The following is a 250,121-nucleotide window of genomic DNA, read 5'->3' as shown; positions in this document are numbered from 1 at the left end:
ACAAGGCCCTGGGTTCGGTCCCCAGCTCCGAAAAAAAGAATAAAAAAAAAAAAAAAGTAGGTTCATGAGCTGACAAGAAAGTAAACATGGACTAAGACCAAACAAGGGAAAGCTAATACCCAGAGTCAGCTGAGCATTGTGCCTCGGGGATACCAGTCAAGCACAGGAAACAGCATGGCAGTCTTACTCAAAGTTCAAAACCTAACAGAATTCCCTACATAAAGCTGGAATCCCTATATTGGCAACTAAGGGAGTTTTTAAAGTACTGGTACCCTGTGTTCCTCAACTGACATTATTTGCAAACTAGGAGCCTGCTAAAGCTCTCTTTGTCTTTTTAAATATTTGAATTCATAACCTCGAATGATGTTTTTAATACTTTGCCTGAAATCCTAGTTTTATTCACTTCTGAAAGCTTTAGCATCTCTTCCTCCTAAAATCATCACGGCAAAATTCTCCAAGTGGTCTGGCGTTGACTTAGCACCCGGCACCAGCAGGAGCAATGCAGACCTCCCTGGTGAGCTCCTCTTCAATGGAGGCCTTGGGAAATTTCCACAGAGACAGCTCCAAGAGAAATAAATTGCGATCATATGCTGAAAACAGATCAGGAAAGAAATGCCAAGAACCAGAGAGACAGGCACACGAATTAAGGAAATTAAAGAACCATGCCAAGTAGTTCAACGTCTGAGTAATAAAGAATATGAAAGGAAAAAACAGGATGTATGAGAAAAGGAAATGGGTGGACAAGGGATTAATCATAAAATAAATGCAGCAAAACTTTCCAGAACTAAATGAGCCTGCCCAGACCAACTAGTGGATCCTAGCTACCACAATGAAAGAAAAGGGATCATATTAAAACACACCTGTCTGTACTCTCAGAACAGAAGAGAAAAACAGAAGGCTTTAAAGTCTTTCAACAAGAGAACATGGAACAGGAGCGAGAAGAGCACCATCAATGCAGGAGAATAGTTCAGTGGCTCCTAAAGAACTCTCAGGGGCTAGAGAGGCTCAACAGGATAGAGAACTGGCTGCTCTCCCAGAAGACCCAAGTTTGGTTACCAGCACCCAAATGGTGCCTCACAACCATGTGTACCTCCAGTTCCAGAGAATCTGGTGCCTTTTTTTGGTATTCACAGGCATTGCACATACATATACCTGTGAAAGCATGCTCGGGCACACACACACACACACACACACACACACACACACACACATACAATATTTTTTTTCTTTTTTTTTTTTTCGGAGCTGGGGACCAAACCCAGGGCCTTGCACTTGCTAGGCAAGCGCTCTACCTCTGAGCTAAATCCCCAACCCCCACACAATATTTTTACCTGGGCAAAATGATTATTAACCTAGAATCTTTTTTTTTTTTTTTTTTTGGTTCTTTTTTTCGGAGCTGGGGACCGAACCCAGGGCCTTGCGCTTCCTAGGTAAGCGCTCTACCACTGAGCTAAATCCTCAGCCCAACCTAGAATCTTATAACATCTCAAATATTAATAAAGGTGAGGGGAAACTGGGGCTGGTGTCATATAACTGTCATTTCACCACACAGAAGAGAATGGACAAGAGGATCACTTGTGGCCAGAAGATCAAATCCTAGCAAGAACCAGTCTCAAAAGAGGTAGAAATAAAATAAAGATTTCATTCAGATATGTAAGGAATCAGAAATGTTACCATCTCCCCTGCAGTCCACTATGTGATGGGCTCTGGATACTAGGAGAGAGACAGGCCACAGATCTAAGGCATGGAACAGAGGCTTAGAGTGCAATGCTTGGAATGGAAGCTGTGCCAAGGGTCAAGATCGAACCTGCCGGGGCTGGGGAGTTAGCTCAGCGGTAGAGCGCTTGCCTAGCAAGCACAAGGCCCTGGGTTCGGTCCCCAGCTCCGGAAAAAAAGAAAAAGAAAAAAAAAAAAAAAAGATCTAACCTGCCTGAACTAGATTAGAAGAAGGTAAGCCCTAGGGTATATTCAGTCTGCAGGCGAGACACCAATGAAGTATCTGACATGCTTAGACATTTGGAAACTGTCTTAGTTAACTTTCTATTACCATAAGAAAACACCACAACCAAGGCAACCTGTAAAAGAAAGCATTTGATTTGGGTACCCATGGTTGCAGGGGCGGGGACGGGGGTTAAAGTGCACAACCATCATGGCAGGGAACATGGCAACGGGCTGGCTAGAGTTTACATCTGGCCCACAAATATGAGGCAGAGAGAGTGAGAGAGCTAAGTAGGAATGGCAGGGACTTAGAAACTCCAAAGCCCACTCCCAGTGACAAACCTCCTCTAATGAGGCCACACCTTCAAATAGTTCTCAAAGAGTTCCACCAACTGATGACCAAGATGTAAAACCTATAGGGACCATTCTCATTTAAGCCACCAGAGAAACCAACGTGAATGTTTCACAGATCTGATTGGGTAAAACTTGAGGATAAATAGTAAGACTAATTTTTTTTAGCTTGAAATTTCAATGATGTGTTTTTCTCTTTTTAAAATATAGTATTTATTTGTTTGTTTATTATATATGAGTACACTGTAACTGTCTTCAGACACACCAGAAGAGAACATCGGATCCCATCACAAGTGGTTGTGAGCCACCATGTGGTTGCTGGGAATTGAACTCAGGACCTCTGGAAAAGCAGTCAGTGTTCTTATCCCCTGAGCCATCTCTCCATCCCGTGTTGTTTTTCTTTACTGTTATTTTATGTGTGTGAGTGTTTTGCCAGCATTAATGTTTATGTACCATGTGAATGCAGTACCTATACAGGCCAGAAGAGGGCACCTGAGCCTGGAGTTACAAATGGTTGAGCTGTCGTGTGAGTACTAGGAATTGAACCCAGGTCCCCTAGAAGAGCAACCAGGCTCCTAGAGGCTAAGTCATCTCTCCAGCCCCAAAACTTAAAACTTCTGTTTTTAAGAAGAACTGTGTAGTTCAAAAAGAAACTAAGTTGAACCACATGGTAGTGATGCATACCTTTACTCCCAGCACTCAAGAGGAAGAGAAGCCCTGTCTAAAAAAGAAGAATTAGAAGGAGGAGAGGGAGGGGGAGGGGGAGGAGGAGGGGGGAGGGGGAGGGGGAGGAGGAGGGGGGAGGAGGAGGGGGAGGGGGAGAGAGAGGGAGAGGAGGAAGAAGAGAAGAATAAGTGAAGGATGTGTTGTTTAGACACAAATTGCCAATAAACACTAGAAAAGGTGCTCCATGTCATAACCATCAGAGAAATGCAAATAAAAACCACACTGAGATACCAGTTCTCCCCCCACGAAATGCTGAAAGACTTTAAAAGTGTTGTCAACAATCTAGATAAATGAAATCTTCATACATTGCAGATGGGAATATAAAACGGTACACATGGGGCTGGAGAGATAGCTCAGCCGTTAAAGGCTAGGCTCACAACCAAATATGTAAAATGGTGCACATGGGGGCTTGTTATTTTGAAAAGTCTCAAAAATTGCTCAAATAGTGTACCCAAGAAAAAGGAAAATGTTTCCACAAAAACTTGTACATGATCTAAGCTCTCAGAATTTAGGGTTCAAGAGAAACTAAGGTAGATTGTGTTTGGGAAAGAGTTTTCTTAGGAGTGCTACTAATGCCATAGAAAGATAGCTCAGGGGCTGGAGAGATGGTTCAGCGGTTAAGAGCATTCACTGCTCTTCCAGAGGTCCTGGGTTCAATTCCCAGCAACCACGTGGTAGCTCACAACCATCTGTAATGAGATCTGATGCCCTCTTCTGGTGCGTCTGAAGACAGTGACAGTGTACTTCTGTGTAATAAATACATAAATCTTTAAAAAAAAAAAAAAAGGAAAGCAAAGGAAGAAAGCTCAGCAGGGGCTCTGAGGAGTGCTCAGCCCTAGCAATTTTTAGCAGGGTCTCCTCTTACAGGTTTCAGAGATGTGAGGAGGTCCTATATCTGTGGTTGATGTAGCCTATAGTCAAGTTGTCTCTGGGAAGCCAGGAAAAGGTTTGGACCTTCAGTTAATGTGTGTCTGTCATATGGGAAGTGTTGTGGTTTGATGAGAAGGCTGCCATAGGCTCTGTATTTGAATGCTTGGTCCCTAGTTGGTGGAACTGTTTGGGAAGGATTAGGAGGTGTGGCCTTGTTGAAGAAGGTGTGTCACTGGGGTGGACCTTGAAGTTTCAAAAGCCCAGACCAGGGGTTGGGGATTTAGCTCAGTGGTAGAGCGCTTGCCTAGCAAGCGGAAGGCCCTGGGTTCGGTCCGCAGCTCCGAAAAAAAGAAAAAAGAAGAGAAAAAAAAAGAAAAAAAAAGTCTTCCAAAAAAAAAAAAAAAAAAAAGCCCAGACCAGGCCCAGTTAGCTCTCTCTCTCTCTCTGCCTCGTGTTTGTGGATCAGATGCAAATTCTCAGCTACTATTCTAGCACCATGCCTGCCTGCCTGTTTTCCATGTTTCTCACATTGATGGCCATGGACTCTAATACTCTGAATCCGTAGGCAAGCCTCCAATAAACACTTGTGTAAGTTGCATTGGTCACTATGTCTCCTCGCAGCAATAGAAAAATACTTTCAGACAGGAGGTGTCACAAACACCTCCTGAGAGCTTTGAGTCCTTGTTAACTTTCCTTTCTAGAAGTGAGGATTATAGAGTGAGTCATAGTCACAGCAGGGTGCCTCCCATTTCTTTTTACAGAGTCTGTGAAGGTGGAGACAGAAAAAAGCTTCTGTGGCAACTGTGAGCTGAGTCTCCCTTAGCCAAATGAACGCACAAATGTTCATTACTATTTAGTATGTCCCCAAATCAGACATAACCCCAGTGTCTGCCGACTGAGACGTGGGTAAATCCTATAATGGGGGTAGCCATACAAACTGACTGTGACATGACTTCGAAGGGGAATGGCGCATTATTAGTACATCCTAGAGCGCAGGCGACCCTTGCTGAGTGAAAGAAACCGGTCCCAAGTGGTCATGTATTTATGAGAAACTTCCATGAAATATTCACAGCAGACAGCAGTAGGTGGCCAGTTCTGGAAGGGAGAGGGGTAACTGGGATAAATGGAAATGAGGGAGAGGTGATGGAAATATCTAAAATCGGGGGCCGTGACTAGGATGTAAAGTGAATAGCTAAATTAATTAATGGAAAAAAAGGAAAGTATCTAAAATCAGTTATGACGATGGGCACACAACTCTAAACAGACAAAAAAAAAAATCTCCAAAGTGGGTGAATTGTATGATTCATTAATTACGTAAAAGAGTTTCAATCTCTCTCCCAGTGCCCTATAGAATGTCCTCCCATGACTCTCTCCCTTCTTGCTATCTTTCCTCCCAGCAGCAGGCAGCTCTCACCATGAAGGGTTCAGCAAGTACAAGATCTACCCCAAACAGGGACAGGACTACACCAGGAAGGTTTCCCAGTTTCTGAATGCAAAATGCAAGTGCACGTGCCTTTCCAAAAGGAATCCTCGGCAGAGAACCTGGACTGTCCTCTGCAGGAGAAAAATACAAAAAAAAAAAAAAAAAAAAAAAAAGGACAGTTGGAAGAAATTCAAAAGAAGCCACCGCGTTGTCAAAGTCCAGTGGACCATCTGTGTCTGTTGCGGATATAATGACCCAAAAGAATCAGGAACCAGAAGCTGGGAAAGCTCAGAGAGAACAGAACAGCATGTAAGCAAAAGGCCTGGATGGTCTCTGTTCCCAAGTTAAAGGAAAATGTTAGGTCGATCAGAATTTTAAATAAAGATCCATTTGTTGGGGCTGGAGAGATGGCTCAGCAGTTAAGAGCTCGGGTTGCTCTTCCAGAGGTCCTGGGTTCAATTCCCAGCACCCACATTGCAACTCACAACTGTCTCCCCCTCCAATTCTAAGGGATCTGGCACCTTCACACATGCATGGGAGCAAAACACCAGTGCACTTAAAATAAAAATAAGTAAATCTTTAAAAAGAAAGATACATTTGTGATTAAAAAGCAAAGTTTTAATAACATAATTATTCCCACCAAACACAACTCAGCTCAAAATAATATTTGAAAATTCCTAATAATCTAAACGCTGCTTGCTGATTTAATCCAAAATAATGATAACAGTGAAACGAGAAAGGAAGAGATGTGGAGTGAGAGAGAAAAGGAGAGGGAGGTGCAATCCAGTGTCCTGGCAAGATGAGTTCTTCATATAAGTCACCATCGGCTCTGTCTTCTAAAAGCATACCTGGGGCTCGGGAGACTGCTCGCTGGAGAAAGCGCTAACTGTGCAAACCTAAGGACTTAAGCAAGATCCCCATCACCCACAGAAAATCCAGGTGCGCGCGGGAGCGTATGCATGAAACCCAAGTGCTGGACCACAGAGTCGGGTGGATCCTGGGCTCTCAGTGGCCAGCCAGTCTAGCCAACGGCTCGTTTCTCAAAAATACGTACTGCCACTCTGCCACTTGAGTGGCAGACACAGACAGGTCTCATTGACCTCGTGGCCAGTCTGGGCTACATAGAATTCCAGGCTGGCCAAGGTCTCAGATACATAGACTGAGAGACCAAATTTTTGGGTTCAGACTCCATGTTGGAGAACCTGACCTAAGTGTGAACTCAGGTAAACTAACAAGCTGGTACCTAACTCCAGTTTCCAGGTTACCCCCAACGAGATCTGTGTCTCCAGGTTATCCTCCCCAACAAATCCAGTGTCTAGCACCAGACTCTAGGGTATTGCCCCAACAAATCTGCACCCCCAGGTTTCAAGCCTACCCCTGCCTAACAACCACCAATTAGGAGGAAAGCAGAAGTTTAAGTTTATGGTTTGGCTCCTAGCACCAGCCACAGTAGCCCCGCCCCCAATGAGATGCTTGCCAGGCTCCAAACACTGACCCCTCGCTTGTCATTTCCTATAAAACGTTGTCCCGATGAGTGTTCAAGGCTTTTAATCCACTAAAACTATCCTTGGGTCAGAGGTGGTGTGTTAAGCCCAAACTTGAGTTTGAACAAAGAGACCCTAATGTGATTGCATCAGATTCGGCTCCTTGGTGGTCTTTGGGCTTTTGGGGTTCACGAATGTTTCGATACAACAAGACCATGCCTCAGAGAGAGAGAGAGAGAGAGAGAGAGAGAGAGAGACCGCACGTTCGCAGTTTACCCAGGCTCCCAGCACCCATGGTGTACACAGGCCTTTAATCCCAGCATTAGGGAGGTAGAGGCAGGCAGATCCCTGAGATCGAGTCCAACCTGATCTACAGAGTCATTTCCAGGTCTACACAGAAAAAAAAACTTGTCTAAAAAAAAGTCTAGGGGCTGGAGAGATGGCTCAGTGGTTAAGAGCACTGACTGCTCTTCCAGAGGTCCTGAGTTCAAATCCCAGCAACCACATGGTAGCTCACAACCATCTGTAATAGGATGCGATGCCCTCTTCTGGTGTGTCTGAAGACAGCTACAATGTATTTATATATAATAAATAAATAAATCTTTTTTAAAAAAGTCTAAAATCAGCTTGTAGTGGTGTACATTTTTAATCCCAGCATTGGAGAGGCAGAGGCAGAGGTAGACAGAACTCGGAGGAGTTTGAGGCCAGCCCAGTCTATAGAACAAGTTCCAGCCCAGTCAGGATTACAGAGAGAAACCCTGTCTTGAGAAACCAGAAAAAGAAATATGGAAGTGTTTGTGTCTGGGAGGTTAGTTCAATGGGTGGGGAGAGAGGCGGGGAGGACTGCTACTGTTTCTTAAAGCTTTCTAGTCTTTTCTATTAGCTAGACACTTGTGTTACTTTGATTTGGAAAATATAAATCAAATATTCAGACCCTGCCTGCCTCCTGTTCTTTGTTTTTGGTTTTTTAAGGGCCTCTCTCTGTAGCCCAAGCTGGCCTTAAAGTTGGGTCAATCTCCTCCCCTGGAGTTCCTCGGGATTGCAGGTGTGTGTACCACCAGGCCTGGCTCCTACCCTTTCCTGAGCTGTGGTTCACACACGATATAATTCACTCCCTCGTTAAGTGGTTTTATTTTCATTTAACTTTATTTGTGTATATTCTTTTTTTTTTCTTTCTTTTTTTCGGAGCTGGGGACCGAACCCAGGGCCCTGCGGTTGCTAGGCAAGCGCTCTACCACTGAGCCAAATCGCCAACCCCTTGTATATTCTTTTAGACAGGGTCTCAGTTGAACTTCTGGTCCTCCTGCCTCTCCTTCCCAGGTGCTGGAATTATAAGCAGGTATCACCCAGTAAAAACCAAACTGGTTAGGTTTTTTGTTTGCTTAACCGGTTGGTTTTACTTTGGGTGTTTGGTGGTGGTTGTGGTGCTAGTTGTGGTTTTGGTTTTTTTTTTGTTGTTGTTTTTCCTTGAGACAGAGTCTGACTATAGTGCTCTGGCTGTCCTGGGACTCTACCTAGACCAGGTTGGCCTCGAACTCAGATATTTGATGGCCTCTGCCTCCCGAGTGCTGGGTTCAAAGCAGGATGCTATCATGACCAGTTCTTTTTTTTTTTTTTAAATATTTTATTTATTTATTATATATGTGAGTACACTGTAGCTGTCTTCAGACACACCAGAAGAGGGCATCGGATCTCATTACAGATGGTTGTGAGCCACCATGTGGTTGCTGGGATTTGAACTCAGGACCTCTGGAAGAGCAGTTGGTGCCCTTAACCGCTGAGCCATCTCTCCAGCCCTATCATGACCAGTTCTAAAGTAGTTCATTTTTCCCCTCATCTTGAATTTGAGCCTAGGACCTCAAGCTGCTGGCTCAGCTGTACTGTTGAGCTGCATCACCGTTCCTTCGAGAAGTTTTCAGTATATTCACAGCCTTGTACAACCACCACGATGACCGTCTCCGATGTTTGGCTATTAAGTTTTGAGGCAGAGACTTGTTATGTAAGCTGCTGGTTCTCACTCTGTAGATGAGCCTGACTTCAAGCTTGCCTCTGCCTCCTGAGGGCCAGGATTGTAAGCATGTGTAAACCGCTCCTAGCGAATTCCATATTGGGAATTGAACCTAGGACCTTACACATACTTAGCAAGAACTCCTCCACTAAGCTATAGCCTCAGCCTACAGTTTTGAGTTGTGTGCGTGTTGATGCTAGAGAGATGGCTCAGCAGTTTAAAGCACTTACTGTTCTAGAGAACCCGAGTTTAGTTCCCAGCACCTGCACGCCAGGCAGCTCACAAAGGCCTGTAATTCCAGCACCAGGGGAATGCTGCAGCCTCGTCTGGCTTCTGCAGTCACAAGAGCACGCATAGCCAACTCTCCCAAAGTCACACACATACCCAAAAGTAAGTGAAGAAATATTTTCAGTTACATGATTTATGTTTCAAAAATAAATAAGTAGGGGCTGGAGAGGGTCAGCAGCTAAGAACATGAGCTGCTCTTCCAAAGGACTTAGGTTTGATTCCCCAGAACCCACATGGTCGTTTACAGCCAACCAACCCTTCATAATGCCAGACCCAGGGATCCTATGCCCTCTTCTGGCCACCAAAGGCACTTACATGGTACACAGATACGCAGACCAAACACGCTTACACGTAAAATAATAAATAAATCTTTCTGGCTTTTCTAGGCATTAGCTTTTTGTTCCAGGTTATTGTCATTGGACTTTGGTTGGCTGGTTTTATGCTGTGCCGAGTGAGGCTCAAGTCCAGAGTCTTGTACACGCTAGGCAAGCACTCTACCAACTGAATTACAGCTTCAGCTTATTAAGCAGATCTTCAAAGAAACAAAAAGAAAGTTGGATATGCTTATGGTACACAGCATGATGTCTTAAAGATATACACACTGGGGGCTGGGGATTTAGCTCAGTGGTAGAGCGCTTGCCTAGGAAGCGCAAGGCCCTGGGTTCGGTCCCCAGCCCCGAAAAAAAAGAACCAAAAAAAAAAAAAAAAAAGATATACAAACTGAGGATAGAAAAAAATAGTAAATGGCTAAATTAAGCATCGTCTTACATATATGTCTTACTCAAGTTTCTATTGCTGTGATGAGACCAGGGCCAAGGCAAAAAAGAAGAAAAACAAAAAAACAAAAACAAACAAACAAACAAAAACCCAAACCATTTAATTGGGAGAGTGCCTACAATTTCAGAGGTTGAATGCTTGACCATAGCCAGGAGGATGGCGGCAGCTGGCAGGCAAGGCACTGGAACAGCATCTTACATCTACAGGTAGCAGGTAGAAAGAAAGAGACAGGGGGTTGGGGATTTAGCTCAGTGGTAGAACGCTTGCCTAGGAAGCGCAAGGCCCTGGGTTCGGTCCCCAGCTCCGAAATAAAAGAACCAAAAAAAAAAAAAGAAAGAAAGAAAGAGACAGATACTGGGCCTGGTGTGGGCTTTTGAAACCGCAAAGCCCACCCCCAATGACACTCCTCCTCCAACAAGGCCATACCTCCTTTTTTTTTTTTTTTTTTTTTTTTTTTTTGGTTCTTTTTTTTGGAGCTGGGGACCGAACCCAGGGCCTTGCGCTTCCTAGGCAAGCGCTCTACCACTGAGCTAAATCCCCAACCCCTAGGCCACACCTCCTCCTAATCCTTCCCAAAACACTTCCACCAACTAGGGACCACGCATTCAAACATATGAGCCAGTGGGGGCCATTCTTATTCAAACCACTATGTGTACATATATATCTCTAAATTTTTAAATTACATGAATTCCTTCTCCAGCCTCTGATGGACTGAATTCCTAACCACTTTGCAGAGGCCTCTTTATTCTTACACAAGAGGCGCTATTACCAAAACCCCTTATCTGATCTAGGGGTTGTTTGAAGGAACTGTTACCTAAGCAGTTCTCGGTCAAACAAGGCTTCCCATTTGCCAAGTGTGTCTCAGGACTGTTATGCAAAGGCTCTGAATCCTTAGGAAGAGAGCTCCATAAGCCTCAGATAACAATCTCTGACGATTTACAAACCCTAGGTGTTATCACTGGGGAGTTCATGCCAATTAAAATAGCTCTGCTAAATTTCTGCTACACGAGTGTTATGTTTCTAGTAACTGATTTCCTGTTGCTCAGAAACCCCGTGCTGTCTGACAAGCATCTATCACTTCCAGGGCATCTTCACACAATCCCTGGGGAACTCCCGACCCCTTATACCATCCAAGCAGCAGCAACTAAACCAGGTCTGCTTCTGTACACGCCTACTCTGCACATTTCAGTGAGACAGAATCATACAGCAGTTGGCATTTTATGGCTGGTTCTTTGATCTAACATGGTTTTTTTTTTTGTTAAATATTTTATTTATTTATTATATATGAGTACACTGTAGCTGTCTTCAGACACACCAGAAGAAGGCATCAGATCCCATTATAGATGGTTGTGAGCCACCATATGGTTGCTGGGATTTGAACTCAGGACCTCAGGAAGAGCAGTCGGTGCTCTTAACCACTGAGCCATCTCTCCAGCCCTTGATCTAACATGTTTTAAATATTCATCCTTGTCCCATGTATGGGTACTTGATTCTTTTGGTAATTGAATACTAATTTATTGCACGACTATACATTTTGATTACGTTTGTCCTTTGAAAACAGTATTTGTTTATTTGGGGAGCAGGCATGCACACATAGAAATGAGACCAGTCTGCAAGAGTTGGTTTTCTCCTTCCACCGTGAGGGCTTAGTTCCAGGGATCGAACTCGGGCTTACTTCAACCTCATTGTGTGTCTGAAGACCTTGAACTCCTGACCCTCCTGGGCACACGATTGAGGGGCTCTGCTAGCCGGTAACAGTAATCTGGCTCGGCTCCTCTTGGAGTTCTCTCTCTCTTTGGACTACCATGATGAGCTGCATGTCGTGAACCTTTCTGTACTTGTTGAAGAGACGCTTTTTGACTCTCTTGGATGACAACTACACGTGACATTGCCGAATCGTATGTGATTCTTTAATTGGCTTTTTGGGCAACTGTGGACTTTCCAAAGTGGCTGTCATTTTACTGCATGTGAACTATTGTGTAGGTTTCTTCATGGCCTGACTTTCCTCAGCTTATCTTTCTACACAAGGTAGTTCCACTAACAAATACCACTCATAGCTTTGCTGGGTGCTGGCTCCATGCTATTTCTCACCTCTGCCCCATTTTGTTCTGCATCATTTGCTTGAAAAGCCAGTTACCTCCTCCGCCACTCGTGCCCCCGCCCCTAACATTCCCTTCAGATAAAATAGTGGTGGCCACCTTCAGGAAGCCTCCCCTGCCCTTTACCTGCTCCCCTAGGGTAGGTTAGGGATTTCCTCCTGCCTACATTTATGTAGTAATTCCCCATTGAGTTCCTAGTACTGAACCTTTCCAAGACCTGCTTCAAGCACTTCAATTCACAGTAACACACAAGAGTGCATGCGCACACACAATTTTCTTACCCCTTTCAAAACAAACAAACAAACAAACAAACCAAAAAACCTCATGTGGAGCCAGAGAGATGGCTCAGTGGTTGAGAGCACTGACTGTTCTTCCAGAGGTCCTGAGTTCAAATCCCAGCAACCACATGGTGGCTCACGACCATCTGTAATGAGGTCTGGTGCCCTCTTCTAGTGTGTAGGCCTACATGTGGGCAGAGCACTGCATACAAGGAAATGAGTAAACTTAAAAGACAGCAACAACAACAGAAAAGCTCATGCAACAATACTTCCCCACGCAATTACTGTATTCAAACGAGTATCTTGTTTACATCTGTTCCCTGCACCAGAAGGATGAAATCTGCTTAGAGGCGGCGATAGCCCTGGTGTGTGCTGTATCTACCTCCAAGGTCCTTCCACACAGTGATCCCGTGTTTGCTGAAGGGAAATGTTGCATTCTTTTTCGTTACAGAAACAATACAGCTCTGTGCTTGAAAAATAAGACGTTTTGTATCTTACAGCAGGAAGAATTTTATCCATGTTTCTGGAGCCGACTTGTTAATTCTTCACTAACAATCACAGATTGTATTGAAATATTCTTCCCTTCCTTTTCTATTTTTTTCCCCTCCTCTTTGGTTTTTTCAGACAGGGTTTCTATGTGTAGCGCCGTGGCTGTCCTGGAACTTGTTCTGTAGCCCAGGCTGATCTCGAGCTAATAGGATACACCTACTTCAGCCACCCAAGTGTTGGGACTTAAGGCGTGTGCCACCACTGCACGACTTTTCATTTCTTCTTTTTTAAAGATGGAATCTCACTGTGTAGCCCAGACTGGAACTTGATATGTAAACCAGGCTGGCCTGAAACTGACAGATCTGCCTGCCTCTGTCTCCTGAGATGGGTACTGGGATTAAAGGTATTTGCCACCATGCCTGGTGATATCACGACCTCTTAACCTCATTTTATCAAGCCTTGTCACTTCCAATTTTGCCCTTGGGGATCAAGTCTCTAAGTAAACAAGCCCAAGAGAGGCTGAATAATAAGACCTTGTGCAAAAAGCACCTTAGCTGGGGCTGTCAAGACGGCTCAGAAGTCACACGCGCTTGTTCTTGCAGTGGCCCTGACTTGATTCTCAGAAAAAGCCCTCAACTACCAACCAACTCAGTAAATGTGACTGAAGGTGTCTTAGACATGTCTAGCTCCGGGGAAACCTACTGCTGAAAATGGCTTCATGACAGCAAAACCAAACCAACCCTGTAAAGAAGAAAATTAAAGTTGTTTTCAGTCGTCGCATTTCAGAATGGACTATTGTGTAATAAAAGATCACTGACACAGAACTTAAAAGATTTAAAACAAACAGGATAATCACCGTAATTCTTCTACCTGCAGGGCTCACTTGAGTCTACAAGCAATTATTTTCATGTGTTTGCAATACTTTTCTTTTAACGTCTTTAAAATTTATCTTACATCCCGACCACAGCTTCCCCTCCCTTAACTCTCTCCCTGCCACTTTTCCTCTCCACACCCTGTGCCCCACTCCTCTCTTCTCTTCTCCTCAGAAAAGGTCAGGCCTCAGAGGAAATCAACCAGCCATGGCATATCAAGTGCAGTTAGACTAGGCACCTCCTCTGTTAAGGCTAAGCAAGGCAGCCCAGTTGGGGTACAGGGTCCTAAAGGCAGGCAGCAGAAGCAGAGGCAGCTCCTGCTCCCACTGTTAGGATTCCCACAAGACTAAGCTACACAACCTTAATGTGGGGAGGGCCTAGGTCAGTCCTATGCAGGCTCCCCGGTTGGAGGTTCAGCCTCTGAGCCCCTCTGGGCTCAGGTTAGTCGATTCTGTGGGTTTTCTTTTTCTTTCTTTTTTTTTTTTTTGGTTCTTTTTTTTTTTCCGGAGCTGGGGACCGAACCCAGGGCCTTGCGCTTCCTAGGCAAGCGCTCTGCCACTGAGCCAAATCCCCAACCCCTCTGTGGGTTTTCTTATGGTGTCCGTGACCCCTCTGGCTCCTATAATCCCTCCTCCCCTCTTCCAAAAGAATCCCCAAGCTCCACTTTTTTTGGCTGTGGGTCTCTATAAAACTATTTTTTTTTTTTTTGGTTCTTTTTTTCGGAGCTGGGGACCGAACCCAGGGCCTTGCGCTTCCTAGGTAAGCGCTCTACCACTGAGCTAAATCCCCAGCCCCAAAACTATTTTTAAAAAGAGATAGGAATTATATAAACTTGGACATGGCCTCTAAATATGATTAAACAGAAACTTGAAGCTGGACACAAAGACTCATGCATATAATCTTGTCACTCTGGAGGCAGAGGCAGGAGGATGGCTCCCAGCTTGAGCCTGAACTGCAGAGAGAGAGAGACTATATAGTTTTTTAAATCATTTTTTATTATCTCATGTTTTACATGCAACTATGTGTTCATGTGCACGCCTGATTTCCGTGGAGAGCCCAGAAACTAGAGCTCGCCAGCCATAAGTCACCACGTGTGACCTGGGAATTAACCTGGGTCCTCTGGAAGAACAGCCCTGGAAGATGGCTCTTATCTGCTGAGTCATCGCTCCAGTCCCAAGACTGTTTCCAAAAACCAAAGCAAAACAAAAGATGCAAGAAAAATTTCCCCGACTACCTTTCTGTAATCTTCAGACTTCCCATTTAATTTTTATTTAAACATAAATTTAAAAACTTGTGGTGTAAGCCTTAGATCCAGCAGTAAGGCAGATCTCTGTGAGTTCAAGGCTGGTCTACATACTAAGTTCCGGGAATGCCAGGGCTTCAGAGAGAAAACCCTGTCTAAAAAAAGAAAAGAAAAGAAAAAGAAAAATGTCACAGTGAAACCTATTACTTTTATAATTAATATCTTTTGTAATTAATATATACTAACAAAAACAAAATGCAGGCAGAGGCCAGAGAGTGAATCCAGGTATGGTTCACTATACAGTAAGCACTGGGTATATTCAAGACCCCAGCACTAGGCCACATGTCTCTTAGAGAAGCCCACACTCATGCCTTCAAGTGTTTTACTTCATCTGAGCACCTCTCTCATAGCCCTGGTGCTTCAACCTGTTTTAAAATCTTTATTAAACGACATTTTTTTCTTAAAACAAAAAAAGCAAGCATGGTGGCACACACCTGAAATCCCAGCATTAGGAGGTGCAGACAGGAGGTCCTGAATACAAATTTAGCCCCAGCTACGTAATAAGTTCCAGGCCAGTCTGAGTTATATGAGACCTTGTATCTAGAAAGCAAATTAAAAATAAAACCACACATGATGACCAAGACTCACTTCTCTTCTGATCAGTTTTTGTACCTTCAGAGGAAATTCTGGTGTATACCCCAAATTCAGCTTTATACCCCATGTGTACTCTCACAGGACATTTGATATTTCTATTAAAAATATCTCAGCACTCAGGAGACAGAGGCACAAACCAGCCTGTTTTAGCTTAAGCTCCAGGCCAGAATTATTTAGCGGGACCGAGCCCCTCCCAACTCCCTCAATTTTTTTTAAATGAGAAGGTGCTCAGGTGCTTTGATTGCCTAGCACATAGGCAATCCCGGCTGTGACCTTTAACACTTCATAAAACTGGGCGTGGCTCAAGGTCATCCCCCACAATGCTGCTCTACTCGAGAGAATGAGAAATGCTGTTCTACCCAGAGAAGTTCCCTAACTTATTCAGAGGACGGCAGTACAAAGTGTAATTTCACTTTCCCACTTCAATTTGGTGTGGCAGGGTCTTTGGAAACAACAGCTACATTTCCAGGGGCTGAGGAAGGTAGTGGCAGAGCACTTCCTTTGAATGAGCAAGCCCCTGGGTTTCATCTCCAAGATTACCAAAAAAAAAAAAAAAAAAAAAAAGAAAAGGAAAAAAAATCTTTAAAAACATACATGAACAGCCAGTGTCTGAAAGTGCCAGCAATAAACAATTCTAACTGTTAGAAAGGTCAAAAGGATACGTGGGCTGTAAAGAAGTCACCTTAGGGGTTGGGGATTTAGCTCCGTGGTTCAGTCCCCAGCTCCAAAAAAAAAAAAAAAAAAAAAAAAGAAGTCACCTTAACAGAAAACCATGTAACTAGGGGTGAGACAGACTTCAGTGTGCATGCATGAGTGAGTAAATGTAGCACTATGCATGTCAGGTTCCAAAGAGGCCCCGCTTTATTACAGAGAGCACGAAAAGCTCTTTCCCTACTGGGCTAAGTCCTGTTCCCCTTCTCGGGGTGATAAATGTGTCTCTCCAGTTCTGTCCTATCTGTACTTTCCATGTCGGTTAAAGTGTTTGTAGAGATAGCTGATCCGTTTGTTAAGGTTGTGCAGGTCCTCAGTGAACATTCTGTTTCCCACCATTTTCTTCTTTCGGATACAACGCTGCAATTCATTTCCTCTCCAGCCTCGAAGCCATACTGGGCCCTTGATCAGTTCTTTTGGATGCTTTTCGAAATCCCCTGTAATGTGACAGAATATACTAGTTTCAAGAGAAGAGAAGGCAGCCTAGACCACCTAGGCCTTCAACCCAGTTTCAGCTCCCTAAGCAGAACTACTTACAGATAAGGCACACTAGCATAATACTGTCTTTATAATACTTGCTCTTCAAAGAGTTCAATTCCCAGATTTTTTTAATCTTATTAAAAAAAAGGACTTTGCATAAAAATCTTATTAAAAAAATAAAGACTTTGCAGCCAGAATGTCTGTGTTCAAATACTGACACTACTATTTACTAGCTTTGGCACTCAGAACAGTGCACTACTGTGTAAGTAAGACTACCAGACTATTCACTATTCTCTGTAACTCAGACTGACTGGTCTTGCCTGCCATCGTCTTGTTTCCTGAGTAACGAGTTTGTGCCACCAAGCTTGCCCTGGGCACATTACTATTCTCTACACAAATCAAAACAAAATAGTTAGCTAGGACAGCATACTAATCCTTCTGAAACTAGGAATCAAGTCTTACCCAGGATTCCAATGTTGTCGTATACACCAAACAGAGCTCTCTTCTCATTCCAGCGATCAATCACTCTGGGAGGTGGAAGAGTAAGCCTTACGCGGGCCAATAGTGGAACGCCTAGGGATGGAAAGGAGAAGAATGGATCGGCACTGCCTATTAACAGGCAGTTAGCGAGCCGTCCTACCTACACACATTAGCCACGTACCCAGAGAGAAGCTTCTGCATGCCGAGAGCATCGAGCCCCATAGTCTCCGACTTGCCGCCCAAGGGACACTCCCTGCCATTACTCTAGGCTGTCCACCTCAGTAGGGACAGCAAACCAGGCGGAAAAATGGGGAGCAGGTGTGAATTTCAAAGACAAGACACAGGTTACAGTCCCAGGCGGGATTCACACAGCAGTGACAGTGAGAGACGCCATCTTGGGTCTTACCCAGGTAGCTTAGGGAGCTGAGCGGCCTTGGCCCGCACTCCCACAGGCCCCGCCCCTTAAGTTCCGGCCTGTCTGGCGCGTCCAGTCAAATGCTTCCGGTTTATCTACTGGAAGTACTGGGCTGCTGTGGTATGTTTCTTGTCGCAGAAAAGGATGCCCCCAAAATGAAATTCCGTTATAATAAGCCTCCTCCTATTTCCTTGGGCGTCCTCGACTGTGAGGAAAGTGGAGGACGGGAGCCTGGTGCTACGGCAAGGTCCCCTTGCTCCTCTCAGCAATTTTGCTGAGGCACTATATTCCCGGAGTGTACAGGGCTGGGCGTCACATGGCTAAAATGGACTGGCTTTGGAAGCATGGCACTGCCTCCCGGCCTGCAGAGAAATAACAGGTCACCATTCTTTTTTTTTTTTTTTCCGGAGCTGGGGACTGAACCCAGGGCCTTGCGCTTCCTAGGCAAGCGCTCTACTACTGAGCTAAATCCCCAACCCTCAGGTCACCATGCTTAGCCGACTACCGCAGAGATGCCGGAGAAGGCATACAGACCCGGGGCCACACCCTCGCCTGTTTGCCCCGCCTCCGGTGCTGTGATTGGTCGACTCCTCCAGCCTCCATCGCGATTGGCCTCCCGGCAGCCGTTGAGGTTTGAACTCGGAGTTGCGGACTCTGCGGGCGCGACGCCTGACTCTGAGGCGGGCCTCTGCCTCAGCCTGCTGAGGATTGGCTGGTTTCTCCGCCAGCTTGAAAACCTTCTCGCTGTTTGGCGCGTATTGTTCTCTAGTGTTTTCTTCCTTCCTTTTCAGCGGGGGATCTCCAGTTGAAGAAGCGGCGGGTGAGGGGTGTCGGAGGTGTTCAGGTGAGGTGTGGCAGTGCTAGGAAGCGGGGAGGGAAAGGTTGAGAAAATCAGGTCCAGGAGGTGACTCAGCCTTTGCCAGAGTGCGGTCGGGAGCGACGACTGGTAGGGATGCCCTTGGGATCCAGTGCGGCTGTGAGTCTGACAGATCAGAATCGGGATGTGTGACACGCGCAAAATAGCGTAACCTTACTACCCAGTCTGTAGATTTGGTTGTTTCGTTATGCACCCCGTGAGACTGAGTTTAGGAAGTTATGCAATCCGGCATAGTAGAAGTTAATGTTCTTCCATTCTGCAGGCTGGAACCCTAATCCTGAGTGGAACATTTTCTAAGGATCTTTTCATTTTAAAATGGAAGTAATAAGGCTGTCTGCACGGATTGTCACTTAATAGTTCATTAATGTTTTTTGGTGGTGGTAGTGTTGTTGTTGAGATGTAGTCCTGGCAGCCCCACTACAGCCCTGGCTGGCCTCAAAGTCAGCTGTCCTCCTGCCTCAGCCTTCCAAATGTGCTCTTTACTAGTTTTTAACCCTTGATTCATTTGATTCCCTAGAGTAACACCATTTTACAGATGAGAACTCAATGACTTAGTGTCAGAATAATAAGAATTAGATTCTCATCTAGAGTTGCTTTTATAGCTGTGGGGAGGGTTTACGGGGGAGGGTGTTTTATGACAAGGTCTCTTGCAGCCCAGACCATGTAGCAGAGACTGGCCTTGAACTCCATCCTACTAATCCCCATGTACTTGAACTATAAATATAAGCACGTGCTACTTTGTGTGGCTCTGATCTTATATTTTACAAGATGACTCATATAGCTCGTTATAAGACTGAAAAATATTTGAAAAACATTTATATATTGAAAGTTGGAAAAATAACTCAACCTGAGCCTGGGGTAGACTCAATAGAAATGTTTTTGTCACATAATAAAAAGATAATCCGCTCTTAGATTTACACCATGATGACTTTTTTGCTGTTTGGTTTCTAGGTAAACCAGTGGGAGAAAGATGTCTCCCCACAACTTTGAGTTCCACCTGCCCTTATCTCCAGAGGAGCTGCTGAAAAGTAGAGGTGTGAATCAGTATGTTGTTCAGGAGGTACTACCCATCAAGCATCTTCCAACCCAGCTTAGAGGTAAGATGCCATGGTTACCATGGTTATCATTGACCTTCAAAAGACAACCCCTGGGGTTGGGGATTTAGCTCAGTGGTAGAGCGCTTGCCTAGCAAGCACAAGGCCCTGGGTTCGGTCCTCAGCTCCGGAAGAAAAAAAAAAAAAGGAAAAAAAAAAAAAGACAACCCCATGTAATGATGTTATCCTTTCTGTTCTATAGCACTGGGACACTGCATCGGAGCCAGAAATAGCTTTCTTAGTGCCTGCTTTTTGTTGTTGTTGGGGTTTTGTTTGTTTGTTTTGTAGCACTACATGGAAATCATGACATAAAACGTACTGGGCCATCTTCCCTGAATTATTCAAGAAACAGTCTTGGTTAACCTAGTTACTTTTTGACAGAAAGGTTTTGTATTTTTACCTCTTACCATGTGTCAATGTAAAGTCCTGGTAATTGTGGGCTAGGGGTTGGAGAGGTGGCTTAGGGGTTAAGGGCACTTAACCAGTGCAGAGGACCCAGGTTGGAGTCCCAGCACTCACAAGGCAGCTCACTACTGTCTATAACATGTGCATGAGGTGCATAGAAAGATAGAGAAACAGACAGTCAGATAATACATGTGTGTGCGCGCACAATACAGAACAAAACACCAGTACACATAAAATAAACGCATGAAGTTTAGAAGCACTGTGGGCAGTGATAGAGTTTGACTTGCCTTTTCTTAGAGAAAACTTTAGAATCTAGATTATGTTTCCAAGATGTGCAGTAAAGCAGAAACGTAAGCTGCAACAGCACACAAAACATAGTTGCTTGTCACTTAAGTGTGTGCTGTGGAGAGATGTTGTGAGAGGCCTGTTGCTAGGTGACCGTTGTTATGGAAACATCCTTATAGAGTTGTTATGGAAACATCAGGATAGAGTATGTGTGTACCTGCTTTGAAGACGGCACAGCTTACCACATGCTTAATGTTAGGCGCGTATGTTACAGCCTACCCCTTCGAGGGCTACGGTGAATAAAATAACATGGGATTGAGTCAAGCGCAAGAGAAGCACTGGATGTAGCTCAGCTGGTGCCATGCTTACCTAGTGTGCACAAACTGAGGCATTTTAGTTTTCAATCCTCCTGCCTCAGCCTCTTTTAGTATCTGGGAGCAACAGTGAATCTGTCTAGTACATAGCTCTTAGATTTTTACAATCCCTTCTCCCATAAAATGAGCCCGAATGTACCAAGAACCATTGATTCCAGAGCTGGGCCATGAAAATAGAAGGTAACCCTGGGCCGTCATGTGGTGTGAGGAAGTGATGCTCATTTCTGGGACACATGTACCTAGGTTGAAATGAGATGTGACTGGAAGAAGCACAACCCTTGAAACATTCCATATTTTTTGTTGGTTTGTGGGTTTGTTTTTTTTTTTCCTTTTCTTTTTTTGGAGCTGGGGACCGAACCCAGGGCCTTGCAAGCGCTCTACCACTGAGCAAAATCCCCAACCCCGGTTTGTGTTTTGATTGTTTGGATAGTTGGTTTAGAGGTTTTTGGGGTGTTTGTTTGTTTGTTTGTTTGTTTGTTTTGAGACAGGGTTCCTTCATGTATCTCTGGCTGTCTAGGAACTCACTCTGTAGACCAGGCCTCGAACTCACAGAGGTCCACCTGCCTCTGCCTCCTGAGTACTGGGATTAAAGGTGTGTACCACCCCCCCATGAAACATTCTATATTTTTATGAGAGAAATGTGAATGTGACTAAAGTGATGGTATTTGTGTATGAAAATGTAACGAGCCAGGTGTGGTGGTACATGCCTTTAGTGCCAGCTTGGAAAGCAAGAGGCAGACAGACCTCTGTGGGTTCAAGGCCTGCCTGATAGACATAGTTAAGGCTTGTCCTAACCCTTCCCATCCAAAGAAAATGTAACAGAGCCTACTTTATACAATGAGTTATAAAAACTTCGAAAGTAAGAAAGAACTAAAAGGAAGGGACCAGAGGGGAAGCACTTGGAGAGCACAAGGCCAGGTGGAAGAGTGCCCTATGACCAAGTATGGGCGACTTGAGCAAGAAGACAGTAGCATCAGCCCCAAACACACAGTAAAAGAAGGTTTGCAGGAGCCTGTTCTAATACAAGTAAACAATTTAATAAATAATTAAAAGGGAAAGAGACACCTGTCTTTTGAGGTAGGGCAGAGCAACCCTAAGGGACATTTAGGGTCTTGTATATGATCGCCTCAGCTCCCCTCCCTTCCCCTCCTTTTTTTGAGGTGGTCTCACTGCATGACCCGGCCTCTGCCTCCTTGATGCTGGGATTAAAGGAACACAGCACCACGCCCACCCAGCCCTCAACCCATTCTAATGCAGGTTTCATATTAATGGGTGTAGAAACTGTAATGGGAACCGAAAACAACAATCTTGGAAATACCACAGCAATATCTGTGTCTACAGGTGCTTGCCTTATCAACAATGTGACTGAAGCAAGAGAGTAGCATAATTTCAAACTTACTTTTCCACAAGCTATTTTCACAGGTCATTTAACAGGACACCTTCTAAGTCCTGCGTCATCCGGTGATTTTATTATTGTGTAAGCGTCCTAGAGTAGATGGCTGCTGTGTCTCTGACCTTGTCATGTGTGCAGTCCTTTGTTGACTGAAGTGTAGGAAGCGGTTGTGTAAAGAAAAAGTATTGCAGTGGAGAAATGCCGAGTGCTCAGTTAGTGTCAGTGCTAAGGTGTTGTCTCTTCGCTTGATTTGTGGTTTTGATTTTGTTTGTCTCTCTGTGGTAGCAACTCTTAGCTGGCCTCCTGAGTTACTGAGGCTGTAGCTCTGACCCACATCACACTCATGCGCCTTTTGATATAATGGATGAGAAGGATGGAAGCTTCACTTCTGTGGTCCTCTTGGTAAAACTGTATAAGTGGTGTACAATCAGGAGAAAACAGTAAGCAAATATAAATTGAGGGATGTTCTAGGAATAACCAGAACTTTAAAAAAAAAAAAAAAGCCACAATAATGAAAAGCAAAGAGTTAGGAAACATGTTGACTAAGTGTCTTCTGGACAAAAATAGGATTTACCAAGAAGTCCTATCTTTCCTCTGAATTAAACAGCATCCTTCCTTTTCCAGCATTTCAGTCTGCCTTCCGAGCTCAGGGGCCCCTGGCCATACTGGACCACTTCGATACAATCTACAGCATTATACAGTAAGTGAAATCCACGGCTGGTGCTTTACGAGAACTGGTGGCTGTTTCTCTGATTTTTGCATGTGAGTTTTGAAATTCCAAATTATAGATTCACTGATAATTGGTTCTGGGTGCTGACCTCCATAGTGAGCGTTTATCCAGCTCGCCGCCATAGCCGTATTTATTTGACAGTTTCCGGAGTATTTTCACACGTTAGATTTCTTAGAGCTGATCTTTGAGAATGGGCTCTGCAGGCTCCTGTCTCACTCCCACACTTTCTTTCCCTCATAGTCACTTTCGAAGTATAGAACCTGGCCTCAAGGAAGACACCCTGGAATTCCTGATGAAAGGTGTCTGGGGTCTGGGGGCAGGGGCTGGAAGGTGTTGGTTATGTTTAGCAGTTCCTACATTTTCTCAGCCATGTGATGATATCAAGGCTGTTGTGATTCAGTTGGTTTGGCTAAGTCCAGGGACCTCTGACCTATTTTGGTCTGTAATCTTGGTGGTCGATACAAAGTAATGTGCGTTCACTGTAAGGGCGGACCAACAAAAATTTTCCTACTTTTTGAACCACCTCACTCCATCCAGTTGGGGTGATTCTCTAGCTGCCAGGGAGGAATTGTGGTAACTGGAATGAAAGTAGGAATAGGTTATATTCGAGATGCCAGGGTTGGGAGTCTCAAAGGACTTAGCTGCGTCATGGCCACTGAGAGATGACACACAGATCTTTGGTAATCTGATGGCTACAAGGGCTAAGTGTTTGACAGTTGGGGTATGTGAAGAAAGCCAATGAGACCAACTCCCAGATTCTGCCCCTCACAGTGGTATCCTGCCACTCCCAGGAACTGTCATCCATCCTGGATGACGCAGCTTTGAGTGGATCAGATAGAAGCGCCCACCTAAATGCCCTCAAAATGAACTGCTATGCCCTGATACGCCTCTTGGAGTCCTTTGAGAATATGACCAGCCAGACAGGCCTCATTGACCTGGACATTGGTGGGAAGGTAATTGGAAATTCCTGGCCCAGTTTATATGAGGGGTAAAGAAATTGATGGGGAAGAAACCAGCATGTTTATTGTTCTTGCTTGGGGTTTAGGAGGGAGCTCTCAAGGACCAGATCTCCTCTCCTGACAAGTAGTTCTTGTGCATTCTAAAACTTATAATCCTCTTTGGTACTGCCTGACCTTGCCTTGATACTGGAGAGTGTGGGCACAGAGACGAGATGACCGGTACTCTCTTTGACTGATCCCTGTCCTCACTTTAGGGTAAGAAAGCCCGGGCCAAAACAGCTCTTGGCTTTGTCTGGGAGGAAGAGAGGCAACCAGTCCTTGAGCTTTTAACACAGCTGCTCCAGCTGGACATTCGTCACTTGTGGAGCCACTCGGTAATTGAAGAGGAATTTGTCAGGTGGGTAGTTAGGATGGCTGCAGATGATCTTGAGCCATGCACAATGAGATTCTGATGCTAGGTATGCCTTTTAAATACTTCATCCCTTAATTCTATTTGTAGTAATACAAAGAAGTGTGTATTACATACATACATACATACATACATACATACATACATACATACATACATAGTGAATGGAATGTGTATTTCTCTCACTTGTCCCCTCTCCCCTTTGTCTCACCGTGAAGCCCTGTTTGACCTGGAAGTCTATGTAGACCAAACTGTGTTTGAACTCGCAGAAGTTCCCTTGCCTTTGCCTCCCCAAGTACTGACATTAAATACATGTGTCACCACAATGAAATGTTCATTGTTAATACCCATATATTCATGGAAATGTGTTTACTAAGAATCCCTAGGGTGAAGCTTGTGCGTAGAGCACAGCTTTAATCCTAGCACTTGGGAAGCAGAGGAGAGCCAATCCTTAAGAGTTTGAGGCTAGCCTGATCAACATGGAGACCTCTGGGCCATCCAAGGCTGTGTAGTTGTTTGAGGCTAGCCTGATCAACATGGAGACCTCTGGGCCATCCAAGGCTGTGTAGATGTTTGAGGCTAGCCTGATCAACATGGAGACCTCTGGGCCATCCAAGGCTGTGTAGTTGTGAGGCTTGGTCTCCAAATAAAGAATGGTTGGGGAGGTAGCTGTCAGTGAAGCGCTTACTGTGCAATCATGAGGTTAAGTTTAATCCTCCACATTCACGTCAAGACCAAACATGGCACAGTGTTGAGGAGGTAGAGACAGGCAGATCGCTGGGATTCATGGCAGTCATCCCCGGGTCTCAGTGAGAGGCCCTGTCTCAAAAAATAAGGCAAACAGCTTCTGAGAAATGAAACCCAAGCTTGACCTCTAGCTTCCACATGCACTGATAGGAACACACACACAGCAATGCAAAAGTAAATGGCCAGTTAGCTACAGCAGACGTAATTTAAAAGTCTGTAAAGGGCCTGGAGAGATGGCTCAGCGGTTAAGAGCACTGACTGCTCTTCCAGAGTCCCTGAGTTCAAATCCCAACAACCACATGGTGACTCACAACATCAGTAATGAGATCTGATGCCCTCTTCTGGTGCGTCTGAAGACAGAGACAGTGTACTTATATATAATAAATAAATAAATCTTTAAAAAAAGAAAAAGTCTGTAAAGACTGAACGGACCATTTTTAACAATGAGAAGTCTTTACTAACCTTGCCTTACCATCTTGATCTTATATTCTGGTTTCTTGTTGGCATGGTAACTGGCTGCAATTTACTAAATCCTGAAGAAAAGAATCTTTGGTATAGAAGGGAGTTAGACTGAAAGAGCGGAGCACTAGAAACCTTGATATGGACCTAGTAGGGACAAGTGAGGAATGGCAGCTGCCTGGTGTCTGGCTCCAGACAGCTCGTTCCTTCACATCGATCCTTTTTTGTTTAGTTTGGTTACTGGCTGTTGCTACCGCCTGTTGGAGAATCCCACCATTAGCCACCAGAAGAACCGCTCCACCAAGGAGGCCATAGCACACCTGCTTGGGGTGGCCTTGGTCCGCTACAACCATATGCTCAGTAAGTTGCCTTCCACCTCCCTCCCGTGCCCTGCCTGTGGTTCTCCCTGAGTGTTTAACGTTTGGCTTCTCAGGTGCGACCGTGAAGATCATCCAGATGCTACAGCACTTTGAGCACCTGCCCTCTGTCCTGGTGGCAGCTGTGACTCTGTGGGCAACGGATTACGGAATGAAGAGCATAGTGGGAGAGATCGTAAGGTGACTCCTCGGAGCATCTGTGTTCCTTGGGGGGATGAGTGTGGGGGGAATAAAGAAAGGTTAGAGGTCCTTTCTCCATGTGATGTTGGGTTCCTTCAGCCCAGAAACTTGTGTCAGCTTCTCTTTTTGGGAACTCAGTAATTGAGCTTTCTTGCTATATTCGTGTTTTCTCCCCTTATAGAGAGATTGGACAGAAGTGTCCACAGGAGATGAGTCGAGACACAGCAGGGGCAAAGGGCTTTGCTGCTTTCCTCACTGAGCTGGCAGAGCGAATCCCAGCTGCCCTGATGTCCAGCATGTGCATGTTGCTAGATCATCTGGATGGAGAGGTAATCTGCCTGGCATCTCAGATTTGTCTGGGGCTTTAGTGGTGCAATCACTTTCTCTCTTCATTTTAATGCAGTTCTGGGAATCAACCTAGGGATTTATACATGTTAATAATAAGCACATGCTCCAAAACTTGAAAAATTTGTTTCCTTTAAACTTTTAATAAGTTTATGTGTCCTGAGTGTCTATAAGTCTGGGCAGAGGAAAAGGGCACACTGACACTCAGGGTTGTCCTTTGAATTCCATAAGTGCCCCAAAGTGCAAACATGCTCCCACACAAACATGTATCAAACATGTATACAGAAAAGAATAAGAAAGAAGAGGAGCTTTCTATGTAGCCTTTGCTGGCTCCCAAGTTCCAGAATTGTAGCTATGCTACCCTGCCTAATGAAGGTTCACATCCATCATCTATCTCTCTCTCCCTTCCCTTCTCCCTTTGCAGTGTCTTGAATAACCTAGGCTTGCCTCGAACTTACTGTGGAGCCAAGGCTGGACTTCAATTTCTAACTCTACTTCTCAAGCTCGAACTATAGCCTTCTGTTTTTCTTTTTTCTTTTCTTTTCTTTCCTTTCCTTTTCTTTTTTTTTTTAATGCGAACCCATACCTCAATTTTAGGTTTTTTGAGGGTGGAAGTGTACACTGGGATCTGAGACCCAGAGGGGCTGAGAGGAAGGAGGATCCCAGCTGAGGCGATAAAGCAAGATAGTCCCCAAAGTAGAGTTTTACATAAAGAAGACAAGGTTGTCTAGATTGATCACTGAGGCATTCCTATGGGAAGCTTAGGAGCCCTGTTATGATTGGTATTTTTGGTTTTGTGCAGCAGTTCTGGTGGACAAGGCAGCCACCCCACAGTCTGTCTGATGGGAATGACTTAGCTTTGGTTCCCACTCCATCCACTCCTTGGCCTTTTGTTCCCGTCTGGCTAGCCTCCTTTCTCAACCAATCTGTGCTGTTCTTCTCACTGCTCTTTCCTGGATGCTTACCTAGCCTCTCCAGGGGCTCCTAGGGAAATGTCAAATGATAATCTACTCATTGGTCTAATTTTCTTTAACTTGTTGTGTACAACTGTTCTCTGGCTCTTGGCCGAGGCAGGGGGAGAGATCCCCTGCCCTACTGTCTACCGGATTACATAATGGACTTCTTGGCACCGAGGCCGATTTCTGCTCTGTGTCTCAGGAGGAAGAAAGAAAGCACGTGCTTATTCATAAGGCTCAAACATTTTGTGGTTCATATAAAGAATAAGAAGAGATGTTTCTCAAATGCACAGTGATAAATAGACCTGATTTTGGTTTTTAATTATGTTATTTGCTAGGCATGGTGGCACTCATCTTAATCCTAGCACCCAGAATGCAGAGGCAGGTGGATCTGAGTTTAAGGCTAGCCTGCTCTTCATCCTGTAGACAGACAGTGTCTCAGAAGCAAAACAGGGGCTGGGGATTTAGCTCAGTGGTAGAGCGCTTACCTAGGAAGCACAAGGCCCTGGGTTCGGTCCCCAGCTCCGAAAAAAAGAACCAAAAAAAAAAAAAAAGAAGCAAAACAATTATATATTCATTTACTTTGTATGTATGTGTATATGATACGTACAGATATGTGGAAACTAGCTCTCTCCCTTCACTGGTCCTGGGAATCAAACTCAGATCACCAGGCTTGGTGAGCACTCCACCTGCTGAGCCATCTTGAAATACTCCCAAGTAGAGATCGTGGGTGTAAAGTTCTATACTGTGAAACTGTATTTTATATGTGTAATTACTAGGATATTGTCTGAGGGACTGATGAGATGGCTCTGTGGTTAAACTCACTTGTTCTTTCAGGGGAGCTAACCCAGCACCCAATTCTAGATCATCTGCTGTCCTCTTCTGAATGGTCGACAGATCAGTATCCAAAGTCCACAGTTCACACTGACACTGTGTTCACTGAGTACAAGGCACACATGTAGTACACAGATATATCCACAAGCTGAACACAAATACACATAAAATAAGCTTATTAATTATCCATGATTACCCCTAGGCTGTGTGTGTGAAATATTTGAAACAGATAAATTTTGCATTTAGATTTAGTTTCCATCCCTAAGATAATATGTATATACTGGTGTACAGAATTCAAAATACTGTGTTCCAAGCATTTCAGACTAGGAATCCCCACCCTTTAGTTATTTTCTTCTGACATCTGACCAAACAAAGATGCTAGGTCTTCTTTGATCTTGGAGACGAAGACCTAGGCAGTTGACCAGAAAAGTCACAGCTTAGCATAAGCCATCCTAACCTTGACTCCTTGACTAAGAGCAGAAGAGTTTAGGGAATAAATGCATTTATGGAAGTGGAGAGATGTGCTCTAATGTCCCTCTCTCCCCCTTCCTCCCTCCCTCCCTCAGAATTATATGATGCGCAATGCTGTGTTAGCAGCTATGGCCGAGATGATACTCCAGGTTCTAAATGGTGACCAATTAGAAGAATCGGCCCGAGAAACCAGAGATCAGTTCTTGGACATCTTGCAAGCTCATGGGCATGATGTGAACTCCTTTGTTCGAAGCCGTGTTTTACAACTCTTTACCCGAATTGTCCAACAAAAGGTGAACAGTGTTCTCTGTGCTAAAACTCTTAAGAGTTGGGGTTGGGGATTTAGCTCAGTGGTAGAGTGCTTGCTTAGCAAGCGCAAGGCCCTGGGTTCGGTCCCCAGCTCCAGGGGAAAAAAAAAAGAAAGAAAGAAAGAAAAAGAAGAAAAACTCTTAAGAGTCCTCTACATACTTGCCGAGGTGAAGAGAGAATCTGGCTGAGCACTTAGGCAAGCCTGATATAGACAGTGCCTGCTGGATACCAGCAGAGGCAGGAGGCTTAATAGTTTAAAGTCATCCTCAGTCACATAGAAACTTTGAAGACAGGCTGGGCTATATGAGCCCTTGCCTCAAAAAAATTTTTCCCTTTATTTTTATTGTATGGGTATGGGTGCTTTGCCAGCTTGTGTCCATGTGGCGGCCAGAAGAAGGTATCTTACTCCCTAGGTTTGAAGTTACAGATGGTTGCTAGCCATTGTGTGGCTGCTAGGAATTGATCCCAGGCCCTCTGGAAGAGCAGCCAGTATCCTTAACCTTTAGGCATCTCTCCAGCCCCTAAAAACGTTTTGTTGTTATTGCTTTAAAAATAGATGCAGAATGTAGTAACTGCCCCAAAGAAGAGGCTAGACTTGAGATTCTTAGGACCAGTAATAAAAGTCTTCCCTCTGCAAGGACAGAGGTGTCCACTCCAGTTAGGGACTACAGTGTGGTGCTGCTCACATATTATAATCCCACAGAGAAGCTTTGAGTGAGAGCGTGGCTGAGCTTAGACTAACAGTGAGTCCAGCCTCTCTAAGTAGGGCTAGGGTTTTGTGTTGAGCTACGTGAAAGCTGTCCTCCCTGGCTGTGCCCCATAGGCTGCAGTTAATACTGCTAGATTGGAACTGATTTCCTTTCTGCTGTCTAGGCGCTCCCCCTGACCCGTTTCCAGGCAGTGGTGGCCTTAGCAGTGGGACGTCTGGCAGACAAGTCGGTGCTGGTGTGTAAAAATGCGATTCAGCTGCTGGCCAGCTTTCTAGCCAACAATCCCTTTTCCTGCAAGGTAAGGAGCCATGGTGTGTGCAGAAGAGGGGTGAAAGGGAAACAGGGATGGAGTTCTGTCACTTAGTGACACGATATGCATTCTCCCTCAACAGCTTAGTGATACCGACCTTGCTGGGCCACTGCAGAAGGAGATTCAGAAGTTACAAGAAATGAGAGCCCAGAGGCGGACTGCAGCTGCGTGTGAGTGGTCCCTGCCTGGGGAGTCTGCCTTGTTCTCTCACTGTGGTCACAGAATAAGACTCCCTCCCGTTCAGCTGCAGCACTAGACTCAGAGGAAGAATGGGAGGCCATGTTGCCAGAACTGAAGTCTACTGTGCAGCAGCTTCTGAAGCTTCCCCAAGAAGAGGCAGAGCAGCAGATTGCCGATGGAGAGACTGCGGAGGAAGTGAAAGGACGCATCCACCAACTGCTTGCCAGAGCTAGTTACAAGTACGTGAAAGAACGGGGTGCTCTGCAGATTGTGTGGATTTAGAGTTAACCTTGAGAGACTTAGGAGTCCTTAAAAATGACTTGACTTAAGTACGCTCCTGCCGGAAGTGATATTTTTACTGTAGTAATGTCTGACCAAATGCATATTCCACAGCTGGTGTTCTACTCTTTGAAATGTTTTAGAAACTACTCGGGAGTTTAGTCTATGGCACAGGCCTGTAATTCCAAGGCCCTGCATTTGGTCCCTAGTGCTTCATACAACTAAACGGACCTAGTATGATGGTATAGACCTGTAACCCAGTGCTCAGGAGGCAGAAGCCGGATGATGCTGCAAGTTTAAGGCCAGCAAGGTCTAAACAGCAAGTTTTCCTCACACCCAGGCCTTTGTAGCAAGACCTTGGCTCCAAAAGATGACAAGGGATGTCGATTGCTCGGTTGCTAGAGGGCTAGCCTCAGATACGAAGGCCTGGCTTCAATTTCCAGCACAGCATAGACCAGTTGCTGTGCCACCTGCCATCTTTCTGTTTTTCTTGCTAGACATGAAACCGAGGAGCTTGCTAAGCCTCTGCTCTGCCCTGCACACCACCCAGCCATGCCCTGTGACTTGTTTTATGGCTACTGGATGTCACTCTGGGGCAGCAGCACTTGTCTACAGTCCCAGGACTAGGGAGTCTGAAGAGGGAGGATTGGGAGTTGAAGGGAAGCCTGGGATACATAATGAGGCCATGGCCGTTTGAAGAACAGAAAAGAGCCTCATTGTGTGGCTAAGCCGTCAAAGTAACAAATTATTGAAGGTCTGATGCTTCCACACATAGCAGGATTTCACACAGATGTTGGAGTAGGGTTTTGGTTTGGTTTGGTTTGGTTTTACATGTAGTTTTGTGTTTACTTAAGGGTGGGATGTTTATGGTACAGCATATGTAAAGGTCGGAGAACAGTTTTGGGAACAGTTCCCTCCATGTGGGGGCTAGGCATTGAGCTCTCTAAGCCATTAAGTCCTATGGTAGGCACCCTTTCCTACTGAGCTCTCTGGCTAGCTCTGGGTTTGTAATTTTAAAAGCTTGTTCAAATCCTTTGAGGACCACAGTAAAGGCTTGGGGTTTGGGGTTTGACTGCCTAGTAGGAACTGCTGAGCTTTTTAAGCATGAGACATCCCTTTTCTATAGGGTACTGCATGTAGGGGCTGGATGGAGTCATTAGGTAGGGTCCCGTACAAGGGTTTCAGGGACATGGGTCTAGTGCTAAATTGGTGACAGGCTGCTGTTCTTTTAGACAGGCCATTCTTCTCACTCGAGAAGCTACCAGTCGCTTCCAGGAGTCTGAACCCTTCAGTCACACAGAGCCAGAGGAGAAGGACTTCCTGAATCTCTTGGGTGTCATCTTCAAAGGTAATCCTTTCAGTCAGCAAGCCCAGCCTTGGACTGAAGGAGGCTGGGGGAGTTGACATTTGCTCTGGAAGGGGAGCAGCTCAGTCATAGGGCGCCTTTGCAAACTAGAGAGGTCTGCGGGAATTGAGAAATGAACCACAGTGTTTTAAAACACATTGTAATCTCATACCTTCACATCGTTGAAAGAAATCTCCGAAGGGTGTTGATAGCCACTAGACTCCCAGGTACACTTGAGCAAAACTTTCCCGTACTCTCCAATTCCTAGGCCCTGAAGCTTCCACACACGAATCTCCTAGGCACACAGATCCAGGGCTAACTGGCAGTAAAGACTCTCCTAGTGTGCCTGAGCCTGAGGGGTCCCAGAGGGACGATGAGCTGCTGAAGCAGGAGATGCTGGTGCAGTACCTGCAGGATGCCTACAGCTTCTCCCAGAAGATCACAGAAGCCATTGGCGTCATCAGCAAGATGATGTATGAGAACACAACTACAGGTAGGCCGGGTGCTCTTCAGAAACAGCCCTGCCCGCTCACCTTTGTTATTGGGATAAGACCTCACTCATTTTTTTTTTTTTTTTCTTTTTTTCGGAGCTGGGGACCGAACCCAGGGCCTTGGGATTGCTAGGCAAGCGCTCTACCACTGAGCTAAATCCCCAACCCGACCTCACTCATTTTTATGTGCGTGAATGTGTACTACATGCAGGGTTGGTGCCTGTGGTGAGCAGAAGAGGGGGTCAGAGATTCTTTGCAGCTGGAATTAGAAATTGTTGTGAGCCACCATGTGGGTACTAGGAATCAAACCTGGGTCTTCTGGAAGAACAGTTCTTAAACCCTGCTCCATCATCCAGTCCCTGATGCCTGCATCATTAAAAGGCAGAGGTTGTTTATCACTGTTGACATTTATAGTTTACTTTGTTTAACAGTGTCACGAGAAGGCGTTCTAGCAGTCATTCTCAGGGACAATGACAATGACCTCTACAGCCATGTTACTGTGTTACCAAGGGTTCTATCTATGAGTATTGTGACATTTGCCAAGTAGATGGGTGATATTTGTGTCTGTTCTCAGTGGTGCAGGAGGTGATTGAGTTCTTTGTGATGGTATTCCAATTTGGGGTACCCCAGGCCCTGTTTGGGGTACGCCGCATGCTGCCTCTCATCTGGTCTAAGGAGCTTGGTGTCCGGGAAGCTGTCCTTAATGCATACCGCCAACTGTACCTCAGCCCGAAAGGGGACTCAGCCAGGTATCTGGGGTTCCTTGTCTTCGTTAACTTTTCTGAGGTCAGCTTCTCACGGGATTTCCTAGTCTTCTGAATGAGGAAGATATTCTAGGGTTGTTCTGAACTCATGGATGGGTCTATACCAGGCTCAGGGTGGACTTCTGCTGGGGTCTGCTCCGAGCACTTATTTAATCTAACAGCCTGTTTGCCAAGTTCTGATTCCCAGTCGTAGTGACCACTGATCTCTGCTGTTCCTGCAGAGCCACAGCGCAGGCCTTGATTCAGAACCTCTCGTTGCTGTTAGTAGATGCCTCCGTCGGGACCATTCAGTGTCTTGAAGAAATTGTAAGTCCCCTTGTTCCTTCTCTCATCCCACACTTACAATTAGTGGCTGTTCCTGTGCGCAGAGATCTGCTCAGCCCCACAAAGAAGTTTAATTAATTGCTTTCCCATTCCCAACTTTATTTTTATTTCCTAGTTTGTTTCCTGTTGGTTTGAGGCAGTTGTCTGACTGTGTAGCCCAGGCTTGCCTCAAACTCATAGTCCTCAGTGTTCAGACTCAGGTGTGTTTGGTTATAGTAAAAAAAAAAACAAAAAACCACAAAACATATTTAGTAAAATGTAGCACAAGTATCCACCTCCAGAATTGGTGACAGAGGTGAGCAGGATAACAGTGATGCTTAATGTGTGCCTAGCACTGTCCTTAACACCACTGGGCAACAACTCAGGAACAGTTCTTTGTGTAGCTAGGGTGGGAATCTGTGAGGGAGGCTCAGGGAGAGGGAGGGTGACTGGCTGCAGCTAGATTTGCCGCACATACACTATATAAGCTAGTGCTAGAAAAGATGTTCAGCCTCTGCTCAAGGGTAGAGGTCAGGGGCTTACCTCAACATGATGGTACAAGTCAGCATGGTATGGAAGGTCGGTCAGAGAGACAGAGACAGAATTCTGATAGGAAGTAAGGCAGTGTTCTCTGTGTTCTGACTCAAGGTCATTATTAGACAATGATCCAGTTGAGAGCATGGGCTGCAACTCAATTGTGGAGGCCACTGAATGCCTTCAAGTTAGGGGGTCCCCGGGGTTTGAATGAAGTGGCAGTGACGGCCAGACCTGACTACTGATTGCTACTTTTGTTCCTTTCTGGGGAAAGAGGACCTGGCGGTGGCAAGCGGCTTGGTATTTCCCAGGCTGGCTGCTGCTCAGGACTCCCACAGTAGTCAGGGAAGGGCTGGAGACATGTGCTGAGATGACCCGCCTGTCACACACAAGCCTGCTGGGCATACAGTGGTGAGAGGGCAGACAGGGCCTGCAGAAGCAGCTGTGGGTAGGCGACATGTGACTGACAGGCCGTCAGCATTGCTGGGAAAATGAAAAGGCAAAAGGGACAGTGGCCCTGTCACAGATACATGGACTTGTGCTCACAGTAAGAAATATTCAGCATGCAGTCAGAACTGTGCACCTCATAGAACTCAGAATGTGTGATCTTAGGAAGTGCAGCTTTGAAGAAAGCCATGAAGCAGGAAATAGAGAATGGAGCAAGAAATACTCCTCGCACTCTGTTTACATTTGAGCCTCTTCCTCTTCTACCCCCAAGTGCTAGTTCCATCCAGGTTCTCAGAGTTGTCCTGAGACAGGTAGACCAGGGGACTTTTATTCTGAAGCAGACTTACTGTTCTTCTCTCCTCAGCTTTGTGAGTTTGTGCAGAAGGATGAGATAAAGCCAGCAGTGATCCAGCTGCTGTGGGAACGGGCAACGGAGAAGGTCCCGTGCTCTCCTCTGGAGCGCTGTTCCTCTGTCATGCTTCTTGGCATGATGGCACGGTGAGGCTTGGATCCAGAAAGCAAGCAGAGTGGGGAAGGCAAGGAAAGTCTGAAAGGTCCCTTTTCCTCAGTAATGCAGTCAGCCTAGTTGAGCTGTCATGGGGTCGGCTTCCTGGGTGAAGAGGGTACCTGCCCGCCTGTCTTCTATAGTTAAAGCTCGAGGGATCCAGGAACCTGGCTCTGGGTCAGATCTTTCTGGAGTGCTTCAGAGCTGTAGACATCCCACAGCGGGTACTGATGCCTTCCTGCATTGGTGTTGTCTGCCACAGAACCCTGCCCAGGGCTGCCTTTAACTCTGCTTTCCTTTCCCTAGAGGAAAACCAGAAATTGTAGGAAGCAACTTAGACACCCTGGTGAAGGTAGGGCTGGATGAGAAGTTTCCACAGGACTACAGGCTGGCCCAGCAGGTGTGCCTCGCCATTGCCAACATCTCGGACAGGAGGAAGGTAGGTGATGTGGGGTGGCTGTGACTCAGCTGAGGGGAGTGGAGAGCTTCCTGTTGGCCTTTCTCACTCTGGCATTCTGTTCTCTTCTTCTCAGCCTTCCCTGGGTGAACGTCACCCTCCCTTCCGGCTGCCTCAGGAGCACAAGTTGTTTGAACGACTTCAGGAGATGGTCACAAAGGGTAAGCTATCCAGAGGGCCTAAAGTAGGTCTGTTTGGTTCCTTTCTCCAGAGAGATCAACTTCTCCTTTCTCTCTAGGCTTTGCACACCCAGATCCCTTCTGGATCCCATTCAAAGAGGTGGCAGTGACCCTGACTTACCAATTGGCAGAGGGGCCTGACGTGATCTGTTCCCAGATGCTGCAAGGCTGTGCAAAGCAAGCCTTGGAGAAACTTGAGAAGAATACCACTGAGGGGGACTCCAGTAAGTGGGCAGAGGCCTCAAGGATGGGGTGGGCAGCCAGCCTCTGTTGTGTTTTCCTGAAGGGTCGGGAAGTTCAGCCCACACCATCCCCTTTTGTTGAGGTTGATGATGGGTTGAGTGGCCCATGAGTAAGCAGTGGTCTGGTAGTTGAATGGGACTTGGCTCTTTCCCATCTCTCTATTTTAGAGGAAACAGCCCCTAAGCTCCCCACGTTCCTGCTGATGAACCTGCTCTCCCTGGCTGGGGATGTGGCCCTACAGCAGCTGGTCCATTTGGAACAGGCTGTGAGCGGAGAGCTGGGTCGGCGGCGAGTTCTTCGAGAGGAGCAGGAGCACAGGACCAAGGTCCCCAAGGAGAAGGTGAATGATGGCTAGGGGCACTTTTCTGGTTTCCATGACCTCAGCTCCGGACATGTCTTTCTAGGAATCTCTGTTTCTGTACTAGTAAATGAAGAATCTGCCTCTTTATTCCACTGGGGAAGGTTAGTGTCAACAAAGGTGGCACAGTCTACCCATGCTCTTCCAGCAAGGGGCGTTAGGTACATAGACTGACTGGTGTGACTTAGTGTAAGGTAGGAGCCCCAGCTGAGGAGACACTGCTTGCTTGAACACACACACAGAATACATCCCTCTTACCAGCCTGTGTTGCTGGCCTGTCACCTGGTGGGATCCTGTGTCCTCTCTGTTGGAAGTGTATTTATCTTGCAGACAGATAAGCCAGAGGCTCACAGCAGTTGGGTAAAGCCTGACTTCTGTGACCTTGACCCACTGTCAGGCTGGACAGGATTTATTTGTTTACCATTGCAAATTGGCCACAGTCAATTTGCCTTCAGTGGAAGAGGTGTAGAGACCTGGCTTGGCATCTTAAAAACTTATAAAAGGGACCTAATCATCCCTCTCTCCACTCAAGAACTCTCTCTTTATGGACATACTTGTCATCTGTGGACGGTTTTATAAACTTCATCTTCAGATCTGTTAATGTAAAATAAGTGTTATGCTAGGATAAAAAAATGATGTCTTATGGGTAGAGAGATGGCTCAGAGGTTTAGAGCACTTGAAGAGGACCTGAGTTCAGATCCCAGAGCACACTTGGTGGCTCCTAATCATCTGTAACTCCAGCTCCTGGGAAATCCAGTGTCCTCTTCTGGCCTCCATGTGCAGTGCACACATGTGGTATGATTTACATACATGCCGGGTGAAACACTCATAAAACAAAGAAAATGTTTAAAGTTTGTCTTAAAGCAGGGTGAAGTGGTACACACCTTTAACCCCAGCTCTTAAGAGACAGAGGCAGGCAGAGCTCTGAGTTTGTGGCTAGCCCGATCTACATAAAAGTCCCGTCCCCCCCACCCCCAACCCCCCCGAGCTGGGGACCGAACCCAGGGCCTTGTGCTTGCTAGGCAAGCGCTCTACCGCTGAGCTAAGCACCTAACCCCTACATAAAAGTCTTAGGAGAGACTGTAAGAGTCTGTCTCTAAGAAGAAAAACGGTCACCCAAGATCCCTGGCTTTTCTCTCTCTGCAGACCACAAGCTCTGAAACAACAATGGAGGAAGAACTGGGGCTGGTGGGGGCCACTGCTGATGACACGGAGGCGGAGCTCGTCCGGAGCATCTGTGAGAAGGAACTGTTGGATGGTAAGAAAGCCCACTGTATGCCCCTCCCCCAGGTGACACAGTCTGTCCCCAACCTGGACACGCTCTTCCATCAGGCACTCAGGTACTCGCTGCCTTTGTTCCACTGCTGCTTAAAGTCTGCAACAACCCTGGGGCATACAGCAACCCAGAGCTCTCTGCAGCTGCTTCTCTGGCCCTTGGCAAGTTCTGCATGATCAGGTAGGCCCAGGCCGCTTCGTCTCAAGGAAGATGAGGTGTCGCGCCTTCTTGCTTTCCTGACGGTCCTCACTTTGCCCTCAGTGCCCCTTTCTGCGACTCCCAGCTCCGTCTTCTGTTCACCATGCTTGAGAAGTCTTCACTGCCCACTGTGCGGTCTAACCTCATGGTTGCCACTGGGGATCTGGCTATCCGCTTCCCTAACCTGGTGGATCCCTGGACTCCCCATCTATATGCCCGGTAAGAGATCCCTGGACCACCCGAAACCCACTGAGTTCTCTCCTCTGGAGTCCACTAGTGCAGTGAGGCCCTGTCTTCCCCTGGCCTGTGGCACTGGCTTCACTATGTGCGCAGGATTCACCCTGTACAAGCAGGCACTAGATGGACGCTGGAGGCTGAAGCTTCCCTCTAGAATCTCGCCTGCAAGTCTTGCACCGACTCTGACTTCCAGCCTCCAATTCAAAACAGCCTTGACCCTCTTCTAAAACAGCACACAGTGGGACAATAGGTCCTTGTATTGGGCCTTCCTAGTGTCTGTAAGGTACAGACCAGAGCTGAACAGAGCTCGCCATCTCTGACTCGAGCTCTGTTCCTAGCCTCCGAGATCCAGCTCAGCAGGTGCGGAGGACAGCGGGGCTGGTGATGACGCACCTGATCCTGAAGGACATGGTGAAAGTGAAGGGACAGGTGAGCGAGATGGCCGTGCTGCTCATTGACCCTGTGCCTCAGATTGCTGCCTTGGCCAAGAATTTCTTCAATGAGCTCTCCCACAAGGTGAGAGGTGCACCTGGAGCTTTCTGCAGACGACACGCACAGGCCACACTTCTGCCCACCACTCCCTCACTTTCTCTCTTTGTCCTACAGGGCAATGCAATCTATAATCTCCTCCCTGATATCATCAGTCGCCTGTCAGACCCAGAGGGTGGAGTGGGGGAGGAGCCCTTCCACACCATCATGAAGTAAGACTTTAGACCTAGAGGGGTGCGTGCGTGTGTGTGTGTGTGTGTGTGTGTGTGTGTGTCCGTGTCCGTGTATGTGCATGTGCGCACATGTGCACCTCTCTCACAGAGACTTAGGAACCAAACACCTGTAATCCCAGCTCAGATGGATGGATGATGGATGGATGGATGGATGGACGGACGGATGGATGATTGATGGATGGATGGATGATGGATGGATAATGGATGGATGGATGGATGGAATACGGTGAATGAATACGAATGAACTCATGGTCTGGTTTGTGCTAGGCAAGTACTCTTGCCACTGCCTTGAGCTCCAGATGTCCATTTTAGCTGTACTTTTTCCACAAGTAACGTGACCCCCGTTTGCCTGTCTAACCTTATGAGATTGACAGGACTTCTGCATAGTTCTGAGGCTCTTGAATAGAGTGAGGGCTGCCTGTGGGGTGAGTGTGAGGTGAGCACTTAGGAGCAGTCACTAGATGGCAGCGTTCTTTGCATTCTCAAGAAAGGAAAGGAGACTAGAGGGCCGGCAAGGCCATGGTAAAGAGCTCTCTTCTAAAGCAGGACAGAAAAGGCCAGCCTGGGGTTGAGGTGGTGGATTCTGTGCAGGAGCTGAGACAAGGGGTGTCCTGGCCAGTCATACACTCTCTCCTCACAGGCAGCTCCTCTCCTACATCACCAAGGACAAGCAGACTGAGAGCTTGGTAGAGAAACTGTGTCAGCGGTTCCGCACAGCCCGGTATGCTGCCATTTGGGGATAGAAAAGTCTCTGGTGGCACCTCTGGGACCAAACAGACTGTAGGGGGAGGATGTGTGTGTTTCACAAAGTCCCTCCCTCCCTTGTGCAGAACTGAGCGTCAGTACCGGGATCTGGCCTACTGTGTGTCCCAGCTGCCCCTCACAGAGCGAGGCCTCCACAAAATGCTGGACAACTTTGACTGCTTTGGCGATAAGCTGATAGATGAGTCTGTCTTCAGTGCTTTCTTGTCAATTGTGGGCAAACTGCGTCGTGGGGCCAAGCCTGAGGGCAAGGTGAGTGGACCCGGATCACTGGCCCTGTTGGGTTCCGGTGTAGGAAACGGAATCCGCTCTCCCTAAGTGCTCAGAGATCCCTGTCTGGACTTGCTAGCCTCACTACAGCCGTGCAACCGAAGTGACTTAAGGCCAGACCTTTTTTTTTTTTTTTTTCTGAGCTGGGGACCGAACCCAGGGCCTTGCGCTTGCTAGGCAAGTGCTCTACCACTGAGCTAAATCCCCAACCCCAGGCCAGACCTTTTTTAAAGGCCATTCGTTTCCTCTTTTATTTATTTTTTAGTGTGCACTGGTATTTTGCCTATGTTTATGTCTGTGAAGGAGCCCAGTGCCCTGGAGTTGGAGCCACAGACAGTTGTGGGTGCTGAGAACTAAACACAGGTCTTAACCACTATGCCGCCCCCCCCCCCCCCAGCCTCAGTAAAGGCCATTTTCTACTTGCGATAGGGTCTTGCTATGTAGACCCAGCTGGCCTCAAACTAACAGAGATTCCCCTGCCTCTGTCTCCAGTGTGCTGGTAGTAAAGGTGTACCCCCATGTTCGGCACTAGACTGCTTCTTTAGAGTGGTCTCATGTTTAAAGTAACACTGAGTTCCCATCTGCCTGTCCCACACCCTCATGGCCTCTACCCCATCACCTTATCCTCGGTACGTGATCCTACAATCTACATTGACTGGGATGAAGGAATGAGATTGACAGATCAGCATCCAAAGTCCACTCACTGAATCCAGTGGCACATTCTTGCCACTAGTGTCATACTGGGCATTTTCAGGACTGTGAGGTCACCTCACTCCCCACCCTGTGGTGGTATCAGTCAGTTGGAATCACAGTTTCAGAGTTTGTTTCTTTAACTTGCTGTATCTTTCATGGCTGCTTTTTAAATAGGGAGATAATGCTTCCGACCCCGTCTTTACCTTTTTCTCCAGGCTGTAATAGATGAATTTGAGCAGAAGCTTCGTGCCTGTCACACCAGAGGCATGGATGGAATAGAGGAGCTTGAAACTGGCCAAGGAGGCAGCCAGCGGGCCCTGTCTGCCAAGAAACCCTCCGCCGGTGTGAGAGGCAAGCCCACGCTGGGCCCCACAGGCAGTCCCCTCTTTTCTTTTTTTTCCTTTGTGGTTTGTTTTTGGTTTTGAAATCATGTCCCTCTGCATATTCCAGTCTCAAGGCAACAGCCTCTGACTTCTGTAGACTCAGACAATGACTTTGTCACACCTAAGCCTCGACGTACCAAACCCCGTCGTCCACAAACTCAGCAACGCAAGTCCCAGAGGAAAGCCAAAGTTGTCTTCTCAAGTGACGAGTCCAGTGAAGATGGTAAGATACACCCTCCCAACAGGACAACTGCTTGTGTGGGGTCTCCAGCCGGGCTTGCCTGGCTGTGGATTCATTCTCCCTGGCAGTGTCTTCCCCACTGTGCAGCTGCTGGGCTGACTTTCACTCTGTGTGTGTGTTTGTGGTGTGTGTCCAGATCCGTTTTGCCCCATCTTTATGACTCAGCGTTTGTTCCTATAATTCTTTGAATAGAACTTTCAGCGGAGATGACCGAAGAAGAGACACCCAAGAAAACCACCCCCATCCGCAGAGCATCTGCGCAAAGACACAGGTCCTAGGAGCTGCCTTTGCCTATTCCCATCCCTGCTGTGCAGGGTATCTTACTGAATGATCGAGAATTCAACGCCCCCCCCCCCCTTGGAAAATACTTGTTGCCTCCTTGTTTTTAACATGTAAATGGTCTTTTCGAGCAAGGCCTTTCTCTTAGAGCCCCTGACTGCTACTTTCCAAGATCCAATCACCATGTTTTCTAGTGAATAAATGTTTTTATATACTTTTAAGCATTCTGGCCGGCTGGTCTGTTCCATTATTAGGCAGCAGATAGCAGTCCAGAGAGAGAACCCCAGGCATCCTGAGCCATCTCTGGACCTTCATGGACCCTGTGGTGCTTCATCTTTGCACAACTGCTGAGATTTGCTGTAGAGAGTTCTGTGGTTTCTAGGTTCACATAAGCACTTCTCAGCCTGGGGGTACTTTGCACCCCAGAACACGTTTGGCAATATCTAGAGACCAGGGGTGGGAGAGATGGCTCAGCGATTAGGAGCACTTACTGCCCTTCCAGAGGTCCTGAGTTCAATTCCCAGCAACCACATGGTGGCTCACAGCCATCTGTAATGAGATCTGGTGCCCTCTTCCGGTGTGTCTAAAGACAGCTATATAATAAATAAATAAATCTTTAAAAAAAAAATCTAGAGACCTATTTCTTCTGCCCACCTTGTGGGGCAGGGGCTGCTGTAGGCACCCAGTCAGTCAGAGCCTAAGGAGGAAGACTCCTTCATCCATAGCACTCCCAACACAGCATGTCGGGACTGTGCAACTAGAGGTGCTGCTCTAGACCTGCGGTTTGTTTCCTGTGTGCCACACCCCATCCCAGAAGACTGGCAAATGAGTCAGCCTGGCTGGTGGCAGAGATCATGCCATTAGCTCTGTTGGTGACAAGGTCCACCTCCCAAGAGTCAGTCCTCCACTATGCTAAGGGGTCTCTCGCTCAGCTGCAGGCCCAGGCTGTGCTATGTGCTGCCCACCTTCCCCAAGCCCTTAATCTGCTGAGTCACTTGGAGCAGGAGGCAGGACTGTTGTTTCCGCTGTCATGACAACAGCACAGTGCAGCTGAGCCTCTCCCTACCTCTTGGTATGGAAAGAGTAATGACAGGCGTGAGGCAGAAGAAGATGCACCTCAGAAACACTAGGTTAGGGGTGGACTGTGGAAGGGCTCTTGAGACCTCTGGGTAGGAAAAGGGTTAACTCGGTGGATAGAGCCTCAGTAGGAAGACAGAAAAGGGACAGCTGAGTCTGAGATGCCTGTCTCCCCAGCACTGCACTGGGGCCACTCCTACCCTTTCCACCCTGTTTTTGGCCTGCTCCCTGCTCATGAAAAGCCTAGGCATGGACCACACAGCTGTCAGTCTAAACACAGCTTTGGCTCTGGGGCCCCAAGGAGGTAGGGCAATCCCAGAAGGGCAAGGAGCCAGGACTAGATTTGGGGTGCAGCCCAGCGTGCTCCCTGCCTTTTAAGCAAAGGTTATCACCAGGCCAGCTAAACTTAGCAATAGGCTCTTCAGCTAGAAGTGCAGGGGGCTGGTCTCAAGTTGCACTGGGCTAGCAAAGAAGCCCCAGAGTCCCCCTGGCCCGCACCTGCTGATGGCCCGCACCTCCCAATCAACCCCTTCCACCCTTTCTAGCCTCCCTACCCTGCAAAGCAAACAAGTCCTTTTCTCCCTCCACTGTGCAAAGAGGCTAGGGGTTGCCTGTTCTGGCTCGGGATACTTCCCTTCTGCTTTCTTCCCTTTCTGATCTCACCCTGCTTCCACGAGGGCAGCCAAGGAAAGAGAGTCCTTGGCTCCTGGGCCAGTCAGCAGGTCGCCTGGATGGGGAGGGACTTCCGCCCTCACGTCCCAGCTCTCCACCCTGGGGCTGCGGTGGGTGAAAGGGACAGTGTCTCCAATCCTGGGCGGTACAACTCAGGTTCCGGGGAGGGAAGGCCTCTGAGCCTCCTCCAACCCAACCCTCAACAGGGATGCTTACCCCGGGGCCCCGGTATAGGTTCAGCAGGTAAACTCAGGGAAGTGTTGTCTCAATCAGGTTTCCAGACTGCAGGGGATCCCCGACCTATGGCGTAGGAATCTCCTTTTCAAGCCTCTAGTCACTTCCTTGCTTTCACATCGCGGTACACAAGCCAGGACTCTGGCCTAAGAGATAGAAGCCAGGCGGTGGGGAGAGAGGAAAATGGGGCTGCGAAGGGCCCCCACCGGAGGAAAAGTGCCCCCCCCGTCCCTCCCCCAGCCTTTTCTTCTGCTCCTTTTTTCGGGGCGGGGGGGGCGTGCTGTGTCACTACCGAAGAACAACGAGAAGATCCTCAACTTCTCCTAAGCCTTTTCACTAATAGGGAGAAGTTCGATGGGGCAGCCTTGGGCAGACCCACACTTCTGCTCCATTTCCCTGGTTCCTGCAGCTCTCAGATTCTCCCATTTTATTCGGGAAGCAGCTTTCTGGTTTCTGGGTCCTGGATGTCCTTGGTGCACACTCCAAGGACTCCTCGTCCTTAATCCATAGTCTGTATTCCCTGAGTCCTATCCTGGGAACCCTCATCCGGTCACTTCCTCGGCGGGACAATCTCAGCTCCCCTCCCCCTCTCAGGTCGGAGCCCACACGCTTGGTGCGTGCACATTTCAAAAACGAGGCGGGTCCAAAAAGAGGGAGGGGGGGAATGAGAGAGGCCCAGCTACTCGCGGCTTTACGGGTGCACGTAGCTCAGGCCTCTGCGCCCTTGAGCTGGGACTGGATGAGCCGAGCGGGAGGCGGGGCGCGCGTCATCAGCTCCCCCCACCATCCAGTTCCTATAAATACGGACTGCAGCCCTCCCTGGTGCTCTCTGCTCCTCCCTGTTCTAGAGACAGCCGCATCTTCTTGTGCAGTGCCAGGTGAAAAAGAAAAGAAAAAAAAGGACTGGGCCGCAGGAGGCCGGAGACGAATGGAAATTAGGAATGGGGGGAAGGACGCTGTACGGGTTTAGGGGCGCTGGTGCGAGGTCCGGAAGCCGAGCCCAGGCTCCGCATTGCAGAGGATGGTAGAGGACGTGATGGGGCATGCGGCGGGAATGGAGGCGGGTGGGGGGAGGGGACTGGCCACGCTAATCTGACTTTCTTCTCCCGCAGCCTCGTCTCATAGACAAGATGGTGAAGGTCGGTGTGAACGGGTGAGTTCCAGGGCGGGGCCCCGCTCCGTTGCGCATGCCGGTCTGGCTAAATTCGGGGCTGTGCTGTAGCGTGCGGGGAGGTGGATAGGGTGGCCGAAGTACCCAAGGAGACCTCAAGGTCAGCGCTCGGACCTGGGGAAGGCTCGCACTTAACGGGACCCCAGCTGTTGCTCCCCTTGTAACTCCGCCTTTGCTGGGGAGCGGCCCGGAGTCTAAAGTAGCAGGAGCACCCCCGACACTGGCGCGCACCCGCTCAGGATCCGACCCGTAATCCCCAGGCTGGGGCTTCTTTCTTTACTTTCGCGCCCAGAGGAGTCACGTGCCAGAAGGGGAGCCCCTCCCCCATCGTCCCCTTCCTCAGGGTCGGTGGCACGGGGGTGTGAGGTGCATACCTTTGCGCATCTTCTAAGGGCTTCACTTATGGTAACTGGCCGCCGCCATGTTGCAAACGGGAAGGAAATGAATGAACCACCGTTAAGAAATCTTCCTTCGGCCTTCCTCATTCTTAGCTTGTGACTAACTTTCTCATTCCTCTCAGCTGGGTGGAGTGTCCTTTATTCTGTAGGCCAGGTGATGGATGGCAGGGTTTCCGTGCTCTCATTAGAGCTCTACTATACAATCCGTCTCTCGTCAGCCTTTATAGGCCTCCAGCCTTATTTCCCTCGGGCATAACTTATATTCTAGATTGTTCTCTGGAAGTCGAAGTGCATTTACAGAGGTCTACTTGGCCTCCCAGCCCCGGAGGTGCGGTAGCAATGGCGTAGTGCCGAGCCCGGGGGTGGGGTGGGGAGCTGAGTCATGATGGTCCTGAAAAGAAATTTTCTGCCACAAAATGGCTCCGGTGGTAGCAGCCCCCTCCCTCCAGGGCCTCCACTTCCATCCCAGCTCAGCACTGACCCAAACCCTATAGGCCAGGATGTAAAGGTCACTAAGAGGATTGGGTGTCTCTGAGCCTCAGGATCCTACCCTTTTCCCCAACCCATCCTCCAGAAACCAGATCTCCCCATTCCGCCCTGATCTGGGGTTAAATTTAGCTGTCTGACCTTTCTGTATCTGGGGTCTGAGCTGGGCTCTCTGCCCTGTTCATCCCTCCACACATCTGTTGCTCCTGCTCCGATTTTTTTTTTTTTTTTTTTTTGGCCGGGAAAGACAGGTGTTTTGCAAATGAGTCCTGGGATTAGGGCTGGAAAATCACTGGTTTTCTTGATCTTTCCCCCAGAAAGGGACTTGGAGGAAGCAGGTGGGCTGGCCCTGTCCTGCTCACTCTGACCTTTAGCCTTGCCCTTTGAGCTGCTGATGAATGAGTTCTCTCCTGTCCGGGAGTGTAGCCTGAAGTCCAGCCATGCTGGAACCGGCTTCCCAGGCCTGTGTGGTGGGGGTGATGAATACCATGTGCCAAGCTTGTACCCAGACCGGGGCAAACCGCCACTTCTTAAGAGACTTAAAATGACTTTGGGGTGCCGGGCAAGGCTGTGGGCCTAATCACCTCTTGGACAGGAAAGGAACCTCCACTTTATAGCTGCTATAAAAGTCCTGCCAGCCCTGGGTGGCTCAAGGAATATAAAATTAGATCTCTTTGGACTTTCTAGGGAGGGAACATTCTATATTTGGGTTGTACATCCAAGCATTCAACCGGCTTTATTAAAGGAAATTCTGGACAAAACATGAACTTCCTGCTGCTTACGTTTCTGATGCTGTACTGAATCAGCGTAAGAACTTGCACCTTTTTGTGATGCGTGTGTAGCGGGCTGCTGTAGGATCTCCACGCCCATGGTGCAGCGATGCTTTACTTTCTGAAGAACATGCGTTGGCCCAGGGCTGACTACAAACCCAGGAGGGGTTCACTGATCCCAACTAACTCGCCTATTTCTTGCCTCAGATTTGGCCGTATCGGACGCCTGGTTACCAGGGCTGCCTTCTCTTGTGACAAAGTGGACATTGTTGCCATCAACGACCCCTTCATTGACCTCAACTACATGGTCTACATGTTCCAGTATGACTCTACCCACGGCAAGTTCAACGGCACAGTCAAGGCTGAGAATGGGAAGCTGGTCATCAACGGGAAACCCATCACCATCTTCCAGGAGTACGTATGGAAACATGCACAGGGTACTTCGAGGAGATGGTAAGGGGCGGCATTAACTCTGTCCTGTTCCCCGCCTGTAGGCGAGATCCCGCTAACATCAAATGGGGTGATGCTGGTGCTGAGTATGTCGTGGAGTCTACTGGCGTCTTCACCACCATGGAGAAGGCTGGGGTAAGTGGCCAGGAAGCTGGAGGTAAGGGGAACCCTTGATATGGGTGCAACCTCCAAACTGAAGAGCTGAGTCTGAAATCAACTTCTCCTGCACAGGCTCACCTGAAGGGTGGGGCCAAAAGGGTCATCATCTCCGCCCCTTCCGCTGATGCCCCCATGTTTGTGATGGGTGTGAACCACGAGAAATATGACAACTCCCTCAAGATTGTCAGCAATGCATCCTGCACCACCAACTGCTTAGCCCCCCTGGCCAAGGTCATCCATGACAACTTTGGCATCGTGGAAGGGCTCATGGTATGTAGGCAATGGAGACAGCTCATGCATGAGTGGACCTTTCTTTGAAGATGTCCCTTTGGGTAGGAGGGCTGCCCTGCAAGACCTCACCCATTGCCTCTATGCTTTCTAGACCACAGTCCATGCCATCACTGCCACTCAGAAGACTGTGGATGGCCCCTCTGGAAAGCTGTGGCGTGATGGCCGTGGGGCAGCCCAGAACATCATCCCTGCATCCACTGGTGCTGCCAAGGCTGTGGGCAAGGTCATCCCAGAGCTGAACGGGAAGCTCACTGGCATGGCCTTCCGTGTTCCTACCCCCAATGTATCCGTTGTGGATCTGACATGCCGCCTGGAGAAACCTGTACGTAGGGGGAGAGCTGGGTTTGTTTTGTCTATGGTATGGTGGTGACTTGGGGCAAGAGCAGTCATCTTTGGTTTTGCCCTTACAAGGCCAAGTATGATGACATCAAGAAGGTGGTGAAGCAGGCGGCCGAGGGCCCACTAAAGGGCATCCTGGGCTACACTGAGGACCAGGTTGTCTCCTGTGACTTCAACAGCAACTCCCATTCTTCCACCTTTGATGCTGGGGCTGGCATTGCTCTCAATGACAACTTTGTGAAGCTCATTTCCTGGTATGTGGGGACCGCAAGCCTGGCTCTTGAGAGTAACTGAAGGTTTGGTGCCCTCTGGTGGCCAGCTTAGAAAAGAAGCCCAAACTAACCGTTGTCCCAATCTGTTCTAGGTATGACAATGAATATGGCTACAGCAACAGGGTGGTGGACCTCATGGCCTACATGGCCTCCAAGGAGTAAGAAACCCTGGACCACCCAGCCCAGCAAGGATACTGAGAGCAAGAGAGAGGCCCTCAGTTGCTGAGGAGTCCCCATCCCAACTCAGCCCCCAACACTGAGCATCTCCCTCACAATTCCATCCCAGACCCCATAACAACAGGAGGGGCCTGGGGAGCCCTCCCTTCTCTCGAATACCATCAATAAAGTTCGCTGCACCCTCTTCTTGTGTGTGAATGCAGTGTTGTGGGGGTTATGGGCAGGTGAAGGAGGCTCCATTCGGTTTTGTGCACATATCTTTATTGGCTCTGCCATCCAGCTGGGTGCTAGAGGTCCAGGGCTACATTCTAACCGAGTGCCAGCCCAGGCCGCCTGTCCAGACACCTGATGTGTCTGGCAGTGTGGAGGGTGGGGCTTGACACTGGAACAGAAGGTGCAGTCTTTGAACAGCACTGACTTTCAGAGCTTGCTGCTCTTGAGAAAGATCTGTGTCCTTTATCTGCAAACAAAGGTTAATTGTACCCAGCTCTCAAAGTCTCCAGATGTTAAATTAGGTAAAGTTGGAAGGGTGCCCAGTACAGTAGGACTAATTGTGTCCATGAAGAGGGAAGGTCCCTGCTGAGCTGTTCACCTGTCTTCAGGTGTGGGCACTTGAAGGTGCTTTGGTTCTGGGGCAGTGACTAGCCAGCGCTCACTGTTGGTTGGGAATGAAATGAAGGTGCATTACACGGTGACTCGACTCAACGCCTTCATTGCTTTCAAAGGTCCCATTCAAATGTCAGCTCTGCATAGCCTCTCCTGGGAGATCCTAGCTCCCTAGGACCAGGGACATTGTAACCTTTTGGTTTTGTCAGTGACAGCCATGGAGGCATTCCCTCAGCTGGTCACTGAGGAGACACCCTGAGCACCCCTAACCTTGTGCAGGCCACACCCAAGTGTGGCAGCAGCTTCATCTCAGTGGCGACCTGGCCCAGGCACTGGACTTCCCAAAGGCACAGCCATGTTCACTGCAGTGGGCAGGTGGGCAGCTAGCTGTGAGCATGTGCAGTGTCCACGCCCTCAAGGCCTTCCTAGGGAGCAAGGTCCTATCCAAAGGTACATGCGGAATCTGTTTCACATGAGTGCCTAGGCCAGTTAGCACCAGTACAAAACCCAAGGAAAACAGGCAGGTCCCATAACCACATTCCTTACAAATGGAAAAGGGAGGCTCCAAGTGTGCTGGCAGCATTCCAAAGATGGAGAAGTAGCAGATACCCACATGTGAGGAAGGCAGGAGTGCCCCAATGTGTTGGGAGTTGTACAGGGGGTGGGGCCGAGCCTAGCTCCAGACACCCCAGAACCCTGGAGAGGACAAGCCAGGGCCAGGCTTCATGCGGTGGCACAGAAGATGGTCCTCTGCAGACCCACACCCCTGCCCCAGAGAGCTCTGGGGCACCAGGCCCTGGTTCCTATCTCATGGAGCTGTCAGATGAGACATCTCGATCGGAGTCCTCAGTCTCGCTTGGCGGCGGCGGCGGGTCGCTAAGCGGGACCGCAGTGAAAGCAGGAGACTTTCTAGAAAGAAATACCAGTTGTCACCTTGGGGCAAAGCAGGAAAGCTCCTGAGACTTCCAAACTTGCTTTCTCTGGCCTTATCTTTTGAGGTACAGGGGGATGACAGGCAAGGACGGGGGAGGGAAGGAAAACTTGTTTTCAACTTGATGGGAGGAACAGTTTCGCTCTTTGGGACTCAGAGATCAGAAAAGTCTGAAGTCACAGCATGGAGATGTTCCCTGAGCCACACTAAGGCCCTAGCTTCTTATCCAGCAATAATTCGGTGTGCGGGGGGCTGTGGGGACTGTAGGAGGTGAGACTGGGGGAGTATGGGGGTTTAGGGGGCTGTTTCACTCTGTTGTCACTGCTGACCCCAAATTCCTGGGTGCAAGCAATCCTCTTGCCTTCAGTTGATTTTCTTTTTTTTTTTAATTTATTTTATTTATATGAGTACACTGTAACTGTTTTCAGACATACCAGAAGAGGGCATCAGATCCCATTACAGATGGTTGTGAGCCACCATGTGGTTGCTGGGAATTGAACTCAGGACCTCTGGAAGAGCAGTCAGTGCTCTTAACCGCTGAGCCATCTCTCCAGCCCCTCTTGCCTTCAAAGTGGCTGGGGTGGCCACAAACCCAGTTAGCGTGCTCACCATACAATGCAATTTGGGGGGTCGGGTTGGGTTGGGTTTTTTGTTCTCTTTGAGATGAGTCAGTTTGCATTCCTGCCTGGCCTTGAACTCCTCACAGAGGCGAGGCTGGTCTAGTACTTGTGGCAATTCACCTGCCCGTTGCTTCTGTGCATCTGAATGATAGGTATGCGCTCATAAGCCTGACTTAACTGCCATTCCTTGGATTTTTGTTTGTTGTTGTTGCTGTTTGGTTTGTGTGGGACAAGGTTTTACTGCTGTCCAGAACAGCCTAAAACTCATGACAATCCTTCTGCCTCCGCCTTCCAAGACTGAGACTGCAGACATGTACCGCTAGGCCTGGTTTAGAGATTTCTAAAAAAATCTTAGTGTGTGTGTGTGTGTCTGTGTGTGTGTGTGTGTGTGTCTGTGTGTGTGTGTGTGTGTGTCTGTGTGTGTCTGTGTGTGTCTGTGTGTGTGCTAGACAGGCTAGACAAGGACTCTACCACTGAGCTATATTCCAAAACCCCAGATTTACTCTTAAACAAGGTCAAACAGCTAAACTGTGATTTGGATTTGGATAATCCTGTCCCTCTATTTCTTTGCTCCTTGCCAGGTTTGGGCTCTCAGACCCTCAGAGTTGGGCACTAGTCGGTTTCATCTGACGGCCAAGGCAGGGAGAGGAAGCTTCATTCTAGGCCACACCTACAGGGACTCCCAAGGACAGCTGGACATAAAGATGTGACCTGGTCACTCCCACAGGCCACTGGGGCCTGTCCAGCCTTCTTCCCTGGGAGACAGCCACGCCACTCAGGGCGGCCCTTACCGGTCTCCGGACTGTGTGATAAGGCGGCGGCAGGTCTCCATCTGCACGTCCAGCCCCCGCTTCATGCTGCACATCTCCATGTACTCATGCAGGTGGCGGTTCATGTCGCTCTTGGCCGTGGCCAGCTCCAGCTGCGGTGAGGTGGGGTCAGGGAGGGCCAAGCAGCTCAGAAAACAAGCAAGCTTCCATCGCCTGCTTCCCCGGGATATGGAAGTGGGGGAGGGGCGGCAGCAACTGGCGCTCTAACTTCAGGCCCTCACTCTGGCGAGGCAAGGGCTCAGGACGGTGCCCCACACTCAAGCCTTTCTGGGAATCTACTCCTACTGCTACCCAAGAATCAGCCAGATGTCTGAGTTCTCTGTAAAAGCATGGTGGGTGGGGGAGCACAGCCTTCACTCCAGCACTCAGGCTGAGGCAGGAGAGTCATGACAGTAAATCTTAAACCTGGTCTCAAAAAGGGGGAAGGAGGGCACGCCAAAGGGCTCAGTGGATAAGGTACCTGCCACATCTGCCAATCTGCATTTGATGCCAGGGACCCACATAGAAGAAGGAGAAAACCAACTCCAAATTGTTCTCTGACCTCCACACCTGCACCATGGCATGTGCACACACACTTGTGCGCACACGCAAATGTACAGACACACACACACACACATACACGCGTGCGCACACACACACGCACACACAAATGTACAGACACACTCACTCACACATACACGCGCGCACACACACGCGCACACACACGCGCACACACACATGCATACACACATGCATACACACACACACACACACACACACACACACACACACACACACACACAGAGGCTCAGACTGTAGCTCGGCTGGCAGAGGGCTTGCCTAGCCTGCAACGGAACCATACTTTGATCCCTAGCATCCCGTAAGCTGGACCTAGTAACACACATCTGTAATCCCAGCACTAATCAGAAGTTGCAGGTAAGTCTGTTCTAAAGCAAGTTTGAGGCCAGTGTGAGCTACATAACTCTGTCTAAAAAAAAAGCCTGCCGCTGCAGCTGTGAAGGGTTTTGCCTCAGTGGGCCTTGGCTTCAATCCCCAGACCCACAAAAGGAAAAGGCGAGAGTAACAAGGAAAGGGTGTCAATGTACGCACAATGGTGTGACTTCACCCCCATGAACAGAAGTGGGCCATTGGGATGCTGCACTCCTAGGGTTTCTCTAGCTCAGCTCACCGTGCTTCTGTGTGCTGCACCTTCCTCACTGACTTGGGAACTCAGTTCCTTTAAGGCAGCAGTTCTTAACCTGTGGGTTGCGACCCCTTTAGGGGTTAAATATAGGATACTCTGCATATCAATATTTACATTACAATTAAGTGAGGACACTGTAGCTGCCTTCAGACACACCAGAAGAGGGCATCAGATCTCATTACAGATGGTTGTGAGCCACCATGTGGTTGCTGGGAATTGAACTCAGGACCTCTGGAAGAGCAGGCAGTGTTCTTAACCGCTGAGCCATCTCTCCAGACCTACATTACAATTCATAACGGTAGCAAAGTTACAGTTATGAAGCAGCAATGCAGCAATTTTATGGTTGGAGGTCACCACAGCATGAAGCGCTGTATTAAAGGGCTGCAGCATCAGGAAGGCTGAATCCCACCGCTTTAAGGGCAGACGGTTCCTGCTCATCTGTCCATCTTTGCCACCGAGCCTTCCCTCTATTGAAGCTAATTCACTGTCAAATAATCCCAAGCCTCAATGCAATGGAGGGAGCCTAGCTTCTGTTTACAGCATTCCATTCTGCTTCACTTTCTTACTTATATGCAGCTCCCCCACATTAGAGAGACTTCCCATCTGAGTGATTACAAGGTGCATCCTGATATCAGAATTTTCCCCACAAAAGAAATGGGGTCTCTGTATCAAGAAGTCTCCCTCCTAGAGCTGACTCTGCAGCTGGGTTTAAAGGCAGCAAAAAAAAGTAGGCTGAGGCGGAAAAGTATCTAGGCCAGAGACACTCCATGGCCTCTCTTTGTCTTTGATACAAAGACCAGGGGCCCGATGGGGGAACCAAACTGCTGTGCGGAGATCTACTTGGCTGCCCGAGGGCAAAGACAGGGCAGAAGAGTGGCCTTGAAGCTGTGGATGGGCTGTGCGAAGCCACCCGGAAAAAAATGTGAAGTGGACAGGGTGGGGGTGGGCAGAAAGAAGGAAGTGAACTACAGGAGCAGACAAGGGGACAGCAGGACACTGGCATTCTGGGTCATCTGCTGGACAGCTGGGTGGTACGCCACAGAGGAGATGGCTCAAAAGGCATGCGTGTTTCCACAACAGACAGCCATTTGTGAGAAAAATGATCCTGAAGATAAGAGGCCAGCTGCCACCTACACACACACACAGACACACAGACACACACAGACAGACAGACAGACACACACACACACACACGCATACACACACATACACATACCACACAGGTACACACACCACACAGACACATACACCACACACAGACACACACATACCACATACACACACAGACACACACACACATGCATACACACACATACCACACACACACAGACACACACACACGCATACACACACATACACATACCACACAGACACACACACATACCACACAGGCACACACACCACACAGACACATACACCACACACACACACACACAGAGACACACAGAGACACACAGAGACACACACATACCACACAGACACAGAGACATGCACACACACACACACACACACAGAGACACACACAGACACACACATACCACACACACACACACAGAGACATGCACACACACACACACACAGACACACATACCACACAGATACACACACACAGACACAGACACAGAGAAACACATACCACACACACACACACACACACACACACACGCACACGCACATACAATTATACAATTCCAGGTCAGAGATCAGCTGCTATCCACACATACAAATATACCCCACCCCCATCCCCACCCCCGGTTTGGTCTCTCAAAGCAGAAGGCAGTACTACCAGCCATGTCTGAGTGTCCTAGGTCACTCTGATTTGCACATTGAAGGGGAAGTGCACATTCTAGGAAACGCCTTCAACAAGTCATTCCCCCAAACTTCAGACTCAGTGTGGGAGATCAGAGTGGAAAAGGCAGGGAGGGGTGGAGGTAGATGGGAGCGATGAAGGGGTGGGGCCGTGGAAGAAAACTCCACCCACCACTCAGCGGCACCACTCAATAATGGGGGGGGGCTGGTCTAGCACTATCTCAATCACCCTGAGATCAAAGGTCCCACAGATGCCCTAGTGGAGGTACCTGCCACCAAGGCTGCCGAGGGAACTTCCTGTGCCTTTCTCAAGCCATTCTCCCAGGAAAGGACAGAAGTCATGCAACTTAGGAACAGCATCAAACATGTTTCCGAATTTTTGGGGGGTGGGGGAGGTGGGGGCTTGTCTGTGTGGCCCTGGATGTCCTGGAAGCAGCTCTGTAGACCAGGCTGTCCTCAAACTCATAAAGATCCTCCTCCCAGTACTGGGACTGAAGGCATCACCACACGCCCTACTTCATGTCCTAGGATCAAACCCGGGCTCAGGCATGAAGGTAGGCAGCAGGCATTCTACCAAGGGAGTGCGGTCCCAGCCCAGGTGCTTTTCCTCTCACCAGATCATGTTTACATCTGGTCATTTGTGGGCTAAGGGATGAACCACAGAAGGAGTACGGGGTCACTGCGCTAAGACTCCTACCTACTGACAGAAGGAAAAAAAGACCAAGTCTTAAATCTACCATCTGTAAGAGGTAGGCACAGGGCTAGAGAGGTGGCTCAGCCGTTAAGAGCACTGACTGCTCTTCCAGAGGTCCTGAGTTCAAATCCCAGCAACCACATGAGGGCTCACAACCATCTGTAATGGGATCTGATGCCCTCTTCTGGTGTGTCTGAAGACAGCCACAGAGTACTTATATTTAATAAATAAATAAATCCTTAAGGAGGCGATGGAGGAGATCACTTGTCCCAGGCAAAGCTTAGCTGGGTGGGCCTCTGGGTTAAAAAACAAAAGATCTGGTTTTGCTCAGAGTAGCACGGCTATCTGACATATGCGGGGACACTGCAGACTCGGGAAGTTACTTCCAAAATTCCTTCTCAAAATACAAACAGGGTGAGCCCCGCAGGCATGGGAATACACCTCAGGGCTTGCAGGGAGCCCAGTGGCAGAAGTCTCCTGCCTCATTGCCATATCAGTGTCTGAGACACAGCCCTGATGATGGCAACCTCCTTCCTGCTGCCGACAAAGCTGCCTGCAGTCTAGCAGGACAATCTAAACCCCAGCTCCACCACCATTCATAAATGATGCCCCAAGACTCAAAAATGAAAGAGGAGACTCCTCCAGGAGCTCCAAGGCTGAGCCAAGGAGACAGGAGACCCTCAGAGTGCTGCGGTATTTAGGGTGTTCCCAGTAATAAACACACATACTCTGCCACGTTAACCTGCCAGATCCCGTCCTAAGAGCCTCACATCTCCCTCTATCTGATAATCCTAATAACCCTGCCTGCTAGGAAAGATTATGAACATCTCTATTGGACAAATAAAGAGACAGGTCCACCCTTAGCATGGTAGAAAACATCTCTAACCCTTGCAGCCTGAGGCAAGAGGATTGCCCCAAGTTTGACTGACTACACAGAAAGACCCTGTCTGGGTGGGGCTTAGATGTAAGAACTATTTACTAGCAGGAATGGCTTTGTCAGTCCCTGCTCTTGTGAAGGATCTGAGTTTATTTTCCAGCACCCATGTCAGGTTCAGTCACCTGTGAGCTCCGGCTCCTGGGAATCTAATGCCCACTTCTGGCCAACAGGGAAGGGAGGGGGGAAGAGAGAGAGAGAGAGAGACAGACAGACAGACAGACAGACACTGACTGAGAGGGTGGGGGCAGGAAAGGAAGGCAAGTAGGCAGACCGGATGTGTGCCCACGTGTGTGAGAGAGCCCATATCAAAAGAATGAAGGAGCTGGCTGAGGTATTCCTCACTCAGTGTGAGGCTAATGGCACAGAATGAAGACCTGAGTTTGATCCCAAAACCCATTTAAAAAAGAAGCTAGGGCTAGAGAGGTGGCTCAGAGGTTTAGAGCATTGTTTGCTCTTCCAGAGGTCCTGAGTTCAATTCCCAGCAACTACACAGTGGCTCACAACCATCTATCCTGGGATCTGATGCCTTCTTCTGGCATGGAGGTGTACAAACAGAGCACTCATATAAAATAAATAAGTAAATCTTAAAAAGAAGAAGAAACTAGTCCTAGTAGAACACCACTTGCAATCCCAAAACTAAGGATGGACAGACAGACAGATGCCTCAGGATCCCTGGCCAGCCTAGCCTGCTCAGCATGTTCCAGGCCAGTGAAAGGCCTTATCTCAATTAAAACCAAAACCAAAACAACCTTAACCACACTCAACACCACCCAGGTTTGTTTCAGGCCTCCACACATATATATGTACACACACACACACACACACACACACACACACACACACACGAAAAGGAAGAAGACCCAAGGAAGGATAAAAAGCTGGTCAGTGCAAAGCTGGATTAACGTTTACACCTATAATCCTACCACATGGGAGGTGGGGGCAGAAGCACCAGGAGCTTGAGGCCAATTCAAACAACAGGACAGGATCTTGCAAAGAAAGGGAGAGGCGGGGATCGGGGAGGACACTCAGAAAGAACAAGAGAACCTGGGCAGTGGTACATGCACACTTAATCCCAGGAGAGGAAGAGTAAATTCTATGTAGTAAGTTCCACGGTAGCCAGGGCTACAGAGAAGGAAAAAAAGGAAAGGAAGGAAGATGGAAGGAAGGAAGGAAGGAAGAAAGGGAGAAGGGAGGGAGGGGGGAGGAAGGGAAGGAAGACGGAAGGAAGGCAGGCAGACAAAATAAAGAAAGACTGGTGGGAGATGGTCCGGCAGGTAAAGGCATAAGCTACCAAGTCCAAAGACCGAAAATGGACGGCTGGCACCAGCATGATAAAAGAAGAGAGTTTCCTCCCACACGTCCTCTGACTTCCACACACATACCATGGAATGCATGTATGCATGAGAGAGTCTATGTCGAAAGAACAGGGCTGGAGAGATGGCTCAGCGGTTAAGAGCACTGACTGCCTTCCAGAGGTCCTGAGTTCAAATCCCAGCAACCACATGGTGGCTCCCAACCATCTGTAATGGGATCCGATGCCCTCTTCTGGTGTGTCTGAAGACAGCGACAGTTTACTCACATACATGAAGTAAATAAATCTTAAAAAAAAAAAAAATGAATGAAGGAGCTGGCTGAGGTATTCCTCACTCAGTGGGAGGCTTAAGGACACAGCATGAAGACCTGGGTTTGATCCTAGAACCCATATAAAAAAACCCATGCTCCCGGACACTCAATACATACATACATGCATGCATGCATGCATACATACATACATACATACATACATACATACATACGTGTGTATGTGTGTGTGTGTGTAAAATAAATAGGAAGAAGGAGGATGGCAGAAGATTTGTTTCTCATGGTGACAGAGCCAAGATTTGAACCCACATCTATCTGCCTCCAGATCCTGAGGTCACAACTAAGGGTGTCACTCCTCCTGTCAACAGACAGAAGTTCCTGATCTTGGGGTCCAGCAAGGAGACCTACAGCGTGGCTTTTGAGTCAGCCCAGGCAGAGCCCCGGTGGCCGGCACCCTTACCTCTATCTGGTCAATGGTCTCCTGGTACTCCTTCTCCCGGGTTTTGAACAGGGACTCAGTATCTTTGATCACCTTCTCCAAGCTGTCCTCCTGCTGCTGGAGAAAGGGAATCGAGGGGCAGCCAACCAGGGAGGGACAGGAATAGGGACATTCCAGGGCCAAGGCAGGAAGAGAGAGAAGGTCCAGTTAGAGGAAACAGAATGGAGAAGGTCGGCAAACAGGAATGGGGAAAAGCCAGGGAGGATGAAAGCCACACTGGGGACAGAGCATGGGAGGGGCGGGGTGTGGAGGACATAGGGGCAGAGCCTGAGGGGCCTACGGCCAGGAAGGGAGGTTACCTCTCCCTGGGCCTCTGCGGCCGCCATGGCATAGCCTGAGAAATCCTCCCAAAGCAGCAAGGTCTCCTCAGTCTCCTCCCACGTCAGGCTGTCACAGTCGTCCTCAAAATCATACTCCCTCCTACAGACAGGGAACCCACGTGTCAAGGGCACTGGGGCCTCTGGACAGGCACAGGGCACTAAGGGAGCTCCGGCCTCGGGACGGGGCACATCTGGCCAGGGCAGCTGGGGTGCAGCTGCGGGACTCACAGCTGGCTGAGCATGCGCTGCATCTCCTCGTTGATGCTGAGGGCTGTGCTCTCCTCCTCGTCCCCCTCAGGCTGGCGGGGCCCATCACTCTCCGACAGGGAGGTGTCCTCCTCCACAGCAGCCTTGCGTTCCCGCTTCCGCCCCCCCATGGACGGGACCTTAATGGGAGACAAGTGTAGAGACTACAGAGGCGAGGCCGGGTGCATGAGGAGAGGGTGGGCAGGGAGGCCGCAGGGTGAGGGGGGCCAGCAGGAAGGAGGACAGAGAAGAGACAGTTACACGACAGGGACAGAAACAGGCAGACACACGCAGATAGGGCAGGGCTGCAGGCGAAGAGTGGAGGAGGAGGAACAGGAGTAGAGCAGTGAGACGAGAGAAACGGCTGGTGATGACCACAGTATGAAGGGCTGAATGAGGGCTGGAGAGGTGGCTCAGCGGTTAAGGGCACTGGATGCTCTTCCAGAGGACCCTGGTTCAATTCCCAGCAGCCACGTGGCGGCTCAGTGCCCTCCATAAGTCCAGTTCCAAGGGAATCCAATGCCCTCTTCTGGTATCCTTGGGCAGAAGGCACTCATGTGGTGTGCAGACATTATGGAGGCAAAATATCCATACACAGAAAATAAATCTTTAGAAAAAGCAAAAGGTCGTGTTCATTAAGTGCAGAGGAATCGGGTCAGGTTTGGTTCTGAAGTCTTTCTCATTAGAGGGAGGGCTCAGCTGAACCCAGTTCTAGCTGCGAGGAAGATGAGAGACTTGTGTTTACTATGGGAGCGCTTAAGTCACATCCAGATCTGGAAGGCCGCTGGGAGAAGGAGAAGGAAGAGACTAAAAACGGAGGAGCAAGGAAAACAGAAAGGAAGAAGGCATCTTTTTGGAAGGGCCCAGTGGTTCAAAACTGAGGGCGGGGTGGCTTAGAGACAGGGACTGGGACAATAAGCTTGCGTGAGGTCACACTAACCAGCTTCTTCTATGGAGAAAGCAAGAGAAAAGATGAGAGGAGCAGAGAGAAGAGAGGCAGACAGAGGAGGGGGGGAGGGGGAGAAGGAGTTAGAGATGGCTTCCAAAACCTCTCTCCTGAGGCTGTTCCTTGCCTCCCAGCCTAGTCCCACCAAGGGCCCCAGGGGACAAGATGTGTCCCAGGGTGAAGGGGAGCAGGACCTGAGACTCAGGCCTGCCATGGTAGGAGCTTGTCTACCCCACCCAGCCCCTGAGATGGCGGCCGGCAGGCCCCTTACCTGGAACATCTGGATCACATCCTCACAGTTGCGCTGCTGAGCCAGGTCGCAGAGCTTGGCCGTGATGTCAATGCGGCGGCAGATGTCCATGTCTACCTTCATGGCCTTCTCCTGGATCTTGGTGTCCAGCTCTGTCAGATTCTGTACCAGGAACACCAGGAACAGTGAGGAGACACCCAGTACCTCAGCTGGGACCGATAAAACCACAGCAAAATCCTCATCCTTCAGAGCACAGCACCGTCACCTCCTCAGAAGCCCCTGACCTGCTGGATGATCCCTTTTCCCAGGGGCCCACGGATCACACTGTGCACATCTACCCTGTGGCTCATAAGACGAACACCCAGCCAGCTCAGATCTGGGAAGGCTTGGCCTAGGCTGGGATGGGCAGGGCCTCCCTTGAACCAACAACAGCTCTCTATCCTCCTGAAACTTAAGTCCCCAGAGATGAAAGGGGCTGCTGGGAATGTCATCCAGGCAGCAGGGGTGGGGGGTGAGGGAGGGTGGGGGTGTGTGTGTGCATGCCCTTAATCCCAGCACTTGGGCAGCAGAGGCAGGGGGAGCTCTGAAGAATTCAAGGCCAGCCTGGTTTACAGAGCAAGTTCAAAATAGCCAGGGCTGTTATACAGAGTAAGTCTGCTTCAAAAAACCAGAGGGGGAAGGGGGAGGGAGAGACGGGGAGAGGAGGAGAGGGGGGAAGGGGGAGAGGGAGAGAGGGATGGAGGGGCTGGCAAATGACACTTGTACACATCAGCCAGGGGCATTATCTGCTTCAAGGCAACCCTGAGATGTCCTTCCCTCTTTCCCACATTCCCACATTCCACAGATGAGGCACAGAGAAGGATTTGTGGGTCAGGAAGAGGTTTAAGGCCACACAGCTAGCAAGTGGCAGAACTCACACATGAGCCCAGGCAGCTGGCTCCAGAGGGGTTCACATTCCGTATTTTATTTTATTTTTTTTATTTTTTTTTTCTGGAGCTGGGGACCGAACCCAGGGCCTTGCAGTTGCTAGACAAGCGCTCTACCACTGAGCTAAATTCCCAACCCCCGTATTTTATTTTTTAAAACATGGTTGAGCTAGACTTGAACTCCCCATCTTTCTGACGGCTCTGCCTCCCTCCCTCCCTCCCACGTGCTGGGCTTACAGGTGTGAGCTGTCAGACAGCTCAGGGCTCTGCTTTCACCAATGGCTTCAGTGGGGAGGCAGAGAGGGGTGGCACAGGGACACTGAGGGGCCAGGAGCAGCGAGCACCCAGGGATCCCTGAGAGAAAGGAGGAGGAAGGCCCAACTCACATTGCTCATGAGCCCCTTGAAGACCACCAGTTCAGCTTTCAGTTGCTCCACCTTCATGGCGAGCTCCTCTTGGCAGGCGTCGGCCTCTTGGGCCTCCTGCAGCCGGGAGGAAAGGGGACATGATGTCGGTGTGGGGAAAGGCTTGGGAGGGACAGGGAAGCAGGGGCAACGGGGTGGCTCCCCTCACCTCCTGGAGCTCAGTGACTCGCTCTTGTAGCTGTATCCGAACTGTGTACTCCTCTTCCCACCTGACAGACATCGGGAAGGGGAGAGAACATAGCCTAGAGTCCCTCCTGACATGGCCGCCCCATCCCTCCCTCAGGCCCAGGCTCCAGACCTCAGGTCTGGTCCCCTAGATGGGAATTCGTTGAGACAAGAATTTACGGGCAGCCAGCCAGTGGGCAGCTGCAGCTGTTGAATGGCTCCACACTTCCCGGCAAGGGCTGAGCTCACACACTGCCTGCCCAGAACCTCCGGACCAGGTACCAAGAACTATATTTAAAGACAACTGCTGCCACTTTGGCCCTCTGAAGTACCCATCCCCACATGAGCCCAGTTCCACCAGCTGTCAGGTCGGTCTCATCCCCCACCTCCTGCCCACACCAATCCACCAGGTCCCCCCTACGACCCAGTCTCCCACCTTCAGTGGCACAGATCCGGTCTCCCGCTCCTGCCCGCACAGAACAGAGCTTGTTAGGCTGCTGCCCTGCCTCCTGTGAAAGCATCTGCAGGACACAGGCTGGATCAAGAGCTGCTCAGCAGCCTTGTTGGGAACAAAGTCCTTCCCCACCCAGCCCCTTGACGTGAGCTATAAGGTCACAGGGCTGGCGTGACGTCCCCACCCCCCGGCAGAAGAAAGAAGTGGGCAAGGGAGGCTAGTCATTGCCGAGTAACCACACCCAAGAGAAAGGGAACAGAGTGGGCGAGAAGGCACAGCCAAGTAGCATAGCATCTCTCTCCCGAGAGCTCAAATCCAACACTGCCAGGAGGTTGGAAGACACTTGCAATGGAGCAGGGCCTGTGAGGCGCTACCCAGGGCTACTATACACGTCATCCCGTCATAGAGACGGAAGGTGGGGTGCTGCTTGGCCCTGTTGAGAACCCGAGGCAATGCCAGTGTGCATGAACTCATCACCTCTGCCTGCGTAGACTTCCTCTGGCCTCAGAAAAGAGGGAAGGGAACTGAAGGAAAAGGCTCAAAATGAGATCTGTGGAAAGGAAGCAGCAGAGGGCAGCCTCTGCCATCCGGAGGACTAAGCTCTTGGGCCCCTTCTCTCTCCTTCCCCTCCCTCACTGCCCGCCCTCTCAGGTTCCATGACTCTGCTCTCCCGTGTCCTGCACCTACAGCTGCACTGCAGTGTTCCTAATAATAACTCCCAGGCAGCCGGCGAAGAGGCGGCCAGCCTAGCCACCACCCTGCAGCTGACCATGCAGCTCAGCTCTGGGCCTCCCTCACCCTCCCCAGCCCTGCCAGTCCTGCACCCCCCATATCTGCTTCTCCTGCTCCGGCAGTGGCAGTCTGAGATCCTCACCTCACACGCTTTCTTCCATGAGACCTCTGTCTTTGCTGGGCTTTCTTCCTCTACAAATATGGGATGTGGCATCCTGTGTGCCTGGCCTGTGAGTCTCTAAAGGAAGAGCCCATAGGATCCACCCTGGCCAAGATGCACCAGGGAGGGCCCGAAGTCCTATCTCATAATGAACTCAATAAATCCCAGGGAAACGTGAGCAAGTTTAAGGCAAGATGATGATTGAGATGGATCATACAGGGTAAGAAATCTGAAACTGAATTATCTAGACGTTCACGGTGTTTTCCAGTCAGTCACACCAGTGCAGTGTGATCTGCATTCAAATCAATCAAAATCTCTCTCTCTCTCTCTCTCTCTCTCTCTCTGAGAATCTGGGCAGTTTTGTACATCCTACATTTACCAAAGGTCTCTCCTGCAAATAAACCCTATCTTTGAGTTGAAAAGAAAACAAGGACCATTCTTTTTTTTTTGGTTCTTTTTTTCGGAGCTGGGGACCGAACCCAGGGCCTTGCGCTTCCTAGGTAAGCGCTCTACCACTGAGCTAAATCCCCAGCCCCAACAAGGACCATTCTTGTATTGGAAAAACTGAGCCCCAAGAAAAAGGTCACACAGGCAAAGGAGCTGAGAAGAGAAGCTAGGGGGTGGCGGAGCTCCGAGGTTGCCCAGTTTAATTCTCAAGCTCTCCACGCTGCTGTCCAGGCTAAGGATGTGGGAGGACAGTGTTGCTTTAATGAGCGCAGAAGGCAGGCAGGGGTTCTGGGGTGGAAGGGCGAGTGTCGTGTACCACACAATTCTGGCCTCCGGCCCTTTGAGGCTGCAGAGTGATGAGCTAATCAATCCCCAAGGAATAACTCTTTGCTGCCCATGACAGCTGCACCAAGGACAAACACTCTGTGTTAAAAGCGGCCTTGGAAAGGAGCAGCTGTTCCTACGGCTACAGCAGAACTTCAGAACTGTCCAGTTGACTGTTAAGCCCTTCAGGGGTGGAGGCAGGTGCCGGCCAGTTCTGGGTGGTGCCTAGATGCTGAGATGAATAAAAACCCAAACACATGGGCCACCCTCGTCGTGGAAGCCAGGGTGAGGACAGAACTTCCGAAAGCTGCTGACACACGTTATCTGAGGGGATGCTAACAGATTACCAATCCCTGAAGGTCACTCAGACTGGGCAATGTGTTTCCCGGGCCTCCAAATGGTCCTCACACAGTTAAGCAGATGGCAATCCCTGCCACCTTGGCCTGCACACATAGACCAGGCTATCTCCCAAAAGGGTTCCCTTAGATAAGGCACTGGAGCCTCCAAGCCTGGGCTTCCTTCCCTCTGACTGCCACCTACTTCCTCCTCAATCAGGGCTTGGTCAGCCTTCAGAAACTTCGCTCTGCCTGTGGTCCTGTCCTGTTGCCTGGTTACCAGCCATCCAGGGAGTCCTCCTGATCTACAGCCTGCACTCCAATGTGACATCCCTTCCTCTTAACTCGTGGGTTAACCTGCTAGGGGCAGGGTTCCTCTCAGAAAGCCAAACCTTCATCCTCAGAACCCACCGGGCTGGGTCTGAGATACTCTGTTCTGTACCTCTATATGGCGTGCCCATGTTACCGATGTTTTTTGTTTTTTTTTTAACTAGGTCCTCGTTGGCAATTCTTCTGCTAGAGCCCCTCTGCTCCCGGCCCTATGATAGCCATCCCTTCTCCTTGTCCTAGGAGACCACTTATCCTTTCTTTTTCTCTTTTCCTGTTTGTTTGGACTGTTCCAAGCAATGCCTTTAGTTTCTGGAACTCTTGAGCCTCTCAAAGGGAACCAGGGTGAGACCTGGCTTCTGGAGGCTTGCCTTAGGGGAAGCCCTGGGCAGGGGCTGTCTCTTGTTTACTACCTCCTTCCAACTTCACTTAATTTACCAACAAAATTAAAGCTGCGCCCTTCATCCCATGTGTGGAGTTTATGTCCTGAAGTGCCCCAAGATCTGAACAGTCAAGACCCACAGATGCAGAGCTCTCTCGGACGTCTCCCTTTCATACCACACAACACCCCACAGTCAGCAGAGTCATGCAAACACTGCAGCCTGCATGAGACAGGGAGTCATGCCAGAAGTAGTATCAATTCCCAGTGTTCTAGAATGCTTCTGGCCATGAGTCTGACTTGAGAACTGTCTGTGGATTCTGGGGCCCCCCGCATCCAAATCCTTCCACACTCCCCACTTTTATCACAGCAGGAACTTCAACTCTTGAGAACGTGATTCTTGCCGCCGCCCCCCCCCCCCCACACACACACACTCTTCTCCGTTCTGGGAACCCTCACTAACTCCCTGCCCTGTTGTGTTTATGTGTGGCGTGTCTTGAACCCTGTCCCTACCTTCGCTTGTACTCGTCCCGCTCCCGCTTCACTTTGGCCAGCACGTTATACAGTGCACGGATTTCGGGAGTGATCGTGTCGATCTGGACGCCCACCCCGTCAGGGTGTACCCACGACAGGCCAGGCCCTTGCACCAGCGTGGGTTCCAATCCCGGTCCAATTCGGCGTGCGTGTGAGAAGGACCAGATGGTGCCGGGCATAAAGCGGGTCGACGAGGAGAAGGCAGTGGAGGTGGAGGTGGAGGTGGAGGATGATGAGTGGCAGGCCGCAGAGGATGCTAGGGGTCCGGCTGGCGAGCGAGCGGGCGAGCCCAGCACCCGCGCTGATGGGGGACACACGGCGGCCGGCCGGGAGCTCAGGGGCAGCCCCAGGGGCCGGATCGGGCTGATGAAGCCGGTCTGTACCGCCTGGTCACGGCGGGCCAGGCCCCGCCTGCCTTGCTTACCCTCCTCTAGAGCCTGCTGCAGCTGTTTCTCCAGCAGCCGATTTCGGCGCTCTAGCTCGTGCACCTTGGCTAGGAAGCAGCGAAACCGGAGGTTTAGGGTCTTGAGTACGTTGATGTTGGAGCCTAGGTCGTTGCGTAGAGCCATGGCTGCTGGGGGCGCCGAACCAGGCCCGGGAGGCGAATAGGCAGAAGGGCCAGCCGAGGCAAGCGAAGCCGAGGGAAGGTCCCCTCCCCCGGCAAAGTGGTCACCTCCCAGAGGGTCCCCCAGCGGCCCTGCCAAGCCCTGCTGCTCCTGCTGTAGGAGGAAGAGATTGGGACCAAATAACGGATTCATGGCTGCGCCTTCTGCTGGGAGAGGGAGACCAGTGCAGCAGAGGGTGAGGAGACGAGCCAATGAGATGTTTGTGGAATATGAGTGACCAATCAGATGCCCCGGCAGGAGGCCAAAGGTCATGAAGGAGGGAGCAGAGGAAGCCAATGAAAAGCCCTCGTTAGAGGATTTGCTCTGAACCTTTCCGGGGTCTGAGGTCCTGTGAGTGGAGTCAACATTGGAGGAGCCAGACTCGCCCTTCCTAGGGAACCACCGCCTAAGATCCTGACTGTAGGATCTAAGGCACAGGACCTCTGGGACTTTAGAGGCAGCTTTCCCTACTGCCTCTTCTCCGCGGTACCGTGGATCCAATTCTATGGCTTTTTCCTTGGAAACTAAGAAGTGGAAGGAGAAATTCATCTGCCATTTGAGTAGGGTACAACTGTTTCTCTTTGAAGAACCCCAGGCCCACTTTCCTACAAACTGCCAGTATTCAGTCCCCTCAAAAACCACAACAGTAACCACCGAGTGGTGGCGCACGCCTTTAATCCCAGCACTTGGGAGGCAGAGACAGATGGATTTCTGAGTTCGAGACCAGTCTGGCCTACAGAGGAGTTCCAGGAAAGGCAGGGTTACACAGAGAAACCCTATCTCAAAGAACAAAACACAACACACAACAGTGACTAGGGGTGGTAATATGTATATTAAGTTTCATATGTATGCACAGGGGAGGCCTTCTTGCAACAGGATCTAACAGTTCAATCCAGAGACGGTGTCAGTGAGTTTCCAAGTCCATTTAAGACAACAGTGGCTGGCTGCTGCCCTTGGTCATAGATTTCCTCCTCTTTGCCGGTGGGGGCCTGGTGGAACTGTGGTGAGCCGTGGTGGGGGAAGAGAGTCTCTTGGGGGCAGCGTCTTCTTTCAGGGAAGCAGTTCCCTTGGCAGGCTGCTCTGGTAACTCCTGCTTTACTTCCTCTCTCTTTTTGGCTTTCCCAGGGGACTTAGGCCTTGGGGTGGCACTGATTTCAGAGGGAGTCTGCATAGCAGGTGTCCCCAGGTCCCCGACCTTGGGGGGAGGGGCACTCTGCTTCGGTCCCCGCTGCTTCAGCTTTCCAGCCCTCTTCCGTTTCACATCAGACAGACTGCTTTCCTGGGGCCTAGCAGACACTTGGACATTTGGGACAGAAGGTTCAGTGGGCAAGCCTGGCCCTTTGGAGATGCCATTCATCTTCTGGAAGGGCTTCTTGGAATGTTGCTGCCCTACTAACTGCTGCTTTGCCTTTGCAGCCCCGTGGGCTTTCTTGGTGGGCTGACTACTGTTCTCAGACTTTGGGGTGACCTGACCCTTCAGGTCAGGTTCTGTAGGAGTACCTGCTGCCGAGTTTCCTGAGGTAAAAATTAAACAGATGGAGAGGTTCACATCATAGAGGGGGAAAAAAAAAGGAAGAAAGGAAACAAGGAGGCAGTGGTGGTGGCGCAGCCTTTAATCTTCAGGGCTTGGGAGGCAGAGGCAGGCGGTATCTGAGTTCCAGGCCAGCCTGATCTACAGAGCTAGTCCCAGGACAGTCAGGACTACACAGAGAAACCCTGTCTTCAAACACCAAAACCCTTAGAAACAACAACAAAAGCCCCAGACATTAGGATACTGCCTAAGAGCTGACTAATTAGACTCTCATTAGTGCATGGGTTTTGCAGAAACTCTATGCACCCTGTGTTAAGGGGCTACTGTCTATTCTTGGGTTTTCAGAGGAAGCTACACCCTCTGGAGGACAGAATATAACAAGACACTCTGAGGAGGAATAAGTCCCAGTCTCTAAACCAAGCCTAAAGCACTGGCTCACCTGTCACGCATTGTCATGCAATGTGGAAAACCCAGCTAAGCATCAATGATGTCAAATATGGACTCTGCTTATATCAAAACTTGCTATTTCTCGGGTTTTTCTGAGACAGGGCCTTGCTATGTAGCCTAGGTGGTCTTGGACTTAACTTCATAGAGACCAGCCTGGCCTCAAACTCAAAGAGAAACCTGCTTTTGCCTCTTTTTTTTGTTTGTTTGTTTGTTTTTTTTTGTTTTGTTTTTTTTTGGTTCTTTTTTTCGGAGCTGGGGACCGAACCCAGGGCCTTGCGCTTCCTAGGCAAGCGCTCTACCACTGAGCTAAATCCCCAACCCCCTGCTTTTGCCTCTTAAATTTGTTGTTTCTTAAGGTTTTTTGCACTGTGCAGAGCACTTACCTGGCAATGTACTAGTCTGCAGCTACTGAAAACAAAAACAAAAACCAACCCAGAAACCACGCACTGTACTCAGGCCCTCTTTTCTCCATCTTCCGACTAACCCAAGCCATGCAGACCTCTCAGTCCAGTATCAGAACACCCCGTCCTCCCCTGAGATCAAGATGCCTGAAGAGATAAACTGCATTAGGGCAGGCTCAGAGACCTGCCAGAGCTTTGCAGCGTTTGCCAATCCAGGGCTGAGATGCTGGGCTAGCAGAGCCAAGACTCAAAGGAAACCACAACCTGCAGTGGAACGCACTTGGGCTAACCAATCAGCTACTTGGTAGGTGTGTGTGTGTGTGTGTGTGTGTGTGTGTGAGTGAGAGAGAGAGAGAAAGAGAGAGAGAGAGAGAGAGAGAGAGAGAGGAATCCATCTCAACCTGTTCAAACAATCAAGGTTCGGGGCTCAGGAGTAACTGAGGCTGAGAAGACACTGCCTTTCGCCCAAGCACAGTGGCTGAGGTAAACACCAAGCTCCCTCTCTCCCTGCTGTAGCCTGTGCTTCCCGCAATGGATGGAAAGCAGGTGGGGAGACGACTACATAGGTAAAGTGCTTGGGACAGCAGTACAGCAACCTGAGTTTGGATCCCTGGCACCCAAGTGAAAACAACAAAAAACCAGGACACAGAACTGCAGGCTGAAACCAGGTGTTGGTGGTCCAGACAGTTCAAAAAAAAAAGTGGTGTGTGTGTGTGTGTGTGTGTGTAGACGGGCATGAAGTCAGTCTTAGGAGTGCCTGGCAACTGTCTGCAGCTGGGGGGTGGAGTCAGGCTTCCTAAGGGAGGGGAGGCCCTGAGAGGTCACTTATGGCTCAGTAGATGGTCTTACACCCATCCAGTCAACCCTCAACAGACTCACTGCGAGGGAAAAGTGGTGGTGGTGGGGAAGGAGAAGGGAGGAGTCAAGCAGAAAAACGAGTGGACTTGATCTAAAACATTAATGCATGAACAAACATTTTAAATGGGCAGGGCTGGTGAGATGGGCACAGCAGGTAAAGATGCCCGCCGTCAAGCCAGAACTTGATCAGGACCACAGAAGAGAACTTGATCAGGATCACAGAAGAGAGCTCCCAAGTTAGTCTGAGCTCCGTAGGTGTTCTCTGGCATGTCCATGCACATGCGCGCACATGCGCGCACATGCACGCGCACGCACGCACGCACAGTTGATACAACATAAGCAAGTCAGGTGGAGAAGAGAGGCCAATGCCTGAAGTTGAGCTCTAGCTTCCCCACATGCATGTGAACACACCTCGACTACACACACACCACACTGCACACACTACACACCCATGCATCACACTGCACACACCACACACACATCAGGCTGCATATACTACATGCACATACATTAAAAAGAGCAAGCGAAGGTGGTGGTGGTGGGGAAGAGCAGAGCAGATTACCTGAGTGGGGCTGGGGGATAGAATTGGAAAATTTCTTGAACTTGGCTATAAAGAAACCATCCATATTGTGAGTGTGAGGGTAGAAGCGTCGGGTGGCCCGCAGAGTGGGGTGAAAGCGCCTTTCTCGGAAGCGGGTGAAACCTTCCTGCCCGAAGTCCAGGCCGGTGGGCACCAGCCGCACATTCCTCTTCTTCAAGGCATAGTCCACCACCCACTCGTTCTCTTCCACCTGTACGTGGGAGAGTCAACCGGAGGGAACCAGTGGAGTTGGAGCTGAGCGCTTAGAGTCAAACGCCCTCCCCCAGCCACATGGGCTGCCCCTGCAGAGGTCTCACCGTAATGGAGCAAGTGCAGTAGACCAGGTAGCCTCCGGTCTTGGAGGCAGCGTTGACTGAGTCTATAGCACTGAGCAGCAATTCCTTCTGAAGGTGGGCACAGCGCTGGATGTCCTTCTCATCCTGCTCAAGAGACCAGAGTGAGGAGACTTTGAGAGACCACCTGGGGAAGGGAGCGGCTGCCTACAGGGTGTTCTCTACCACAACGTTCCAGCCCCACAAGATAAGCCAAAGCCTCTCTCTCCACTGGTCCCCGCAGGCCTCACCTTGTTCGTCTTCACAGCAGGGTCTTTGGAGATGACTCCTGTGCCACTGCAAGGAGCGTCCAGAAGCACCCGATCAAAGCCGCCCACCACCTGTGGAGAAGGCAGAGCTGGCCCTATGCTTGCTGCAAGCAACACTCCTGCTTCCCAGGGACTGCACAACCCAGCAATGCCACCAAGGGCACGGTAACCCGAAGAAGCCTCAGAAGGACAAGAGCCCACCTTGGGGAACTGGCGCCCATCATAGTGGCTGACGATGGTGTTGGTGACTCCCAAGCGGTGCAGGTTGCCCACGACACTCTTGAGCCGCTCTGCATTGGCGTCATTGGCAAGGATCACACCCGTGTTCTTCATCAGCTGAGCTATGGAGGGAGAGGAGTGCAGGGCTCAGCAGCATCCAGACCCCACAGGCCAAGCCTATCCCTTCAAGGCCAGCTCCTCTCTGCCCGGCCAGTCAGTACCAAGTCCCTCCACAAGACTTTTGCTGACCATCTTTCTGGCTCTACCAAGCTTAGGGATAACAAGATCAGGAGTCAGCCAAGGTCAGGCACAGGGCATTGCCACCTAAATCCTTTCTAGGACTGGAGAGACGGCTCAGTGGTTAAGAGCATTGACTGCTGCTCTTCCAGAGGTCCTGAGTTCAAATCCCAGCAACCACATGGTGGCTCACAACCATCTGTAATGGATCCGATGCCCTCTTCTGGTGTGTCTGAAGAAAGTGACCATGTACCCACATACATGAAATAGATAAAAAGAATTCTTCTGAAGTCCAGGCGGATGGCCTGCACCCAGCCTGCCCTTTCATACCTATGTAGCTGGTCTTTCCTCCGGGAGCACAACACATGTCCAAGATCCGCTCATGCTCCTGAGGTGCCAGGGCCATGACAGGCAGCATGCTCGAAGCTCCCTGCAGCATATAGTGTCCAGCTAGGTACTCGGGAGTAGCACCTGTGAAGGAGGCCATGGTGTGACACACTGGCTAAGGGACGGAACAGAAGGGCTACCAGCTGGGGACACTTACCAATAGGCACTGAAGAATCATATACCACAAGTCCAGACTTCGACCACTTTCCCAATGGATCCAGATTAACCCCACGATTGATCAGAGCCTGAAAATAAGGGGGAAGATGTCAAAACCATAATATTCTACCCAAAACAGGCAGGCAGGAAAACCTGGTCCATTTCAGCTCTGAGCACACCCACTCACAACGGCCTGCAGATTCACTCGACAGATCCTCTCTCCTTTACCATCCACGTGCCTTCTGCCTACAGTGGAATCCAAGGCCTTGTAAAGGCTGAGCAAGGGCCAGCCACTGAGCTACCCTAGCCCTGTCATTCAAGACCCTTGTTCTGACACCGGCTATTGCTACATTGCCTGAGCTACCGTGCCTCAACCCCCCAGGTACCGGGACTAAAGATGTAAGCTAGCAGATCTAGCCACACCCCAACTGGGGATCACGTTTAGGGCTTGTGCATGCTAAAGCCAATTGCTCTACCACCGAGCCACACCTCCGCCCCTTACCCAACTCCCCATTTTTAAACTCCGGGTCTCTGACTCATTTGAGTACATTTCAATAATCAGATCCTACCTCCTGCTCTTCCACTTCCTGTCACAATACACTAAGAACCGCAGGACACCGGGGATGGTCTCCGCAGGTAGAGTGCTTGTCCAGCACGCATGAAGCCCTAGGGTCAATCCCAGCAGTGCATGAAACCAGGCAGGACAGCACTTGCTTGTAACCCCAGCATTCTAGAGGCAACACCGGAAGACCGGAAGTTCACTGACAACCTGTACTACCAGAGAAGCTTTAGGGCAGCCTGGCTTCATGACCTGCCTCAAAACCGGAAGAAAAAATGGTTTCATCTAAGGCCGGGGAAGGCAGAGGCTGGTGATCTCTGTAAGTTCAAGGCCAGCAAGGGCTTACACAGTGAGACCTTGTCTCAAAAAGCAACAACAAAACACGGAGGGAACTGCACTATGCAGGGCTAGAGATGGCTCAGCGCCCGTTCCTGTTACAGTTCTGGACAACAGTTCATAGCGCCCAAGCATTCACATGGTGCACATTCATAAATAAAACACACAAAACAAGCTGAGATCAAAACGAGCGGTATGCAAGGTTAACATTACTGATTTTAGAACAGTCTTTAACTAACCTAGGGTCCCTGAATCCTTGGGTAAGAGCACAATTGTGTATGTACGTGTTTTTCCAGGGCTTTTCTCAGCTTCCTGGTGCTCTTCCTCTAATCCCTTAGAAGGTCGCAGTTCATCCTGATGCTGATGTCCCAAACTGAGACAGCACAAGCAGCCAAGATAAGGTCCTACTCTAGACAGACGACAGGCCTCTCACGGCTAACCTGCCGGGACCATGCTTGGAACAAGAACTCACCCAACTGGGACTGGACAGGGTGCTCCACAGGTGAGCAAGGGAACCCAGATCTGAATTAAAGGACACTGACCCCTCCTCACCTGAGCAAGGTCTCGGCGACGGGTTTTCAAGGTGTTGGTCCGAAGGGTGATTGGCCGGGGCACCTCATTAGCTTCTAAGAACTCTATCAACTGCAATGGAGACAGCGCATCAATCAGGACAGAGTCAGCCCCGGAGCTCAGAGCAGGGTGTGAGGGACCAAAAGCTATCACAGCCGCACGAAGGGAAGAAAGGCAGCAGCAGCAGCAGAGTGGTGTGCCAGTACCTCAGACAGCGGGAACAGCTCCATGAGCTTGCTCAACAGGAAGTCTCCATAAGAATAGTAGGTGGCCAGATCCTTCTGAAGCTGACTCAGATACTCAGTTCGAGACCGGCCTTCCTCTCGCTGAGCCCCAAAATCCCGAAGCACTCCTACTATATCCTGGATGCGCTTGTGAACTCGCTGCAGGTCTGGAGTCTGGGCATGTGGGCCCGTTAAGGAAATGTTGCCTCGGGGCTGGGGGTTTAGCTCAGTGGTAGAGCACTTGCCTAGCAAGCACAAGGCCCTGGGTTCGGTCCCCAGCTCCGAAAAAAAGAAAAGAAAAAAAAAAAAAGGAAATGTTGCCTCAAGTCACAGGCCTAACCTGAGAGAGCCCCACTAAGGCCCTCTCCTCCCAGGCTCCCTCTGCACTCAAAGGATATCCTGGTCCGTCTGTCCAGCAGGAGGCAGCACGAAGGCTTCCTCCTCTTCCACATTGATCTGCAAATCCCCCTCTGCTTTGTCATCCTTTCTGGGGTGGGACTCAGGGGTAACACCTTCATCTTCATCAGTGTCCTCCTCACTCCACTGGGTCCTAGAGGCAAGGCCAGGAACAGGGGCTCAGGCCCAGACAGACACCTTCTCCTCTTCCTCCTCCCAACTGTGGCCAAACTCACCCATCTGCGGGGTCCCGGGCCTTCTGCTTCAGAGCAGCTCTTTCAATAGGCAACAACTGGGGAGAGAGAAGAGAAGGCAGCTCTTTGTCACCCTGGGTCATAGTCTGTCTCTAGTGGGTTACTTTTCCCTAAACATAAAAATCTAATGCTCTCTCAGAAGCAAATACAGAGACTAAAGACAACATAGGATTTGTTGAAACTATGTTATTTGCATTTCCTCTCTAGTTTTTAGTTTTAGAAGTTTTTTCTTTTTTTTTTTAATTTTTTTTTTTTAGATTTATTTTATTTATTCCATGAATCTAAGTACACTGTTGCTGTCTTCAGACACACCTGAAGGGGACATCGGATCCCATTATGGATGGTTGTGAGCCACCATGTGGTTGCTGGGATTTGAACTCAGGACCCCTGGAAGAGCAGTCAGTGCTCTTAACCACTGAGCCATCTCTCCAGCCCGAAGTTTTTTAACTTTAAAGTGCTTTATTTATTAAAAAAAAAAAAAATATGTGGGGGCTGGAGAGATGGCTCAATGGTTAAAAGCACTGACTGCTCTTCCAGGGGTCCTGAGTTCAATTCCCAGCAATCATGTAGTGGCTCACAACCATCTGTAATGGGATCTGATGCCCTCTTCTGGTGTGTCTGAAGACAGCTTCAGTGTATTCATATACATAAAATAAATAAATCTTTTTAAAAAATGCTTTAAAAAAATGTGTATGATGGGCATTTTACCCACATGTCTGTGCAGGAAGGACCCTGATGACCAAGAGAGGTGAGTACTTTGGTGGCTCTGGAATGACAGACAGTTATGAAAAGTTATGTGGATGCTGGGAATCAAATCTAGGTCCTCAGTGAGAGCAACCGGGGCCCTAACCCCTGAGCCACACTCCAGACCTTTTAGTCTTTAAATTGTAAGCATCTTGCCTGGTAGCACGCACATGTATATTACATGGGCACCTAGTACCCATGGAGGCCAGAGGACATTGGAACAGAGCGCTGGAGTCAGAGATGGCTTTGACACCCGGGTAGGTACTGGAGACTCAAACCTGATCATCTGTCAACGCCACATACAGGCTCTCAACCTCTGAGCTTGCCAGCCCCAGCTGTTCGCTCATTTAGTTGATTTTCAGACAATTGCCCAGGTTGGCCTCAAACTCAGCAATCCTCCTGCTTCAGTCTCTGAAGTATAAGGATTCCTGTACCTGCCTCCTTATTTCTTTTGATTGGGGTGGCAGAGAGGATGGAATGAAGGCAAACGAGGGCCCACAAGCACGCATATAGCCCTGGCATTCAGGAAGCTGAGATACACAACAAAGGAAAAGCCTCCTGCATAGAAGACCCATGCCACCTCCTGAATACGGAACTGTGCTCTTAGGTACTGCTCTGCCCCATCTCCTTGAATCACTCCACACATTGTTCCTGTACATAATATTAATCACATTTCATCCCCAAAGCATTTCTTCTTTTTTTTAAAGACCTTGTTTTGTTTGGGGGACAGGGGTTTCTCTGTATAGCCCTGGCTGTACTGGAACTAGCTCTGGAGACCAAGGTGGCCTTGAACCAAGAGATCTGCCTGCCTCTGCCTCCAGAGCACTGGGATTAAAGGCGTGTGTAACCATGGCTGGCTCAGATTTTACTTTACTGTACGTTTATGTACCTGTGTGTGTCTGTGAGCATCTCTGTGTGGGTAGGTGCACGTGAGTGCAGATGCCCAGAGGCCATCACAGGGCCTGGGACTCCTCGGACTTAAGGCAGATGTGATCAACCCATTGTGGGTGCTAGGAATTGAACCTAGGTCCTCTGCAGTGCTGAGCCACTGATCCATCTCTCCACCCTCCAAATTAGGCAGCACACCCATACACATAAAATAAACTGAAGAAAAAAAAAAAAAAAAGATGGCCTGGAATTCTGTTCCCGAGGGCTCCACCCCTCTTCCTGTCTCTGTAGGCGCTGCAGCACTGACATACATGTAGGCAGACAATAGCACACACATACATCTGAAAAAGCCGACAGTGCTTTTCAAAGTTGGGAGGGCTGAGATGGATCATCAGAACCCTTTACTCCACTCAGACTGTCCTTGTCTCTCAAGGAGCCTACAGTTTGGAAAGCTAAAAAGCAAGTTAGACATGGTAGCACACACCCTGGTGCCATCACTTGAGAGGCCTAGGCAGGAGGAGTACACATTCTAGGCCAGTCTGGGGACTAAAAGGCTAAGATTCAGTCAGGCATGGTAACAAACACCTGTAATCCCAACACTCAGGAGGCTAAAGTATGACAGTTGTAAATTAAGAGGCCTGTGGGCTACACAGTTGAGAGTTTGGGCCAACCAGGGCTACACAGTGATACGTTGTCTCAAAAGAACAAACAAGCTGGGTGTGGTGGCATATACCCTTAGTCCCAGCACTCAGGAGGCAGAGGCAAGAGGAGCTCTGAGTTCAAGGACAGCCAGGGTTACACAGTAGGACAATAGCTCAAATAAACAGAAAGATCTACTTGAGAATACCCAGAAGTGACTCACCTTTTCCTCCTCATCCTCCGAGTCCGCTCCATAGTCGTCCACCATATCTTCACTACTGTCTTCAGAGCCCCAAAGTTCCCCCTGGGTCACCACATCTTCTTCCTCAGAGTCTTCCTCCTCATCCCCATCACTGTTTTGAATTGGTGCTGGACGCTTCTTACCTCGAACCTGGACTGCTCCTAAAAACGGTAGGGTGTGCCAGACCCTGAGTGGACAGCAAACACACCTGCCTCACACCCCCCGAGCCTCAACTTTCTAGACCACATCTGACAGCTCATAGGGACCCATCTCCATCCCCGAGTGCATTCAGCATTCCACTCATGAGCACGCAGACACATGCAGACACAAACGAGTAACAGTAAAGACAGGGCTGGAGAGAAGACCCAGGCTAGGAGCCGTCATCCTGGCACTCGCATGGTACGGATTCTACTTCCAGGGGACCTGGTGCCTTCTTTTGACTTCCACTGGAACCAGGCAGCCACATGGCACACATTCATACACGCAGGCAAGACACTCATTCATGCACATAAAATAAATGAGGCAGAGACAGTTGGATCTCTGTGAGTTAAGGTCAGCCTGGTCTACAAAGTAACTTCAAGGATACCCAGGGCTACACAGAGAAACCTGTCTCTTAACCACTAAACTACCTCAGCATCTCAAACAAACAAGAAGAGGTCTAAAAAAGAGATCTTTGCTATTCCTTCCATTGTAGAAACAATTAGCCCTTTCCAAGAGCCAGTCGATTCTTCACAGAGCAGCCAACTCCCATGTTCACTAACCTTTGGGTAACTCTCCAGGCAATGTTTTGATCCCAGGAGACTTATTTGGCTTAGGGACTTCAACAGACCCTGACCTCCTCTTGGCCGCCCTGAAAGAAGACAGAAAGTGAAGACAAGGGAACACAAGGGTGGGTTCTGCCACCTCCCACCACAAGGAAACAAGACAATGCACGACCAGCCCTCTTCACCCATGGGTCAAGCAACTCCAATCCTCATTACACCTGGGCATCCACTCACCTCTTCCGAGCACGACTGGACAGCCTCTTGAAATTCTCATCACCAGCTGTTTTATTGTTAAAAAGGAGCAGATTAGGAAGTGATAGGAAACAAACTGGGGCAGGAATGTGATCAGGAAGAGATTACCACATTAACTAAAGTGTGGCAGTGATAGCATTAGGTATGTGTAAGCCCCCTAGTACACCCACAGCACCGGGAAAGCCATAAGGTTATAGACTCTGGGAGTCACTCTGTAACACTGAACTAGGAGTTACATCGAGATGTTAAGGAAAGGCCAATATACAACCTGCGCTGAGTATGAGGAAAGCCCATCCTATCCCCATCACTTCCAGAAAATTAAAAAAGACCAAAAGATGTAGAAGAGATGAAGCAGTCATCAGATTGGTCAGCAACCAAATTCAAGCAGGGTCATCTGATAACAATGTAACCTCAAACCCCCCTTTCTGCCCTCCTCTTAGTCTCAGCTTATTCATTTATCAACTAAATAAAGTAGAACTTAACTTTGTTATTTTTTAAGAGAAATTACAGAAACAAATCCTTCTTCACTTAGTATGTGTAAGACACCTGACCTAACAGAGCCTCTCTCCCACGACTCTAAAATTCGATGAAGTGAGACCATGTGTCCACAGAGTTAAGGATCTCTTTCATGAGCCTGTGGCTTGCCAATGTCTATATATTGCACCTTCCATTCAAATAGAACACGAACTCCCAATGCTACCTTCTTTAACACGGGCGATTTATTTCCTAACAACTCACATCTATGCAACAGGTAAAAGCGGACACGCAAACGAGAAGTTATAACACAAAATGGAGCAAAGGCTGGGCGGGATCAGGGAGCTACGACTCTCACCTGCAGGCAAAAATCTGATCAGTTCGGTCTCTGCACCCTTCTGCTTTCGAGCCTTTCGGCCGGGCCCACGCTTCTCCTTCTTCGTAGGATCCAACTTGCGCCCCATGATAACTAGAGCAAAGAAAAATGAGGGAAGGCGACGTTGGGGGATGCTGAAAAGGGAACGCAGGCTTAGGGATATTATCTGGGACGAAGCACCGCCTGGCCCAGGACCAGTGCTCGGAACGCCGATGTCCTCCAGGCTCTCCCACAGGACCTCGTCACCACGCCCCTCTCGAGAAGCTCAGGTCGAAACCCTGCTCCTCAATCCTGCGGACGCACCTGAAGGCTCGGCTTGCCTAGGACTGGTTCCGGCAGACCCAGTGCCTCCAGCCAAGGCCCGCTCCACGTGCACTTGGGGAAGAGTTCAGAGGCAGCACACCGCGAAAGTGAACTACGCGCAAAGCTTCCGGACGACGCCCCGCCTCTTCCTGCCGCAGCACCGGAACGGACCTGATCCAGGAACACGCACCTTCCGCGGTTCACAGAGGTAAACGCCCCGCTACGCGCTCGTGCTTTCTCTGCCCTCAGTTCGGGAGTTGGCTCCTGCCCGCGGGTTCCTGCTTGTTACTCCTAAGGCCGCACGCTCCCTCCACCTAGAGCTTGCCCCCTGGCACCCTAATTGCCTTAGACCTCAAGATCGCGGGATCCCACGCCTCCGCCCTCCTGTTCCCAAAGATTAGAGCTGCTTTCCTTAGAGGTAATCCTCCCTCCAGCCCTTTTCACTTAGCAAAACGTACTCGTCCTTCCTTCAAAGCAGTATTAGAGTTAAAAACCTTACAAGCTCGAGAGATGGTTTGGCGGATAAACGCGCTTGCCAAGCCTGACGAACTGAGTTTTGAATACAGAATCCACACATATGGTGGGTGTCGGGAACAAACTCCTACAAGCTGCTCTTTGACCTCCATGTGCACAGTAGTAAACGTAATACTATATACAAACTATATAAGTGAGTAGTAGTTCACTCTAATCCTAGCCCTCTGGGAGTAAAGGCAGGTGGGATCACGAGTTTTGAAGGCAGCCTGGAATTCCTGGACCCAGAACTACTCAAAAAACCCTGTCCCAAAAAACCAGTAACAATAAACTAAGGGAAGGTGAATCACTGAGAAAGATGAGGGTATGGTAACACATCCTTAATTCCCACACTTGGGAGGCAGGGACAGGCTGTATTTAGACCCTGGTCTCAAAAAATAAAATGAAATATTTATGTATGTATATGTATGTCTGTGTGTGTAGAAAATGTTTCCATGATAGATTGCTTGCCCAATGTCTTAACAACTCTGCCAGGCAAGTGACTACTTCATGCAGGAGGGCTCTGGAGACAATTTGCAAGGGAGATCAGAGCCTATGAAGGGATGGCCCAGAAGCCTTTTTCTCCACAGACTGTCATCCCGGCAGAAGCACAGGCACACAGGCTGCAGTCTTCAGGGATTAAACCAGTTCCTGGGGTATCTGGAACCCACACTCACCCACATAGAACCAGATCACTAAAATACAAGGAAACTTTTATTTTCAGTTCTCATCAAGAAATTTGCTGTGGTTTTTTATGCTTTTGGTTCTTTTTCTTTTTTTTTTTTTTCCAACTTTATTTTAGCTGCTCAGTGGCTGGAGCCGCTGGGTTCCTGGTATTAAAAAGGTGCCAACAGAGGTAGCTGTGTCTCACCCAGGGGCCCGGCCCACTCTGAATACCCCCCAAAAGGAGAAAACACAAAGTAAACCAACAAAATAAAACCAAAAAGAGGAAGAAATTCAGATCATTTTCTTCAAGCCTGGCAGAACCCACAACAGTTTGTAACAGGCGCACGGTGGGGAGAAGCCAGGGTCCAGAAGGCAGCCAGCCCGCCAGCTCCTTGCTCGGCGCTGGGCTAGCTACTGCTGCGTGTCTCTCCAGCAGGAGGGGCACCGTTGCCTCTCCCTCCCTCCCTGCCCCCAGTGCGCGCGCAGGCGGGGCTGATCCTTTATAACTCAGAAGACGGGCAGAAGGAAGGCAAGGGTCTCTCTGGCCCACAGGGGCAGCCGGGACAAGAGAAAGTGAGGAAGGTCACTGCTTAGTGGTAGAGGTGGATCATCACTCTGGGTCTTCACTGCTGCTGGGCTACCTACAGGAAGGACAAGGAGAGAGCGTCAGAGCCCAGGTGTCCCTACTGTCAAGGGAGGTAACATTAGCCAAGAACAAGTTCCAGTGGGTTTGTGGGAAGAACTGCAACTAAAACATCCTACCTGCTGTGGGGGAGGTTCTGGCGCCCTGTTTGCCAGGCGGCTGAGAATGTTCCGCTCTGACATCTGTAACCTCACAGCAACTGGGGGGATGCGGGCAATGGTGGCTGGGAGCCGTGTCACGTCAGCCTTCATGTCACTCAACAGTTCTTCCAGCTGTTTTAGGACTGCAGAGGGAAAAAGAAAGGTCGTGAACCGGGGCAGTCAAGGGCATAGTCGTGGCCTACAAGGCTGGCCACCACACCAGCATATACAGGATCTAGACCTGACCTGCCCACACAGCTATTCCTCCTGTTCTAGCTGCAAATGGCTCTGGTCGCACATGGTGTCCAGGTTGGCCTGGGACTTCTGAGCTCAGGTGACAGTCCTGCCCTGTCTCCTGAGGCCCTGGGACTCTAAGCATAGGCCACCCACAGCTGGCTGATTTTTATTTTTAGAGCCACTAAATTCTTTAGTTCAGTATTCCTTCTCACTATCATCTCCATTTCCTTTCTTTCCTTTTGTTTTAAGGCTGGCTTCAAACTTACTATGTAGCCAAACATGAGCATAATCTAATCTTGCTTCCGCCTCCCAGCACCTCCCAAGCGCTGGAATCACAGCAAGTGGCAGCAGAGCTTTGTGTCTTAGATTTTATTCTCAGCATCAGGGATGAGCACCAAGGGCCTCCCCCACCCAACCCTAACTTGAGTAGCTCAGTCCCTACAATCTCCTCTCTGCCTTTTTACATCCCAGATGCCCCCGCTACCTTTGTGACACCCACCTTTTCCTCATCTCACCCTCCACCCCCTCACAACGTTATGCTCAAAACCTGAACAGATTTAGAGTTCAAAGAGAAAACTGCTGTCCTTGACTGCCTGCAAGGTGAAGATCCTTAGCCCACACTCCATGGTTCCAAACAGGCTCGGAGAACAGTTTGGAAATAGACGTTTATGGATGTTGGGGAGGGGAGAGTGGAGAGGAAGGCTGAGGGAGCAGGAGGCAGGGGAGCCACTGGCGACCTTTGTGTAAGACTGCATTGGCTGGCTTATTTCCTGCCATCGACTCCTTGGACAGGTGCTGGTGACTTTCTGCCAAACACTCCACCTCAGCAAAACGGGTGTTAAGGGCCATAGACGGATGAGAGGGGTCCTCTGACATGTTCAGGTAAGCCGCCCTTCGCAGCTGCTCCTCGATCACCAGGGCTTGTTCTAAGAGCTGCAGAGGAGAGAAAGACAACAGGTTGAACTAATGGCCACCTTGTCACCGATGGGCCTCTCCGCTCAGCTCTTCCTCCAGCTAGCAAGAACCTGTAAAGGAAGAAGTTCCAGCTCCTCGGCACTGCTCCTCACTCACAAACTCCAACAGTCCAGCACTTCCTCCTACCCACAGGAAGTCCACATTTTTAACACTGTATTTTATATATGAGTGCACAGGACCTCTGGAAGAGCAGTCAGTGCTGTTACCCTCTGAGTTTCTCTCCAGCCCCTGGAGGTCTACGCTTTTTAGATTCTCATAGAGAATTCTTAAGGACTCAACTTATAAAACATACAATTTATATAGAATTAAAATCATGGACTAGCAAGATAGCTCAGAGTAAAGGCTGTGTGTAGCAAAGCCTATGGACCTGCACTTGATGCCCCAGAACTACATGGGGAAAGAACACCAACTACCACAGGTTGTCCTCTGATCTCTGACACAGGCCTCAGGCTCACAGACAAAAGTAATCTTTCCTGCTAGAGATATGTTAGTATTTTGATAATTCTTCTTCCAAAAATTTTCTATGTATATATCTTTTACATAATGGAGTCACATGAGATTCGTAACCATATATCTGAATTACATACTAGGCACTTCTTTTACTCTTCAAAACCATGGGAATGAGGTTTAATTTTAACTCTCCAATACCTGGGGGCTACAGGCACCACTACTACCAAAAACAGTTGTTATTTAAGGCAGGATCTAAGCCTGTAGCTCTGTGTAGCCTGAAACTTACTTGTAGACCAGGCTGGCCTTAAACTGGCTAAAATCCACTTTTCCAACTACTGGGATTAAAGGTAAAATCCTTTGGTGGTTTTTTTTTTTTTTTCCCCTTTTGTTTTTCTTGAGACCAGGTTTCTCTGTGTAACAGAACCCTGGCTGTCCTGAAAGGACTTGCAGACCAGGCTAGCCTTGAACTAACTCACAGAGATCTGCCTTCCTCTGCCTCCTGAGTGCTAAGAATGCACCATTATACCCAGTATTTTCTTAACAATGGCATAATGACCTAGCCTATGGACATAGGAATCAATCAGGTTATCTGGTTTTCATTAAAAAAATAAAATGCAGTCTCAAAAACTCAACCCTGGGGCTGGAGGGATGGCTTTAGCGGTTAAGAGCACTGACTGCTCTTCCAGAGGCCCTGAGTTCAAATCCCAGCAACCACATGGTAGCTCACAACCATCTGTAAAGAGATCCGATGCCCTCTTCTGGTGTGTCTGAAGACAGTGACAGTGTACTTATATATAATAAATCAATCAATCTTTAAAAAAAAAAAAAAATCCTGGCTTTGAACTTACAATTTGGCCAAGTAACAACTTTAAACTCCTGTTCTTCCTGCCTTTAACCCCATGTTCTGATATTACAGGCATGCACCACATGCGGCTTTATGGGGTGCTGGCTTTGTGCCTTCTAGAGAAGTCTATACCAACTGAGCTGTATCTCCAGCCCCCTTCTTTGACTTTGCAAAGATAGTTTTTCTCAGCACCCTGAGGCTAGAGAATTGTAAACTAGAAGCCAGCCTGGGCTACTGTGTAATCCATCCTGTTGTAAAACAAACAGACCCCAACATCACAGATGATAGGCAAGCACAGTTTCATTGTTACTGCTTGTATTCAGTTGTAGTTCAGCTCAGTAACAGAGCACAGGTTAGCAGGCACAAAGCCCTAGATTTCAATGCTACCAACCAGTATATTTTGCTTCCATTTATTAGATGTCCTGTCTTACACCTTTTTCTAGGCAACCCTACACTCTTGAAGGCTGTTGCACACTTGTGAAATATACTCCACGAGGCAGAATGTTTTTAGTTCTTCAAGACAGGATCTCTTTACATAGCCCTGGCTATCCTGGAACTCACTATATAGACCACACTGCCTCTATGTGAGAATGTTATTTAGTTCATAAGTTACAAAGTATCCACTGTTTGAAGGTTCTTTTCCTCAATACTGAAGATCAAATTCAAGGCCCAGGCTAGTGTGGTTGAACTAATCTACTCAGTCTTATATTTTATTTTGTCATTACTGCCAAACAGGTTTTTTAAATTGTTTTGTTTTAAAATATTTATTTACTTATATATTTATGTAATATATAATGTATGTGTGTATATATTTATGTATGTGTATATAGTGCACTGGTATATTGCCTACATGTGTCTGTGTGAGAGTATCAGATCCCAGAATTAGTTATGAGCTGCCATTTGGGTGCTGAGAATTGAACCTGGGGTCCTCTGGAAGAACAGTTAGTTCTCTCAGCCTCTGAGCTGTCTCTTCAGTTCCTTAAGCACTAGAGTCATAGGCATAGGCTACCAGCATACCGTTCCCAAAGGTAGCCCACTGAGAATGGGCCTGTTTTCATAGGATTGCAGTCAGTCAAATATGTACTAATTTATGCCCAGACAGACATCTACTTCTAGTCTGTCTACATGCGGTCTCTCTCACCGACTTTCCCCTGCCCCAGGTTATGAGCGTTCCACAGAGCCTTGGCTTTTAGGAAGGGTTGTTAGAAACAGACTCTACTATATAGCCCAGCTAGCCTCAAACAATTTAGCTAAGGAAGACATTAAACTCCTGATCCTCCTGCTTCTACTGTCCAAATACTGATCCAGACGTGTGCTGCGCAGATCTTTAAGTTGTGTTAAGTGGCCTTGTACTTACATCCCTGCTTCAAGTTCCCAAGTGGGGTGGCAGGCATGTGACATCATATCTAAGTACTGCTGGGGTTTTTAAAACACTTTCTCAAGAGGTGTCCACAGTACCAGGCAGCACCTCACACACTTCGGTTGAGAGCCCCCTGGTGGACAGAACGTAGTTGAAGAGGTATTATTTTGTGAGAAATACCAAGCAACTTTCCTAAAACTAAACTTTCCTTTTTCTAGTCTTCTCTGCTCTCACATGAGCATCTTTCATGGACTCAAGCTGAAGACCTCAGTTACTTTTGTCTAACTACACATCAAACTCAGAGCTCAAGAGCTGGGGAATTCTGGTCTAGGGACTAAATCTTGCTCCTGGCCAGTTTTGATAAAGCCCGAAAGCTAAGAATGAAGTTTTATGTTACAGATAAATGGCTATGGGAAAGGTAACAATAAGATTCATACATGCTACTTTTTAATAACTGAATGAAACTCCCACCCACAAACAGAAGTTTTATTGGAACTTGTTGATGCAGCATCCCCTGTTCGTTCCCACTGCTGTCAATGACAGAGCTGTGGATTTGCGACAGAGCCCATAAGGTTCAGTAAACTTAACTTACTCACTCTCTGGTTCTTCAACAGAAATGTTCTGTTAACCCCACAGTAAAACACCAAGCACAGAAATCCTATGATGTTCCCTTATCTTTAGCCTTCGAACCTCTACAGAGAGTCACTGGTCAGGCTCTAATAGTGCACAACAATATGATAATTGTAATCTTGCCAATGTTTTCCTTTCTCTTGGCCCTATCAAAAAACCTCCGGGGTTGGGGATTTAGCAGTGGTAGAGCGCTTGCCTAGCAAGCGGAAGGCCCTGGGTTCGGTCCCCAGCTCCGAAAAAAAAGAAAAAAAAAAAATCCACGCGCCTGCTTGTGACACCAAGACCGCCTGGCTCTCCGGGTACGTGCCTCCTGGCCTCTAGCTCAACCCCTCCCAACTAACCTCCCACCACTATCAAACACCAGTCTTCTCTATAGCTCCCTGTGTTCACACCCAATGATTTCTATTGTGTCTACCAAGACTTTCATGAGCTACCTCTCTACTGCCCTGAAGAACTTCCCTAGGACATTTAGCAGTGTGTTCCCCTAACACACAATACCAGACACTTGAAACTAAATGCTGACAGACACCATGCCGATCTGTTCTTATGTCCTTGTGCTACTCACTCCTTAGTATATCAATACCTAAAGGTACAAACTTACTAGTGTACATTTTTTTAACCCCTAAATACACTCAGCTTAGGAACCTGTATCTTATTTCCATGGCATCCTACTGGATTGATACCCACATTCAGGGCACACTCAATAAAGAGCTGCTGTCTCTGTGGAACACTGGGTATCTCCTCTTTGCACCCACCCTTCCCTTTATCTACATAATACCATGACCCAGAAAAAAGGACTCCAGCCCACTCACAGCCCTACATTCTCAGGGTCCAGTTCAACCTCTCCCTAACTTTGCTAAACACCCCAACCTACAGTTTCCCGTCAAACTCAGTCTATGTCACTCATCAGGTACAGCCACAACTCTTGCTCATAAACTCAACCATCATCTTTCTTTTGTTGTTTCTCTGTTTGAGGCAGAGTCTGTGTGGCTTTGGTTGGCCTGAGTAAAGCTCGTTATGTAGACTAGGTTAACATCAAACTCACAAAGAGCTCTGCCTGCCTGCCTCAATCTCCACATTTCTATATCCCCACCTCCATATCTTGTCACTTGAAGTCCCAGGTTCAGTTCTCAGCAGGCATAAAGTAGTTCACAACCTTCTGACCTCTGTGGGAATGAGGCAGACAGGGGGACAGATACGCATGAAAGCAAAGCATTCATACATATTAGATGAAATTAGGTATCCTGGGGGAGGTGCAGGTGTGGCTGAATGAATGGACCCTCTTTTACAGAACCTTCTGTCTCCAGAGACCTTCAGATCCTCCTGAAGGCCACGTTTGTCCCATTCTGCTCACCTTAAATCTTCGAGCTAGAAATTTATTCTTGATCTCTAGAAAATTGCCACGATTCATTTCGCCCTTGAAAGGCTCATTGAGGATGGCATACCGTGGGTCATTCTGGATGTCCTGCCACCGGGCATAGCCGTGGCTATTGATAAAGAGCTCAGGAAAAACAAGAAGCAAGAGCCTCAGACTAAAACCCTCAAATCCCTGCATGCAAACCCCAACCCAGACTCAGCTCAGGCAAGGATACTTTATAATGCCAGCCAGCAGCCAGTAGTCGTGGCGGCGATGCCAAATCTCATAAGTCTTCTTAGTGACCGTGGCTGCCCGCTCCTCATTCTGCCAAAGGGAGTGCAACTCTGAGGAGGAATTTAGAGGAAGGTTAGAGAGTAGAAAGGAAGACAAAATCTGTGAGAATTTAAATTAAAAAAGAAAAAGCTAGGTGTGCAGGTTAAGGCAGTGCACAGCATATTTTACATACTGAGTCCCAGGCCAGCCAGGGCTACCATGAAACCCTATCTCAAATATCAAATCCAAACATCAGATATCAAATAACAAAGACCAAAAAGGGGGGAAAAGGTGCACCTATATCACCTGCCCCACCCATCCCAGTGTGGTCCAAATCCAGCTCCCTAACACAGAACAAGGACAAGCTCTCCAGACCAAGTTCCCATGATGCCCTGATTTCTGGCATGAAGCCCAACTTCCCCTCAGGACCTTTATTCCGTACCGGTAAAACCGCCATCTGCAATGTTGAACATGAAACGCTGTTTGAGGTTTTTCTTCTGCTTCTCATCACTAAGATCCTTGGGAGTTTCTCCGTTCTGAAGCAGCACCTCCTTTTTCTCTTCTTCCTCCTTCTTCTCTTCTATAGGATACACCAAAGGAAAACATCAGCTCCCATCTGAAACCCAGCACTGTGACCCTTGCCCATAGCACTGCCCGCTCTGTCTACCCCCACATCCACACTCAGTCTCCCAGACCAGGACAAGGTGTCAGCAGCAGCTCCTGACAGCTAAGCTTGGAAACAGTCCCTCGTCTCGGAGTAACATGTCTGTAGCAGTAGACTGAGGTAGATGTGGGTTATGTGCCTGCTTCTGGTTTCAGCCCAAGCAACCAGCCTCCCTACACACCTACCTTTGTCTTCCACCACGATCGGGGTCAGGTCTACCGCAGACTTCTCCTCCGCTTTCTCCACCTCAGTAGTACCTGGAGGAAGAAGGCACTGAGATCACCCTAATGACAGAGAGCTACACTCTGGCCCCTCACCACTGCTATGGTGTCACACACCTACACAGCTGGGAATAAGAGTTCCAAAGATGTCAGAGGCTGAGGGGAATTTAGAAGTAAGGGTCCCTCCTGGCTGCACCCTCCCTCCTGATGGTTCAAGGCCTGGTAAAGTCTGGAAGTAAAGCCTAGTAAAGTGGCCTGCAGCTGCTCCTGCTTACCTTTGGACTCCGTCTCCATGGGCTCCTCTGCTCTCTCCTTCACCTCTGCCTTTTCCACTTTCTCCTCTCCCTCAGGAGGCTCAGCAGGAGCCTTGTCATCCTCAGGGGCAGGGGCAGGGCCAGGGGTGGGGCCGGGGCCAGAGGCAGGGGCAGGGGCAGGGGCAGGGGGCTGTGCACACTACAAAGGAACAGAAAACAGAGGGTGAAGTAAATGGGCCTGAATCTGAGACATCTGCCGTGAGCACGATGGCATCTAGTTACCCTCTTACCTCCACAGTCACCTCAGGGGCTGTAGGTTTAACTTCCTTTTCTCCTTCTGTGCTCTCTTCTTCTTTAAGGCTATTTTCCTCTATTTTTATCCCATCCTCTGCAGACCAATAAAGACAACCAATCAGGAAGGCCCTAGGTCAGAGGTCACGTCAGGCCGTTTGTCTCCACCTAGATTGTCCTCTCGTGCCTTTAAGAGCCAGCCCTATTCTTAGGACAGCCCTCCTAAACTGAGAGGTAAATTGCTATGTGTCCTGCCAGACTACCCTGTTAAGACTGGGCACAGGGTAGCAGAAAAAGGCACAGGACAAGATTGTTTAAAAAAGGACAGACGTGACCTGACATCAGCCTTACCAGCAGGTGGCACAGGTGCAGGGGTATTGGGCTGTGTGTCCCCTGGTGTGGAAGGTGTAGGAGTCTTTGGCGAGGGTGAACCTGGCTGAGACATTTTTTTGTTTTCCTCCACTTCAGCCAGTTCAGGCATGCTCCAGCGCCCATTGACATGTTCAAACTCCTGAACCTACAGCAAGAATGGCAAGTTCAAGACTCATTTGGGGCTATGGTTGCTTGACCCGCAATTTCTCAACTTTAACAATGAAAATAGGCTTGGGGCTCACCTTCTTTCGAATCAGAGACATGACACCAATTCTAGTAAGAACATGTTGGCGAGACAGGCCTTCTCGTGGGACACCATCAGCAAAAGTCTCAGCCCCATCTGCCCCAGGCTCACACAAATGTCGCATGAAGAGTGACACATAAGCCCTGAAGGAGAGAACAGAAACCCCATTAGACACTGCTTTTGGCCTTTAACATGGCTGCACCTCAAAGTAAGGCCTACGATGTCCTGGAATGTTCATCTCAAGATCCACACTATGGCCTAAGGTCTTTTTAGGAACCAACAGCTTCACCTGCCAACTGCAGCTGGCAACACCCCTTTCTCTTTCCTTGTACAACATGGGCTAAGTTTCAGACAACACACAGTTTAAGCCCTGGCTCCAACTAGCATGCCCAGCCTTGGACTTACTTAAATTCTTTCTCTGACTTGCCTCGAAGATCTCTCACAAGCCACTGAGTGGTAAAGGCGTCCTGAGGCGGCATGCCATAGCGCATAATTGCATTAAGAAATGCTTTTCGCTGACGAGCGTTAAAACCAAGTACCTAAGGAGAAAGAATCACTGTAAGAGGAAGCAAGAAGCCTCTCCTCACCAAAGACAACTGTCTGGCGATCTCAGGCCTCCTCTCTCCCTCCCACTATAGCATCACACTGCACTTACTTCAATATTCCCACCAACTCGGGCCAGCAGAGGAGGTAATGGCTTATCTTTATCATTCCGCAGGCCCTTGCGACTGGGCCTGCGGGGAGCTGTAAAGAGAAAGATAGAGTGAGCAACACTGGGCCACTGACAGGACAGCAAACAATGCAACAGCTACACAACTGTCAAGATGGCTCTGCTCTCACCTTCTGATCGTTCGTCAAAGTCTTCATCACCTTCCTCTGAGGCCACTGAGTAATCGGACTGGTTGTCGGACTGGTCGTCCTGCCAATCTGGAGGGAGAGAGGGCAGATGAGCGGGGCCCACTGCTCTAGTGGAACGGCCCGTGGGTGGGGGGCGGGGCCGGCCACACACACCTCGGTCCTCCTGTGAGCCATCATTGTAGTTGACCTGTTTACGGATTCTTTTTCCTTTGCCCAGATTTCGGGCTAGATCTTCTTGCTGCTGCTCATAATGGTGCCGCAGCAATTTCTCCCAGTAGTCAGGATCCACACTTTCTTCCTGTTTTATGATTTCCCGTTCTACCTCCTCTTCCTCCTGGGACAGAGGGAGGGCCAGGACTCAGGGGTGCTGAAGTCAGCAGCACTAGCTACCCCTGGCCCTCACAGTTCCCCTCTGCTAGCTCCTTCGCATGGCTCAACTTGTAAACACTTGATGTGCCTGCTTGGACCTAAAAACTTGGAAGAAATTTAACAGACAAGGCATGGTTCCTCAAAGGTTCCGTGGAGATTAGCAATTGGCCTGATTAAAGGAAATGTTAAGACGAGACAGAATGAAAAGCCGCCGTGCGGCTTCCATGCCCTCCTCCTGGCCGCATCCAGAAAGACTGAAAAGAAGGTTATCGCCTTAAGCAAGCAAGGCTGAGGAGCTTCTGAGACACTGCAAGAGATCTTTAGGACAGAAAGCATTCTGGTCTTAATTAACCTCAGAGGAAATCAGCAACTGTTTGAAAAACAAAAACTAAACCAAAGTTACACACAGATACACATACACCGAAAAGTGTATTCTAGTATCTCAATGGCTCTTTTTGGTTTGTTTGGTTTTGAGAAACAGGGCTTCTTCTCTCTGAAGTCCTGGTCATCCTGGAACTTGCTCTTTGGCCCAGGTTGGCTGGGATTTGTTAAGAGCCAAGTCCCACTACAGCCCAGCTTGGCTTTCCAAATCTTATCCAAGTTACAGTTTCCTTCCCTACTGACAATTCGGATATATTAACGGAATACAAATCCTGGGCTGGGCAGAGTTGGAACTGGCAGATGCTTCCTTAGTATACATAAGGCCCTGGGCCTGACCCTCAGCAGTGCACAGACCATGCACAGCAGCATGTGCCTACAACACTGCCCTGGGGACAAAGCCAGAAGAATTAGAGCTTCAAGATCAACTTCATCTACACAGTGAATACAAGGCCATCTCAGAATACACGAGACCATACGTGTCTCAAAGAAAACATAAATCCAAGTCCATCAAGACAGAGTAAAACCACTGTTCACAGCCTGAATAAAAACCATCTAAATGTCAGAGCAATGGCGGGTTCAGAGAGCAAAGGCACTCAGTACAAAGCTCATACCCTGTGAGCCTGGATATACATGGAGCAAAGCAATTCTCTGCAGTCTCTTCTCCTCCACACCCACACCCAAGTAAATGGAAAAAGAAACTTTCAACAAACAACCTAAATGGTTACACAACCCAACTACAGAATGGGCTTATGATCCCTAATTAAAGAAAAGAAAATCTAAAAATATCAATCTGAAGAGTCTAAAAATATTAACTGCCTTTACAATTTTTAGTTTTTTAATTTAATGTTTGCTTTGTTACATTAAGTCTGGGCACCACAATCACTCCTGGTCCGGAGGAGACCAGAGGATGGCATCAGACTCCCTGGGACTGGAGCTACAGAAGTTTGTAAGCCGCCATGTGGGTGTAGAAGGAAAAGAACTCTGGAACCAGTGCTCTTAACTGCTGAACCGTCCCTCACCCTTCACCCCACTGTAAACACAAAAGTGTCTTAACAGGATGTCAATATAAAGGAGTCCAGACTACTGATCTTTGATGTATGGATACTCAACTACTAAGTTTGTAAATATAGCTAAATTCCCAAATCCCCCATTTCTGAAACAATTGTTTGCAAGCATTTCAGGTAAGGTGTTATTTAACCTGCCTGTACTTCCCAAACCACTTATTATAACTCCCTAGCAGACAAACAGACAAATACAGACAGACAGACAGACATATAAATGGTGGTTCACACCTGTAATCTTAAGCATTTAGAAGGATGAAGCTGAAAGATCACCATTAAGTTCAAGGTCACCCTGGGTGACTAACACCTCGCACTCGTCACACACACACACACACACACACACACACACACACACACACACCCCAATTGTCTCTAGAAAAGAACCAGGCACACACACACACACACACACACACACACACACACACACACACACACACACACACCAATTGTCTCTAGAAAAGAACCAGGCAGGACAGAGTAGAAGGTATCCTTTTCTCTTTTTGAGTTTTGAACTATGCTTCGATATGACTTGGAAGTCTGGTGCGGCTGGAAAGCAGTGGAGCCTCTGTGGTGCAGACCTGCTGGGAAGGAGTCACATCAATGAAGCGTGCACTCAAAGCAGCAGGTAAGACAGTGGTCTGCTCTTCTCCCTTTTGCCCTGTGAGCACTTTCCTCAGTATGTTTGCCCAGTTATGCTAGGCCTAATGCCCATTAGCATTAGGACCTGCTAGCCATCCCCTGGAGCCTCTGAAATGGTAACAGAAAATAAGCTTTCTTATCCTCCCCAATCTAACTTTTTGAGATAAGGTCTCACTAAGTTCTGGGTGGTCTAAAACTCCCTATGTAGACCAGAATGGCCTTGAACTCAAGAGATCTGTTTGCCTCTGCCTCTTGAATGCTAGGATTAATGTCATGTGCCACAATGATGGACTCAGCTTTTCTCTTTTGTTAGACTGATTACTACACGCCTATAATCTCAGCACCCAAGAAGCTGAGAAAAACTGAGCCTAAAGCAAGCCTGGAATTCCACAATAAATCCCAGGCCAGAAAGGGCTAACATAGTGTGACCTGGCCAATAAAACTTTGGGCCTAATGGTAGAGGCTTTAGCTTTTAACTACTAGAGAGGCAAGAGGATCAGAAGTTAAAGGCCAGCCTGGAGCAACAACTTATAGGGGGCTGGGGACATGGCTTGGTTTGTAAAGTGCTTGCCCAGTGTGCACCAATTCTTGGATTCAATTCCCAGCGCCATGTACAAGCAGGTGTGATGGCACATGCCTGTAACCCAGCACTTGGGAGGCAGAGGCATAAGTGTCAGGAGTTCAAGGTCATCCTTGGCTGCCTGAATTCAAGCCTGGCTTAGGCTAAATAATAAACCAAAAAATTTAAGGTACACAGTACTAAGCATAATATATATACATGATAATTTTTTTTAAAAAAAGTTGATTATAAAAGCATTTTAAAAAAACACAATTCTTTTAGCATGTCAGAATATAACTCAGTAGGAGATTATCTACTTGGCCCTAGGCCCATCCCCAGCAACCCCACCTTCTGATGAAAAGTCTAATCCAGGTGTGGCGCTGGATGTCTTTAAGCCCAGCACTTGGAGGTAGAGGCAGCAGATCTTTATGAGATCTAAGCCAGAGTGATATAGTAGGTCACTGTTTCTAAAGTAAAGTAAAACTAAAATAGAAATGATCGGAAGAATGACACTGGACACAGACAGTCATCAGGACCACACCTATACTTGCATGGTCACTAGCACTCACTTCGCCAAGCATGGGCCATGCCAGGCAGTTAATTCTCTCTGCTACTGTAAGAAAGACCAAACAAGTTTTTGGTTGAGTTTACTACCAAATTATATAAAAATTTCCCATCTAGTCACATATAAACTGTGACTAGAAACTACGTTCCATGAAAGCTGTTGAAAGCATAGTGGGTAGTGCCTTCTGGTGTGCACAGAGCCCAGGTTCACTCCCCAGCACACGAGAGTTGGACACGGCAATTGCACACCTCCAGGCATGTGCCTGTTATCGGGCACTCAGGAGGCACAGGCAGGAGGGTCAGAAGCTCAGGTCATCCTTGACTACACAGTGAGTTCCAGACCAGCCTGGGATATATAGGACCATCTCAAACACAGAGAAAGAACAACTGCGGTTCAAGTGTGCAATCTTACACTTGGGAGGCTAAGGTAGGAAGACCATGAGTTCAAGACTGGGCTGAGCTACACAGGACGACCCTGGCTCAACAAAACAAAAGAACAAAATAAAGAGGAGGAAGAAATATCCCTATTAAATAGTGTTTGATGGGGTTGGGGATTTAGCTCAGTGGTAGAGCGCTCTCCTGGGTTCAGTCCCCAGCTCCGAAAAAGAAAAAAGAAAAAGAAAAAAAAAATAGTGTTTGATTTATGATCCTTCAAAAGGTTATCAAGCAGAATTGATTAAGCCTCATGCAAATCATTAAAAGAACACACACTCATGCTACTCATAATCTGCTAGAACACAGGGGTAGGAATGTGACACAGCTGGACAGACGCTAGCCAGCAAGCATGCAGCTTTGGGTTCAACTCCATGTAAGCCTGGCCTCGTGGCACATGCTGTCATCACAGCACTTGACTGATGGAGTCAGGTTATGCTCAGCTACAAAGTAAGATCAAGGCCAGAGGATGGAAAGTTTAAGACCTATGCTAAATAGCAAGACTTTGTTCAAAACAGAAGCATAAACCAACCATGTTCTCTGAGGAAAGCAAAGTGTCCTTCAGCTGGGAGGACGAGAAAGCACCAGCCTAGGCCTGAGTCAAGTGACTTAAAGGCCCAGCACAGAAGTAAGGCTTTTAAATTGCTCGAGAGAAGAAATATATACCAAATCCCACACATTCTCTTTTGGTAGTTTTTGCTTCTTACTGAAAAAAACCAAGAGGATATATAAAAGGAAACAGGAATGAATTCTCATCTTTGAAAAAAAACATCTAGTTATTTCATGTATTTCATCTACTTTTTTCTGAAGTAGCATTAAAATTTTTTTTATGGAGAATAAGATTAATAAAAATAAGACTCTGGGGGTTGGGGATTTAGCTCAGTGGTAGAGTACTTGCTTAGCAAGTACAAGGCCCTGGGTTCAGTCCCCAGCTCTGAAAAAAAGAAAAAAAAACCAAGACTCTGGGAGAATATATGATGTGAATCTAGCCGTGTGGCACCTGACAAGTCAGGGCAAAACTGAGAATGTAAATTAAACATGTAACTTTCTTTCCAAGGCAAAAAAAAAAAAAGTTTTCCTGTTGTTTCAAATTATCATCTTGATCTTAATTCCAATTTCCAGACGAGTCACCAAGAACAGCATTGCCTTGGACTCTTACTCACCCCCATTTCTTCTTCCCGTACCACATACTGAGCCACTTTGAATGAACTCAAATATTCATTCATGCCCTGCAATTCTGTGTCTTCAGTCTCATCCTGATTTCGATCCAGCAGTCGTTCAATGGCCTTATCGTCATAATGGATGACACTGCTGTCTTCTCCCTCCTTGTTGTCTCCTCCTATGAAGAACCAGGAGCCCACAACTTTCAAGTCAGTTCAGCAGCAGCAGTAGGAAAAGAAGTTCCCTCAGGACTTGCTATCAAAAGTCCTTCCTTACTGTCTGAGAAACCCAGCTCCACCCCAAATGTAAGCTCCTGATTAGCTCACCTCCATCCGTGGCTTCGTCCTTGAATAGTTCCTCGGTGCCAAATTTGAGGATGTCATCAAGCTCCTGTTTGGACATTGAGCCAGTCTTGGAGCCCAGGCCAGGCCGCACCACTAAATGTGTCAACATCATCTTCTTCTTTGCCACCTGCGTGATGCGCTCCTCCACGGATGCGCGAGTCACAAACCGGTAGATCATCACCTTCTTATTCTGCCCAATACGGTGGGCTCTGCTAAAGGCCTGAAGTTGATTAAGCAAAACCAACAATCGTAAGTTCTCCTGACTGTCACTGACATCAAGACAACACTAGACAGAAGCTAAAGCCAATCTTCACATAAAATCTCCTTTCACAGCTCTCTTTCCAGACGCCAACTTCCTATCACATCACCTAGAATAGGACTACTGTTGTTTCATAGCTACATTTCACATGACAGACCTTCTGCTGGAGGGTATGGACTGCCCGGACCTCCCAAAGCTAATACTCTACTCACCTGGATGTCATTATGGGGATTCCAGTCAGAGTCATATATAATAACTGTATCCGCAGTGGCCAGATTGATCCCAAGGCCCCCAGCTCGAGTGGAAAGCAAGAAGCAGAACTGTTGAGCACCCGGTGCTAAGAGACAGAAAACACCATGAGTTCTCTCCCGAATTCCAATACATAAGTAGAGAGAGAAGGTGAGACGCTTCAGGAAAACACCAATTATCAACCTGGTACCTGAGGATACTTCAATCAACATCGAAGTTTATGAAAAGGGTATTAGCATAGTCAAGTATTGCCCTCAAAATATGTATGAATTTCAGTGAGAAAAAGAAACTTTACAGTAGATAATTTTAGCAGACACCGTGCCTAGGACCAAGTAACCAATAATCAGCAGAAAGGACAAATGCAGACATCACGTGCAATATCCCACTGTGGCATTCCTGGCAAGCATCTTTCAAGAAAGAGACACTGCTTGAAATAACTGACTAAGTCTGAAGTACCAATGCCAGGAATGACATTTCACTAGGGGTGAAATGTCAGGAGCGTTTTGTCCAACTGTAAGTATAAAGAGTGGAATCTACTTGGACCTATTGGTGGGACCTGGGATTGGATCCTCAACTGAAAAGGACATTAAGGGAAAACTAGCAACATTCAGTTAGGGTCTACAGTTCAGGTGACAATGGGATCCAATGTTATTCATTTTCTACTGTTAGAAGCTGTACCACAGTTACATAACTTACTTTACTGAGTTTTTGTTGTTTGTTTTGTTTTTGAGACATGGTCTCATCTAGACCAGATTGGTCTAGATAGCCAGGGTAATCTGAACTTCCTGTCCGTCCTTCCCCATTGCTGAGGTCACAGCTGTGTCACCACTCTTAGCGGTGCTGGGGACTGAATCCAAGACCTCACGCAATGTTGGTGAGCACTCATCCCCAGACAGCTCCCTGATTCATGCGTCAGTACGTGAGAGTAGGCCTGCCAGCACACACACGAAGTCAGAGGACAGAGCCAGTCTTCTCCTGCCACTGTGACTCCAGGACGTAGAAACGCAGGGAAGTAAGTAAGCCAGGATGCACCTTCCATACTCAATCACCTCACTGGCCTTTTTGCTTATTCTGTGTATTGCACATACGTGCATGCGTACATACGTGTTGTCAGAGGGCTTCTGGCAAGAACTTTCACACGTAGGAGAGGGATCTGATAAACGAGCTGGGTGACATGTGACTTTCCCTGCTGGCCCTCACTGCCCCTGCCTTTTTCCCCAGACAGGTCTCATGCGTCCGTGAGTTACTCCTTAGATCCTTACTTTATTTTATGTGTGTGTTCGCCTGCAGTATGTCTGCTCACAGTGTATGTGCACTGACTGGGAGGCCATTAAAGGATGTCGGATTCCCTGGACCTGGAGTTATAAATGGTTGTGAGCGGTCATGTAGGTGCTGGGAAATTGAGTCCTCTGGAATTGAGCCAGTGCTCTTCCCAGCCTCACCGCAATCTCGACCCTCCTACTGTACCACTCAGGGCCTGAGAACACAGGCCTGAGCCACCGGGGCCTGGGAAGGGCACTGACAGAGGCAGGTTAACGCTGGATTGTTTTAAACTTTTAAGTCCAAACACATTTTAAACAACAAGGATAACTACTACAAAGAACTTATCTCAGAAAAAAACCAACAAAAATAACTAACTAAAATGAAAGGTTGGGGAAAGGTGTAGTTGAGCCCCTGGGGGTAGAGACAGATAAAGAGCACTCGCACTCTGGCAGAGGATTCTAAGTTCGGTTCCTAGTGCCTCTGTCTGACAGGTGCTAAGAGCAGCCTCTAAGTTTCGGGCCACTTCGGGCACCTGTATAAACATGGTATACACAGAGACAAGTAGGCACATAAACATATGTAAAAAAAAACTTATAACCAAAACTAATCTGTTCTTCCTTTCAGCCATAGGGTATAACCAGGGTTAAAGAACTTCCCCCACCCCGGGCTGGGGATTTAGCTCAGTGGTAGAGCGCTTACCTAGGAAGCGCAAGGCCCTGGGTTCGGTCCCCAGCTCCGGAAAAAAAAAAAAAAAGAACCAAAAGAACTTCCCCCACCCCATCCCCGCTTAAGCAAAAAGACCAAAGACTCCAAAGGGTAGAAGTTAAGAAAAACCTCTTAAAGCTATTCCATTACTTGTTCAAAAGCTTTCCTCCTCCCTGTCAGTCAACCAAGACCCAAAAGAACAAGAGCTGGGCTTCTGGAGGGATGGAGGTGCTGGACATAGCTCGGCAGTTAGGAGCACTGGCTGCTCTTCCAGAGGCTGGGGTTCATTCCTAGCACCCACAGGGTGACTCACCACCAGCTGGACCTCCAGCTACAATGGACCCAATGCTCTCTTCTGGCCCCTACAGGCACCACACACATATGGCGCACACTCACGTGCAGGCAAAACATCCAGACACAAAACAAAATCAAGTCTTAAAAACAAAACCAGTGGGGCTGATGAGGCTGTTCGGCAGGTAAAGGTGTCTAGGTAATCTCTGCTCAGGCCTCAGGATTCACAGAGAACCAACTCTGTGTTTTCCTGTGACTCGCACATCTGTGCCATGGTGCACATGTATGCAGATGCAAGCTCGCATGCATGTATGCACACTTTTAAAAAAATAGAGGAAAATGATCAGAGCTGGGCAGGGGCAAATAACTCCGTCTAAAGGAAGGTCCATCTCTATGTGTCTGAGTCCAGGCTGGTCTACAGAGAGTTCCAGGCCAGAGAGGATGGATATAAAACTGGGTTCAATTCCCAACAGCCACACGGTAGCTCACAGCCCTCTGTAACTATAGTACCTAGGCACACACATGAGATAATTACAGTAGTACCTAGGCACACACACACGAAATAATGACATTTTTGTTTTGAGACAGAAGCAGCTGAGGCTGTCCTGAACTCTCTCTGTAGGTGACCAGGCTGGCCTTGAACTCAGATCTGCATGCCTCTGCCTCCTGAGTGCTGGGATTAAAGGTTATGTACACACCATGCCCAGCTTATTAATGTTAACGAACTGACTGCCTGGAGATAAGACACTCTTCTCTTACCATTGAAGCGATCAATGGCCTCCTGACGCATGTTCCCAGTGATTCCACCATCAATACGTTCATATTTATAACCTTCGTGTTCTAAAAAATCCTCTAGCAAGTCCAACATCTTGGTCATCTGGAAAAAGGAACCACTTAATTACAGAGCTGTCAGATGATAATCCCTTTCCTCAGTCACTAGGGCTGTCCCACTGCTGTCTGTAAAGTTCAGGATGGGCCCACGTACCTGGGAGAAGATGAGCACACGATGGCCTCCCTCTTTCAGGTTCTTAAGCATCTTCTGTAGCAGCAACAATTTCCCAGATGCTCTGATCAGGGCACTGCCGTCGTACATACCATTGGGCATCTTAGGGGCCTCCTGGTGACAGAAATAAAGGAAGAAACATGGAAGGAGACCCACAAGGAGACGTGGCAAGGCACAGGAGCCAAGGAAGCACACCTACCATTGCTGCCACAGGGAAGAGGTACGGGTGGTTGCAGCACTTCTTAAGATCCATCACCACATTCAGCAGAGAAACCTGGTTGCCACCGCCTCGAGCATTAAGTGCCTCAAAATTCCGAGTGAGAATGTACTTGTAGTACTTCCTACATGAACAGGACAAGGACCGGTCGGACGAAGAGTCTCTGAATGACTAATGATGCAACCCAACAGCCTGCGATCATCTTTCCAACACTCCTCACTGTGGGGCTGAGCTAACAGGCAACTGCCACACCATCCTTGTGTTAGACACAGGAAGGTGGAACGAGCAACTACAAGCTCCCGCTCCCAGGTGTGAGCTTTCCTCGGGCCCTGCTTGCTCCTATCGGCAGACATGAAGCTCTGTGGAAGAAACTGCTGGCGGGATGGCGGGTGTCTGTCACGAAGCTCAATTTGCTCCATCCCTCCACACTCACTTTTGCATAGGGCTCAGCTCCACACGCACAATCAGTTCTGTCTTGGAGGGCATGTTCTTGAAGACATCAGCTTTGAGCCGCCGCAACATGTGAGGCCCCAGCATGTCGTGTAGTTTCTTAATCTGGTCCTCTTTGGCGATGTCAGCAAACTCTTCCAAGAAGCCTTCTAAATTGCTTCAGGGGGAAAAGAGTTGTTAGAGAAAAAGAAAAAAGGAAGAAAGGAAAGTAACACGGGAAGTGAGCAACAAGAAGAACAAACATATAGCTAGGAACAGACAGACAGACAGACAGACAGACAGACAGACAGACAGACAGCCACACTTACTGGAACCTCTCGGGGGTGAGAAAGTTGAGCAGATGGAACAATTCCTCTAGATTGTTTTGTAATGGAGTTCCAGTTAGCAACAGCTTGTGTTGGAGTGAGTAACCGTTCAAAACTCGGAAGAACTGGTGAAGAGAAATGAAATTCAAGAAACGAAGGCACCAGAGCACCAGAAAAATCCCAAGCTGTTTCACTGTCCAGTGAATTAAAGCCTCTCATCCCATGGCTGGCATCCTTAAATGCCTGGCCAAAGAAGGGGCTACCAACGGTCAAGAAGAAAATAAAGACCACTTTCCCCTCTTCTCTACTTAGGCTTCTTTCAAAAAGATGACTCTCCCAAGGGACTAGGACTAGAGGCTCTCACCTCCCACTCCTCACCTTAGACTGGTTGTTCTTCAGCCGGTGGGCTTCATCCACAATGAGGCAGGCCCAGTCAATAGAACCCAAGATGGCCATATCAATGGTGATCAACTCATAGGATGTCAGCAGAACATGGAATTTCACAGATGCTTCTTTCTGCACATAACGATAAGCCGGTTACTCACTACTGGTCCACTCCTCAGCACAACTGGGACAAGCAAGCTTTCCCTGCTCCCCAAGTTCTCTTTCTGCCTCACTCAGAGACCTGGTAAGGCAGCAAAGCAGCCCACAGCAGTGACTCCCTGTCAAGTTTCCTCTTCCCTCCCACTGAAATACCTTCATTCGGGAGGCTTTCTTGCCACCACGAATGGCATTATCTTCAAAGGAGAACTCATTTTCCCGGATGATGGCACGGCTGTCCTTGTCACCCACATAGGTCACCACATACATATCAGGAGCCCACATCTCAAACTCTCGCTCCCAGTTGATGATGGTGGACAGAGGCGCGCTCACTAAGAAGGGGCCTTTGGAGTGACCCTGGAAGGAAACAGGCAGAGTCAGGGCTAAGAGCCCCCTCCCTGAACCCCAGACTCCCCCTCCTCCCTGACCCACAGTGAAGCTGACACTGGACACCTGTGCCTCTGACGCCCCTTCATCTGTTACAAACACCATTCACCCCTCTTCCCAAAAGGCAGTTGCCCACCTTGACAAAACCAAACTCCTCCACCTACACAAGAATTTCCTACCACTAAGGCCTTTTACCTCCAGGCACTCAGCCTACCAGGGCTCTGATCCTGCAAAATCTCCACTGTAGGATCTAGAAAGTGGCTCACTGTTTAAAAGCACTAGCTGCTTTGCATAGGTCCCACGTCCAGATCCCAGCACCCACATGATGGCTTATAGTCTGTAATTACAGTTTAAAGAGGTGACCCCTCTTCTGGCCTCCCCAGGTACTGCACATAGGTGGTGCACAGCCATACTTATGGACAACATACCCACACAAAGTAATTAGAAAAAGAAAAGAAAAAAGGATTTGTACTACAGAGCTGTCTCTTCCTATCCCTCTGCAGTATTTCTTTCTCCCTTCCTCCCACTCCTTAAAACACAAGAAAATATAGTCACAAAATACCCACTCCAGACACTAGCGTCTCCCAGCCTCTTTACCTCCTTGTACAGGGAATAGAGGAAGACTGCTGTCTGCACAGTTTTCCCAAGGCCCATTTCATCAGCCAGGATGGTATCGGTACCCTGAGCCCAGGAGAAGCGTAGCCAGTTTAAGCCTTCCATTTGGTAGGGGTGCAGGGTTCCACCTGTGGCATCCAGGTACTCCGGCTGTCGCTCATACTTCACTGTGGGCTGAAGGAGAAGAGAGGTCAAAAGCTGGTAAAGAACCCCCTTCCTGGAAGACTGCTTCCTCCTACACGAGTCCTAGTGGATCTTTTTTTTTTCCTGAGAGCTAAGAGAAACAAAACAAAATAGCCCTTAGGGAAATAAGGCATGGTAAGACCCCCTTTTAACCCTAGTACTTAGGCTGAGATAGAAGGATTGAGTTCAAGACTAGTCTTTGGATCAGGATATACCGTCTCAAAATGTAACAATAAAGAATTTAGTTGCCTTGGAGTTGCCACAGAATCCACCAGGCCATAATGGACAGATCAGATCCAAACCAATGGTCACAGAGAGTCCCAGTTAAATCCAGTGGGTCCCAGACCAAAAAGGCATGAATGTGGGAAAGAGATCTGCAGGGAAGGAAGAATGGGGTGGCTAAAGGAAGGAGGGAGGAAAGAGGGGGCACAGGGACAGTAAGCAGAAAGAACTGTGGACATGTGTGAGCCTCAATACACTTGGGAAAAGGGAGTGATGGGATCCTCACTGTCACTGCAGCATGTGCCTTAGCATCCTTCAGAGGACAAGGCAGCTTATCTAGGCCTCAGGGAGACCTGACACAGACCACTATTCAAAACATGCAAGGCAAAGAAAGGCTCCGGTGTGCCAGGACACTAACTGCTGTCATCGTTAAGACCAGCCAGGTAGAGGCTGGCGCACGTAAGCAATCAAAGCACTTAGGAGGCGGAGACAGGAAATCAGAAGTTAAAAGTCAGCCTGAGCTATATGAGACCTTGCCTTTCTCAAATACATACATGCATACGTTTGTACGCACGCACACGCACACATACACAAGCCCCTTGTATATAAGACCACCTCCTAGTGAACACTGTCCTAACATAAAATATCCCATCTGTGGGTTTTTCCTGATGCTTTCTGAGAGGACAATCTAGATCGTCTCAGCTAGAGTCATCTACAGGTCCTGGAGCTTCACCATGACACTGCAGCGTACTGCCCACACAACAAATACACCATTCCTCTTCCACCCAAACTCACATCAACAGTTGGGGTCTCCGGAGGCCTTTCCAGTTTCCGTAATTTCACCTTCTTAAGCTTCTTGCCAGGTCGCCCTTCCTCACCCCTCATTAACTCCCTAGGAGAGAAAACGGCAGAGCTGCCTCTCGGTCCTTCTGAAGGAGAGCAGTTCCCCTCTTCACAGTCACCTACCTGTGGTTCCAGTAGCTCTGCTTGAACAGGTCGTAGTCCTGTATCTCCACATCCTCACTCTCCCAAGACGCCTGATCGTAGGGTAAGTCTCGCCACTTTATTAAATAGTGAACGTGGCCCTTCTTGTCCACACTATGATGTCAATAAAGAAAAACTCCTCAGAACCAGAAAGCAACTTCTCTCACCTCTCTAGTCAGCCTTGCTCTTAAAAACCAACAAAACCATTCCAAATGCGCCAGGCTCCACATAGACTCAGTCTCAAGGATGCCTATCTTTGACCCAATACTCTCTCTACTCTGTACTCTCCCTGTGGGCCGTACTCAGAGGAATGTTTCTTGAATGTAAGTCAACAGCAAGGTCCATTCTCTTAGCCCCTTTATTTTTTTTTTTAAAGATTTATTTATTTATTATATATAAGTACACTGTAGCTGTCTTCAGATACACCAGAAGAGGGCATCAGATCTCTTTACAGATGGTTGTGAGCCACCATGTGGTTGCTGGGAATTGAACTCATGACCTCTGGAAGAGCAGTCGGGTGCTCTTAACCGCTGAGCCATCTCTCCAGCCCCTCTTAGCCCCTTTAGAAACACTGTCTGGTAGGTCAATGGCCTCCAGGGAGCCATGGGATACCTGTGGTTGAGGATCCGGTGGATCATCATCCACTCCGGTTTTATTCCATAGCGATAGAAGCGCTCCTCCATCTCTGCAAACTTAGGGTCCTTGTTCTTTCGCTTTCGGCTCTTCTCCTCATCTCCACCGAAGTCCCCAGAAGGCGGCTCATCCATATCATTCTTCCGCTGGTAGTTTCTGAACATCACCTGACAGTGCAGCTCCAACTGGGAGCAGAAAGAGAAAGGCGGCCACCCTGGAGCTGCATCCGGCCTCCTGCTCTTACCTCTGCACTGTCACCTCATACATGCAACTTGTCCCAGGCTTACCTGCAATTCTGACACCCAGGAGCAGTGCCAGTAAGACATGCCTTGCCATTTCACAAAGAACTGCCTCTCTGGCCGCCCCTCCAAGGGTTTGGGAGATGGAGTATTAGGATCAGCATCTGGAGGCCGAGGCACTGGTGTAGGAGATGGTGGCTGGCCCCACTTCCAAATTAGGATCTTCTGCACTTTGCCCTTAAGAGCTGGACACTGTTAAATAGAAACCACTTAATCTCAACTCAAACCACAGGGCTATGCATAAAACTCTCCAGGAACAATAAATATCAGTGTCTATGGGTAGGTGGTTAGAGCACTTGCTGCAAACACGACAGCAGGAGGTCAAATGGCCAGCATCTGAAGAGAGGGCTGGTCTCCCAAAGGAACCAGACTAGATACCTGGCATCCACTGTAGCTAAGAATTATTGTTCCAGGGGATCCAATGCGCGCGCGCGCGCATACACACACACACACACACACACACACACACACACACACACACACACACACACACACACATACACACACACACACACACACACACACACACACACACACACACACACACACACGGCCTACTGCCATGGGAAGGGAGACTAAAGGATCACTAGAGCTTGCTGCTGGCTGCCAGCCAGCTAAGCTCCAGGTGTAGTGAGAATCTGTCCAGGGTGATACGGTGGGTATCGGAGTACAACACTGCTGCTGTCTGGCCCAACACCAAGGCCTGGAGCCCTGAACACACATGTACACATACAATACTCGCGAATGAACTTTTTTTCTTTTCAGGTAAGTCTCACTCTAATAGCCCTGGCTGGCCTGGAATTCAATATATAGACCAGACTGACCTTACACTCACCAAGAACTGCTTGCCCTGCCTCTGATGGAAAAACTACAAAGTGAGTTCCAGAAAACAAAATAAATAAAATACTTCACCTCAAATAAAATCTACCCTCACAATCATCCCTAGGCAAAAACCACTAGAACTTTCTCTCCTCTTTGGATATTGTCACAGAGCTAGAAAGAGTCAAGAAGCAAGCTATACAATAAACCAGAATAGCTAGGCACACACAATTCACAGAGAGAGAGACTTGAACCCTTCCCTCTCTTGAGCAAGCTGAATGCAGTAAGCTGGCTCTGGGGCAGCCATGGCTACCGAGAGCTAAGGTGAGACACCCAGGCTCAAGTGAAGCTGGGCATGGTAACCTCAGCTTTGCTCCTCATTCTTGGGAACATGAGGTACAACAGTGAGTTCAAGGCCAGCCTGGGCTGCAAATGAGTTTGTTGCAGCATTTGTGTGTAAGAGCTAAGTTACAGGACCAACCTAGGTGTACATCAACAAAAGAATGAAGAAAACATGGTGTCTTAATACAATTTTTCAGATATAAAGAATAAAGGAGCTGCTTTCCTTTACAGGAAAGCTGATAAAAATGGAGATCATAAAGCAAAACCACATATGTACAGAGAACATAAAAGTAACACAAGACAACTAAAGAAGAGCACAGGCCGGGGTTGGGGATTTAGCTCAGTGGTAGAGCGCTTGCCTAGGAAGTGCAAGGCCCTGGGTTCGGTCCCCAGCTCCGAAAAAAAGAAAAAGGAAAAAAAAAAAAAAAAAAGAAGAGCACAGGCCTAATGGGAAGGGGACATCCTTAGTGCAGCAGGCAGGCGGATCTTCCTGCGTTCAAGGCCAGCCTGGTCTACATACATAGCGAGTTCCAGGACAGTCTGGGACTCACAGAAAGGCTCTGTCTTGTAACATCAAACACAAAAACAGAACTGTTCTTAACCACTGAGCCATCTCTCCAACCCCCAAATTACAAGTTTTTAAAGACAAGATCATGTGTGATACTCCTGCCTTTAATCACGCAGGACACCAAGACAAGAGGATCACCGTAAACTCAAGGCCAGCCTGAGCTACATACATAGAGTGAGTTTAAGGATAGCCTGGACATCAGTTCAAAACACCAAAAATCGCAGCAGCAATCAGAATGACAGAATGACTACGACTCTACTGCTTCACCTGCTTAAGAGGAGACCGTTCTTCTCTTCAGTTAACCGCATTTACGCGGCAGATGATGGCCCAAGACTAAGCACTTTCTCCTGTCTCAGCTAGAAAATCTCTATGTCTCCAAAGACCTCTCCCCAACCTAGGCCTCATAATGCCTACCAGAGAGCAGACCCTTGTGCTAGTAAATGGCACTGCTCCCCTCTCCCACCCTCAGTGAAGAGTCACTTACAGTACAGCGGGGACAGAGCCATTCGCCATTTGGGATCTCTGGCAGCGGGGGGTTCAGACAGTGGATATGGTAGGAAGAAGGGCAGGTGTCACAGCATAGTAGTTCCCCGCCATCCTTGCAGACTCGACAGAATTCCATATGGTGGTCATCTTCCTCTTCTGGGTCTCCCCCAACTTCTTCCAGAATCTCTTCACCCTCAGAATTGTCCTCCTTAGCTTCCCACTGGATACCCTCCTTCTCCTGAAATAAAAAACCAGAGATTCAGATTATTACCACCCCACCCCACCCCCAGTCAGACAGCCAAGGACACTCCCATTTTTATTCCCACCTTTGCCCTTAGGGGGACCCAGAGGCCACAGTAGCCAGGCACTCACACAGTGTGGGCAGCTCCACTTGCCCTCGGGGGCCTTCTCCATGTCTGGGTCCAGGCACACCATATGGTAGGCTCGGGGACAGGTATCACACAGGATGATCTCGCCGCCTTGCTGGCACACCTCGCAATAGTCCTGGTGGTCTGTCTCATAACCATCCACAGCAGTCACCTCCTCCTCGCCTGGGCAAGGAAGAGGGAAAGCCCAATTATTAGAACAGACCACCTCCCCCCAACCCTCATCTCCTAAGGGAGATCTCCCCGGCCATTCGAGAGTCCCAGCACAGGTAAGCACACACACCTTTCTTCTTCTTCTTCGCCGTCCGGAGCTTCTTGCGGCTCCGACTGCTGCGGCTGGTAGAGCCATCCGAGACAGAATAGCTATTGATACTGGCATCGTCGAAGTCGGACTCCACATCTAAGTCATCGTCCTCACTCTGGGACAAAAAGAAAGAGAAAGCAAAGTTAATGTCCAGGCCAAGGAGAGAGTGGGAAAGAGCCCCAGGCGCAAGTGCACAGGAGGAGCCTAGTCACACCTGCCCGAGGCAACACAGACTCCAACACTCCTCCCACCACACCTCCTTCCCAGTACCGGGGACCAGGCCTCACCGAGGATCTCTTCCTCTTGGAGCCGAAACCTCCCAGCTTGATTTTCAGAGGAGCTACTTTCTTGGGCTTGGGCTTCTTGGCGTCCGGCACTCGAGGGCTGCCTTTAGGCTTCCTTCGAGCATTGGGACCTAACAGCAGAAAGAAGATAGCCGAACGTATACCACAAGGCCAATGATGGCAAATAAACTCCTCGCCTACATTTACACACCACGTCTTTCTTCTAAACCCAAGGCTTGTTCCTACCTAATGCCCAACTTAGGGGCAAGGCCGCATGCCTAGCTGTCTCTGACTTCACAAGCCCACCCCAGACTCTTCATTAAATCCCACTGCACCTTTGCCCTCCTTGGTCTTGGCCTTGCGGATAGGAACCTCCACAGGGGGAGGGGGAGGGGCAACTTCAGTAGCTGTCACCATGCTCTCCACCACAGCCACAGCCGCTGCAGCTGCAGCCGCCACTGACGCTCCAGAGCTGCCTTTGAAGGGGTTGTTGGTACTGAATTCCCTCCACTTTGCACCCAAGACCATCATCATCTTGGAGACAGCAATCTTGGGGTTTTTAGCAGCAATTAGGGGTCTGGAAGAATAATAGACAAGAATGAGAAAGATGGTCATACACAAAGAGAAAGAGAAAAGCAGACAAGAAGGAGAAAGTCTAGAAGGAATCTCCTCCCTTCCCACCCCTAAGATCCTCCAGCCTTACCGGACAAACTGGCTGAAGGCCTTGTAGTTGGTGAGCGTACGGTAATCCTCCTCTGAGAACACGTGGTCAATGTCTTCCATGCCCCAGTCTTCCAAAAGCTGGGCAGACGACTTAGGCTCCTGCAGAGAAAGCAGTCACGGACCTGCTTCACAGTGCCAAGACCATGCCAACTGTGAACTGAAACTGCAGCCTCCATGAAGGGAACGCAAAAGCAATAATCAAACCCACATGGAGGGATCATGCTCTACAGGGCAGCAGTGCATCTACCTGGGGAGGAGGACAGGAGAGGGGACAAACAGGGTCTCGAGGACAGAGCTCTAAGCACCTTTGAATCATCATCGTCGTCTTCCTCCTCCTCCTCCTCCTTCCGCTTGGACTTGCTCTTCTTCTCTTTCTTGGGTCCAAGCTTCTTCTTCTTCTTCTTGCCAGGAGTATAGTCGCTGCCCTCGCTGTCTGAGCGCAGAGCCGCCTCTTCGTCCTCCTCCACAAACTCCGGCCCCTCCCCAGAGCTGTCCCCCAGCTGCCGGCATAAGAGTAAACGCTGGAGCAGGAAGGGGGGAGAGGGAGACAGACACACATGCTACACACATGCTCACCTCAGGACAGACAGTCCTGAGGCTCATCCCAGAACCTGACCCCAGCTCCAGGAGAAAAACTACCCTCAGCCCCACAACTCTCCTCGAGTGCCTCCTCCTTCTCTCTTCTCACTCCCCAGAACACTCAGTCACCCACTCACCTCCTTTTTCTGGCGCTTGCTCTTAGGGATTTTAGGGTCCCGGGGTTTCTTAGGTTTTTTCTTCTTCTTGAGCTTTGGAGTCTCTGCTTCTGATAAATCCTCTTCCGGGTCATCCTCATTTTCTACTCGTATTCAGCAAAGTGTAGCAAGCGGGGAAAGAACAGCAGCACAAGGTAAGGGCCTCGTCCAGACGCTTCAGATTGTCTGCCTACCTCTCTGCCCAGACACCTCTCCAGAAAACTGCTGTACTACACACGAGGGGGCTGACACCCCGCATGAAGACAAAGAGCAGTGTATACCCAAAATAGGCTGCCCGGCTGGCCTGGCCAGGCCCACCTTGGGCAGCTGTCCAGGCCCCTGCCTCCTCTCCTCACCATTCTGTGTCTACAGCACCAGTGAACTGAGCTGCTTAGAGCTCAGCAAGTAAGAGAATTGGACCCAGGTCTCCCGAAAGTGGGCACTAAACAGCCCATGACAGGAAACAGGGAGAGCCTACCCAGAAGGCACTGAGAACAGACTCGTCCCTCACCATGCCACCCTAGAACAAATGCCAGGTTCATAAGACATAACAGATACCCTTATCAAACCCCTTTGGGAATATCACAGCTCAGAACCACCAGAATCTCCCCAGTCCCAGATTCAGTTGCCAGTTCAACTTCACACCCTCTCCCAGTTCCCTTCGGCATCTCTAGTCCTACTGTTTCTTTCCAGCTTTCTCCTGGGTCAGCCGGCTCTTCTCCCTAGGGGCCCGGAATCAGCCCAGCTGTCACCATCTCCCCTTCCCAACCCCCCTCCCATCTGGCTCCACCTCCTTCCCTGGCTTGAAGCACACACAAAGCCCGGGTAACACTGGTGAATCCTGAGCAAGGGTAGGTAGAAAGGGGCACAGAGGGAGAAGGCTAGGATGCAGCTTTCTTTGTACCAGACATGTACACCAGCTCCCAGTTCCCTTCTCCCTCTTCCCAAGCCACCCCCGCTCAAGAAGGGGGGAGTAGGAAAGGGAGGAGAGAGAAGGGAGTGCCTCACCCACTGAAGAGAAGGAAAATGGCTCCTGACCGCAGAAGCCAGCCCAGGGCACCCAGTGCCAACATAGGACAGACAGGAAGTGGCAGGGGCAGGGGTGGAGCCAACAGAAGTACACAGAGCAAAGAGTACCCTCAAAGAAAACTTCTCAAATTATTACCTGGCCCTAGGTCCAAAGCCAGTGATCTCTAATACCTACTCTAGGATGATGACACAGTTTGTAAGAGGTCACCCTCATGTCCCAGGCAAGAAAGTCAAGACAGCACCAGGAATATTATTATTGGAATGACTGCAGTACTCACTCAATTGTAGTTCTTTAAAGACATTAGAACTAAGGATTTAACAAGGGCTCAATGGAGGTTACCAAACCTTATGACCTTCTTCCCTAAAAGGTATCAAAAAGCTTTAGCTTGAGGAATGAAGTGTCAAAACTCAACTTCCTCAATCACCCAACAAGAATCCTACCCAATATGCAGAAACCATGTCCAAGCCCCCAAAAGTGGTAGGCTCAGAGGACAGTGGCAAATAGCACACTCCCTTCTAGCACACATCCTTAGTGCGGGACCCCAGAAGTAGTCCTAAAATGAGTCTGAAGCCAGTCAGATCCCAAGGTTGGACAAAATGCTCAGGCTCCCATCTACACCATCCCAGGACCAAGTCAGGTTAGGAGGCCCCTCTTATCCCTAAACAAATCATTTTTAAGGGCTCTCACCCGCAGCCCTTACACACCCATCAAACCCTTCTTCCTCTGCCTGTAGAGCAGAAGTGAGGCAGGGACAAGCCCACGGAGGCACAGCAGTGGACACCTTTCCATCCACACGCAGCCCTCAGACTCCTCCAGCCCATCACACACTGAAATGGCCAACAACACCCTGCATGTGATAGAGGGAGATTTGGGATGGGGCAGAATTGGGTGTGGCCAGTGGAAAAACTGGGTCATGCTACAGATTGGGGCAGAGTTCACACCGACAGCCTGCACAGCTCCCACTTGGGAGGGAAGCCCTAGACCAAGGGGTTATGGGAGGGCTAAGATGGAGACCAACACTGGCTAGACAACATCACTCATCTAGCCTCTCATAAAGAAGATGGAGAGGGGGGCTGGGGATTTAGCTCAGTGGTAGAGCGCTTTCCTAGCAAGGCAAGGCCCTGGGTTCGGTCCTCAGCTCCGAAGAAAAAAAAAGAAGATGGAAAGGTAAGCCTTCCTCCTTCTCCACCTCCCCTCCCCTTGCAAAGGCAGAGATCTGCAGTCCTACACCTCAGTGATCAGACACAGATCTAAGTCCCCTATATATCAGCAGCCAAGGACTCAGCATCAAGAATGCTCTCTTCAATGGCAAATTTGAAAAGCACTTCTTCTGGATACCTCCACACCCAGTTGGAACTAAGGAAAAGGCAGAAGTGAAAGCCACGTCTTAAAGAACAAAAACAGGACCTCCAGGCTCCAGAATGGAGGAAAAGTAGAGGCAGAGAAGATAAAGAAAATGTCTTTTTTTTTTTTTTTTAAACTGAACTGGAGTCAAACCAATAAGTGTCTTAACTAAGGGGGTTCTAAATAAGGAGACAAGAGAAAGATGTCCACTTACAAGCATGACATCAACCATCACTTGAGGGCAGACACTCAGGCAGGCTGGTTATAACAATACGGGTTTGGCCAGTCCAGGGAGCAACCCCAAAACACAGTGCAAACCCTAACACACCCACACAAACACCTCATGACACCAATCCAGACCCCAAGCTACCTCAGAGTGCTAAGAATCTCTAGGAGAGAAGCAAGATTATGTCCACACCACGGGCAAAGGAGTCTCTTCCTTTCCTCTGCCCCTCCTTACTAGGAAACTGCAGCCTTCCCTAAGCCTCCAGCCCTTCTCCACTCAAAAATATTCCAACAATCTGACTGACTAAAAGTTCTATAGATCCGATAAAGAGCGAGCTTCAAACTTGAAACAGCACAGAGAACCGGTAACTGATCAGGACAGAAAGTAACCAACACTCCTGCTTTCTTCTCCCGGGAGCAACCCCGGGATCCCCCTGCCTGGCAGGGCTCCTACAACAGAAATCCCCAACGCACCCCACCATGTTGCCACCAGAGTCTGAACCACCTGCATTCCTTCAAGAACCTGCACAAGGTAAAGTCTGGTAACCCAGAGAGCTCCCTCAACCGGGGACTGCGGAGCATTCCAGACAGCCTTGAGTGAAGCCAGCTTGCATCTGGGTCCGTGGTGCCCAAGAGACACATGGCTTCCACCTCCCCCCGCACCCCCCAGCACCCAAGAGCTCCGCAGAAGAGAACCACTCCCTTCAGATGCCCTCCACCCTGGGCTCTGCACACAGACAGGCAGCGCACGCAGCCTCACTGGAGTCTCGAGGAAAGATCAAACACCTCCTTCCTGCCCTGGGCCCGCTGGGAAGATGTTACCTGGATGGGGTGGGGGCAGGCTGTTGTTCAGAAGTGCATCCATATCCTCCTCCTCACTGCCCGCTGAGCAGGGGGACGGGGAGCCCAGGCCCGACGCCATCCCCTTCCGTTCCCCGGCCAGGGAATTGGCCCAGCTGCTCCTGCCTGCGGCCTGGGGCCCTCTACACTGGCCCGAGTCACTGTGCGGGGGAGGGGGGGAGAACAGTGAGTGACGCGCAGTCCCCCTCCCCCACCCGCTCTTTCCGCCCCCCTGCCCCACCACCCTAGCCGAGCACCCGAACCACTCAGGCTGAACTTAGTTCCACACTCCTCGGGGACAGCCCGTGAGCCGGCTCCCCAGCAGGAGCCCCCAAGACGAGGGAGCGACGCCCCCGAGGGCAGGCTGGTGCATGGGGAGGGGACAAGCTAGCCTGGACCGAGCCAGGAGTGCCTGGGGCTGGGGGTTCGAGTGGAGAGGCGCCGGGAGGGTCAGGGGAGGCGGCCGGTGCTCGGGGACACAAGGTCACTTGGGAGTGGGGGGGGCGCTTCTCTGCGCCCGGGGAGGGGCCAGTCCCCAGACAGGGCAGCTCTCCAAAGGCTGTCCTCTGGGACAACTCAGGTTCTCTTCCGGAACGGCGGGGACCAGGGGGCGTGGAGGCTCGGGCGCTCCGGGGTCCCAAAGAGTCGGGACGCCAGAGAAAAGCGAGCACCCACGGGAAAGGGGCCGGGCCACGTGTCCCGGGGGGCTAGCGAGCAAAGGGCGAGGGGCGAGGGGCGGGCGCCCGCCCGGCATTGTGGGAGGCCGAGGCCAGGAAGGGGTAGCGAGGAGCAGGACTCCCTCAAGGCAGGGCGCCGTCTGGGGGGGGGGGGGTAACCCGGCCGCCTCAGGGGAAGAAGGATCGACTCCCTGGAGAGGGGACGGCCCGCGGGCCCCGGGACGCCTGAGGAAGGGACAGGTGAAGGGATGACCCCCGGGACGATGTCGGACTGAGAGAGATGTCTCTCCCGTTGCCTCGCGCGCTCCTCACCCTAGAGCCGCCTCAGGTCGCGCTGGGTCTCGCCGGTGTCACTCCCGCTCCGGCTCCTCCTCGCCGCGGCCGAAGGGGGGAAAATGGCTCCGGCTCCGGCGTCGCCTCTTAAAGGGCCCGAAACACCGGCCGGGAAATCCCACCGCACAGGCCCCGCCCCCCACGGACAGCCCATAATAACCTCAACCAACTCCAACCCCCCCTCCACTACCGCCACCCTCCTCTCTAGGTCTCCCGGGCAACCCCCGCCCCCTCGTCGCTCAGGCAACCATTGGCCACGCCCCCGTCGAGCGCGCGCGCGCGTCACCTGGGCAACCGCCCACCTCCTGGCCATCCCATAATACACACGGACACCCCACATACACACACCCCGCCCCCCACACTCTATGCATATATGTGCCCGGGGCTACGGACATATAGTGCAGATCTTTTACAAACTAAACCTGCTCCCCCCTCCCTTTGATATCCCATAATAACCACTCTTTGCCAACTTCTTCACTCTTGTCCTTACTGCTAACATCCCATAATAACTCATTACCTCTCCCTCCCCTTGGCCATCCCATAATAAGCACCCCTCCCAGCACTTCAGCCTCATATCCCATAATATTCAACCCATCCCCCACCGACATCCCATAATAACCACCCCCAGTTTGATATCCCATGATTGTCAGAAACTCACCCACCCCATACTACAACGGACACTCGGCCTCCTCCCACACATATCCCGTAATAATCAGTCTCCCACTTTCTATACTGATATCCCATAATATCCAACCCCCTAGAGCTGCCCTCAGTCCCTGCACTAGGGTTTAGATTCTAGATGCTCACTTCACCACCCACAGCCTTCCCAGTCTCTTTCTAGCTCTATGGTCCATAAATTACCATTCCTCCCAGCAAAGAGATACTCACTAATGATCAGCAGCTCTACAGTCACCCCACATACGGACATCTAAATCTCCTCCACTAACACTGGGAAAATGTCCTATCATTTACTTCATCTACTCTGGCATCCCATAATTTCAAAAAGCCCATGATACCATAATACTCCCAACACAAACCATTGCCACATCCCATAATACTTCTGCTACACTCCACCACCTCGCACAGGTCTGGCCAGACATCCCATAATATTCACAACCTCCCCCATCTCTAGAAGTTGTCAGTCTCTTCCAACAACCAAGAGCAGAGAGGGTGTGGCAAACCACTAACTGCCCTGTCCCCATTAGTGCGCACCTTATTCCCTTTCTGGGCAATAGGAGTATTCTGTCCTCGAGACATTCAGTGCCCCTGGACTCCCTAGTGATCATTTCCAGACTCTCAGGAACCAAGAGCCAACCTAGAGCCCCATCAAATCTCACCGAATCCAGATATGTTGTGGATGCTTACCTGCAGCTTTAAAATTTTGTGTAAAACCAAGCAAATAATATGCTGACTAGATGAGACACTTGTGTGAACTTTAACTCAGCCAGACGTCCCATACCAACTACAGACTCCCATCCCCAAACTATTTCTCAGCATTCCAGTGATACTCTACACTCGCTGCCTTCTTCAAGTCCAGGCAGCCTCCGTGGATGGGTATCCCATCACCACCCTGAACTGAGAATCCTCTACAATGCCTTGCTCTCTCTACCCACCACTGCTTGTGTTCACTAAACATACCTTTGACAGAGTACCTAACAAGGTAAAGAGCTAGCATGACTGAGTCTACGAAGAAGAAAACACAGGTGCCTTCCTTCGAAAAACAGTCACAGCTGGGAACCGTATCTTATGCCTGTAACATCAGCACTCAGAAGGCAAGCAAGATGATCAAGGGTTCAAGGCCATACTCTGCTACTTAGGGAATTCAAGGTCAGTCTGGGCTACAGTAAAAACAAGTCTCAGATAAATAAAATTTGTTGATTTATTACCAGCACCATGCTGTAACCAACTGGGCTAATGGGGCACCTATGAATAAATATTTTTAAAAGAAACATTAAAGAGTCAAAGAGACCATGATACAGGTTAAAGAAATACCAGTGAGTTCTTACTCTCTTCCTTCTCTGTCCCTTCTCTCCCCATTTCCCCTCTACCCCTCTCTCCACGTGTTGTGTTCACAGCCGGCCTCTACCCACCCCTCCCTCCTTCTCTCTCTCTCTCTCTCTCTCTCTCTCTCTCTCTCTCTCTCTCTCTTTTCTATCCTTTTTTTTCGGAGCTGGGGACCGAACCCAGGGCCTTGCGCTTGCTAGGCAAGCGCTCTACCACTGAGCTAAATCCCCAACCTCTCTCTCTCTTTCTCTCTCTCTCTCTCTCTCTCTCTCTCTCTCTCTCTCTCTGCCTTTCTCTTGTCTCTACTCCTTCCTCAACTCCCCTCCCCATGCCCTAATTAAGCTCTATTCCATACTAAAAATGAAAGAAAGAAAGAAGGAAGGAAGACAGACAGACAGACAGGCCACTGACCACTCTTTCCCAGTGTCCTGTCATAGAGAACTGAACAAACCAGAACTGTTCTTCTCAGGAGAGATCACATCTGCCACAGAGGCTGGGATAGGTGGACCATCCAGACCAGTGCTTCTCACCCTTCCTACTGTTGATCCTTTAATACAGTTCCTCATGTTGTGGGGACCCCCAACCATAAAGTTATTTTCGTTGTTACTTCATAACTGTCATCTTGCTATTGTTATGAATCGTAAACAACTATGTTTTTCCGATGGTCAAAGGGCTCATGACCCACAGGTTGAGAACTGCTGATTTAGAGGATTTTACAAGAGAAGGCTGGTCAAGATAATTTCCTGAAGGGCCTGATTATGCATGCCTTCAAATCATCTCCTAGCTGCTCCCTACAGTAGGCTAGGGGATTCTGACTGGTAAGCAGCAATCAGCCAGTCAATGTTCTTAATGCTTAAAATCCACATTATCATGTGTTTTCTTCAAACACATCACTGGGCCACAATTGCTTTCCTTATTCTTTTTACTTGTTTGCTTTTTTATTGGTTCTCTCTTTTAAATTTTTAATTATTATTAGTGTGTGTGTGTGTGTGTGTGTGTGTGTGTGTGTGTGTATGTGTGAGATTGAGGGGGGCGAGAGAGAGAATGGGGTATTATCAGATCACCTAGAGCTGGAATTACAGGCAGTTGTAAGTTGCCTGATGTGGGTGCTGGGAATTGAACTCCAGTCCAGAGCTACATAAAGATCTTGTCCCAAACAGGACAAAAATAAACAACAATCTTAACCCTTCTAAGAATCTTTCACTTTTCCCTCTTCCTGGTTCCAGAAAATAAGGCTTTAAGTGAAAACCAATACCCTGGCCCACTGTCTCTAGGACTCCTCTTAACCCAGAGGTGTCTCTCTCTGCTTCAGCCTTGTCTGTTTCAGGAAGGCCAAAGACCTGTGGAAGCTGGACAGCTTAAAAAGGAACCGGAACTTCAGTACAGGAAGAGGCCTTCCTGATCCTGAAGTGAACAGGAAGACCCTCATGCTATCTCTCCAGCACCTCACCTCACCTCCCTAGAGAAAGGGCCCCGGCAGATAACACTCCTCTGTGAAATTCAAAGGGCTGAATTGGTGAGTTCTGGAGATAAGGAAGGACTTTACCCAGAAAAATGACAGTCTCCTTGCTCCCAAATAGATCATCAGGGAAGCTAGATGTGTTGTGTTTTCCCACCAAACCCTAAGTGTATAACCATGAGTATTCCACATTTCAACACTTTCTCACCTTGGAACTAGAGTCTTAAGCCCTTAGGTCTAACAGGGCATGAAGTAGTAGACACCTTTAACCTTATCAGCACTCAAAAGAGACGAGGCAGGTGGATCTCTGAGTTTGAGGCCAGCCTGGTCCACACAGTAAATTCTAGGCCAGCCAGGGGGAGTGGAGAGGAGAGAGCTTGTCTCAAAACAAGCAAAAAAAAAAAAAAAGCACCCCTCTTTGAAGTTCGTGTCCTAGCTGGACCCTCTGGATCACCCTCTGGGTGGGTTTGCTGTGGTATACTGGCTAGTCCCTCCATCCCACAGGCTTCCTCCCCCTCAGTCCAACTTTCTTAACATCAAGATCAGGTGCCATTTACTTGCCCAGACCTTCTTCCACATCCATCCCCATGAGTTTGTGCTTCGTTCACCATGGGTGGGAGAGGATGCGACCTTTTTATGTTTGGTTGGGTTTTGCTCTTTTTGTTTTTTCCCCAAAGAAAAAGGTTTCTCTGTGTAGCCCCGGCTGTCGTGGAACTCGCAGGGGTCTGCCACTTGTCTGTGTCTCCTGAGCACTGGGACTAAAGGTGTGCACTAGCAGCACGCAGCTAGGATGTGGCTCTTTTAGGACACCATAATCAAAAGTATCCCTTCTTTTAAGAAAGCTATTTCTTCTTAAACAGTGCTGCTGGACACCCGTTAGATCCTCATTTATCCCCATTCTCCTAGACGTAGCACATCTCTGGATCTTAAAAAATTTCTGTTGGGTAAATATCTCCGACTGCACCAGATCTTTCCTCCGTATATATACTGCATTATCACAGTGATGAGTGAATATAAACCTGGGACAGTTCACAAGTCGGCAGTCACAGCCTCTTGCCTATGATTTTTTTTTTTAGATTTATTTATTTATTATATATAAGTACACTGTAGCTGTCTTCAGACACACCAGAAGAGGGCATCAGGTCTCATTACAGATGATTGTGAGCCACCATGTGGTTGCTGGGATTTGAACTCAGGACCTCTGGAAGAGCAGTCAGTGCTCTTAACCACTGAGCCATCTCTCCAGCCCATGAGCCATCTCTCCAGCCCTCTTGCCTATGATTTAAAACATCGGTATCCTTCATCAGCCACATCCAACAGTGTTCCTGCAGATTCCACCCAACTTAGTCCTGTGCTTTTCATCCCTCCTCTCCCGGATCCCACAAGAAGGTTCAAATTCCTTTTCATATGGTCTTTCTTTTAAGATTTATTTTTATTTTATGTGTTTGCCTGCATGTATATACATGCACCACATATATGTCTAGTGGCCGAAGAGAACCGAAAAGGGCATCATAGCCCCTGGAACTGGAATTGTGGGCAGTTGTGAGCCACTCTGTGGGTGCTGGGAACTGAACCTGGGCTGTCTTGGGAGATCAGTTGAGTACCTGGGAGGTATGGGGTGTGTTCGCCCTGCTTCTGTGGAGCTCACACTTCTGTACCTCCCAGCCCTTTCTCTGCCCTATGCTCACCTCCTTGATCAATTATAAATAGGCCACTGACATGATTGGCCCACAGAGACTACGGATGTCTAATCTCCTAATTAATGTACCCCAGGGGCAGCCTCTCTACCAGTTATCTAGAGCTCTGTTTCCACTCGGTGGTATCCAGGAACCTAGAACAACGCCCCGAGGAACTTATCCCGGAGTTTTGAGCATACAACCTCTGGTCCCTCTCCACACACCTCGTGTGGCTGTAGAAACTGCTCAGAAATCCAAAGGGCCAGTGTTCTGCACTGACACAAAGAGGATTTGTGAAGGCTGGATAGCTAGATGGGATGCAGTCCATGTGGGGTTTGGGGAGTGACATTTGCTCCCTAGGAGTCCACCCAGTCTCTACTTTTTCTGGCGGTCACCCTTTGGTCTTCAACCCCCTACGGGAGAGAGAGTCCTCAAGCCAAAGGAGGGACAGGTGGAAGGGAGTGCTGGAGCCACCTGACCAGGGAGTTCTTCCAGCACTACTCTGCATACCCTGTACTCTGCAACCCCCAAGACGTGAACAGGACCCAGGTGTCCTGGGCTTTGGCTCGATGGCGCCTGCCCCTGGGGCCTCTTCCAACAGCTGTCACCAAAGAAACCTCTCCAGCCAGTTACTCCTGCCAGGCCTCAGGTCTGGCTCCAGGGCTCACCCCACCCTCCCCAGCTCCTTCCCTCCCTCTTCCTTCCTTTCCTCCCCCCCTCCCTGCCCTCCCCAGAGCTTTACCTACCCAAGACAGCCCCACCCAGCTGTGCTGGGTCCATCCCATAATAATTCTCCTCCCTAGCCCCCACCCCTCCCAGAAGAGAGGCGGCCATCCCATAATAGCCACCCACAAGAGACATTCCGCGGTGACCGCCCCCTCCCTGCAGAGCTGCTGGGAGCAGCCATCCCATAATAGCCGGCCGCCTGTTTTACTGGTTACGGCTGTGGAGGGAGGTGGAGAGGAAATGGAGGGGCGGGGGAGGGGAGAGTCAAGGGCCCCCACTTTGTGGACCCGAGGGAGGAAAGAAAGGAGAGTGGCATAAGAATTTGGGGGTCAAAGGTGACACGCAGGTGGGAACCACTGGCCACTACAACCGTGCTTTGAGGCTTTCTCTCCTTCATTATCCAGGAGTTACATTTTCCCCTCCAACAGTCCGGAGGTGGCTGCTAGACAGGGCCGATGCCTAGGATGGGCTGAGGTGCCCAGTATGGAGCGGGGGAGTGGCTGTTGATGTGTGTGGGTGAAGTGTGTAAGGAGATGGATTTCAGGTGTTCCCATTGGACTCTTGGAGGGAGGCTGACCTTAGAATGATGAGAGAGGAAGGGGTGAACTGGGGGGTGGGGGGGTTGGAGAAGAGCTCCTCAGGCCCTCCCAATTCTGCACCACCATCCCATAATAATCCCCCCAGTCCCCTCCCCCTCCCACACACGACATCCCATAATATCTTCTGGAGAAGCAGTCCCCGCAGTAGGTACAAAGAGCTATCCCATAATAAGCTCCCCCACCCCCACTCATCACCCCCAACTTGCCCCCCCTCAGTCACATGCAGCCGGTGCCATCCCCCGCTGCTCCCCCCTCTGGCCACCGAAGGCCTTGCCAGCCCATAATACTCTTGCCTCTGGTCGCAGGAGGCCTCCAGCCCATAATACTCCCTTCCACCACCACCCCCCCCTTCCCGCCCCGCACCCCTTCCTCCCGCCTCCAGTTGGAGCCGGGCCTCACCAGCCCATAATATTCCCCAGTCTCCTAAGGCTGTTCCAGCCCATAATACTCTCCCTGTCTCCTAAGGCCTCTCCATCCCATAATACTGCCAGACGCCTGACCTGTGGGCCAAACCCCAGCCCGTTCCACACATCGAGGCTGTGTCAGCGCGCTGGTCTCTCTCCCTGTCCCTCCTCCCTCCCTGGGTCGGAGCTTTCCCTCCAGGGCTGGCGCTGCCCTCAGGACCACGGGCCCCTCTCCCAGCCCCACCCTGTGCCTGCCTGGCCCTCACTTCCCCTCCAGCCTTCTCCCTGGCCCTTTCTCCACCATTGGTTCTTCATTCTGTCTCCCTCCTCTGCCTTTCATGCACTTCTCCACCTCCATATTAGTCCGTGGGATTGGACATCAGCCTCTTGGGGAGAGAGTGCCCCCAGAGGGCAATGGGCCAGTCACTGCCCCAAGGCTGCCTGCTTGACCTAGCACCATGGAAACGTGCCCAGCCTGTCTATTGCTAGTTCCCCTGACTCTAGTTCTGCTCAGTAGCAGGGCTCATTTGGAGGGTTCACCTAGAGTCCTTGCTGTCTTTCACAAGGGCAGTGCCAGCAACCTCAAAGCCCTGCATAAGACCGTGATGGAAGGTGCCCCGTTTATGGGATTTCTAAAGTGCCGTTCACATTTCATTGCCCTCAGTCACCCAATAAGTAGATATTATGAGCCCTATTTCACAGGGGCGGAAGGAAACAAAGGCTCACAGAGGTTAACTGGCCAAAGTTACATTGCTAAGAAGTGACAGCTGACAGTACTAGCCAGGTTTGTTTGATTCCAAAGTCCTGGAAGCCTTTGGTTTTCTCTAAACCCATATGAGAATTCTGGAAGGACATGGTCCTTCCAGACCGACCATGACAGCATGGGACAACTGTCTTAGTCTCTGGTTTCTTGGGCTGTGGGAGGAGAAGCCCCATGTGAGGTTTACCTCACCCTTCCCAGTCTCCCATGGAACTTCAGTTGGCAACCTTACAGGGCATTTTGGGAGGTAATGCAGGGCCAAAAAGGAAACCCCTCCACCCTCATTTGAGATGCTGGGCTCTGTCCTGATTCTCCTGAATTGTATCTCAAAACTGATGACGGCTATGACATCCCAACTCTTCTGGCCATCCGCTAGAGAAGACAAATTTTGAGGGCGCTAAGAACCAAGGAACCACCCCCTCTTGCCAGGTTGGTGGCTGTAAGAGTCCTGACTGTCACAGAAATAAATGCATCTCAGACTTGGGGAGGGTCATGGCCAACTTGCGGGAAGTCTAATCCATTCTGTCTGCCACCAACAAAGACAAGCTGCTGCTGACAGTTCCTTGGTGGTGTGGTTGGGGAACAGCTCGTTTGGAGACGTGAGTCCAGTTTTCAGCCCTCACTCAGCCACACTGTGTCCAAGGCAAGTGTAAAGTAAGGAGTCAGGGGAGCCATGAGTGGCTTAGGATGTCGGAGGAAGATTTGGAAGAACAGAAATAGTGAGGCCGATTCAAGATGGGGCAACAGAAGAGCTAGATGGCTTATGTGAAGGGGACAGGAAGAGGAGGAAAGGACACTGAGCAGAGATATATTGTGTGACCAAACTTCCCTGGGAGATGCAATACACACACACACACACACAGACACACAGACACACACACACACACACACAGAGAGAGAGAGAGAGAGAGAGAGAGACGCACACGTCTACTCATCCCAGATAAGGAACCCAGGACACACCAAAATGCAGATACCACCAACGTCTGTGTTGGTGAACCAATGAGTTTTACTGGGATTACTTAAAGGAATATGGGTGAGGGGTGGGGGTTACAGGAGCAGAAATGGCTCAGAGACAGTTGCATACCAAAGCCCACCCCAGCATGGGTGACCGCTCACAAATGCTGGAGACTTGGTGACACCACACAGCCTGCAGAGAGCTCAACAGGTTAGAGAGTGTTCTTCCCAGATGCCTCTCAGTTGGTCAAAACCTCTTCTAGGCAACTTGGCTGGTTTCTACTTCTATCCAGATGCTGATCCGGTCTCAGAATCTTCCTAACTCTTACAAGGGATAGGTCTAGTAAATCTGGTCAGTTTTAGGCACTTCCTGAAACTGTTTCGTGTTGTTTACCTTCTTGCTTAAGGAGCTTCCCTGCAGGGTAGAATGTTTCCATTTCAGAGGAAACCTTTACACAACAAGATATTAGTAAGGGTTATTTGGGGATGGCAAGGCCATAGGTGGCCTGAGGGAAAAGCAGCTGGGATGGCACTGGCTGTGTGACCGGAAGTGGATGGCAAGCTTGCTTAGGCTGGAAGTAAAGAGTCTAGGAAACAGAGACTGAGCCACTTCCTGGTGGTGTGACCTTTAGATCTTACAGTCTTCAGTGTTTCCTCCGCGAAATGGGGCTAATCAGAGGCCCTTATACTAACTAAATAAAATGAGGCTCCCTAGAAAAGCATGGTGGAGCACAAGTCATTTTAACACTTCAGAAGCTGAGACAGGAGGATTGAGAGCTCAAAGACAGGCTAGGATGCAGAGCAAGCACGCGTCTCAAAAAAACAAACCAGGAGTAGCTGTGCAATGCCTTGAGTGCCTGAGCTCCAGAGGCAAAGGCAGGAGTTCTATGAGTTCAAGGCCAGCCTGACTGATGGCATAGTGAGTACTGAGACAGCCAGAGCTTAGTAGAGAGACCTTGTCTCAAAAAAAAAAAAAAAAAAAATGAAAAGACACATACATACCACCAAAGTAAAGAGAAAAAAAGTTAAAGACATTATATTGAAATAGGGGTGCAAAAAACTTTATTTGTATATATAGTTATTGAGATACATTCTCTCTTCCTTTCTTTTTTTTCGGGGCTGGGGATTGAACCCAGGACCTTGCGCTTCCTAGGCAAGCGCTCTACCACTGAGCCAAATCCCCAAACCCCCTCTTTCTTTCTCTCTCTTTCTTCCTTTCTTCCTTCCTTCCTTTCTTTCTTTCTTCCTTTCTTTCTTTCTTTCTTTCTTTCTTTCTTTCTTTTTCTTTCTCTTGAGACAGGGTTTCTCTGTGTAGCCCTGGCTGTCCAAGAACTTCTCTGGCCTTGCCCCAACTCCACCTCTCTGGGATTAAAGGTGTGCACCACCACTGTCTGGCTTGGGATTTTTTTTTTTCTTTTTTTTTCTTTTTTTTTTTAAAGATTTATTTATTTATTATATATAAGTACACACTGTAGCTGTCTTCAGATACACCAGAAGAGGGCATCGGATCTCTTTACAGATGGATGTGAGCCACCATGTGGTTGCTGGGAATTGAACTCATAACCTCTGGAAGAGCAGTCGGGTGCTCTTAACCGCTGAGCCATCTCTCCAGCCCGATTTTTTTTTTTTTTCTTAATTGTTCACGCTGCTCTTGAATTCTAAATCCTCCTGTTGTGGACCCCAGAGTAGTTTGGCACTTACAGATATCTGTTACAATACTTCAGTCGTCAGAATAGTAGTTTCTTGTGGGGATGGGAGCAGGGATATTTTGTTTTAACCCCATAGTGCTTTTCTCCATACTGGAGATTGAGTCCGAGACATGACACATGAGACGACATGCTTGGTAAGAACCGCTCTCAACCCTCTGAGACCGTCTTGATCATTTGCTCAGGCTGACCTTGAACAAAAGAGCCTCCTGCCTCAACCTCCGAGTTGCCCAATTCTCTTATTTTCACCTAAGATTTGTCTTCTTCCTCTTGGTGTAAACTGGGGCAGGTGTAAACCAGAGCATGTGAGTGTGTGGGTCAGGGCTCTGGGTTTCTCCCTTCTGCCCCCTTCTTGCTTCGAGGGACACTTTGTAAAAATGGCACTCTTTAGACCTGCACCATCTGTTACTCGGCGGGTGCTACTCACTTCCTCTGCCTTCCATGTCGTTCTCGTGGTGGTGAAATGTGTGGAAACCGTTCTGGGTTCTGACTCCATATTTCAGGCTAGAGGCAACCTGCTTCTATCTGCTTGTTCCTCGGGCCTGACCCTATTCTCCCTCACGTGGTCACTCCCACAGCACTTTTCTCTTCTTTACTCTCCCTACCTGATCCCCCTACAGTTCTATCCTACAAGTATGTCCTCCAACCTTGCTGGGCAACTCTCAGGGGCTCCCTTAAGTTAATTGCCAGAACCTTCTCTGCATCCCTTTATGTCAGTCTTTCTCTATAGACATTTTGCACCTGTGTTGTGGTCGCCACTCGATAGTCAAGTACTTCACAAGGTTCATTCCCCGAGTCTTTATTGAGTTCTAACTCTGTGCCAAGCATGTTCTAGATGCCAGTAAACACATCAGTGAACCAAACAAACAAAAATCCTTGCACCCCCCTCCTTCCCCATGGAGCTCACGTTCTACCTAGGGAGATGGAGGAAGATGAAAATACATACAAAAATTAGAATAAATAAGTTACATGGTCTCATAGGTGATACATGCTGTTTTAATTATTCTGGAATCCATTCAATACCTGTACCTGAAAATACTCATTTTTTCTTTTCTTTCTTCTTTCTTTTTTTGGGGGGGGGGGGGTTGGGAGGGAGGGAAGGTTTTGAGACAGGGTTCCTCCATGTAGTAGCCCTGACTGTTCTGGAACTCACTGTGTAGACCAGACTGGCCTTTAACTCACAGAGACCCGTCTGCCTTTGCCTCCCAATGGCTGGGATTAAATGCATGTGCTCCCATCTCCCAGGTCAATCTTTATTCCAATGTATTTGTTTATCTAGTTTTGTTGTGCTAGAGGTCACACCTAGGGATTTCCCCCCCCCCCCCCCCCCCCGGAGCTGGGGACCGAACCCAGGGCCTTGTGCTCGATAGGCAAGCGCTCTACCGCTGAGCTAAATCCCCAACCCACACACCTAGGGATTATAAATGCTGGCCTCTAATGCGTGGTCATCCAGCCTCAGTGTCTACAGAGCTAGGATTGCAGGCAGGGACACCAGACTCAGACCCCTCAAGTTGTTTGTTTGTTTGTTTGTTTGTTTGTATTGAGAAGAGGGTCTCATCATGTGGTGCGGCTGGCCTGGCTATGTAAACCACTCTGGCCTTGAACCTACAGAGATCTGCCTGCCTCTGGGATTAGAGGCGCAAGCCACCGCAGCTGGGAAGTCTTTTGAGCCAGTCCTACATATCCCAGAACACAGTAGCTGAGGATAACATAGAACTTCTGATCTTTTTTCCTTCCTTCCTTCCTTCCTTCCTTCCTCTTTCTTTCTCCCTTTCTTTCTCTTTCTCTTTCTTTGAGACAGAGTCTATGTAGCCATGTCTGTCTGGGACTGTAGATGAGGTTAGCCTCACCTCTGAAACTGACAGAGAACTTCCTATCTCCATCAACACCACCACCACTACCACCACCACAGCACTGGGTTAACAGGGTGTGCCAGGGGCTGGGGATTTAGCTCAGCGGTAGAGCGCTTGCCTAGCGAGTGCAAGGCCCTGGGTTCGGTCCCCAGCTCCGAAAAAAAAAAAAAAAATTAAGAACAGGGTGTGCCATTAGGACTCCACTTCTTGGGTGCTGGGATGATACAATACTAGGCCAGGTTTATGTGGGTGCTGGGATCAAACACAGGGATTTATGTATGCAAAGCAAGCACTCCATCAACTGAGCCACAACCACAGACTACACACACACACACACACACACACACACACACACACACACACACACACACACTTCTGTTTAACTTTGTTCCTGGAGCACAAAGTCCTGAGATGCTGCCTCAGAGGGGTGGCGCTCATACGCTCCAGCCAGGAAGAGCACAGACCTTGAGTCCTGAGGAAGAGAGGCGCTTGGGACAGATGCTAACAGCATCTTTAGAGCAGCTGGTAAGGGCCTGATGGGCATCTGACTTCCATGCATCTAGACTGATATACTAGCCTATCACTGAGGAATGGAGGTTAGTTCCCTAGTTTGGCCACCAGGGGTCATGTTACCCCTGCAAATCACCAACAGATACAAAAGGTCCAATTTTTTTTTTTTTTTCTTTTTTCTTTTTTTCAGAGCTGGGGACCGAACCCAGGGCCTTGCGCTTGCTAGGCAAGTGCTCTACCACTGAGCTAAATCCCCAACCCCAAAAGGTCCAAATCTTAACTAAAACAGAAGCATTTGGGAAATCTCACTGTATTGTGAGACACGGGGGGGTGGGCATACTGCCTATAGGGCATATATATGACATCAGTTCTCAATGTCAGGGGCTAAAAATGTCACAGCACCAACTCTGCAGCCCCTCCCACAACCCAGTCCTACTTGGACAAAGAGGGAAGAAAACCATTTAGCTATCCTCCTGCTCTCTCAGACAGGTCCCCCCTGACTTCCTTGTACACTCTTCTCTCCTGGTGACACTGTTCTTTCTCCTTCTCCACCCTGGCGCTGGTTATTTGTGTCCTCCAGAGACCTAAGGACCACAATGAGCAAGTGTTCATCAGTGTCCTCTTCCTAGAGGCATCTCAAAGTGTGGCCCAGAGACCAGCTCTTGGAGGAAGTCTGAGGTGAAGACTTTGCTAAGATGTCCCTTGTCCAACCATGCTCATTCTCTCCCCGGGGAATAGGGAGGCTTCCAGAGGCTTCATGAAATGTGAGGCCATTTCTGCTCTCACAGCTCAGTGGAATGTGTGCTTCTGTGTTTCAGAAACATGTTAGCTTTAATTAATGACGTGGTGAGCAACATAAGAAAAGAGAAGAAACGAAAGGTCTTGGTCCTTGGCTCCCTCAACTTTTGCACAAAGGGTTTTGAGACCAAACAGTTTGAGGATTGATGCTTGACTGCAAATAGGGTAAAGGTCAGAGGAGGAGAGGAAAGAGAGGAGGGAGGGGGAGGGGAGGGGAGGGGGGAGGGGAAGGAAAAGAGGAGGGAGGGGGAGGGGAGGAGAGGGGGGAGGGGAAGGAAAAGAGGAGGGAGGGGGAGAGGAGGAGGGGGGAGGGGAAGGAAAAGAGGAGAGAGGGGGAGAGGAGGAGAGGGGGGAGGGGAAGGAAAAGAGGAGGGAGGGGGAGAGGAGGAGAGGGTGGAGGGAAAGGGAGGAGAGAGGGGAAGAGTGGAGAGGAGGGAGAGGAGAGAGGAAAGGAAGAGAAAGGAGGGAGAGAAAGGGAGGAGGCCCAGGATGGGGTATGGAGAAAATGAGTTAAGAGACAGAGAAGCACTCTTGCTTTCTAGCTCTGTCCTCTTGCTCCTGCTCCCCAACTCCCCATTCCTTCCCTGCCATGTCTCTCTCCAAGTGCTCATGGCCTTCCTGTACTCCTCTATTCTCTCTTTCTTTCTCTGTATCTACTCCCTCAACATCCCCATGCCATATATATATATGAAGCAAAGTGTGGTGTGGCCATGTAGAAAGAGCCACTTTCAAAAGATCAAAATTCCACAAAATACTGACTGCTGCTGGGCATGGTGCACACGCCTGTAACCCCAGCACATAGGAAGTGCTGAAACAGGAGGATCAAGAATTTAAGACTGGGCTAGAGAGATGGCTCAGCAGCTAAGAGCACTGACCGCTCTTCCAGAGGTCCTGAGTTCAATTCCCAGCAACCACATGGTGGCTCACAACCATCTCTAATGGGATCCTGATGGGTATGTCTGAAGACAGCGACAGTGTACTCATATACGTAAAATAAATAAATCTTTTTTTTAAAAAAAGAAGAATTTAAGGCCACCACTAGGCATGCTGGACACACCTTTACTCTCAGCACTCAGGAGGCAGAGGCAGGTGGATCTCTGTGAGTTTGAGGCCAGCCTGGTCTACAAAGTGAGTTCAAAGTGAGTTACACAGACAAATCCAAACCCTGTCTTGGAAAACAAATAAACAAACCAAAAAAAAAAAAAAAGGGTCAAAATCTGTCTTAGCGGAACACACTTTAATCCCAGCATTTAGGAGGCAGAGGCCAACAGATCTCTGTGAGTTCAAGGATAACAAGAACTACATAGCAAGACTCTTGTCTTCAAAACAAGAGAACAAAACGAAAAAGTTCAAGGCCAGCCTCTGCTACATACCAAGTTCAGTCATAAGGAGTGGGGGCAGGGGGAGGAGAGAGAGGGAAGTGAGACTGAATATTAAAGACCGAGGATGGAAGAGAGCTACAGAAAGAAAAAGGATGGGGCTGGGGATTTAGCTCAGTGGTAGAGCGCTTACCTAGGAAGCGCAAGGCCCTGGGTTCGGTCCCCAGCTCCGAAAAAAAGAACCAAAAAAAAAAAAAAAAGAAAAAGAAAAAGGATGACCTAGAAAAGGAACCAAGAACTTGCAAGTGAGAGGGACTTCACGCACGCACAGCTCTGCCCTGCGTCAACCTCATGCCAGGTGTCAAGTCTAACTTGTTGCGAGTCACGAAATGGGTCAGAACTATTTGTGTCACACCTCCCACCCAAGCAGGGAAGCCAGGGCTGGTGGCACAGTGTCCATTGCCCTTGAGTAAGCGCAGTAGTCGGCAGGTAAGGCTGGGAATGTGTTGGCCCAGCATGTGTAGGCTGTGGGTTCTCAGTTCCACCACCAGCCCTGAGTTTTAGTTTTGAAGACGACAGATGAACGTCTGTGTAGTTGATTCACCAAGGTCAGGGGATCGTTAGCTCTCAGACTGATGACCTAAATCCAGGAGATCCATCTTCTGTTCCACATACCGGCTCTTTAGCCATGAATACACTCACTGCTTGGTTTCCTATATACTGGGGCAGAGTTCCTCTGTGTAAATAGTCAGAGGCTAAAGCTGTCAGCGGCAGCAAACTTCCATTCCAATGTCCTTGCTTGCACACTTGTTCCCTCCCGCACGCTAGAGCTGGAGTGGCTTCAAAGTCACCTCCTTCAAAAGTACCACCTAAGCTTTTGAGGGAGGCACAAAACTGTAAACACTATGGCTGTGTCCTTTCAGAGGGCTGAATCTTGGGGGCCGTTGTCCGTGCGTGTACCCAGATTGGCAGGTTGAAGTAGCCTCTGGCTGGTGGCATCCTGCCCAGTGTTTTGGGTGCTTTCTGAGGGTGGTTCGGTGAGCTCCCCTCTAGTCCCATTGGTAGGCAAAGGCCTGGTATGAAACGGAGCGCCCAGGTTTCGAAGAGTGTTACGAAAACCCTCGGCGCTGAAGTAGTAAACCAGCGGATCCAGCACGCAGTTGGCACCGGCCAGCAGCACCATTATCATCAGCACTCCGCGCACCTGATCGCGGGCCTGAAGGCTGTTCTTTACCAGGTTGGCCCGCAGCAACCCATAAACTGCCAGCGTGGAGTTGTAGGGCACGAAGCACAGCAGAAAGATGATGAGGTTGGCCAGTAGGAGGCGCACGGTCTTCTGTCGCCGGTGGCTCTGAGTGGCGTCGGGCCTCGCCAGTGTCCAGAAGACCCTGCCGGACGAATAGACGACAGCCGCCAGGGGCAGCAGAAAGCCCAGGGTCTCGGCCAGCAGCAGGAGTGGCAGCAGCCTGCCCTTCCACAGTTCATCGCTGAAGCTCTCGAAGCACAGGCTCAGGGTGACGTTCTCGTACTTGCAGGTGGTCGGGCTGTGCACGCGGGCGGCGGGCACGGCGAACAGCAGGATGAGAGCCCACACGCCCAGGCAGAGCCGCCGCGCCACGAGGGGCCGCCGCAGATGGCGCAGTCTCAGCGGATGCACGATGGCCGCATAGCGGTCCACGTTGATGAGCATCAGAAAGATACAGCTGCCATACATGTTCATCTGGAAGATGGCGCCCGACGTCTGGCACAGGAAGTCTGGGAAGGGCCAGTGGTGCCGTGCATAGTAGGAGAGGCGCAGGGGAAGTGACAGGGTGAAGAGCAAGTCGCTGGCTGCCAGGTTGCACATGTACACACTCACCACCGAGTGTACGCGCAGTACACGCAGGAAGACCCAGAGAGCCAGAGCGTTGAGAGGAAGACCGGTTGCCAACACCAAGCTGTAGACCACCATATGCAAACGATGTGTACTCCGATAGTCACGGCACTGGGGCACAGAGCTGTCGGTAGAAGAGGTGTTGGCTGAAGAATTGGCAAACATGGCGTCCAGGTGGGGAGAGAAACTAGTCTGAGGCATTATAGGGAACACCAAGGTCAGAGCATGGCTTTCACCTCCAGGGTGGTAGCCTGGTGGCTATACAGAGTCTGTCCCCAGGCAAGCAGAGGCAAGACATGGGCGTGTGGTCTGTGACCTCGGGGGCAGATGACTGGCCAAGGCTGGAAGCCCGTGGTGGTGCAACTTCTTCAGAAGTGGAGACCTGGAGTGAGGAGACAAGCCAAAAGTAAAGTTATGAGAAACAGAATCATAGTCTAAACACTTAGCTAACCACTGGCCTCTTGAGTCTCCTCCTTACGGCTCTTCAGACCATCTTTCCCCATCGGTAACAAGCAGAACAGCATTTTATAGTTCCTCTCTGTCCTACAGTGTCATGCCCAGGTCTTGCAAGTCAAGGGTTCCAGGCAGGCTAAGCATGAATCCTGGCTTTGCCACTTGCCTGGCTTTGTGGCCTCAGAGAGGTGATTTGCCCTGAATCTCACTCTCCTTATCTGGGTGGGTCTGAAGGCTTCTGTGTTAGCATCTACTTCAAGACATTGTTTGGACGTTAAGATGCTTCCGATTGCTGTCCTTCCAACTGCCTGCCCGCCCGCCTTCCCTTAAATGTTTACTGAATCCTTAGAAGGTTCCAGCCTGTCCACAGTAATGAACAAAACAAATGCCTTGTCCCACCCACCAGCTTCATAGTCCTTTAGAGGAAGCCTAACAACAAATACCACAAATAGGTCTGGCCAGCGGGGAGGGCTGTAGAGCACTTCCTCTGGGCCTGGGGTGGCTTGGCGCCGCCGGCGGCCTTATCTAAGGAATAAAGTTCAGACTCACAAGTCCAGTACAAGATCCCAGTCCTGTTCATCCTATTCACTTTCTCCCTTCTGGGCTGGGTTTGCTCAGAGAGACCCAGCCAGATTCAGCTTGAGTGACCTAACCCTTCATCTCTAAACCTATAAAACGAGAATGTACCGCTGTGACTCCAAGGCACTTTGCTATGGCCTTGGCCAGAGGAACATTAAGAACATTTTAGCATTCCTGTCAGGGAGGTACTAGAAAGGCCTCAAACGCAATGCTTCTCAACCTTCCTAATGCTGTGACTCTTTAATACAGCTCCTCGGGTTGTGGCGAACACCCCCCCCCAACATAAAATTTTATTGCTACTTCGTAACTGTAATTTTGCTACTGTTATGAATCATAATGTAAATATCCGATATGCAGGATATCTGATGTGTGACAGGGTCTCGACCCACAGGTCGAGAACCACTGCCTTGGCAGATCTTCTCCCCGTTGTCTCCTGTGCGAGCCCTCCTCACTAAACCATGGGGCACTCACTTCGAGAGAGCCAAATGGCATTCCAAGGACAGCTAAGAGGTAGACAGTCTACAGCATGCAGGAGGCCATGCGGGGGCCACCTCTCTATCCCTGCCTCAAGCATAGTTTGTGTATCTGTCAGAATGAATATAACTTAGTCTTTGCCATTTTTTTTTGTCTTTGCCATTTTTTAAAAAATATAATTTTAGGCTGGTCTCGAACTTGTTATTTGTAGTTGAGGTTGGCCTTGAACCCCTGAGCCTCCTGACCCGACCTCCCAAGTGCCAGGATTACACCCCTCAGCTCTGTTTTTCCTTTTTTTTTTTAAGATTTATTTATTTATTATATATAAGTACACTGCAGCTGTCTTCAGACACACCAGAAGAGGGCATCAGATCCCATTACAGATGGTTGTGAGCCACCATGTGGTTGCTGGGAGTTGAACTCATGACCTCTGGAAGAGCAGTCAGTGCTCTTAACCACTGAGCCATCTCTCCAGCCCCTGTTTTAAACTTTATTTTACTTTTTTCCCTAGAGACACAATCTGACTGTGCTGCCCAGGCTGGCAGGTCTGGGTGCCAGCATTGCTGCGACCTTTCTGCCTCAGCTGGGGATACCAGTGCCACGGCACCCATCGCTAACATCATTTTACTTATTTTAAGTTTAAAAGATATTTTATTTTAAAATCCTTATCTTTTAATTTTATGTTTATGAGTATTTTGCTTGAATGTTATGGACCGCATCACATATGTGCCTGGAGCCTTTGGTGGCCAGAAGAGGGCATCAGATGCCTTAGAACCAGAGTATTAGAGTGTGCGAGCAGTCGTGTGGGTGCTGGGAACTGGACCCGGGTCGAGCACTCTTGACCTCTGACCCACCTCTCTTGTTGGTCTTGATGTTACTGTCCTTTTGTGTTTTTCAATGCAGTGTTCCTCTGTGTAGGTCTGGTTGTTCTGGAACAGAATTTCTCAGAGTAGCGCTCTCTGGTCTGGAACTCAGTATGTAGACCAGGCTGACCTCAAACTCAAAGAGTCCTGAGTGCTAGGATTAAAGGTGTGTACCCAGATCTCCAGGACTTCATTATTAGTGTTTTAAATTAGATGTATTTACGTGTCTGGGTATGGGTTTGTGTGCACGAGGACAATGCCTGAGGCCAGAATCCAGGATCACTAAGGAACTGGAGTTACAGTCGAGGGACCCTGACACAGGTGCTGGGGGAAACCTGGGTTCTCTGGAAAAGCAGCAAGTGCTCTTAGCTGCTGAGCCATCCCTCTAGCCCCTCTTATCATTTTTTTTTTTTTTTTTGGTTCTTTTTTTCGGAGCTGGGGACCGAACCCAGGGCCTTGCGCTTCCTAGGCAAGCGCTCTACCACTAAGCTAAATCCCCAAACCCCCCCTTATCATTTTTAAAGAGTTTAATAACTCCATATCATTAATACATAATTCTCACCACAAATCATTTTCAGAAATGAAATTTTCTCATTATGTCAGTGCTATTAGACATGAAGCAGTACTGCATGGGGCATGCCTTCCCCAGTCTCTGGTTGTCTGTTCTAGATGCTTTACAGCAATGGAGCGACAGTGTTTGCCCAGTGTCTGGCTTAGTTCCCTCAGTGTCCTGTTTCCAACAACTACTCTTTCTTCCATCCATCCATCCACCCATCCATCCACCCATCTATCCATCCATCCACCCACCCACCCATTCATCCTTCCATCCATCCACCCACCTATCTATCCTTCCACTCATCCATTCATATTGTAATGTGATAGAATTTCTTTTTCAGTGCTGGTAAGGGGTGGGACCCAGAGCCTTACAAACCCTAGTATATCCACACGTGATGGATGGTGCACAGCAGCGATCTGGCATTTGGAAGTTAAGGCAGGAGAAACACAGTCATCTTCAGCTACAAAGAAGTTCGAGGCCAGTCTGAACTACATGAGACCCTGTCTCAGACAGACAGACTAAAGCTAAGCTTGCTCTCCACCACCAGCTGCAAACCCAGTCTGTGCAACAGAATGTGTGCAGAACACTGTTACCTCCGAGCAGAGATGGGTTTTCTCTGTTTGTGCGCTGAATACTATTGCCGTGGGCCTAGGTATCCACATGGCATCTACAGAAAGGAGTTGTCCCAGATATTGAGTCATCATCTCCAAAATACTAATCTAGGACTGGAGATATGGCTCAGCGGTTAAGGTCCTGAGTTCAATTCCCAGGAACCACATGGCGACTCATGGCCCTCCGTAACTGTAGTCCCGTGGGATCCCATGCTGTCTGGTGTACAGATAAACACGCAGACAAAACACCCATAGGCGTAAACAAAGCACGGATTCTTTTTAAAAGGGCTGGTGAGGTGACTTAATGGGTGGAGGTAACTGTCCCCAGGCCTGACTACCAGAACAGGATTCTAGGGTCCCATAAAGTGGCAGGAGAGAACCAACAGGTAGGTCAGAGTTGTTGTCTGACCTACCCGTGTCCAGTGACACACGCAGGCCTGTATACATACACAAAATAAAAGTTATCTATCTAACGCTTGAATCCCAGCATTCAGGAGGCAGAGGCAGGAGGAACTCTGTGAGTTCAAGGCCAGCGTGGTCTACAGATCGAGTATCAGGACAGCCAGAGCAATACAGAGAAACCCTGTTTTTGAAAAAAAAAATATATATATATATATATACATATATATATATATAAAGGCACTATTGAAATTCTTGCATTAGGACGAGGCTGTGTCTCAAAGATAAACTACTTGCTTACATAGTCAAAGCCCTGGGTTTTATCCCCAGCATTTCAATAAATAAATTTGCTTATGTTACTAAGTTGTAAGCTTGACTATATTAAATTTATGGGGGCTTTTTTTTTTTTTGTTCTCCTTCTAGCAACCAGCTTCTCAAGATTTATAGCAAGCATAGTAAAACAGTTAAAATGGAATAAATAGTTTCTCCATAAAATACCAATTTAAGTAATGGAACTGTAGTCAACCCTCCATGTGTGAGTTCCTTGTGTTCAATCAACCTCAGATAAAACAAATCTTTATTTTAAATCTGCATCTGGCCAGGCATGGTGGTACACTTGGTAGGCAGATGCTGTGAGTTTGAGTCTAGCCTCATCTGCATAGCAAGTCCCAGACGAACCAAAGTTATATGTTTAGACTTATCTTTAAAAAAAGGGGGTTGGGGATTTAGCTCAGCAGTAGAGCGTTTGCCTAGGAAGCGCAAGGCCCTGGGTTCGGTCCCCAGCTCCGAAAAAAAGGAAAAAAAAATTTACAAAAAAAGGATCCTAGTCAGGCTTAGTAGTAGATCTCTGTAGTCTCAGCACTGAAAGTCTAAGAAGCCGGGGCTAGAGAAAAAGCTCTGTGGTTGAGAGCACTGGCTGCTCTTGCAGAGGATGTGGGTTCCAGCACCCACATGGTGGGATCACAACTCCAGTTTCAGGGGCTCCAGTGCCCTCTTCTGAGGTTCATGGATACCAAGTAAACATACATGCATGCAGGCAAACCACATAAAGATTAAGGAATAAATCTAAAGATGCTTTTAGAAGCAAAGCAGAGTGTGACACTCTGGAGGGAGAGCGAAACAGAGAGAGAGAGAGAGAGAGAGAGAGAGAGAGAGAGAGAGAGAGCAGAGAGAGCAGAGAGGAGGGAGAGAATGTGCTTCATCTGAGAGTCAGGCGTGGTGACCCTGTCTGTAATCACAGCACTCGCAGGGCAGAGGCCAGAGGCCAGCCTGGGCTATATGGGACCTTGTCTCAACAAAAGGCCAGGTGTGGTGCTTCTCAGCTATGATCCCAGCATTTAGGAATATGCCTAGAGTTCAGCCTAGGTCACATGGAGCCTGTCTCAAAAACAACGCCCACCAGACAGACAGATTACAGGCAGCTGCTCACACTGCTAAGGTAGGATTATCCCTTGAACCCAGGGTGGTAAAAACAGCCTGGGAAACACAGCAATTCCCCCTCTCATAAAAAAAAAATCATCTGTCTTGAATACACATATAGATATTTTCCTGTCATTATTCTCTCAAAAAGTACAGTATGGATCTATTTACAAGGTCTGGCAGAACTCAGGAAACTAAAGCACAAAAATTCCAAACTCAAGTTCAGCCTGGGCTAAGGAGGAAGACCCTATATTGGTGAGTTCAAGGCCAGACTGGTCTACACAGCAAGTTCTAGGACAGTAGGGCCACATACAGAGAACCTATCCAAAACAAAACAACAAAAACAAATAAAACCCCTTTTTAAAAAAAGGTACTCGGGTTGGGGATTTAGCTCAGTGGTACAGCGCTTGCCTAGCAAGCACAAGGCCCTGGGTTCCGTCCCCAGCTCCAAAAAAAAAGAAAAGAAAAAAAATAAATAAATAAATAAAAAAAGGTACTCAAGGACCGGAGAGATGGCTCAGTGGTTAAGAGCACCACTGTCTGCTCTTCTCAAGGTCCTGAGTTCAATTCCCAGCAACCATATGTGGCTCACAACCATTTGTAATGGGATCTTCTAGCATTCAGGCATACATACAAATAGAGCACATATATGTATTAAATAAACAAATAAATATCTTTTTAAAAAAGTTGCTCAGTGCTTTTCAAGAGGACCTGGGCTCACTTCCTAGCTCCTCTATGGCAGCTTACAACTGTAGTTCCGGTTCCAAGGTATCCCGTGCCCTCTCTGTCTTCCATGGACACTGCACACATGTGGTGCACAGTCACACATGCAGGAAAAACATCCCTACACATAAAATAAAATTAAATCTTAAAAAAAAAAAAAAAGCAGAGTGTGAGGCACAGACTTGTAATTCAAGAGGCTGAGTGAGGCAGGACCATAGACTGGTCTTCTATAGGGAAACCCTTTTAGCAAAACACAAAGGTAGTAGGATGGTTCAGTTCCCCCCGATATGAATACATGCACGCTCTCTCACAGAGAGAGAGAGAGAGAGAGAGAGAGAGAGAGAGAGAGAGAGAGAGAGAGAGAATGGAATAACGACAACAAAAAGAATCTGTTTACATCGTATTATATAGGTCATAAGCCACCCGAGATAGATTATTTGCGTGGAGACAAGGATGACACAGGGTCTCAGGTGACCTACTAAACTACCCTAAAACAAAGTAGCCCAGAACCCTGCTCATTCAGCTTCCATTTCCCATGTGCTGGAATTACTGGTAGGTAGAACCTGACCTGGGCTTAAAGCCTTAGGACAATATATGTAAGTTTTATGCCTCCGAGAACTTTGGCATCTGAAGGGGCTGGGAACCAACTCCCCACAGATACGGGACGACTAGTACCAAATAAGACGTAAGCATGCGGAAAGCAAAGGCCTCACCCCTCACCCCAAGTTCCTCTGCCTCACTTACAGCAAGCCAGCAGATCCTGCACACACTGTGTGCATTCGGGCCTCTTTGCGGCTGGCATTTCTTCAACCGGGAATGTCCCTCCTGCCCTTCTTCACCTGACAAACCCAGTCATGTTCCATGAGGCTTTCGACCCCTTCCCTGGCTCTGTCTTCCTCAGCAGGGCAGGGGTAGTTTAGCCGCTTTCTTTGTGCTACCCAGGGTTTGGTGTACACTCAGCGGTTCCTACCTGGATGGTGGCAGCTCGTTCTTAGTCCCTCTCCTTAGACTGTGAGCCCTGGAAGGGGTTGGCTTCGGAAGGTGGCTCATTCATTTTTGTGACCTCAGCACCTGCACCAGTACCTATGGACTGGGAAGTGACAGCCATCGGTCACCCCACCACCACCAGTCACCCCACCCCACCCATGCTATGCTCTGCTCTGCTATGTGTGTGGTCTCTAGTCCTTCCCACAGTGCTTTGAGGCCAGTGTTTATTGTCATTGTTATAGGGAAGCAAAGCAAAGCAGGAGAGCTGCCTCCTGAGGAACGAAGGCAGGACCCAAATCTAGGACCGCCTAGCTCCAAAGTCCACCCTGTACCAGGCTGCTCCCAACAGAAACGAAGAGGAGGGCCTTTGGGTGGGTGCCGCACAGAGCACCTGCTCTTTTAGAATTGCCCGTAGGAAATCTATGCCCGTGGGCCACTTAGTTCATTTCCTCATTTGCCCGACTGACATGCATTCCCATACCCACTTCCTTTTTAATCCCCTCAGAACACTGGCAGCAAACACCTGCCTCTCTCTCACTCATGCACAGAGATGCCTCCTCCCACTGAGTGTACTTAAGCACTTAAGCAAGGGGTTGTAGTGCATTCCTGAAGTGCCAGCTACTCAGGAGGCCGAGATAGGAGGAGCCCAGCCGTGAGGGCTAGCCTGAGCCAAAAGGCACACCTGGTTTCAAATGGAGAAGGCCGTTTAGCTTGGTGCATTTAAGTGCTTTCAACCCACTGGCTGTCCTGGGTATTTACCCTTTCCCTTAAGTAGACAGTAAAGCCCTAGGGTGAGGACCACATTCTTAGACGCACAGCAGCCCCTGCACTTAGGTCCCCTGAGGGAATCCCTTTGGTCACTTGGAAGGAAAATGGTTTCTATCCAACAAATTATTAGCCCATTTTTTGGTCTTCCTGGAGCCACCTGACCATTTACCACACTCTGCCTCTGCTCCATTACTGACTCATAGGACACCAGGTCTCTGAACAGGCTGTATGGAAAACACTGGTGTTACAGTTTCAGGAAAGGGGCTGGAGAGATGGCAGGAAAGAGCTGGTACTGCTCCTGCAGGGCCTAGGGTTCACTTCCCAGCACGAATGTCAGGTGGCCCACAACCTGGAATTCCAGCCCCAGGGACTCCAACACCTCTGGTCCCCTCAGGCACCTGAACAGACCCGCAGACATAAAGGCACATGCATGTACATTACTTTTACAAAATAATGGGACTGGAGAGATGGCTTGGCTGTTCTCAGCAGTGGGCTGTTCTTCCAAAAGACCATGGTTCAATTCCCAGCACCCTCCTGGAAGCTCACAATTGTCTATAACCCCAGGTCCAAGGGATCCAACACCCTCACACAGACATACATGCAGGGAAAACACCAGTGCACATAAAATAATAACAAAACGAAAATAAAAATTTCTAAGACTGGGGTTGGGGATTTAGCTCAGTGGTAGAGCGCTTGCCTAGCAAGCGCAAGGCTCTGGGTTCGGTCCCCAGCTCTGGAAAAAAGAAAAAAGAAAAAAAATTTTCTAAAACTTATTTTTGAAAACGGTTTATAAGTAAAACAGCAAGATCTTATCCTTTTAACCCTTCCTTGTAAAATCAATACCTCCTTGCAATTAGGAAGAGCATTCTAGACACTGAGAGCAGGAGTTCATTCTTTCCCGAGAGTGTCAAGCCTTTCTGATAAAAACAAGTGACAAGGTTTAAGCAGACAAAAATGGACTCTCTGAATGGCTACTTAAAGGTGAACCCAGGATCTCCTAGAGAAGGAAACGGTGATGGTCTCTAATCCAAATAGAAGTTTTTGGGTTTCTTCATACTGGAACTTATTTGTGAAAAAGCGACCTCTTTTCAACAGACAGAGATGCCATGAGGCCTGGCTCCTCCCTCCGAGCCGAGCCCCCTACCCCATCCCCCCCTTTCCTGAGCTCTGGGCTTCTGACTCTGGAGCTGCGTGGGCCCAGTGCCAGGCCAGATGGCGAAGATGGGAAAGACTGCCAAAGAGGAGGCAAACGGTAAATGAAAGGAGGCGGGTAGGTATGGAAGGGAGGTAGCACGGACCCTCTCGACAGCTCTGCCTCGAGGAGGAGGCCAGGTTTCGGGGAAGATGGAAAAAAAAAACCAAAAAACAAAAAAACCTCAAGTAGCCACTGCCTCCAAAAAGAAGAAACACTGGAGTTTCACTTCACCAGCTAGGAGGAGGGCCACGGAGACCCACATAGGCCTAGTAACTTGGACACCGATTCCACATCAGCACACCGCGACACACATTTCCATGCATAGACACACGAAGGCATGCATACATTAGCATACAAATCAGTGCCTGGGTACATGCAGTTACTTGATCAGAGCCACATGGGTCCGAGAAAAAAAAAGAGTAACACCATCCCCCTGCCTTAGGGAAAACCTTACACCGGCATACATTGAGCCAGGTTCTTTCATCAGTGCACGCTCATGTAGATATATGCAAGAATATCTCAGGCCACAGACACAGAATGCCAAAGAAACCACAGCCATCATAGAGGAACCAGAAGCTCGAAGCTTTGCACAGCGCACGTGCACACGCGCGCACACACACACCCCGGACTAGACCGGTTGCTCTAGGTGTCTCTATCTTTCGGTTCCCATGTGCACATCTGGGGACTGTGTTTCTTACCTCCTTGGGACCTCTGGAACCTGTCCTGTTGCCCTCTGAGCTGGGCTGGGTGCTGCTCTTAACTGAGATAAGGGAGCCGGGCAGGGCTATTTTCTGCCATAGGCAGGAAGTAAGAACCAGAAGTAAAGCCGGCAGGAGGCTAACTCATGATCTGTCCTGCACGCTGTTCCCCAAGCTCTGCCCAGCGGAGCCACAGTCCCCAGCGCAGCCAATAATGCAGAAGATTGCTGCAAAGGACTCACAATGAAAATAGGAAGACTATCTGCCCACCTCAGCCCCTGTGTCCCCCTCCCTTGCCACACACACACACTCACACACACACACTCACACACACACTCTCACACACACACACTCACACACATACACACACTCACTCACACACACACTCACACATACACACACTCACTCACACACTCACACACACTCACACACACACACACTCACACACACACACCAAATGCTTTACTTTGTTGCTTCCCATTCCAATTCACACCCTCATGCCTTCTCCACAGGGCCAAGATTCAGGTCTTTGTGCCTACCTCTGGGATAGCCTCAGGTCTTTTCTCAGCCAAAACCCAAGAAACACCACTCGCCTTTTTAAGTGCCTAAGTTGCTAGTCAGACACTTCCTCTGTTTCTGTTGGAGGGGAAGCTGAGCAGGTCCACTTTTCCCCTGACAGGCTTGAGTGCAAGATCTGCTAAGCTCCCTCCAGGCCTCCCGGGTATGGTGAGAACCATTCCTTAGACTTGTTAGTTTTGTCCCAGCCTCAGGAGAGCTGGCATACACCTTTAATGCCAGCACTTGGGAGACAGAAAGCTGGAAGATCGTCATAAATTCTAGGCCTGGTCTGCAAAGCTAAGCTTAGGCCAGCAAAAGAAATCTAGGTGCAAAAAAAAAAAAAAAAAAAAAAAAAAAAAAAAAAAAAAAAAAAAAAAAAACAAACAAAAAAAAACACCCAAAAGCCAAAACCAAAAACCAATCCAGGGTGATGGTGCACTTTTCTACACAGTGAGTTCAGGGCAGCAGGGTTAATTACATGGTGAGACTTTCTGAACAAAAAGGTGCGTTCCGAACCTTTATGGCCAGGCAGCTTCCCCTGAGACGGAGGGCCAGGGAAAGATGGGAAGGAACCCAGAGTGAGGTCGCCCAGCCTAGAGGGATATAGAGTCTCTGAGGTCACCAAAAAGAGACTAGAGGCTTCCTGTGCCCCAGATAGCAGAGATAGCCATCCTGTGGATTCTGGCCTGCTTCCTCATGGGGCCATCTCCCTGACTGAGGCTGCCTTGCTCTCTGACCAAAATTCCGACTTCAGCCTCTCTGCCCCAGAGCCTTTCTTGCCCGCCCTTCCTTCCAACATCACCCTCGGCCTCCCTGTCTCTCGCTGGGCAGTGATTCCCTTCCCAGTATCTGGTCAGCTCTCTCCAGTGAGCTTTCCCGCCGCTCCTCAGCCACTTCTCTCTTGCTCCTTGAGATAGGGTTCCTCGGATCTCTTGCTGACTTGGAATTCATGACAAATACCCTGCCTCAGTGCTGGGAAGATGCTCCTTTGTCCTTCAAAATGCTTGTCTGGGAAAGCATCGCAGAGCTCAGTAGTTAGCTCCCCTGATGAGCCAATGACACCTTACCCACCTCTCTCTCCACCCTACCTTCCGAAGCTGGAAAAACAGGAAACAAAGTTCCAACCAAAAAAAAAAAAAAAAAAAAAAAAAGCCATAGGCCCAGCGAGTGCTGAGCTGAGCCCTGTGTGAGTCTTACCCTTGCTGCAGGCTTGACTGGTCCTGCCCCTTCGGAATAATCTCCTGAAGCCTTTTAGGCTGGGTGACCTTACCATGAACTACCATCATGCCACCGGCCTCAGAGGCCCACACCCTTTAATTTTTTTCTGCTGGGGGTGGACCCAGAGCCTTGTGTGCACCAGGCAAATGCTTGGCCTCTCAGCCCCATAAATAGTTCTAACAGTTTCCCCCTTTTCTGTTGTTTCCTCCTTGACTGTTATCGTTGTTGTTGTTGTTATTGTTATTATTATTATTAATCATTATTATGCCCCTGGACGAAAAAGACCTCTGTGTCAGTGGGATGCACACTGAGAACAGCAGGGTGGGAAGAACTAACAGCATCAGACAGCACAGACTGAGCTGACCGCTAGTGTCTCTTGCTGTTTGGGAAGCAAGGGGTCGCTGTCACAGTTCTTCTCCCAGCCCCACCTCCACACGTCCCCCAGGGCTAGGACTTCAGTTTATCATAAGTGAAGGGGTCTGGAAGTAGAAGTCTATATGTCCCTTTCTTATCATTGAGTGCCCATAACCATAGGTAGTAGGCAGGCGGTGGCTTGTACCGACCAGTATGGCAAAAGTCCCAGACAGTCTTCTGTGAGTTCCCATCCACGAGTTCCCAAATATGCCCAATGGCTCATTTCCTCTCCTAGTTACTCAGGAGCCATTCTGTCAAAGACATGGGGGACACAGAGGCCATGCGACCTGACACTCTTCTGTTATATATGAACCTTTCAGGTTGGGACAGCGCTTCCTCAAGACCCATTAACATCTTCGGAAGGGCAAGGGTCGCTCAGGGCTGGAATGTTTCCTAGCCTTCACAGGGGTTTAGTCTCTAGCACAGCCAAATACAGATTAAGTAGATCTGAGCATTGTGGCTCATACATGGTTTTAACTACCAGGAAAGTTGATAAGATACAGGGGTCCTTTGAGGTCAGGATAGAAGACCATCCTAGAAAGCATAATGAGGCCCCATTCACCCATAAGGGTCTAAAGACTGGAATTCAGCTCAGTGTGTAGAACTAAGGTTCAGTGATTGAACCTAGATTCAACCTCCAGCACGTGCATAAACCTGATGTGTGTGGTGCTCCATGCCTGTAATCCCAGGATTCCAGAGAGAGGGTTCAGGAGTTCAAGGTCCTCTCTGGCTACATATAGATGTAGCCTAGACTACATCTCAAAAAAAGGGACACTCAGCGGTATGGCACATGCTTAGCATATAGGACATTCCATCCCCAGCACCAAATAACCAAAGAAAACATACCTTGGTAGCCCGAGTAAGGTATCTTTACCAGTAACCTCTTTAGCCAGTTTTACTCAGATCAGCTCTGTGTCTTCCAGAACAGGACCTGGCCCTAGAGGATGAGTGGGTTTGAGGGGAGCAGACCTCAGAGAGCTCAGGGTCAGCATGAAAGCAGGAGCCTGAAGATTTAGGGGAAGACCCTATGGTGGCCCGCAGTGGGGCTTCAGCCCCTCAGGTGTCTCAGGCTCGTGGGCTGCCTCTTCAGGATCCCTATGGAAAGATCTGTCCACATGGGGCAGCCCTGTTTGCCTTCTCGCTGTGTCTTAGAGGGTTTCCCAGAGCCTATGGCCCACCTACATTCGCCCTCCTCACCAATGCCCCCACTTCTGGTGGTACAGCCCCACATGTCACACCCCCATACCTGTGCTTGGTTGCTCTTCCTCTGCCGCTGCCCCAAGCCTGCTTCCGCTGACACTCTGGGCTGGGCTGAGCTTCGCTGGTAGGACCTGCTCCTGGGCGGGCCTGACACACCCACCTCACAGAGCTCGGTACATCCTTCCCAGCTCCTGCACTCACCCAACCCCACAGAATCAAAGATGAGAAAAGCCTTGACCACAGATACCTTCACACTCAGGCCAGAGAAGCAAGTTCTAAATGCTGGTGAAAACCCAGCCCTAGCCCCAGTCACCTAAGCCGCAACTATGGCTCACAGGCTTGTAGTTTCCCGGAACTCTCTGTGGCACACCCACCCACTGATACCTGATGACTAACCTCCCCCACCCCCCTGCTCCCCCATGTACTCACCTGTCTCCTCCCTGCCTGTCTCTCTTCCTCTCTTCGGTCAGCAAGGTGGTTTAGCCCATGCGGTTGTAGCTTCCCCTGCTTGGGGCTCATTGGTCTGCCGAGTGTTCTCCTTCCTTGCCTGCCTACCAGAACACACCCAGTCCCTCCATCAAAGCAGTTGCCTGACTGGATGCTTCCTCCTCTCCGGAAGGGAGCCTGTGGTGGTCTCTGTCTGCTCTTTGGGCTGAGCATAGCCCTTCAGTGCATATTAGTAAGCACAGAACGGTCTTCTGGAGGTAGCTGACAAAGGGATCGTGGTTAAATGAGTTTGGCCAACCCTGGGCAAAATGCAGCAGGAACATTCTGCTGAATGATAAGCCCTGGGTTATCACTCCTGATGGATGGAGGGTGCATTAGACTACTCTAATTTTACCTTCGTGATGATTGAATATAAGATCTCATGTGCACGCTAAGCAAGTGCTCTAGCACACAGCTATGCATACACCCTGGGTCTACTGTTTAGAGCAAGTTTCAACCTTTCCTTCCTTCCTTCCTTCTTTCCTTCCTTCCTTCCTTTTCTTTTTTTCTTTTTCCCCCTCCCCTCTTCCTTCCTTCTCTTTTCTTTTCTTTCTTATTATTTTTTTGGAGACAGGTCTCATTATGTATCCCTGGCTAGCTTTGAACTCACTATGTAGATCAGGCTGGCCTTGAACTTATAGACATCCTTCCTGCCTCTACCTCCAGTGTTCTGCAATTAAAGGCATGTGTCGCCACCGCCACCTGGCTTAAAAGGAATTTTATGCCACAGGAAACCACAATTAAACACAATGCAAAGATCAACTGTTGCTGGTGTACCCACGATATACCCCCTGCACTTCGGGGAACATCTCCAAAGAGGGGCAGAAGGACTAAGAACCAGAGGAACAGGAAGTAGAAATGACAGGAAGTAGGACCCATTGTACCTCGGCAGACATGGCTGACTAAGTAGGAACTGAACAGTAACACCACTAGTAGGTGGACTGGTCTCTGGGGCTCCCACCTCTAGATGAAGAAGTGCCGTTCACGACTGACTGCCTAGAGAGGAAGAATTAGTCTTTCCTTATAATTGCCTAACCACTGCCAAAACCCTCCACACTGAATGCACACAAACGATGCTAAATAGACTCAGTAGGTTGTAGTGTGTGTGTGTGTGTGTGTGCATGCGTGCGTGTGTTTGTCTGTGTGTGTCTGTGTGTGTCTGTGTGTCTGTGTGTGTCTGTGTGTGTCTGTGTGTGTATGTATGTGTGTGTGTCTGTCTGTGTGTGTCTGTGTGTGTATGTATGTGTATGTGTGTGTGTCTGTGTGTGTCTGTGTGTGTGTATGTGTTTGTGTGTGTGTGTCTATGTGTGTGCGTGCACGAGTGTGTCTGTGTATGTGTGTGTATGTGTGTGTCTGTGTGTGTGTGGTGTGTGTGTGTGTGTGTGTGTGTGTGTAGCAATAACAGTCAAAGAAAAAGAGGCCATGGGGCTGGAGATATGGCTCAGCGGTTAAGAGCACCGACTGATCTTCCAGAGGTCCTGAGTTCAATTCCCAGCAACCACATGGTGGCTCACAACCATCTGTAAAGAGATCCGATGCCCTCTTCTGGTGTATCTGAAGACAGCTACAGTGTAATCATATATAATAAATGAATAAATCTTTAAAAAAATAAAAAAAAAAAAAAAAAAAGAAAAAGAGGCCATTAATTTGGGAGTGAATGAGGAGGGAACCTGGAAGGAATTAAAGGGAGGAACAAGGAAGGGGAGAAATTAAGTAATTATGTTTTAATTAAAAACAAAAAGATTGAAATTGAAAATATTTTTATCTTCTAATGTTATCTTCTTCTTTTTTTTTTTTTTTTCTTTTTTTCCGGAGCTGGGGACCGAACCCAGGGCCTTGCGTTTGCTAGGCAAGCGCTCTACCACTGAGCCAAATCCCCAACCCCCGAAAATATTTTTATGTGTGTGTGTTTGAGTAGGTCTGTGTGCAAAGTGTGTGCTGGTGCTTGTGAAGGCTGGACGGTGGCCCTCAATCTTCTGGAATTGAAGTTACAGATGGTTGTGAATCACCAGACAGGGCTGCTGGGAACCAAACCTCGGTCTTCTGTAGGAGTAGGACATATCCTCAACCTCTGAGCTTTTCTCTGCCCCTCTAATTTTTTTGTCTTTTTTGAGACATGGTCTATTATGCAGCTCTAGCTGACTCAGAACCTGCTCTGTAGACCAGGCTAAGCTGGAGCTCATGGAGATCGGAGATCAGCCTCTGCCTCCCCAGTGCTAGGATTAAAGGTGAGTATCACCGCACCTGACCTAATTTTTTTTTTTTTTTTCGGAGCTGGGGACCGAACCCAGGGCCTTGCGCTTGCTAGGCAAGTGCTCTACCACTGAGCTAAATCCCCAACCCCCTCCTAATTTTTTTTTTTAAAGACAGGGTCTCAAGCCCTGTGATGGTGTCACACACCTTTAATCCCAGTACTTGGGGGACAGAGGTATTCAGATCTCTGCCAGTCTGAGGTCAGCCCAATCTACAGGGCTACACAGAAAAACCCTGTCTATAAAAACCAAGACAAAGACAGGGTCTCATGTAGCCCAGACTGCTGTCTCCTCTTTACCTCTCAAGTGCTGGGATTACAGGCATATGACATCACACAGAATTGTAGGAAGAAGTGTGTGTGTGTGTGTGTGTGTGTGTGTGTGTGTGTGTGTGTGTGTATGTGTGTGAGAGAGACAGAGAGATGTATGTATGCACTGTACAATCATGCCATTTACCTGTGTCAACACTGTGGTGTCTATTCTCACCTTCCCCGTTACATGGTTCCGGTTTTTGACTGAAGACACCAGTCCTGCTCAGTAAATGATTTTATTTGCTAGGCAATCTCTCTAGCTCCCCAGAATTAGCCCCCCCTTTTTTAAAGAAAGGGTTTCATGTAGCCTAAGTTGACCTTAAAACTATGCATAAGGATGACCTTGAATTTCTTCTCTTTTAGCCTCCACTTCCCAAGGACTGGGATTAAAGGCATGGCCCACCATGCCTGACTGAATCCAGGGGCCTTGTCCATGCCGGGTAAGCACCTCTACCCAGTGAGCTACATTTCCCCAACCCCAACCCCCAAGCCGTTTCGTTTGTGTTAAAATGCTGTTCATGTCTGTGGTGTTTTGAATAGGTTGAGCCCCAATAGACTCCTGTTTTTGAATGGTTGGCCCACAGGGGGTGGTACTATTAGGAGGTGTGGCCTTGGAGGAAGGATGTCACTGTGGAGGTGAGCTTTGAGGTTTCCTAAGCTCAGGTTCTGCCCAGTGTGGAATATGAGTCTTTTCCTGGGTGGTTGCCTTTGGATCAAGATGTACAACCCTCAGCTCCTCCAGCATCATGCCTGCCTGGATACTGCCATGCTGTCATGATGATAATGGACTGAACCTCTGAACCTGTAGGCCAGCCCCAGTTAAATGTTGTCTTTTCTAAGATTTGTCTTGGTCATGGTGCCCCTTCCCAGCAATGGAACCCTAACAAAGACAATGACTGTTGGCCTATAGAAGAGACTGCAGTTTCCCCAGGCTACTGTGAGTGTGCAAATTATCCAAGAGCGGGGTTGGGGATTTAGCTCAGTGGTAGAGCACTTGCCTAGCGAGCGCAAGGCCCTGGGTTCGGTCCCCAGCTCCGAAAAAAAGAAAAGGAAAAAAAAATTATCCAAGAGCAGTGCCAACGTAACAAACACTTCAAGGTGCTTCATCATTGAGACCATCTGGCAAGGTGGTTCATCGTCAAGGACTTCTGAGCTCCGGGATGTAGTTTCCTCCCTCCCAACAGAGGGAAGTGGCGAGCTATGTCATACTTTTCTGGGGTTGACATAATCTCAGGACTTGCCCTTGAAAATTCTGCATTCACATGAGAACTCATGGAGCCCAGAGCTTCAGAGATGAAGACCTGAACACCCTCATGGCCCTCCCAACCTCTCGGATGCCAGCTGCAGTTCTCTCAGCGCAACTCCTTGACAGCTTAGGCCTGCTGTGGAGATGCCTCCCTCAGTGCTGTTCCCAGGAAGTTCTCTCACCACTGTGGAGACCTCACACTGGGGTGACAGTGGGGGTCCACAATAAAGAGAGCACATGGGGGGTTGGGGATTTAGCTCAGTGGTAGAGCGCTTGCCTAGGAAGCACAAGGTCCTGGGTTCAGTCCCCAGCTCCGAAAAAAAAAAAAGAACAAAAAAAAAAAAAAAAAAAAAAAGAGAGCACATGGGCTGAAGACAAACATTTTATTTGAAGGTATTCTTCAAGGCGTGCGGAGTTCCCATCATGCACCTCTCTGGGACTGTTCTTCCAACCCAAAGAAAATGCACGTAGGGGCCAGGTGGGAGGCCCCTGAGAGGCACCTGGAAGCCAACTGACAGATGTAGTCTGAGAGCGATGGAGAATGTGGAAAGGCTGGGCTGGGGTGGGGACAGCACAGACCTCAGCTCATCCAAACTGGCCTAGAGTCAAAGTGTTAAACTCTTGGCTCCACCGGAGTATAACCTCCTCGCCTTTAGCCGGGCTCAGCACGTGGTACTTCTCGTTCAGCATGCACTTCATGCGGGACATCTACAAAGGGATGGTGTATGGGGAGTGGGGGTAAGGAGGTGCCAGAACCAGGGGCAAGAGGGAGAGGGCAGAAAGGAATACAGGTGGAGGAGGCCTAGACTCAGAGAGGAAGCACGTTACCCTAGACTACATAATGCATAAGGCTGGGAGGTTGGACTGAAACTCACTGTCTGGTTTCCAGGCCAGCTGAGGCTCTCCCTCTGGGTTCTCAGGGCCCATCCCTCTTATCTGTCCCAGCCTCTCCTGCCCACTCCTGCCTGAGAGACCCTGGCTCACCCCAAGGCTAAGAAGAGAAGGCATCGTGTGAGAACTGCTGACGGGGAACTGTTTCCACAGCCTAGCTTCTGGAAGAGAAGGGCTGGGAACAGGCCCTCCCAGGGGCACTAAGGGACTGCTGGGAGGTGAGGACAGGGCCAGCCACTCACCTTTCTGTTCTGGTTTTTCAACAGGCACTGTTGGCTTTTGAAGGAACAGTAGTTTGGGTACTGGACGTAGTTTGTGTCACAAATCTACACCGGGAGAGCCAGGGAAAGAGCATCAAAATCCTGACAGGACACCAGTATCTAGTTTAAGGGTAATGACAGCCTGCCCTGGGTGGGACAGGGCTCTAGTGCAGCAAACCTTGCATAGCTGGGGGTGGGGAGGCACCCCACTGTCTTCCTTTACTTCCTTCTACTCTCCATCATGAACCCCTGGGAAGCAGTCGGGAGGTAACAGGGACCACAAGGGTCTGTTCTATTGGCCAGCTTACTGGGTGCAGAGAAAGGTGCTTAAGAGGCCAGTACATGAATGGCCAAGGGTTTGCTTAGCACACATAGGTGCTTGGTGCCACCCCTAGCAACACAAGACACAGATAGACATACATACAGACATACATACATACGTACAGACAGACATACACACAGGCAGACACACAGACACAGACACACACACACAGACACACACACACACACACACACACAGAGGTGGGGGTGGGGAGACAGAAGAACAGAGTATAGATCCAACTAGTGGTCCAATTATCAAGAAGTCTGTTGGTGATGAGTGAGGGGGAGGGGGAGGGGGGTCTCTGACAAGTGACAATCACTCCCCCACGGACCCTGCCTACCCTCAAACTGTGGAGAGGGCTTGGGGACTAGCTCTGAGCAACAACAGATGATTAACTACTCAGAGGAGGCAGGTCGGGGGTGAGGGGGGATGTGCTGATATTATTGGTCAGGGAGAGCACTGGGCTGTGGGGAACACGGCTTCAGGCTGAGCTAGGAAGGCAGGGTCCACAGGGCTGGGCGGTGAGGGTTGCAGCAGTGACTGTAACTTTGGGCTGCAGTGGGCAGTGACTTGAGCAGAGCCAAGCAGCTAGTGATGGGCAAGGCTGCAGCTAGAGCCTCCGTCTCCATCTCGTACCCCCGAGGGTTGGAGTTTTCTCCCTGGGTAGCGTTCCTACTGTTGCTTGAATGCGACCCTGCTTTGCTGAGGGAAGGGTGTTGAAGAATGGCAGGAGGACGCTAAGGGCTGTGTCTCGGAGCCAGGATCCGAAGGCCAGGCTGTTTAGAACAAGTACCTAGAAAGAACTGGGGACGGCTGAAGGAGCTAAGGTTGAAGAGGAGGATCTGACCTTCGTGGGGAGATCCCCATCTTGGAAGCTAAGGAACTCTGCCTTGAGCCAGTTGGCGACCCGGTCATCTTCACAGCCCTTCAAGGCGAGCCGGTTACACCAGAACTCAGAGCTGAGCCCTCCGTACATTTCTAGCCCAGCAAAGCGACCTTTTTCTGGTATCTTCGCCTATGGGACAGAGACGCGTGAGAGGTGCAGGCCTCTCTAGCCCCAGGCCTCCTTCCTTCCCACAGCCCCGTCAGCTGGCCGCGCTGCGGGCTTCCCAGCTGAGGTACCTGGTTGCCGGTGGATATGCTCTGAGCTGAGAGCAGGGGGCTGATGAACGGGATCTTGTGGGAGGCGTCGCATTGCTGGCGCAGCACGCTGGCTTCGCTGTGGCACTGCTCTAGCTTCAGGGAGCAGAATGCACAGAGGGGACAGGCAGCTGTGTGTCTCCGTCCAAGATTGTCACAGACCTGGGACAGGAGTTTGAGGCTAAGTTTTGGCAGGCTCTCCTTTCCCTTGCTTCAGACCTCCAGAGCATACTGCACAGTGTTTGATGCCTTTGACTTAAGGCCTTTTGCTTTCCTCCCCTCTCCTCCTTCCTCAGAATTCCTTGGGGACCTCCTCTCAGCGCTTTCTGGATGGTTATTCAGTCCTAGGCGATCTACTTCTACAGGTGGCACCCACATCTTTATTACCAGCTCTGACTTCTTCCCCAAGGCCCAAATCCTCCTCACTGAGTAATTCACAGGCCTCTAACATGGGGGGAGGCAATCATCCTTGCTTAAGCAACCCAAAAGGGACCAATTCCCCTCTCCACTTCATAATGACAGTGCTAATCATATTTGCAGAGGTGACAGTGCTGGCCAGCAGTCAGGAGCATCATAAAAAGACAAGCAAGCAGTCAGGGACTTACCCTGTTGGAAGGTGAAAGCAGGAGGATCAGGAGCTCAAAATCCTCAAGTTCCGGGCCAGCTAGGCCTACAGAGATCCTTTCTTTAGAAAACAAAAGAAAAGAAAACAAACAAACAAAAAACCCCAGCCAGGCGTGATGGCACAAGTCTTTAATCCCAGAACCCCAGAGGCACTGGCAAGTGGACCTCTGAGTTCCAGGCCAGTCTGGTCTAGGTGGTGAGCCATTGTGTCCAAGTCAGAAACAGCAAAGAAACACTGTTAGTCCCCAAAGTTCTATCCAATGTTGGCACTTCTTCAGGAGACTGAGGTTCCACGTGGTTAAGAACACTGCTCGAAGTTGGATCCAGGTCTTTCTATCTCCAAGTCATCCTCCATCAAATGCCTAGATCCAAACCCGCCAGTTCCTGGAAGCTCTTTCACAAAGTGGAGCTCTTTCACAAAGTGGAGTTACAACCTCCTGGCTGAGCGCTGGGCTCTCCTTACCCCAACCAGACAGATCTGGCCAACCACACCTTCAGGGGAGCCCACTGTCACCCAAGGTGCAGCCTGAAACAGCATGGGCTCCTTTGCAACCCATGCTAATCTCGCAGCAGCAGGCAAGGAAGACAACAGGACCCTGGCCCCAAACCTTTATGGATTTTCCTTTGCCTGCAACATTAAATGGGCTTCAGGTTTTCCCCATTAGTACCCTATCTTTTTGACTCTGTTTTCTGCTACTACATGCTCAGTAAAAATGGACTCTGTTCCCTTATCCAACCATACCACCCTGAGTCTCCATGACCTCTGAACGTACGTGTTTCTAAAAAGGCTCTACCACACCCTTTGATAAGATTGCCAACTCCCCATTAGCCTCCTGCACCCGGGCGAAGACCCTTCCAGCCAGAAAATAAGTTCATTCCGAGCTCTTCATGAACTTTCAGTTCTTGCTTGCTGCAGAGAAAGCCACTGTGCACACTGGTCTTTCTACCAAGAACTTTCCACTGTGCCCCTTCTTTTGCCTTGTTACCTCCCTTCAGGTCTCAGTTTAAACTCCAGTTCCTCTAAGAACATTCTCTGGTCCTTGCAATCCTGGAGAGTGGCCTGTTCACGACGCCGGATGCTTTCTTGCAACTTTCCTCCTCACCCCCACAGTGCCCATCTCCCCGATAATGCCCAGGTCTGCTGGTATATACCTGCTGCCCCAAGTACCAAAGCCAAGTACCTCAGATATGCAAGCATTCTCCCATGAAGCACACCCCGGGGCCTTGCACACCCTCCTACTGAGCACACCCCAGCTTTACTTTTCCTTCTCTTTCTCCTCAACGATGACGAGAGCAAGCATCAAATCTACTGTGAGCATCCCAAGTGTCTAGTACATAGCTGGAACCCCATCAGTGTCTGTCGAAGAAATTGGTGAATGCCTGGTAGACTGGCACTCAGTGGTTGTTGGCTAAACTGTAGTTTCAAAACCAGGGAATGGTATGTGGCAGTGCGTACTGCACACTCAACTGTGAGAGGATCACTTGTGCCTAGGAGCTCCAAAGCGCCCTTTGCAGCAGAGACCTTGGCTCAGACAACGACACTGACAACAAAGGAACACTTAAAGGTCTATCTTTCAGGCTGGAGAGATGGCTCAGTGGCTAAGAGTTCATTTCCCAGCAACCACACGGTGGCTCACAACCATCTGTAACCCATTACAGATGCCCTCTTCTGGCCTGCAGGTGTACATGCAGGCAGAACTCTATACATAATAAGTAAATCTTGTTTTTAAAAAAGTATCTTTTAGCCGGTGATTGTGGTGGCACTTTAATCCCAGCACTCAGGAAGCAGAGGCAGGCAGATCTCCGTGAGTTCGAGGCCGGCCTGGTATACAGAGTTCCAGGGTGGCCAAGGCTACACAAGGAAACTGTCTCAAAAACAAAACAAAACAAAAAAACCCGAAAAAGAAATATCTTCCTGGGAATAGACTTGCTAAATGTGGGAGAAATATCAGAACTGGAATCTTTTTTCTTTCTTTTTTCTTTTTTTCGGAGCTGGGGACCGAACCCAGGGCCTTGCACATGCTAGGCAAGCGCTCTACCACTGAGCTAAATCCCCAACCCCTGGAATCTTTTTACAGATCCCTCGAAGTGCTAAGATGGTTGTCTTGATTGTCAACTAGACCGCATCTAGAATCAACTAGAAGGAAAGCCATGCAGCATTCCTGTGAGGGATTTTCTTGACCAGCTTATTCAAGCGGGAAGACCTGCCCTAAATACCGGATGGAAGCGGGGATAAAAGGAAGACGGGAAAAGGAAGCTGTATTTCTTTGCCTGCTTGCTTCACTCACGCTGGCAAGTGTGTCCACTCCACTGCTGTCAGTGCTGTACCCCTCCACTTCAATGGCTCCCAGCGTGGACTGAAGACCAGCTGCTCCCCAGGAACCCCGCATGCTCCAGTACCTGGCTGGGAAAGCTGAGACAGCCCGGCTCATGGACTGAACGACTACCACGGCTGGACTATCAAGGAGACTGTATCATGTTACCCACTCTAGTAAACCTTCACTCTCGTGCATCTAGATTATGGCACCAGGCTCCCGGGGAACAGCTATCCACCTCACGGAAGGTGGCATTGGGGAAGTGCAGTGTGTTTTCTTTCCATGAATACTTATGGGTTTTTCTGTCTTGCACATAACGTTTCTGGTGAAATTGTCATCCACGGACTTGCAGAATGCCTGCCTTATCTGCCATCATGGAATTCCATCAGTTCTGCTTCTGATCAAGGAATGCACTTCTCAGCCCAGTGAGTGCCCTATAGCCATGGAATCCACTGCTCTCACCATGTTTCCCAATATTCGGAAGCAGCTGGCTTGATCAAACGGGGGAATGGACTTTTTACTTTTTAAATATTGTTTTGGTGTATGAGCGTTCTGTGTGCACGTACATCTCTCCGTCTACTACTAGCGTTGTGCCTTGTGCTCTTGGAGGCCAGAAGAGGGTGTAGGATTCCCTCATGTTCCTCGTGTTGTGGAACTAGAGTTGCAGACGGTTATGGGCCACCATATGGATGTTTAGAATTAAACCCCGGTCGTTTGGAAGGGCAGCCAGTACTCTTAACCTCCGAGCCATTGCTCCAGCCCCTGGATTTGGCTTTTTTAGTTCTTTTTTTTTTTTTTTTTTCCGGAGCTGGGGGCCGAATCCCCAGCCCCGGATTTGGCTTTTTTAAAAGACAGTGACTTATCAATTAGATGGGAGTAGCCTAGAGGGCTGGCGTAGTGTTTTCCAGAAGACTGTGTATGTTCTGAATCAACCTCCTCCGACATATAGTATTTTTTTCCCTATAGCCAGGATTCATGGTCCAGGAGTGAAGGAGTGGAAACGCGATGGAATTCCTCACTATCGCCTCTGTGACACCCCAGGAACAGTTTTTCATCCTGTTCCTTGGAGTGCATGCTCGGCCAGCCTAGAAGACTTGGTTCCACAAGGGTGAGCACTCCTGCCGGGAGTCACAATAAACATTCCACTTAATTGGAAGCCAAGACCTTTCCTTGGCCACTTTGGACTCATGACACAAGTCATCGGGCTAATAAAGGGATAATGTTTAGGAGGGTGATTAATCGGACTACCAAGGGAAAACTTCACCATGGGGATAAAATTATGTCTGGACTGCAGAGATCTCTAGGACTGTGGTTCCCAACCTTCCTAATGTCATGGCCCTTTAACGCAGTTCCTCATGTTGTGGTGACCCTCAACCATAAAATTATTCTCATTGCTACTTCATAATGGTAATTCTGATACTATTATGAGTTATAATATAGATATCTGATATGCAGGATACAATATACAACCCCCAGGGGGGGTCACAACCCACACATTGAGAACCACTGCCTCACAGCATCCCTTGGTGTTACCATGACTCGTGTTTAAGGTCAATGGGAAACTACAACCTAATTCAGGCAGGATGACAAAGGGTCCAGACCCTTCAGGGATAAAGGAATGAATTACTCCTCCGTGGGGGAGAGCCAAGGCCTTCCCAGGTCTTCCTGACGGGAGGAAATACAGGATGAGGAACAGAAGACGGTAAAATCAACGAAGGCCTAGTGACCAGTCCCAGAAATGAGGACTGGGCCTGACCCGAGTGCTCCTGACCTAGTTTGCTAAGAACATGTTTGTGCAGACACGTATATATTAAGCAGATATCTGTGTTTTCTTTCCTCTATTTCTTTATCATGTAATGTAGCATCCATTGAGATACTATCAGTGTTTAAGTGTTGTAAGTATATATTACCACATGTAAATTATGGGACACTGAAAGACTAAGCATTCTTCAAGGGATTTTGTCAACTCCTCTTAAATAGTGTTTAGTTATATGTGGGGTAGTTGTATCACGTGTAGGCAGAATTGTAATCTCGTCACTGTTTCCATTTGGAAACGAAGCATGCCGTCAAGAGCTGACTGGATGCCAACTGACAAGGGGTGGATGTTTGACGGTTATCCTTGGTGGTCAGTTTGACTGGATTTGAAACCAACTAAAAGCAAGCCACAGAGAACTCCTGTGAGGGATTTTCTTGACCAGATTATTTGAAGGGGAGACTGATCCTATATATGGGCAGAACCCTTCGGCTGTAGCCCAGATCAAAGGGAGAAGGAAGAAGGGGGCTTCACTTTTTGCCTGCTTGCCTTCACGCTTGCTGGAAGTCTGTATCATGTTGGTGCGACATCCCTTCACTGATATTAGAACTGGCTTCTTTGGCTTCCAATATAGACGGAAGACCAGCAGCTCTCCAGGAAAATCCTCAGTCTTTCAGTGCCATATTGGGACCGCTGGGACATCCAGCCTCAGATTAAGCAACTACCAGATTTGCCAACCTCTCCAGTGCGAGACAGACATTGTTGGGCCATGTAGACTATGTCATGTAAGCAAATCTAATAAACTCCTTTCAATATATATTCATTCTATCAGTTCTGCTTTTCTAGAAAAATCCTAATATAAGCGCTTTCTGTAATACATTGGTTTTTAGTGCTGGGGATTGAACGTAGGGTCTTCTGTACGCCAGGCAAGTGTTCTACCGCAGAGCTCCATCCTCAACCCTCTGTGTCCTTTTTTTTTTTTTTTGCAACTGGGTTTCCCTAAGTTGAACTCATAATTCTGCCCATTCCAGAGTGAAATTGGGACTCATTTGCTTCAGCCTCCCAAGGAGCTGGGACCACAGCCCACGTCATCAGACTCAACAGGAACAGGTTCTACGACCCTTTTGGCAAGAAATAGAGCTGAGTCTAAGGCACAGCTAGGGACTGAAGGTGCTGAAGAGGACTGAAGGGATGGTTTACGACCTAGCAATTTGAAAAACTGAAGGACGCATTCCAGCCCAGACTGGCTTCCAGACCAGGTCTGAGCCTTCCTCTGCAATAGATGTCCTTCCAAGGTACCTCTTCAACTAGGTCTCATGCTTTCCTTACCCAGCCCCTCACCCATGGCTCACACAGTGCCAGGCCCATGGGATGTCCATTAAATAGCATGGTGGACATACCGAATCCCCGAAGCCAAGGATCTCCTCCTCCATGTAGCTCCAGGCCTTGGCTGTGGGAGTCATGGTGCAGGTATTCTCCATAATGGAATAGCATAGCACCATCAGGGTCTCCGTGTGGGGCAGCTGCTGGAGGCTGCAAGAAGACAGTACAGACTGGTAGGGATGGGCTAGAGGGCTGGGGCAGAACACCACATCCATCTTCCCCTCCGCTGAGCACTTGGTCTTGGTCATATGCACTATTCAGCATACTTAGCAGAGGGTCTCCATCCTGGAGCCCGAGAGGACCTTGCACCAACTGCCTACTTTTACAAGAGGAACCGAAGTCAAAAATGGAAAGAAAAAAAAAAAAAACCAAAAAAAAAAAAAAAAAAACAGTGGCTGGAGAGATGGCTCAATGGTTAAGAGAGCACCTGTTGCTCTTCCAGAGGTCCTGAGTTTGGTCCTCATCCTCAGCACCCACTCTTGCAGCTCACAACCATCCATTTCCTGTAGACCCAGGGGATCCGACGCTCTCTTGTGGGCTCCTCGGACACCTGCACACGTGTACACGCACACACACACACACACAGACACACACACACACACACACACACACGCACACATACACACACACAGAGTCACACGCGTATTATGCCTGAGTAAAATTAAGTAAATATTAAAGAACAACAACAACGAGATGGAGAAATAACTTTCTGAAGGCTTTAGTGCTAATCAAGGCCAGAGGTAAGACCAGAGCCCAGGGTGAGGCTTAAAACAAGGATGGGCACAGAACAGGAGGGCCGCCATTGCTAGCTGTGCTCGAAGCCTAAGCAGGTCTGAGTGGGTCTGGAGACCAAAGCTGGTAAGTGGGCTTCGCATTTCCAGAGGAGGCAGCAGGGATGGCAGGGCCCATGAAGAAGTCACAATTTCCTGTACCTGCCAGTGCTTTGGCTTCTCCAGGAGTCATCGTACAGTTCGTTCATTTCGTCCATTTCTTGGGCGGACCGGATGAGCTCCTGGATGTTCTCCATCATCAATGGAGCGGACTCCACCTCTCGGACCCGGGGAGTGAAGAAGGAAGGGTTGGAAGACAGTGACTTGGACTGAAACTTGGGCTCCGAGTCTGACTGCAGTCTGGACACTGAATCCAGACCCTCCTCTGTCCCCTGCCCCTCTTCCTGCTTTGCCTCTTCCTCCTCTTCCTCTTCCTCTTGCTCCTCCTGCTCCTGCGCTTCTTCTAGCTTGTGTTCTTGGATCTGCTCCTGCTTGTGCTGCTGCTCCAGGCCTAGCTTCCGACTACTCTGTTGCTCCTTGCCTCCCAGGGACAAGGACGACTGGAGCAGCTCCTCCACATTGTTGTTGAGCCGCTCGGGCCAAGGCTGGAAGGCCTGGTGTTCCGTGGCTGCAGCAAGGTTTAGGAGAGAGCAGGAGAGAGAAGAGGAAGAAGGGATCAGACTTCCAGCCCCTGGAGTCACCTCATCTGCATAGGCAGCTGTGGAGGTACAGGCCTGCAGACTCAGTAGCCCGGAGGTAGAGACAGGAGGGTCAGGACTTCAAGTCCAACCAGCTCAGCCACATCTCGAGCCTGAGGCGGGAACTACATGAGATCCTATCTTGAAGCAATGTCAACACAAGCTTTTTGTCTGTTTGTATTGTTTTGGATCGAGAAATTGGGGCTGGGGGGGTCAGCTCAGTTGGTAAAGTATTTGCAAGTGTGGAGACCAGAGTTCAGCCGTTAAAATCTACATAAAAGCTGGGTATGGTAACGTGTGCTCGCAATCTCCGTGCTGGGGAGGCGGAGGCAGGATGCTGTTGAGGATTTACTGGCTTACCAGTGAGCTCTAGCTTTATTTCCATTATTATTATTATTATTATTATTATTATTATTATTATTATTATTATTTTGAGATAAGGTCTCACTATGTAGTCTTGGCTAGTGGACTTGTAGCCTGGAATTCAGAGTTCCCTCTGCTTCCTGGATGCCGATGCCATCACTAATGGGCCATCTTGCTCAGCAGCTCTGAGATTATTTATTTATTTATTTATTTTTATTTTTGGTGAGTACACTGTTGTTGTCTTCAGACACACCAGAAACCAGAAAAGGGCCTCAGATCCCATTAAAAATGGTTCTGAGCCACCATGTAGTTGCTGGGAATTGAACTCAGGACCTCTGGAAGAGCAGCCAGGGCTCTCAACTGCTGAGCCATCTCTCCAGCCCGGTGTCTATTTTTTTGTTTTTTCTTTTTTTTGGATATGTTCATCTTTATTTTATGCGCATTGCATTTTGCCTGCATGTATGTCTCTGGGAGAGCGCTGAATCACCTAGAACTGAAGTCACAGACAGCTGTGAATGGCCATGTGGTCATTGGGAATTGAACCCCTGTCCTCTGGAAGAGTGGTCAGTGCTTTTAACCACTGAGCTCTCTCTCTCCAGCCCAGCTCCAAGTTTATTGAAAAGACCCAGTCTCAAAAACTAAGGTGGCCTGAGCTGGGGGTAGGGGTGTATATGCCTTTAATGCCAGCATTCTGGAGAAAGAGGCAGGTCTTTGTAAGTTCTACATAGTGAGTTCCAGGCCAGCCAGGCCTTCACAGTCATACCCTGTCTCAAAATAAATAAATATGGTGACTGAGGAAAACACTCAGCATTGACCTCTGATCTCCACATACGTGCACGCACACACTGAACACAGTATGTACAAACACGGACATTGCCATAACATGCTGGTATGTGGCTCCTTCCCACTGTCTTATAAGGGTCCCTGTTCCCTAACTCCTGGAGCAAATGTTATCATTTATCCATGTCACCTAGAGAACACCATGTATTCCTAAGAGCTGGCAACTAACACCTTCTGTTAGAATGAGGGGGGTCTAGGAATCAAGCCTTGAGCCTCAGGTATAGAATGTATGTGTAAAACATAAGTATACATTCCACCATTGAGATATGTATACCTCCAGCCCAAATACTGTCTAAAATGAAGATATCAATTTACAAAAGGCCCGGGGGGCTTTTATTCTTAATTTCATTTTATGTGTACAGGTGTTTCGCCTGAATATACGTCAGTGCACCACATTCATGCAGTGCCTGTGGCGGCCAGAAGGGGGCGTCAGAGCTCCCAGGAATGGAATAACAGACTTGTGAACTGCCACGCCAGGGCTGGGAACTGCGGTCCCCACTCTGGGAGGTCTCACCTGTGGCACGGGATACAATGGGGGTGGTCACGGAAGTGAGAGGAACTTCTGCTGAGGACTCCACCTCCTTTAGAGTGTTGGGGGAAAGGATGGAGACTGGCTGGGAGCACCGGACCCTCTGCAAGGAAAGACAGGGAAATGGAATTCCTTTTCCAAAGAGGAGCCGCTCCTGCCCCGGCAGTTTCCTCAGACCCCTTTCCATTAAGTCGCAGCCCCCACGGTTCCCATGCAGGGAGGAAGGAGCGCAGTGCCTCTAGGGAGCCTCTACTTCTAAGAAAGGCCACCTGCTGGCCTTCAGTGTTTTCCAGCTGATTGACTAAAAAGCATGGACCCTTTGGGAGCAATGGACAGGCCATATGACTCTGCCTTCCCTGTATCTCTTCTCTCCTTCACTCACAGTAATGAGGGTGGTTCAGTCAGTATGAACGGCCAAGGTGAGAAGACTATGCCCACCTTGGCAAACTGACAGGGAGCGTGCACTAAGATGACTTTCCCAAAGCCCTTCCTCAACTTCCCACCCCCACAGCGTTCCCTTGGCCCTGGCTCACCAGACCTAACCTTTCTCACCTTGGCATAGTAGACATGGTTGGAGCAACGATACTGAGCAAACTGGCAGAAAGACTCAAACCAGGAAGCATAGGGTAGGTCAGAGCAGACAGCACCTGAGGAAGGACAGCGCACATGGAGAGGCTGGTTATAGGAAGGCCAGGGTCGAGTCAAGGTCACCAAGAATGAGAACAGGTTCTGGGGTGAGCTGTGCTATAGCCTTCTCCCGACTCTCATGTGAGCACGAAGCTTTTGCCCTGAGCCTAGGTGACCTCTAGATGCCTAAGTTTTCCCACCAGTCTGGCCCTCACCATCTGGTACCAATCCGTGGTTTTCATATTGATCCAGCTGAACGAGAGTGGGGTTCCGGCAGCCGTGGGTTGCACGGAGGCGGCAGGTGGTCTCTGCCTTCCAGGTTGGGGTCAGCAGGGCGAAGAAACGTTCATATTCAGTGGATGAGAGAGGGCTGCCTGGAGTGGAGGCTAAAGCTTCCTCAGCTGAAAGAGGTGTTTCAGGCAGGAGCAGCACTGCAAGGTAGGGGGACAGACAAGAATGGACCTTAACCCATAATGCACTTCCGGTCCAGTGGCCAGATCCAGACTAGATCTGGAGTGTATGTGTGTGTGAGTGTATGTCTTGGGTGATGCCTGATGGCTATGGTGGAAGGCTTCCAGGGACAAGAGATAAAAGACCAACCTCTCTCAAGCTTGTATCAGGCACAACTCAACTTCCTGGAGCCTGCCGGCTCAGAACCCATAACAAGGGAGCTCAGGGGGGCAGGGCCCTTCTGAAGCATAAGGGAGCCCCAGAGAAGCTCCACCCGCAGCTTCAGACTACTGCAGCGTCCAGCGGGCCAAGCGTAGCCTCTCACCTTCCAGAAGCATCAGAAGGAAGCTAGCAGCTAGTTTCATCACGTCTTGGTAAGATCCTCCCGCGTTTTCACAACAAAGCGACCTCCAACGGGCTAAGCCTCGGAGATCGTGGGTCTCGGGTTGCTAGCGCGAAGGTAGGAGGCGCGGCTGCGACGTCACAAAAGGTGAGGGCGGGGCCAGGCCACGAGGGGAACTCCTCTGAGCCGCACCAGTAGCGGGCCAAGGACCGAAGTCAGAGGCAGCCTTTCCAGTCCCATCTTCAACAGCAGTCAACCTCTACTTCTTGGTACCACTTTCTTCGAACTTACTTTAGTGCTGCCGGGAAATGGACCTAATTCCTCCTTCTCCTACCACAGAGCTGTTACCCCAGCTCTGCGTGCTCCTTCCTGCCACTTAACCCCTAGGCCCTGGAGGTGTGTACTCTATCAACCCTTCTTCAGATACAGACGGTGGGCTTCGTGAAGCAATGTCCGCGGTTTTATGGAGATCTGGCTGTTGAGTATAGGCAGAGCTGGAATGTCTGAAAGGAAGGCAGGGAAGGGGAGGAACTAGAGAAAGCACCTCTTAGGTAAGAAACAGGCCCAAAGTTAAAATGCACGCAGGGCAGACCAAGGCGAGCACACGTGTAAGGATGGTTCAGTGGTCCAAGGGATACTGTCCTAAAGGAGGAGGTGGCCAACACTCACTGAGAGATGGGAAGAAAATACCTGTTTTCTATCTGTATTTAAAAGGAGAAATCAAGCTAACACTATTATCACAGCACACACATATAAAGCAAATACATGATTTATTGAGTGAAAGGTGTTTCGCGGAGCGCGTACTCGTAATTACAAAGTTCTGAGTCCCCGATGCCGGCACCCTCCAGGTGGAGAAGCTGAGGATACCACAGGACAAAGACCATTTTGGGTTTTATGTCTTGTCCTATTTCTGGCAAGCCATCCTCCTGCCTCTCATCCAATCCAGAGAATGCAAAAAGAATGCTTACCACATATACGTAAACAGTCTCTACAATAAACACAGAGGCTAGCGTGGATAGCTTTTATTTACTACCCCGACTCCCTTTACATGTGAGCTATCTGGGCTCCACCTTCCCTCTCCCATTCAAAGTCAGCAGAATTCCCCGGGCCATAGAGGTTGGGGTAACCACTCAACTAGGCCACAGCCCAAATGACCTAGAAGACCCTCCCCATGGAGAAAAGGAAGAGCACAGAGAAGGCAGTCTGTCCTACCTAGTTCCCAATGGGGGAAGGAGGATTGAGGGGACTGGGAGAGTGCCCACTCCACTGCCCACTTCTAAGTCAAAGCAAGGGGAATGAAGAGGACCCTCCCTCTGAAACACAGCACCAACCTCCCCACGGAGGCAAAAGGACAGTGAGTGGGACTACTTCCTCTGAGGGCGAGGCGGGGAAGGAGAGCACATCCCGTCAGTGGCTGTGGCACCTTCTCTACTGGGGTTTGGATGCAGCCTCAGCACCGAATGGGGAGAAGGGAGAAGGGATGACGGTACTGCACTGTCCCCATCTCCCTGGACCCCCATCCCCAGCACAGGCACCCCTCTCTGTCCACTAGCCCAGGTCAGGGGGATTCAGAAGAAGTCTCTGATGGAATCCAAGGAAACCTATTTCTTCTTCCGTTCTTGGGAGCAGCGTGGGCAAAACCTAAAACCCAACATGGAGGAGAGAAGAGTGAGGCAAGCAGAAAGCAAGACAAGTCTGCATGTTCTCTCTTACATTGGGTGCCGGGACAGCCCAGCCAGCTCCTGCCACAGCTCTGTCACTTACCATTTCCCTCGAGGCTTGGTTGTCAGCCCCACACAGGCAAAGTGGAACCACTCAATGGAACACTGGAAAAGGAAGGAACACAGTCATCAGGGAGGGACCTGAGCCAGGTAAAGGGAAGGGCCAACTATGGACTCGAGAGGCACCCTTTACTCCAGCTTAGAAACTTTCTCAAGTTCCAAGCAAACGAGTCACCCCCCCCCCAATTCTGCATTCTTCTCTTCAAGCCAATTACCTCCTATTCACGTCCTCACCCCTCAGAGCCCCTCCCCCAGAGCCCAGGGCAAAACGGTTCTCACGTCTGGGTTGTCACAGCCAATCATCTCTCCATAGGAGACCTGGTGACAAAGGCAATATGTGGGTTCGTTGGGATCCACAGGCATATCCAACACATCAGAGGGGTGGACACTGCCAAAGGTCACTGAGGGCATCCCATACTCAGGACTTCTGCATGCCAAGAGGAAGACAAATGTCATCTGCAGGAAGGGAAGCTACAACCTGCGCTCTGAGGTGGTAGAAGATCATGGTGAAGCATGGTGTGGCTTCTTCTCCATCCAGCAGACACCACAGTGACAGTTTTACTGGCACAGAAGACAGGGAAAGTGGCAAGAGGCAGGGCTGGCTGGGAGGTGGGTGTATTCTGGTATACTCACGTGCGCACAAGTTTTAACTTTTTCTGGGCAGCCTTGGGGGCTTCTTCATCTGAGTTTTTCCCTTTGGAACGGGCACGGGCAGCTTTTTTCTCCTTTTGGGTCCGGCCTTCTAGGAAGAAAGGGTAAGCCAGAAGGCAGAGACAAAAAGATGGGTTAGGTTCTCTTTGTTCCTGATCCAGGCAGTGCTGCTCCCTCAGGCTGGAGTAGGCCTCTTCTCTCTGACCTTTCGCCCCATCTCACGGCCCCGCCCCCGCTTCTCACAGCCCCGCCCCTCCTCACTCCTTTTGCCTTTGCTGGAAGAGCTGTCATAGTCACTTGACTCGATCTGTTTTTCCTTCAGATCAGCCTCAAAACGGGCCAGGTCTGTGTCCAGCCGCCGAATGTGTTTGTCCACCTGTGGGGGAAGGAAGGGAAGCGGTCCAAGTCTGGTCCCAAAGGAAGAAAACAGCTAAGGTAGACTGATGGATCTCCCAGACCCAATACAGATCCCAACACAGCTGACCCTGAGGATTAGATGGGAGATAGGTGGGAAGCCATGAACAGAGCCATACCATCTCATAGGTCTGCATGGCCAGCTGCACCTTGTCGTCACCAAATTCCTTGCATTTGCCATAGGCCTCCTGGATCTGTCTGAGAAGGGCCAGTTTTTCCTCGGAGCTCAGGCTGCGGGCGCTACTCATATATTCAGTGGCCAACTTGTCAATTTCAGCCTTCAGGTCTACAACAGAGACAGGCCTGGGTCACAATGGCCCCTGGTGGCTAGATGAAATATACTTCTTCCTCTTGTTCCTTGGACCTTTTCCACTGGCCATCAAAACCTTCCAAGTGAACTGTTCTGAACATTCACCAGTACTATGCCTTGTATTCAGGAAATGCAACATACTCAAATTATTTGGGCCTTCTGGCTTGTTTTGAGACTGTCAGTATGTAGCTCAGCCTGACCTTGAACTTGGGATATCCTCCTGCCTGAGATTTCCTAACACTGGGATTATAGGCATGTGCCACCGTGCCTGGCTGAGACTGTCTTAAAGTACCTTCAAGGTACAGAAAACATGGCTGCCGCAGTTGGGGTTGAGACTACTGCAAAGGCATTGTGGAATTCTCTGTACAGCATGTTAACATGTAGTGCACTGGATGACATTTTAAGACGCTTCTTTGCAGGGCTTGCTTGCTGCTTGCCTCGTGAGTTTGGATCCCAAGGCCATCTTCTTTCTTTCTTTCTTTTTTTTTTTTTCTTTCTTTTTTTTCCAGAGCTGGGGACCAAACCCAGGGCCTTGAGCTTGCTAGGCAAGCGCTCTACCACTGAGCTAAATCCCCAACCCCGCCATCTTCTTTCTTAATAACAACTCCAAACGGCCCTGCCCTGACTCCTGCAAACTGGGTTGTGCCACTCACTGGGGCTCTGGCCTCCAGGTCTCTCTCCCTCCTTTTTTGAGATAGGGTCTTGCCCGGGTTGTCCTTGAATTTATGATACTCCCGCCTTAGCAGCCAGGTCTGAAATGTTAACATTAGGTCCTAATTCCTTCAAGGAATGCTGTGTCTGCGTCCTCCTTCCTGTCCACCCTGAGTACCAAGTCTCACTCTGCAGCTCAAGATGTCTTAGAACTTACAGTCCAGGCTGACACCAAACACAAGCAAATCCTCCTGCCGCAGCCTCCTGAGTGCTGAGGTTACAGGTGTGAGCCACCACGTCCGGCTTGCTCATCTTATGCTGCCCACCGCTTGGACTCACTCACAATTGTTGTCACTTTCTTTTTCTGTCTGTCTGTTCATCTGAGATATTGCTCAAAACACCTTTATACTAGAGGGCTGGTGATGTCCCGGAACACTGACTCAAAGAGCTCTACCCCCTAACATAACGTAGGGCTCTTAAAAATGACAATGGAAAGAGACAAAAGACTGACAGTAACCCAGTGCAGCAGCAGGCAGGGAGAGCATCTGGGAACATGCTATGCCCACAAGTCATGGCATTCCAGGCCTTTGGAAGAAGTGGGAAAAGTGCACGATTCTGTAACTGCCAGCTGGTCTCTGTACACAGAATCAAGACTTAGAATGGCACTGCAAGGAAATCCAGCCGACTCTAGCCATCTCGCAGACAGCCGTCAGAAGCAGGTGTCCAGGGTGCTAGGTGAATCCATGAAGACACTCAGCGGGAGCCACTTAAGTCATGGCTTCACATCCCAGTCTGTTCTCTCGTTGAACATGGCTACATAGGATGGCACATAAGACTTAGATATCTATCCTTCAGTAGGTATGAGGACACCTTCAAAGTGAACTGTGAGTCTGGAGCAGAGCGACCTGGGCATTGTAGTGTAGCCTTCCTTAGGCTCCCAGTGGATACCTCAGTGGAGCCAAATCAGCTCTGAGTCCAAGGACTGAGAGGACATCTATGTGTCTATGAGTTCAAGAAGACAATATAATACACTCTGGATGTTAACCAATGCCTTTTGTTTTCTTTCCTTTTTTTTTTTTTGTTTGGAGAAAAGGTCTTATATAGCTGAGGCAGACCTCAAACTCTGGGTATGTACCTGAGATGACCTCAGAATTTTTTTTTTTTCCACAACAGGGTCCAACTATGTAGCCCTTGCCTGCCTGAAACTTAGTATGTAGGTCAGGCTGGCCTCAAACTCACAGATCTACCTGCCTTGCTACCGTACCCTGCCCTTTCTTTTTAATAGCTCCTCATCAAAGTTCCCAGCAGCCCACCACGCGGTGGTATGTAGTCTCAAGTGCTGTGTAACTGCTGATAACAATGAGGTATAACTCGTGGTTCTCATGCATAAGCAACAATCAAAACCAGGAGAAACGTCTGGGCTTGCTATCTTCAATTCTTGAGGAAGAAGGTACAAAACCCTAACACCTCTGAACCTTATATATTTTGTGAATAATTTGTATGGGTGCAGATGAATGTGTACAATGGCCCACAGGTTGTGGTCTCGGGACTAACTTCCGGGAGGATCTCTCCTCCTACTGTGTGGATCCAGGGGATCAAACTCAGGTCATCAGGCCTGGTAGCGGACACCTTTACCCACTGAACTGTTTTTCCAGCTTAGCATCACTGAGTTCTTCAGGCATCGTCTCAATACTCCATTTGATGTGGGAAAGTAGAAAAGAGGATGACTTATCTTCCTTTAAGAATTCCATGAAAGTCAGGAGAGATGGCTCAGGGGTTAAGAGCACTGGCTGTTCTTGCAGAGGACTTGGTTTTGGATTCCAGCACCCACACGGTGACTCACAACCATCTTTAGCTCCAGTTCCGGAAGATCTGCCTTCTGGTCTCTTTGTATACCAGGCACACACATGATACACAGATACACATACAGGCAGAACATTCATACACATACATATATTCATACATACATGCATACACACACACCCCAAATAAGTCACAGTTTACCAGATGGTTTGGCAGCAGAGAGCAGGAAAACACATGGTGGTCAACCAAAGCCTGTTATCCTGTACATACCCTCTGTCCTTTGGTCTAGGTCCCTCATGAGCTGAAAGTTTCTCTGCAATTCAAACGGGAGGTTTTCAATACCTGGGAAGAGACAGAAATAGCTGGTGGACTACACAGACGTCTTTGCAAGGGCTCTAGCACTAAGGTGCTGCAGCTGTCTTCTTATTTAACCTTTTGATTTATTATTTTTGTGATGCTGCGGATGGAATCCAGGTCTGTGAGTATGCCAGGCTAGTGTGCTGCCTCTGGTCTACATCCCTAGCCTGGCAGCTCCTTTGAAAATGAAGTTCAAGCTGGAAACAGGAGGGGGGTGGGCAGGGGAATTATGAACTCAAGTCAGTCTCAGCCATAGGGAGTTTGTAGCCATCTGGTTACATAAGATAGTGTTTTAAAAGGGAAAACAAAGAACGAGAAAAATAGACAAAAGCTCAGGGCCTGGAGATTCCAGCTCTGGGAGATACAATGTTTCTGAGTTGCAAGAGGGGCATGCATTCATACACACACACACACACACACACACACACACACACACACAGAGAGAGAGAGAGAGAGAGAGAGAGACTGTATTCCCATGGGTGCATAGTTCATAAAAAAATAAAATACAAAGGTACAATTCAGTATTTAAAAAAAAATCAAAGTATGGTTCAGTTTTTCCCTCATTTGAAACTGGATTTTTTTTTCTTTATTTTTAATTTATCTAATTTTTTTGGTGACAGGGTCTCTGTAGCACAGCTCAAACTTGCTTTGTAGCCAAGGATGACCAACAATGAATTTCTATTCTTCTCAAGTGTTGGGTCCTGAGTCCTGTGTCAATATGCTAGCTGTATACTGTTGGGCATCAAACCTAGGGGCCCTGAATGCCGGATTGGCATTCTATCAACTGAGCTAATGCCCTGCCCTGAAAATGAGGGATTTATCTGTGACAGGATTCATTTGCCTTTCTCAAAAGCTGAAGACCTTCCCCTCTTTTTCAGCTAGCCTCCTGTCTCTGCCAGTGTCCCGGCCTCTTCATTGGTGAGCTTACTCTATAAACCAGCTTTCTCTGAACTTCTACCTCCGTCTTCTCTGCTCTCAGCTTCAGCGCTCAGTAAGTTACAGCTGTGTTCCATACTCCTACCTGGCTTAGCTCACTCAGCCACGCTATCTTCCTGCTCTCTCTGACAACACTCTGGCCTTTTAAGCACCTCACACTTGCCAGCAACTTCCCAGGAGTCCTGTCTTCCTCACCCCACCCCCATTTTTTTAAAAGATTTATTTATTTATTTTATGTATATGAGCACACTGTAGCTGAAGAGGGCATCGGATCCCATTACAGATGGTTGTGAGCCACCATGTGGTTGCTGGGAATTGAACTCAGGACCTCTGGAAGAGCAGTCAATGCTTTTAACCGCTGAGCCATCTCTCGAGCCCTCACCCCACTCCCATCATACCTGCTCCCCTACTCCACATCTGTTTAGTCTTCAAAGTTCAATTTCAGAGCTAGACTTGCCCAGACTCCGACAATGCCTTACACAGACAGGCTGTCAAGATAGTCTAGCTAGTATTTTTGGTATTTATCCAACCATAACTAAATAATTAATGCAATCTGGGCCTGTCTCCCTAACCTTCCAGGACACACACCTGGATCCACTTTAAATTTCCCTCATGTTTAGAATTGTCTTGTATACTGAAAGTGTCAAGTAAACAATTGAACAAATGCATTATTAGTTAAGCCTTTCCATAAGAGTGAAATCTCTTTACACAGCTTAACCTCATTTTTCCCCCCTCTGGAGGTGAAGACTGAACTTTAGTATCAGGGGATTCCCCATTAGGCAAGTGCTCTAATGTCGTCTCCTAAATAAATATAAAGACAGGGTCTCTATGTAGCTCTGGCTGGCCTAGACCTCACTACATATACCAGGCTGGTCTCAGAACTCACAGAGATCTTCCCAAGTGCTGGGATTAAAGGTATGTGCTTCCCAAACTTGTGTTTCTGTGACTCTAACTCAAATGTAAAAACTGTTAGTACTAAACAAGGCTTGGTGCTTATCAATAGCACTGGAGATGGAAGCAGGCCCTGGAGTTCAAGCCCATCATCAGCTATGTAGCAAATTCAAAGTCAACCTGGGCCTTATTAGATACTGTCTAAAAAGTCAAAACAAGAAGGTGCTTCTAGGGGTTGGGGATTTAGCTCAGTGAGAGAGCTTGCCTAGCAAGCGCAAGGCCCTGGGTTCGGTCCCCAGCTCCGAAAAAAAAGAAAAATTAAAAAAAAAAAAAAAAAAGAAGGTGCTTCTAGTAACAGACAGATTATCAAATGAAATGACTCCTCTTTGTGAAGAAGTTTGAGGCAGTTGGTACTACCTTCTCCTTCAAGTAATTCCTTCCTGCTAGCACTGCCAATACTAGACCAGAGGCCTTATTACAATGCCAACACTGACATCTAGTCCTTTAAATGCTGGTTTCTTGAGCTCACTGTCTTTTCTTTACTCTGTGTCTTTTCCGTGAATGATCTCACTGTCAGATTTTATGCCTATTTCTAAGGCAAAGACTAAATTATTACTCCTGAATCTGCTACACTATGATATAGTTTATTTTCTAAGCAGAATTCACCTTGGATTTTCCCTCTCAATCAATCTTGCCATGTTTATAATATCGAAAACTTTTGGTCATTCTCTAAGAATACACTTCTGACTTGGCTTGCTACCGTTAACTAATTCATTAAAATCAATACTCTATTTTAAGATGCGAATACCTTAGTTTGGCATAACAGTTTGTCTAATACATCCCCAGACTACTTCTCACTTTGAAGTCTCTTACACACACACACACACACACAGGGCAGGGGTGGGGGGAGGAAGAGAGAGGGAGAGAAAGAGGGATAGAGGAAGAGAGGTGGTGGTGGGGGAGGCCGGGAAAAGAAAGGGAGAGAAGGGGGAAGGGAGAGACAGAATCTTCGTTTTTGAGAACTGGATTTTGCTCATAAAGTAAAGCATTTCAGCGATCAACTCAGTGGTCGCTCTATTCCACCCAGCAAGCTTAATGAGAAGCCACTTTTGAGACATAAAGGAATTAGACCAAATATTTGCAGCTGCTCCAAATGGCAGTGAATAACGATCCTGCACAATTTAGGAAAATAATCTACCCTCAAGAACTGAGTGAGCAAATACTTTCCTTGCTACCCTTACCCCTTTAAAATCCAGCCCTGATCCCACGGGACAGCCCTTTCCTTGTCTATACCTTGAGCGAGGCCTCTATTCCCCCTGCCCCACCCCCTCCCTCTTCACCCTCGAATAAATCCTCCCTCAGAACCCTTTCCCAACTGTGATCTTCAGTTTACCAGAACCTCGGGGCCATATAGTCTGTCAACCCGGACCCTCTACACCACTCTATGACCCATGTCCCCTTCTCCAGTCGGCTCTTACTGTCCAGATAATGTTCCAAATACATCCCAGCAGCCATCTTGAAGCAAAACAAAGCAACTTCCGATCCTCCCCGGAAGTGACTGAAACGACAGGCGCTGTGACCATTCTTGGATTACAACCTTTCCGTACCTAAAAGAACTTCCGCCCTTACTAAACTACGGTCCCCGGATACATCCGCCCGGCATTGAACGTTTTTGCGCGCCTGTTCACGGTCGCCCACATCGAGGCTGCTTTAGCCTGGCTTCCGCCCTTAGTAAGACGTTAGTATGTTCCTGCGACAGGTATGACGTCACGCAAAGTCGCCATTTTGCATTCTCTAGCAAACTTTTTTTCCCTCCAAAAACAGGAATGTTTGGTAAATGGGGGAAATCTGTTCTGTGTAGTTATATTATGTAAATAACCGCTTTCAACAAATAGGGAATCGAGTGTTTTCGTTTATCTATTATAAATGTGATCATCGAAGTAACAGCTTAAGCAGAATAGAAGGTAGATGCTTTCTTCAGAAGTTGTCAGGCTTTGCAAATTTAACCCTTTGCATCTCTCACCACTCTTCTATAAGTTTGTGAAGCCTTCGCTGTCCTCAAATTTGTGAGACCCTCCTGCCTCTACCTCTGCCTCGCAAACGCTGGGATTAAAGGCGTGTGCTATGGGAAAACCGATGTTTATGTTTTACATTTGAACTAATGTATGGTATTAACATGATCTGAAAAGACTGGGTCATCGAGTAAATATCAGAAGACTGATATACATTAGCCTTCACTGTAGTCAAAAGTATCAGCTATTGTACAAAAGCAAGAGTCCGGCAGGTTGCTGCTATCTTACGGAAACAGAACTCAAACCCCGTAATAGTGGTGGTAGAGTCTTGCAAATAGTGTCACCTCGAATTGATACATCTTTCACAGAATTTACACCACATAGCACTTTTAAAATAAAGTTCTAGCTCCCTTAGCCCAAATATGTAAAGGGCACCATAAAAGCCCAAGTTTACTACTGAGCAGATGCTAAAGTTAGGCAGTGGGATGTGGACTCCATTTTAAAAGCATGCTGTTAGATAATTTACTCTGCCCACTCTTTTCTATACAGTGAGAATAGACAACATCGAGTGAAAGTGGAAATGGATATTCACCCACAAAGGTGCGGATTCCAATCCTGTGAGGAGAACGGGGTTGTAACTCTCCGTAGTTGGCCAGTACACCAGGCAGTAACCAACAATGGGGTATACTGAGGTACTGTCCTGGATGCCTCGTCCCAAATTAAATGGGACTTATTACCCACATCACTAAGTAATGACAGCTGGTCAGTTCTCAGATATGAGAACACTTGTCAACTTTTTCAGTACCGTATGAAGGATTTAATCTTCATGAAGCAGTCTTGGGAAATTAGCTGAATCCTTTCATGGTACAGTGTGAGAAGTCTTAGGTTTCTTGTTATGCTCTGTGCAGTACAACAATCTTCCATTTTAGGTGAACATGATAATCATTATTTATCACGGGAAGCTCACTACATTTGGCATTTTCTTCAGTCTTTTTTTTTCTTTTTCTTTTTTTTTTCCGGAGCTAGGGACCGAACTCAGGGCCTTGCGCTTGCTAGGCAAGCGCTCTACCACTGAGCTAAATCCCAAACCCCGTTTTCTTCAGTCTTAAACCCAGTAGCAGGTTATGGTTTCCATCACGGGAAACATCTGGTCTTAGGCACTTGAGTCTAGTGAGACATTATGTATACAAACACAGTGCCCAATAGAATTTGGATAAAATAGGTGAAGCACAGGTAGTGCAGGACCTTTCAAAAGGCCATACATGTCTGTGCCCCTACCCCACCTGCGCAAGACAAAAGTTCTCTGTGTAGACCAGGCTGTCTTAGAACTCGCTCTGTAGACCACGGTGGCCTCTCAGAGATCCAGCCTTCTGAGTAAAGTTGTGCACCATCATGGCCTGGCAGGGTTTTTTGGTTTTTTTTGTTTTTTGTTTTTGTTTTTGAGGGCAAAGGGTAAGGAATATAGCCATTTTGTTAAATGAATTCTTGTCTCACATAAGTAGGCGTGCAATCTCTATGGCAGAATCTGTACACAAATGTTCCTAAACTAAAAATGGCCTTGGAATAAAACATATGGTAGCTTACCACCCAAGCATCCATTCTCCACACGTTCCAGTTTAAATCCTTAGTGCTGTCCTGGAATAGCTCCCCAAATAGTCTTTTCCCATGCTAGCTTACATCAGCTGCTTACTGCCTCTCATCCTTAAACACAAATTTATTTCTGTACAATGTTCTAAAAACACCCCTTAGTTTGTACATAAGTTTTTCATTTTTAAATTGCTTTATAACAACTGTATAATTCCTGATTATTTTAATTTTCTTTTATCTGAAATTTCCCATGATTAAAAAAATTGAAAGGGAAAAGAAAATTAAAATGCCATGGCCAGAGGACAAGGTGGAGAAAAAAAAAATAAGACAAAAATAAAACATCAATATGAAAATTCTCAGAGATAATGCATTTATAAACACAGAAATGGTTACAACAAAGATGGCCGTGATGAGCAGGTATATATATATATTTATATATATATATTTATATATAAATCCATGTCCGGCATCTGACCGTGGCACCTAGGGAGGCTAAGTCCAGTCCTGTGTGTGCCCTGAATTCTCCCTTCTCTGCAAAGCCCAGATGGCATCGCAGAGAACACAGCTTACACAGCTCCCAGAGCTCCTTGGACTGGGGTAGTGAGACTGAGTATATAGGCCCTTGGTTGGCAGAGAAGGAAGGAGGTTGTAAGGAAAAATGGTAACTCACACTCTTAAGCCACCGTTGGTCACCTGGGGAATCTCTGGCACCTTGGTGACCATGTATCAGCTATTGCCCCCCTTACAAATAAAAAAGGTATAGTCACCACCCAATATGAAGTGAGACCATGTAAGGGGAAGAAAATGGCTCACAGGGATCAGGCCACGTGCAAAATCTGTTCTTTTACAGGTAAGCATAGAACGGAAGGCTGGCGACATTTAGAGCTTCCTTCTCTGTTATCTGGGAGGGCCAGCCACTAGTCTTCTATCAGCCCCAACTTTGAGGATGGAGAGAAAGGTAATCGCCCACACACTGGACAAGATGTGAGGTTACAGCGGATCCTTCTCTCAAGCACCAAGCCCCAGTTTTAAAAGCTCTGCTTGGATGGGGGCTGTTGGATAACACTATCAGCTCAGGATTCCTTGGCCAATCAGGAGCAGCTGAGATTAAGGATGGTTATCTTGCGAAGAAAAGCCATGCCTGAGACCCAAGGAGCTGGAGACAGGACTTGTCAAGGAAGAAGAGAACTTTCCCACCAAGAAGAGTTGACAAAGGAGGGACCAGGACTTCTCCCCTTTCCAATGGATGGCAGTACGGATCTCTAAGAGCTGGCCAGGTGTTCCACCTGGATGGTGCTGGTGGTGACAGTGAGGCAGATGTCTTTATGATGCTCTGCCGGCTTATAGGGGGTCAGGTCAAAGGAACACTGGGGTGGAGGGTTCTGGTTGCTGTCCCCACCACCCCCTCCCTGGGGAGCTGCCCCAGGAGACTGGAAGTGTGGTGGTTGTGGAGGTGGTGGCTGCTGCTGTTGCTGCTGCTGTGATGCCTGTGAAGCTTGGGCCTGGGCCTGAGCCTGAGCCTGGGCCTGGGCCTGGGCCTGAGCCTGGGCCTGGGCCTGAGCCTGAGCCTGGGCCTGAGCCTGGGCCACTGCCGCTGCCGCTGCCGCCGCTTGCACTTGTTGTTGGAGATCAGGAGGGTTGTGTTTGCGCATATGTTTCATAAGATATGTTTCCTGAGGGAGACGGGTATAAAAAGAAGTTAAGATAAAAGGAAGGGAAAAGATAACCTGCAACTCCCAGCCTGGGCTCTTACTCTGTTGTATCTATTTATGAAGGGATGTTCTGGAGTTGGGCAAAAAGGAACAGAATCTTTTTTTTTTTTTTCTTTTTTTCAGAGCTGGGGACTGAACCCAGGATCTTGTGCTTGCTAGGCAACTGCTCTACCACTGAGCTAAATCTCCAACCCCAAGGAACAGAATCTTTAGAAGTCACTGTGCACACTGAGCTGGCAGACAGAAACCTATTTCTCTCAAAGACCTCTGAGAGAAGCAATTATAACCTTGTTCTAGAATCTTATAGAAAGTACCTGAAATCTTTTTCCCTCACAAAGCTAGCCTTTTATGTCTAGAATGAAAGTCATTGTTTATGGTGCTAACTGTCTCTGAATACTGACAATTAAGCAAGAGCGGGGGAAAGCAGGTGACAGGCCAGTCACCAACAGACCTCCATCAAGAAAGGACACAGTGGATTGCTGTCTTAAGACATATGGGGGTTGGGGAGTCACAAAGTACTTACTGATGTATATGCCCGACTACAGATTGTGCAGGTATAAACCTTGGCGTGCTTCACTGTGTGTGTAGATAAATGAGCCTCTAGTGAGGCTGCGTCTGTGTATGCTCGGTGACAGTTGTGGCACTTGAAGGGTTTATCTTTGTTGTGCTGCCGTCTGTGAGACTGCAAACCAATGAGAGAAACCAAAGTAAGTACTGACTCTTCCTTGGCCTTTATAGAGAGACAGCCCCAAGGTGAGCATAGACCATCCTCGCTTCCCTTTCTACAGGAAACAGTAGAGACTGCTTTGAATGAAACTTTAGGAGTAGTGACTAAGAGAGGAAATGTTATCTCAAATGGTACATGTCCTTTCCAGGGGTTCACAGAATCAACTCTTCAAAATATTGAGCTAAGGGCTGAGGAAAGGATTCAGTAGGTAGAGTGCATTAACAACTGTGCTTAGACCCTCAGCATCCACGTAAGAGTAGGGTGAGGTGTTGTGGAAACAGGAAGACAGACCCCTAAGGCTTACCGGTCTAGTCAAAAAAATGGTGAGTTCCAGATTCAGTAAAAGATACTGTGTCACAAATAAGGTGGAGAGCTATAGAGGCAGACATCCAGCTACAGCCACACTCAAGCATAATAGCCACAGCTGTCTACACACACAGGGGACCAGGTGTGCCTCTGCGCTCTTGCTCTCTCACACTACAGATCGGCTGTATCAGGTGAGAGGAATCTGTTCACATTCAGCTAAGCCACAGACCTTGCAAAAATCCTGGGCATAGCAGCACATGCCTATAATGCCAGCACTTAGAAGGCTGAGGAGTTAGGATGGCAGGTTCAAGGCCAGCCTGAGCTACATGCACGGCACACCATTTTAATAACAAAACCACAAGGATTGCATGTGTAGCTCAGTGGTAGAGTGCTTGCCTAGAGTAGGCTATGAAAAACAAAACAAAACCAAAACATGAAAAATATGCCATATTTCCCATTGAGTGCCTTTGTGAGATTGGGGATATCAATGTTCTATTAATGCTACCATGGGATTGGCTCATATATTAGGATTATGCTTTGTTTTGTTTTTGAGATGGGGTTTCATGTAGCCTAGGCTGTGTTTTTGTTTTTTTAATATTTGTGCAGGCCAGCCTGGTCTACAGAGCAAGTTGCAGGACAGCCAGGACTACCTATCTCAAAAACCAAACCAAACCAAACCAAAAAAACCCAACCTCCATCCCCCCTGCACAAAAAACAAAAACAAAACAAGAGGCCCTCAAAAATGAGTATTTGTACAGGTGCCTTGGGGGTTAGAAGTAGCACTGGATTCCCTGGAGTAGAGTTAGAGGTAGGTAACTGTAACATAATCCTAGGACCTCTGCAAAAACAGCAAATGCTCTTAAGTGTTGAATGCTATTTTCTTTTTTTTTTGTTTCTTGTGTCTTGCTATGAAGTCCAAGGGAGGCTGGTCCCAGGCACATGTCACTATTGCCATTACCTGAGGGTTTGGGCTTTTTGGTTTTATTTTTTTAAATTTGGTAATTGTACCAGGGACTGAACCTATGGCCTGGTACATGCTCTACAATAACTATCAGTGAGCTACAGAACTGGTCTTTCTCCTTTCATTTGTGTGTGTACGTTTGTGTCCCAGACTGTGCGTACAGGCATAAATGCATTATGTGTGGGTGTGCGTACTTGCCATGGTACATGAATAAAAGATAATGGACACCTTCTGAGAGGGTTCTCACCTTCCAGTCAATGTTGGCTGCAAGGGTCGAACTCAGATAGTCAGTCAGGCTTGTACAGCAAGTATGTTTCAGATTTGAGCCATCTTATCAATCTCCAATTCTTAAAAATAACCCTTTTGGGTGTTTGTTCAGATGCACATGTGTACACATGCATTTGGAGGCCAGTGACAACTTTGGTATCATTTCTCAGGAGTCACCCACCTTATTTTCTTAGACACAGTCTCAGTGGCCTGTGGCTAGCCCATTGCTTAGGCTGGCTAGGCAGTGTGCTCTGGGGATGCCTATGCCCACTTTCCCAGCACTGGGACAACCAGCTCACACCAAGACGACTAATGGTTTTCTAGATTTATTATTTGTTTATTAATTTATTTATTATGTATACAATGATCTGCTTACATGTGTGCCTGCAAGCTAGAAGAGGGCATCAGATCCCATTACAGATGGTTGTGAGCTACCATGTGGTTGCTGGGAATTGAACTCAGTACCTCTGGAAGAACAAACAGTACTCTTAACCTCTGTGCCACCTCTCCAGCCCTTTTTTTTTTTAAGATTGTAGGGATCAATTCGAACCTTCATGTTTGTGGCGAGCACTTTACAACAATTTTATTTTTAAACCTTGAGACACGGTTATATCAGGCTGACCTGAACTCATTTTGTAGCTTAGGCAGGTCTTAAACTTTGGATCCTTTGCCTCAGCCTTCTAAGCAGCTGGGATTAAAGCCTGGCAGGCCCAGCCTTACCTCAGTAATTTTTAATGTATTTTTCTGGAAAAACCCTGAGAATCACAGTATTTGCTAAAAGGCATCCCCAAGTTTGAGACTCAAGATCTCATGTGCAATCCAGACACTGACCTGCAGGTTGGAGAGTTGTGTGAAAGCCTTCTCGCAGCCCGGGTGTGCACATTTGTATGGTCTATCGCCAGTGTGGATTCTACAGAGGACGAGAAGAGGCAGAGCATGCACGTAAGCAAGGTCACTTAGGAGACGAGCTCCGTACAAGATCTCAGGTTCTTCAGGTTGCCTCCAAGAAAGCTGCTCAGACGCATGTGCAGGAGGCGCTAGCTCAAGCCCCCCTTTGCCCTGGGATGGTTTGTGATGCCTCATCTCTGCTCACTGCCTACAGCACTCAGCTCAAGGATTCTGCTGCGAGAAGAAGGACTGAGGACTCAGTCACCAGGTCACAGGCAGGGCATGATTTGACATACAAATTTGCATTCAGAAACAAGGTAAATACAATTATAAGAAAGAAGAATAGACAACACTTCCTCCTTGGTCTCTAGCCTATAGGCAGAAACTGTCCCCTCAGCCTTGAGCGTCCTATCCAGAGACAGTCCTGTTACAATGACTGTTGAAAGAAGCAGTGACTTTAGTGGAAACTCGTGGAAATCCCTGGGGAGATTCCCTCCAGTCTAAGCTGTTAATGACAGGAAATCCTGAGGTTGGAACCAAGCTCTCCTCTTCCCAACACCATAAGGCACTCTATCTACTACGATGCGCCAAGACATGAGGATGCACCAACACCTGCTCCTTTTTAGGGCTTCAGACCATCTCTGTGATCAAGGCCTCAAATACACGAAGACAGCAAACTCCACGTCTGACCATTTTCAGGTGAGAACATCACATCCACAGGAAGCAGGGTGAGATGGCCAATTGCCAAGTCTGGACTTCATCTTGATAGATCACCAAAGGAAAAGGAAACCATCAGCTCTTTGGTCCCAAGCTGTCAGACTGCCTTCTCCCTAGTAACTCCACATTGAGATGAAATGCAAACAAGCATCCTGCTTATGAAGTAAGAGCTTTTCGTTTGTTTCCACTCCTCTGTGAATGTTCAGTTCATGTCTCCTCCTGTGCTCTTCTCTTGGCATCCCTTGAAATCAACCTTGCTTCTTGCTGTGAGTGTATCCAGGCTGGTGCCAGCTTCATCTGATTACGTCTCCCGATTCTAACTGTGCCCTGAGGCACCAGAGCAGAAATCTGGTAAGACGTGTGCTTGGTATTTCCAGGGAGGAAAGCGAAGGAAAGAGTCCTCTTTGCTCCAAGTTTGCCTCTGTCTTTAATCAATCAGGAAAGTACCACACAATCACTGTGTCTTTTCAATACAGTTTGTGCTCCAGAAAGACTCTTGGCTTCCACTTCTTTTCTCTGTTGCCAGTCATATTCTCCTCCAGCCAGGTCTCACCTCCAGCCAGGTCTCTCCCCCGCCCCCCCGCATGCGGGTGGTTGTGTGTCTCCGGGGCGGGGGTGGGGAGGGCATGCCAGCGGGGCGGGATCAATAGCCCGCCCCTCTCCCTTACCGTGTGTGCTGCTGGAGGTGGGAGAGCTGGCGGAAGGCCTTCTGGCAGTAGGAACAGTTGTAGGGCTTGGCCCCCGAGTGGATACGGAGGTGCTGGGCCAGGTAGGAGGTGTTGGCGAAGGTCTTGGAGCAGTGCGGGCACTTGTGGGGCTTGATGGTCTCCGTGTGCATCTTGGAGTGAATCCTGCCGGAGAGGAGAGGAGGGAAGGGGGGGAGGGAGGAGGAAGCAGTTCGACACCATGGGCTCAGCTCTCTGCTGGGTGAAATGATGTTGCTTGACGGATGAGAGCACCCCCTCCTCCCTCCTCCCAATAAAGCTCCGGCTGCAGAGGCTAATGGAGGACACCCATGCCTAGGTTGTTGCTGATTGCAAGTCGGTTGCTAGAATGGCAGTGAGATGATGAAGACTGCAACCCATGGCTCTCGGTAACCTTACGGCACTCAGTCTTGTCAACCCTCGCTCGTTCAGCCTTTTCCTAAGGTTATACACTCACCACAGTTACCCTGTTTCCAAAAAGCAATTTGAACATAGGCCAATACCGCCTGTTCCCCATGGACCTGAAGTTGAGTGCACACCATGGCTCTGAACTGAAGCATATAGTAAAAGCAGGGTCTGCTCTGTAGAAGATTTCCAAACAGACACAGAAAGAAACCACAAAAGTTGTTCCAGAACTGGGGATTGGAAATCACAATTTTCAAGGCCCCCCACACTGCTAGGTTACACAGTTTAATTTTCAGATAGTAACAAAAGAGTAAGATTTCAAAAGGCAAAGGAGAGAATGGTTGGCACAGGCCACACGGCCTTGAAGGTTTTGTACCTAGGTAGGGAGGGGTAAAAGCAGCCTTACCGGGTGTGCTGCTGCAGGTGTGAGAGCTGACGGAAGGATTTCTCACAAAAGTTACAACTATAGGGCTTGGCCCCTGAATGGATACGGATGTGCTGGGCCAGGTAGGAGCTGTTGGCGAAGGTCTTGGAGCAGTGTGGGCACTTGTGGGGCTTGGTCTCGGTGTGTGACTTGGAGTGGATCTGCATCTCCGACTTTGAGTAGAAGGTCAGTGAGCACATCCGGCACCTGGCCAAGCAAGGGCAACATTAGAGCTTCCACTAGGAGGTGCTGCCTGCTGAGCCTCACAGCCCTGCCAAGAGACACCCACCTAACATCCCATCTCCTGTTCCAACCACACAGTGAGGCTTCTAGACGCTTTCTCTTTTCTTTTTAAAGAAAGGGTCTCATGTAGTTCAAGCTGGCCTTGAACTCATGAGACTCTTGTTCTTACCTCCCAACTGCTGGGACTGTAATAGCTATGTGCCACCAAGCCCAGCTTCTCACTTCTCTTTACTGCCTAAGCTGACACAGTGCCCAGGACTCAGAAATACCCAATCAGTGCTGTGGTAAATGACTGGATACCCTAAGTATACACAATTTAGCATTGGACTTGGGTAAGGCAGGAAAATATAAGCTGAGTGAATACAGATCAGAGGTTCTTGACCTTCCTAATGCTGTGACCCTTTAATACACTCTCTCGTGTCGTGATGATCCCAACCACAAAATTATTTCATTGCCACTTCATAACTGTAACTTTGCTACTGTAATGAATCATAATGTAACCATCTGTTTTCTGATGGCCTCAGGGGACCCCTGTGAAAGGGTTGTTTGACCTCCAAAGGGGATGTGACCCAAAGGTTGAGAACCTCTGATAAAGACTTTATTAGGCCAGGTAAGTGTTCAAACTTGTTTCTCCGTGTTTATCTATTTGTCCCTTAGTGTTCAGGTCTCCATGCAATGAGGAAGAAAAGCTGGCTAGATGAGCGCTCCCACCTCTACATAACAGTCTTCAATGATTTCCCCTACTTCCTTTTCAGAGTGACTGCTAAAGAGATGGAGACAGAAAGTACCAGAATTACTTGGAGGGGCTTTCCCAACCCTTATCTGGTCTCTACGTAGCTGACATTCCACTAATCATTTGCCCTTGCCTCTCGTCTCAAGCCAATCAAATGAAGACCACTTTTGAAACAGGCCAAGGTAACTGTTAGGAGTGGATTATAGTCCTTAAGTCTTAACAAGAAAAAGGATTGAAAATCAATGCTGAACTATGCTAAACCTTTTCTTTTGTTAACACAGGAAGCCAGCACTGGCTCTCCTAGATGACGCCCACAGCACCTGAATACATGTACTGGTCACCTGAACCAGTGGATCCTTCCTGCTCTGAAGCTATCCAACAATATCAAATAAGGAGGTCTCTCCCCAAATTAAGCCATCTTTGTAAACTGGGCATCAAAGGGGATGGGATGATTCTTGTGTTCTTCTCATTTCAGAATTTTTGAGATCAGCTAAGACCAAGACAACAAGTTCCCTCTGAGAAAACAGTATCATTTGCTCTCATCTCTGTATTAATCCGTTCACTAAAATCACAGTAACTTGATAACCAATCTTCGTGCTGTACTCACTTTGTAACTCTGAAGGAAACTCTGACTACCAGTTTATCAGTGACTGAGACATCCAAAAACCGCAGGAGAGATCAGTGTGGTCCAAAGTAAACAGTCAATGGAGATACCTGAACTCAAGTCCAACGGACGGAATTCAGTTACAGGTTGCCCACTAAACTGGACCTCAATCTTCTCATCTTTAGAATAATGCTATTAATTTTTGCCTCTAGAAGGGCCAGTAAGCACCCATGACCATCAAAAGTAAGCTAAATGTCCTTTATTAATAAAACATTATTGCTAACAGCCTCAGTGTTGATAGGTGAGCCAATGATGATACGGGTATTTTACAAAGACTGAGGTCAGCAACTGGACACAATGCCATTTCTATGACACTGAACTAATGTTAAGAAGTCCTTCGAAAACTAAAATTTCTCAGTCCAGGTAGAACATGTTCACTGTTTAGTATATGTGCTGCCGAAGCGAGCACACATATTCACTGTTTAAAAAGAAATGTTTTTACAGTGCTGAGGCTCGAACCTAGGTCTTGCCACACACCATGAAAGTGCTCTACTACTGAACTGTATCCTCAGCTCCAACATACATTTTAATTTAAGTCCTATCACCCTTAAAATGAAAGTTAATTATAAACAAGAAAATAATCCTAGCACTCGGGTGACTGAGGCCTAGGATGTATTCCAGCTTGGGTTAGAGTGAGACCCTGTGTTAAGAAACCAGAAAGAAATCTTCATCAAAACTTTAATTAGAGGGGAAGCTGAAAAACTTAACTGAAAACAGACTGGCAAGCTAGGTACAGTGGCACACGCATATAGTCCCAGCACCCAAGAAGTGGGAGACGGGACAATCAGGAGTTCAAGCCAGCCTGGGTTGCCTGAGACCCCCATCTCACAACAGAAAACAAAAGTTCGGCATCAGCATAACCAGTCTCAAAAGATCCTAGGATTCAACGACATGAGGATGGTCAGACAGTTGCTATGACAACCACAACTGCTGCTACTATTGCCAGGGATGGAGGTAGGTGCTTTTAATTAAGCATCTTTTGTTTCTACTCAAAATAACCTCGCAGGTATTCTAATTCTATACAAAGGAGCCCAAAAGCTCCAAAAACAAGCTATTTGTCAAAGGGCAGCTGTAAGCATATGATTGCCCAATGCTGACCTAACTAACTCCATAGTCTTGACACTAGAAGGACTCAAGCAGAGGCTGCAGAGCCATCTGCAGGTGAGGGCACTGACGTCTGATGATCATTTAAGTACAGGCTGGGCTTCCTTAATCCAAAAATCTAAAACCTGAAATGCTCAAATATCCAAAACTAAGCACTGAAAATTCTACATGTTGCCTTATGGGACAGATGGAAATCAAAACACAGGTTCACTAAAAATACTGTGTAAAAGTACATTTAGGTTATCTAAATAAGGTATATTTGGAACAAATGAATTCCCTTCTCTTACTTAAAGCCTGAGCACAATTTTATTAAAGTCTAAAAGAAAACTGGCAGGGAAGGCAGATGGAAAAGAAGAAAGCCATGCCTTTCTGAGTTAGACATGAAGGTTCAGGGGTTGGGGATTTAGCTCAGTGGTAGCGCGCTTGCCTAGCAAGCGCAAGGCCCTGGGTTCGGTCCCCAGCTCCGAAAAAAAAAAAAAAAAAAAAAGAAAAAAAAAGAAAAAAAGGACATGAAGGTTCAACAAGCAGGCAGCCCCAGAACACCCCAGCAGTTATGTGGGTTGGAGAAACTTCAGAGAAAGTGAGGAAGTCCAAAGTGTTAGGGAGAGCGATCCTAGGCTTGACCCACTACTGGGATAGGGGGAAGGGGGTGGGGGAGGGGGATAGCTATACCCTTCTGAGCCAGGACTAAGGCTGGCAAATCCAACAGTCTCATAAAAGTTCCACAGCAGTCGTCTCTATTCTGGCTTTTGAGAAGCTATAGAGACCAGGCTGGCACTGAACTCTTGATCCTCCTGTGTCAGCCTCCCGAGATTGCTAGTGTGTGCCAGGTACCACATCCAGCCTAACAAATTCATGTTCAGACATGGGCCCAATCCCCACAGGTCTCATCATATATGTGCAGATATTACAAAATTTGAAAACAGCCAAAGTCTTAACCACTTTTGGACAGGAAATATTCAACCTATGTTTTAAAACTCTAGGGTCCTAGGAAGCCAAGTGTGTCCTTGACTGTAAGGTACTGACTATTAAGAGTCTGACTCAGGACCGCTCTGGCGGTAGGAAGGGAAGCTAGCACCCACACCATCCAGGCCATCACTTCAATGGACACTAATGGACATCAGACACATTAACAATGCTATGCAATAGTGGCCTTGGATTCAATGATCACTGTGATTATTATCCCAGTTTTTTCTAATCTAAGATGCTGGAAACAGTTTCAAGTGTTCTGATTTCCCCTCAAAATATTTTCACACAATGGGCAATCTGGCTGCCTTTCCCATTCACTTCGCAGATGGGAACAGAGACTCGGAGCTGAGTTGTCCACAGTAGCAGCTCCTAACCCTCCATGCCCAGTCGTGCCACTCACAACTGCGATGGGCAGAGCTGACACACATGCACCAAAATCAGGATTCTTTCTTTATAAGACAGGCAGCCAGCCAGGATTCTTTGTGATTTAATAGATCCCTTTGGACTTTAGAATTTTAAGTTTCTGAAGCCATTTTTTCCAACTAGGATATAGTCATTTCAGTTTCAGTGTACTATTTAATCATCCAAGTATGGGGGCTTTTAAGAATTCCAAAAACACTGAGGGTAGAAGGTCCCAGAAGGCTTCCTGCCTGCCAGCTGTGTACTCACAATTCTTTATATATACACCCGTGCACATATTCATACACAGCTGCAAAATCCACAATGATTTTAGTATAGAGAAAAAAAAATTAACTTGGCAGAATGGAAGGCCCTGGTGAACCAGAAGGGCTGCCTTCACCTTCAACATGGTATCAATGCATCTCATGTCACATGCCCTCACTTTAAGCAAATACATAAAAAAAAATCCAGGTATCTACACAACCAAGTTTAAAGGGATTTTCATTTAACTGATATAATAAAAGAATGCCTTTAAATGAATCAAACTTGTCAGGTACCTTTATAATATGGTATGATGTAAACATTTTCCAGGAACACTTATTGTATAAAGTGGGGTACACCTGTAATAATAAAGCTACAATGAACTTCTGGATTACAGCTGGAATTCTGCAGTGCTCAATATATTCTGCATAGCAACACCGCCCTCTTTTTCATGTATAAAGAGGTATTTAAACAGTGTACTTGTGGATAGTCTCCATAGAAGAACTAAACAATTCAAGTAAATAATGCTAAATTGTGATTAGCTCTCATCTTTCTGAACTTCCCAACATTTTAAAGATTATCTCATCTATACTCCCAACAAATGGGAGGCATACAAAGAATTCTCCCCATTTTACAGATGAGGAAACTGAGGCGCAGAGAGGGGAAAAAGGACTTGCCCAGGGTCACACAGCAAGTTCGTGGTGGAGCCGGGAACTGAATCCATGAGCCCAAGGCTCTGTCCATTTCCTGTGCCGCAGTTCCCTTCGCTCCTAAAATGGGAACAACATTGCCCATCTCGGTACACTAAGGACAGAACCAGTCTCCCAGCCATGCAAATCTGCCCCTGTCTATGAAAGCTGTGTAAAAGTTAACCCATTTTAAACATTGGGACCAAGTGCCCAGTACCCACTAGGGACCCTAACAGTTCTCAAGGAGGTTAAAGTTATTTCAACTTTCAAAAGGTAAGGAGTTTCTTTGTATGAAGTACAACATGCAATTATGCATGTGCTTTTTTGGAATGGACAATGTAGGAGAAAGTGGAGGATCAAAATGACTTCCATGAATTAGAAAGTGGTCGAACAGTCATTTTAGAGGTATACTACTCCTCCCATCCCAACCATGCAGGGCTGATGGACTCAGTGCTCAACACAGCCCAAAAGCTGGTGGATGGCACACAGGTTAGGTAAGGTGCTTACGAGAGGATTTCTTGGAAAATAATAAACAGAAAGGAAAAAAAAGCTGCAGACATTGTCTGGAACCCCGTCTGAAGCTGTATTACAAGAGAGAAACTCTTGTCAATGAAAAACTAGTCAAGAATTCTGACAAACCTCTATTCTAAAACGGAGGAAGGAGGAAGGGTCTAAACAACTACAGGTACCAAGAGCCCCGCCTTCCTATCACAGTACAGGACACCTGGACATGCAAATGGCTCTCAGGTAGACAGCTGCTTAGAGCACAGAGCCTAACTTGGGGCAGAACCCAAAGCAGATGGGGGAGACTTCAAATAGTGACCCTCAACCCATCCTGCCCCTGGCTTTGATTCCTACCTGTAGGTCTTGCCATCTTTCTGATGGTCATCGTCATCCCCAGGGGCAAGGACGTAAGGGTCATTCATCTCAGGAAGCCCTGATTCCAGCATCCGCTTCTTCTTGCGGCCCCGAGGAGGTTTAGGAGGAGCCACAGTGCCACCTCCACCACCACCTCCGCCTCCTTCCTCAGTTAGGGTTGATGCTACCTTCTTGGAGAGGTCAGGGACCACCTGTAGGGCTTGTGAGCCAGGGGGAAGAGCTGAGACAATCATGGGAGTCGAGATAGGGAAAGTCTGAGCTGATGAGGCTGTGGTCACAAGAGAGCCTGAAGGGGATGTGATTACCAAACCAGGACCTGGGGTGGGGAGGAAAAGAACATGGGGTCACGCTGTTCATCTTTGACACTCACTATCTCATTTTCCCCAGACAATTGTCTAATTAACCCTCACCACCACCCTCCAGCCCATACTCTAAAGGAAACCCCAAACCCTGTACAAAACCAATGGTTTCCTAACCCTTGTCCCCAGCCCCCCAGTAACAGTGAGATTTACCCCTTGATTGACTCCCTTCTCTTCTCCACCTCTGAGAACAGGAGACTCCTTGATTCAGAGAAGGAAAGAATGTCACCTCCTCAAAGGCAGGGACCGCATCTTCTACTTCTTTGTATCCCCCACAATGCCTAGCACATTGCTAGGTACACAGTAGGCACTTAATAAAAATCTGATTGAGGAATTAAACACATACCCCACTCCCCATGTCCTCAGAGCCCTCCAGACTGGGGTACTGATCATGGGAGATCAACACCTCAGATTGGAGAGGAGCAGGGGTGCTTACCCGCAGTCATGAGTCCTGTAGATGGTACAGGGACCACTGTGATGTTCTGGGTAACAGATGCCTGACTGTGTGGGGTCAGCTGTTCTGACTTGGACTCTGTGTCCATGCTGATGCCAGAGGACAGGGACACTGAGGCAGGCACTGTCAGCAAAGTGGGATAGTGAGGTGGTGCCAGTCCACAGCCCTTCTCTGGCAACAGCTGATCCTTCATCTTGTTGATGAACATAGTGTTTTCAATCTAAAAGAAAAGGAGAGGAATACCCTCTTCAGAAAGAGCAAACGACTCTGTCTGTTCCCTAAGGACTTTTCATTGTCTTCCTTGGAAATCAGCTACAAGGAGTTGATCTCTGCGTTTCTGGACAGGAGCCAGACCCACACCATGTAACTCTCAGTAGTAACGGATTCAGTGCAATGTTTTTACTTTGCTTCAGCTCCCACAGCAGAAACACCACCATGACAAAGTACTACTCACCAGGGAGAACAAAACAATTCACTTACCTGCCCTGAGACCGTGGGGATAGAAGGCCAGAAGTACGGGTTAGAATTGAAGTGAGACTCTTCCATTCTCCCTGAAAAGACACAGACCACAGTGCACCCATGAATAACTACTGAACGTTAGTAATGGCACGGAGTAGTTGATGAAATTCTGGTCTCTGGCACCTGACCACATAGTTGGGAATTAACAATCATGACCTCAATGTCTAGACCAGACAAAGTGGCACAGTGCTATAATCTTAGCACCTAAGAAGCTGGAGTCTGAGGCCAGTATGAACCACCTATTCAAAGTCTCTAAAAATAACAAAATAGAAACAACCACTGAGCAGTATGGCCCATCCCAAAACACACCTTTAAATGTCTGACAAAATTTACATGCATCTCATTGAGCCACAGAATGTTTATCAAGTTTCAAAAACCCAGAATTGCCATTTGACTTTGAAGAGAAATGGAGTTATAGAAAAGAGATGCGACCAAGGGTACACACAGCAAAGCATCCACAGGCCTGAGAGCAGCCATGCTAGCTTCCAGCATCTGCCCCTTCCCTTTTCCCTTAAATCCATTGTCCTTGGGAAAAAACTCTTATCCCCGATTTCCAATCAACACATCTACGAAACTGCAATTCTACGCCACTTCAGAAAGTTTTGGGGTAGGTTTTAAGCAGACAGGAACCCGAGCGATTCAAATTGGTGCTGTGACACTCCGCTGTGACTTTCTTGCCTTGGTGGGCACTTGAACACACAAAACATTTTTAAGTAGAAAAAGTATTAAAAGCAATCGCAAATCACTTTAGAATTTAGGTCTCCCCACCACTAGTTTTCAAAATCTGGTCACCTCTTTTGGAAAGGCTTCACAGGCGGAATACCTGGAACTCCTTCTCCAGACCAGGCTGGCCTTGAACCCAGAGAACTCCAGCTTCTGCCTCCTGAGTGCTGGGATTAAAGGCCTGCTCCACTGCCCAGCTCTTTTAAACTTTTAATTAAGCAAACAACTTGAGACAGGGTCTGATATAGTAGTTCAGGCTGGCATGAAATACACAGCAATCCTCCTGTCCTAGCATCCTGAGACCTATGATTAACAGACATGAGCCACAATGACTGTCTCACCATTCTATCAGACAGCATCGTCCATTTTCTTATATTTATTTATGTCTGTGTGCTTATATAGTGTAAGTACAGGCACACACAAGTCACAGTATGCATGTGGAGGTCAGAGACAACTTGTAAGAGTACTGTCCTACCATATGGGTTCTAGGGATCAAACTCAAGTCATCAGGTTTGGTTAGCAAGTGCTTTTGCCCTCTAAGCTATCTTATAAACACTTGAATTTTCTTTTTTCTTTTTTTTATTAAAGATTTATATATTTAATGTTTATGAGTGAGTACACTGTAGCTGTCTTCACACCAGAAGAGGGCATCAGATCTCATTACAGATGGTTGTGAGCCACCATGTGGTTGCTGGGATTTGAACTCAGGACCTCTGGAAGAGCAGTCAGTGCTCTTAACCATTGAGCCATCTCTACAGCCCCAACACTTGAATTTTCTTAAACAGTCTACAAAAGGAATTAAGTTTACTTCAGCCAAGGAGAAGAATGTAACAAATCTGTGGCTTGGGCAGTTTTACACAAGTAAGGATCAATACTAAATGGCTGGGCAATGCCAGGCAGCTCCTGATCCTGAGTTAAACAAAAAAGTCACCGTAGGTATCCCCAGGGGACTGATTCTAAGACTCCTTCCCAAGGGATATCAAAAATACATGTTTAAGTCCCTTTAAATTTAAAAAAAAATTTCATTTATGTCTGTATAAGTGTGCGTGTGTATTTATGTGTCTGGCACGTGTATGGAACTTAGAGGACATCTTAAGGGAGTCAGTTCTTTCCTTCTTCAGAGAGACAATCATCCCAGGTGCATTCACACAGAGCACACTATTGCTAGTATGTAATTGCTTCTTAGGCTATCTACAGCTACAGGTAGCTGACCGGGAGGCTATGGAATTCCTTTTCAGATGGTAACCTAGCTGATCCGGCCCTTCTATGTAAGGGAGGTTCAGGACCTCAATCTGACTATAGTTTAAGGTGATCCAATCCAGCTCAACTCCACAGGGGCAGTGATGACATATTCTACATTGATGTCTTCCCGCTGACACTCCAATGTTACTCTGTACTTAATGATTTGACTAGTGGTCTCTCTATATGTATAAATTTTGAAAAAAAAAAAAAAGCACTAGGAGTTCAAACATCAATTACAACCTTTGTCCTCCTTTTCCACTGAAGAGAAATAAACCAAAAGCAAGCCAACCAATCAACCAAGTAGGGGGTCTAATTTCTAATTTCTCCTTAAAGAATAAAGGAAGAAGCGGGATAGTGATGTCTTTTAATCCCAGACCCAAAGAAAAGCAAATGCATTATAGATATGAAAATTCACAAGAGAAATCCAAAAATAAAAATGTCCCCGTAAAGAATTCCTGAAAACAAGGTCACAAAGTTTACACCCCTCCTATTTTCCTACAGCTCAGATCACTACCACAGGCAACTGAGGCCACCACCTAGTGCCACACGAAGGAATGTGAATGCAGCAGCACCGTGTATCATGTTCAGGACTGTTAAGAATTTTTTTTGTGGGAGGTTTCCGAGTCAATTTCTCTACATAGCCCTGGCTGTCCTAGAACTCAGAGATCCACCTGCCTCTGCCTCCCGAGTGCTAGCATTAGAGGTGTGCACCACCACCACCTGGCTGAGATGATTTTTAAATGTATGGTGTCAGCATCTCATGTAGAGAGGCTAGGTGACAATCTGCAGTTCTCCTTCTACCTTGGATACAGGTTCTGAGGAGCAAACTCCGTCCTCCAGCTTGCTCAGAAAGTACCCAGCTCAATCATCTAACCTAACTCAAGAAAGTGACAGAGGACCTTACAATGGCTACCATATAATCCTGACAATTCTAAAAGGCATGAATTGTTAGCTTCACTCTGTGTGTGTGTGTGTGTGTGTGTGTGTGTGTGTGTGTGTAACAATATTTTTCTTGGCTGGGCTTAGTGACACATTCCTTTAGTTCCAGCACTCCTGAGGCTGAGGCAGGTATATTCCGGTGAGTTCCAGACTAGTCAGGGAGGACTACAACAGTGAGACCCTAATTAAAAAGTGTGTTTTTACATTTAATTTATATTGTTTGTGGGATGTGATCTGGGGCAGGAAGTTTGTACATACGGCCTTACGTGAGGAAGACAACCGGTTTTCCTCTTATGGCGTGGGTTCTTGGAACTGAATTCAGGTTATCAGGCCTGGCAAGACATGACTTTATCCACGGAGCCAGAAGATGGCTTGTTTTCAGTTGTTTCTGAGACAAGATCTCACATAGCCTAGACTGGCCTCTACCTCCAAAATGCTGACTAAAGGTATGTATCACCAAGCCCAGTTTCTAAACCCAGGCAGGGAAAAAAAAGGGGTTAAAGAGCTCTGCTAGATGAGACAGAAAAACTCTGTGATGGCAAACCGAGGGGGTGGGGGGCGCGCAGGACTTGCAGGTCATCCTTAACTACAGCAAATTTAAAGTCAATCTGGGCTTGCTAAACGAACCTTTCTCAAAAACAGACAAAAGTTAAAAAAAAAAAAAGCAGGGGTTGGGGATTTAGCTCAGTGGTAGCGTGTTTGCCTAGCAAGCACAAGGCCCTGGGTTCGGTCCCCAGCTCCAGAAAAAAAAAAAGAAAAAAAAAAAAACAAAAAACAAAAAACAAAAAAAAAAAAAAAGCACTTGGGTGTATTGGTTCACACCTACAAGGCCAGCCCTCCAGAGGCTGAGGGAGGTCAAGGTTGCCATGAGTCTGAGGTCCATGAGTCCCCCCTTCCCCTCCAATTGAGGCGCTATATACTAGCACATGGGGAGTCATTTTTCTTCAGTAAATAACCGTACTCATATTCATGCAGCTATCTTAAAACTGAGTGAGCCGGGTTGGGGATTTAGCTCAGTGGTAGAGCACTTGCCTAGCAAGCGCAAGGCCCTGGGTTCGGTCCCCAGCTCCGGAAAAAAAAAAGAAAAAAAAAAAACAAAAAAAAACAAAAAAAAAAACAACAACAACAAAAAACCGAAAAAAATGAGTGAGCCATTAAAAAAAAAAAAAAAAAAAAAAAAAAAGACTCCAAAAGGAAAGGAATAAGAAAGGGTAATGGGGGAATCATAGGAACAATATATATCACAGGTGTGTAAAGTTATCAAAAAAAATTTAAAAAACAAAAGAAAATCCAGTCATATGATGGTGACAGATGCCTTTAATCCCAGGCAGAAACAGGTAAATCTCTAAGGGGCCAAGCCAACCTGGTTTACAGAGTGAGTTCCAGGACAACCAGAGCTACAGAGAGACCAGTTCTCAGACAGACAGACAGACGAGAAACTAGAGCTATGGCTCAGTGATTAAGAGTCCATGTTGCTCTTGCAGAGGACTCAGGTTCAGTTCTCAGCACCCATGTGGCAACTCATAGCCTCCTTAGGTCCAGTTTCAGGGCCGTTTCCAAGGCCCTAGACTCTGAGGGCATTGCATGCTCGCTCGCTCGCTCTCTCGCTCTCTCGCTCGCTCTCTCTCTCTCTCTCTCTCTCTCACACACACACACACACACACACACACACTTACACTTAAGTTTTAAAACAAACAAACAAACCAAACCCACAACAGCCTGTAATCCCACCAAAGATGGCACAAGCAAGTCACATCATGAAGGAGTTCCCCAAATACCTGTTTTCTACTTCTGTTACAGTGCCATCTGCTTCCAAGCCTGTGTCTATAACCTCATGGTGTGCCCTAGGATCTGTCAGCTGACTGAGGTAGAAAAAAAATTGGGCCTGGTTTACTAATAGTTCTATATGTCATTCAGGGACAACCAAGAAGTAGACAGCTGCAGCACTGCAACCCCTTTCTGGGATAATCCTGAAAGACATAGGTAAAGGAAAATCTTCACTGTGGGTAGAACACACGGATGTATATTTTACTTGAAAAGAGAAATGGATGGGGTTAGGGATTTAGCTCAGTGGTAGAGCACTTGCCTAGCAAGCCCAAGGCCCTGGGTTCGGTCCCCTGCTCCGAAAAAAAGGAGAAAAAAATAAAAAAAAAAAGGAAAAGAGAAATGGCCAGATGTGCAATTATTTACTGATTCATGGGTGTGATGGTTTGTATGTGCTAGGCCCAGGGAATGGCACTATTGGAAGGTGTGGCCCTGTTGGAGTAGGTGTGTCACGGTGGGTGTGGGCTTTAAGATCCTACTCCCAGCTGCCTGGGAGCCAGTATTCTGCTAGCAGCCTTCAGATGAAGATGTAGAACTCTTAGCATCTCCTACACCATGCCTGCCTGGATACTGCAATGTTCCTCCTGTCTTGATAATGGACTGAACCTCAGAACCTGTAAGCCAGCCCCAGTTAAATGTCCTTATTAAGAGATATCTTGGGGGGTTGGGGATTTAGCTCAGTGGTAGAGCGCTTGCCTAGCAAGTGCAAGGCCCTCAGTTCGGTCCCCAGCTCCGAAAAAAAAAAAAAAAAAAGAAAAGAAAAAAAAGAGATATCTTGGTCATGGTCTCTTCACAGCAGTAAAACCTTAACTAAGACAGAAGTTGGTCCCAGGAATGGAGTATTGCTGTGACAGGCCTGACCATGCTTTTGTTTGGAAGAATGTGGATTTGGGGACTTTGGATTTGGAAAGCAGTAGAATGCTTTAAATGGGACTTAATGGGCTATCCTAGTAGGAATATGGAAGACTTTGTTACTGAGTATGATTTAAATTGTGTGGAACTGGCCCAAGAGGTTTCAGTGGAGAATTTCAATATATGGCCTAGAGACTGGTTTTGTGGTATTTTGGTGAAGAATGTGGCTACCTTTTGCCCTTGTCTGAAGAGTCTGCCTGAGGCTAAGGTAAAGATACTCAGATTAATTGCACTGACAGAGGAAGTCTCAGAAACACCCACCATAGACTTTGTTCTCTGGTTGTCTCATGAAGAGCATTTTAAGCAAGCATAGCAAGCTTCGAAAAGAAAAATATAAAATATATGGTTCAAATATTAAAGGGACACCAGGAAGTAAAATGGAACTGAATCCTATGTTTCAGGAGATAGCAGATTAAGGGAGTAGGACTTTTGGGCAAGATCCTACCCAACTAAATTTAGATTCAGGCATGGTGGTACACACCTTTAATCCCAGGAGACAGTCAAGCTGATCTCTGAGTTCAAGGTCAATCTACAGAGCAAGATCCAGGACAGCCAAGTTTAGGCAGTGAGGGAGTTGGAAACAGAAAGCTGGTAAAAGACTAAGGGGAGGCCACGTTCCAGCCCCAGCAAGCAGCACAACACAGCAGTTTTGTCCATGTGGCTCTGGCTTTAGAGTGAAAAACAGAAGGGACGACTGGGACAACTGATGCTGGTGAGCTGGAGCTAAGAAATTAGTGGTAAGAGACCAGAATTACTGAGGTGAAATCTCCTGGGGAGTGTTTTCTGAGAGCACAAAGAAGCCGTGCTCCAGAGATAGCCAAGGGTGTACCTCGTGCTGCAGCTGTCCTCGGTAAGTGTAATAGTCACCAAGGTGGTACTGGCTTTGAAGGCTGGAAGGTGTCATGAGAGCTGCTGAGGCTTGGTGTTCTAAGAGGCCATGAAAGGCTATTGGTGAAGGTGCAGCCTCAGCTGCAGTTGACAGCCCAGGACTGAAGGGGTCGTGCAAAGGATTTGAGGCTTGTCACCATAAAGAGAATCTATGAGAGGGTACTGGTTAAACTTAGTTGCAGAGAAAGACTCCAGTGTATTGGAGATGCCAGTACCATGGTATGATCACCAAGAACAGCAGCGTCAGCAGAGTGGATCAATCTGAGCTTCAAGTACTACCGAGGGCAGAGCTGGAGAAGTGATGCCAGCCCTTTGGAGGAGCCCAGAAGTTCATGTGTGGATCCCAGACATTGAATTAAGTTGTAACACTGAAATTGCCTCGGAGACCCCAAGATATTTGCGATGCTAGAGCCTTGGGCTATCTGCTGAGGAAAGCACTAACAGGAAGTAGAACCAGTCCAGGAGAAAGAAGTTTGTTGCAGTCAACAAAGATGAAAAAGGAGTTAGAGATCTGAAAACTGCTTTGACGTCAGACATGGAGATGCAGAGTTTGGAGTTTGCCCAGCTGGTTTCCTGTCTTGCTTTGGACATTACAAGTTAAGGGATTGGATAAATCTCAGAAGAGACTTTGAACTTTGGACTTGTTGAGACTTTGAACATTGTGGAGACTGCCATAGACTATGGGGACTTTTAATTTTAGACTAAATGTGTTTTTATGCTATGTTTAGATATGGCCCCCATAGACTCATACATTTGAACAAGCCTATGGGAGCCAGGGAGTGAAATGTGATCGTTTGTATATGCTTGGTCCAGGGAGTGGCACTATTAAAAGGTGTGGCCCTGTTGGAGTAGGTGTGTCACTGTGGGCATGGGCTTTAAGACCCTTGTCCTAGGTGCCTGGAAGCCAGTATTCTGCTTGCAGCCTTCAGATAAAGATGTAGATGTAGAACTCTCAGCTCCTCTTGCACCATGTCTGTCTGAATGCCTCCATGTTCCACACCGTGATGATAATGAACCTCTGAACCTGTAAGCTAGCCCCAAATAAATGTTGTCCTTATAAGAGTTGTCTTGGGGGGCTGGAGAGATGGCTCAGTGGTTAAGAACACCGGCTGCTATTCCAGAGGTCCTGAATTCAAATCCCAGCACCCACATGGTGGCTCACAACCATCTGTAATGAGATCTGATGCCCTCTTCTGGTGTCTATAAAAATAGCTACAGTGTACTCATATAGAGTTGTCTTGGTCATGGTGTCTGTTCACAGCAGCAAAACTCTTAACTAAGACAATAGGGCTATAGCCAATAGATTGGCTGTGAATGGTCTGGGACTTGGAAAGAGCATGATTAGAAAATTGGTGAGATACCTGGGAAATAAATGTGGGCAGATCTCTCCAAATAAGCGAAAGATGCCAACATACTGGTATCCCATCTCAATACCCATCAAAAGGGGACTTTGAAAATTGGTTATTTTTTTCACTCATTATCCACCATCAGGGGTTTCCATAACAATCGTTTCTGACCAAGGAACTTACTTCTCAGACAGAAATTGTGACAGTGGGCCCACACTCATGAATCCACTGGTCTTACCATGTTCCTCACCATCCTAACAGCAAAGGGCTTCAATAGTCAAGATGATAAGATGACCCATTCTGTGGGCAGTGAGCCTCCCCCAAGACTTCTCATCCCTGTCATTAACCAATAAGCCTGTGAACAAAAACCATGGTGGCAGAGATGGAAGTTATACTTAGGCTTGACAATATGGACTTTCACTCACTGCTGAACTGGCTACAGGGGCTGCTCACTCAGAAGTCATCATTTCTGGTACCAGCTAGCAACCCCACGGCAAGCTGACTACTTCAGGAAAAGGAAAATATTTTATCCTTACTAGAGCAGACACTTAGTCACTTACGAATTTGCCTTTCCTAGTTCTAACAGAAGGACCACTGGTGGACTTACAGAATACTTTATCTGTTAAGTCTGAAACCTGGGACAAGTAGCTGAGGTGCCTATTTAACCTGGCCTCTAGGTTCTCCTAGCATCCCTCAGTCCCTGCCTGTTACAAGGTATGGTTGGCATACTCTTCACCTAGAGGCTCGTCCCTATATAATCTAGACATTTTGGTTACCTGCCCCCTTTGTACCTTTGGTCTCCTGGCTGCTGGACTTGGTTCCCCCCTCCCTTTCCCTCTCCTTCAATCTACATAGTTTAGTCATGGCCACTCTGGACTCTCCCAGATATCCTGTCTCTGGCTGTGCTCCTACTTATAATGAACCTTCTCCTCCACCATACCCAAGAGCAGTCATGTCCTTTCCATTTTTTTTTCCCCATTCATTATCCACCATCATGGGATTCCACATCAAATTGCTTCTGACCAAGAACTTACTTCCCAGGCAGAAATTGTGACATTGGGCCCATGTTCATGGAATCCACTGGTCTTACCATGTTCCCCATCGTCTTGAAGCAGCTGACCTGATCGAATGGTGGAATAGCTTTTTAGAGACAAAGTTCATTAGGAGGCTAATGACAAGGTGAAAGTAAGAAAAGAAGTTTAGGGTTAGGGCAAGAGACAACTTGGTGGTTCAAAGTGTGTGCTGCTTTTGCAGATGACCAAAATTTGGTTCCCAGCACCCAACATCAGGTGGCTCACAGCTGCCAGTCCAGTTCCAGACTGATCTAAATCCTCTGGTTTGAGGGCATGCATACTTACATAGACATAACCACACATATACACATAACTTAGAAAAAAAAAGTAGTTCAAGGCCATTCTAGTCTACATAAGTTTGAAACCAATCTAGGGATATATGAAACCCTATCTCAAAAAAGTAAATTAATAGTTTAAAACAGGGTTGGGGATATAGCTCAGAATACTGAACTCCAAACCAAGGTTAAAGAGATGATTCAGAAATTAAAAGTACTTATTCTTGGGGCTGGAGAGATGGCTCAGCGGCTAAGAGGTCTGACTGCTCTTCCAGAGGTCCTGAGTTCAATTCCCAGCAACCACATGGTGGCTCACGACCATCTGTAATGGGATCTGATGCCCTCCTCCTGGTGAGTCTGAAGACAGCGACAGTGTACCCACATACATACAATAAATAAACAAATCTTTAAAAAAAATAAGTACTTATTCTTACAGAAGACCCAGGTCCAGTTCCTAGCACATGGTGTCTTGCAACCACCCATACTCTGACAGACAATAGGCACACACATGGTACAAATACATACATATAAGCAAAATAACTTTTTTTTCCCTCTTTTTTCTTTTTTTCGGAGCTAGGGACCGAATCCAGGGCCTTCCGCTTGCTAGGCAAGCGCTCTACCACTGAGCTAAATCCCCAACCCCGCAAAATAACTTTTTAATAAAAAAAGATTAAAGTAACAGAGGGTCAGGCAGCAATGGCTCTTTCCGCCAAGCCTGGAGACCTGAATTTAATCCCTAGGACTCACACAGTACAGAGAATAACTATGACAACTATTAACGCATACATGTGATCTGTGATGTACCCCATATGAAAAAATAAAATAAACCCCAACCTGCCAGTCATCATGGCACATGATTTTAATAGCAGCAGCACTGAGGAGGCAGAGGCAAAAGAGACTTAGTAAGTTCAAGGCCGGCTTGGTTTCTATAGTTCCAGCCAAGGATTCATAGTAAGAATATCTCAAAATAAAATACAATACAATAAAATAAAGAGGCACTTCTTTTTTTTTTTCCCCCCCAGAGCTGGGGACTGAACCCAGGGCTCTACCACTGAGTTAAATCCCCAACCCCAAAGAGGCACTTCTAATAAACAGGTCAGCCCAAAAAAACACAAACAATTACTGCTCAGGAGCATAAATATTTAAATATAAAATGACACATGAGGAAAGTGCTGTAATTTGTAGGACACAGTAACTCTTGCCTAGGACCTAAGCATTTAAGAGACTCAGACAGGAAGACTACTGTGAATTAGAGGCCAGCATCTGCTCTACATGGTTCTAGACGAATCTGAATACCAAGTATGACCCTATCTCCAAAACTACAGACATGCTAGCATGTCTTAGCAGGCGAAAGTGCTTGCTGTCAAGTCTAAGAACCTGGGTTCCATCGCCAGCATGGACTTGGTAGAAGGAAAGACCCAACTCCTCCAGCTTGTCCTCTGACTTCATATGTGTACCATGTCTCACATTTGTGCAAGCACACACACACACAAAAAGAAATGTAAAAACACGGGGCTGGGGATTTAGCTCAGTGGTAGAGCGCTTACCTAGGAAGCGCAAGGCCCTGGGTTCGGTCCCCAGCTCCGGAAAAAAAAAAAAAAAAAAAAAAAAAAAAGAAATGTAAAAACACGACAAAAAGCATACTACCTTTCTACTGATAAGTTATCCTAAATCCTTACATTCCTTGATATGACATTGCCAAGAATGAAGGTCATGGCTAAAGTACAATGCAAATGGTGTTCCCCACTCGCTCTCCCTAATATTCTCACAACTTAAAGAAGGCCACTAATATAATAGGGAACACCATCTCTACACAAAACATCATTACCAATTGTAATTATACTGACACACTTAACAACAAAAAAGAGCTCAGTGTGGTGGTTGGTGCAGCCTTTAATACCAGCATTCAGGAGCCAGAAGCAGGAAGATCTCGGAGAGTTTGAGATTCGCTTGGTTTCTGCAGTGAGACTGTATCTCAAAAACAAAGACGTAAATAAAGAACAGGAGAGACAGCTTAAAAGATGGCTCAGTAGTTAAAAGCACTCGTTGCTCTCTCCTGGGTTCAATTCCCACATCCACATGGCAGCTCACAACCACCTGTAAAGTCAGTTTCAGGAGATCCAGTGCTCTCTTCTGTCCTCCACAGCCACTAGGCATACAAGTGGCACACAGGCATACATGCTGGCAAACCATCACATACATTAACGAAATAAAAAGGGCCAGGTATGGTGGCACATGCTTGCAATCCCAGCACTCAGGAAGCTGGGGCAGGAAGATTCTGACCTCCATATCAAGACCAATCTAAAGCTGTCAACATGGCTCAGTGGACAAAGGTGATTGTCACCAGGCATAATGACCTAACTTTGATCCTCAGAACCCACAGGGTAGAGCTACCTTCCACAAGCTGACATCTGACCACTCCTTGCACCATGGCACGAGCACCCACATACATTATTTTTTCTTTCCACTGCCATACCTCCCATATGCAAAAACCAACCTGGGTTACAGTGAAGCTATGTCTCAAGAACAAACAAAAAACAAGAAAGGAAAAGAACTGGAGAACTGGCTTTGCTCTAGGATTTGGGAGCAAGTAGAAGGCTTTGAAAACAAAAAAGGAGTAGTTAAGAAAGAGTTCTAATTAAAAATGAGCTTCGTTGGGGATTTAGCTCAGTGGTAGAGCGCTTGCCTAGGAAGCGCAAGGCCCTGGGTTCGGTCCCCAACTCCGGAAAAAAAAAAAAAGAACCAAAAAAAAAAAAAAATGAGCTTCAATTTGCTATTCCTTCAAGCCTCAACTATGTAGTTACTAAGAAGGGAAGGCTAGATCCACAGGAAGGAAAAAATAAACCATAATTAAATTAGCACCTTTCTTTCCAGTCTCCAACCTCCATTTGGTGTTGTGGCTCCGCTGGAAGAGCACTTGTCCAGCATGCATAAAACCCCGGGTTTGATTCCCAGCACCACTTTAACATGGGTGAAGCAAAATTGCTAACTCCGGCATTCAAATGGAGGCAGGAGGATCAAAAGTTCAAGGTCATCTTCTGCAACATGAGATCCTATCTTAAAAAATAAAGTAAAAAGATAGCTGCCCAGATGGCTCAGTAGGCAAAGTCACTTGCCACTGGCCTATTGTCTTGAGTTTGAGCCCCAGAATCCAGAACTCTTTCACAGTTGTCCTCTGACCTCCCCAAACATAAACAAAGTAAACAAATTTTAAAGGTACAAGATACAAAGATTTGATTTCAAAAGAAATTATAGGCAGTGAGGAGATGCTGACAGTAGGGGAGCACTGTCCCACTGATTGTCCTCTTCTACCCTGTCACTTATGGTGTTTCCAGCCATTCAATGATAAGGGGCCAACTTGCTATTCTGTCTTTTGTGGATTTATAAAGTGAACATAGAAGCCAGGAGGCAACCTCAGGTGTCATACCTCTGGTGCCATCCACTTTATTTTTAGATACTGGGTCTTTCACCAACCCCTATAGGCCTCACCACTTTTGGTAAGCTGGCTAGCTAGCTAGTAAGCCCCAGGGATCCAGCCACCTCTCTGCCTCCCTAGTGCTGGGTTTACCATGCTGGGCTTTCCTGCAGATTCTGGCAGCACCCCTAGGTTCCCACACTTACATGACAGGTACTTTACCAACTGAACTATCTCTCCAGCCCTCTACTGCTGTTGTTTTTAAACATTTGCTTATGGATTTTAAGTATATAGGTGTTTCATCTGTGTAACAGAAGAGAGCATCGATCTCATGGGACTACAGTTATAAAAGTTGTGAGCTGTCATGTGGGTGCTGGGGCTTGAAGAATTCAGGACCTCTGGAAGAGCAACCAGTGCTCCTAACTGTTGCTTTTAGCTGCTATTTTTCTACTAAAAGCCTTTCTTATTGCCATTCACAGTGGCATATGCCTGTAGTCCATACACATAGGGAGCAGAGGTAGAAGAGGTTGCCTCAAGTTCGAGGCCAATCTGGTTTATTTATCGAGTTCCTCGTTAGCCTGGGCTTCATAATACAATCTTGTTTCCAAAATATAAAATGCAAGGATTTCAGTATCACCATTAGGTTTCATTTTGAATTCTCCCAGATTTACTGGCATAGACAGCATATAATTTTATCTCTTTTATTTCAAACTATCCAAGAAGCAGTGTTCCCCCAAAAAATATTACCTGACATATCAAACTCAAATCATCTCATGTTAAGAGTCTCATCTCTCAACAGAGCCACTCAAACACTCTACTGGACACTAAGAATGGGAAACTCCAAACTTGGCTGTTTGTTTCTATGAACTACACCATAAAGACTGCATTTGTAGCCAGAGTCCCTGTGTCTCCACAGTAGAATACATCTCTCTGACAAAATGCAAGCCCATTTGGTGGCTTCACTTGAGCACTTCACATTTCATTCCTGTTAAGTACCAGTGGCCATGAAAGGTAACAAAGGAAAAGTACCAAAGCTTTACACAAAAACTTCCTGGGTACCACAAAACAAACAATTAGGAAAAGGCCTTTTTTGTCTCTCACTGCAAGCCCCAGTGTTAATTACTCTAATAATTCTATCACACTGTTAAGAAAAAAAAAGAAAGAAAAACCATTTGAGATGACCCCATCACTCCCCAAATCAATAAACGAAGAATGTCTTACCCTCTCTCTCTCTTCCTCCTGTCGTCTTATTCCTTCTCCTTTCCAGGGCTCCTGAACTTTCTGGAAACAAATTGTCTAGGTTACAGAGGCCAGTAAGGAAAGGCCACCAGAGAACTGTGGAGAACCTCAGAAGTTGACTGTCAGCAATTTGGAAAGCAGGCAGCTTCCCCAACCAACAATCCAAGGATGGAAGGGTGAGAATCACAGGCGTTCAGTGACACCCACTAAGTGTACACAAGGGAAATAAAGCCAGTTCCCCAAAACTAAGATGAGTTCCATCAGCACCATTTGGCTTCTAATCCTAGGCTCAGACACTTAAAATTCTTCATTCCCCAGGGCTACAGGTAACCAGGAGTCAGAGAATAGAAGAGATGAAGGAGGGTCCTGCTCCTGGGAAGTGGCATTAGAAAGCAAAGCTGAGGGTAGGGGGGATGCCCTAGCCCTGCGTCAGGCACAGTGCCAAGTTCAGGCCCAGCCACTTCCTCTAGCCTCGCTCCCCCCACACACACACTTCAGCTAGGACTTCGCCCCCTTCCTACCCAAGGCCTTGTGCCAAGAAGTACCTCCTTCAACCTTCAGTGGTCTATATACTGGAGACTCCCAGCTGGCCCCCTAAAACCTTCGCTCCCCTGAGACACCGAACTGGGTCCTTCCGATGTCAAGTCCCACTCCTTCCTCAAAGACCGGTCTTTGGGACGTCCCTCCTTCACCCCTCCAGGGAGCTGAACTCTGCCACCCACCAAACAGGCACCCGCCCCCTAAGCCCCCCCATTCCTCCTCATCGCCCGCTCCTCCACAACCACTTCCGGTTCCGGGACAGACACACTTACAGTCACATCGTGGACCCCCCCTCCCCGCTCCCCCAAGGAAAAGGGGAGGGGGAGGAGCAAGGGGCTTGGCGCGCACCGACTACAGCGGCGCGAGACTCACCAGGCGGCGGCGACGGCGCCGGCGCCAGCGCCAGAGCCAGCGCGCGGGAGGGGCGGCGTTCACTGGGAAAGGAAGGAGCCGAGGGAGTGGGAGGGCTCGCAGGGCGCGGGACAGGGGACGCGAGGCCGGGCGCGCGGGCATGCACTGCAGGCGCGAGACAGACCCCTACACTCGCACGGGCTACGCGCTACACACCCGCAGGGCGGGGGCGCGAGGCAGCGTATAGGCCCCCCGCCCTCCTGAACACTCACCCGGAAGTGGTGCTGCGGCTCGTGCTCCCGGGAACCCCAATTCCTCCACGCCCACTTTTCCTCCCCGCCCCCTCCCCAATAGCCTCAATGAGCAGTCGTTTTGCGGAGAAGGCGGGAGAGCCGGAAACGAAAAGGGGGCGGGGGAGGGAGGAAAATAGCGGTGGGAGGGCGGCAGCAGGAAAGGGGGGGGGAAAGAGTTCAGAGACCGAGTCACTTCCGGGAGCGGCAATAATACATCCGGCGCTGTTTGGGCTCCGGCATATTCAGGGCAGAAGTTACGACAAGTAAGGGCGGAAGTAGCTCCTACCCAGAGACCTGTAGAGCGCTTGGTGGATGAGAGGCCCAAACGGAAGTGAAGACGGGTTCTGTTAAAGGGCTGAAGCTGAGCATTCAAAGAGCGCTCCCAGGCTTCCGGAAGAGACTTCTGGGGAAGTGGGAGGATGGATGGAAGCTGGACAGGTTCATGAATTATGCATCAAGACACTAAAGACAGTTTAGATTCCCCCCCTCTTTCTAGATTTATTTTACTTTTATATACATATATCTGTGTAAATGTATGTCATGTGTGTGCGGTGCCCTCAGCAGACCATTGGAGTTACAGTTTCGAGCTTCCCTGTCTGGGTGCTGGGAACCGAACCTCCGGTCCTCCGGAAGAGCAGCAAGCACTCCTTACAGTTGAGCCCCATAGAAACCGTGCAGAATTTTAAAAGACAAGGATCAGAGCTCATTTCTGAGTGGACTAGGTTGTTGTAGAGAGTTTACCTTTTTTCTTGGATCTTCACGAAATGTCTTTTTTCTGAGGTAGGGTGGGAAAACTCTCATTTATTTGAATATTCAAGAAAGGTAAGAATGAGGGGTTGGGGATTTAGCTCAGTGGTAGAGCGCTTGCCTAGGAAGCACAAGGCCCTGGGTTCGGTCCCCAGCTCCGAAAAAAAAGAACCAGAAAAGAAAAAAAAGAAAAAAAGAAAGAAAGGTAAGAATGTCCATAGTTGTTTGAGGTTTTGGGGTCAGTGCTATCAAAGTTTAATCGGTCTTCCTCTACCATACTCTTTTCTATTTGGTCTTTTCTTGTTGCTGACACCCACATTCTTATCTTCTTACCGGGTTTTACTTCTAAATAAAGCACTTAGCAAACCCGATGTTGTTTACAGCTCCCCTCCTAGCTCCATAAGGGCAAGCACTTTGAATTGCTCCCGATGGTATCAACGGATCCCAGAATTTATTAAGCATTCCAGTAAACGTTTGTTATATAAATGAACAATTGATTGTGAACTATTGCAGGAACTGTTTTCTGATTGTGCAACCCAAAGTTTTTTTTTTTTCATAGCATTTACTGTGTTTTTGCCCTTTAGTTTTTATTTATTCATTTATTTATTTTTGAGACAAGGTTTCTCTGCAGACCAGGCTGTCCTTGAACTCAGACCCATCTGTCTCTCCCTCCCACCACCCAGCTATGTCTTTGTCTTGAGACAGGATCTTCCCTTGGTGTGTTTAAAACTGGCCTTGAATCCTTGCTCCACTTTCCTCCATCTCCTAAGTGATAGGATTTTGAGCCTCTCTTAGTCTGTTGCTTTTACTAATTAATTTGTATATTTGAGTACCTACCAAGATTATCGGGGAAGAAACTGTTTGCACTAGATACAAATAATACATGTGTAAAGTCACAGATGCTGGCCCTGTAGAGATCAGCTTCCTTCTATCCAATCTTGGGCCTTCCCTAAGCTGCTAAACTGTTAGCTTGTAACAGCTCCAAGGTAGGATGGGACAATGGGACTAGCTCATAAACGTCTGCTTTACATCCCATCTGCTACCTTCACTAATCTGCTAGGCTCTGAGACCCCCTACCTCTCTAAGACTATAACTGTTAGTAATTCCCTTTGTTCTGCAATTTCCAGGTGGGTCTCCTGTGCCAGTTTCCTCTGCTTCAAGTGGCTGGTGATTAAAGGGCATGGTTACCAGAAATCCATCCCGGTACCAAACATGGAAAGAATCTTTAGTATTTAAAATAATGTTTATTTATTTAGTAAGTATATGTAGCTACAGGTCTGCACAAGATCAAATCTCTCTGAGCTCAGGTCGGTCTCAGCTCATGCAAATGAGCTCCCATAGTGAGAAAGCAAAATTGCTCTAACAAAGAACTGTGATCTTAGTCTACAGATAATTAAAGTGGGACTGTCAGTTTTAAGTGACTTCTCCCCTCAAAGTCATAGCCAGGACTTAGCAAAAGTTACCTTTATATGTCTGTCTGTCTGTCTGTCTCTCTGTCTGTCTGTCTGTTTGTTTGTTTTAGATAGGGTCTCACTATATAGCTCTGATTAACTTGGGACTCACTATATAGATCAGGTTGGCCAGCTAGCCTTGTCTACTTTTGGAGGCAGAATCTCTTGTAGTTCAGCCTGCCCACAAACTTGCTAGAATGACTGAACTCCCAGTGTTGCAGCTGCCTCGGTGGCCCTAATCTGTGTTGGATCACAGACACACACCACCGCACCTTTTGTTTTTTGACTTTTGTGTGTATGTGGAGGCCAGAGGTCACTATTAGATGTCTTCCTTAATCCTTGTGCTCATGTTTTTCTGTTGAGATGGGGTCTCAAACTGAACATAAAGCTCAGCAATACATCCGGTCATCAAACCCCAAGATGCTAACTGCCTCCCTAGTGCTGGAATTAACAGATGTGAACCCTCATGACCAGTATTTTTATGTGGGCGATGGGGATCAGACCCAGATCCTCATCCTTCCATGGAAAGCATTTTACAAACTCATCTACCTCCCAGCACTGTTTTGGTTTGTTTTCGTATTTTGAGATAGTCTCACACAGCCCAGACTGACCCAAACTTAGCACATAACTAAGATGACTTTGAACCCCTCATCCCCCTGCCTCTGTCACCCAGACACTGGAATTATAGGCATGAGCTGTCCTGCAAAGTGTCTCTTCCTTTTTATTACAGTTTTGAACGCAGCACTCAGTCTGTGTTGATTTCACTGGCAAGTTAGCAGGATAAGGGCTTATGTGATGGTGAAGCTATTGTGTATCTGTAATCCCAGCATTCAAGAGGCTGGGGCAGTATTCAAAGTTAAGGGCAGGCCAGCCTGGGTTATATAGAGAGAGACTGCCTTCAGAAGAAAAGGAAGAGAAGGTGAAAGAAAAGGAAGAAGGGAGGAGGAGGAGGAAAGAAATATGGAAGCAAAATAGTGATTTCCAAAGGTCCTGGCTCTCCAGCTCTGCCTCTCCTGTGCATTCATCAACCATTTTCTGAGTCCCGGTGCCTCTGGCAGCCTTCCTCCTGCCTTTTGCTATAAGGAGCTACTTTTAAGTCCCTAGAACAAAGCTCTAGAGCAGTAAATGTGGGACACGGTGGGGTAGGGAGGAGGGCTGTTAATTTTAGCCTAGGGTTCTCCAGCTGGCACAATTTCCATCTTGAATCATTTCCTCACCCTGAGCTCTGCTAGGAGATCCCTCCTCCTGGGGGCTTCCCCATCCCCTGCTTTGGTGTGCCACAATGGTAAGCATTCCAGAAACGTGCCTAGGAGAACTTTGGCTGTGTCATTTGACATACTCCCTCGACAAAGAGTTTAGTGATGGGAGAGGATGCCTCCCTCAAATTGGGCTTGTGACTAGTGGCCTCCAAGAAACTTTGAGTTCTCAAAAGAGCAGTTTGGCCCTGGTTCTTTTTCTCCTCTGTAACTCTGTTGCCTGAAGCCTTCTGGAGATTTAAGAAAGAGAAAAATTAAGGTCTGTTCCCCAGGGCCCATGCGTTGTCATGGTTAGCAAGACACTGACCTAGTCTGGCATAATTCCTCCAGGCGATCCAAACATCCAGACTGTTCTTTCTCCCATCTTTCTATCCATCTGCCTTTCCGTGGGGGAGAGGGCATCTGGGGAAAGGGAACAGGTGAGACTTCTAGCGTCTCACTGGTGTGTTTAATTTATTTAAATTTAGAAGGACTGCAGTCTAATCAGATGGCAATTAATTCCTTGCTCATTAGGGGACTTTGTGTGTGCCTTTTGCATATGGATGAGCCACAGGGTCACACTGTCCCTCTAGAGAGAGAGTTGTGGGGGATGAGAGCCCCAGGAGCACTCCACACAGCATCTTGCCCTTCTACACTAAGTGCTCTTTCGTTCCCACTCTCCTTGGCAAGGACTCCAGCCCTGTGGGGACAGCTGGAAAGGTTAAGGAGACTTCTTCCCTTACCTTCCACATAGCCCTTCCTCCTTCCCTCACCTACTTACCTCCCCCTGCCCCTTCAGTTTCCTCCTGGCCCCCTCCTTTTCCATCCCCTCTGGAATCTCCTGGTGCACTGTGTTGACAACCCTCCTTAGGCCGTTCGCCTTATACCTCTGCTGGTTGTTTCCTTACTCCGATTGCTGTTCTCCTCAGGAGCAGCCTGTCCTAACACTACTGCTGTCCTAAGAAATACACTCCTTCCTTCCCACACTCACCATCGTGTGCTTTAGGGTCTTAGCCAAACTTCCTTCGATATACAGTATAGCTCTTCAGCATTTAAAACACACCTACCAGCTCTCTGGAGCGCGCACACACACACACACACACACACACACACACACACACACACACACACACACACACATTCCTATTTATAGCATCAAAGGTACAACACAGAGAGGCAGGTACATTCCAGGCAGCCCACACTGCCCTCTTGGATACTATATTGTCTCCTTCTTCCCTGGGGCTACCCATTTCCAGAGAGCAAGTGAGGCACAGATGGGGGGTGGGGCCAGGAGGAACAGGACACAAGACCTAGGTGGTTACCACAGCAACCGAGCCTAGCAACAGCTGAGAAACTGATGTGTGTGTGGGCTTTACTATGGCTGTTAAAGAGCCAAACCTGGAATTGGGACCTCAAAGGTGACTGATCCCAGCTGGGCAGCCTGTGTTCCCTCCCCAGACACACCCCTCGATTCCACCCACACCTTACCACATGGGAAAACCACACTGAGCTGCACACAGGACTCCTGGTAAAGCATACTTTTTGGAGGGCAGTCGTGGACAGGGCCATGTTAAGGAGCACAGATGAAAATAGATCAGGCAGAGCACCCTCTCCTCAGGCTAACTCATCCTTTCTTGTATGCTGTCTTTCTCTCCCATTGACCCTTCATCCTCTGCATTAGCTGTCTTGCCCAGTGTGGTGTGGTGACTCATGCCTGTAAGCCCAGGAGCCAAGGTGGGAGAATCTAGTATGGGCCAGCCTGGATTACAGGGTGAGAGACTCTGTCTCAAATCAATCAGACCTGTCCCATTGCTTGTCCTAAGAAATGTTCCCACTTTTCTCTGTCTTTGGTCTCTCTTGACCCTCACTAGTAAGGAACAAGCAAGCCTTACAAACCCTTTGGATTCCAGTTCCTCTCCTGCAAGGCTCTTTCTCCTCTGGAGCCTCTCTCCAGTTCTTTCATCCTGTCCAAAGTTAAGGTACCCATCAGTCTGCAGCTTCAGGTAGAGCCGGCCAGGTAACAATCTAGTCTGAAGAAGTTCCTCATCTCCCCTTTCTCTCCCATTCTCCTTCCTGCCCTTCCTCTTCTGTATGTATGTGGTGTGTGTGCATGTGTGTATTGGGGGTGGAGGGGATTACAAGGGAAGACAGGGAACTCAATTATCTTGCAAAGGCTTTATTTGAAAATTTTGAAACTTACATCCCACAAGATTATCACCACAAGAAGAAAGAGATAATACAAAAATATATATCACAGCATAGGAGCCAGGTAAGAGGGAGAAGGGCTGGAGAGATGAACAAGAAAGAGGGGAGAACCTGAAGAAAGGAAAAGGGAGAGGGAAGGAGGGGACATGAGGGGATGTGACGGGACCCAGGAAGAGAAGGTGGATACGGAGGCAGAGCTCCCAATGGCCTTGAACCAGCTGGCTTCAGTTCCTGGCAGCCTAGGTACATTTAGGGAGGCCTTAGGGGAGGGTGGGAGGTGGAGGACCTATGGAGGGGGCTCCGAATTCCATACAGACACATACACACAGACAGCCAGGGCAGACAAGACAAGGGACTTGGGAGGGAAGGGAGAACATGGGAGCCCCATCTCATGTAGTGCAGCAGGTGACTCCCCCAAATCCATATTTCAGGTGACAGAGTTTAGTAATTGGGCCTCACTACCCCAATTCCTGTGGGGGAGCCCTCGGAAATGCCAGCATCCTTGGAATGGGATGGAAGGATGGTGAGACATAAGACATGAATGGGCCATGACACATGGTATAAGGAGCCCCTGGCTCACCTCCCACCCACCTCTAGGGCAGCATGCAAGGGCCACAGAAGCTAGACCAGTGAGTATTGATGAGGCAGAGTGGGCACACTATGTCATATATTGGGGCCAGAAATGCCCATGCCCAGTCTGAGATGGGCACAGAGAATGTAAAGGGGCAGAACGTAGGCAACACGGGAGAGAGCGCGGAGCCAGGTGAGCAGACGTGAATGGGGACACAGCAGAGGAGCAGCATGGAGAGCGTGACTGTGCTATGGCCTGTGAGGGTGTGGGTGAGTGATCAAGGCTTTCATGTGAATGTGCAAGGGTGGGAATGGGAGACCCCAGTCACTGGGGGACAAACGCTTGGGCTTGCCCATGGGATTACTGAGTGTCCCAGGTTGTGTGCAAGGACAGGAGCTAGGAGCCCCCCACCATGGCCCCAATTCCCCATGGTTGCCCCACCCTCAGTGGATGGTGGCTATGCTGGCCACTTGGCCTCCTGCTTGGCAGCACCCCAACATGGGGGGCATCACAGATTCACCAGGGGAATCCTGAGAGGAAGAGGGAAAATGCATAGTCAGGAACCAAGGAGGAGGCTGAAGCTGAAGGAGGAGTCAGGGTTAAGAGGACACAGCTAGAATTAAAGGGTGGTAGGAGAATAGGACAGAAAGCCTGGGCTGCAGGGAGCCCCATTGCCCTTGGAGAGGATCCGACTAGCCCCCTCGGGAGGCAGGGGACCAGAGGCTGGGAACCAGATCAGGAAGGGGAGTCATGGACTGCATTGGGGAAGACCACCCACCCGGGAAGAATAACTGAAGGTCTAGAGACCTAAATTGTCTTCCCTCCTCACCCTCCCATCCCATCAGTCCCTCTCATCCCATTGCCCTCACCGGTTCAACTGGAAGGCTGGAGCCCCCTTAGGCTGGGGCATCCCAGGCCGGGGTCCCCCTCGGGGTTCCTCATGATCAGGGGTGGGGGTAGGTGAGTCCCCAAAAGCCCCCAGCACAGTGACTCCAGCAGGAGACAGGTCTGTCAGTGGTTGCTGGCTCTCTTCCTGCCTCAGGGCACCTTGCTGCCCTGAGGGCCTGCGCCGCTTCTGGCTACGGTCCCAGCTTGTGCATCAGAAGGAAAGAGATCTTCTTACACAATTGACTACTCTCTATCTCAGTCCAGCTTCTCCCTCTCCAACACCCCCAACTTCTCCACAGCAGAGAAACTGGCTTCTGAGACCAAACTCCAATCAGACTATTTCTTCTGCTTCCCTCTGGCCCATTTTTGGAGAGCCACAAGTTTAATGCCTCCTCCCCACCAATGCAAAGCTCCTTAAAACTGCCCCCTGCCACTCTGATGTCCAGAGGAGCCACTGCCCTCCTCTGGAGGTACCCGGCAGATTTAGTTCAAGCTCAAAGTCAGCTAACGACTTGGGCACCTGAATCTAACGATTCTCTCAGTAAAGTGTGAAGGACTTCGTGACCCACTATTAAATGTGTACAAAGAAAGCTCCTGATTTTCTTCCTCCTGGACAGAAGCCCCAAGAAAGAGTTCTGCAGCCTGATTCAGTGTTCTCTGTCACAGAAGCAACTCCCCGTCCTCCCCACTACCCTTGTATTTTTCCTGAAGTAATTGGCACTGATTTCCCTCAGTCCTCCTCCACTCCAGTCAGCTTTCCTCAAGCTCTCCCCTTCATGATTCCCTACTCCCGTGAAACGTGTGTCCTTGGTCTTGCCCTGGGTCTAGCCTTTACACACACACACACCTTTAGGGGTCTCCCCAACTTACCAGAACTTGAAGATGATGCCAGTCGCCACAAGAACAATGATGATGGATATGGTAATTGTCACGTAAAGCTGAGGGTCCACACCTGATAAAGAGGGAAGACAGCTGTTGGGAGGCCTGAGGCAGGTTCAAAGTGGGTGTGGCCAAGTGCTGCCACGGGCACCCACACTGCCTGCCTCCTGTGGGGTCTCCCTCCTTGATTGTAATCAACCTTCTCCTGAGCCATCTGCCAGCTCTTCTACTCTCCCAAGCATTACATGTACCAAATCTTGCACAGGCATGTGATGAGGATGAGGCTCCACGGTCAGATAGAACCATCCTGTACTGTAACCCTTGTTACCTTTATCAGATTATCTTCCCTCAGCTAGTGTCCAGCACAGCATGTGCTAATAGTGACCCTAATAGTGACCTTCCTCCATGGCTTCCCTCTGCCTGGAATACCCATTCTGTTTTTAAGATCTAGCTCACACGTCAGTTGTTTGATCTGCTCGGATCCCCAGGGTAGAACAGTCTCTCACTTCCCTATTTTCCTAAAAACAAGCAGGGCGCGCTTCTCTCGGGGTGTTTATCCTGTTGACTCATCCCCAAGTGTTTGAACATCTGTCTTCAGCGGTGGACCTGAACTCCTTCAGAGTGCGGACCGCGGCTCCACCTCTGTATCCGTTGCCAGCCTAGAACCTGGCACGTTTGCTGAAGACACTCACAGATACGGCTTCAATTTCGGCAGATCCCGCCCCCCAGTCCTTCATATCCCTACCAGCCTTGTTCACTCACCTTCTCCGCGCCCTCCAAACAGGAAGGGCCTCAAGGTGGCAGGTGTTTCCCCAAGGATGAGCCCGTCTCCATCATCCCGCATGGAGTCTGAGTTGGGGTGCGGAGTAGCCAGCCCATGTGGGGCTGCAAAACCATAGTCCAGGGGCAGAAATCCAGGATTGACAGAGTTGGGGTCCCCTCCATCCTCCCGAGATACTGTGGGACCCCACACTATGGCCCAAGGGTACTGAGAGGAGGGAGGCCCCTCCTCAAAGCCTGATGGAGTAGCAGGGGGTGCAGTGCCTGGCAGAACTTGCCGACGTGATCTTGGGACCCGTGGGGATCGGCTTGGTGGAGGCGCCCGCTCCCAAACACACACGTGGCGAGGGGCTGAGGGCCCACCCCGGACGCAGGGGGGACGGGCTGGGGCTGGGGGGGATCGATGGGAGGAGCCCTGAGCAGGCAGTGATAGGGGTAGCAACAGCAGTGGCCAGAGAGGGAGGAGTTGGGACAGCAGTTGAGCAGGCCTATAGGAAGGGAGAAAAAGCAAGTGAGACCCAGGGCTCAAGTATGAAAAGGGTAGGTTCACACCAGGAGTCTTGGGTGCTTCCCTCCAGGTTTCTCTGCTAGAACAGGTGTGTGTTATGAAGACCCTGGCCCCATTTTGTCTCTTCCCAGGGGCTAGTCCTTAATAGGTCCCCAAGAGTTGGCCTAGGCAGGAAAGGGCCCAATCCCCCAGGGAAAAGTGGTCTCCAAGCTCCCCCTGCTGGGCCAAGCTCCCCCTGCTGGGCCAAACTTACCACATTCTGTACTCTGGATCTGAGGTCTTCCTCAGCTGTGACCCAGATTTTTGGCCTTTACTGGAGGAAAAATGAGGGTGTCACACCCCAATCTGGTCTGTATACTCCCCCAGCTCACCCATCCACCAACACCGCTCCTTCCTGCCTCACCCAGGCCGCACAGTTACCAGTCATGCTTCTGCTTCCTAGAATCCTCCGTTTCTTGGCATACTTTTAGGGGAAAGCTCCCTAAACTAGCCCCCTGCCCCACCCACAACATCCCGGATGGGTTCTGTTATCTCCTGGCCCTGGTGTCTGTCTACTCTTGCCTCTTTGGCTTCCTTCCTTCTCACTTCCTCTGCCCACAGCTCCAGGCTCCTTGGATCTTAATTTAGAGCCAAGAACCTTGTGATTCCCTGAGCACCTACCGCTAGGGAGGGAGTTTTCGAGTGGGGGAGGGAAGGGAAGTCAATCTTAGTGAGCGTTGGGGGAGATGCTCGAAGCCCGGTCACCTCTTGTAGTGCCAGGAACTTCTTTTGTGATGAAGCCTAGAAGCTAGCTGCCTAGCTGCCTTTTTTCAGACAAATGGGAGAAAATAGAAGGTGGGAAGAAAGCTACAGGACACGGTTTGGGTTTTGATCTTGATGTTCAACCACCCAAGTGCATAGGTGCATTCTAAAAGAAGGCGGAGCTCAAGGGAAACCACCCCCTCAACTGTGGCTGCTCCGGGTGAAAGTCCTAGGAGAGTCTAGATGGTTGGTTCTGAAAGGAAGTGCAGTCTCCAAACTGAGGGTGGTGAATCCGGAGGGGCTGGGATCTTCAGAGAGAAGGAGCTTGTGACACCCTGTGTCTTCTGGATCCCTAATCTATGTCTGTCTGCACGTTGAATACCCCCAGGGAATAAGCTATGGAGGGGAGTGGGGTATGAGAGGTGAAGGGCCGAGAGGGAAAAGGTTGGTCAAGAGTGAGGAAATGGACAGCAGCTGGGAGGAGAAGAGATGGGGAGGGAAGAGGGGCTACAGGAGACTGGCGGAGGATGCTGAAGAGAGAAGATGGCAGGGAGGGAAAAGAGAACAGACATCGGGCCCGAGGATGGAGGGGTCTGGTCAGGACACAAGCAAAGAGAGTGGAAAGAAAAGGAAGGTGGACATCAGAGATGGGGAGAAAGTCATGGAGATAGATTAGAACATGGTGTTGAAGGCAAAATCAAAAAAGGAAGGGACAGGGACTGGGGGGAACAGAACAGCAAAGATGGAGGAGTTAAGAATTGTTTCTTGAAATTTAAAGAGATATGGAGACAGAGCTGGAGGCCAGGTGAAAGAGAAGGGGAAGGAAAGAGGCCGGGGGGCTTGGTGGGAGGAGGTTAGAGACGGAAAGAAAGAAATGGTAACCGAACCAGTGGAGCGGATAAGGACTCAGCGACACCAGTGGCCCGCTACTCAGGGCACACCTGCCCCTTCGTCGGCTACATCCCACCATCACCACCACCAATGTCAACTCCAGTCCCTTCACACACCCGATACCCCTTTGTCACCCCCTCCAGGAAGTCCGCAGTCCCCAAGCTGGTGCGCCACCCCACCCCCTTCGCGCTCCTCACCGACCTGTTGTGCGCAGAAGACGAACTGGGGGTGGGGTGGGGGAACCGGGCCCCATCTCTAGCAGAGACCCCAATCCCGCCAATCCCACAGGCCTGCGCTCCCTGGACAGGGCTGGAAAGCGGCGCGAACCGGGAAAATGGGAAAAAGATCGGCCATGGAATTTGGAGGGAGCACCCAGAGCGGAAAGGGAACCTGAGGCAGGAGGATGCCCGAAGCTGCAGGATGAGCTAAAGGCGGGATGGAGGCAGACGCGGAGACGTTGACTGCTGCACCAAGAGGATAGGATGGAGTCAGGACAGCGGAGGGATGGAGGGCACGGTGGAAAGGAGCTCTGGGCGACTGGAGGCGGCTGGAGACCGCTCCAGGAAGAGCGGGGGGCGAAGGGCGCGGAGCTGGCACCGGGGAGGACAGAGCCAGCTCCCTACCGGTAGGGGCTTTGGGTCCCCCCTCGCTCACCTGCATGCCTGGTGTGGCGGCGAGACGACTGCAGGCGCTCGGAGCTGCGTGGGGCTGGGGGGTCGCAGAAGCGGGTGGGGCGCCGGGCATGGTCGGGAGGTTTGGCTGGCAGCGAGGAGCTGGAGCTGGAGGGGGGCGGGCGCCCGGGGCGCGGGGCGGCGGCGGCGGTGGCGGCGGCGGCGGGAGATGCTCGCTTCGGCTGGGCTCGGCTAGGCTCGGCTGGGTTCGGCGGGCGACTAGAACCATTTGGTCTCCGCCTCTCCTTCTCACGTCTGTAGGCCACGCACGACTTAACCCTCCATTTGCCACTCTGCGAGCTCAGCTTTTGTCCCAGGTGCAAGGTTGGGAAGAGGAGCAGGGGTTGGGGGTGGGGTGGGGGAGAGCGCAACCTCCAATTCCTCAGGTTGTGATGGGGCAAGCTTCCCCTCTACCTAAGCGTAGCTTCATAGATCCCATGATTTCTGACCTCCCAAGCAGTTCTGAAATTCTGAGTCACCCATACTTTTGAGTCCCTAACTCTGGCCAGGGTGGAAAGGGAGTTCAAGGCCATGGGTAAGAAAACCAAGGAGGGGTGGGAGAGAAGAGTGCATACACAAATTAGAATGCCCCCAACAGATCAATCCCCCATTTCACTCTGATCCTGCTTGTTCTCTCTGAGGCAGCCCAAACAGTCTTTAAATGGTTCAAGACCCATTTACCGCACTTAGCTTTTCCAAGAAACAGAATACCCAACACGTACTATGGCTTACAAGGAGGCCACGTAGATCCCAGCCTCTGGGTACCTCCAATTTTCTTTCCTAAGGATTTCTGCGACTCAGCCTCAAATGCAGCTGGCGAATGTTCCTAGAAGGAAGCACTAGAAGCCTGCCTTCAGGGCTCTGCACCCCGCTATTCCCTCTAGAAGCTTCCCTGGCTGGTCACAACTGGTCCACACCAATCTCACTTAGATTCAGACTTCTGAGGACCCTTTCCTAATCTCGTAAAACTCCCTTGACCTGACTACCTGGGTTCTATCCTCAGAACCCACATGGTGGAAGGACAGAACTGTTGCATTCACGTTGTCAACAGACCCCTGAACAAGTGTGACACATACACTAAATAGATGTGATAAAGGAAGTTCCTCTGACCTTACCCTTCTCCCTGCATTGCCTTCAAACCTGCACCCCAAACTTCCAGGAAAACACTCTTCCCCGCTTTCCCTCCAACCTCCCTGGCTGTTCTGTACTAGTCTTCCTCAGCTCTGACCTCCACACATTGGAGCCTCCAAGGGCTTAGTCCTTGGCCTTCTTTTCTTTCCACGTTCTTTGTCCAGTGATCTCATCCAGTCCCAGGGCTTAAACACTCTGTAAATGTCAGTGAGTCCTAAATTCACAAATGAGCGCCAGACTCATTTGTCCAACGCCCACTTGACATATCCACTCCGACGTCTAATAACCAGGCGAACCTAATGTGACTCAAACAGACGGCTTCAACTACCCCGCCCCCAACCCTCTTCTGTCCGGTGCTCTTCAGCCCAGGACAATGACAGCTCCTTGTCATTCAAGCTAAAACTGTTTGATTTCCGGTTCCTTCGCTGTATCTGCATCACCAGCAGGAGCTACAGCCTACACTTTGAGCGCATGTTCAGGGTCTGCCCCCTTCACCTTTGTTTTTAAGAGGCCCGATCCACCATCATCCTGCCTCTGGAACTGAAGGACCCTCCTAGGAGCTCCTTCGTTTCTGTCCTCATCTTTTGCAAAAGTAGTCTTTACAACTACCAATAATATTTTAAAATCTAAACCCTACCATGCTCTCCCCTTTCAAAAAACGTTCGAGGACAGGCAAGGTGGCTCAGCAGGCCATCAAAGGTGACAAATTGAGTTTAATAGTCAAGACCCACAGGGTGAAGGGAGAGAACCAACTCCTACAGAGTTGTCCTCTGACCGCCCTGCGTGAGTATGTGTGTGTACGTGTGCACACACTAAGTACAGTGGGAAAGCCACCAGTGTGTGCTCCCTTCATAAACACTGCTTCTGCCAAAGCAGACCCTCTGCTGTTCCAGAGCATCAGAAGCCACTCTCTCAGGACCCGGAGACTTTGAGTTCCTCTCCCTCCGAGGCTTCTGTTTTCACCTAGCTGGCTCTTTCTCGACCTTCTGCACTCTGACCAAAACCTAAAGGAAGATGGGGGTGGGGGGTGTCTCCATTCCTCATCAGTTTCCTCCTCTTCTCTGGGCCATCGCTCTCTGGCACGGTTTTACATTTGTTTGCTACTTATCGTCTTCCCACAAACACCAAGAGAAAACATCTCACTTGTTCGTTCTCTTCGCCAGACATCCTGACGGCAGCTTTGTCACGTGGTCAAAGCTCCCTCCTCAGTGCTCGGTGAACAAGGTCCCGCTCTCCACTCCCTTCATTCTCTCCATTGCATCCGTCTGGCTGCATCCCCTCATCTCTTCGCTCTCCCCCTCAGACACGCCCCTCCTGGCCATCCATCCATCTCCTCCCGCCCCGAGCACCCTCATTACTCCCGCCTCCAGGAAGGAAGCCTGCTGTTGAGAACAGCATCCACAGCAGCTACTCCCCTTCTTGCCCGTCCCTGACAGCCTTTCATTCCAAGTCAAAACAGCAGTGAGTCAGTGAGATGCTCTCCCTCCCAGTGTCTCCCAGTGGCAGGAGAAAGACGGTGCACATCATAGGAAGGCACAGCTGCAATGTTGCTGCTGCTGCTGCAGCGGGGCATTGCAAGGGAGCTGGGACAACTCCCCACACAGCCTAGCCTCCCAGGGAGCGTCGGATAAGCTCTAGTAGACTCATTGCAACCTTCACATTGATCAAATGAATGTTCATTTAGCAAATAGGGCCTTGTACACGAAGCTTTGCATCATGATAAATTATTTTTACTGTTTTTTTTTTATTCCTTTCAACTAATGTTTATTTATGTGAGACAGAGTCTCATAGGGTCTGGCCTGGCCTTGACTTCACCATGTAGCTGAGAGTAACCTTGAACTCCTGACCTCCTGCCTTCATTTCCTTAAGTGTTGGGGGTTATGGGAATGCAGCACCACACCCAGACATCAGCAAATATTTTTGGAACATTAACTACAAGCTGGGTAGGGCACTGGACCAGGGCATACAGTGAAGAGCAAGAACAAAGTCACCACAATCTTCGTGACTTACAATTTAGTAAGGGAGACAGTGAGCCATCATGTGATAGGCTGGAGGCGTGAGTCACTGGTGGAACACGTGCTTAGCATGTGCAAGGCTCGGATATCTTTATTACTATTGCTGTACTCAGATAGTGTTCCCAGGATTTGTCTGGGTCAATTTCTGTCTCTTTGTAGCCAGGCTGGCTTTGAATGTGCACTCCTCCTACCTCAGCATCCTGAGTACTGGTATTATAGGTCTGGCAAATTTCTATGTTTTCCTGTTTTAAAAAAAAGTACGTGTCCTTGTGCCCCGGTGCATGTTTGGAGGTCAGAGGACAGCTTACTGAAGTGTCTCTCCATCATGTCGCTCCGAGGGATTGAACTCAGGTCATCAGGCTTGGTGGTGGGTGCGGTTACTCATTGAACCACCCAGCCGGCTCCATATTTCCATGCTTCCTCCTTTGCTCAAATGTCCCGTCTCTCTCCCTCTCCCGCTCCCCCCTCCTTTTCCCCTCCCCCCCTCTCTCAGAATTGACGGTAGTGCTGCTTCATTAGTACAATAAGAGCAGGCAGAGAGAGTTCTTAGCACCCCAGTCTTCCTGCACCACTGCTCTTCTGGTGGACCCAAAGTTGTCACTGCAGCCACTGTCCCCTCCTGTCCCGAAGCCTTCCTGTCCCTCTCTACTTGGTTATTGCCAGCTGTGTGCAAGCATGTTGAACTTTCTTAAGACCAGTCCTTCTCGGCTGCCTTTCTCTGCTTCCCACTGCAGGAGGGCTTTCTCCAAAGATGGCCTCTACTCATCAGCTCCTCCACTGTTCCCCTCCCCTTTTTCCTCTCCTACAAATGCAAATCTCAAGGGGTTACATTTGTAGTTCACTGCCTGTTGTTTCTAAGATAGTTTGTACAGCCCTGGCTATCCTGGAACTCCCTATGGAGACCACACTGGCCTCAAATTTGCAATTCTATTCCTGCCTCTGCCTAACAGGCTCTGGCGTTCCAGGCAAGAGCCCCCACTTCCCGTTCTGTAATTCATATTCTCTGTAGAAATCGGTTCACAGAACAGCAGGTCCCTTTGTGGTATCTTCCCATAGACTTCACTCTGGTGCATTCTCCTCCCATCTGCCCGCCCCTTCTTGCCCCTCTCTACCGTTCTGCCCCTTCTGCTTTCCTACCTCACATGTCCTATTGTTCTCCCCGCCCCCTTGCTTAAGGTCTCTTTTTTTTTCTGTGTAAGGAACCTTTTCTGGTCTCCTAGCATTTACCCACATTCACTCCCACGACATGCGTTTATTTAACAATTAGCAGCTAGGATCCCCAACTGAGAGAGAACATGCAGTGTCTAGCTTTCTGAGCCATAGTTATCTTAATTAATACAATATTTTCACCTTCTCGTGATTACCCTGCCGACTCCATACTTGCGTTTTTCCCTGTGGCACAGTGAAGTTGCGCTGTCTCTATGGACATTTTCCCCACCCACTCATCTGTTGATAGACATCGAGGCCGATCCGCTTTCTCGCTATTGTGAAGAGAGCAGTACTCAACATGAAGGAGAAGCAAGAGTCTCTGGAGGAGGATGCAGAGTCCTTTGAGTATACGTCCAAGATATTACGGCTGGACCATGTGGTAGTTCCAGTTGTATTGTCTTGAGAAGCCTCCATGTTGATTCATACGGTGGCCACTCTAATTTATGTTCTTACCAGCAGTGGATAAGGCTTCCTCTTTCCACACGTTAATGCCAACAGTCTCTGCTGTTCGAGTTCTAGTTAAAAGCCAGCCATTCTGACAGGGGATGAAATCCATGGGATCTGGGGACTGAGTTCAGGCTTGGAAGCAAGCACACTCATCCATTGGGCTATCTCACCATGGTATGCGTGTTCCGTATACATACACGTGTCTGCAGGTGCTGATGCACACACATGGGAAGGTCGAAGCATGTGAGTTGGTCTTCCTCCGTCCATGCTCTCCTCACAGGGTCTCTAACCATTTCAGAGAAGCTCACTACCTCAGCTATGACTGAGCAGCAAGCTCTGCTTCTCCCTCTCTGCCCCAAGCCCTGCCCAGGGTTACTAGTGTACACAGTCATGCCTAACTTTTTTTTTTTTTTTGGTTCTTTTTTTTTCGGAGCTGGGGACCGAACCCAGGGCCTTGCACTTCCTAGGCAAGCGCTCTACCACTGAGCTAAATCCCCAACCCCCATGCCTAACTTTTTATGTGGATTCTGGGGACTTTAATTCAGGTCTTACCTACTGAGCCATCTTCTAAGATGCTTGGATACCTTAAAAATATTTATCGGCCAACTATACCTCTTCTTTCATTTAAAAAATTTATTTCTTAAAATCGGTAAAATGATTTCCAATGATATTCTGGTCTACCCACAGATCAGTGCCTCGCCCAGTCATCCTCAGAGAGGCTTCCCCCAGCAGTGGTTGGGAACAGATGCAGAGAGCCCCCAGGCAGACATTAGGTGGAGAGAAAGCCCAAGTTGGAGTTCTTCATTGGATTCATCTTCCCCTTGGAATTCCAGGATCCCTGAAGAGGAGTCGGACGGAGGAAGAACTGTAAAATCCGGAGGGGACAAGGACACCGTAAGAATGCAGCCCACAGAATCAATGAAGTGGCGCTCATAGGAGCCCACAGAGACTGAAGCGGCAGTCTACAGTCTTACCTGGGTCTCTGTTAAGTCATGTGCACACATGCTGTGGCTGTTAGCTTGGTGTTTTTGTAGAACGCCTAGCAGTGGGAGAAGGGCTGTCTCTGACTCTTTTGCCTGCTCTTGGGACCCTTTCCTCCTACTGGGTCACCTCATCCAGCCTTGAGATGAAGGTTTGTGCCTTGTCTTGTGTCATGTTCCCTCTTCAGTTGATATCCCTGGGAGGCCTGCTCTTTTCTGAAGGGAAGCAGAGGAGGTGTGGACCTGGGGGAGAGGGGAAGTGGGAGGGAGAACTGGGAGGAGTAAAAGGAAGGGAAACTGCAGTCGGGATGTATTGTGTGAGAGAGGAATACATTTTTCAAAAGTATTTCTTTTAGTGGGTGATTTGCCCCACCGCATACATGTCTGTGTATTCTGGGGCTCGCAGAGGCCAGAAGAGGGAATGAATCCTCGGGAACTGGAGTTGCAGATGGTTTCGAGCCACTACTCGGGTGCTGGGAATCAAACCTGGGCGCTCTGCCAGAGCACTGCTGAGTCATCGCTCAAGCCTCCCCCTCGTCCTTCCTTTGACAGTTTCTCGTCGGTCCGTTGGCCCACGTACTGATGAGCAGGTTTGTCCCTGTGTGTTTAATAGGTGATTTAAAATATTCTAGATAGCAACGCCTTGTTGGAAACAGAGCTGACAAAGATTTTCTCCAATTCCACAGACTACTTACTTTGCTAATAATTTGTTTTGCTGTACGAAAGCTTTTAAATGTTATGTAACCGCATCTCTCAGTTCCTGGGGCTGTTTCCTGTGTTATTAGCATCCTACTTGGCCATCTCCTGCCTCTACCTGTGCCTGTGCCTGTGACTGTATGACCTGAAGTGTTTGTCCAGCACTTTCCTGTAGTGGTGTCAGTGTTTCCAGTTTCAGATTAAGGCTACTGATACAGTCTGAGTTAATTCTTGTACATAATGAGAGGCAAGAACCAGGGACTGGAGAGATGGCTCAGTGGTTAATAGCACTGACTGCTCTTCCAGAGGTCCTGAGTTCAAATCCCAGCGACCACATGGTGGCTCACAACCATCTGTAATGAGATCTGGTGCCCTCTTCTGGCCTGCAGTCACATATGCAGGCAAAATGCTGTACATAAATAAATAAATCTTAAAAAAAAAAAAAGAATTAGGTTTCCATAACTGTACAGGTTTATCTCTGGGTCTCTGGCCGTGTTCCACTGTCCTATGCATTTGTTTTGTTCCAGTGCCATGCCATCTTTGTCACTATGGCTCTGTTGTGGAGTTTGATGTCGGGGAAGGTAATACCTCTGACTGCTCTTTCTACTTAGAATGGCTTTGGTTCGCCTTAGACTTTTGAATTTCCATGAGAATTATAGATTTTTTTTCCTTCAAATTCTGTGAAGACTGTCCCTGGAACTTTGATGAGGACTGTATTGAATCTGCAGGTTGCTAACCTGCCAATCCGGGAGCAGGGAAGGTGTTTTCACTGTCCAGTGTCCTCCTCAATTTCCTTTTCCAATGTCTTAGAGTTTTTCTTAAAAAGGTTCTTACCTCTTGTAATTGACTCCTTCAATGGTAACACAGTACTTGTCCGAAATGAATATAGAGGCTTCCATTTTCATTCCATCCACCATTCCTGTCCCCGTTCCTGTCCCTGACCTTAGCATGGTTCACTGTATGCATTCTTCAAAGGTTCTCAATGTATGTAAAAGCAAATGGCACTATAACACAGGCACACACACACACACACACACACACACACACACACACACACACACACACACACACACACGGGCTGGAGAGAGGCTCAGAGGTAAAGAGTACCCAGCACTTTTGCAGTGGACCTGTGTTTGCTTCTCAGTGCTCAGGTGGTGACTCAGAATCATTTGTCACTTCAGTTCTAAGGACTCTGGCTCCCTCTTCTGGTCACCGCAGGTACCAGAACATCTATGGCTTACATTCATACATAAGGCAGACACTCACAAACAAACCTTTTTAAAGTCTTTCTCCCCCAAGACCTGAGGGTATAACTCAGAGCTTTCCTTAGCGTGTTCGTGACTCTGATTCAATCCTCACGCCACAAAAATACCAAGGTAGTAATAAAATACCAGACGTGATGCCGTGCACCTTTAAGCCTGCACTTGAAGGCTGTAAGACAGCACCTGTGCAGCCCCAGACCCCCTGACTGAGGTGGTGAGAGAATGGAGGAAGAATATATACAAACACAAGGACAGAAAATCTGGGGTAAGGTGGGCTGTGTGCACGCTAAGGGAGCCGCACCAACTACCCAGCAACCTTGAACATTAGAGCATGCGCAGCACGGGAGGAGGAGGAGGAGGAGGAGGAGGAGGAGGAGGAGGAGGAGGAGGAGGAGGAGGAGGAGGAGGAGGAGGAGGAGGAGGAGGAGGAGGAGGAGGAGGAGGAGGAGGAGGAGGAGGAGGAGGAGGAGACAGCAGCAGCTGGGGTTGCTAGGTTTTGCACACATTGTCAAGATTCCAATTCAGACAGCAGAAGGCTTTGCCTTTCCTCCGAGCCTCTCCTCTTCCCTTTACACTTTCACTCAAGACTTCCCTGGCTCCCCACTTTCAGAGCCAAAGACAGGTAGATCACCAGGAAGATCTCTGTGTGTTCAAGACCAGCTTACTCCAAGTAGTGAGTTCGAGGCCAGCCAGAGCTACAAAGTGAGACCCTGTCTCAAAAAAACGAAGAACACACAAAAATACCTTTGAGGCTGGAAAGATACTCAGTGGTTAGGAGCTCTTGCTGCTCTAACGTGAAATAGATCCCCAGTACTCACATGGCAGCTCACTGTCATCTGTAGCTCCAGTTCGAGGTGATCTGACACCCTCTTTGGACCTCTTTTGGCATCAGGCACACGTGAAGTCCCATACATATTTATGAAAAATACGAATATACATAAAACAAAACACACATGTCAAAAACTAGTAACAAAAAACATCTCCTTTTCTCTCTCTCCTCCTCTCTGTTCTAAGGAGAAACCCAGGGGCCTCACACAAGCTAAACAAGTGTTCTACCACCAAAGTATAAATGCTCTTTAAAACGTTTTATACACTTATGGGGTGGGGGTGGCGCTCGTGTCACAGACCATGTATGGAAGTTATAAGACAACTTCCCTCTCCCCTTTAACTATATGAGGCAAAGAGATCTAAGGTCCTCCGGATTTTATCCAACGAGCCATTTTGTAAGTCCCATTCTTGTTGAAAAGATGAGTTTATTGTTTATTTTATGCGTATGGGTGTTTATCCTCCAGAACTGTAGTTCCAGACACTTGTGAGCTCCCACACGGGTTCTGGGAATGGATCTAGGCCCAGTGGAAGAGCAGCCAGAAGTCTTACAGCTGAGCCATTGCTCCGGTCTTTATTGTTCCTTTTTTTTTACTTTGCCTCGGGTCTTTGAGATCTTTCTATATCTTTCTAAATCACTGGTCCTTTTACACAGGCATAGAATTCTGATGCATGCACGCCCCCTCAATGTCTCTTGAATCCATTCTCGGGCAGGCTTCTGCCCTAACTCACTACCTAAAATCTCTCACGTGAACACTGCCTAAGATCTCCAGGTGTCCATACCCAAAGGTCAGTCACAGGGTAATTTCTTTACCTGGTTTGTTGTTGTTGTTAGTTTGGTTTTGCTTTTTTCAAGATAGGGTTTCTCTATGCAACAGCCCTGGCTTTTCTGGAACTTTCTTTGTAGACCAAGCTGGCCTTGAGCTCACAGAGGTCTGCATGCCTCTGCCTGCTGAGTGCTGGGATGAAGCCACCATACCGGCTTTTTACCTGATGTTTTTGACATTCTGCTGTTCTGGTTGCTCCCACCTCATCCTCCGAGGTCTCATTGCTGGTCCCTGTCTCCCATCAGATATCTCCCTCTATCTGTATAAATATTCATTCCCCCAAGAGATCATTTAGTTTCTAGGTTCTAAATATATTTTTCTCATAACTTTCTAGTATTATCTAGTATTATCTCTGTCGTTTGGCCTCCGCTAGTCTTTCTATTCTACTTGTCCCTTTTTTAAATATTTTCTCTTAAAAAAAATACTTGGTTTTATTATTTCAAATTGTATGCATGGAGCCAGTAATCGTATCTAATCTCTTTAATCCCAGCACTTGGGAGGCAAAAGCAGGAGGTATTTTGTGAGTTCAAGGCCAGCCTGGTTTACAGAGCAAGTTCTAGGACAGCCAGGGTACACAGAGAAACCTTGTCTCAAAAGGGGGGGGAGGGGGAGATGTACAGACTTCTAATTAAACAGGGCTGTGGTAGTTTGAATAGGAATGGCTTCCACAGACTCATGTGTTTGAATGCTTAACTCATTGAGGATGGAGTGCCAGGTAGGTGTGGCCTTGCTGGAGGATGTGTCACTGTGGAGGCAGGCTTTAGGTCTTATATGTTCAAGCTAGGCCCAGTGTGGCGGTCTCAGCTCCTTCTCCAGCACCATGTCTGCCCACATGCCACCATGCTTCCCTCCATGACAATAATGAACTGACTGAAGCTTTGAAACTGTAAGCCAGCCCCAGTGAAATGTTTTCCTTATAAGAGTTGGCATGGCGGGGTTGGGGATTTAGCTCAGTGGTAGAGCGCTTGCCTAGCAAGCGCAAGGCCCTGGGTTCGGTCCCCAGCTCCGAAAAAAAGAAAAAAAAAAGAAAAAAAAAAAGAAAAAAAAAAGAGTTGGTATGGTGACAATGTCTCCTCACGGCAATAAAACCCTAAGACAAGGACAAAAATGTTGAAGTCCCTATTTTTAAAATTTAGCTTTTCTATAGCTGCCTCAGATTTTTTTCTTTAACCTTATTTTATGTTATATATACATAGGAAAAGTTTTATTCGACGAAATTCACAGAATATAAAATTTATCATCCAATTTAAGTCTACAGTTCCGTGGTATTAAATGCATTCATGGGTTGGGGATATAGTTCAGTTGGTAGAGTTCTTAGAATTGAATCACCAACACCTCATGAACTGGGCTTGACAGCACACAGCTCTAGTCTTGGTATTTAGGAGGTGAAGGCAGGAGAATCAGAGGTTCGAGGTCAGGACTGGGGAGATGACTCAGTACAAGGTTTCCAGTACAAGCATGGAGATCTGAGTTCAGTTCCCAGTAATGACATAGAAAGCCAGTTGCAGAGGCAGAGACTGGGGGGATCACTGGATCCTGCTCTAGGTTCCATGGGAAACTCTGTCTCAAAAAACAAGACAGAGAGCAATTGAGGAAGTCACCAACATTGACCTCAGACTCCATGTGCACACACAAACATAAACATGCCCACCTGTATAGACAAACAAGTACACACACTCAGAAAACAGTAAGAAATGCATTTATGACGCAATGCCATCCCTCTCTGTCATCTCCACAACTCTGCTTGTTTGGTTTCAGAACAGGGACTTAGTATAGAGATCGAGCCAGGTGTGGTCCACTCACCTGGAATCTCAGCACTCAGGAGTCTGAGGCCACCCTCAGCTATATGGGGGGACCCTGTCTCAAAAAAATAATTGAAATGAAATATAAAGAAGACAGAAAATGAGCGCAGTGATTAAGATCACTAGTTACAGGGTTGGGGATTTAGCTCAGTGGTAGAGCGCTTGCCTAGCAAGCGCAAGGCCCTGGGTTCGGTCCCCAGCTCTGAAAAAAAAAAAAGAAAAAGGAAAAAAAAAAAAGATCACTAGTTACTCGCTGGGCAGTGGTGGCACGGGCCTTCATGCCCAGCACTTGGGAGGCAGAAGCAGGCAGATCTCTGAGTTTGAGGCCAGCCTGTTCTACAGAGTGAATTCCAGAACAGCCAAGGCTACACAGAGAAACCCTGTCTTGAAAAACCAAAAAAAGGATTGCTCCTTACTCTTGCGGAGGACGAAAGTTGGATTCCCGGTACGCACGTGGCAGCTCACCGTCTTCCGTAGCTCCAGTCCCACAGGATAACGTTTCAGGCTTGCTTGGGCACTAGGCACACATGACGCACAGACATACATGTAGACAAAACACTCATACAGCTCAAATAAATTAATAAATAATAAATAAATAAATAAATAAATAAATAAATAAATAAATAAATAAATAAGTAAACAAATGCATGCCCAATTTGGCCTTTTTGAGAAATATTTAATGAGTTTTGCCTGCATGTCTACGTAAGCACCATGTGCATGGCTGGTACCTGCAGAAGAGAGCAGGTACCAAATCCCCTGGGATGGGGGTTAGAGAACATGGTAAACTACTATGTAGGTTATATTATTGGGAACTCTGCCATAGCAGCAAGTTCTCCTCTCTCTCTCTCTCTCTCTCTCTCTCTCTCTCTCTCTCTCTCTCTCTGTGTTTATTTATTTTATTTATATGAGTACACTGTCGCTGTCTTCAGACACACCAGAAGAGGACATCAGATCCCATTACAGATGGTTGTGAGCCACCATGTGGTCACTGGGATTTGAACTCAGGACCTCTGGGAGAGCAGTCAGTGCTCTTAACCTCTGAGCCATCTCTCCAGCCCGAACCTTGAAGTCTTGATCTTCCTGACTCAATTTCTTGAGTGTTAGCATTATAAATATACAGTTTAACTTCGTTTTGGTTTTTTTTTTCTTTTCTTTTTTTCAGAGCTGGGGACCAAACCCAGGGTCTTGCGCTTGCTAGGCAAGTCCTCTACCCACCCCTTAACTTCACTTTGTAAAACTGAAACCCTGAACCCATTAAGCAATGACTTCCCAGGACAACTACCATTCTACCATCTGGTCCTATGGTATTAACTACTCTAAGGTGTGTGTGTGTGTGTGTATTTTTAATTATGCATATATGTGCAAAAGTGAGTGTGCAGCTGTCTTCTGGAGTCCAGTGGACAGAGATCTGCTAGCCTCTGCTTTCCACGGCATGTACCACCATGCCCTGCTCGCCACATATACTTGAAATGACATATGTTATAAAAGGCAATACACAGCTGTTGGCTCATGCATTTAACCCCAGTCAGTACTCAGAAAGCAGATGCAGAAAGATCTCTTTGAGTTCAAGGCCACCCTGTTCTACACAGAAAGCTCTAGGATAGCCAGGGTTGCATAGAGAGATCCTGTTTCAAACACACACACACAAAGTCAATATACAAGATACTACTATATATGTTAGGTATAAACAGGACTTGTTTTCTAGTTGAGATGGGATTTTATGTAGCCCAGGCTGGTCTCTAACTTGCTACTGCAATACCTGATCTTCTTTCTGTATCTTTCAAGTGCCGGGGACATAGGCAGACAGACACCACCATACTCAACGTACAGCTTCTCTGCAAACAGATAAAAGTGCAAATATGCTGTCTGTTTTTACGTATTGTTTTTTTTAAAGATTTATTTATTATCTATAAGCACCCTGTAGCTGTCTTCAGACACACCAGAAGAGGGTATCAGATCCCCATTACAGATGGTCATAAGCCACCATGTAGTTGTTGGAATTTGAACTCCAGACCTCTGGAAGAGCAACCAGTGCTCTAAACCACTGAGCCATGTCTCCAGGATCCACCCATGGTATTTCATGATACTGGAATTCTCACTATGTAAACCAAGCTAGCCTTGAACACAGAGACTATCTCATCTCTGCCTTCCAAGTACTGGGATTAAACGTGTCCACCACTATGCCCAGCCATTTTAGTTGTGAGTCTCTGTGTGTGTGTGTGTGTGTGTGTTGATTTGAGGCAGTTTCTTGTGTAGCCTTGGATGTCATTTTAGTTGTGAGTCTGTGTGTGTGTGTGTGTGTGTGTGTGTGTGTGTGTGTGTGTGTGTGTGTGTGTGTTGATTCAAGGCAGTTTCTTGTGTAGCCTTGGATGTCCTGGAACTAACTCTGTAGACCAGGCTGGCCTCAAACACACAGGGATCCACCTGTCTCTGCCTCCCAAGCACTGGGATCAAATGTTTGCCACCATTAGGCTGCCACCTTAGTTTTTAAAGACGCGGTCTCTCACTGAATCTGGAGCTCACTGGTGGGGCTAGCTGGCCAGTGGGCTGCAGGCATTTCTCTCTGCCTTTCCAGCACAGGATCACAGGGCTTGCATTTCCTTGCTAGGCTCTTTCACATGGGCAATGAACAACCTAGTTCGGTCCTCACATCTGCATGGCAAACACTTTACTGAGCTGAGCCATTGCCCCGGCCCTTGTTTGTTTGAGACAGGGTCTCAAATACTCAAGGCCATGAATTCACTCTGTAGCTGAGGATGACCTTAAACCTCTGATCCTCCTGCTTTATTTCCTGAGAGCCGGGATTGCTAGCATTGGCTAACATGCTAGGCTGCGTTCAGTGCTGGGGATAAGCCCAGGGCTGCGTGCACACTAAGCCAGCAGTCTCCTAACGGGGCCATATTCCCAGCACCCAGCAACCTCCTTATGATACTGACATTTCCTGACATGGACTTGGACTATCGCTCCTTCTATCCGGGCCTTCTTGGTTTTGTAGTTTATTTATCTACATTGATGCACATGTGTGCCCACACGTTTGTGAGTGACCGTGGAGTCTAGAAAGGGGCACCAAAGCCGCTGGAGCTCTAGTTACAGAGAGTTGTGAGTCACTCCGTGTGGATGCTGGGAACCAAACTCTGCAAGTGCAGGAAGCACTTTTAACTGCTGAGCCATCTCTCCAGCTGCCTTTTAGGGTCTTCTTAGGTGTCTTTCAGTGAAGTGTGTGTGCGTGTGTGTGTGTGTGTGTGTATGGTACACCCTCTGCTTTATTTATCACTGAGCCCTATTGTGATTTTGTTGTGATTTTTTTTTCAAGATTGCATTTTCAGGGCTGGAGAGATGGCTTAGCGGTTAAGAGCACCTGGCTGCTCTTCCAGAGGTCCTGAGTTCAATTCCCAGCAACCACATGGTGGCTCACAACCATCTGTGATGAGATCTGATGCCCTCTTCTGGTGTGTCTGAAGACAGCTACAGTGTACTTATATAATAAATAAATAAATCTTTAAAAAAAGAGAAAAAAAAAGAGGCCGGACTTCTTTAAAAAAAAAAAGAAGAAGAAGAAGACAGCATTTTCAATGTTCGGTTGGTTCTGCTGACACACAGAAACACAATTGCATGGCAATAAGATTTTTTTTTTTTTTTTGGTTCTTTTTTTCGGAGCTGGGGACCGAACCCAGGGCCTTGCGCTTGCTAGGCAAGTGCTCTACCACTGAGCCGGTCGGGGTTGGGGATTTAGCTCAGTGGTAGTGCGCTTACCTAGCAAGCGCAAGGCCCTGGGTTTGGTCCCCAGCTCCGAAAAAAAAAAAAAAAAGAAAAGAAAAAAGAAAGATTTTAGAGTCAACGTCCTTGACAAACTCTCTTGTCTAATAATTTTTCTATACTTTTTTTTTTTTACATTTTCCACAAAAGTAATTGTTCCACAACAAAAGACCATAGTTTGCTTTCCCCTCTCTAATGCTATGCCTTTAGTTTTCTTTCGTTGTGTGGACCAGGACCTTTAGTACAACATTGAGTACCAGTAGTGACAAGCTGTTTGTCTGCCCCTGCTTTTAGAGAAACTACTTCCAATGTTTTCACAGTGGAACTGCATTCAATCCCCAGCACCACGGAAATAAAGGAATAAACGATCCCTTCTTTTAAAAAGATATACCCCCACTAAATACCCCTGCTTGGCATGGAACTTACTATGTAGACCAGGCTGGTCTCAAACTCAGAGATCCCCCTGACTCTGCCTCCCGAGGGCTGGGGTTAAAGAGATGCAGTATCATGACTGGCCCCAAACCAGCCAAGACTACATAGTGAAATCCTGTTAAACAAAACATTATCTTTTAAACAAAATCTCATTTGGTTTTACCAATGAAGACTTGGGAGCCAGATGCTTCGGTGAATGCCGACTAGCTCAAAGAAGCAGAGAAAACACCCAGCTGACCTTCCTCCTCAGTTGTCATCCCAAAAGGAATGCCCCCTCTCATGCCATGTCCAAACCCCTCCTCCAAACTGTGTCCCTCCCCACTTCCTGTGCGTCTCTCTATCCGTCCCCTAGACTCCCTGTTACCCTCTGTGGTTCTTTCCTAGTAATCCTATGTTCACTTCCTGTCAACTGGTGGCTTGCTTTGCCTCTTGACCTATGGCTGAGTTTATTTAATCCTGTTTATAATATTCAAGCAGAAAGCTCTTAGATTAGAGGTGTGTGCTAAGGCTGAGCCACACCACAGCTAAAACCTGCTTTGTCCAGTAAATAACACAATCTCGGGTTTCACTGTGCGATCAAATACCCTGCAACAAAAATACCTTTTCCATAGGCCAGGGAGGGACAGTGGCAAATGTCTGTAATCTCAGTCTTGGGGGGGAGAAGCAGGAGGATGAGGAACTCTAGGTCATCATCAACTGTATAAAATGCCCAAGGCCAGGCTAGACCACATAAGACACTATCTCTAAATAAATAAATAAATAAATAAATAAATAAATAAATAAATAAATATAACTTCTACAAATTAAGGAAGATGTTTTTGTTTTTTTTTTAAGTCTTATCTCTTCCTGTTTTTTTTTTTAAGATTTATGTGTATTTATGTGTGTATGTGTGTGCCTGCCTGAGTCTATGTGTACCATGTGCATGCAGGTGCTTGCAAAAGTCAGAAGAAGTTACCCTTGGAGCTGGCAGTTGTGAGCCTGCTGACGTAGGTGTCTGGAACCAAACTCTGGTCCTCTTTTTTTTTTTTTTAAGACTTATTCATTTATTTTATGTATATGAGCACACTGTCATTGTCTTCGGACACCAGACCCCATTACAGATGGTTGTGAGCCACCATGTGGTTGCTGGGAATTGAACTCAGGACCTCTGGAAGAGCAGTTGGTGCTCCTAACCGCTGAGCCATCTCTCCAGCCCACTCTGGTCCTCTTAAAGAGCAGTAAGTGTTCTTAACTGTTGCACTGTCTTTCTGGCCCTGAATGAAATGCTATTTAAAGCCTTTCTTCTGGGGTTGGGGATTTAGCTCAGTGGTAGAGTGCTTGGGGCCCTGGGTTCGGTCCCCAGCTCCGAAAAAAAGAAAAGAAAGAAAAGAAAAAAAAAAAAGCCTTTCTTCTCTTGAAACGTGATAGACATAGATTCGAAGGTGGCAAAACATAAAACGTAATGAGAACTTACAGAGGGAAGGGTTAGGAGCTGAGTAACAGCATCCCCACTGCGTCATCTGCATGTAAAATAGCTCTTATACTCTTCAAAGACAGTGTATCCCTGCCCAGTTACATCTACTCACTGCTCACTAGTGAGAGGTAATGTATGGTTTTTTATGAAAATTACTTTCGGGGGTCCTGAGTTCAATTCCCAGCAACCACACAGTGGCTCACAACCATCTGTAATGAGATCTGATGCCCTCTTCTGGTGTGCATGAAGACAGCGACAGTGTGTTCGTAAACATAAATAAATCAATCTTTAAAACAATTCTCGGGGTTGGGGATTTAGCTCAGTGGTAGAGCGCTTGTCTAGGAAGCGCAAGGCCCTGGGTTCGGTCCCCAGCTCCAAAAAAAAGAAAAAAAAAAAAAGAAAAAAAAAACAATTCTCTCTCTCTCTCTCTCTCTCTCTCTCTCTCTCTCTCTCTCTCTCCCTCTCTCTCTCTCCTTCCCTTTTCTTTCTTTCTTTCTCTCTTTCTTTCTTTCTTTCTTTCTTTCTTTCTTTCTTTCTTTCTTTCTTTCAGACAGGGTCTCAAATAGCCCAAACTGCCTTTGCAACTCAGGACCTTGAACTCCTGATCCCTCTGCCTCCTTCTCCTGCGTACTGAGATTACAGGCACGGGCAACCATGCTCAGTTTACCCCAGGCTGTCTCAAACCCTGGGATGTAATGCTGGCACGAACTCTACTGAGCTATGGCTTCAACCCCCTTATTATATTTCCTCTTCCTCCTCCTCCTCCTCTTCCTCCTCCCCCTCCTCCTTCTCTTCCTCCTCCTTCTCTTCCTCCTCCTTCTCTTCCTCCTCTTCCTCCTCTCCCCTTTCCCTCCCCCTCCTCCTATTCTTCCTCCTCCTCCTCTTCTTCCTCTTTCTCCTCCTCCTCTTCTTCCTCTTTCTCCTCCTCCTCTTCTTCTTGGTTGTTTTTGAGACAGGGTTTTTCTGTGCAGCCCTGGCTGTCCTAAAATCCAATCTGTAGACCAGGCTGGCCTTTTGTTTTCTATATATGTGGGAGTTAAATTATCCCACTTTATTAAATAATGCTAAACTCTTTATTCCAAAGTGGTTTAGGTATCCAGACATGGTGGTACATTCCTGTATTCCAAGTCTGAATGAGGAAACAGCTAAATTTGAGGCCAATCTGGGCTATGGAACTAAGGCCAGTGTACTTAAAAACACAATGTTATAACACAATGTTTAACCTCTAGTCTGTGGAGTAGAGTATCTTTGCTGCATCCCAGTCAGCATCTGGTATTTTGGGCTTTAATTTAGCAGCTCTACAGTGGACAATGTCGCTCATTGTGGCTGTAATTTGCATTTCCATCATTATGAATGAAGCTGGGGCCATTTCCTTCTGTTGGTTGACCTTGCAGATTTCTTTTGTGAAGTGTTGGTTCAAACCTTCAGTTCACATTCATAACTTTGGGGTTGGGGATTTAGCTCAGTGGTAGAGCGCTTGCCTAGCAAGCTCAAGGCCCTGGGTTCGGTCCCCAGCTCCGAAGAAAAAAAAAAAAAAAGAAGAAGAAAGAAAAAAAACACATTAATAACTTTGTTACAGTTTGCAGCTTTGTTTTACTTTTTTCTGTGTAGTTCTCTATGCATCTTGGACATACCTTTTAAATAAGTGTTTAAGTATGTTGGGGCATTCTCTCTCTCTCTCTCTCCCATACTGGGAATTTGGATTTGATCTAGGGCCTCACATCCTGGCCATATTACTCATATGTACCCCACAACTCCCGCCCCCCACTCCCGTATGTGTACAACCCTCGGTGTCATTCCTCAGGAGTTACCCACCTTGATTTGAGATGAGATCTCTCACTGGTTTGAGGCTTGCTGGTTCTGCCAGCCCTAACTAGCTGGTGAGCTCCGGGGATCCTCCTGTCTCCCTCCATAACTCCAGAACTTAATTCCAAGTGCATGCTACTGTGCCTAGCATTAGTTTACATGGCATTAATACACTCAATACAGGTCCTCAGGCTGGAGAGGTGGCTCAGTGGTTAGAACACTGACTGCTCTTCCAGAGGTCCTGAGTTCAAAATCCCAGCACTCACACAGTGGCTCACAACCATCTGTAATGAGATCTGATGCCCTCTTCTGGTGTGTCTGAAGACAGCTACAGTGTACTTATATATAATAAACAAATAAATCTTAAAAAAAAATACAGGTCCTCATGGCCAGCATCTCCCTACCTCCCCCCCAAGTTCACATTGCTGGTCTTTCTTAGATAGGCTCTCATAGAGTCCATCTGGCCTCACACACTAGGCATCCAAGATGTTCCTTTCACCTTAGTCTCCTAAGGTGAAACTCAAACCTTTGTATCTCGGGATTTTCAAGTTGGTCTCCTAAGATTCATTCAGTCTGAGTGCTGGGATTACAGCCTGTACCACCAGACTGGGTTGATGTGCAGCTCAGAAGTGACTCAGGGCTTTGTAAATATTAGGCAAGCACTCTATACCTGACCCATATCCCCTTCTGGTGGCTTGTCTTTTGATGAACAATTGTTGCCAAATGTAGCAATCTTTTCACACCACAGTTAGAATGAGTATTAAGTACCTCTCACCTGGTTTATATCCCAGATTCAACTCCAAAAGCAGAGAAACGGACTGACAGAGGTAAGGGCAGGACTGTAAACATGGCTTGCCTCAAACGCAAAAATGATTATGTCTCTGTCTTGAATTCATGGATATATTCTTCTAAATTATGTGCTAGAGACTTATGCATTTACTTTGTAGTGCACAGGCAGAGGAACACAGTCAAAGGACTGAGCCGTAGTGAATGCCTTGGGGAGCTGTGAGAAGAGGCGCCAGGGAAAAGGCAGAGTGTCCTGTACCCCAGGTTCATTTTGTGCCCTGGATTGTTCTTGGACGTGATTTTGTGCCTTCTGTGGCAAACATTTACATTCAACTTACAAAACGTGCTGGTTCTCGATTGATCTCAGAATCTAGCTGTAGAACCCAAACTGGTGAAAGGACTTGCTAAGTGCTGTTTTCAGCGCGCCCTGAGTCTGGGCTTGGCCTCTGCCTTGCTTTCACGCTTTCCCGGATATAATCTATAGCCCATGCCAGGCAATGGTGTTTAAATTGGTCTGTCCTGAGAAAGCCTGGGAAAGGGCTGCTCCGTTAATATTTTGTATGTGCTTCCTGGTGCTTATTTACATGTTTCTCTGAACTCAGACAACCTTTCCTGTATCATTGCTTTCTTTGTTACATTTGTGTATAAAAGTACACTGTCATTGTTAGACATGCTTTCAGGTCCTCACATCCTAGGTCCAGCAGGAAGGATTCAGTTTTCTCTCTTTCACATATATCCAGTTCTCAGAGCCAGTGAAATGTATATTCTTCCTTTCCTGCAGTCACAAATCAAGTTGTTTGTGTGAGTGAATCTGTTTCTGGGCTATTAAGTCCAGTGACCCATCTGTGTACATCAATAGTACACTCTCCTTCTGTATTGTATGTAGATGAATCTAGGGTCTCGCATATGTTAAGCATGTGGTTTACACAGAACTGGATCTTGTGAAAGTCATAATACATGTCTTGGTGTCTGATAAAGCTAGTGTGTCTACTATGGTTCTACTATGGGAATATCTTCTTGGGAACCAGTGAGATGGCTCAGTGGGTAAAGGCCTTAATGACATGAGTCTAATACCCAGGACCAACGTGGTGGAAGGAGAGAGCCAATACTGGAATTGACATCTAACCTTACCCAGACATTGCAGGACATATGTACCCACTCATACATAAACACGTGTCACACACACACACACACACACACACACACACACGGCCTTCTCTCTTCAGGTTTAAGACTGCATCTCACACTGTAACCTACATTGGGCTTTAACTTAGAAGAATCCTCCTGTTCTGACATCTTAAATGTTGGTATGATAGACATGTGTCATGATGTCTGGCTACAAGATAGTCCTGAGATCGTCAGTTTTTCACACTTTGGGGTTGAGTTTGCAAATATTTTGCTGAAGATTTCAGTGTTGGCTTGTGATGCTGACCTATAGTTTCCAATCTCGTTTTGCCTTTGACTGATTTTATCAAAATAGTTCTGTCCTCATACAATAAGCATTCTTTCTTTCCCCACTTTCTGGAAATGTTATATGACATTTAAATGATTGGCACTCTGTCTTTTTAGTTGCCAGCTTAGCCTTTAATGGCTGAGCCATCTTCCCAGACCACGATGTGCACTTTAAAAGCTTTGTTAACTTCAGATTATTTTCGTTTGCTCAATTTTTTTTCCAAGAAAGGATTTCAAAAAAAAAATTTTATTTCATGTATATGAGTACACTGTTGCTGTCTTCAGACACACCAGAAGAGGGCATCAGATCTCATTACAGATGGTTGTCAGTCACCATATGGTTGCTGGGAATTGAACTCAGGACCTCTGGAAGAGCAGTCAGTGCTCTTAACCACTGAGCCATCTCTCCAGCCCAAGAAAGGATTTTCTTAAGTAGCCCAGGCTAGTCTTAAATATGTGATCCTCTTTTAGCTTCCCAACTCTAGGGATCATATGTATATGCTACTACTCCTGGCTGTAGTATCATTTTCTTCCTTTCTTTTTTTCAACACATGTTTTCTGTGTAGCTCTGATAGTCCTGTAACTCCCTCTGTAAACTAGACTGGCCTCAAACTCACAGAGCTCCTCCTGCCTCTGCCTCCCTCGAGTCCTGGGATTAAAGGCCTGCGCCATCATACCCAGTTTGTCATTTTCTTTTTGAGACTTTATAGGCTGGGTGTAGTGGTGCACAGCTTTAGTCCCAGCACTCAAGAGGCAGAGCCAGACAGATCTATGTCAGATCCAGGCCATCCTGGTCTACACATCGAGTTCCAGGACAGCCACCTGGAAACCTGTCTCAAAACGGTTGAGAAACCCTGTAATAAAAAACAAAGTCGGGTTGGGGATTTAGCTCAGCGGTAGAGCGCTTGCCTAGCAAGCACAAGGCCCTGGGTTCAGTCCCCAGCTCCGAAAAAAAAAGAAAAAGAAAAAAAAACCCAAAGTCTTATGAGTACTTTTTTTTTTCTGTCCACGTGTGTGTGTGTTTGTGTGTGTGTGTGTGTGTGTGTGTGTGTGTGTGTGTGTGTCTGTGTCTGTGTCTGTGTATACATCACATCCACGCAGTTCCCATGGAGGCCAGAAGAGGGCACCAGAACCTTCTGGAATTGGAGTTAGTTGAGTGATTTTGTGAGTGTTGGGAAACAGAAACCAGGACTTCTGCAGGAACATTCGGTGCTCTTAACCACAGAGTTTTGCCAGCCCCTATGATGTCATTCTTAACTCTTTCACGCCTTACATCTAACCCGCTTGCAAATAATGTTCACTCAGAGTACTCATTTCTGTTTCTGCTCAGTCCAAATCAACTTCAATGTTCACCTGAACGGTTGTCATAGTCACTGGTTGACCTTCCTGTTTCTGTCCATGAGCTATCACAATAGTAGTTTAAAACCAACACTTGGAAGGCAGAGGTAGGTGGACTTTTGTGAGTTCCAGGGCATTTGTTTGGTTTTGGTTTGGCTACGTTGACAAAAGCTAGAATCATCTGAAAGAGGGAACTTCAATTGAGAAAATGAGCCCATTATATTGCCTGGGGGTAAATCTATGGACTTTTCTAAAAACTACCTGTGTGAGTGGTTTGCCTGCATGTATGCATGTGCACCATGTGCATGACTCGAGCCTAATGACCCATTCAATCCCCTGAAACTAGAGTTATAGATTGCTGTGGGTACTGGGAATCAAACTCAGGTGCTTTGCAAGAGCAGCGTTTTAAATGTTAAGTCATCTCTACAGCCCTGTGCTTATTTCCTTGATGAATGACTGGTGTAGATGATACCACTGCTAGGCAAGCATCCTGGAGGTGTAAGGAAGGTGCTCCAGGTGAACCCTCAAGAGCAAGTCCATGGTCAGCTTCCCTCACGGTCTCTGCTCAGTTTGTGCCCTGACTTCCCATCCAGGTAGACTGTGGTCAGGATTTGAGAGCCAAATAAAATCTTTCCTGAAATTTATTTTGGCCAGTGATTTTTACATGGCAATAGAAAGCAGACTAGGTCACGTGGTTTAGGGCACATCAAAACTAGATCAGATTACCTCTCATTTCTCCCCCCATTGCCTTTTTCCCAAAAAAATTTATATATAAGTATACTGTAGCTGTACTTCAGACACACCAGAAGAGGGCATCAAGTCCCATTACAGATGCTTGTGAGTCACCGTGTGGTTGCTGGGGTTTGAACTCAGGACCTCTGGAAGAGCTGCCTGTGCTTTTAACCCGAGCCATCTCTCCAGCCCACTCTTTTTCTTTTCTTAAGTTTTATTTATTATGTAGTGTTCTTCATGCATGTACACGTGCAGGCCAGAAGAGGGCATCAGATCTCATTATAGATGTTCGTGAGCCACCATGTGGTAGTTAGGAATTGAACTCAGAACCTCTGGAAGAGCAGCCAGTGTTCTTAGCCTCTTCTAACCTCTCTCTCTCCACCACTCTCAACCTGGAACTCACTACGAAGCCCAGATGGCCTCTGGGCCTAAGATCCTCCTGACTTAGCCTCCCGAGTGCTAGACTACAAGCATGTACTACCATGCCTCGTTTTTCCTGCAGGGAAGCAATGGAATCAGATAAGCCTGCACTTGGACCCTATGTTCCCTTGTCTCATGGGTTACTTCCAGAACTCAGGTCTTGAACTTTCAATTCCCCTGCCTTAGTCTACTGAGTAATGGGATTACAGATTATGAAACAGTAAGTCTGGCTTTACCTTAATTTGCCCCTTAAATGGTTTCTGTAAGTATTTTTGTTTTGTTTCATTTTGAGACATGGTCTCACTAAGTAGTTCTGGCTATACCATAATTCCCTATGCATAAGATGCTGGATGATTTAACTCAGAAATCCACCCAATTAAAGGTGTGTACCACCATGCAATTTAAAGTATTCTAAGACAGGGTCTCTCACACTGTAGCACAGGCTACCCTCCCAACTAATAGCAATCCTCCTGCCTCAGTCTCCTGGCTGTTGGGATTACAAATAACCAGCTGAATCCTTTAACTTTTAAATTTCCTCACCTGCCTAGGTTCTACTTACACTTTTCTCCTGTTGAGATTCAAGTATTAAAACCAGAACGATTAGGTGTAGTAATCCTTCTGGTTTTAATCGGCCAAAAGTCTGGTCACGTGGTCTGAAATTCCAACGGAAGAAAACCTCAAAAGCCTGACCAATACACTTCCCTTTCCCCTTAATCATTTGGGGGTTTGTTTTGTTTTTTCCAGACCGGTTCTCAAGTAGCCCAGACTGGCTTGGTATTTGCTATGTATTTTTTGCTTCGTTTTTTTTTTTTTTTTTTTTTTTGATTCTTTTTTTTCCGGAGCTGGGAACTGAACCCAGGCCCTTGCGCTTCCTAGGCAAGCGCTCTACCACTGAGCTAAATCCCCAACCCCCTGGGGCTGGTTTTGAACTCCCGATCCTACCTCTATTTCCAAAACACAGGGAAGCGGTGTGGGTCACCACTCCCTGCCCCCTTGCATTTTAAACTTTTATTCTGCTCTTTAAAAAACATGAGTGGTTGAACTACCTAAATTATCTACCGTTGAATTCTAGCCACGTTTGTCTACTTTTTATTCTGCTCTTTGAAAAACATGAGTGGTTGAACTACCTAAATTATCTACCGTTGAAACTCTAGCCATGTTTGTCTCCTATTTTTAGTTTCTGCATCTTCTCGTCTTCCACTAACGCTCATGCGGCCGGAGGAACTTGGCGCTGCCCTCCTCCCCTCTCCTGCAGCTACCGGGCGGTTCATCTACCCAGGACCTCCACGGAGCCAGGATTTTCTCTACACCCGGCATCCACCGCTCCCGCACCAATAAAGCTTTATCGACAGAGCGGAAGCTAGGTGTCGCTCTCTCACCTCCTTCGGTCGGGAAACGGAAGCAGGCCATAGCCGGCCGGAACCCGCCTCTCGAGAGCGGAAGTGCGGCCGGAAACTGGCCATAGAAGCGCGTGGCTAGAGCGACCCTGCGGGGAGGTGGCAGGAAAGGCTGGGAGCCGCTGCCGGAGGTGACGGAGCGGCCGCCCCGCCCCGCGCGCTGGAAGACGAGGCTTCCAGGTAGCGGTCGGTCGCAGTCTGTCCCAGGGTACGACCCGGCCTTGGGCACAGATTCGCGGACCCGGGGCTGCCTCTTTAAGGGAGGGGGTGGAGCCACGAGTGAGGATCGAAAAGGTGAGGTCACGTGGTTGAGGACACGTGCAAGACACGAGTTTAGAGCTGGGAGTTCGTCGTCGTTGGGGTAGACACCATGTGCCACCTCTTCCCTCCCTTCCTCATCTGTCCTGGAACTCAATGGGATGCACGTGGTGGGGCTTGGGACTGCCCCGATGGAGGAGAGGGTGGGCGTGGCAGCCAGGATGTGGCCGACTTTAAGGAACCCTAGAGTTGGCTTTTAGACTTCTTGACCTAATTGCACACTGCAGAAGTGACGTGGTACCTCTTGAGTGCAGTTCCCCACCCTTGAGCTGACCACCCTCACGTGGTTCAGGGACCTTTAGTTTTACGTTCCTCTTTCCTTGCAGCTCCAGAAAACTTGAGGCCAGAGCCCCGCACCAGGGTGCAGCCATGAGTGCGGAGGTGAAGGTGACAGGGCAGAACCAGGAGCAATTTCTGCTCCTTGCCAAGTCGGCTAAGGGGGCAGCACTGGCCACACTCATCCACCAGGTGCTGGAGGCCCCTGGTGTCTACGTGTTTGGGGAACTGCTGGATATGCCTAATGTTAGAGAGGTGTGTTGCTTGCCTGGGTAATTCAAAAAGAACCTCGGGACCAAAGTTTCCTTGAGAATGGTGGGCTCATTTTGTAACCAATAGCCACTCAGGTGAACAGGGTATTGATAATTAGATGTCAGCTTGGAAAAGTAAGCAGTCAAAAAAAGGTCTTCATTTCCTGTATCTCTTACAGAAAAGGGGTCTGTAAACTTACTGCTCCCTTCCTCTGTACCCACAATTTCAGTCAGGGTTTCACTGCGTAGTCCTGGCTGCACTAAACTGGTAATCGTCATCTGGGCTGGCCTTGAATGCTTGAGAATCTTCTTGACTATGCCTCATGCAGAAGTTAAAAAAAAAATTTTTTTTTTATTTAAAAATGTGGAACGCTTTATAAATTTGAGGTCATCTTTGCCCAGGGACCATGCTAATCTTCTCTGGATCGTTCTAGTTTTAGTATATGTGCTGCTGAAGGAAACACAGATTTTAAATTTTTAAACAAAAGAACATGTCATACACAATACCACTCATAAATGCCAGCTCGTCCACCAGTATGATATCTTTACTGTTGTTATTGATGTTGTTGTTTTTCGAGACAGGGTTTCTCTGTGTACTATAACTTGTGTTCTGGAACTCTCTGTGTGTTCAACTCAGAGATCCACCTCCGGAGTGCTGGGATTGAAGATTTGTGCCTATTGATACCTCTTAATAATCCTGTCACCATCATTTGGGAGGTAGAAACAGGTGGATCTCTGAGTTAGAGGCCAGCTTGGTCTACAGACTTGAGTTCCAGGACAGCCCCTGTTACACAGAGAAACCGTGTCTTAAAAACAAAACAACAAATCTTGTCACCTGGATCAGAAAAACCTAATTAAGTCTCAGTTTTCCCTTAAAAAATGGTGATGAGAACCTTGAAACAGCTGATAGAGTGGTTGCCTAGCATTTGTGAGGCCTTGGCTTCCATTTCAGAACTTGGGATGCTAAGGTAGGGCACCACAAATTTTAGACCAGCCTCTGCAACTTAGACCCCATCTCAAAAAAGGAGTAGGGATGTACTCAGTGAAAGAGCCCTTGTTTGTCGTATGCATGGCTCAGTATAGGTACAGTTCTCACAACTCCAATGAGGGAAAAACCGAAAAAAACACTACCTGGGCTGGAGAGATGGCTCAGCGGTTAAGAGCACTGACTGCTCTTCCAGAGGTCCTGAGTTCAATTTCCATCAACCACAAGGTGGCTCACAACCATCTGTAATGGGGTCTGATGCCCTCTTCTGGTGTGTCTGAAGACAGCTACAGTGTATACATATACATAAAGTAAATGATAATAAGAAAAAAAGCACTTCCCTTCACAGTTACAGTAGTAACTGTGGGAAAGTCTGGAGTCTCCTAAAATCAGAGAGAATGGGCATTTGAGTTATGCCATGGTAAATCCCACCCCCACCCCTACCCCACCCCCAGGTAGATGGTGAAGATGCTGTCTTCCCTAAGACAGTGGCAAACTGCTATGAACACAGTGACGAGAACATTCAGGGAAATGGCTGAGTCAAGAACGTTAAAAGTGGGGTTGGGAATTTAGCTCAGTGGTAGAGCGCTTGCCTAGGAAGCGCAAGGCCCTGGGTTCGGTCCCCAGCTCCGGAAAAAAAAAAAAAAAGAAAAAAAAAAAGAAAAAAAGAACGTTAAAAGTATAGAGCAGATGGATGGCCAATCCTGGGACACCAGCCTGTCATGAGAGTGACAGTAGTGTGTGGCTAGACTGAGCCAGGCATTAGAAGACCCGTGGTGGAATCAGAGGATAGAATGTTTTTTGGGACTGCTGTTTCACAAGAAACTGGCTTTTGTCCCTGATTTTCTCTACAGTGAACTAAAGTATGTCCTTAAGATGAGGTAGAAGGAGCATTTCCAGCTTGTGTTCCAGTGAAAGAGATCGGATAAATGGATAAAACAATACAAGTCAGCAATTTATCAGTAACTTACTTCGAAGGCCACAGCTCTGGGTCCTTGGAGGCTAGCAGATGCTGGGTCTATAGCCTTGTTAAAACATTGTTGGGGCTGGGGATTTAGCTCAGTGGTAGAGCGCTTACCTAGGAAGCGCAAGGCCCTGGGTTCGGTCCCCAGCTCCGAAAAAAAGAACCAAAAAAAAAAAAAAAAAAAAAAAAAAAAAAACATTGTTAGGTGAGAACCAGCAGAGTGACATGCCAGGATAAGTGGCAGTGACAGGAGGGAAGGTGCTGTGGATGACGTAAGACCTCGCTATGAGGACATTCTGAAGCCATGGCCACAAACCCTCTGGGGGGCGGGGGGGCACATAATTTACAGTGTCTGGTGTGTATGTGTGTGCACACGCACCTGTGCTACTCTGAACACTGAAAGTTTTCAGCCCTGACTGAGAATAGGAATCGGATGCGTAGCACAGCAAAGGGTTAGTAGCAGAAATGAGCCCCTGACAGACCAGGATAGGGACTGTTGGGAAGGATGGGGTGAGAAAGCAAGGTCAGAACAGGGCCTCCTTGTCACTGCCTCCCTTGTGTTCTTGCAGCTGGCAGACAGCGACTTTGCCTCCACGTTCCGGCTGCTCACAGTGTTTGCCTATGGGACCTATGCTGACTACTTAGGTAAATAGGGCCAGAGCTGTGGAAACAGGAGAAGGGTGGTTTCTGGAGAGACTTAGAAGAAATTCCTGGCTTGCCCTTCTTCGATGTCATAAGTGAACCTGGGCAGGTTAGACCATAATTGGTGCAGAAAACTTGCAGGAAATGGCTAAAAACAAGATCCCCTGGCTTCTGTCCCTGTCTAGCTGAAGCCAGGAACCTCCCCCCACTTACTGAGGCTCAGAAGAACAAGCTTCGACATCTGTCAGTTGTCACTCTGGCTGCCAAAGTCAAGGTAAGTGACAGTCCTGCCAGTCCAAAGCCAGAGAGTACCTGTCGTGAGTCCCTGGGAGTGTGTAGGAGAGCCGTTGGCCTCCTTCTCTGGGTCTGAGCTGAAACTGTCACTGTACGCATTTAGTCAGGGGTGTTTGGGGTCCAATAGCCACTGGAATGCTGACCATATGGAGTTCACCATAGGGAGTTCCAGGCCAACAAAGCCTCAGAGTGACATGAGGTTCTTCTCCACTTGCTATAGTAAGATGGGTGTGACCCACAAGTACCTGTGTGCCCTGGGGGCACAGTCTCGTTAGATCACATCACTCTCCCAGTTGTTCAGTAGAACTGAGTCCTGGTGATGTGTGCTGGAATCAGGCTTGTGGCTGTAGACTCCTCCAAGGTAATGCCACTTTGTCAGGCAGCTGAGTCAACAGTACCTCCCGACCCTCCTCCCCTCTGGTGTCATGCTGAGCTGAAACAGTTTCCTTAGCGCTAGGAAGATGTCCCGCTTTCCCACTGCACGTGGGAGGCAGGCATAGGAAGAAGAGCATCTGTCACCAGATTGTCTTTTTTGAGTCTGTGGTCATGTCTCGTGTAAGCCCAGCGCTTGGGAGTCTGAAGCACAGGATTAATGTGAGGTCTAGCCTGGACTACATAGTGAGTTCCAAGACAGCCTGGGCTATAGAATGAGACTGTGTGTCAGAATACCATGAAAGGAGGAAGGAGGGAGGGATGGAGAGAGGGAGAAAGGAAGGACGGAAATAAATAGAGGTTGAGAGATGCTCTTTTTTCTGGTGACGTGTTTGGGGGCAGTAATAGGTTTTGCTTTAGAACCAACATCTTCCGGGAAATGGTTTATGGATAGGAGTGGAGGGATGTGGGCCTGGGCGGTGGGGAAAGACTCGAAGAGGACTCTGGAAAGTCCTCTGCTTTTGAACCCCACACATTCTGGTCTGACCTCTGGACCCAGTGTATCCCATATGCAGTGTTGCTGGAGGCTCTCGCCCTTCGTAATGTGCGCCAGCTGGAAGACCTCGTGATCGAGGCCGTGTATGCCGATGTCCTTCGTGGATCTCTGGACCAGCGCAATCAGCGGCTAGAGGTTGACTACAGCATTGGACGGGACATCCAGCGCCAGGACCTCAGCGCCATCGCCCAAACCCTGCAAGAGTGGTGAGAACTTGTCAGGCCTTGACCCCTCCCACTCCCTTATATAAGCAGGAGAGACCAGGGACTGGGGTGCGGAGGGTTAGCCTAAGAGGAGAGGAAGAGATCAGTGCTCTCTTCCCAAGGCTTCTGAGGGAACAGTCTCAGTGGGGCCCTGGGTGCAGAGCAGAAACGGGAAAGGAATGGGAGCTGTGCTCTTGACAGCTCTTGGTGGGAGGCTTGTCGCTGTTGCAGGCGCAGTTCAGTACAACGGCTTACAACATCAGGGGCTGCGATGGGTCTCTTTCCTTTTCTTCTTTGTATCCTTTATAGATACAAAGGATCTTTATAGACATCTCACTATGTACCCCAAGCTAGCCTTGAATTGAAAATCCTGCCTCAGCTTCCCGATTCTGAGATTACAGGCGTACACCACCATGTCTGGCTCTCCCATTATGTTTTCTGATTCCCACTGTCATCTTGTTATCTTGATTTATTTTTATTTTTAGTTATGTGTTTGTATGTGATAGAGGGGTGAGAGGATGCCCGTGAATGCAGGTGCTCACAGGGCCAGAGGGCTCAGATCCTCCAGGAGCTGGTAATTGTGAGCCTCCTGGCGTGGATGCCAGGGGTTAGACTCGGTTCTCTGGAGGAGCATTACATGAGCTTCACCACTGAGCCACTTCTCTAAGCACACACGCCACCCCCACCCACCTTGTCTCTGTCACTCAGCTGCTTCCTTATCCCTCTCTTATCCTGCCCTGGGGGTTTTGGTGATGAGAAAGAATACCGCTGTTGTTGGTTCCCTGGTCCCCGGTCAGCTCAGGCAAGAGTTTCCAGTCCAGCTCAGAGGCTTGCTTTTGAGGCTTTTGGTGTGCCCTGATTCCCACAGGTGCGTAGGCTGTGAGGTTGTGCTGTCAGGCATTGAAGAGCAAGTCAGCCGTGCCAACCTGCACAAGGAGCAGCAGCTGGGCCTGAAGCAGCAGATCGAGAGTGAGGTGAGCAGACAGGGATGAGACGAGCTAGAGCTCCCCAGCCCGGGCACCTGGCCTGGGCACTGGGGCTGGGGTGTGCCTGAGGCAGACTGATAAAATACTCAGGACCTGTCAGTTCTGAAACCTCCTTTGACTATCCTCGTTCCTTTCATCCCAATAGGTTGCCAACCTTAAGAAAACCATTAAAGTTACAACAGCGGCCGCTGCTGCAGCCACTTCCCAGGACCCTGAGCAACACCTGACAGAGCTGAGAGAACCAGCTCCTGGCACCAACCAGCGCCAACCCAGCAAGAAAGCCTCAAAGGGCAAGGGGTGAGCCCATGCGGGAGCCGCTTGTCTCTGGGTACCCAACTTTTACCTCAGGGATCTGGCTGCTCCACTTGCCTTAGTCATTTGCATGGGGTCGGGAGTGGGGGTGTCCTCCAGGAATTAGGAGACCCCTTGCATCCCCTCTCTCTCTCTTCCCCTTGCCAGACTCCGAGGGAGCGCCAAGATTTGGTCCAAGTCGAACTGAAAGGACTTGTTTCTTCCCTGGGAATGTGGGGTCCCAGCTGCCTACCTGCCTAGCCCTTAGGATTCCTCAGAGAGCCTTCCTGTGCCCCTGGCCAGCTGATAATGCTAGCTCATGACTTCCATCTCCTCCACCCCCAAGCATAACCACATCCTCTGTGGGGAGGAGGCCAGTACAGGTCATGCTATGTTGGTACTTCTTACGTGTCCCATTCTCCTCCCCACCACGCTTGCTCCCATTGTTCTTTAGCACTGTGTCTGCCCATGACCCCCGGCATTGAGCAGGCCGGCAGTCCTACAGAGGGTGCTGGCTCTCCACTACCCACACCTACCCCTGCATGCCTAACCTGCAGCTCCTCCTCCTGCCTAGTGGGCTGCATCTGAAAAGCCATGGGGAAGGGGGTCTCCACCTTCATCCCAGCCTTAGAGTTCTGGAGTCAGTCTGCTACCCTGGGAGTCACTGGACATTTTCCTCCCAGAACCCCATCACACTACATTGTCTCTTGTCCTCTCTCATCTCCTTGGGCCTGGGGATACTGCTGCTCCAGTGACCCCAGAGCCTGAGGACAACTATTTCTGAGATGTTAAGAAATGGTTCTTGGTTAGCTAATCATCTTAGGAAACACAATGGAAATCCTGCCAGAACTTATATCTCCTGTGGTTTTGGTGGGGAAGGAAATATAGATTGTATATTAAAAATAAAAAGTATATATGAATAGGTCTATATATAACATGACACAGAAATAAATCTATGAGAAATCTATGTACAAAAATGCCAGGAACTGGGCCTCTTCTGTCTTTGGTGTTTGTTAACAGGGAGAAGATTAACCCCCAGTCCTCTGTAAAGCCAAGTGCCAAGTGAAAAGAACCAGACACTTTGCAGACTCTGGGCCTAGCAGCTAGGAGGCCTAGACCCTGGACAGATTGCTCCACCCTCAGGCCACTGTCAGCAGTAACGAACCGTCATGTATAACAATGGAGATGCAGACTGACCGTCTCTGTCCCTGCAAGGACCTCCAGTGTAGTCTGCTTCCCTTCACCTCCGAGAATCACAAGGGAGGTGATGGTAGTGAACCTGACTTTTCACATTGAAAGCACATAAAACTATTAGATTTGTTGGTCTCTGTCCCTTTTGTCCAGATTGAGAGTTTCCAAGAAGTATGTGTGTCAGGAGATTGGCCTGCAGCACTGCTTGCTTCCTGGAGGTGGGAAGGGCTAACTCAGGGGCAGGTGAACCCTCTCCTCACTCAAGTGTGAAGTGCTGTCTGAGGCGTTGTCTGGGCCGTGGCTGCTCTCTAGCTGGGGATTTAGGACTTCTCCACCACCACCCCCTTCAGAACATGGTCTTTCTATGTATCCCTGGCTCTCGGAATGCACTAGCTCAACTCAGATTTACCTACTCCTGCCCCAGAGTGCTGGGATTAAAGACATGACCTGGGGTTGGGGATTTAGCTCAGTGGTAGAGCGCTTGCCTAGCAAACGCAAGGCCCTGGGTTCGGTCCCCAGCTCCGAAAAAAAGAAAAAAAAAAAAAAAAAGACATGAACCACCATGCCTGGCTATAGACAAATTGCTCTTAACTGCACCTGAAGCTTGCTGTCATTGGACCAGAAAGTAGGGGCAAAGTCCTGGTGGTGGCTTGGCGTGTGAGTTGGGGTAATCACTGTGGTTCTGAGACCATCTGGTATTTCAGGCTGACCTTGAACAAAGGATGGCCTTGGATTGAGGCTCCTCCTGCAGCCAGCCAAGCACTGGGATCACAAGTGTGCACCACCAAACTTGGTTCAGTTGGCACTCTGGTTCTCAGCTTTCTGAAACAAGCTAATTGAATCTCTCGCCTCTGAAATAATGCCGCAGTCGTCCCACTGTGTAGAAGATGCCAGTTTCCAGTGGTGTGAGCCAGCCCTCGGACCCCTTTAATCTCGTTCCCTCCTTTTCTTGTCGGTTGGTTCAGACCCAAAATCCCAAGCTGGGTTTGAACTGCTAGACTTCGTTCCTGAGGAAGGAGGGTGGGTGAGTTCCCACTGTAGCCCTCACAGCACAGTGCAGGGTGGTTTTGATGCACCAGGGGGCCTGCTGCTCAGAGCACAGGGAAGTGGCAAGTGCTCGGTTGGTTTTTGTTTCTGTTTTGGCTTTTCAAGACAGGATTTCTCTGTGTAGCCCTGGCTATTCTGGAACTTGCTCTGTATACCAGGCTGGCCTCAAACTCTCAGACATCCACCTGCCTCTGTCTCCTGTGTGCCACCTATGCCTGATGGGTGCTCAGTTTTGTTTTTTTTTTTTTTTAAAGATTTATTTATTATGTATAAGTACAGAGTAGCTGTCTTCAGACACACCAGAAGAGGGCATTGGATCCCCATTACAGATGGTTGTGAGCCACCATGTGGTTGCTGGGATTTGAACTCAGGACCTCTGGAAGAGTAGTCAGTGCTCTTAACCGCTGAGCCATCTCTCCAGCCCGAGTGCTCAGTTTTTAATGATGGAATTGGTTCAGAAGTTAGGGATTCCGTGTGCTCATGGCACTAGGGAAGTCCTCTAAACAATTATACCGCCTACACACATGCTCACACAGGCTCACCCCTCCCTCCTGTGTTACAGTCTTAGATGTCCAGCCCTAAATCATCATCAAAGTCCAGAGTTGACACACACAAAACATGGTAAACGCTTAAGCCAGGGGCTAGAGTGAGACATGACTCAGTGGATGACCTGTTTGCTGTGCATGGGGAGAGTCCAGATCTCAGGATCCATTGTAAATTGTGCTAGGGTATGGCTGTAATCCCAGTGCTTCCAAGAGACAAAGACAGACCTGGAAGCTCATGAGCCAGCTAAGTGGGCACACAGTGGGAGAGTGGGGGTGTGTGGTGACCAGAGGCAAACAAGGCAGAAGGTGAGGGACTGGACTGCCAGACCCACTCAGAGGCAATGGTACAGCCTCATTCCAGCTTGGCAGGCTGAGGCAGGAGGCTCTCAAGTTCAAGGCCAGCCAGAGCTACATATTAAGGCCCTCTCTCAAAACCACACAAGAGTTGGGGTGGTATATGGTATAGCTCATTGGTGGACTCTTTACCTACTGCTCCTAAGACCATGACTTCGACCTCTGATGCCAATACCCTGTGTAATAGGTACCTACCCCCTTGAGCTGACACAGAGGGCTCAACTTGTAAGGGTCTCTTGATTCCAGGTCCAATAAAACCACGAGTTTAATCCCTGCATGGAATGAGAATGAGCTCCCGGAGGTGGTTCACCACCCCCGCCCCTGTGTGCTTGCCTGTGTCTGTGTGTGTGTGGGGGGGGGGGGGGGGCATTTAAAAACAAAACATTTAAAAACAAGCAGACATTCTGAAGACAATACTACCAAATGGGTACATGCAGAGAATATCTGCGTTTTTTCTTTTGCTTGTCATATTTGTTTTTTTAATTTTTAATTTAATGTGGATTTTTGCTTACTTGTGTCTGTTCACCACATGTGTGCCTGAGTGGTGCTAGCAGAGGCCAAAAGAGCATCAGATCCGCAGGGACTAAAGCACTCCCCATGGGTGCTGGGAATGAAACCTGAGTTCTCTGCAAGAGCAGCCTGGGCTTCTCCTCAGTCATCTCTCCAGACCCTCCCTAGAAAACCTTAAATTTTAAAAATAAAATAGAAATTAGCTTATAGAGAGTAATGGGTTTCCATAATTTTGTTATCTGGGTTTTGATTTCACTGTGTGAGGGAGATTGCTCCCCACCGGTCCTCCACTCAGTCTGTTGCTTTGGTAGGAGACAGGATTTCCTGACTATCTGGCTTCTGTCTCCAAGTGCTGGGATTACAGGCCAGGGCCATTGTACATTCCTACAGTTGGTGCTTTATAGACTTCCCTTTTGTCTTTCAGAGCAGGGTCTTGCTATGTAGCGGAAACTGACCTGGAGCTTCCTATGTTGTGTTTTAGAGAATTCTGTCAAGCGGTCAGAAACTCCCAGAGGCGGGAGACATGGCTCGTTGTCTAAGAGTGCATATAAGTCTTACAAAGGACCCAAGTTGGAGCCCCACCCCTCCACAGTGCATGGCTTATAACTGCCTGTAACTTCGGCTCCGTGAGGACTTAGTGATTGGCACCTGCATTCGCTCGAACACAGACACACACAGGCACACATATCCACAGTAATAACAACTCAAGAAAATCTTGTGAAATCCGTACATTGAAAAGCTACTAAAATTCCTAACTGGGAGGGAAACTTTTCTCCACTTAGGTGAGTAGTCCAGCAGGCGGGTAGAGTGAAGTTTAGGGAAACATAAAACACTGCCACTGTGTGCAGCAAACAAGTCTGAACTTTAAGAGGCTTAAGGTAGCATTTTCGCTAGGCATGGTGGTGTGTGCCTGTAATCCCTGCATTTATGACATGAGGTAGAATTGCTACAAGTTTGGGGCCAGCCTGGGCTATGTGGTACCAGGCTACCCAGGTCTATGTAGCAAGACCCTCTGCAAAACAAAATCCCCCAGCATACTGCCTTTGGTCGTATGGGAAGAAACCAGGTAGATCAGAGCCGAATTCTTGCTTCAGTGTTTCTCACAAGGCTGCAATTAAATTGTAAGCCAATGAACTTGAGTGTAGCTCAGTGATGGAGCTGTTGCCTGTTAGGGTTGGATCTCTAGTACCATGAAAGAAAAGGTGTTTGGTAAGGTCATGGCTCTCTCAAGGCTCAAGTGTGGCCGACTTGGCTTCTAGACTCAGTAGTGGTCATCAGGAATCACTTCGTGGGTGACTGGACTGAGGAACCTACCAGGACAAATGTTTAGTGTCCTCTCAGGTAGTCTTCACCATCATAGCAAGAACAGAAAGACCACACCGACCAGGTGAAGTCTTGGTAATAGCGGATCATTTCCACCACAGAGCAACCCTACCCAATCTGTTTTCAAGAGGGTGGGAGAAAGCAGGGAGCATAGGAAGTCCAAAGGCAGTGTTTCTATGGACCACCAGTATCAAAGTTCCTATGTAAGCCAAGTGCTGGTGGTGCACACCTTTAATCCCAGCACTGGGAAGGCAGAGGCAGGAGATGTGAGTTCGAGGCCAGCTTGGTCTACAGAGTAAGTTCCAGGACAGCCAAAGCTACACCCCAGATCTCTGTGTATATGTAAGGTTTTTTGGGTTTTTTTTTTTTCTTTTTTTCGGAGCTGGGGACCGAACTCAGTGCCTTGCGTTTGCTAGGCAAGCGCTCTACCACTGAGCTAAATCCCCAACCCCATATGTAAGTTTTTAAAGGTACTTTTAAGATAGCTTAGTAGGTAAAGCTCCCTCAAGTTGTCCTCTGACTTCCGTACACTCGTATGCACATCGTCTGCACATGTGCACACACACACACACACTAACACACTAGAATCTCTAGAATGTGCTTTTCCATTCTCTGTGGCTGTCCTGGGTGTGAAGCACTCTTCCCCACACTAAAGACAGCCTGGAACTGAAGGCTGATACTGCGGAGCTCTGCGGAACAGAGAAAGGCTGGGCCACCATCTGGGAAGGAGGAGCAAAGGTGACCGAGTGCAGAAAGTGAGCAAGACAGGACCTGCCTTCCTTTGGTGCTAGGTGTGTGGTTATAAGAAGGCCCATGTGCTAAGAAGTACTGGATGAGCTAAAAAGTGGTTGGCAGGGAAACCACAACTTGCCTGAGGTCAAAAAACAGAACAAAACCCAACAAAGGATGTGACTTCTAAACAAACCAGAGGCTGCAACAGGAGAGAGCTGAGGAAGAGGAAATGCACCCGTCCTGGGAGGAGCAGCAGGGCAAGTTCCTGCTCAGAGGTGTTAACCTGCGGCCCTCCAACACTCCTCCAGACAGGGACAACCCAGTCCACCCCTTTTTTTTTTTTTTTAAACCTGAACGTTGGTGTAGTAGAACCAATTTACACATATCCCCGACTGGCGTACACATAAACGAGACTCGGACTGCGGTCTCGTTTTGGCTTTGACAATTACTAGCGGTGGTGGTGGGGGGGGGGGATCACCCCTAATCTACCTTCTACTGCTGGCCTGGCTACCTTCTGGGCATCGTACCCTGAACACTTGCTGGCCAGTGCTCACGGCTCATCTCCCCTCATGGTGCCTTCCCTCTCACCCTCCTCCCTCATGGTCTCTCCTCACTTCCTCTAGCTACCCCACCTCCTACCCGGGAACTCAAAACCCACCCACTCCAGTCCCTCCAGTCATTGGCCAGAGCCAATTTTATTAACCTATAGTTTTAAATTAGGGAGCAAGGTTTACAAAACAAAAGCTTGTGAACTTGAGAATTCACTCTAAGGCCTGGACTTCCAGGTACAGAATTTAGCATTGAAATAACATAGCAACAGATCAAACCTCTACAGCCGGATGGCTGTGTGCTAACTGAAAAGCCTGAAACTATATAGAATGCCTTCGTGTTAAGCATTCTGGGAAGTGGAGTTTGAGGTGATGTCCTCTGTCTTAGGGTTTGACTGCCATGAATAGACACCACGACCAAGGCAACTCTTACAAAGGACAACATTTCATTGGGGCTGGCTTACAGGTTCAGAGGTTCAATCCATTATCATCAAGGCAAGAGCAGGGCAGCATCCAGGCAGGCATGGTGCCGGCAGAGCTGGGAGTTCTACATCTTCATCTGAAGGCTGCTAGGAGCAGACCAGCTCCCATGTGGTTAGGAGGAGGGTCGCGTTGCCCAGCCCTACAGTGACACACTTCCTCCAACAAGGCCACACCTCCAAATAGTGCCACTCTCTGGGCTAAGCATATTCAAACCACCACAGGTGACTTTTTCCCTTTTTACCTGAATCTATTTTCTGGGACTGCAGAGAAAACCTGGTGGTTAGGAACACTTGTTGCTTTTGCAGAGGATCCAGTTTTGGTTCCCCGCATCCACATAGCGCCTAACAACTGTTAATTTTCAAACCCAGGACAAGTAACTGAGATGCCTATTTTAAGATATCAAAGCAGACCTGACCTCCATATTCTCCCAGCATCCCTCAGTCCCTATCTGTTACATGTCATGGCTGCCATACCCCACCCCCTACCCTGAACTCTAGCCCAGGGACTGAGCTGCCCTTCCCTCAGAGGCTCGTCCCTATATAATCTAGACATTTTGGTTACCTGTCCCCTTTGTACCTTTGGTCTCCTGGCTGCTGTCCTTGATTCCCCCTCTCCCTTTCCCTCCGCTTCTCCATACCTGGTTTAGTCATGGCCACTCTGGACTCTTCCAGATGTCCTGTCTCTGGCTGTGCTCTCCCGCTTATAATGGAACTTCTCCTCCCCCATACCCAGGAGCAGTCATGACCTTTCCTTTTTATTTCTTTTTTTCATTCAACAATCACCTGTAACTCTAGTTCCAGAGGACCTGATGTCTTTTCCTGGCACTGTGGGCATTGCATGCACATGGAGCACAGACATACAGGCAGGCAAAATGCTCATAGACTTAAAAATAAATCTTTACAGTGGGAGTATGGGGCATGTGGGACCTTGTCATCAGACAGGCACGAGAACTGGTAAGGTCGAATGCCCTAAAACCATAGGAATCTCAGTTCTGAGACTCCTTTTTTTTTTAATTTTATTTATTTTATTTATATGAGTATACTATAGGTATCCTCACACACACCAGAAAAGGGCATCAGATTCATTACAGATGGTTGTGAGCCACCATGTGGTTGCTGGGATTTGAACTCAGGACCTCTGGAAGAGCAGTCAGTGCTCTTAACCACTGAGCCATCTCTCCAGCCCCTGAGACTCCTTGTGTACCCGGATGCTGGCAGGAGTGGAGCCAATACCGGCCTACCTCTACCTGCTCTGGAACAAGTTACCATGACACTCCAATGAGGACCGTGCACTGGCGCAGGTAGCGCAAACATCTGGAGTTCTTCTCCAGGTTAATGAGGTAGCCCTGAGCCTTCGGCCTCCCCTCCT

At 48.3% G+C, this 250,121-nt stretch overlaps 12 protein-coding genes, 3 long non-coding RNA genes and 4 other non-coding genes across 109 annotated transcripts; 6 read left to right on the top strand and 13 right to left on the bottom strand.

Moving 5' to 3' along the window:
* Positions 1–14,577: 14,577 nt before the first annotated feature.
* On the bottom strand, positions 14,578–18,240 carry Mrpl51 (mitochondrial ribosomal protein L51). 2 transcript variants are annotated; one of them, XR_010065631.1, is made up of 4 exons: positions 17,353–17,616; positions 17,154–17,264; positions 15,341–16,648; positions 14,578–15,001 (listed from the first exon to the last, which is right to left on the bottom strand). XR_010065631.1 is itself a non-coding variant. In NM_001106621.1 (3 exons), exons 1-3 carry the CDS (start codon positions 17,429–17,431, stop codon positions 16,452–16,454), a joined length of 387 nt encoding a protein of 128 aa, NP_001100091.1. In that variant the 5' UTR covers positions 17,432–18,240; the 3' UTR covers positions 15,282–16,451. The 2 variants fall into 2 exon arrangements, 1 of the variants encoding a protein (NP_001100091.1); NM_001106621.1 differs by lacking the exon at positions 14,578–15,001 and having other exon boundaries at positions 15,282–16,648; positions 17,353–18,240.
* Positions 18,241–18,289: 49 nt separating this feature from the next.
* Ncapd2 (non-SMC condensin I complex, subunit D2) lies at positions 18,290–41,177 on the top strand. 7 transcript variants are annotated; one of them, NM_001399442.1, is given in 32 exon segments: positions 18,290–18,430; positions 19,415–19,560; positions 22,639–22,714; positions 22,985–23,043; positions 23,516–23,697; positions 23,958–24,100; positions 25,551–25,678; positions 25,752–25,875; positions 26,057–26,204; positions 28,577–28,774; positions 29,664–29,798; positions 29,893–29,980; positions 30,055–30,229; positions 31,502–31,617; positions 31,883–32,107; positions 32,680–32,854; positions 33,091–33,175; positions 34,518–34,651; positions 34,965–35,097; positions 35,192–35,276; positions 35,354–35,518; positions 35,705–35,877; positions 37,042–37,153; positions 37,228–37,351; positions 37,433–37,588; positions 37,945–38,122; positions 38,213–38,307; positions 38,969–39,049; positions 39,159–39,342; positions 40,269–40,404; positions 40,504–40,659; positions 40,870–41,177. In NM_001399442.1, coding segments are annotated over 31 exon segments (4,182 nt in total). In that variant the 5' UTR covers positions 18,290–18,430; positions 19,415–19,433; the 3' UTR covers positions 40,956–41,177.
* Positions 23,111–23,438, top strand: Scarna10 (small Cajal body-specific RNA 10). The gene has a single exon (XR_005504339.1). It is a non-coding gene; the product is annotated as a small nucleolar RNA U85 (small nucleolar RNA).
* Positions 41,178–42,791: 1,614 nt separating the features above from the next.
* Positions 42,792–47,636, top strand: Gapdh (glyceraldehyde-3-phosphate dehydrogenase). Of its 5 annotated transcripts, none has more exons than XM_039107008.2 (8): positions 42,792–42,948; positions 44,052–44,092; positions 45,972–46,178; positions 46,259–46,349; positions 46,446–46,643; positions 46,756–46,986; positions 47,076–47,257; positions 47,368–47,636. In XM_039107008.2, the coding sequence occupies exons 2-8, from the start codon at positions 44,070–44,072 to the stop codon at positions 47,435–47,437; spliced, it is 1,002 nt and encodes a 333-aa protein (XP_038962936.1). In that variant the 5' UTR covers positions 42,792–42,948; positions 44,052–44,069; the 3' UTR covers positions 47,438–47,636.
* A 60-nt stretch (positions 47,637–47,696) lies between these two features.
* Iffo1 (intermediate filament family orphan 1) lies at positions 47,697–64,919 on the bottom strand. 9 transcript variants are annotated; one of them, XM_063286358.1, is made up of 10 exons: positions 64,092–64,913; positions 60,404–60,464; positions 60,217–60,312; positions 58,926–59,066; positions 58,649–58,657; positions 57,691–57,872; positions 57,442–57,562; positions 57,104–57,199; positions 50,401–50,531; positions 47,697–48,967 (listed from the first exon to the last, which is right to left on the bottom strand). In XM_063286358.1, the coding sequence occupies exons 1-10, from the start codon at positions 64,868–64,870 to the stop codon at positions 48,862–48,864; spliced, it is 1,722 nt and encodes a 573-aa protein (XP_063142428.1). In that variant the 5' UTR covers positions 64,871–64,913; the 3' UTR covers positions 47,697–48,861. The 9 variants fall into 9 exon arrangements, 8 of the variants coding, with proteins under 8 accessions (XP_063142428.1, XP_006237437.1, XP_006237438.1 ...); NM_001108647.1 differs by lacking the exon at positions 58,649–58,657 and having other exon boundaries at positions 47,701–48,420; positions 48,915–48,967; positions 57,691–57,848; positions 64,092–64,886; XM_006237375.4 differs by lacking the exon at positions 58,649–58,657 and having other exon boundaries at positions 57,691–57,848; positions 64,092–64,912.
* A 611-nt stretch (positions 64,920–65,530) lies between these two features.
* Nop2 (NOP2 nucleolar protein) lies at positions 65,531–77,334 on the bottom strand. 2 transcript variants are annotated; one of them, XM_063286195.1, is made up of 16 exons: positions 77,155–77,334; positions 76,834–76,944; positions 75,984–76,029; positions 75,747–75,835; positions 74,968–75,146; positions 72,456–72,511; positions 72,222–72,373; positions 71,806–72,005; positions 71,582–71,671; positions 70,136–70,223; positions 69,922–70,062; positions 69,337–69,476; positions 69,118–69,207; positions 68,852–68,974; positions 68,522–68,745; positions 65,531–66,237 (listed from the first exon to the last, which is right to left on the bottom strand). In XM_063286195.1, exons 2-16 carry the CDS (start codon positions 76,937–76,939, stop codon positions 65,643–65,645), a joined length of 2,319 nt encoding a protein of 772 aa, XP_063142265.1. In that variant the 5' UTR covers positions 76,940–76,944; positions 77,155–77,334; the 3' UTR covers positions 65,531–65,642. The 2 variants fall into 2 exon arrangements, with proteins under 2 accessions (XP_063142265.1, NP_001178714.1); NM_001191785.1 differs by having other exon boundaries at positions 65,531–66,232; positions 68,517–68,745; positions 77,155–77,262.
* Positions 77,335–78,360: 1,026 nt separating this feature from the next.
* Positions 78,361–111,605, bottom strand: Chd4 (chromodomain helicase DNA binding protein 4). Of its 13 annotated transcripts, none has more exons than XM_006237397.5 (40): positions 111,333–111,605; positions 110,326–110,504; positions 106,887–107,008; positions 106,476–106,691; positions 106,151–106,269; positions 105,783–106,024; positions 105,451–105,578; positions 105,143–105,278; positions 104,846–105,024; positions 104,472–104,711; positions 102,247–102,450; positions 101,939–102,144; positions 101,309–101,440; positions 101,138–101,234; positions 99,920–100,111; positions 99,092–99,292; positions 98,774–98,911; positions 98,399–98,520; positions 98,074–98,247; positions 97,623–97,764; positions 97,406–97,537; positions 97,180–97,297; positions 94,125–94,249; positions 93,636–93,873; positions 93,312–93,487; positions 88,297–88,477; positions 88,126–88,212; positions 87,941–88,029; positions 87,691–87,824; positions 87,284–87,428; positions 87,021–87,186; positions 86,669–86,766; positions 86,400–86,577; positions 86,089–86,160; positions 85,682–85,819; positions 85,202–85,310; positions 84,964–85,096; positions 80,085–80,283; positions 79,093–79,256; positions 78,361–78,971 (listed from the first exon to the last, which is right to left on the bottom strand). In XM_006237397.5, exons 2-40 carry the CDS (start codon positions 110,423–110,425, stop codon positions 78,954–78,956), a joined length of 5,790 nt encoding a protein of 1,929 aa, XP_006237459.1. In that variant the 5' UTR covers positions 110,426–110,504; positions 111,333–111,605; the 3' UTR covers positions 78,361–78,953. The 13 variants fall into 13 exon arrangements, with proteins under 13 accessions (XP_006237459.1, XP_006237461.1, XP_063141499.1 ...); XM_006237399.5 differs by having other exon boundaries at positions 106,476–106,670; XM_063285429.1 differs by having other exon boundaries at positions 104,846–104,985; positions 106,476–106,670.
* On the bottom strand, positions 86,842–86,977 carry Scarna11 (small Cajal body-specific RNA 11). Its single transcript, XR_005504329.1, has one exon. It is a non-coding gene; the product is annotated as a small Cajal body-specific RNA 11 (non-coding RNA).
* On the top strand, positions 88,473–103,853 carry LOC120102389 (uncharacterized). Its single transcript, XR_005503891.2, has 2 exons — positions 88,473–90,579; positions 93,271–103,853. It is a non-coding gene; the product is annotated as an uncharacterized LOC120102389 (long non-coding RNA).
* A 9,441-nt stretch (positions 111,606–121,046) lies between the features above and the next one.
* On the bottom strand, positions 121,047–121,121 carry Trnap-agg37 (transfer RNA proline (anticodon AGG) 37). Its single transcript has one exon. It is a non-coding gene; the product is annotated as a tRNA-Pro (tRNA).
* Positions 121,122–126,011: 4,890 nt separating this feature from the next.
* Lpar5 (lysophosphatidic acid receptor 5) lies at positions 126,012–139,493 on the bottom strand. 5 transcript variants are annotated; one of them, XM_006237389.4, is made up of 3 exons: positions 137,720–137,855; positions 135,042–135,161; positions 126,021–128,376 (listed from the first exon to the last, which is right to left on the bottom strand). In XM_006237389.4, exon 3 carries the CDS (start codon positions 128,193–128,195, stop codon positions 127,041–127,043), a length of 1,155 nt encoding a protein of 384 aa, XP_006237451.1. In that variant the 5' UTR covers positions 128,196–128,376; positions 135,042–135,161; positions 137,720–137,855; the 3' UTR covers positions 126,021–127,040. The 5 variants fall into 5 exon arrangements, with proteins under 5 accessions (NP_001386033.1, XP_006237451.1, XP_008761520.1 ...); NM_001399104.1 differs by lacking the exon at positions 135,042–135,161 and having other exon boundaries at positions 126,012–128,376; positions 137,720–137,783; XM_008763298.4 differs by lacking the exons at positions 135,042–135,161; positions 137,720–137,855 and adding an exon at positions 139,475–139,493.
* Positions 139,494–145,773: 6,280 nt separating this feature from the next.
* On the bottom strand, positions 145,774–158,833 carry Acrbp (acrosin binding protein). 3 transcript variants are annotated; one of them, NM_001401824.1, is made up of 10 exons: positions 158,695–158,828; positions 158,135–158,350; positions 157,845–157,939; positions 157,278–157,395; positions 155,025–155,490; positions 154,110–154,242; positions 148,000–148,179; positions 147,725–147,892; positions 146,538–146,621; positions 145,774–146,112 (listed from the first exon to the last, which is right to left on the bottom strand). In NM_001401824.1, exons 1-10 carry the CDS (start codon positions 158,732–158,734, stop codon positions 145,990–145,992), a joined length of 1,623 nt encoding a protein of 540 aa, NP_001388753.1. In that variant the 5' UTR covers positions 158,735–158,828; the 3' UTR covers positions 145,774–145,989. The 3 variants fall into 3 exon arrangements, 2 of the variants coding, with proteins under 2 accessions (NP_001388753.1, NP_001020220.1); XR_005503305.2 differs by lacking the exons at positions 145,774–146,112; positions 146,538–146,621; positions 147,725–147,892 and adding an exon at positions 148,623–148,702 and having other exon boundaries at positions 148,041–148,179; positions 158,695–158,833; NM_001025049.1 differs by lacking the exons at positions 145,774–146,112; positions 146,538–146,621; positions 147,725–147,892; positions 148,000–148,179; positions 154,110–154,242 and having other exon boundaries at positions 154,795–155,490; positions 158,695–158,829.
* Positions 158,834–158,968: 135 nt separating this feature from the next.
* Positions 158,969–178,781, top strand: LOC102554095 (uncharacterized). Of its 11 annotated transcripts, none has more exons than XR_010065936.1 (6): positions 158,972–159,108; positions 163,805–163,969; positions 165,558–168,265; positions 169,068–169,118; positions 177,984–178,374; positions 178,474–178,781. It is a non-coding gene; the product is annotated as an uncharacterized LOC102554095 (long non-coding RNA). The 11 variants fall into 11 exon arrangements; XR_005503869.2 differs by lacking the exon at positions 158,972–159,108 and adding an exon at positions 161,470–161,579; XR_010065933.1 differs by lacking the exon at positions 163,805–163,969 and having other exon boundaries at positions 158,969–159,108; positions 165,558–165,670; positions 178,215–178,374.
* Ing4 (inhibitor of growth family, member 4) lies at positions 159,466–168,045 on the bottom strand. Of its 7 annotated transcripts, none has more exons than XR_005503203.2 (8): positions 167,985–168,045; positions 164,593–164,664; positions 161,678–161,844; positions 161,406–161,520; positions 161,127–161,235; positions 160,773–160,811; positions 160,477–160,538; positions 159,466–160,353 (listed from the first exon to the last, which is right to left on the bottom strand). XR_005503203.2 is itself a non-coding variant. In XM_006237349.5 (8 exons), the coding sequence occupies exons 1-8, from the start codon at positions 168,019–168,021 to the stop codon at positions 160,314–160,316; spliced, it is 750 nt and encodes a 249-aa protein (XP_006237411.1). In that variant the 5' UTR covers positions 168,022–168,045; the 3' UTR covers positions 159,466–160,313. The 7 variants fall into 7 exon arrangements, 4 of the variants coding, with proteins under 4 accessions (XP_006237411.1, XP_006237412.1, XP_038963381.1 ...); XR_005503204.2 differs by having other exon boundaries at positions 161,127–161,232; XR_005503205.2 differs by having other exon boundaries at positions 161,127–161,232; positions 161,415–161,520.
* On the bottom strand, positions 170,218–199,747 carry Zfp384 (zinc finger protein 384). Of its 20 annotated transcripts, XM_017592413.3 has the most exons (13): positions 199,529–199,720; positions 199,278–199,421; positions 198,348–198,407; positions 184,451–184,521; positions 183,953–184,190; positions 183,670–183,717; positions 183,137–183,473; positions 182,267–182,359; positions 177,199–177,423; positions 176,352–176,534; positions 174,910–174,988; positions 172,341–172,499; positions 170,459–171,778 (listed from the first exon to the last, which is right to left on the bottom strand). In XM_017592413.3, the coding sequence occupies exons 4-13, from the start codon at positions 184,514–184,516 to the stop codon at positions 171,368–171,370; spliced, it is 1,839 nt and encodes a 612-aa protein (XP_017447902.1). In that variant the 5' UTR covers positions 184,517–184,521; positions 198,348–198,407; positions 199,278–199,421; positions 199,529–199,720; the 3' UTR covers positions 170,459–171,367. The 20 variants fall into 20 exon arrangements, with proteins under 20 accessions (NP_596920.2, NP_001030002.1, NP_001030003.1 ...); XM_017592416.3 differs by lacking the exon at positions 199,278–199,421 and having other exon boundaries at positions 199,529–199,730; XM_006237327.4 differs by lacking the exon at positions 199,529–199,720 and having other exon boundaries at positions 199,178–199,522.
* A 5,395-nt stretch (positions 199,748–205,142) lies between these two features.
* On the bottom strand, positions 205,143–213,550 carry Pianp (PILR alpha associated neural protein). Of its 7 annotated transcripts, none has more exons than XM_039107681.2 (7): positions 213,391–213,550; positions 211,100–211,371; positions 209,067–209,126; positions 208,288–208,793; positions 207,517–207,598; positions 206,628–206,849; positions 205,143–206,288 (listed from the first exon to the last, which is right to left on the bottom strand). In XM_039107681.2, the coding sequence occupies exons 3-7, from the start codon at positions 209,069–209,071 to the stop codon at positions 206,267–206,269; spliced, it is 837 nt and encodes a 278-aa protein (XP_038963609.1). In that variant the 5' UTR covers positions 209,072–209,126; positions 211,100–211,371; positions 213,391–213,550; the 3' UTR covers positions 205,143–206,266. The 7 variants fall into 7 exon arrangements, with proteins under 7 accessions (XP_038963609.1, XP_008761508.1, XP_038963608.1 ...); XM_008763286.4 differs by having other exon boundaries at positions 211,100–211,617; positions 213,391–213,548; XM_039107680.2 differs by having other exon boundaries at positions 211,100–213,548.
* A 2,986-nt stretch (positions 213,551–216,536) lies between these two features.
* LOC120102387 (uncharacterized) lies at positions 216,537–235,930 on the bottom strand. 4 transcript variants are annotated; one of them, XR_005503889.2, is made up of 6 exons: positions 226,662–227,314; positions 224,070–224,145; positions 219,675–222,827; positions 217,385–217,496; positions 216,893–217,114; positions 216,537–216,783 (listed from the first exon to the last, which is right to left on the bottom strand). It is a non-coding gene; the product is annotated as an uncharacterized LOC120102387 (long non-coding RNA). The 4 variants fall into 4 exon arrangements; XR_010065939.1 differs by having other exon boundaries at positions 216,893–217,496; positions 219,675–219,735; positions 222,312–222,827; positions 226,662–227,311; XR_010065938.1 differs by lacking the exon at positions 226,662–227,314 and adding an exon at positions 235,865–235,930 and having other exon boundaries at positions 216,893–217,496.
* Positions 217,350–243,350, top strand: Cops7a (COP9 signalosome subunit 7A). Of its 9 annotated transcripts, none has more exons than XM_006237368.5 (9): positions 217,350–217,488; positions 235,663–236,062; positions 236,527–236,731; positions 239,246–239,321; positions 239,504–239,592; positions 240,544–240,746; positions 241,612–241,717; positions 241,875–242,026; positions 243,041–243,350. In XM_006237368.5, the coding sequence occupies exons 3-9, from the start codon at positions 236,570–236,572 to the stop codon at positions 243,084–243,086; spliced, it is 834 nt and encodes a 277-aa protein (XP_006237430.1). In that variant the 5' UTR covers positions 217,350–217,488; positions 235,663–236,062; positions 236,527–236,569; the 3' UTR covers positions 243,087–243,350. The 9 variants fall into 9 exon arrangements, with proteins under 9 accessions (XP_006237430.1, XP_038963604.1, XP_038963606.1 ...); XM_039107676.2 differs by having other exon boundaries at positions 235,663–236,090; XM_039107678.2 differs by lacking the exon at positions 243,041–243,350 and adding an exon at positions 242,189–242,997.
* Positions 237,086–237,191, bottom strand: LOC120102584 (U6 spliceosomal RNA). Its single transcript, XR_005504220.1, has one exon. It is a non-coding gene; the product is annotated as a U6 spliceosomal RNA (small nuclear RNA).
* Positions 243,351–250,121: the final 6,771 nt, after the last annotated feature.

The sequence above is a fragment of the Rattus norvegicus genome, chromosome 4 (genome assembly GCF_036323735.1).
Source record: "Rattus norvegicus strain BN/NHsdMcwi chromosome 4, GRCr8, whole genome shotgun sequence".
In the NCBI taxonomy this organism is placed as follows: domain Eukaryota; kingdom Metazoa; phylum Chordata; class Mammalia; order Rodentia; family Muridae; genus Rattus; species Rattus norvegicus.
This window is presented reverse-complemented; position numbering and strand designations above follow the sequence as displayed.

Coding starts and splice junctions, on each gene's coding strand:
- Acrbp (NM_001401824.1), bottom strand. CDS start 158,734: ATGAAACTAGCTGCTAGCTTCCTTCTGATGCTTCTGGAAG. Junction 158,351..158,694: donor CCTTCTGATGCTTCTGGAAG/GTGAGAGGCTAC, acceptor CCTACCTTGCAG/TGCTGCTCCTGCCTGAAACA. Junction 148,180..154,109: donor TCCTTGGCTTCGGGGATTCG/GTATGTCCACCA, acceptor CTCCTGTCCCAG/GTCTGTGACAATCTTGGACG.
- Chd4 (XM_006237396.5), bottom strand. CDS start 110,425: ATGGCGTCGGGCCTGGGCTCCCCGTCCCCCTGCTCAGCGGGCAGTGAG. Junction 102,451..104,471: donor GGCTCTGTCCCCGCTGTACT/GTAAGTGACTCT, acceptor TCTATTTAACAG/TGTCCAGCTCTTAAGGGCAA. Junction 80,284..84,963: donor TTCTAGCTCGAAGATTTAAG/GTGAGCAGAATG, acceptor TCTCCTCTGCAG/CTCTTAGAACAAGCCCTGGT.
- Iffo1 (XM_063286358.1), bottom strand. CDS start 64,870: ATGAATCCGTTATTTGGTCCCAATCTCTTCCTCCTACAGCAGGAGCAG. Junction 57,563..57,690: donor CAGCGCATGCTCAGCCAGCT/GTGAGTCCCGCA, acceptor CCCTGTCTGTAG/GAGGGAGTATGATTTTGAGG. Junction 57,200..57,441: donor CCGCAGAGGCCCAGGGAGAG/GTAACCTCCCTT, acceptor CCCTTTCTCCAG/CAGCAGGAGGACAGCTTGGA.
- Pianp (XM_008763285.4), bottom strand. CDS start 209,325: ATGTTGTGGGTGGGGCAGGGGGCTAGTTTAGGGAGCTTTCCCCTAAAA. Junction 209,127..209,233: donor AGGAAGCAGAAGCATGACTG/GTAACTGTGCGG, acceptor TTTTTCCTCCAG/TAAAGGCCAAAAATCTGGGT. Junction 208,794..209,066: donor GATCCAGAGTACAGAATGTG/GTAAGTTTGGCC, acceptor CCCTTCCTATAG/GCCTGCTCAACTGCTGTCCC.
- Ncapd2 (XM_575668.9), top strand. CDS start 19,434: ATGTCTCCCCACAACTTTGAGTTCCACCTGCCCTTATCTCCAGAGGAG. Junction 24,101..25,550: donor ATTGAAGAGGAATTTGTCAG/GTGGGTAGTTAG, acceptor TTTTTTGTTTAG/TTTGGTTACTGGCTGTTGCT. Junction 35,519..35,704: donor TACCACTGAGGGGGACTCCA/GTAAGTGGGCAG, acceptor TCTCTATTTTAG/AGGAAACAGCCCCTAAGCTC.
- Nop2 (XM_063286195.1), bottom strand. CDS start 76,939: ATGGGGCGCAAGTTGGATCCTACGAAGAAGGAGAAGCGTGGGCCCGGC. Junction 72,006..72,221: donor TGCTGGACAGACGGACCAGG/ATATCCTTTGAG, acceptor TAACGGGCCCAC/ATGCCCAGACTCCAGACCTG. Junction 66,238..68,521: donor AATTCTATCCCCCAGCCCCA/CTCAGGTAATCT, acceptor TTTAATTTTTAC/CTCAGGAAACTCGGCAGCAG.
- Lpar5 (XM_008763298.4), bottom strand. CDS start 128,195: ATGCCTCAGACTAGTTTCTCTCCCCACCTGGACGCCATGTTTGCCAAT.
- Ing4 (XM_006237349.5), bottom strand. CDS start 168,021: ATGGCTGCTGGGATGTATTTGGAACATTATCTGGACA. Junction 164,665..167,984: donor TTTGGAACATTATCTGGACA/GTAAGAGCCGAC, acceptor GTCTCTTCCCAG/GTATTGAAAACCTCCCGTTT. Junction 160,354..160,476: donor ACCAAGCCTCGAGGGAAATG/GTAAGTGACAGA, acceptor GTTGGGTTTTAG/GTTTTGCCCACGCTGCTCCC.
- Mrpl51 (NM_001106621.1), bottom strand. CDS start 17,431: ATGGCAGGGAGTGTCCCTTGGGCGGCAAGTCGGAGACTATGGGGCTCG. Junction 17,265..17,352: donor ATGCAGAAGCTTCTCTCTGG/GTACGTGGCTAA, acceptor TTCCATCCCTAG/GCGTTCCACTATTGGCCCGC. Junction 16,649..17,153: donor CGACAACATTGGAATCCTGG/GTAAGACTTGAT, acceptor GTCACATTACAG/GGGATTTCGAAAAGCATCCA.
- Gapdh (XM_063285517.1), top strand. Junction 46,350..46,445: donor CCACCATGGAGAAGGCTGGG/GTAAGTGGCCAG, acceptor TCTCCTGCACAG/GCTCACCTGAAGGGTGGGGC. Junction 47,258..47,367: donor TTTGTGAAGCTCATTTCCTG/GTATGTGGGGAC, acceptor AATCTGTTCTAG/GTATGACAATGAATATGGCT.
- Zfp384 (XM_017592416.3), bottom strand. CDS start 184,516: ATGGAAGAGTCTCACTTCAATTCTAACCCGTACTTCTGGCCTTCTATC. Junction 176,535..177,198: donor CACCTGCAGCAGCACACCCG/GTAAGGCTGCTT, acceptor CCTCTCCGGCAG/GATTCACTCCAAGATGCACA. Junction 171,779..172,340: donor GTAGTCGGGCATATACATCA/GTAAGTACTTTG, acceptor CGTCTCCCTCAG/GAAACATATCTTATGAAACA.
- Cops7a (XM_039107674.2), top strand. Junction 236,732..239,245: donor ATATGCCTAATGTTAGAGAG/GTGTGTTGCTTG, acceptor GTGTTCTTGCAG/CTGGCAGACAGCGACTTTGC. Junction 241,718..241,874: donor AGCAGCAGATCGAGAGTGAG/GTGAGCAGACAG, acceptor TCATCCCAATAG/GTTGCCAACCTTAAGAAAAC.